This window comes from Pongo pygmaeus, chromosome 16, assembly GCF_028885625.2.
Source record: "Pongo pygmaeus isolate AG05252 chromosome 16, NHGRI_mPonPyg2-v2.0_pri, whole genome shotgun sequence".
Taxonomy (NCBI): Eukaryota; Metazoa; Chordata; class Mammalia; order Primates; family Hominidae; genus Pongo; species Pongo pygmaeus.
In genome coordinates, this window is record NC_072389.2 from 56,085,676 (window position 1) to 56,374,033 (window position 288,358).

The window sequence follows — 288,358 nt, forward strand, 5'->3', positions numbered from 1 at the left end:
ATAAGATCTACATATTAAATTAGATTGCTAAGTATTTTCAATCTCCTTTAATCTAGTAGGGAATTTTTCACAGTGGCACTGTTGACATTTGGGACTAGATAATTGTTGTGGGGAAAGTTGTCAAAAAATTTGGATGATTTTTTGATAATGTCCTCTGAGGATAAAATCACCCTTGGTTGAAATCACTGATTTACTATACTAGTATAGTCCCCCCACTTCATATATATATATATATATATATATATGACATTAACAGGCCAGGTGTGGTGGCTCACACCTGTAATCCCAGCACTTTGGGAGCTGAGGTGGTGGATAACCTGAGGTTGGGAGTTTGAGACCAGCCTGGCCAACAGGGTGAAATCCCATCCCTACTAAAAATACAAAAATTAGCTAGGCATGATGGCTTGTACCTATAGTCCCAGCTATTCAGGAGACTGAGGCAGGAGAATTGCTTGAACCCAGGAGGCGGAGTTTGCAGTGACCGAGATTGTGCCACTGCACTCTAGCCTGGGCTACAGAGTGAGGGAAAAAAAAAAGAAACAAACAACAAAAAAAGGACATTAACTTATAGAAGAAATTAGATGAGTTTAGATGAGTTGTTTTGTAGAATGTCCCACATTCTGAATTTGTCTGCTCCCTCATAGTATCATCCAACATATCCCTCTAAGACCTATACCCAGTAAGTGGAAACTAGGTTAACTGAGTCTCAGAATATTGGTAGCTTCAATATTTTTGACAAAAATAGTTCACAGTTGGTGCCATATATTGTATTTTATATTGTATCGTCTCAAGAGGTCTAGCATGTCTGTGTCATTATAAGTGATGCTAAGATTGATCAGAAGGTTCAAGTGGTAATGTCTGATCCTTTTATTGTAAAGATCTCAATCTTTAATTTAGTAGTTTTAGCCATTGATGAGCTTTGCCTGTTGTATCAACTATTTCATTATGTTGTAAAATAGAAAATTTATAATGTATTTTTCCTTTAATTTATTAACTGGAGTTCTTTTATAAAGAACTTTCCCTCATTAAGTATTTGGTTACTCTGAAGTATACTTCACTCAGGAAAGGCAGGATTAATTCTCAATTATTTTTAATTGCCAGTTTTTCAAGTAAGTATTGTACCCTAGGTTTTAATAGTTTCCAGTGTTTGCATGGGTGTGTATTTGCTTTTTCTTGTTTACTTTTACTTTTTGATTCTGTAACACTGTGAACTCATGGATTTTTATATATTCAGTATGTTTAAATCAAATGCAGTCAATATCCTTTTTGTTGTTGTTGTTGTTTTGAGACAAGGTCTCACTCTGTCTCCTAGGCTGCAGTGGAGTGGCATGATCATGGCTCACTATAGCCTCCGTTTCCTGGGCTCAAGTGATCCTTCCACCTCAGCCTTCCGAGTAGCTGGGACTACAGGCACGTGCCACCACACCTGGCTAACTTTTGTGTTTTTTTGTAGAGATGGAGTTTCACCATGTTGCCTAGGCCAGTTTCGAACTCCTGGGCTCAAGTGATCAGTCTGCTTCAGCCTCCCAGAGTGCTGGGATTACAGACGTGAGCCACTGTGCCCAGGCCCAATATTCCTTTTGATGTTCACTTTTTTCCTATATTTGGCCAATGGAAGCTTCTCTTATGTTTTTATTTTTCCCAAATAAGAAAGTTTAGTCATTTTTTTAATGAGTAACTGAGACAGTAAACTGCCTGCTTTAAATGTCTGAAGAAGTCTTTATTTTGACTTCATTATTGAGAGATAGATAGATAGATAGATAGATAGATAGATAGATAGATAGATAACTGTTATAATCTTACCATTGTTTTTCTGCAGTACTTCAAAGATATTAATCCATGGCTGGGCATGGGGGCTCAGTCTTGTAATCTCAGCACTTTGGGAGGCTAAGGCAGGTGGATCACCAGAAGTCAGGAATTTGAGACCAGCTTAGCCAACATGGTGAAACCTGGTCTATACTGAAAATATAAAAATTAGCCAGGCGTGGTGGTAGGCACCTGTAATCCCAGTTACTTGGGAGGCTGAGGCAGGAGTATCGCTTGAACCTGGGAAGTGGAGGTTGCAGTGAGCCGAGATTGCACCATTGTACTCCAGCTTAGGCAACAAGAGCGAGACTCCGTCTCAAAAAAAAAAAAGGTATTAATCTGCTACCAATTCCCATACCTGTATAACCTTACCCATTATGGACATCCCACACCGCAGGAGTACATTTGTTACAATCAGTGAACCTGCACTGACACATCATTTTCACCCTAAGTCCTTAGTTTACATTAGGATTCATTCTTGGTGTTGTACCTTCCATGGGTTTTGATGAATGTATAATGACAGGTATCCACAATTGTAGTATCATACAGAAGAGTTTCACTACCCTAAAAATCTTTTGTGCTCTGCCTATTATCCTTCCCTCCCTGCAACCCCTGATCTTTTTACTGTCTCCAAAGTTTTACCTTTTTCAGAATGTCATATAGTTGGAATTATACAGTATATATCCTTTTCAGACTGGCTTTTTTTTCCTTAGTATTAAGTTGGTGCAAAAGTAATTGTGGTCTGGGACCGTGAATTTTGAATCATTACACCTAGGCTGAAACATATCTTTATTAATCAAAATGGGAACGATTACAATCAATACATTTTTGCCAATGAGAAATAATTTTGTTTATTCCTGTAGTGTAAAATCCGTGCTTTGGGAGTGAACAAACTCTTGGAAAGCATTTTCTGCATCCTGCTGGCTGTGGAAGCATTTTCCCTGCAAAAAGTTGTCCAGATGCTTGAAGAAGTGGTAGTCGGTTGGTGAGAGGTTAGGTGAATATGGAAGACTAGGCAAAACTTTGTAGCCCAATTTGTTCAACTTTTGAAGCATTGGTTGTGCAATGTACGGTGGGCATTGTCATGGAGAAGATTTGGGTCCTTTCTGTTGTCCAATGCCAGCTGCAAGCGTTGCAGTTTTCGATGCATCTCATTGATTTGCTGAGCATACATACCTCTCAGATGTAATGGTTTCACCAGGAATTTGAAAGCTGTAGTGGATTAGACCGGTAGCAGACCACCAAACAGTGACCATGACCTTTTTATGGTGCAAGTTTGGCTTAGGAGGTGCTTTGGGACTTTTTCTCAGTCCAGCCACTGAGCTGGTCATCACTGGTTGTTGTATAAAATCCACTTTTCAATGCATGTCACAATCCGATCAAGAAATGGTTCGTTGTTGCATAGGATAAGAGAAGATGACACTTTAAAATGATTTTTTTTGATTTTCGCTCAGCTCATGAGGTACCCACTTATCAAGCTTTCTCACCTTTCCAATTTGCATCAAATGCCGAACAACCATGGAATGGTCAATGTTGAGTTCTTCGGCAACTTCTCTTGTAGGTGTAAGAGGATCAGCTTTGATGATTGCTCTCCATTGGTAGTTGTCAACTTCCAATGGCCAGTGACGACGCTCCTCATGTTCAAAGTTCTCCCTTGCAAAACTTCTTGATTCACCACTGCACTGTATGTTCGTTAGCAGTTCCTGGGCCAAATGCATTGTTGATGTTGAGAGTTTTCTTCCCTGCTATATGACCCATTTCGAACTCAAAAAAGAAAATCACTTGAATTTGCTTTTTGTCTAACATCATTTCCATAGTTTAAAATAAACATAAAATAAACAGCACATAATAAGTCATTAGCAAAAAACAAAAACAAAAACATAAAGCAAGAAATTCCCATTAAAATGATGTATAACATAACCACATTTATTTAAGAATGTATTCCAATATCAAACGGCAAATTCGAACAATGCAAACACCGCAATTACTTTTGCACTCACCTAATAATATGCATTTAAGTTTCCTCCATGTCTTTTAGTGGCTTGATAGCTCACTTCTTAAAGTGCTGAAAAATTCATTGTTTGGATTTACAACAATTTATCCATTACCCACTGAAGGACAGCTTGGTTGCTTCCAAATTTTGGCAGTTATGAATAAAGCTGTTATAAACATCCGCATACAGGTTTTTGTGTGAACATAAGCTTTCACTTCCTTTGGGTAAATACCATGGAGCATGATTGCTGAATTGTACAGTTAAGAGTACATTTAGTTTTGTAAGAAACTGCTAAATTCTCTTCCAAAGTGGCTATACCATTTTGCATTCCCACCAGCAATGAAGGAGAGTTCCTGTTGCTCCACATCCAGAGTTTGGTTTTGTGTTTTGGCCATTTTAATAGGTGTATAATGGTATATATTTGTTGTTTTAATTCATAATTTCCTAAGGATATATAATGTTGAATACCTTTTCATATGCTTCCTTGTCATCTGTGTATCTTCTTTGGTGAGGAATCTGTTTAAATCTTTTACTCATTTTTAAATTGGGTTGTTTTCTTATTGTTGAGCTTTAAAAGTTCTTTATATATGTGTCTTTTGCAAATATTTTCTCCTGGTTTGTGGCTTCTCATTTTCTTGACACTTTTTCACGTAGCAGAATTTTTTTAATTTTAATAAAGTCGAGATTATCAAGATTATCAATTGTTTCTTTTTTATTTTAATTTTATTTATTTATTTATTTATTTATTTATTTATTTAGAGACAGAGTCTTGCTCTGTTGCCCCAGCTGGAGTGCAGTGGCACGATCTCAGCTCACTGCAACCTCTGCCTCTCAAGTTCAAGCAATTCTCATCCCTCAGCCTCCCGAGTGGCTGGGATTATAGGCATATGCCACCATGTTCCGCTAATTTTTTGTATTTTTAGTAGAGACAGGGTTTCACCATGTTGCTCAGGCTGGTCTCTGACTCCTGAGCTCAGGCAATCCCTCCATCTCAGCCTCCCAAAGTGTTAGGATTACAGGCGTGAGCCACCACACCTGGCCTCAATTGTTTCTTTCATGGATCACGACTTTGGCATTATATCTAGAAGGTAATCACCAGTCCCAAGTTTATCTAGAGTTTCTCCTATGTTCTCTTCTATGAGTTTTGTAGTTTTGCATTTTACATTTGGGCCTATGATCCATTTTGAGATAGTTTTTGAGAAGGATGTTAGATCTTTCTCTAGATTCTTTTTTTTTTTTTTTTCTGTGTGGATGTCCAGTTGTTCCAGCACCATTTATTGAAAAGATTATTTTTGCACCATGGTATTTATTGCCTTTGCTCCTTTGTCAAAGATCAGTTGACTGTGTTTATGTGGGTCTTTTTTGGGGCTCTCTTCTGTTCCATTCATTTACTCGTCTATTCTTTTGCCAATACCACACTGTTTCAATTATTGCTGCTTTATAGGAAGTCTATTTTTTTGAGACGGAGTCTCACTCTGTTGACCAGGATGGAGTGCGGTGGCACGATCTCAGCTCACTGCAACCTCTGCCTCTTGGGTTCAAGTGATTCTCCTGCCTCAGCCTCTCAAGAAGCTGGGATTACAGGCGTGTGCCACCATGCCCAGCTAATTTTTGTATTTTTAGTAGAGACGGGGTTTCACCATGTTGGCCAGGGTGGTCTCAAACTCCTGACCTCAGGTGATCCGCCCCTCTCGGCCTCCCAAAATGCTGGGATTACAGGCATGAGCCACCGCGCCCAGCCAGAAGTCTTGAATTTGGGTAGTATTAGTCCTCTGACTTTGTTATCCTTCAATACTGAGTTGTCTGTACTGGGTCTTTTGCCTCTCTTTTTTAGAAAAAGTTTATTGATATGTATCAACAAATTGATTGAAAAATAACTTGCTGGGATTTTGACTGGGATTGCATTTAATCTACAGATTAAGTTAGGAAGAAGTGACTTCTTGATAATGTTAAGTCTTCCTAGCCATGAACATGGAATATCCCACCATTTATTTTGTTCTTTGATATCTTTCATTAGGTATATAGATTTCTTCATATAGATCTTGTACATAGTTTTTAGATTTATACCTACCTTAGTTTTGGCTGCTATAACAAAATACCACAGATTGGATGGCTTAAATGAGAGAAATTTATTTCTCACAGTCCTGGGGGCTGGGAATTCCAATATCAAAGTGCCAGCAAATCCATTTTCTGGCGAGGGCACTCTTCCTGGTTTGTAGACGGCTGTCTCGCTGTTGCATTCTCACAAGGTGGGAAGAGAGAGAGAGAGTGAGATCACGCTTCCATGTCTTTTCTTATAAGGGTATTAATGCCATTCATGAGGGCTCCACCCTCATGACCTAATTACCTCCCAAAGATCCCTACCTCTTAATACAATCACACTGGAGGTTAGAATTTCAACATATGAATTTGTCGGGACACAACAATTCGGTCTATAGCATTCTGCCACTGGACCCCCAAAACTCCTGCCCATCTCATATGCAAAATACATTCATTCCAACTCAACAGCCTCAAAAGTCTTAACTTATTGCAGCCTGAACTCTAAAGTTTAAAGTCCAAAGTCTCATCTAAATGAGATATGAATAAGAATAGAGGTAAGATTCATTGTGAGGCAAAATTCCTCTCCAGCTGTGAACTTGTGAAACCAAATTAGTTGCGTGTTTCCAAAATAAAATTGTGGGAAAGGGATAGGATAAATATTCCCATCCCAAGAAGGAGAAATGGGAAAGAAGAAAGGGATGATGGAGTCCCAAGAAAGTCCCAAACCTATCAAGGCAAAATTCGTAAGATGTTAAGGCTTGATGAACATCTTTGGCTCAATGCTCTGCCTTCTGGGACCCACTGGGGTAGCAGTCCTGCCTGTGTGGCTCTGTCTGGTGGGGGCCACACAGCCATGGCTCTGCCAGGCTGGAGTTGTATCTCAGTGGCTCTGCAGAATAGTGCTGTGCCTCTACTGCTACAGGTGGCACTGCACCCATGGCTCCATTGGGCATTGGTCCTGCTCTTTGAAACTGAGGCGGAGGCAGCCCTGTTCCCCAAGTTAGGCACTCTGGTCCTATGGTGGGAGTGGTGGCCTGATGATCTTCAAATCATTTTTGGGTTCTTTCTTCTCTTGTTTTGAGGAATAGTGCATGTTCACAGCTCTATGATCCAGTCCTGTAGGATCTAAGAAGGCTGACAGTCTCCCTCCGTTTAGTCCCAGCTGGCAGTGTTTCTGCTGCTATAATCTTTTCTTTTCTGTTTTTTTTTTTTTTTTTTTAGACGGAGTTTTGCTCTGTCGCCCAGGCTGGAGTGCAGTGGCCCGATCTCGATTCACTGCAAGCTCTGCCTCCTGGGTTCACGCCATTCTCCTGCCTCAGCATCCTGAGTAGCTGGGACTACAGATGCCTGCCACCACGCCTGGCTAATTTTTTAAAAATATTTCTTTAGTAGAGACGGGGTTTCACCGTGTTAGCCAGGATGGTCTCTATCTCCTGACCTCGTGATCCGCCCGCCTCAGCCTCCCAAAGTGCTGGGATTACAGGTGTGAGCCACCGCGCCGGGCCTCTGCTGCTATAATCTTATCTGTATTCCTGGCTTCTGTTGAGATACATGGCTGAGATACATGATACATGGTTCATAGTTCACACCCATGCTAATCTTTTTTATCAAATTGTTGGTCTGACATGCCCTTTGTGCTCTCCTTTGAACATACCTTCTTATTTTTAAAATAATATGAACAGACTTAGAATTTTCCAAATCTTTATGTTCTGATTCCTTTTTGCTTAACAATGCCATTTTCAATTTATTTCTTCCTCTTGCATTTTACTATAAGCAGTAAGGAGGGACCAAGCTGCTTCTTTAACACTTGCTTAGAAATCTCCTCAGCTAAGGCCAGGAGTGGTGGCTCACTGTAAAGTGCTGTAATCCCAGCACTTTGGGAGGCCGAGGTGGGCAGACTGCCTGAGCTCAGGAGTTGGAGACCAGCCTGGGCAACATGGTGAAACCCTGTTTCTACAAAAAATACAAAAATTAGCAGGGCAATGCGGCAGGTGCCTGTAGTTCCAGCTACTCAGGAGGCTGAGGGAGGAGAGTCACTTGAACCCAGGAGGTGGAGGCTGCAGTGAGCTGAGATCGCACCACTGCACTCCAGCCTGGGCAACAGTGGGACTCTGTCTCAAAAAAAAAAGAAATCTCTTCAGCTAAATGTCCAATTTCTCCCTTCCCTTCCCCTCCCCCTCCCCCTCCCTTCCCTTCCCTCCTTTCTTTTCTTTTTCTTTTCTTTTCTCTCTTCTCTTTTCTTTTCTTTCTTGAGATGGAGTCTCACTCTGTTGCCCAGGCTGGAGTGCAGTGGTGCAATCTTGACCCACTACAACCTCGACCTCCCAGGTTCAAGCGATTCTCCCACCTCAGTCTCCCAAGTAGCTGGGATTACAGGCGCCCACCACCACGCTCAGCAAATTTTTCTATTTTTAGTAGATATGGGGTTTCATCATGTTGGCCAGGCCGGTCTTGAACTCCTGACCTCAGGTGATCTGCCCACCTTGGCCTCCCAAAGTGCTGGGATTATAGTCATGAGCCACCAGGGGCGCCTGGCCTAAATGTCCAATTTCATTGCTCATACATTATACCTTTTACCAAACATTAGAACATGAACAGTATTCAGCCAACTTCTTTGCTACTTTATGATGAGGATAGCCTCCAGGAAGAAATAGAAACTCTGAACAGACTAATAACAAGCAGCAAGACAGAATCAGAAAAAAAAAAAAAAAAGCCAATATAAAAAGTCCCAGGACTAGATGGATTCACAGCTGAATTCTATCAGACATTCACAGAATTGATGCCAATCCTACTAAAACTATTCCAAAACATAGAGAAAGAGGGAATCCTCCCTAAATCATTCTATGAAGCCAGTATCACCCTAATATCCAAAAAGGATATAACAAAAAAAGAAAGCTACAGGCCAATATCCCTGATGAAGATAGATGCAAAAATCCTCAACAAAATGCTAGCTAACTGAATCCAACAGCATATCAAAAAGATAACACACCATGATCAAGTTAGTTACATTCCAGGGATGCAGGGGTGGTTTAACATACACAAGTCAATAATTGTGACACCCCACATAAGCAGAATTAAAAACAAAAATCAGGCCGGGTGTGGCCTGTAATCCCAGCACTTTGGGAGGCTGAGGTGGGCAGATCACCCGAGGTCAGGAGTTCGAGACCAGCCTGGCCAACATGGGGAAACCCCATCTCTACTAAAAATACAAAAATTAGCTGGGTGTAGTGGCAGGTGCCTGTAATCTCAGCTACTTGGGAGGCTAAGGCAGGAGAATTGCTTGAACCCGGGAGGCAGAAGTTGTAGTGAGCTGAGATCACATCACTGCACTCCAGCCTGGGTGACAGAGTGAGACTCCACCTCAAAAAAAGAAAAAAAAAATCATATGATCATCTCAATAGATGCAGAAAAAGCATTTGACAAAATCCGGCATCCCTTTTTAACAAAAACCCTCAACAAAATTGGCATAGAAGGGACATACCTCAAAGTAATAAAAACCATCTATGACAAACCCACAGCGAACATCACCATACTGAATGGCAAACATTGAAAGCATTATTATATATAACTGAGAACTGGAACAAGGCAAGGATGACCACTTTCACCGCTTCTATTCAACATAGTATTGGAAGTCCTAGCCAGAGCAATCAGACAAGAGAAATAAAAAGCATCCAAATTGGAAAAGAGGAAGTCAAACTGTTGCTGTTCACCAATGATATGATTATATACCTAGAAAACTCTCAAGACGCATCCAAAACACTCCTAAATCTGATAAATAAATTCAGTAAAGTGTCGGGATACAAAATCAATGTACATAAAACAGTAGCACTGCTATACACCAACAACAACCAAGCTGAGGATCAAATCAAGAACTCAATCCCTTTTACAAGAACTGCAAAAAGAAAATTTATAAATAAAATACTTAGGCCTGGCCAACATGGTGAAACCCTGCCTCTACTAAAAATACAAAAAAAATTAGCTGGGCATGGTGGCAGTAGCCTGTAATCCCAGCTACTCAGGAGGCTGAGGCAGGAGAATCACTTGAACCTGGGAGGCGGAAGTTGCAGTGAGCCAAAATGGTACAACTGCACTCCAGCCTGGGTGACAGAGTGAGACTCTATCTAAAAACAAAACAAAACAAAACAGAACAAACAAACAAACAAAAATCAAAATGCACACACACACAAAACAAAAAAACTTTAAGAATATACTTAACCAAAGTGGTAAAAGATCTCTACAAGGAAAACTACAATATCCTGCTGAAATAACCCATAGGGCTGGGTGTGGTGGCTCACTCCCATAATCCCAGCACTTTGGGAGGCTGAGGCAAGTGGATCATGAGGTCAGGAGTTCAAGACCAGCCTGGCCAACATGGTGAAACCTTGTCTCTACTAAAAATACAAAAATTAGCTGGGCATGGTGGTGGGCACCTGTAATCCCAGCTACCTGGGAGGCTAATGCAGGAGAATTGCTTGAACCTGGGAGGCGGAGGTTGCAGTGAGCCAAGGTTGCACCACTGCACTCCAGCCTGGGCAAAAAAAAAAAAAAAAAAAAAAAAAAAAAATCTGAAAGAACTCATAGACAACACAAACAACTGGAAACACATCTCATGCACATGGATGGGTAGAACCAATATTGTGAAAATGACCATAAGCAATTTACAGATTCACTGCCAAAAGCAATCTACAGATTCAATGCAATTCCCATCAAAATACCATCATCATTCTTCACAGAACTAGTAAAAAGAATCCTAAAATTCATATGGAACCAAAAAAGAGCCTGCATAACCAAAACAGTACTAAGCAAAAAGAACAAATCTGGAGGCATCACATAACCTGATTTCAAACTATACTATAAGGCTATAGTTACCAAAACAGCATGGTACTGGTATAACAGTAGGCATGTAGACTAATGGAACAGAATAGAGAACCCAGAAATAAAACCGAATACTTATAGCCAACGAATCTTCAACAAAGCATACAAAAACATTAAGTGGGAAAAGGACACCCTATTCAATAAATGGTGCTGGAATAACGGGCAAGCCACATGTGGAAGAATGAAACTGGATCCTCATCTCTTACCTTATTTGAAAATCAACTCAAGATGGACCAAAGACTTAAATCTAAATAAAAAACCTGAAATCATAAAAATCCTAGAAGATAACATTGGAAAAACTCTTCTAGACATTGGCTTAGGCAAAAAATTCATGACTAAGAACCCACAAGCAAAAGCAGCAAAAACAAAAATAAACAAATGGGACCTAATGAAACTAAAAAGCTTTTGCCAGCAAAAGAAATAATCAGCAGAATAAACAAACAACCACAGAGTAGAAGAAAATATTTGTAAACTATGCATCTGACAAAGGACTGATATCCAGAATCTACAAGGAACTCAAGCAAATCAGCAAGAAAAAAACAAATAATCCCATCAAAAAGTGGGCAAAGGACATGAATAGACAGTTCTCAAAAGAAGATATATACAAATGACCAACAGACATGAAAACATGCTCAACATCACTAGTTATCAGGGAAATACAAATTAAAACCACAATGAAATACCACCTTACTCCTGCAAGAATGGCCAGAATTTAAAAATAATTTTTAAAAAGGTGTTGGTGTGGATGTGGTAAAAAGAGAACACTTCTACATGGCTGATGGGAATGTAAGCTAGTGCAACCACTATTTAAAATGGTATGGAGAATCCTTAAAGAACTAAAAGTAGAACTACCATTCAATCCAGCCATCCCAGTACTGGCTATCTACTCAAAGGAAAGTAAGTCATTATATGAAAAAGATGCATGCACTCACATATTTATAGCAGCACAATTAACAATTGCAAAAATGTGGAACCAACCTAAATGCCCATCAACCAACAAATGAATAAAGAAAATGTGGTACATATACACTATGGAATACTACTTAGCCATAGAATGGAATAAAATAATGGCCTTTGCAGCAACTTGGATGGAGCTGGAGGCCATTATTCTGAGTGAAGTAATTCAGAAATGGAAAACCAAATATCATATGTTCTTGCTTATAAGTGGGAGCTAAGCTATGAGGATACAAAGGTATAAGAATGATAGAGTGGACTTTGGGGACTTGGAGGGATGGGTCAGGGGGTAAGGGATAAAAGACTACATATTGGGTACAGTGTATACTGCTTGGGTGATGAGTGCACTAAAATCTCAGAAATCACCATTAAATAACTTATCCATGTAACAAAAGAACACCTGTTCCCCCAAAACTATTGAAATAAAATTAAAAAAAGATAGCCTCTTCTCCATTGTCCAATAATATGTGCCTCATTTCCATCTGAGATCTCATCAGAGTGGTCTTACTATCTATATATTTGCCAACTTTCTGTATGTAATTACTTTTATATTTTCTAAGAAGATGGAAGCTTTCTCTCCAGAAATCGTCTTTTCTTTCTGAGCCTTTACCAGAATCATCTTCAAAAATTTCTTCATGGCATCACTGGCTTTATCTAGCATGCACCTCAAAACTCTTCCAACTTCTACCCATTACCTAGTTCCAAAGATGCTTCCACATTTTAAGGCATTTGTTACAGCAGCACCTCACTTCTTGGTACCAATTTCTGTATTAGTCAGAACATATACATGTAGATATTTATTAGAAAGTATTAGCTCATGTGATTATAGAAGCTGAAAAGTCCCATGATTTGCCATCTAAAGCTGGAAACTCAAGAAAACTGATGGTGTAGTTCAAAGGCCTGAGAGCTGGATAGCTGATGGTGTAGATTCCAGTTTGAATCTGTAGGCCTGAGAACCAGGAGCACTGTGAGCAGAAGATTGATGTTGCAGCCCAAGCAGTTAAGCAAAGAACAAATTCAATTTTCCTTCACCTTTTTGACTATTCAGTCCCTCGACAGATTGGGTGATGCCCACCTACAGGGGGAAAGGCCATCTTTATTCAAATCACCAATTCAAATGCTAATTTCTCCAGAAACACTCACAGACACACCTAGAAATAATGTCTAGGAGTTCAAGAGTTCAAGACCAGCCTGGCCAACATGGTGAAACTCCATCTCTACTAAAAATACAAAAATTAGCTGGACGTGGTGGCAGGCACCTGTAATCCCAGGTACTTGGGAGGCTGAGGCAGGAGAATCGCTTGAACCCAAGAGGCGGAGGTTGCAGTGAGCCAAGATCATGCCATTGCACTCCAGCCTGGGATACAAGAGTGAAACTCTGTGTCCAAAAATAAAAAATAAAAATAAAATTAAAAAAAATTCACCATCATAATACCTAAGCTTTCATTTTTGGAAATGCTAATGTAAATGTTAATGTGTTTTTAATTTCAAATTCCCTTTGCTCATTGCCAGTATATAGGAAAGTGATTGACTTTCATATATTAACCTGTGTCCTACAATCTGGCTAATTGCAGGATACAATTAGCTTATTAGTTTCAGGAGCTTCTTGGTTGAATCTTTTGGATTTTCTACATAGATTATCACATCATCTGTAAACAAAGACTGTTTATTTTCTTCCTTTACAACCTATATACTGGTTATTTTCTTTTAAAAATCTTATTGCAGTAGCTAGGACTTCCAGATGTCAAAAAGCGGTGGTAAGATAAAATATCCTAGCCTTGTTCCTGATCTTAGTGGGAAAGCTTCGTTTCTCACCATTTAAGTACAATTTTAGCTGTAGGTTTTTTATAGTCCTTCTTTATCAAATTGAGGAAATTCCCCCTCTATTCCTCATCTGCTGTGAGTTTTTACCATGAATGGGTGTTGGATTTTTTTAAATGCCTTTTCTGCATCCATTGATATGATCATGTGACTTTCTTTAGTCTATCAATAAGGATTTCATTAATATATTTTCATATATTGAACCTGCCTTGTATACTTGGGATAAATTTCACTTAGTTGTAGTGTATAATTCTTTTTATACATCATCGGATTCAATTTGTTAATATTTTGGGGGGGATTTTTGCAGCTACATTCATGATATTGGTCTGTTATGTCTTTTCTTGTTATGTCTTTTTCTGATTTTGGTGTTAGGGCAATGCTGGCCTCATAGAATGAGTTGGAAGGTATTCTCTGTGCTTCTATCTTTTGGAGAAGATTATAGAAAATTGATGTACTTTCTTCCTTAAATGGCTGGTAGAATGGTGAACACATCTGAGCCTGGTGTTTTCTGATTTGGAAGGTTATTAATTATTGTCAATTTTTAAAATAGATATAGGTCTATTTCTTCTTGTGTAAGTTTTGGCAGATTGTTTCTTTGAAGGAATTGCTCCATTACATCTAGGTTATTATATATGTGGACATAGAGTTATTCACAGTATTCTTATATTATTCTCTTAATGTCCATGGGATCTGCAGTAACACCTACTCTTTCATTTCTGGTATCAGTAATTTTTTTTCTTAGTTAGCAGGGCCAGAGGCTTATTGATTTTATTGATCTTTTCAAGGAACCAGGTTTTTGCTTTATTGATTTTCTTTGTTATGTCCTGTTTTCAATTTCATTGATTTCTCTGGGAGGTTTTTTGCTTGTTTTTGTTTTGGGTACAAAGGTTATCCTGAATCTCTGGTAGTTTCTTCAGATTTTTTTTTTCTTGACATTTTTCAGTTTCACCATGGAGTGTGTAGGAGTATTTTTTCTTGTTGTGTAAACAGTATAATGCTTCGACAGTGGTGTGCTGGTAAACATAGGAGTGGGGGCTGATTTGTAGCAGTTTGCCAATTTCTGTGACATAAACATTCCCTCAATAACCTATTTCAAGCTACCAATGTAACATCTTTAAGTAAGGATTTGAGAAGGGACGCAGAGTAGCATACCATTTTATTTTAGCCATGCAAACATGATAGACATAAATAACTTCAAGAGCATTAATAATAGTAAAATGTAGTAAAATAATTAGGAATTGACAAGCTTTAAATATAATTATTTAATCATAAGTTTATGCAATTTAATTTTAATAATGGTTAACACTTGGCTTGCACATTTTCTGAATAATTAATAAGCAGCTCTCATAAGCTGGCTCCAGCATATTTCTTCAGTGTGAGCATTTATCTCTCTTTAATTCCTGAAAATTCTTGGCTATTATCTCTTCAAATATTATCTCACTCTCCCATTCTTTTTGCTTTCTCCTATTTTAATAAGCTCCTATTAAATACATGAAAACTCTGCTCATTGTAGTTTTTTCTTTTTCTTCTATATTTTCCATCTTTTTTTTTTTTTTTTTGAGACAAGGTCTCACTGTTGCCCAGGCTGGAGTGCAGTGGCACGATCATGGCTCACTGCAGCCTCGACTTCCGGGGCTCAAGTGACCTCAGTCTTCCAGGTGGCTGGGACTACAGGTGTGTATCACCACACCCAGCTAACTTTTTTTGTTTTTTGTTTTTTTGCAGAGATGGGGATTTTGTCTTGTTTTCCAGGCTGGTCCAGAACTCCTGGGCTCAAGTGGTCTGCCCCCTTCCACCTTCCAAAGTGCTGAGATTACAGGTGTGAGCCACCACACCTGGCCTCTATTCTTGTTTTTATTTTATTTAAACATTTTTGGCTGGGTGCGGTGGCTAACACCTGTAATCCTAGCACTTTGGGACGACGAGGCGGGCAGATCACCTGAGGTCGGGAGTTCGAGACCAGCCTGACCAACATGGTGAAACTCTGTCTCTACTAAAAATACAAAATTAGCTGGGCGTGGTGGTGCATGGCTGTAATCCTATCTACTTGGGAGGCAGGAGGCTGAGGCAGGAGAATTGCTTAAACCCGGAAGGTGGAGGTTGCAGTGAGCTGAGATTGGACCATTGCACTCCAGCCTGGGGAACAAGAGCGAAATGCCATCTCAAAAAACAAAAATTTATTTATTTACTTTTTTTATTTTTAAAATTTTTATTATTTTTTATGGGTTTGAATCTACTCTTTCTAAAGTCACTGTTTATTTTTAAAATTTTTAGTTCTTAAATTTCAAATTTCCCCATTGCCTGTTTATGATTATTTCATCAGATTCCTAACAGGAAATAGATGATATACTAAAATTTGTATAATTCCAAGGTGGTTTATTTACAAAGGGACCATTTACAGAGCTGTGAGCAGGGTGTAGTGTGGCCACAAAGGATAGTGCAATAACCTGGAAATGGTTGCAGTGGAGCCATTACTACTCCTTGGCCTGAAGAGACGAGGATAGGGAGAAGTGTCTAGAATTTGAAAGAAACTCATGAAGAAAAGATCACCTTGAGAGGTGCAATGACCTTCTGTTGAGAGACACAGCCAACAGCTGAGAGAGAGTCAACTGGAGAATAAAACTGATCCCACTTTCCAATATTCTGCTAGGGTTTCCCATTGGCTGAATCTAACAAGAGGCCAGAAGACATGAGAACTCACTGATGTAGTCCATGTAGGTCGGCCTCCGGCAATAGAAGACAGATGTAGAATAGTGGAGAGTGGGTCTACAGGAGCAAATGGAAGACATGTGATGTACTTTTTCTCCATCCCAGCGAGGTGTTTCTGCATGTGATTTGTAAGTTTTGACTGTGAGTTCATCTTTGGCTGGTTGTTTTATATGGGAGTCCCTTGCGCCCTGGGTTGAGAGGGGTCTCAGTTAGGAAGTTTTATGTTTCCCTGTCTCTGGCCCTACAAGAAACACTGTATTTGGATATCTTTTCATGTGCGTTTTTCTACTTAGAGTCCCTAAACCTTGCAAGTAGTGTGAATTCAGATCTTTTGTCCATGAGTGACACAGGTCTGTGTTTCTGATTTTTTTGGATTCATTTGATTCATGGCCCTAGGCTTTCAGCAGGATTCCTTGCTACTTCCCTTGCTAAGGACCACAGTTTACTTACTGGTTTACTTCAAGAGCACCCTTTGTGGCTCCTGGCATTATATACGGACTTTGGTTCCAGCTCCTTATCTTTTACAAAAATTATGGTCTCATTAAAAATTATTTATTTATGACTTTTTTAATTTTTAAAAATTGTGGCCGCCGGGCGCAGTGGCTCACGCCTGTAAACCCAGCACTTTGGGAGGTCGAGGCAGGCAGATCATGAGGTCAGGAGTTCGAGACCTGCCTGGCCAATATGGTGCAATCCCGTCTCTACTAAAAATACAATCAGCCAGGCATGGTAGAGCGCGCCTGTAGTCCTAGCTACTCTGGAGGCTGAGGTAGGAGAATTGCTTGAACCGGGGAGGCAGAGGTTACAGTGAGCCGAAATCGCGCCACTACACTCCAGCCTAAGAGACAGAGCAAAACTCCGTCTCAGAAAAAAAAAAAAAAAAAAAAAAAAAAAATCCTGTGGCAAAATACATAAAATTTGACATCTTCACCTTTTTTTCAATGTAAAGTTCAGTGGCATTAAGTATATTCACATTGTTGCGCTACCATTACCACCGTCTATCTCCAAGGTTTTCATCTTCCCAACCTGAAATCCCATCCCCATTAAACAATAACTCCTCATTTCTCCCTCCTCCATTGGCACTGGCATTCACCATTCTACTTTCTGTCTCAAAGAATCTGACTACTGTAAATACCTCATAGCAGTGGAATCATATAGTGTTTGTGTGTGTGTGACTGGCTTATTTCGTTTAGCATAATATCCTCAAGGTTCATCCATGTTGTAGCATATATCAGAATTTCCTTCCTTTTTATGACTGAAAAGCATTCCATTGTATGTATACATCGCATTTTATTCATCTGTGCCTTCATTTATGGACATTTAGGCTACTTCCACCTTTTGGCTGTTACAAATAATGCTGCTATAAGTATGGGTGTACAATCAGTTCTCTGTCTTTTGTGGACTTAAGATTTAGTATCCTTTCTGCATATATGCATTTAAACTTTCTCATTCAGCACCAAAGGCCTACTTCCAATTTCAAAACCCGTCTGAGTGACGTAGCTTCTGCCCCCGTTTATCAGGAATGCTGGGCACAGGTAAGCAGGTTATACCCTACATAAAGAAACCTGGGCAAGGTGGTGCATGGGGGTAATATCAAGCTTGAACTCCAAATTGAACTCACCAATTCCTGAAACCATGAGAGTGAATTTGTTCGGGGAGTAGGTCTATTTTTGATTCATGCAAAGGCATGGTTTGGCTGCCTTGCCACTCATTCACTTACATCTTTTTATGGCTTTTAGTTTCTGCTTCACTTTTGGCATCTAGAGATTTACCTTTCTTGTTTTTGAATTCATCCATGTATTTAATTCTTTGTTGTTATATTTTCTATTTTGTTGTTGTATTTTGCTATTTTGTTGTTATATTTTCTATTGTTTGTATATGTTTGGAATAGGAGTGTCTTAGTCAGTTTGGGCTACTGTAACAAATATACCATAGACTAGGTGGCTTAAAAAACCAATGTTTATTTCTCACAGTTCTGGAGGCTGGGAAGTCCAAAATCAAGGTGCCAGTGTCTGATGAGGGTCTGCTTCTTGGTTTGCAGATTGCCATCTTCTCATTTTATCCTCACATAGTGGAAAGCAAAGAGAGACGAAGAAAGCAAGCTCTATAGAGTTTCTTCTTATAAGGTACTAATTGCATTAATGAGGGCTCCCCCCTCATGACCTAATTATCTCCCAGAGGCCCCTCTGGGAGGGGGATTAGATACCATTACATTGGGGATTAGGTTTCAACATATAAATCTGAGGTATAGGGTGGGGACATACAAAGATTAACTTCATAGCAAAAAGAAAAAGTATTTTCATTGATTGGAAGTCATAACCATTACTGTTATTGGAGTGCAATGGCGTGATCTCGGCTCACCACAACCTCCGCCTCCTGGGTTCAAGCAATTCTCCTGCCTCAGCCTCCCGAGTAGCTGGGATTACAGGCATGTGCCACCACGCCCAGCTAATTTTGTATTTTTAGTAGAGATGGGGTTTCTCCATATTGGTCAGGTTGGTCTCAAACTCCTGACCTCAGGTGATCCACCCGCCTTGGCCTCCCAAAGTGCTGGGATTACAGGCATGAGCCACCATGCCTGGCCCTCATTATTGTTATTTTTAAATAATGCATTTAGGCAGAGCACAAAAATTAGCTGGGTGTGGTGGCATGCACCTGTAATCCCAGCTACTTGGGGGGCTGAAGCAGAAGAAATGCTTAAATCTGGGAGGCAGAGGTTGCACTGAGCTGAGATCGTGCCACTGCAGTCCAGCCTGGGCAACAGCAAGACTACATCTCAAAAAAATAAGATAAAATAAAACAATAAAATAGGCTGGGCGTGGTGGCTGGCACCTGTAATCCCAGCACTTTAGGAGGCAGAGGTGGGTGGATCACCTGAGGTCAGGGGTTCAAGACCAGCCTGGGCAACATAGTGAAACTCCATCTCTACTAAAAACACAAAAAAGTAGCTGGGCGTGGTGGCATGTGCCTGTAATCCCAGCTACTTGCAAGGCTGAGGCAGGAAAATCGCTTGAACCTGGGAGGCGGAGGTTGCAGTGAGCCAAGATTGCGCCATTGCACTCCAGCCTGGGCGACAGAGCAAGACTCCATCTAAATAAATAAATAAATAAAATAATGCATTTCTTCTGTATGCTCTTTATTCTTCCAAATTAGATGAGGGATAGATACAATAAGAGAAACAGGAACTTTAAATTACAAACCTATTAAATCAAGAGCAAAGAGACAAGAGTCAAGTAATGAAGCATGGATATAATGTTAGGAGTACATTTACACTATGGGCAGCTACTGAAAGTGAGAATAAAACCTAGCTACTTATTTTTTAAAAATCTCATCAAAATCTGGTTTTCTTGGTTACAGTTTTAACTAAAGAATTTTCACAATTGTTGCAGGTAAACAATTTAATAATATGTGGGGTTTTTCCCCCCATTTTTTAGGGGTCTAGCTATATTGCTCAGGCTGGATTTGAACTCCTGGGCTCAAGTGATCCTCCCACCTCATCCTCCCAAGTAGCTGGGGCTACAGACATGCACCACCATGCCCAGCAACCTCACTGCCTCTTTGGAAAACCAAGACAAAAAGAGAAATATGATGGACTGTTTTTAGGGTATTGTATTTTGTAATTGATAAGTGCATAAAACGTATTTGGAATTTTCCCACACAAGCAGATAGATAAACCCCTTTTGCCCTATAACATAAAAGGCACTGTGTACCAGTTTTTCCAAAGTTGAGTGTTTATAAGTGCAAGACTGGCTCTCCTACATTTGCTTTCTTTTTTTTTTTTTCAGATGGAGTCTCACTGTGTAGCCCAGGCTATAGTGCTATAGTGCCATCTTGGCTCACTGCAACTTCCCCCTCCCTGGTTCAAGCGATTCTCGTGCCTCAGCCTCCCAAAGTGCTGGGATTACAGGCGTGAGCCACCGTGCCCGGCCTGCTTTCTTGTTTTAAAACCAGAACAGTCCTGATTTAGACAAAGAATCTATCCCTGACTTCTGTTATAACACTCAGCAAGTAGTTATGAAAGATGTTTTCTTGCTCAGTCTCATTGGGTGTATTCAAAGTGGAAGTTGAAGAGTTTTTCCCTCAGGGCAAAAGGTTTTCATTTTCTCTGCGTGCTTTCCCTTACACAATGACTTCAGAGACTGGCAACATAAATGTTGCTTAACTTGTTCAGATAAACATGAAGGTAGAAGCTACCACCTTAGGATTCTGAACCTGCAGGTGAGGTCAGACCTCAGAAGTCATCAAGTCCTAGTTTTGAGGCCCATGGGATGGCCTGGAATTTTTGTTTGTTTTTCCTTCTGTTGGCCATTGAGCACAATCAGACAACTGACGGCTGTGAAAGCTGCCTAGAGGCCTGGCAGCAAGGGTTTTACCTGAACTATTTGGGAGAGAAAGTCCAGTCTTTCCCAGCTAACAGAAGAGGGCCTCTCTTCACTAAACCTTGCCTAACATTTAAATAAGTCACCTACATTCAATTTTGCATAAAGTGGTTGATTTCAGAGCAGCCAAAGCAGAAGTGAAATCAACTTGGTGTATCTCAAGACAACACTACATGGAAAGACCTTTCCTGGTGCTCACAGTGGGGTAACAGAGATTAGGTTCGCCTGAGATGAGATGGATGTGATATGAAAGAGAAGGAACACTCAAGAAAAAAGAAAAGGATGAGTCATGGAATACTTTTGGAATATGAAAACAGAAATAGTTTACCTCCTCTATGGTTTTATCTGAGGAGCTTGAAGATGTAGAATATTTAGCTCCCAACTTTAGCTCACTATCCTGGTTTCTACCCCAATGCTAGATTCTGAAACAGTCTTGTGAGAGTAAAAGTCCAGGATGTAATATGGTCTGCTCTGCCCTTATCCAGGCTCAAAGAAAGACATCTTATATGTGTGTGTCAGAAGATTGAGGATTGGTTGGTAATCTTTACACAGGAGCCAAGTGGGCTCATGTGGCTCTCTTTAATTACAAAGTAGACTAGGTATTAGCAATTACCCTACTCAAGAAATTCCACTAAAGAGTCTCGTCCTTAACAGGATTGCTGTTCCGTGTAGGCCACACTTCCTTCTGTGAATCCCAGCCCAAGTCTTGGTGGTGATTCCTCCTCCGGCCCCTTCATCCTTTGAATTCCCACACCTGGTATCTACCAAAAACCCACTTCTGAGCTTTTGCAGAGTGCCACTTTATTCCATGGAGGCGGGAAGCTTGTAGATGGGAATGTGTGTTGCTCTAAATTAATTTCCTACACATGTTCCCTCATGTGCACAGAGCATTTGCATTTTAAGTAAATCTTTTATATATATATATTTTTTTTTTTCTTTTTTTTTTTTTGAGACAGAGTCTCGCTCTGTCGCCCAGGCTGGAGTGCAGTGGCACAATCTCAGTGCACTGCAAGCTCTGCCTCCTGGGTTCACACCATTCTCCTGCCTCAGCCTCCCGAGTAGCTGGGACTACAGGCACCCACCACCAAGCTCGGCGAATGTTTTGTATTTTTAGTAGAGACAGGGTTTCACTGTGTTAGCCAGGATGGTCTTGATCTCCTGACCTCAGCCTCCCAAAGTACTGGGATTACAGGCGTGAGCCACCGCGCCCGGCCTATCTTTTCTATATTTTATTGGTCACAGTATAATTTTACCTGCAATACAAATATAACAGTGATTACATTTTCTTTCTAGTAATTGGCTGTATGGATCACATACTCTTATTAAACTCTTCCTGTCAGTTTATACTGCATAATAACTTTACTTTATCACAGTGCCTACATGCAATGCTAACCTGATACCCGCTCCTGGAAAAGAATTTTGTTCTGTTGTGCTTACTTTGCTCTTTTGTGTACAAACTCCCTTTTATGTACTTTTATGATTTACTGGCATTATGCAGCCCTCTATCCTCCTTTCCCGACCGGGCTCAGAAACTTGGGAGTGATGTGCGTTCTCTCCCTTTCTAGTTGACTCTTCCCTGGCTCCTTTACTCTTCCTTCTCCCCATCTCCTGCTTTCCTGTCACTGGCTTCTCCAATCTGCTTTCTCCTCTTGCTCCCCCTTTGCCCAGTCTTATAGCACCCTCTAAGAAATGTGTTTTGCAGAAGGAAGGTCTCTGTACATGGTTATTACTTTCTTCTTTGGCTGTGTTTTTAGTTTTTGTGTCATTTCTGGGAACTCTGCTACAATAAAATTCCATGAAGGAAAGCTGAACACTAGGGAAATGAGAGAGGAAGCTGGGGAAAGAAAGAGCAGAGGGAAGATGGAGAGGGGCTCAGGCAGGACCCCAAACAAGTTAACATGAGGCATCTTGGAGTGAACTCTACAAATAAACACACTTTTTACAATGTTTTACTGTTTACAAAGTAGTTTTCATATGTTACCTGATTATCTGGTAACAAATATAGGCATGTTTCTTAACATTTTGCAGATGAAGAGACTGGAGCTATAAATTAAGAATAATATAAACTGTGATGATGCAGCTTATAAAAGCAGAGTTGGGATTTGAGGCTTCTGACTTCAGCTCTCTTTCTCTTCCCACTATTCCACAATGCCAGGAAGATGAAGGAGTTGAGCTCAGGGAGAATTCAAGTCACCTTTCACAAGGCTATGTTTTCCATAGGTTCAAAAAACCAAAAAATCCAGACTTATGCCCTAGTTTATCATGATTAATTTTTCTTGTGGTAAGAAAATAATTTAACCATTAGGTTTGTTTGTTGTAGCAACAAGAAATGAATTACTTTCCAAACTGGGAATATCCCTTTGTAGCCAATGAAAGAATGAGTACAAGTGTGGAGGAGTAAATCTACATAAAGATAAATATAAGATAACTTTAGAAAATTCTTGAGACATTGACAGAGTTTTGGACCTAATTTCTAAATAGGCAGAAAGCTCTCTTTTAGAACAGCTTCTCTGCAATCCTGGGTAGAAGTGGGAAGATGAACATGGAGATTACTCAAGGCAGGGATGGTGGACTTAGCGGGTCATTTTCACTTTTTTGAGTTTCAAAATCTTGCAAATTATATTATTTTTGGCTCTTTCTGTGTCTTTGAGAACTGCTCTTTCTACCTTAAATCACCTCCAGAATCACCAGGGCAAACAAGAAGCTTATTTGAACTTCAGGTCTCTAGAAAACAGACTGCTGTGTCATTGCACTTGGAAAGCAATCATTTAAGGATAGTTTTCAGGCAGGTGAAAGACCAGCACAACAAACTGATAAAACTGCTTCTGTCATTTGATCTCCTGCAGCCATTCTGGAGAGAAGACATTCCTGTTGGGAATCTGAGCAAAAAGCTCTGGTCAAGAGACTTCTATTTTATTAGGATCCTGCCCCAAGTTAGAGGTCAAGTTACAACTCCCCTCAAAATTACTCTGTAATAGGCTGCATCACATAGAAAATTCCAACAAAGCACTGGAATGTCTGAGTTAAGAGAGCTCTTTGTAAATTAAGAAGAAAAATAAAGTTCAGCAGCATAATCCTATTTCTAAGCCAAATCTGGATAATATTAAAGGACTTCCAAATAACACCATTTAACTCTTTATGTGCAAGAATTATAAGAGTTTGCACTCTGAGTGATGTCCCGTCCCCTGCCCTCCAAACCCCAATAGAAGCAAAGCAGCTAGCAACACTCTACCTCATAAGCTTACTATTTAAACTGCACAAAGGTGAATAAAAAAAGTGAGAATAAAGAAGGTGATGTGGGAAGATGGCAAGGAAATATCCCATTCTTAAACACCTTTTAAAAAAAGAATTGTAATCCCAGCACTTTGGGAGGCCAAGGCGGGCGGATCACAAGTTCAAGAGATAAGACCATCCTGGCCAACATGGTGAAACTCTGTCTCTAGTAAAAATACAAAAATTAGCTGGGCATGGTGGTGTGCACCTGTAGTCCCAGCTACTTGGGAGGCTGATGCAGGAGAATCACTTGAACCTGGGAGGCAGAGGTTGTAGTGAGCCGAGATCACACCACTGCACTCCAGCTTGGCAACAGAGTGAGACTCTATCAAAAAAAAAAAAAAAAAAAGAAGTGTAATGCCAAGATTTGCTCAAAGAATTTCCTGAATTCCATGGGGACCTAGAGCCCATTGACCCTGACACCTTCCACTGCCCCTCATGGCCATTGTGTCCTCAATGCCCCTCCTTAGCCAGCTTCCATTTGCAGTCCTTGCATACACCAACGTATTTGCCTCTCTCTCCTTTTAGAGTACAGTATGTGCCTGGCAATATCCTAGGTATGGTTAAAACCAACTCTCTGCCTAGTTCGTGCTTAAAAGTGTTGGGGCAAAACATGCAACCATGCTGACCAGACACACTTTAAATTCACGATCATTCATGATTATGGACATCTTGTGGCCCTCCATGCTGTCTGGCTGTTCTTTTTTTTTTTTTGAGGAAGAGTCTCACTCTGTTGCCCAGGCTGGAGTGCCCTGGCATGATCTCTCTTGGCTCACTGCTACCTCCTCCTCCCGGGTTCAAGCAGTTCTCCTGTCTCAGCCTCCCAAGTAGCTGGGACTTTACAGGCACTCGCCACCATGCCTGGCTAATTTTTCTATTTTTAGTAAAGATGGGGTTTGCCATGTTGGTCAGGCTGGTCTCCAACTTCTGACCTCAGGTGATCCATCTGCCTTGGCCTCCCAAAGTGCTGGTATTACAGGCATGAGTCACTACACCCGGCCACACTGCTTGGCTGTTCTGGATTCAGAGTCCAGAGTGCTCACCATTACACCATGGAACCTCATAATTGCTTGGCTGTTCTATCACATTGCCCACGCCCCAGATGGCTCGTCATACCTGTTCCCCCTTTTACTCTCAGTGGATCACCTTGCTTAACTGTTTTCTTAAAAATTTCTATGTACTCCTATTATCCCAATTCCCACAGGACTTACATCAGTTTAGACCTTGGAAGATGGCACCAAGCACTGGCTACATGCTCCTACTCTAGTTGTCATTTACCTCAAGGGCAGTATATTTACTGAAGATTAAAACAATAAGATAGAACTGTCCTAGGCATGTTCCCTGGCAGCAGTGTCCCTCTGCCTCGTGTTGCTGTGCCTCTATTGCTTGAAACGTCAATAAGTGAATGCAAGCCTGTTTAACCCAGGGACCTGAGCATGTGTCCCCCGCCCACACTTCTGCTGAACTACAGTTCACATGTCTCACTGGGACAGTCTGGGAGGATGCTAGCTGTACAGACTGCTTTTGCTTCTCACTGCTGTTATCCTAACGAGCTGTCACCCAGAGACCTGCCCAAAGTTTGCAGGTGCATGTCCAGGGGTAAGGTGGGACCACACAGGTCAGCACCTCGGTAGGACTGTCCCCCACTGAGTCCTGCCCTGCTTTCTGCCACCTCCCCTGATGTCTGCCAGAAGAAAAGGCCATGCAAGAACTTAGGAAAAAAACAGTGGGCACATTCATAATGGCTACCATTTACCAAGTATCTGTTGTGTGCCAGGCGCCTTACACGCATTCACTCACCTAATTCTAACAACTGTATTCAAAGATGTCATTATTCTCATTTTATAAATGAGAAAACTGAGGCTTAGATTATGTAATATGCAGAAGCCTCACTGCTAATAAAGGGTAGAGTCTGCATCCGGACCCAAGTCTGCCTGAGTTCAAAGCCTATGTTCTTTTCACGACACTACTGCCTATTCATTTATGTCAAAATGAGAGCTTAGAGTTCACTGGAGACCATCAGTATGGGTCTCCAGGTTTCTTAGAATGCTGTGTGCTACCCAAATATTTTATTTTCTTCTGTTAAGTGCAACAATTTTTATTAATACATGCAATTATATAAAATCAGAGCATGAACATGACCTGATAAACTTTGTATTTATTTTCATTTTGACTTGGACATCTAATAGGCATCTGAAACTTAACACATACAAAACTAAATTCCTGAAGACCAACTCCCCACTAAATGTAGCTCATGTAGTCTTCCCCAGCTTAATAAATGGCAACTCCATTATTCTAATTGCCCTGGCAAAAAAACCTTGGTGCCATCTTTAATTCTCTTTCTGTCATAGAACATCAGAAAATCTTGAGGACTCCACCTTTAAAATATATTAGAATATATTTTCTATTGCTGTTACTACCCTGCTCCAAGCTTTATTTTCTATCGGCCTGGATGATGGCAATAACTTGTTTACTACCTCTTTGTCTCCTGACAGCCTTCACTCAACATTATGATCCAGAGTAAGCCTTTAAGACAGAAGTCAGCCTTCCCCACTCCCACGGCTTCACACGACTAGCCTCAAAAAGGAAGATAGAAGTCAGGTCGTATCATCCTTCTGCTCAGTACCATGGACTGGCTTCTCGTATCACTCCAAATAAAATTTCAAGTCCTTAAAAAGCTTATAAGGCTATATATCATCTTAACCTCTCCTTCCCTATCTGAATGACTTCTACTTCTCTCCACTAATCTCACTCTGTCCACACTGGTCTCCTTGTTTTCAGAAACATATTATGACTACTTCTGCCTCAGGACATTGTGTTTGCTGTTCACCCTGCTAGGAGATCTCTTCTAGATACCCACATGGCTTCTCCCTGGCTTCCCTTCTATCTGCGCTCAAATATCACTTTATCAGTGAGGCCATCCCTTTAATAACTGTGGTAGCTAGTGTCCAAAAATGGCCCCCTATTGAGCCACATCTTCCAATATTCGTAGCCTCATTGAGTCCTCTCCCCTTGAATCTAGTGATCCCTGTGACTTGTTTTGACCAATAGAATGTAGTGGAGGTGATGCTTGCCTGACCTCCAAGGCTACATCATAAGAAGCCTTGCAGTTTTCACCTGGAGTTTTTGGAATATTTGCTTCAGGAGAAGCCACCAGCATGGGAGAAGCCTGACTACTCAATCCCACCATGCTGTGAGAAAGCCCAGGATAGCCACATAGAAAGGTCATGTGCATACAGAGTGGTGCCTGGCCAGACCCCAGTTGTTCCAGCCTTCCCAGCTGAGGGGCCAGCCACGTGAATGAAAAAGCCGTTTGGAATGTCCAGCCCATTCAATTATTCAGATAACCCTGGCCCCATTTGCCATATGACTGCAACTGTTTAAAGACCCCAGGGAACCTACAAGATCATACATTTTTTTCTTAAATTTTTTTTTTTTTTTTTAAATTTTAGAGACAGGATCTCACTCTGTCACGCAGGCTGGAGTGCAGTGGCACAGTCATAGCTCACTGTAAACTCAAACTCCTGGGCTCGAGCAATCTTCCTGCCTCAGCCTTCTGACTAGCTGAGACTATAGGTGCATGCCACCACATCCAGCTAATATTTTTTAACCAATAGGATTTAGGGTGTTTTGTTGTGTGGCAACGGATATCTGAAACAGAAATCAATATGTTACACCCCTTCCCACAAATATAATGACACTCCATATCCTCCTTAACTTGCTGTATTTTTCTCTTGTTGTATTTACCACCTGGCTTACTATGTATCTACCTATTTGTTATTGTCTCCCTATCCCCGCTGGAACACAAACTCTGGGAAGGCAGAGACTTTGTCGTATTCATTACTGTATCTTGAGTGCCTGGAATAGTGTCTAAGATAGGCCCTCAATACATATTTGTTAAATGAAGGCCTATATTTAATTTAATTTAATTTAATAAGTTTGCTTTTTGTAGACATAGCAAGTCCATAAAAAGAAAAGACAAATTAATTTAAATTGCCCATGGCGACAGCCTTCCCTCTTATGGACACAATATCTGGAGATGTCTAAAATACTGCAATCTTTGCCTTTCCACTGAAGCATACCTTCCAAGGGGAAAGGAGTAAGATTCTGCTCCTTTAATACATACTGATCTCAGGAGAAAGGGACTAGAAATGTATGGACTGAATGTCTGTGTGCCTTGCAAATTCATATGGTGAAATCCTAACCCCCAATATGATGGTATTAAGAAGTGAGACCTTTGGAGATGATTAGGTCATGAGGGTGAAGCCTTCAGGAATGGGATTAGTGCCCTTATAAAAGAGACTTCAGAGAATTCTCTAGCCCTCTTTATGCCATGTAAGGACACAGTGAGAAGATGGCCATCTATGAACCAGGAAGCAGGCCCTCACCAGACATCATATCTTCCAGCACTTTGATCTTAGACTTCCTAGCCTCCAGAACTGCAAGAAATAAATGTTTGCTGTTTAAGCCATCCAGTCTATGATATTCTGATATAGTAGCCTGAACTAAGACAAGAAAAAAAACACGTGTCAGGCAGATTCCAGGAGAACATCCCTTAAACATAACCCAAATGGAGATGACTATCACAATCATCAAACCCTGTTGAGGAGCTCTTGTCAGTAGATCTGTGCTACACAGTGTCACCTCTCCCTTCACTCACTTCTGGAAGGACTCAATAATTCCTCCTCATTCCACAAGCACTTCTTGAATGCCTACTCACTCTCTTATGATAAAATATCCATTCCCTCCTTTCACAAAATTAGTCAGAATAAAGAAAAACCATTGGGTTGAAAAACTTTGAATAGAATGTTTAAAGTGATTTAGAAGTCTGGACACAAGAATTTTGTTTGCGTCAGGCCGGGCGCGGTGGCTCACGCCTGTAATCCCAGCACTTTGGGAGGGCAAGGCGGGTGGATCACGAGGTCAGGAGATCGAGACCATCCTGGCTAACACGATGAAACCTCGTCTCTACTAAAAATACCAAAAAAAATTAGCCGGGCGTGGTGGCGACTGCCTGTAGTCCCAGCTACTCGGGAGGCTGAGACAGGAGAATGGCCTCAACCCAGGAGGTGGAGCTTGCAGTGAACCGAGGTCACGCCACTGCACTCCAGCCTGGGTGACAGAGCAAGACTCCGTCTCAGAAAAAAAAAAAAAAAAAAAAAGAATTTTGTTTGCGTTAAAATAGTTCAAGATCTCATCTCAACCACTTCGTGGGAAAATTGCTAGCATAGAGATGCTTCAGCTGTTAGCTTTGTTGACCTTTTTGTTTTGGCACTTCTGGAAAATGGAGGAAGGGGCTGAAGCTCATATATTCTTGGAGAAATAAGGCGAACAGCACAGCTCAGGGATGGGCTGGTGATGTGGCATTCTGTGTCAAGTAAAGAACACCCTGCCATCTCCTGGGCCTCAGCTTCAGATTTCTGGACAGCACCTTCTCAGGCAAGAATACATATTTTCCCATGCACAAGCAATAAGGCTGCCCAATCCATTTAGATTCATATGGAAAGAAAAGAGACACTGCCTCAAACTCAAAAGCAACAAAGCAGGCAGAGATGAAGTACAAGCTCAGAAACTCACAATAATTGCTTTACTAACCAGAATATCTAGTTAGCTTCTCTGCTGGAAATATCTGCAGTTAGGTTTTCTCAAAGTGCTCTTCATGACCCAGATTAGCTACAAGTTTTACTTTCTGTAAAGGGCCCAGTTGGGTATTTTTTCCAGAACAAAGGGTGAATGCAATGAATAGTCAAGTTTTTACCTTTCTCTAGACTGAAAAATACTAGCTTTAAAATAATAGCTTTTCTAGATTATTTCAATACCCTGCCCTCCCCCTTCCTTTAAAAAATAAATCTTGTAGGTTAAGTTTGGGCATCTGGTTGAAAAAACCCCATTTAAAAGATTAGAAAATTGAGAGTTAGAGATGCTTAAGATCAGCCAGTACATGAGCCAAATCTTCAGATACAAAATCCATGTGTTCTCCATAGTGGAACACTGTAAAATTAAACTACCACACACTCACAAAGCTTTTTTTTTTTTTTTTTTTGTGAGCAGAGTCCCGCTCTTTCGCCCAGGCTAGATAGCGGCACGATCTTGTCTCACTGCAACCTCTGCCTCCTGAGTTCAAGCGATTTTCCTGCCTCAGCCTCCCAAGTAGCTGGGATTACAGGCGCACGCCACCACTCCCAGCTAATTTTTGTATTTTTAGTAGAGACAGGGTTTCTCCATGTTGCCCAGGCTGGTCTTGAACCCCTGACCTCAGGTGATCCACCTGCCTCGGCCTCCCAAAGTGCTGGGATTACAGGCGTGAGCCACTGCGCCTTGCCTCACAAAGCTTCGAAAAACATTCCTTAATAAGGCCTCAAGGATGAACATGTCCTTGTGTATTTTTTTTCTGTGAAAATGAAACTAGTCTCAAATCTCCATGCAACTGTAGCTGGAAAAATAAATATTGATCTAGTTTCCTCCTATAATTCTGAATTTTAGTTCATAGGAGCTTAGAGTTAGAGGCAAACTTTAGACATTATTTAGTCCTAATCCATCACAAATTGTAAGAAAAACTCAAAATAGCTTTATTTAAAACAAAAGTATCTTTAGATATAATGCTATTTTCACACGATTGATAAATTTATTAGGATGAAAATCATATTAGAATAAAATATCTTTGAGGCTACAACTGGTCATTTTTATGTGAATAGTAAAATTAAAGGTTTAAAATATATGCTAGGATGAAGATGAAAAATGTTATTTTCGGAAGACTGGAAAGTACAATGAAGGTTTGGCTTTCATACAAGGTTTGGATTTGTTTTTTAGATTCTTCCCAGTAATTAGATTTAGGGTTTAGAGTATCTCATGTGACTCTTTTATAAAAACAGACATTTTAACCAAGCACTGACATGCAAAATAAAAACAAAAACCTTTTTCCTTCAGGGACTAGCCCAGCTACAGTTGGAAGTTCAGTAATGCATCTAAACATACATAGTAATTAAATCTAGCTTCCAACAAACTTAAAGTTAAATTTTAATTACTTTTTATGGCTGGGTAATAAATTGTATGTAAATGAGTCATGGATGGAGACCTTAGTATATATAAAATGTCAAAAACCAGTACTGATTGATATACTGAAAAGAAAAGAGGCCTTGAAAATTTGTATTCTAGATCTAACTCAGCCACAATAGCTCCTTAACCAAATCATTCAGCTTTTCTGGGCCTCGGTTTCCTCATTTGTAAAATATGATAGTTACATTTGGTAATTATAATTAATGTTTGTGTGGTGTTTATGCCTCTAAAGCTCTTTCCTGTGTATGATCTGACTTCATTCTTATAATTCTTGGAAGTAAGAAGGACAGATACTGTTACTTTTAGTATACAGATGAAGAAACAGCCTCATAAAGGCTAAAATATATGATCAAAGGCACACAGTTTGTAAATGGATTCACACTCAGATGTTCCGACACAATTTTGTGTAGGTAGACACTATACCAACCACCTCTAAAAGTCTGAAATAATAGAGTTGTGTTTAGTCATTACTCAATTATAACCAGACTTTTAAAGTACCTTAAACACTATTCAACAGGTACACCATGTTCTTTTAGCCTGCAGGACTGAATGCTCTTATGGTTTCCCTGCAGGAGGATCCAATTAAGTGCTAAGTTAATAGCCAACTTTATAGCCAAGCTAATAGAAAAGCCACATTACACTGGCTCCGTCTTGTCAAACCAATCACTTGTAAGACTTTGTGCTGATTTATGTCCCTGATATTCACTGTAATCTCTGGGTTACTGTAAAAATGCATTCTTCCATTGCTCAGTTACTAAGATGTGTTAAGAGTCACAACAGTAGCCAGAACACCAATAAGTAAATAATGTAAAGAGTATTCAAGTAGTTTAAGAAATGATGTTAGTTATGTGTCTCCATGCTCTCCCCCCAGATATTTAACCCCAGGCATTTGGTAAATCATAACAAGCCATTATTTTCGCAGTTCTTGATTTCCACTTGAAGTCAAGCCAAATATTATGTTCATTTACATTTGCATGGCACACTTTTGTATCTTTCAAAGTGCCTTCACATTCATTATTTCATTTTATCTCTATATAATGCTAACATGTAGTTGAAATTGTTCTCTGTGGTTGCCAAAATAGCTATTTCTTTATTTATGTTTTGCTTTTCTGTCTGTTTTTATCCCATCCAGGCATTTAAAATGCTAAAGAACGAACACAACTGGAGGGTCACAGAATTTCCATGAAGACAACAGAAGGATGAATAGTAAAGTGTGCTAATCCCACCTAAAATTAGTAGGGCCCAAAACCAAGAGAAGCAATGATAATAAAATAAAGTAACATGTTTCAAAAGTGATAAATCAACCTAAAAAATATAACCTAGGTTCAATCTTCAAATGTGTAATTTCAAAGAATGAGAGAAAATTGGTAGGAATTGGTGAGAATACTTTTGTAGCAGAAATGCCAATAACACTTAAGGATTTAGAAGGAGGTCTAAATAAATTTAATTATTTTTAAAAGATAAAAAGAAATAATTGAACACAACTTTACTAAAGGCCATGAATATTCATAGTAAGAGAAGAAGATGCCGAGTGAGATTTGTTGACTTTTTGTTGACGAAAAGAGTCAAACTCTGTAAAATACTTGAAGAAATTTATTCTGAGCCAAATATAAGTGACCATGGCCTGTGACGCAGCCCTCAGGAGGTCCTGGGAACATGTGCCCAAGGTGGTTGGGGTACAGCTTGGTTTTATATATTTTAGGGAGGCATGAGACATCAATCAAATACATTTAAGGGCTGGGCACGGTGGTTCACGCCTGTAATCCCAGCACTTTGGGAGGCTGAGGTGGGCGGACCACTTGAGGTCAAGAGTTTGAGACCAGCCTGACCAACATGGTAAAACCCCATCTCTACTAAAATACAAAAATTAGCTGGGCATGGTGGTGCGCACCTGAAATCCCAGCTACTTGGGAGGCTGAGGCAGGAGAATCACTTGAATCCGGGAGGTGGAGGTTGCAGTGAGCCGAGATCGTGCCACTGCACTCCAGCCTGGGTGACAGTGTGAGACTTCATCTCAAACCAACAAACAAACAACCCAGATACATTTAAGAAATACATTGGTTTGGTTCAGAAAGGTGGGATAACTCAAAGCGGGGGTTTCCAGGCTATAGGTAAATTTAAACATTTTCTGGTTGACAATTGGTTGAGTTTATCTGAAGACCTAGGATCAGTGGAAAGGAATGTTCAGGTTAAGATAAAGGATTGTGGAGACTAAGTTTTATTATGCAGAGGAATCTCTCAGAGAGCAGAGTTCAGAGAGAAAGCAGGTTGTAAAATGTTTCTTATTGGACCTAAAAGGGTGCCTGGCTCTTAGTTGATTATCTCCTGGATCTGGAAAGGAAGGAAGGAAAACAAAAGGGCAACGGGATTCTCTATAGAATGTGGATTTTTTCCACAAGACACTTTGTAGGGCAATTTCAAGGTATGGCAAGGAAATATATTTTGGGATTAAGTATTTTTTCCTTGTCTCATAATGTTATGCCAGAGTCAGATTGAAAAGTAAGTCGTGATATACAGGGTCAGATAAAACCCATCTGATGAGAATTTATGGTTTGTAGGGCATGACTCCCTGGACCCCTTAGGTAGGAATTTGGGCGAAATAAAAAACAGAGCTTAGTCCTCCATCCCCCTTCTTGGCCAAAAAGCATTCCACAAAATGCATATGCAGGCCAACAAACAGCAACAGGTCCAACAATGCTAGGAACACTCATTCCTAGAGTAGTCTGGTTGGGTGGTAATAATTTTAAGTATTTGCAATTTGGATCATGGGGGGAGGAAATGGTCTGACCTGGTGTAATAACCAGTAGTTTAAGGGGTGAGATGGAGTCAGACCTAGGGTTTAGTATAAAAAAATCCCAGATCATATCTATTTTGTGAGCTATCATGATCTGGGTCTTTAATTGTGCCTTGTTCATTTTGCTGTAACTCGCATAACATTTACAAGAGATATATAATGCTAATACAGTGACAAATACCAAGATAAATACCGAGACAAACACCAAAATACCCAAGATAGCAAAAATTAGGCATCCGAGAAGGTTACAGGTAGAGTCAGAGGGCAGTAAACAACCTAACCAGCCAAAAAAACCACTGCATGCATCATCATATTCTTTGATCAGACTCACAATGTGTTTACCCTCCTTATCAAGGGTCATTTGAACCTTATGATAAATCTTATCTGAGGATTGTAGGACTGACACTAAATCAGAATCCAATAAATTTAGTCTCTCTTCTGGCCAATTTATCTCCATGGGTATAACATCCTGAGGAGGTATAAATCAAATGCAAGGAATGCCTGGCCCTCAATGTCTAAATTGTTACAGGACTTATTAACAGTGGACAAATCTATTTTTCCCACCACTTTTGTATTGCACCATATACAGGTATTTGGGAGAGAAAAGGAGGTTTTGTTACAGGAGAAGTCATATAATTCTACAGTGTCATTTTGTTGTCCCTCCCAACAGAAATGGCCCTTCCTTATATACCAGATGCTATGTTCCATGGGGGTGGATATTAGAGGCCAAGTTTAGGAAAAATCAGGGTTCCAAGTGGTTTGAGGGCATAGCCATTCTCCTTTTCTCTTTTCATAATCTGAAAGGGAGATGGAATACCATGTGTTATTATCAGCTAAAATAGCCCACCTATTTCCCAGGAGTAGTACCTTTGAGCCTCATTTAACTTCGGTGCCTGTGCTCTGAGAATACAATGTTTAAGGTCACATTTCACGTCCACAAATCTCCATAAGTTTGGAGGACCACATATTTTCCACAGGTGTTTGGACTGTGCCTCAGTACTGAGGATTGTAGACCATTGCTTCATATCCACCTCTGATTCCATTTGTAATAAAATAGACATGAGACCCTATCAGGTAAGAGTACATGCTTGTTCCCATCTTTGGATTTGGGAGTATGTTTTCATGGTTTGTCTGGTTTCTTCTATCCATTGGATGAGTGCTGCATTATCTTTTAAAGCAGCTTCCCACCCTTTTCCCTCTTCCTGGAATAGCATCCCTTCAATGTGGCCTATTTTTGATAGGGATTTTTTTTTCTAAAGAATGTCTCTCTTCATTAGCCATGAACTCAGCTTGCCCCAGTATGCCTTGCCCAGCTCTGACTCCTCCAGTGAGGTCATGCTTTAGTTTTTTGGGTGGCCAATTTTCGTGTATCCATCAGGAATGCTGTTGCCATTGTATACTGATGCCATCTGTACAATTTGGATAAATGGAGTCAACGCAGAACCGCTGGGTATCCCAAACAATTGTTAGGTGAGTGGAGGTTACACCTAAGTATGCTCTTGTCTGGGTATTCCATAAGGCTTCCCAGTGGCGCCCTGGTTTTAGGGTGGAATTTGTGCTGTCAGGGACTTCTGTCCACCAATTGACTTCCATAAATAGTTATTTAAGGGCAGTGTCAGTGTGGTTGGTACTGGATAGGAGCATCCAGCCACAAGCACAGGGCTGGTGGTTATTTGGGCAGGCCATGCTATGGCAGTTTACATAGGAGACATTGTAACAAGCCAGTTGTCTCAAATGATCATCCCCAATATCTATTGTTGTGCAACGTTCTACCTGGTTAGACCCCCTCAGTGATCATCCTGAGGCATTGTTAGGCAAGTATTCCTGTAGGGCGTCATATTTGGTTGCAGCCCTATAATAGAGGTACCTAAAAAGTGGGGACCTTGGAGAATGTTTAGAATGGTGCTGTTCCATATAACAGTCTTCATTTCCTCCTGGTCTGTATCATACCAAATGATGTGGGCTCTGCCTGCAGGAAGACTGCTGAGGTTTACAGGGGACTGGGAGAAATTTTCAGGTTTGAAAAGAGGAGTGTGGGGTAGGTAGACAGAGGAGATTGTGGGAATGAGAATGAACAAGTAAAATATTTTCCTGGCTTTAGCAAGGGAATGTATAGCCGCATCCATTTAGAAAGTTATACCAAAGAAGATTGTATAGATTCCAAACAGCTTCTTAGGGGTCTCAGTTAAAACATTAGGGTTTTAGCAATATTCTACAGCAAGGAAAGTAAGAATGATGGTTATTTTAGGGTTCATGAGAACTAGCCTGGTCCAGCATCTCTGGAAGTATGTTGACTTTGTTGTAGCCCTAGATACTGGCTGAGCCTCCAGTGTTCTCTTGATTTGCAGGTGGGTGTCAGAGACTGCTGCGGAAGTTCAGGGGCGGTCAGGAATGTGGTCAGGTGCTCATTTTAGGTGTAAAATGTGAATCCAAGAAGCGACTCTCTTTAACTTTGCAGAGCAAGAGTTGGTTAAAAGCACCTGAAAAGGTCCTTTCTGGAGGGCTTATAAGGAATCCTTCAGTTGGTGTCTAGTTAATGCTACTAATTCAGCCATCTGGGCTGATCTGACTCCTTGGAGTTGGGCACTTTCGATTATGTCTGTTATGGAAGTGATGGTGTATCCTGCCTGGTAATATCCCTTAAATAAGAACCATCTGTGAACCAAATTAATTCAGCATTCTCAATGGGAGTTTTCCTATAAATCTTCCTTAGGGGAGAGTAAGATATTAGTTAGTAGAGTGCAGTCATGTTCCTCTTCCTTTTGTTGTCCACCTGGAAGAGGGACCAGGGTAGCAGGGTTAAGAGTGTTACAGCACTTCAAAGTGATGTTGAAGGCAGAAAGCAGGAGTACCTCATAAGAGGCGAGGTGGCTAACAGAATATTGTTGAGTGTAGTGACAGCTTAGAAGAGAGTTCACGAGTAGGGGACATAGATGGTCAGAAGGGACCCTAGGACAAATTCTTCAATGTTTTTGCATAATGTGGCTGCAGCTGATATAGTCCTCATGCAAGGAGGGTGCCCCCTTGCAACTCGATCTAACTGTTGACTGAAATAATCAATTGGTCTGTGATTGCCACCATGTTTTTGAGTTAATACTCCTAGAGCATTCCCATTTATTTCATGTACAAAGAGGGAAAAAGGAAGACTGTAATTGGGGTGGCCTATAGCAAGTGCTTGGGTGAGAGCCTGTTTTAGATCTTCTATGTGTTGTTTTTTCCCTCTCTTCCCAGTGGATTGGGTCTGGCTGGGTCTGTTTTAGTTTTTTATATAGCGGTTGAACAATTAAGGAGTAGTATGGAATCCAACTCCTGTAATAGCCTGTTAACCGTGAGAAGCCTCTTAATTGCTTTTTAGTTTTGGGCAGGGGAAATGTCATAACAGCAGAGATTCTCTCAGGGTTTATTAAAAGCCCCCTTGGGGAAATCATATGTCCCAAATATTTAACTTGGGGGAGGCAAAATTGTAATTTATCTTTTGGCACTTTGTGTCCCTTAGAAGCAAGCTGTTTAAGGACTGTATCTTCTCTGCATTTTGGTAGGGAGGACGAACAATAAATCATCCACATACTGAGTTAGAGTACATTCATTTGGAAATTCAATGTCATCTAAATCTGCCTTTAGTATTTGAGAAAAATAAGTAGGACTTTCAGAGTAGCCCTGGGGTAAGACTGTCTATGTGTATTGGCGGTTTTCCCAAGTGGAAGTGAAAAGATACTGGCTATTTTACTCTACAGGTATGCTGAAAAATGCACTACATTAATCAGTAACAGAGAGGTGGCTGCAGTGATAGGAACATTGGACAGTAAGGTGTGGGGGTTAGGAACAACAGCGTGTCTAGGAACTATTATTTTATTTATAGCTCTTAGGTCTTGAACAAATCTCCAGCCTTTCTCATTTGGCTTTTTAACTGGCAGGACTGGTGTATTGCAAGGGCTGGTGCAGGGTATTATGAGTCCTTTGTCTAAATAGTCCTGAATGATTGGTTTGATTCCTAGGAAGGCTTCAGGTCTAAGGAGATACTGCCTTACATTTGGCAGAGGTTTGGATTTATTTATGGTTATCTCTATAGGGACTGCTGACTTAATTCTCCCAATATTTGTGGAAGAGCTTGCCCATAAGGACTCTGGTACTTTAGATAAGAAAGGCTCTAATTCTTCCTGTCCAGAATCTTGATTAACTTTCCCAAGCACAATACTACATGTGGGTTTTTGTAAGTCCCCCAAGTTGAGAATAATTTCTCCCTTTTGTGAAAATGAGATATGAGCATTATGGGTCTCTAGGAAATCCCATTCCAGCAGGTGTGTGTGGGACACTATCTACTATAAGAAAAATGTGATCTCCCACTAGTTCTCCTAATTGAAATTGAAGGGGATTTGATTTAAAGGTTATAATAGAAGAGTTTGAAACCCCTATCATGTGTACTTTTTCTTTACTCCAAGGGAGAGGGTTTTTAATCAAGGTAGGGTTGAAGACTGACAGTGTAGTGCTGGTGTCGACAAGGGCTTTGATATTTTCCCCAATTATGGATATTTCTACTTCTCCTAAAGCATTAGTTAGAAGTAGGGGGAAAACCCCTCTATTCCCTCAGAGCATCCTTATTCTGATTTTTGAGCTGTTCTGGTGCCTTCCTTTGGGGTCCTTTGCCCACTTTGTGCAAGCACCCATTTAAGTTCTTTACATTATTTTTAAAAATGTCCTTTATTTTTGCAATAGTGGCAAATTGCTTCCTCTTGGGGTTGCTTAGATCTCTGGGGACCATGGGACCCTTGCAAACTCCCAACTTGGTTACTAAGTTGTTTTAGTTGTAAACTTATAATTTTAGAGACTATTTCCTTTTCTTTCTTAATGATTGCTTGTGACAACTGGTCAGCTAGGGTGACTAGGTGGCTAATGGAGAAGGAAGCCCAAGTCACTTTATTCCTCTTTATTAGGGTTGCTAACTCTTTATCTAAACCTTGAATAAACTCAGAATTAAGTAAGGTGTCACTTTTACCATGCTCAAAGTTTTCAGGAGGTATTCCTGAAAACTCTTTGAATATCTTTTCAAACCTGATATAAAAGTCAGGCATGATCTCATTTGGGTGTATTTTACCTTGTTGCACATTTGCTCAATCTATCAATCCATAACCTTGGGGAGTATCTGTGGTACAGTGTCATAGAGGCGATTGCAGAGCTCTCTGCATTTCTCTCTTCCAGTTGCATCTATTTTGTCAAAATCTTCTAAAGGCTGTTTCCAATCTGCTACTCTACACCATTCTTCAGCTTTGTTTTTGGAGACCAGTAACTGAATCAGCTGATATAGGTCAGAGAACCCTGGGTCATAAATCTTAAGACTTAACTGGAATTCCTAAGCAAACCCAAAGGGATCTTCAATCGGATTGGGGAATCCAGATACCAGGGCCTTAACTGTGACTTGGTCCAGGGGGCATATATTATGTTAGAATCCCCTCTGCTTATGGGTTTTACTCTAAAAGGAGCAACTACTATATTATTTTCTGCAGCTATTTCTGGTCCCGCTGTGGTTTGAGGCAAGGGAGGAGGGAAAGGAGGAGGAAAAACGAAATTGTCCGGATAAGGAAGTTCAGAGAGTAGAGGGTCAGGAGGAGCAGAAGGGGAGTCAGTTTCTGGAGCCTTTCTGATTTCAGAAGTGACTTTTACTGGTTTTTTAAATTCTGAAACAGTTTCAAAAATTTTTAAATCAACTTCCTGGAGGGAGGCAAGCTTATCTTTCCCTCTTTTTGATGATTCTAGATGCCAGCTAAAGTACGATTGCCATTCATTTTCTTTGATTTGGGAGCCTAATTTGTCTAATCTAGCATGCAGGAAAGCCAATTTAGGAATATCAAAGTTCCCCATTTTGGAAACCTTAGACCTAGGTCATCTTTAGTAAGAGCTTTCCATTTACATAAATACTTGCAAGTAAAGGCGCCACAATTATTAAACATAAACTCAGTTGGAGTGCCCACAGGGGGCCACTCTCCTTGCCTTTCCTCTTTTTTGGAGGATTTATTTCCTATCTTTTTTTTTTTTTTTTAGGGAACTGACCTGTGGCCTAAGGTTTTTGTGTGGTGGATCGATATGTGCTGCCTGTCAGTAGCACTCCACAGTGTGTCACCACTGAGTTATTTCTACACTCTTATGTGTCTCAATTTCTCTCTTCAGAGGTCTATCATCTCTGAGAGGGCTCAAGACGCTGGGTGATCAGCCCTTATGTGCACTTCCTGGATGAGCCTTTTTAAATTAATATTTGTTGGGGAGTCTCCTATAGGGCCGCTGCACATTACAGGGGATCAAAGCCCCCCCCAGACACTCCCACGAGGCTCCCGGTCACCCAGAGGTGCCTTTCAGCTGGGAGGAACAAAATGCCCTTTCACTTCAGAGCTGAGGAACTCAGTCGCTCACTTACTTATGAAAAACGATAGTTCAGTTCCTCACGCAAAGTGTGCACAGACAAGACAATTGAGATTAATTTTGAGAGAAAAGGCAATGGAGAAAGATCCTTTTGAATGCACTTCTGAAACTAAAATTAAGATTTTAACCAACTTCCTAGGAGAAAAGACAGAGAGGAAAAAATCAGCTTAGAATAAATCAAGGACCGTCAACCAAAACAGGAGGTTGGGGCTCAGGAGAACTTACCAGTTCCACCGAAGGAGAAGCTTGAATTCAATGAGGCTTCAATGGGCTCCTGCTGGTACCTTAGCTCCAGTTTTGGGCAACTCCTTCAGGGTCCTGAGTCTTCTCTGAGGCCCAATGTTGGGCACCAGATTATTGTCGATGAAAAGAGTCAAACTCTGTAAAATATTTGAAGAGATTTATTCTGAGCCAAATATAAGTTACCATGGCCTATAAGACAGCCCTTAGGAGGTCCTGAGAACATGTGACCCAGGTGGTCGGGGTACAGCTTGGTTTTAAATATTTTAGGGAGGCATGAGACATCAATCAAATACATTTAAGAAATACATTGGTTTGGTTCCGAAAGGTGGGACACCTGAAAGTGGGGGTTTCCGGGCTATAGGTAAATTTAAACATTTTCTGGTTGACAATTGGTTGAGTTTACCTGAAGACCTGGGGTTAATGCAAAGGAATGTTCAAGTTAAGAAAAAGGATCATAGAGGCCGTGGCGTGGTGGCTCGCACCTGTAATCCCAGCACTTTGGGAGGCTGAGGTGGGCGGATCACCTGAGGTCGGGAGTTTGCGACCAGCCTGACCAACATGGAGAAACCCCATCTCTACTAAAAATACAAAATTAGCGAGGTGTGGTGGCACATGCCTGTAATCCCAGCTACTCGGGAGGCTGAGGCAGGAGAATCGCTTGAACCCGGGAGGCGGAGGTTGCGGTGAGCTGAGATCGCGCCATTGCACTCCAGCCTGGGCAACAAGAGTGAAACTCTGTCTCAAAAAAAAAAAAAAAAAAAGAAAAAGGATCATAGAGACCAGGTTTTATTATGCAGAGGAATCTCTCAGATAGCAGAGTTCAGAGAGAAAGCAGGTTGTAAAATGTTTCTTATCAGATCTAAAAGGGTGCCTGGCTCTTAGTTGATTATCTCCTGGATCTGGAAAGAAAAGAAGGAAAACAAAAGGAAAATGTGGATTTTTCCCACAAGATACCTTGCAGGGCAATTTCAAGGTATGGCAAGGAAATATATTTTGGGGTTAAATATTTTTTCCTTGTCTCATAATGTTATGCCAGAGTCAAAACGAAAAGTGTGTCACGATATATAGGGTCAAATAAAACCCATTTGATGAGAATTTATGGTTTGTAGGGCATGACTCCCTAGATCCCTTAGGTATGAATTTGGGCAAAATAAAAAAATCAGAGCTCAGTCTTCAGTTTGATCAATAGTTCTTTTTATAATAAAATTGTAAATATTATTTCTAAATGCTAGTTTTTATTTTTATAAAGAAACATATGCTACTATGTACTTTGAAAAAAACACCTGGACTGGGTGTGGTGGCTCAATCCTGTAATCCCAGCACTTTGGAACGCCGAGGCAGGTGGATCACAAGGTCAAGAAATCAAGACCATCCTGGTCAACATGGTAAAACCCTGTCTCTACTAAAAATACAAAAATTAGCCGGGCGTGGTGGCGTGTGCCTGTAGTCTCAGCTACTCGGGAGGCTGAGGCAGGAGAATCACTTAAACCTGGGTGGCAGAGGTTGCAGTGAGCCAAGATCGCATCACTGCACTCCAGCCTGGGCGACACTGTCTCAAAAAAAAAAAAAAAAAAAGAAGAAAAAAGAAAAAAACATCTGGAGTCATATACACATAATGTTACAGCAATTATCAAGGAAAGAATACCTGTTTGTATGGATTTTTATCTGATCTGATACAGAAGTTTCCAAATGTTCTTGAAACTTGTGAGAGTGTTTTCTTTCATAAAACCGTAAACTTGGTCTCCTTTAAAAATTCCAGCTGGAGAGCTACTGATTAACTTGTAAACTTACTGTCCCTTGATACATTTTAAGTGTGTTTCAGTAATGGGATCATAAAAAATTTGCCCTTAGGCCCGGCGCGGTGGTTCACGCCTGTAATCATAGCACTTTGGGAGGTTGAGGCGGGTGGATCACTTCACGTCAGGAGTTCGAGGCCAAGCTGACTAACATGGTGAAAGCACTTCTCTACTAAAAATACAAAAATTAGCCCGGCATGGTGGCACACGCCTGTAATCCCAGCTACTCGGGAGACTGAGACATGAGAATAGCTTGAACCTGGGAAGCAGAGGCTGATCGCGCCATTGCACTCCAACCTGGGCGACAGAGCAAGACTTCGTCTCAAAAAAAAAAAAAAAAAAAGGAAATTTGCCCTTGTGCCTCTTCTTATGAATTCTGATGGATGAGGGAGAACGAAGAGAGGAAAGAGTAAGATAAAAAAAAAAAAGCCACAAGATGGAGGATAAAAATATTACGGTTATTTTTTTAACTTATCCAGGAACAGAATGAGTAGCATTTCCAGTGTAATGCCCTCACGGTGTATTTCAGAATACTCAGCACCTCCTAACCATTTCATATCTAGAAAGGCTCCCCAAAAAAGGCTAATTTGGTTTACTGCCACTTTGGGACGATTCTGGTTCTGGGTGGATTCTGGTTCTGGGACGGAGTTGTTTTCCTTGTCTATCCCGTCTGGATGCAGTTACGTAGCCATCTAGTGACTGAGTTGGGAATTGCAGCTTCCTTTCAGATTGGGGAAGCCTGCCAATTCACCCTGCCTCATCGCAGATGTGGAAGGAAAGAAATTCGGTTGGCAAACCTCCTACTAACGGAGAATACCTTAGTGATCCACTTTGCAAGTCTGTCTCCTATATCCTTGTGCAGGCATCTCTTGTGCAGAGCCTTACATTCTTACATTACCTCACAGGGATACCAAGAGGATAAGATGAAGTTACATAAACTAGAACACATAAATGTATTTTTAAAAATTACTGTTGTTTTTGTTAGAAACCCCTTTGGAATAGGTCATTAAAGAGCCTTGTTAAGTGCAAGCCTGTCACAAAATCAGAGATGTTAAAGAAGGCAAGACTTGAGAAATCAATAGTCCAAGCCCTTTATATGAAGAATGAGGAAATTGAGGCTCAGAGAGGTACAATGAAAGGAAATTCATGGGGTTGTTATACTTTCATTCATTTATTAACGATATTGTTCACTGAGTTTCTACTTGGAGTAGGGTGCTGGGGAAACAAAGGTGGATAACACATAAGGGGCACTCTGTCTAGAGGGGAGCCAGACTTGGAAGCAATTTTTAAAAAGCATATCAGAGCAGTGGTGACTGTGCAAAGTGCCTGCTTATGCTAGACCTGGGGACACTGAATCCCATTTAGGCAACATGCTTTAAAAAGTACACAGAATCGGATGGGCGCAGTGGCTCACGCCTGTAATCCCAGCACTTTGGGAGGCTGAGGTGGGTGTATTACTTGAGATCAGGAGTTTGAGACCAGCCTGGCCAACATGGTGAAACCCTATATGTACAAAAAATACAAAAATTAGCCAGGCATGGTGGCACGTGCCTTTAGTCCCAGCTACTTGGGAGGCTGAGGCAGAGGCAGAAGAATCGCTTGAACCTGGGAGGCAGAGGTTGCAGTGAGCCAAGATCGTACCACTGCACTCCAGCCTGGGCAACAGAGTAAGACTCTGTCTCAAAAAAAAAAAAAGAAAAAAAAAGTACACAGAATCAAACAAAATGTGGTATATCCATATCATGGAATATTATTCAGTCTTACAAAGGGAGGAAATTCTCACATGTGCTACAACATAGAGGAAACTTGAGGACATTATGCTAAGTGAAAAATAAGCCAGCTGCAAAAGAGAAAATACCGTATGATTACATTCATATGAGGTACCTAGAATAGTCAAATTCATAGAGTCAGAAAGTAAAATGTGGTTTCCAGGGGCTCAGTGGAGAGGCAAATGGAGAGTTATTGTTTAAAGTACAGAGTTTTGCTTTGGGAAGATGAAAAAATTCTGGAGATGGATTGTGGTGATGGTAATAGAGCAATGTGAATATACTCAATACTACTGAACTGTACACTTGAAAATAGTTACGGTGGTAAACTTTATGTTATGTCTATTTTACCAGTTTTTTAAAAAGTACACAGAAAGCAATGAGAATGAATCAAGTATAGCTACACACAATATGACATGGATAACTCTTACAGTGTTGAGCAAAAGAAGCCAGATACAAAATTGTGCATACTGTGTGATTCTATTGATATAATTCACATGTTAGAAGTCAGGATGGTGGTTACTTCTGGGGGAGGCAGAGATAAAAAAGTAGCATAAACTTCTAGGGTTCTGGTAATATTTCTCTTTCTTGACCAAGTAGTGTTCACGTGTAAAAGTTAATTGCACAGTATACTTATAATTCGTGCAGTTTTCTGTATGTATCTTAAGCTTCAGGTTTTTTTCTTTTAAATGGGACAGAGACAAAGTGAAGGGGAATCACCAGGACAGTTAAGGGACTTTAAACATTTGTAGGAGGAAAAGTCGAACAATTTCAGGGTGGTCGAAGTAGTTTGTATTCTTCAAATATCTGAAGGAGTGGCATGTGGAAGAGGAAGCAAACTTTGCTCACTATACCCAGAGGGGTAGGACTTGGAGGTGGTGGTGAGCCAGAGTTAGAGGAAGACAGAATTTAGCTCATTATAAATGACGCTTCAATTATAGGGTAAGAATTGGATCTCTTAGGAAAATCACACAGCTTCAACTTTGGGACTAAAGGTAATTGGGTATGAATCTTGGCTCTGTCACTTACTTGGATGAATTATGTCACTCAATCGAGTTTCACTTTCTACATTTGTAAAATGCGACTAGTACTAACCACTTGCTGGGTTACTTTCAGGACTAGTGATAATGTATACCACATACTTTGCCTAGGCCCTGGCCCATAGGAGGTGCTGAAGTAGTAGAAGTTATTTTCAGAAGAAAATGACATAGAAGATGGATTACACCTCAATGAGGTGTTATGTATTAAAGCATTGGTTCCTTTCAACCCCAAGAATCTATGTAACTTGCCCAAGGTCACACAGCTAATAAAGCCTTCAGTTCCTGATTGGTCCACTCCACTGGGCTGCCTTAGGTGAGAGGGTTTCTAGCATCAAGCCGTTGCCCATCAGGGCTAATCAGATAATCATGTCTGTAACAGACCATGAGGGACAGGATCTTATTCCTTTAAATTCTGACTGTACTCTACACTAGTTAAAAGGGGGAAATCTGGGAAGGTTGTTCAAGTGGTAGCCATGAACAGACAGGTTACGGCTTGAAAGTACCAGGTATTGGTTTGTGTGTGTGTGTGTGTGTGTGTGTGTGTGTGTGGTGTGGTGAGTGAGAGAAATTGTTTTAAAATTGTTTTTTTTTTTAATGGATTAAGGAAAAAATTTGAAGATAAGTTTAGCCAACTTCACCATTTTTCAGGGTCCAGCTCTTACTGACTGAATAAATAAATCATGAAGCAGAAACAAGAGATACTGCTTTGAAAACCAGTTTCTTCGGCTGGGCATGGTGGCTCACGCCTGTAATTCCAGCACTTTGGGAGGCTGAGGTGGGTGGATTGCCTGAGGTCAGGAGTTCGAAACCAGCCTGGCCAGCATGGTGAAACCATCTCTACTAAAAATACAAAAATTAGCCAGGCATGGTGGCAGGTGCCTGTAATCCCAGCTAATCGGGAAGCTGAGGCAGGAGAATCGCTTGAACCTGGGAGGCGGAAGTTGCAGTGAGCTGAGATCGTGCCATTGCACTCCAGCCTGGGCAACAGAGCGAGACTTCATCTCAAAAAAAAAAAAAAAAAAAAAAAGAACAGTTTATTCATTTGTAGGCAAAAGCAATGGACTCAGTCCACAAAGGTGAGAAAAACCTGAGTTAACACTTTGGCCTAAATTTTCCCAAAGCCTCTTAGCCTGACTCCAAGCTGCTTAACCCTTATATTTCCAAAGGAAATGACTTCCTGGGGCGGGGCATCTCAATTTCTACTCAGGCTTTCTTCCCAACCTCTGTTGAATATTTCTGCCTTGGATTTATTTATGCCCTGGAAACAAGAGGAGTCTCTATGACAAGAGACTTGAGGAAACAAACACCTAAAACAGTCTCTCTTTGTCTTGGGCATTATACACTAAAGTCACACTGACCCTTTGAACTTCTACAGCTGCTCAAATGTTATGTCTTGGCCCATATAACTTTCATACTGGATGAAAAATAAATGATATGAATTTAACTCACTATAGCTTTGGTCTTCGCCAAAGGAAAGAAATACCAGCAGCTTCTTTTTGCAAGTAGCAACTTATTTTAGTGCTTCCCTCTTCAGACTAAAGCCCTTGGTAGAAACCAAAATTACAGCCAAAGCCCACACAGAAACCTCAGATTTTAGTCATATGTCTTGCAAGGATGTTACATCATTTCTTAGTTTACCAAATGGAGACATTTCCTGAAACACAGAGACTCACTGTGAGCTTTGGCCTAAAAGATTTTGGGAGTGTGTAGCCCACAATGATCTTAAACTAAATCTTATTTAGGTATCTCATTGACAGACATTTTTTCTTTCACCTTGATCAGTGTGCCTGTCCTTTACGCAGGTGTAATACAAAGCAGTTACTTGTCTTATTTCTGAGATCTCAACATCAGAGTCCTGCAGGAAATGATGGTGTATTTAAAATTAATAATTTTTAGAATTCAAAGAAAGAGCCTAAAAAAATAAAGAAAAAAGAAAAAGAAAATGAGTAATTTGAGGACAGTATAATAAAAAGGACTATTTACAAAGGTAAAAGAGTTCTGGGGAAGCAGCAAGAAATTGGGCAGTATTCTAGGGTTAGTTACTGAGAGCAAATGAGAGGGAGTAATCCCTTCCAACAGCAAGCAGTTTTCAAGCTTTAGTATGCATCAGAATCACCTGGAGGACTTACTACAACACAGATTACTAGGCCCCACACTGGAGTTTCTGCTTCAGAAGGTCTGGGATAGGACTAAAATATTTGGATTTTGCATAAATTCCCTGATGATGGCAATGCTACTGGTCTGGAGAGAAAACTGTGTGGAGAAGGCAATTTGGGGCCAGAGGTGTAGCTCACGCCTGTAGTTCCAGCACTGTGGGAGGCTGAGGCAGGAGGATTGTTTGAGTTTAGGAGTTCAAGACCATCCTGGGCAACATAGCAAGACCTTGTCTCTACTTAAAGAAGCTGGGCATGGTGGTACATGCCTGTAGTCCCAGCTACTCGGGAGGCTGAGAGTGGGAGGATTGCTTGAACTCACGAGGTCAAGGCTGCAGTGAGCTACGATTGTGCCACTGCACTACAGCCTGGGTGATTGCCAAAAAAAAAAAAAAAAAAAAAAAAAAGGCAGTTTGGCAATTTGACACAAGCTGTGCCCTCCACAGAGAGATGCAGCCAACATGGGAGATCCAGCAGGGATGTACCAAGAGAATCTAATCATCAAAATCTACCCCTATCCAATTCCTTCTGTTGCTCCTTTTTAAACTCTACCAGCAGCCGAAAGGCAAGGGAACCCACTGATGCAATTCAGACAATGCAGCCTTTAGGGTATGGATCAGAGTAGAGAGTAGAGTTGGGTGAGTAAATGGGAAATATCCAGCATTTCTTTTTTTTTTTTTTTTTTTTTTTTTTTTTGAGACGGAGTCTCGCTCTGTCGCCCAGGCTGGAGTGCAGTGGCGCGATCTTGGCTCACTGCAAGCTCCGCCTCCCGGGTTCACACCATTCTCCTGCCTCAGCCTCCCGAGTAGCTGGGACTACAGGCGCCCGCCACTTCGCCCGGCTAATTTTTTGTATTTTTAGTAGAGACGGGGTTTCACCGCATTAGCCAGGATGGTCTCGATATCCTGACCTTGTGATCCACTCGCCTCGGCCTCCCAAAGTGCTGGGATTACAGGCGTGAGCCACCGCGCCCGGCCAATATCCAGCACTTCTATCACAAAATATCAAGTACCTTCTCCTCACTAATTTTTCATGCTATTTTATATTTTTATTTTGCTTTCCAGTATATACATGAACATTCATATACATGATATAAATGTAATCTCACAGTAACCCTATAGGGTAGGCAGGAAGATATTTATGCTCATTTAGAAATAAGAAAACTGAGGCTCAAAATGGTAAAGGCTACACATCTGAAAACAGCTTGGATTTCATCACAAGTTTTCTGCGTCCCAAAGTGGGAGGCTCTTGCCACCACTTCACACTACAGACATGAGGGAATCTGGTAGTGATGCTGGTTCCCCCACTCGAGGCTTCTGGGAAGCTCTTTCTCCTTCACTGCCCCACCTGCATTCCCCTTGAGCTGCATTCTCTTCTGGAAAAGGTGACTCTCTTCTTTGACTGAGGAGCTCAACCCTTGCTCAAGGGCATACAATGAATTTAGTCTTCTACTAGAGTCATTTATTTGCATTTTTCACTGATTTTCAACCTTTTCAGTGGCAGGGCTACTTAAAGTCTTGATTTGGGGGCCTTGGAGAGACAAATAAATAGCAGCTGTTACCCATCTGAATTCCTTTTGAGAAACAGACACAAAAATCAGACAGACGGAGATAAAAGCATCAGCTTTAATGAGGGTGAGGACAGAGTAGAGAAGCTGCCGGTCAGGTCTCACAATCAGACTTCCTAATACAGTCATGCACTGCATAAGGACCCTTTTTTTTTTTTTTTTTTTGAGATGGAGTTTCATTCTTGTTGCCCAGGCTGGAGGGCAATGGCACGATCTCGGCTCACCGCAACCTCCGCCTCCCAGGTTCAAGCGATTCTCCTGCCTCAGCATCCCTAGTAGCTGGGATTATAGGAATGTGCCACCACGCCCGGCTAATTTTGTATTTTTAGTACAGACAGGGTTTCTCCATGTTGGTCAGGCTGGTCTCGAACTCCCGATCTCAGGGTGATCTGCCAGCCTCGGCCTCCCAAAGTGCTGGGATTACAGGCATGAGCCACCGCGCCCGGCCAAGGACTTTAATTAATGATGAACACATATATGACAGTGGTCCCTTAAGATTATAATACTGTAATTTTACTGTACCTTTCCTATGTTTAGATATGTTTATATACACAGACACTATTGTGTTACAATTCCCTAGAGTATTCAGTACAGTAACATGTTGTATAGGTTTGTAGCCTAAGAGCCATAAGATATATCCATAGCCCAGGTGTGTAGTAAGCATCTAGATTTATTTTATTTTTATTTTATTTTATTTTTTTGAGACAGAGTCTCGCTCTGTCGACCAGGCTGGAGTGCAGTGGCAGAATCTCGGCTCACTGCAACCTCAGCCTCCCAGGTTCACGCCATTCTCCTGCCTCAGCCTCCCGAGTAGCTGGGACTACAGGCGCCCGCCACCACACCCAGCTAAATTTTTGTGTTTTTAGTAGAGACGGGGCTTCACTGTGTTAGCCAGGGTGGTCTCGATCTCCTGACCTCGTGATCTGCCCGCCTCGGCCTCCCAAAGTGCTGGGATTACAGGCGTGAGCCACCATGCCCTGTCAGCATCTAGATTTATTTAAGTGTGCTCTATGATGTTTGCACAACAAAGAATCACCCAGCTCCAGGTACCGGTCCCTGGCCTGTTAGGAACCAGGTCACACAGCAGGAGGTGATGGTGATGGTGGTGAGCAGGAGGTGGGCATTACTGCCTGAGCTCCGCCTCCTGTCAGATCAGTAGCAGCATTAGATTGTTATAAGAGTGCAAACCCTATTGTGAACTGCACATACGAAGGATCCAGATTGCATGCTCCTTATGAGAATCTAATGCCTGATGATCTGTGGTGGAAGTTTCATCCCAAAACCATACCTCACCCTTCCAGTCTGTGGAAAAATTGTCTTCCACAAAACTGGTCCCTCCCTGGTGCCAAAGAGGTTGGGAATCACTGACCTAATTACATATTTCTCATAACGTATCCCTGTCTTTAAGTGATACATGACTCTACTTGACTCCTAAACTTTTTAGGGAGGCAGGAGTGTATGTGTGTGGGGAGGTGCACATACTTCAGCGGTGGGGTTGGTGGGAGCCTGTCTAGTGGGCAGGCTAGTCCAAGAAGGTTGCAAAAAGGGCTGAGCAAGGAAGGAGTCACTCCTTCCTTGGGGAGAACTGAGAGGTGAAATAGCAGGAAGCTAAATGCTGTCTTCACAATTCTTCTGAAGTGGAAGTTTCTATTTTAAGGACCTGGGAGAGGGAGAAAATGGCTTCCCCAACAACATTGCTCTTAGCAGTACAGATGGTCCCCAACTTAAAATTTTTTGACTCTACCAGGTGCAAAGTGATATGCATTCAGTACAAACCATACCTTGAGCACCCATACAACCATTTTGTTTTACTTTCAGTACAGTATTCAATAAATTACATGAGATATTCAATGCTTTATTATAAAATGACTCTAGGCTAACGTAAGTGATCTGAGACTTTTAAGGTAGGCTAGTCTATGATGTTCAGTAGGCTAGGTGTATTAAATACATTTTCCGCTTATGATATTTTCAACTTATGATGAGTTTTTTGGGATGTAACCCTATTGTAAATCAAGGAGCATCATCTGTATGTAACATCTTGCTCTTAGCAGTATAGAAGGACTACTGATGCAATTAATTCTGTCTACGTACTGTAGTTTTTGAAGTTTTGATTCTCGTTAGTATATTAGTATAGGGCTGGGCGCGGTGGTGTATAGCCTCAGGCTTCAACAGTACTATCACTTCTTTGGAATGTTATTTAGTTTCTTTTTAACTTGATTCATTTTTGATCCCTTGGTCAGTTCCCATAATGCTCTGGATCAGGGCCTGCTTGAATATTAAATTCCCATTGTTTCCTTCTGGGAAGGTCTCTGCTTATCCAATCTGGAGCCCATCTTTCTTCCTTGTCCTGGATCTGGTAGACTATTGGGAAAAGTCCTTACAAAGATTTCCTGGGAACTGGATTTTTAAAATGAGCGCATGTGGGAAAATACTCTTCAAGTGCAAAGGGGACTCTGTTTTTGCCTCTACTTATATTTCCAGCTCCTCGGGGAAAATAAAAGTATTACAGGTCAAATCTCTTTACAAGTAGCTCAACTTGACTGTCTAAATATGTGGTATGGAGTAGAGTTTTATTTCATGGATTACTGCTTGAACGAGGTTAGACATAAGCTGGGCTGTGGAGAACTTTTTGTTAAATAGAGATTTTCATTGCAAAGGTATTTGTTGTAGAGGAATTTACCCAGTAAACAGATATCTTCCAGCTAATGTTTTTACCAGGCTGATTCAGACCGGGGAGCAGGAGCGGGAAAACACTGTGGACACAGTCTGCTGGCTAGCGGTCAAGGCAGAGGAAAGTCTGGCACAGGCAAAAGTCTGTGTGAAATGACCTGAGTCATGAAAGGACAGAAAGAAACCAGTATGTGTCATTCTGAAAAAGCTCTTCTTAGGGCTCTTTGGGCTGTAACCACTGCCTCTCTCCATAGAGAGTCACAGGGCCTCACTTGGCTCTTTCTGCTGCATTTTCAGACTTAAAAGGAAGGCACCGGCCGGGCGTGGTGGCTCATGCCTGTAATCCCAGCACTTTGGGAGGCCGAGGCGGGCGGATCACGAGGTCAGGAGATCGAGATCATCCTGGCCAACATAGTGAAACCCCATCTCTACTAAAAATACAAAAATTAGCCTGGCATGGTGGCGCATGCCTGTAATCCTGGCTACCTGGGAGGCGGAGGCAGGAGAATCCCTTGAACCAGGGAGTTGGAGGTTGCAGTGAGCCGAGATTGCGCCACAGCTCTAGCCTGGCGACAGAGCGAGACTCCGTCTCAAAAAAAAAAAAAAAAAAGGAAGCTACCTTCAGGCAAATTCCCTCTGCCTCTCAAGAAAGATAATAAAACAAAATGGAGAGTCCTGGTCTCTAAAAAACCTGGGTCAGGTTTTGAATGAACGCAGTACCGTGACCCAGCATTAGGGGCTGGGAATGTCCACAATCATGACTGAGGCTTGCTGCTCTGGCGCCCCCTTGGGCATGAGAATGGAACTGTATACAAAGTTGCCTAAATCTCCACTGCTGCAGTCCCCAGAACTCCACCCAGTGTCTCTTTTTCTAGGCCTTTCTCAGCCTGGAGAGTTTCCTGACTAACTTTTTGCCATTCCCAAGGTTTTTCTCTGACCACCACCAAACCCTTCTGAATCTACTAATTTTTCTAAACAAATTATTTTATCTTTCTAATTCTGCATGCATCTCTAGTCACTAAGCCCCAGAAAGATCCTGTAGCAAACTGTCAATCAATAATAAATTAGCATTTCTGAAATTCATGAGACTTTTTCTTAGTTTTATTGAAATATATTTTATGTACCATAAGACTTCACCCATTATAAGTGTACAGTGAATAATTTTTAGTAAATTGATAGCTTTGTGCAACCACTGTCACAATCCAGTTTTAGAACATTTCTAACACCCAGAAAATTCCTTGTGAGAATGTGCAGTCAAAAAAAAAGAAACAAAACAAAACAAACAAACAAAAAGAGAATTTGCAGTCAATCCTCACTTGTTACCTTCAGTTTCAGACAACTACTGATCTGCTTTCTGTCTCTAAAAATTTTCCTTTCCTGGTCATTTCATATAAATGAAATCATACACTATCTATACAGTGTTTTGTGACTGGCTTCTTTCACTTAGCATAATGTTTTCAAAGTTCACCCATGTTGTAGCATGTGTCAGTACTTAATTCCTTTTTATGGCTGAATAATAGTCCATTGTATATAGATAAACTACATTTTGTTTATTCATTCATCAGTTGATGAACATTTGGGTTGTCTCCAGTTTTTGGCTATTATGAATGATGTTGCTATGAACATTTCTGTACAAGTGTTTGCATGAATATATGTTTTCATTTCTCTTGGGTAGATACTTAGTAGTAGAATCACTGAGTTGTATGGCAAATCTATTTAGCTTTTTAAGAAACTGCCAATTTCACAATGTGGCTGTTCTATTTTATATTCTCACCAGCAATATGTGAAGGTTTTCCCCTAACTCCTCCATCACTAGGTATTGTCTGACTTTTTGGTTACAGCTTAGTGGGTGTGTTAATGCTATCTTATTGTGGTTTTGACTTGCATTTCCCTCATGACTAATGATGTTGCACATTTTTTCAAGTGATTATTAGCCATTTATATATCCTCTTTGGTGAAATGTCTATTCAAATGTTTACTTCTTTTTAAAATTAGATTATTAGTCTTCTTATTACTAAGTTATGAGTTCTTTGTATATTTTGGATATAAGCCCTTTATCACATACATGAGTTATAAATATTTTCTTTCAGTCTACATCTTTTCAATTTATTATGGATGTCTTTTAAACCCAAAAGTTTTAATTTTGATAAAATCCAATTTGTCAGCTATTTTTGTGAACTGTGCTTTTGATGTCATATTTAAGAACTCTGCCTAGCCCAAGGTCATAAAGATTTTCTCCTGTGTTTTCTTTTTTAACATGAAACTCTATTTTTCTTTTTTTTTTTGAGACAGAGTCTCGATCTGTCGCACCCAGGCTGGAGTGCAGTGGCACGATCTCGGCTCTCTGCAAGCTCCGCCTCCCGGGGTCACGCCATTCTCCTGCCTCAGCCTCCTGAGTAGCTGGGACTACAAGTGCCCGCCACCACACCCGGCTAATTTTTTGTATTTTTAGTAGAGACGGGGTTTCACCATGTTAGCCAGGATGGTCTTGATCTCCTGACCTCATGATCTGCGCCCCTCGGCCTCCCGAAGTGCTGGGATTACAGGCGTGAGCCACTGCGCATGGCCCCTCCTGTGTTTTCTTTTAGAACTTTTGTAGTTTTACTTCTCACATGTAGGTCTGAGATCCATTTTGAGTTCCACTTTGTATATAATGTGAAGTAAGAGCCTAGGTTCACTTTTTTGCATATGGATATTCAATTGTCCCAATACTATTTGTTGAAAAGATGGTCCTTTCTCCATTGAAATGTCTTGGCTACTTCATCAAAAATCAATGGACCATAATTTCTGAACTCTCAGTTCTATACATGCCTATCTTTACACCAATACTACACTGTCTTGATTACTATCTGTTTATAGTAAGTTTTGAAACTGGGTATTATAAGTCTTCCAGCTTTGTTCTTCTTTTTCAAAATGTTCCTGGATATTACATATAAAATTTAGGACCAGCTTATTCATTTTTCATTTTTCCCAAAAAGGCTGCTGCAGTTTTTTGCTTGTTTGTTTTAGAGATATGGTCTCACTCTGTCACCCAGGCTGGAGTGCTGTGGTGTGATCATAACTCACAGTAACCCTGAACTCCTGGCTTCAAGTGATCCTCCGCCTTAGCCTCCAGAGTAGCTAGGAGTACAAGCACGCACCACTGTGCCCAGCTAGTTGTTTTATTTTTATTTTTGTAGAGATAGGGGTCTCTCACTGTGTTGTCCAGGTTGGTCTCAAACTCCCAGCTTTAAATGATCTTCCTACCTTGGCCCAATAAAAGGCTAGGATTATAGGTGTGGACCACTGCATCTAGCCAACTGCTACAGTTTTGATAGAGATTGTGTAGAATCTAAGAACATTTTAGGGAGAATTATAATCTTAGCAATACTGAGTCTTTTTGATCCATGAACATGCAGTGTCTATCCATTCACTTAGATCTTTCACCTAACAAAAGAAGCAGAAAAAAAAAAAAAAAGAAAACAACACAACAGAATTGCTGGGCGTGGTGGGACATGCCTGTAATCCCAGCACTTTGGGAGGCTAAGGTGGGTGGATTACTTGAGGTCAGGAGTTCGAGAACAGTCTGGCCAACATGATAAAACTCTGTCTCTACTGAAAATACAAAAATTAGCTGGGTGTGGTGGTATGCGCCTGTAATCCCAGCTGGGGAGGCTGGGGCAGGAGAATCGCCTGAACCGGGGAGGCAGAAGTTGCAATGAGCCAAGATCATGCCACTGCACTCCAGCCTGGGTGACAGAGTGAGACTGTGTCTCAAAAAAAACCCCAAAAAACCCTAAAAACCAAAACAGAACTGAAGCGAAAAAGAGTGATTCAAGAATAGCTGGAGATTTCAACACACGCTTTCAAAAATGGTTAGAAACCAGAGAGAAGATTAATAGGAAATGGAGGACTTGTACAACACTATAAGCCAATTATACTTAACAGACATATGCACACTGCCCAACAGCAGCAGAGTACACATTCTTCTCAAGTGTATGTGGAACATTCTACAGGACAGACTGTATGTTAGGCCACAACACAAACACTAACACATTTAAAAAGACTGAAATACAAAATATATTTTCTGACCACAATGGAATGAAACTAGAAATCAACAACAGAAGGAAAACTGGAAAACTCACAAATATGTAGAAATTAAACCACACACTTTTAAACAACAACAATAGGTCAAAGAAGGAATACAAGGGAAACTGGAAAATACCTTAAGATTTATGAAAATAAAAACACAGCATACCAAAACATATGAGATGTAGCAAAACAGTGCTGAGAGAAATTAATAGCTGTAAACACATTCATTAAAAAAGTGGAACAGGCCAGATGCGGTGGCTCAAGCCTGTAATCCTATGTAATCCTAGCACTTTGGGAGGCCGAGGCGAGTGTATTGTGAAGTCAGGAGTTTGAGACCAGCCTGGCCAAGATGGCAAAACTCCGTCTCTACTAAAAAATACAAAAACTAGCCAGGTGCAGTAGCGGGCACCTGTAATCCCAGCTACTCGGGAGGCTGAGGCAGAAGAATCATTTGAACCTGGGAGGCAGAGGTTGCAGTGAGCCAAGATCACATCACTGCACTCTAGACTGGGTGACAGAGCAAGACTCTGTCTCAAAAAAAAAAGTGGAATAGTTTTTAACCTAATTGTACACATTAGGGAACTAGAAAAAGAAAAGCAGTCCGGGTGTGGTGGCTCACGCCTGTAATGCCAGCACTTTGGGAGGCCAAGGCAGGTGGATCACGAGGTCAGGAAATGGAGACCATCCTGGCTAACAAGGTGAAACCCTGTCTCTACTAAAAATACAAAAATTAGCCGGGTGTGGTGGCAGGTGCCTGTAGTCCCAGCTACGCGGGAGGCCGAGGCAAGAGAATGGCGTGAACTCGGGAGGTGGAGCTTGCAGTGAGCCAAGATTGTGCCACTGCACTCCAGCCTGGGCGACAGAGCAAGACTTCGTCTCAAAAAAAAAAGAGCAAACTAAAGATTTGTGCAGAGATAAGTGCAATATAGAATAGAAACACAATAGAGAAATCAATGAAACCAAAATTTGTTTTTCAAAAAGTGTAACTGCATTGACAACCTGTAGCTAAATTAAGAAAAAAAGAAATACCTCAAATAACCAAAATCAGAACATTACAATCAAAGTCACAGAAATAAATAGGATAAGAGAATACTATGAACAACGGTACACTAGCAAACTGGATAACCTAGAAGAAATGGAAAAATTCCTAGAAAAATACAATTTATCAAGACTGAATCATAAAGTAAAAGAAAATCTGAACAGACCTATAGTTAGAATGAGATTGAATCAGTAATCAAAAATCTGTCAACAAAGAAAAGCCCCGGATGAGATGGACTCACTGATGAATTCTACCAAATATTTAAAGAATGAAGACTGGGCACGGTGACCTATGCCTGTCATCCCAGCTTTTTAGGAGGCCAAGGCAAGAGGCTTGCTTGAGTCCAGGAGTTCAAGACCATCCTGGGCAACGTAGTGAGATCTGGTCTCTGAAGAAAAAAAAAAAAAAGTTAAAGAAGAATGAACACCAAACTCTCAAACCTCCTAAAACTCCTCCAAAAAGCGAAGAGGAAGGAACACTTCCAAACTCATTTTAAGAGGCTAACATTATTCTGATACCAAAATCAGACAGACAGTACAAGAAAAGAAAACCACAGACCAATATCCCTGATGAATACTGATTGATTTAAAAAAATCCTCAAAATAGTGCAGGCAAATAGAATTCATTAAAAGGGTTATACACCATGACCAAGTGGGATTTATTTCTGGAATGCAAGGACAGTTCCACAAATGAAAATCAACCAATGTAATGTACCACATTAACAGAATGAGGGAAATAACCCATTCAGAATTTTTTTTTAATTTTAGAGACAGCGTCTCACATTGTCACCCAGAGGGGAGTGCAGTGGCACAATCAGCTCACTGCAACCTTGAAATCCTGGACTCAAGGGATCCTCCTGCCTCAGCCTCCCAAGTAGCTAGGACTACAGGTGCACATCACCATGCCTGGCTAATTTTTTATTTTATTTTGTAGAGACAGGGTCTTGCTATTTTTCCTAGGATGGGTCTTGAACTCCTGGCCACAAGTGATCCTCCTGCCTTGGCCTCCCAAAGCACTGGATTTACAGGCATGAGCTACTGTGCCCAACCCCCATTCAGATTTAATACAATTTATCAATAAGGTTGAATTAATGTCTGCCATTTTGCTATTTGTTCTCTATATGCCACTTGTCTTTTTTGTTCTTCTGTTCTTCTTTTACTGTTTTTTATGTTTAATAGATATTTTTTATATTCCATTTTAATTTCTGTTAATTTTTTACTATTTTTAAAGTTATTTTCTAAGTGGCCACTCTAAGAATTAAAATATGCATCTTGATTTGTCAAAATCTATTTCAAAGTAATAACTCTAGTAAAATATAGAAACTTTGCTCCAATATAGTTCCACTTACACTTTCTTTGTTTTACTATTGTCATACACATTACATCTATATATGTTATAAAGCCATTTATTGTTTTATAATTATTAGTTCACATAATATTCTGTTTCAAAGTTCTTAGAAGAGAAAATATATGGGTACAGTCCTTTATATTTACTCATATGTTTAATAATTGCTGTGTTGTGCATTTCTTTGTATAATTTGAGTTACCATCTGGTGTTATTTCCTATTAGCCTAAAGAACTCTCTTTAATATTTTTTTAATGCAGGTCTGCTGGGTCCCTCTCAGCAGTCCAGGCCTTATGTTTACTCATTTACACACAGCTCTGCTTTGCTTTGACCTTGTCAAAACACTCCTTCATTTAAATTGCACCTAAACTCTACTCTTCCCCCACAATCCTATAATAATTCCATCTTTTCCTTTGTCTAGTCAGATCCTCCACAGTTCCTCTGGTAAGTGGTCTCTGTCATTGCCATGAGTCAATAAACTTGTTTATAGATTTGTCCCTGAAAGCTGATTGGGCTACAATATTTATTTAGTACCTATTTTATCCATGGGACTAAAAACTCCAGGACTGGGCTGGGTGTGGTGGCTCATGCCTATAATCCCAGTACTTTGGGAGGCTGAGGCAGGTGGATCACCTGAGGTCACGAGTTTGAGACCAGCCTTGCTAACACAGTAGAACCCTGTCTACTAAAAATACAAAAATTAGGCCGGGCGCAGTGGCTCATGCCTGTAATCCCAGCACTTTGAGAGGCTGAGGTGGGTGGATCACCTGAGGTCAGGAGTCCAAGACCAGCCTGGCCACCATGGTGAAACCAATCTCTACTAAAAATACAAAAATTGGCTGGGCGTGGTGGTGGGCGCCTGTAATCCCAGCTACTCGGGAGGCTGAGGCAGGAGAATCACTTGAACCCGGAGGCAGAGGTTGCAGTGAGCCAAGAGCACGCCATTGCACTCCAGCCTGGGTGACAAGAGCAAAACTCCATCTCGAAAAAAAAAAAAAATTAGCTGGGTGGCATGCACCTGTAGTCCCAGCTACTTTGGAGGCTGAGGCAGGAGAATTGCTTGAACCCAGGAGATGGAGGTTGCAGTGAGCCAAGATCGCACTACTGCACTCCAGCCTGGGGACAGAGTGAGACTCCGCCCCAAATAAATAAATAAATAAACTCCAGGAAGGGAGTTGTGTCTATCTTGTATCTCTAGCATGGTTCAATGCCTGACACATTGTAGTAGATCAATAAAAGTTGCATAAATGAATAATGATATAGTTTGGCTGTGTCCCCACCTAAATCTCATCTTGAATTCCCATGTGTTGTGGGAGGGACCCAGTGGGAGGTAATTGAATCATGGGGGACAGGTCTTTCCTGTGCTGTTCTGTGATAGTGAGTAAGTCTCATGAGATCTAATGGTTAATTATAAGGGGGAGTTTTCCTACATAAGCTTTTTTTGCCTGCCTCCAACCATGTAAGATGTAACTTGCTCCTCCTTGCCTTCTCCCATGATTGTGAGGCCTCCCTACCCATGTGGAACTGTAAGTCCAATTAAACTTCTTTCATTTGTAAATTGCCCAGTCTTGGGTATGTCTTTATCAGCAGCGTGAAAACAGATGAATATAGTAAATTGGTACCAAAAGTGGGGTGCCGCTGAAAAGATATCTGAAAATGTGGAAGCAACTCTGGAATTGGGTAACAAGAAGAGGCTGGAACAGTCTGGAGGGCTTAGAAGAAGACAGGAAAATGTGAGAAAGTTTGTAACTTCCTAGAGACTTGTTGCATGGCTTTGACAAAAATGCTGATAATGGTATGAACAATAAGGTCCAGGCTGAGGTGGTCTCAGATGGAGATGAGGAACTTGTTGGGAACTGGAGCAAAGGTAACTTTTGTTATGTTTTAGCAAAGAGAATGGTGGCATTTTGCCCCGCCCTAGAGATTTGTGGAACTTTGAACTTGAGAGAGATGATTTAGGGTATCTGGTGGAAGAAATTTCTAAGCAGCAAAGCATCCAAGAGGTGACATGGATGCTGTTAAAGGCATTCAGTTTTATAAGGGAAGCAGAGCATAGAAGTTTGGAAAATTTGCAGCCTGACAATGCGATAGAAAAGAAAATACCATTTTCTGAGAAGTTCAGGCTGGTTGCAGAAATTTGCATAAGTAACGAGAAGCCAAATGTTAATACCCAAGACAATGGGGAAAATGTCTCCAGGGCATGTCAGAGGTCTTCACAGCAGCCCCTCCCATCACACGCCTGGAGGCCTAGGAAGAAAAAATGGTTTAGTGGGCTAGGACCAGGGTCCCTGTGCTGTGTGCAGTCTAGGGACTTGGTGTCCTGAATCCTAGCTGCTCCAGCCATGACTAAAAGGGGCCAAGGTACAGCTAAGGCCATGGCTTCAGTGGGTGCAAGCCCTAAGCACTGGCAGCATCCATGTAGTTTTGAGCCTGCAGATGCACAGAAGTCAAGAATTGAAGTCTGGGAACCTCCGCCTAGATTTCAGAGGATGTATGGAAATTCACCTGGATGTCCAGGCAGAAGTCTGCTGCATAGCCCCAAGCCTTGGCAGCTTCTACGTGGTTTTGAGCCTGCAGATGCACAGAAGTCAAGAATTGAAGTTTGGGAACCTCTGTCTAGATTTCAGAGGATATATGGAAACACCTGGATGTCCAGGCAGAAGTTTGCTGCAGAGGTAGGGCTCTCATAGAGAACTGCTAGTGCAGTGGAGAAGGGAAATGTGGGATTGGAGCCCCCACACAGAGTCCCTACTGGGCCACTGCCTAGTTGAGCTGTGAGAAGAGGGCCACCATCTTCTAGACCCCAGAATGGTAGATCTACCTACAGCTTGTACCGTGCACCTGGAAAATTCACAGACACTCAATGCCAGTCCATGAAGGCAGCCAGGAGGTGGGCTATACTCTGCAAAGCCACAGGGGCAAAGCTGCCCAAGACCATGGGAACCCACCTCTTGCATCAGTGTGACCTGGATACATGGAGTCAAAGAGAGAATGAGTTTGAAGGAAAATGAAGAGACCCGAGAATGGGAGTATTCTGGAAAGCACAAGTAGTTCAGTATTTCTAGAGGCTCAAATAGGAGGGTGGTGATGGGAGAGGAGAAAGGGGAGCCACCTAAGCTTGTTAATGGCTACCTCTGTGGTTCTGCTGATAAGATTGGATTTTGTTAGGCTGGGCGCAGTGGCTCACGCTTGTAATCCCAGCGCTTTGGGAGGCTGAGGCGGGCAGATCACGAGGTCAGGAGATTGTGACCATCCTGGCTAACATGGTGAAACCCCGTCTCTACAAAAAAATACAAAAAATTAGCCGGGTGTGGTGGCAGGTGTCTGTAGTCCCAGCTACTCAGGAGGCTGAGGCAGAAGAATGGCATGATCCCGGGAGGCAGAGCTTGCAGTGACCCAAGATTGTGCCACTGCACTCCAGCCTAGGCGACAGAGCAAGACTCTGTCTCAAAAAAAAAAAAAAAAAAAGATTGGATTTTGTTCTGTAAGTGATGGGAGGCCTTTGAAGATTCTTGTTGAAGGGACCCACTAATCAGGTGTCCTACTAGCACCTCTCTCCTCATAATTCTTCCTCTGGTTCTATTTTAATCTCTGGCACTCCTAGCTCCCCACAGGTCCTGTGTCTGAGGCAAATCCATATATCATCTACTGTGACTGAGGAAGTAGTAACTAGAGCCTAAGGGGCCTCTGAATTCCTTCTTTCCATCCTTCCTAAAGCAGTTTTAATTTTTCTTATGATTATGAAAGTAATATATTATCATTTCTAAAACTTCAATAAATACAGAAAAATATAAAGAAAAAATACACAGTAACCATAATTCTATTATCTGAGGCAACCATCTTTAAGGTTTGGGTATTCATGCTTCCAGTTATTTTTCTATGCACATTCTCCCCTCTAACAAAAGTATAAATGCTTATTAATTGCCAGCCATTGTGCCAGGCACTGCGTAAACAGCAGTGAACACCTGATCCCTGCCCTCAAAGAGCATTCAGCCTAGTGAGGGAGAAACACGTTAAATAAACAAGGGAGAAACACGTTAAATAAACAAGGCAAATACTTTTATATTTACAAATTGTGATGTGTGACATTGACATATATTTTTGGCAAAGATGAGCTCAAACCATATATATTATACTGTTTTATAACCTGTTTTCTTCACTTACATCGATGTATCATGAATATCTTTCCATGGAAATAAATACAGACTCTGTTAGAACTGAGAGTAAGAAGATGAATATGGAAAACATGTTCCTGCCTTCATCTTCATATCCCCAAGGGTCAGTTCTAATAGGGAAGAGAGACATATAAACCGGTAATTTCAACTCAGTTTTAGTAGAGGTTGTAAAAGGCACAAACATAAGGTTTGATAGAGGAAATAAGGTCTGAGTTCTGTTTTAAAGGATAAATAGGAATTTTTCAGTTAAACAAAGAGTGGAAGAATATTCCAGGCAGTCAGCAGGTGCAAAAACATGAGGAATTAAACAGCATGGCACACTCAGGGAATTCAGGCAGCTCAATATCACTAAAATAAAAAATTCTGACATAAGACTAGTATGAGGCCAAGTGTGGTGGCTCACACCTGTTACCAAGCACTTTGAGAGGCCAAGGTGGGCAGATCACCTGAGGTCAGGAGTTTGAGACCAGCCTGGCCAACATAGTGAAACCCCATCTCTACTAAAAATACAAAAATTAGCTGGTGTGGTGGCACACGCCTGTAGTCCCAGCTACTCGGGAGGCTGAGGCAGGAGAATTGCCTGAACCCAAAAGACGGAGGTTGCAGTGAGCCAAGATCGCGCCACTGCACTCCAGCCTGGGTGGCAGGGTAAGACTCCGTTTAAAAAAAAAAAAAAGGCCAGGGTGCAGTGGCTCATGCCTGTAATCCCAGCACTTTGGGAGGCTGAGATGGGCGGATCACCTGAGGTCAGGAGTTCAAGACTAGCATGGCCAACATGGTGAAACCCTGTCTTTACTAAACATACAAAAAATTAGCTGGGCGTGGTGGCAGGTGCCTGTAATCCCAGCTACTTGGGAGGCTGAGGTAGGAGAATCGCTTGAACCCAGTAGGAGGAGGTTGCAGTGAGCTGAGGTCGTGCCATTGCACTCCAGCCTGGGGCAACAAGAGCACAACTCCATCTCAAAAAAAAAAAGAATAGTATGAGAAGAGGGTAGAGAGGCAGGCAATGGAAGAGTTATAAATATCTACAGATGCCCAGGTAAGGAGCTTCCATTTTGCCCACCAAACTATTTTGAACTAGGAATAGCAAAAGATTTCTGAGTTAGAAATCAGATGGCTGGCTGAAAAGAGGAGAGGATAGTGATGGCGATGACAAATTTGATTGTTATAATGATTCAGGAGAGAGATGAGGTACTAAAGTAAGATGTTTGCAGGGGAAATGAAGCAATGGGGGACGTTATCGGGGGTAAACTAAGGCAACATCAAGAGTGAAAAATCAGAACTATTGATGAGAGTTGTCAGGGTCTTTGCTGGAAAAACCTTGCCAAATGTCAAACCCAAACAGCCTGGGGATAAAGAATGCTAAATGCAGTTTAGTAGTTGAGGGGGTTGAAAACAGGATGAGAGCCTAGGAGAGAGTACAGAAGGGGAGAACTGGGGCCATTGGATATGTGTGTGTGTATCCTAGAACTTTCCTTTCAGGCGATTCCCAGGTAAGTGAGCATGAACAACTGTTGTCTGTTTGCAATACTCTAATCAACAGGTGGGCAGAGATTTTCAGTAAAATGTTACAAAAAGGAATGATTCTCTAGAGATACATTCTAAAAATAAGCGGGCTGAATTCTCTGTGGGCATGGGATGGCATAAATGACTTTCAAAATGAAAACTATTGTTTCTGCAGAAAATATTGCTGAAGAAATGGATCATGGTGGTTGCTTCTAAGGAGGAAAGTAGGAGGGTGGAGAAAGGAAAAGAGGAATACTTTTCTCAGTGTAAGCTTTTGTACATGTTGAATTTTGAATAAAGTGAATGTAATGTTTATGCAAAATAAATAAAAGTTTTCTAAAAGAAAGCTGAGGAAACACACGGAAGAAAAACATGTCTTACCTTTTCCCATACCTCTATATATTTCCAAGTGACACAGAAAGAAAGCTTTCTGTCTGTGTATTTCCAATTGAGAAAGAAAATAAAACAAGTGAGACAGGAAAAAAACTTGTGGAGTGGCTGGTGATAGTCTTATGGAGAATATACTAGTTTGCCCCTCTGCTGTCCTTGGACCACTGCACCTTCTTAAAGTGTATGGAGTCACTTTTCCGTCCTTTTTTTTTTTTTCTTTTTGAGACAGAGTTTTGCTCTTGTTGCCCAGGCTGGAGGGCAATGGAATGATCTCAGCTAACCTCAACCTGGGCCTCCAGGGTTCAAGCGATTCTCCTGCCTCAGCCTCCCGAGTAGCTGGGATTATAGGCATGCGCCACCACCCTGGCTAATTTTGTATTTTTAGTAGAGACGGGGTTTCTCCATGTTGGTCAGGTTGGTCTTGAACTCCCGACCTCAGGTGATCCGCCCACCTCGACCTCCCAAAGTGCTGGGATTACAGGCGTGAGCCACTGCACCCAGCCCTGTCCTATTTTCTTTCTTTTTTTTTTTTTTTGAGATGGAGTCTTACTCTGTCACCCAGGCTGGAGTGCAGTGGCGCTATTTGGGCTCAGTGCAACCTCCACGTCCCAGGTTCAAGTTATTCTCCTGCCTCAGCCTCCTGAGTAGCTGAGAATTACAGGGGCACACCTCCACATCTAGCTCATTTTTTGTATTTTTAATAAAGATGGGGTTTCGCCACATTGGCCAGGCTGGTCTCAAACTCCTGACCTCAAGTGATCTGCCTGCCTCGGCCTCCCAAAGTGCTGGGATTACAGGCGTGAGCCACTGCGTCTGGCCCCCTATTTTCAGTTCAATGAGAGCCACTTTTCTCCTTGACTGGAAGAAGAAAGAGGAACTTCAGTTCAAGAGGGTTTAACAGGTTCAGTCTTTGTGACAGTAAATCATTCCAAGTGAAATTACCTAGGACAGAGGTGGTGATAAGAAAAGGAGGAAGAAGAGTCCACATTTACAGAAAAAGTGGACAGTCTAAAATTATAAGCTTAAAATAAAAAATTCATATCCTCTTTATTTTGGGGCAGGACTAGGAGCCAGAGTCTCAGAACAGGAAGCCACAAGTAACCTCTTTACTATCAACACCATGAAAGTATGGGGGAAATGCTCTGGGTTTGAATTCTAGATGTAGGGCTACAATTTCAGTTCCACCCGTATGGTTGTGTGACTTGAGATTAGTGGCTTCCACAATCTAAGTCTTAGCATCCTTTTCTACAAAAGTAGACAATTGGATGTGTGGATGGCCTTCAACTTTTCTTCCAGCTCTCACATTCTGTCATTATAAATCTTAGCAAGTCTTATTGTACAATCGGCTTTTCTCTCCAGGCATTTAACTTCTGGACATTTGACGTTTGTTTCCTTGCTCTATTTTCAATTTTTAGCTTTGAGAAGTGGAAGCTAGAGGAGGAATGGTAGGAATTAATGGGATTCAACAATTTTTGTGCCTGGGTCACAAAATAGGAGGCTCTGGGAGTTGTTCCAGAAAATTCTCTGTCATAATCTGGTCATAGATTGTCCAGATTGAGAAAAAAACTTTGTCTTTTTCTCAAATTTCTGTCTTTCCCAAGAACTATTCTGTCCTTTTCTCTTGCAACCATTCACCTTACCTCTGAACTCTGGCTGTTCACTGTCCTAGACTAATATACCAATTGATGTGATTGAATGAGAAATATAATTACTTCAATAAATAATTGACTACATACTATGTACTAGATAAGCAGCTTTCAATTTTTTTGGTCTCAGGAGCCCCACAACATAGTTAAAAATTATTGAAGATCCTCAAAAGTTTTTGCTTTTGAGTTATATCTACTCTTACCGGGTTAGAAAGTAAAAGTGAGAGAATTTTAAGATGTTAATTAATTTTAAAAGCAGCAACAATGGGCTGGGTGCAGTAGCTCACGCCTGTAATCCCAGCACTTTGGGAGGCCGAGGCGGGTGGTTCACCTGAGGTCCGGAGTTGGAGACCGGCCTGGCCAACATGGGGAAACCCCGTCTCTACTAAAAATACAAAAAATTAGCCGGGCGTGGTGGTGGGTGGGTGCCTATAATCCTAACAACTTGGGAGGCTGAGGCAGCACAATCCCTGGGAGGTGGAGGTTGCAGCGAGCTGAGATTGTGCCATTGCACTGCAGCCTGGAAAACAAGAGCAAAATTCCATCTCAAAGAAAAAAATAAATAAATACATGAAACAGCAACAATAAACCCATTGCATGTTGACATCCTCTTCTATTTTTAAATGAAAAACAGTTATACAGTCAGCCCTCAGTATCCTCAGGGGATTGATTCTAGGACCCTCGTGGATACCAAAATCGGTGGATGCTTGAGTCCCTTAATTAGCCTTCTTCATCTGAGGGTTTTTCATCCATGGTGGATTTTGATCCACAGTTGGTTAAATCCTTGGGGATATGGATCACGTGGATATGGAGAGCTGACTGTATATCAAATTCCAAAACAATTAAAGAACTGTGTCACTGTTTTACAACTTTGCAAGTCTCTTTAATGTCAGGATTAATATAAAATATTGCATTGTCATGTCTGGTTCTGCATGTAAATCTGTTGATTTGGGGTTTGTATTAGTTTCCTATGGTTGCTGTTTAACAAATTATCACAAACTTGGTGCTCAAAACTACAGAAATTTATTCCCTCATAGTTCTGGAGGCCAGAAAGTTCAACACCAGTTTCACTGGGCCGAAGTCAAAGTGTGGGCAGGAAAATGTTCCCTCTGGAGGCTCTAGAGAAGCTTCTTTTTCCAGCTTTTGGTAACTGCTGGCATTGCTTGACTTTTAGAGGCATCACACTAATCTCTGCCTTCATCTTCACATCAATTTTACTTCTGTGTTGGGTGGCTAATCTCCCTTGCTTCTCTCTTAACAGGATGCTTGAGATAACAGCAATAATCCACTCAGGAAATCCATGATAATCTCTTTATCTGAAGATCCTTAACTTCATCTCATCTGTAAAAGTTTTACCACATGAGGTAACACAAATTCCAGGGATTAGGAAACGGACATCTTTGGAAGTCATTATCAGCCTACCACAAGGTTTTTCTTTTTTGTTGAAGTTTATGAGGAAAACCTGGTCACATACAGACATGTAGCTGGGGAAAAAGCCCTTTCAAATAATTGTAGATATTCTTCTTAGATCCAACACTAAAAGCAATAAGTAGTTTTTTAAAAGTTGTTGCAATGTGGAATCTGAAACCATCAGGGAACCTTTTTTACTAGGTTACATTAAAATCATAATTCTATTGAAGCTGTCCTCAAAGGGTTAACAAGAATTCTGGATGGAAATATAGTTATAATTAAGCATTAATCAGGCTGCACTCTGACCCACTTCCTTGTAACCAAAAGTCAGGTTACACTAGATAGAGACCATTTGCATCCCCATTGTTCTTATTGACAGAATTTCTGACATTAGGCTTTTTTTTTTTTTTTTTTTTTTGAGATGGAGTCTCTCTCTGTTGCCCAGGCTGGAATGCAGTGATGCAATCTTGGCTCACTGCAACCTCTGCCTCCTGGATTCAAGCGATTCTCCTGCCTCAGCCTCCCGAATAGCTGGGATTACAGGCACCTGCCACCATGCACAGCTAATTTTTGTATTTTTAGTAGAGACAGGGTTTCACCATGTTGGCCAGGCTGATCTCAAACTCCTGACCTCAGGTGATTTGCCCGCCTTGGCCCAAAGTGCTGGGATTACAGGCATGAACCACCACGCCTGGCCCACCCGGCTAATTTTTGTGTTTTTGGTAGAGACGGGGTTTCACCATGTTGGCCTGGCTGGCCTCAAACTCCTGACCTCAAGTGATCTGTCCGTCTTGGCACGGACTCCCAAAGTGCTAGGATTACAGATGTGAGCCACCGGGCCTGGCCAGGGCTTTTGTTTAAGATAGATAGGATCTCTGACATTAGAATCATAAAGGGTTTAAGAACTGCTTAAGCAGATCCTGAATTTCAGCTGAACAGCTGATGCCAACCAGTTTAAAAATCCCCACAGAGGAACGGAATCAATATCATCTCCCTGTCCCATGGCTTCACCCTGCACTCTCTGATCAATCTCTACACTTTGGCCTACCCCCAAACCCTTAAAAACCCTAGCTCCACATTCCTTGAGGAAATGGATTTGAGGTTTCCTCCCATCTCCTCATCTGGCAGCCCTACAATTAAACCTCTTTCTCTGCTACAACCTGGTGTCTTGGCATATTAACTTGTCACATATTGGGCGAAGGGCCCTATTATGGTTACACTATTTGCTTTAAGTGGATGTTTTGCTGGTACATAATTTTATAACATTGTGCATTGATCATTTGGAAAATATTGGTTCATTGAGTTATGTAGATCTTTCAAATGTTGGCACATTTAATTATACAATATAAAAAATTCATTGACATAATCACCAATCTTATCAGGATGGTCTTTATGTATCCGGAAATTATTAAAATTGTAGTAGACAAACATTTTTCAAAATTTTAGTTTTCACTTGAAAGCCTGAATTTATCGGTGGCAACAAATATTGTCAGTTATCTTCCTTGAAGTGTGAAGGAAACCAGACTCTGTTACCCCAAAATATTCCTATTTGACATGAATATTATTTTGAGCTGAAGGCAATTAAGCAGCAGCAAAGGCAGGAAACACTCTATCCTCCTCCTTTTCTGTTTAAAGGCAGGATACAAGTTCCTTTACTGGAGGCAACTCTACCACCTTATTAGCCCAGAGATGGCACCAGAGGAATCTGCACACAAACCTTACTTCATTAGTTTCTTCCCATATATTTTCCTTTCCCAGGATTCCCAACCCTGGAAGACTAAAACTGCTTTCCTTTGTCCTGTCATTTCTCTATAAGTTTATTGTATTTTGTTAAAGATGCTATATAAGCCAGAGTTTTACCTTCTTTGAATTACTCATTTCTAGGTATTGCTATGTTATATGCTCCACACATTTTAATAAACTTGTTTGTTTTTTTCACAGGGGACCCAGCCAAGAACTTAGAAGGGTAAGAAGAAAAAGATTTTTTTTTTTCCCTACAACTGAAAGACTCACTGTTCATTTTCAAGAAAACTACTGTTTATCACTTACAACTAAAAATGGTGTTCCATAAAAAAAAGTGGTTGGTTCAGCTTTCTGTTTTCTTTTTTTGAGATGGAGTCTCACTCTGTCGCGCAGGCTGGAGTGCAGTGGCGTGATCTAGGCTCACTGCAAGCTCCGCCTCCCAGGTTCATGCCATTATCCTGCCTCGGCCTCCAGAATCACTGGGACCACATGCGCCCGCCACCACGCCCGGCTAATTTTTTGTATTTTTGGTAGAGACGGGTTTTGCACCGTGTTAACTATGATGGTATTGATCTCCTGACCTCGTGATCCCCCTGCCTCAGCCTCCCAAAGTGCTGGGATTACAGGCATGAGCCACTGTGCCAGGCCGGTTCAGCTTTCAAGTTAAACAATGATACAAATGCTTTTCCTTGAGAAACTGTCTTACCTCAGTTATGCCTCAGGATTTTTTCTTTTTTTTTTTTTTTGAGACGGAGTTTCGCTCTTGTTGCCCAGGCTGAAGTGCAATGGCACGATCTCAGCTCACTGCAACCTCCACCTCCTGGGTTCAAGTGATTCTCCTGCCTCAGCCTCCCAAGTAGCTGGGATTACAGGCATGTGCCACCACGCCCGGCTAATTTTGCATTTTTAGTAGAGACGGGGTTTCACCACGTTGGCCAGGCTGGTTTCGAACCCCTGACCTCAGGTGATCTGCCCGCCTCAGCCTCCCAAAGTGCTGGGACTGTAGGCCTGAGCCACCACGCCTGGCCAAAAAAAAAAGCCTCAGGATTTAAGAGTTTATACTTTATGAGGTTGTACTTTATGAGTACTTCCCATTTTGTCACAAAAAATATGTTTTAAAAAGTGCACTCAAAGACTGAGATTTAATAAAATTAAGAATTCTTACTGCTTCATCAAGGATATTCTTAAGTGAAACTGACTTAAAAAAAATTGAGTGTATTGTTCCGGGATAAACTATGAGATTCAAAGAAGTTGTTCAATACATTATTTCATCACCACTTGTGTTTCTTGTCAAGGTTTATGTAAAAGAAGATCTTCAAGAATTAGTTGGTGCTGACATTGGATGGATATAAGTAAAGCAACAAGTCCAGCTACATGAATAATTATGTCCATTTTCAAGGAATTATAATTCTGCAGATGAGATAGTAACTCAGTCTTTATGTTTGCAACTAAATTTCTTTCTTTTTTTTGAGACAGAGTCTTGCTCTGTTGTCCAGGCTGGAGTGCCGTGGCACCATCTCAGCTCACTGTAACCTCTGCCTCCCAGGTTCAAGTGATTCTCCAGCCTCAGCCTCCCGAATAGCTGGGATTACAGGCATGTACCACCATGCCCAGCTAATTTTTTTTTGTATTTTTAGTAGAGACAAGGTTTCACCGTATTGGCCAGGTTGGTCTCAAACTCCTGATCTCAAGTTATCTGCCTGCCTTGGCCTCCCAAAATACAGGGATTACAGGCATGAGCCACCTCGCCCGGCCTGCAACTAAATGTCTAATTTGGTGAGTTACTGCATCTTTGGAAAGTAGCACTCCCACGAGTTCTTTTACTGATTATCATCTAGCAGGCATTCATCAGTCTTTTAGCTATTGCATGTCCTTCTCCAATGAATGAAATATAATAATTTCATGTGTAAGATGCTTCAGTAGGTTTTTCATTTTTACTTTGAAAATGGTAATACAAAAGCTTTGGCTTTTATAAAGCATATCATGTCTATGTTGAAAATATTCAATTCCCTTTCTTTTAAATTCTGACTGGTCTGAAAACGATGCCTCAACTTGATTGGCACTATAATAGTATTTGAAAATGTTCTGTTGAATGACATAAAATAAGGCAAGTGATTAACATCTCTAATGCCAAGGGAAAGAAAGAAGCTTTTGTCATACTTTCCTTTGTTATTTATAGTTTCAACCAGATTTCTCCCTTTCCCTGAGTCAGTGAATTCTGATACTGATGTCAGCTTCATCTTTTTCAGCATCTTTACATATGGGAAGGTTAGAAAGCGAATCTTCTAGTATCCCCTTTTTAAGCCAATGGAAGAGCCTAAAATTAAAAAACTATACATAAAACAAAATTTAATTTTAAGATAAAATATTAAATTCTTTTTTTTTGGAGACAGTCTTGCTCTGTCACCCAGGCTGGAGTACAGTGGTGCGATCTTGGCTCACTGCAACCTTCGCCTCCTAGGTTCAAGCAATTCTCCTGCCTCAGCCTCCCAAGTAGTTGGGACTACAGGTGTGCCACCATGCCTGGCTAAATTTTTTTTTTTTTTTTTTTTGAGATGGAGCCTTGCGCTGTCGCCCACGCTGGAGTGCAGTGGTGGAATCTCGGCTCACTGCAACCTCCGCCTCCTGGGTTCCAGCAATCCTCCTTCAGCCTCCCGAGTAGCTGGGATTATGGGTGCATGCCACCATGCCCGGCTAATTTCTGTATTTTTTTAGTAGAGACATGGGTTGGCCAGGTTGGTCTTGAACTCCTGACCTTGTGGTCTGCCCACCTTGGCCTCCCAAAGTGCTGGGATTACAGGTGTGAGCCACCGTGCCCATCCGAATATTTTGTATTTTTAGTAGAGACGGGGTTTCACCATGTTGGCCAGGTTGGTCTGGAACTCCTGAGCTCAGACAATCCGCCCACCTTGGCCTCCCAAAGTGCTAGAATTATAGGCATAAACCACCGTGCCTGGACGACAAAATATTAAATTCTAGGCCGGGCGTGGTGGCTCACACCTGTAATCCCAGCACTTTGAGTGGCTGAGGCGGGCAGATCATGAGGTCAGGAGATCGAGGCCATCCTGGCCAACGTGGTGAAACCCCATCTCTAATAAAAATACAAAAAATTAGCCGGGCGTGGTGGCACACACCTGTAATCCCAGCTACTCGGGAGGCTGAGGCAGGAGAATTGCTGGAACCTGGGAGGCGGAGGTTGCAGTGAGCCGAGATCACACCATTGCACTCCATCCTAGGCAATACAGTGAGACACCATCTCAAAAAAAAAAAAAAATAAATAAATAAAAAAATTAAATTCTAAAAGAGTATCCCTTTCTGGCTGGGTGCGGTGGCTCGAGCCTGTAATCCCAGCACTTTGGGAGGCTGAGGTGGGCGGATCACCTGAGGTCAGGAGTTCAAGACCAGCCTGTACAAAATGGTGAAACTCTGTGTTTACTAAAAATACAAAAATTAGCCGGGCATGGTGGCGGGCGCCTGTAATCCCAGCCACTCGGGAGGCTGAGGCAGGAGAACTGCTTGAACTCAGGAGGAGGAGGCTGCAGTGAACCCAGATCGTGCCACTGCATTCCAGTCTGGGTGATAGAGGGAGACTCTCAAAAAAAAAAAAAAAAAAAAATTAAATAAATAAATGAGTATCCCTTTTAGATAAAGTTTAAATACTTTAAAATGTTCTCAATATATTAAAAAATATTCTTGCGAGACAAGCCAACAAACTGAACTTTTTTCTTATGTTCCCATATAGGTATTAGAACAACTTCAGGATTTCAAAAAAACTCATTTATTAGGTGACAAGGAGGTTACAGAGATTAGAGCAGGTATAACCGAAGATAGCTTGTAAGTGTAGCTGTAGCTGGTGGGCCGGTTGAGGTTCTGGACTTCGCGGTGCAAAATAATTTTGAAGTCCAAAGTAAAAGCAAGCAAAAGTACAAGCAAGCTGTGTACATCCTCACAGCTGATCAGAGTGGGCTGCTCAAAGGTGAGACAGCATGCACTAACACTGGGGAAACTCCCTTTGTAGTAGTCTCACAGGATCATTCATGAAGGGGGGAGAACGGGTGCTGCTATTAAGCATGTTCTCTGGTTTTCCGGCGCCATGTGTGCTGTGGTTGTGTATGCTAGTATATACATTGTATGTCTTATTAGTATCTTAAATCTTCACCCAGGAGTTTTTTTTTTTTTTTTTTTACTATTATAATGAGTGTAATTCAGCCCAAGAACACTGATCATGGGTTTCTGCGCTTGTGAGAGTTTGGGGATTTTCCCTTCTGCTCTCCTACCTCTTTGCTGCAAAATTTTCTAACCAGGAGCCTGGGATGTGGTTTGTACACTATGGGCTGGTTTGTTCTATTTATTTAGAAAGTTTGTTCCCCTTGAAAGGAGGCTATCACCACCTACCTAACCTATCTCCTAGAAACACACTAGGAGTACTGAGGGCAAATTGCATTAATCTCTGAAAACGCACGTATTTATGCCTTAAACCTACTACCTTAGAAAATTCTAGAAAACAGAAGGATACTCCAGCATACATTTTACCAGCTAGTCAATCGTCATCTAGCCTCTTGAAAACTCTGTACACTTCCAACAGAATGAGGGTAAAAACGGCAAATAACATGTAAGAAACGTTATCAATATTATTCTGACTTTGTGAATTCCCTAGAAAGGTCTCAGCGACCCTGAGGTCACCAGACCACATTTCGAGAGCCATTGTACCAGACTCTTTTCTAGGTAAAAGCTGGAGCAATCGGAATGAATAAAATACTCTCTCTATGGGGAGCTGTTTACGTAGTGGCAACTGCGACCTGTTCTAAAGTGGAACAGAACCGAGCGCTGTGAGAAGGTGGGACGTGGAGACCTATCCTTGCCCGCCGGGCCAGGGGATTGGGCTCCAGGAAAATGACCTTTCAACTGCGACCTGCTGAGGAGGAGTCGGTAAGGGTGGCCGCCGACCACTTCTCTTTCCCGTCCACCTCCCCAAATCCCAGACGAGGGGCGGACGGGAAGCGACAGTGGCCGCGAGAACCCGGCACGCCGAATCCTCAGGACATCCCCGCTATCACGCAACTACTCGGGTGTCCCAAGAGTCGCCAGGGCCGGAGCCGCGCGCGGCGCCGGGGACCCGCGTGAAACCGCCTGTGGGAAGCGGGCGGGTGGCGCGCGGTCCGGGGACAGTGAGAGCCGGCGCGGCGACTTCCGAAAAAGACGCAGCCAGGGAGACGCAACTCCTGACGCGGTCTCGGGATACGCGGAGGCGGCTAGTGGGAAAGCGGAACTCTGGCGGACAGTGCCTAACAGGGCCAGGCCCCTGGCGGCTTCATCGGGAGGACTCACAGTTCTGGGGGATTCCAGCACCGCTACCCCATCGCGAGAAAGGAGGTCTACTTCCGCGCGCAATCTCGGGCGAGCGGCCTTTTCCACCCCCGCGGTCTCTTGCGCCCTCTGGTGGCCTCTCGCGAGAACGACACTGAGCTTGTTCACGCGGGACGCCAATAAAGATTTCTTATTCAAAAAACAGGAAGTGCCTACGGAGGCCGGGCCGGCAGCGGCGGCCGGGCATGAAGCCGGGCGGCTACGGGGTCGCGGGCGGCGGTGGCATCGCGGGCGGCGGCGGCGATGAGCGACATAGTGGAGAAGACGCTGACGGCGCTGCCGGGACTCTTTCTGCAGAACCAGCCCGGTGGTGGGCCCGCGGCCTCCAAGGCGTCCTTCTCCTCGAGGCTGGGCAGCCTCGTCCGCGGCATCACCGCCCTCACCTCCAAGCACGTAGGTGCCCGCCGGTCCGGGAGCTCAGGGACATCGGAGTGAGGCCCCCGCGCCAGGAGGCCCTGGCCGGGCGGGGAGACTCCAGGGCCTCTGGGGTTAGCCCTCCGGCGGGGCTCAGGGGCTACTATGTCGGTTCGTCCTTTCGTCTGCCTGGAAGCTTCACTTTCCTGCTGGGACTGACAGCAGGGAAGCCGAGTTTCCACAGTTAGTTCTGACACTGACTCTTTGATCTGGGGCACATCTCTGTAACCTCTGAGCCTCCATGTGTTTTCTCAACGTTGGCGTGGAAAAGTACTGATACATAATTCATAGATTTTTGTTTTGAGGATTGGGTGAGATGTCAAAGCGTGCGAAAATACCTAGTGCGATGGAGGTGTCAGACATTATTTACCTTCCACAAAGTTTTTTTTCCCTACTCAATTTCCTTCTCTCCCCCGGTGCCTTCAACTGAACAACAGGTCAGATGTCGCATGCCTGAAGAGATCCTGTGAGCCTCTTGTTGAATATCTTTGGGGAAGCTTGAGGTTCTTGGGTTACAACAACGTGTTGGGCAAAGAAAAAGCATAGTTCTTTCAAAATGTAAAATTTGCTAAGTCTCTGCCTCAAATGGGCTTTGAAAATGAGCAGTTATAAAAATTCTTAAGCTTTTAAAATTTTTAAATTTTTAATGACGGAGTCTCGCTCTGTCGCGCAGGCTGGAGTGCAGTGGTGCGATCTCGGCTCACTACAAGCTCCGCTTCCCGGGTTCACGCCATTCTTCTGCCTCAGCTTCCCGAGTAGCTGGGACTACAAGTGCCCGCCACTGCCTGGCTAATTTTTTGTACTTTTAGTAGAGACGGGGTTTCACCATGTTAGCCAGGATGGTCTCGATCTCCTGACCTAGCAATCCGCCCGCCTCGGCGTCCCAAAGTGTTGGGATTATATGCGTGAGCTACCCTGCCCGGCCTTAAAATGTTTTAATTTTTAATGACGGAGTCGCGCTCTGTCGCCCAGGCTGGAGTGCGATGGTGCGATCTTGGCTCACTGGAGCGTCTGCCTCCCGGGTTCAAGCGATTCTCCTGTCTCTGCCTCCCAAGTAGCTGGGATTACAGGCGTACGCCACTACGCCCGGCTAATTTTTGTATTTTTAGTAGAGACAGGGTTTCACCATGTTGGGCAGGCTGGTCTTGAACTCCTGACCTCAGGTGTTCTCCCGCTTTGGCCTCCCAAAGTGCTGGGATTACAGGCATGAGCCACCGCGCCGGGCCCGCACGGATTGTGTAGTATAGCGATTCACAGCTACAAGGAGTTTATATCTTAAAAAGAGCACGTGTTAATGTCATTATTTGTTCAACAAATGTTTATGGAACAAGGTTATGTGTTAGACACAGGAAAATAGAATTAAACACATTCCCTTTTCCCAAGGAATTGGTCATTCGTTTTGGGCTTAAGACAAGTATAAGCATGACTACAATGCAATATAAGTGCTAAAAGAGAAGGAAAGACAGAAAAGAAACTGCTCTGAAGGTTTAAAAAAATCATTTTTTGGCAGCTCTAATAAGTTGATGCTATCCGGAGAGAACCTGCTTCACATTCGAGAATCATTATTTGTGGGCTTGTTTTGTTTTGTTTTGTTTTTGAGATGGAGTCTCACTCTGTCGCCCAGGCTGGAATGCAGTGGTGCAATCTTGGCTCACTGCAACCTCTGCCTCCTGGGTTCAAGTGATTCTTCTGCCTCAGCCTCCCTAGTAGCTGGGATTACAGGCACACGTCACCATACCTGGCTAATTTTTATATTTTTAGTAGAGACAGGGTTTTGCCATGTTGGCCAGGCTGGTCTTGAACTCCTGACCTCAGGTAATCCACCCGCCTTGGCCTCCCAAAGTGCTGGGATTACAGGCGTGAGCCACCACGCCTGGCCATTTGTGGCCTTAATAATGTTTTTCTTAAGGTTTTTGTCCTTTGCTAATTTTTAAGGGATGCTCAATAAAATTTTTAAAAAAGTTATTTTTGGTCTTAAATAGTAGTTTGAAACTGTAGTTAGGCATCCACGTGTATCAGTACTTCACTAGTGGCTTTTGAATAGCTATCTGATGAACAAGTAATTCAGTGTGTAATTTAAAGGTAGCATGATATTAGCCAAAAAAAAATGAGGCCAATTTTTTAAGTGCTTAGGGAGATAACATACAATGCAGACAGTAGGAGTGACCACATTGGTATTTGTCTGAGACAGGAAGTTATGGAAAGGATTTGGGGAATGAGGAAAAGACAGGGAAGAAGAATGTAATTTAAGGGAAAAAGACCTATTTCTGTTTCTGCTTTCTTACCCTGTTTCTTAATTCCATGAAGACTTTTTACTTCTAAGGGGAAGATGTGAGATGAGACTCTTTTCTTGGGCCAATACATGGAGAATTTCTACTCTCTCTCCACCTTTAATTTTTTTTTTTTTTTTGAGATGGAGTCTTGCTCTGTTGCCCAGGCTGGAGTGCAGTGGTACGATCTCGGCTCACTGCAACATTCACCTCCCGGGTTCAAGTGATTCTCCTGCCCCTGCCTCAGCCTCTCGAGTATCTGGGGTTACAGGACGCCCAGCTAATGTTTGTATTTTTAGTAGGGACGGGGTTTTGCCATGTTGGCCAGGTTGGTCTCAAACTGCTGATCTCAAGTGATTCACTCGCCTTGGCCTCCCAAAGTGCTGGGATTACAGGCATGAGCTGCCGCGCCCGGCCTCCACCTTTAGTTTTTAAAAAAAACATTTTCTGATATTCTACAATTAAGGGGAAGTAACTGAGTAAAGAAAAGAGGAAGGATGGGTTAGCCTGGAAATATTTATTCTCTCCAGGGATGGTTCTGAGGTTTGGAGAAATGCCTTTAGATAGATCGTAAGCACGTAATATTTGTAACTCTCCTTTAAAATAATGTTTCTTTTAAATTAAAAGTATTGTAAGTTATATTTTTCCCTTTAGATAAATGCTGTTACAGTTTTAAAAGACAGTTAATCAAGCATTTAAATATTTTTTCTTTCTCAGGAAGAAGAAAAATTAATCCAGCAGGAACTGAGTAGTCTGAAAGCAACTGTTTCTGCTCCTACTACAACACTGGTAGGTTTGCATAGTCAGTGCCAACACATTTGAATTTGAAATCTAGTCTACTGTGGACTCAATAGTGGCATCTAACTGATGATCGGTTGCTAAAATTTGATTTATCATAGTTAAAATTAATTATAGATGGTAGCAACTCAGATGTTAACTTTAGCCTTTTATTGTTGACTGGTTTGCACCAGAACAAGATTTGCCTATGTGAAGTCAGGGCTAATGTGATGATGATTACATAAATGTGGAGATACTCTTGGGACCCTAGTGCTGATCTGATGTTTTTAATATTATGCGTTTGGAAAAGGTTGGGATTTCAACATGATATTTTCAGACCTGAATTAATATATTGTAGGTATATCTAATTTTATTATTTAAGACCTAGTTGTTTTTAAAGTTTGTTCTACATAATTTGATTTTTCAAACACTATTCAGCAACTATTTAATGAATGGTCATTCATTATTATGCAGGCCACTGTGGGGCTGTCCCAGCATAGCTAGATTAAAACTCAGTTTGATTTTTTTTTTTTTTTTTTTTTGAGACAGAGTCTCGCTCTGTTGCCCAGGCTGGAGTGCAGTGGCGTGGCCTGATCTCAGCTCACTGCAGCCTCTGCCTCCTGGATTCAACCGATTCTCCTGCCTCAGCCTCCCGAGTAAGTGGGACTACAGGTGCCCACCACCATGCCTGGCTAATTTTTGTATTTTTAGTAGAGTTGGGGTTTTCATCATGTTGACCAGGCTAGTCTTGAACTCCTGACCTCAAGCGATCTACCCACCTCGGCTTCCTAAATCAAAGTACTAGGATTACAGGTGTGAGCCACCGTGCCTGGCCTGATTTTTTTTTAAATGAGATTTTGTTTCAAGCAACGTTTTTTCAGCAAATATTTGGTGAGTGTCTTCAGTATACAAGCCACTGTGGGAATGTTTTCACTCCCCGCCAGTAAAAATATCAGGGTAATCATTTTGCATAAGCACATGATCGTGAATTTGAATAACACTTGTAAAGTCTGAGAGAATGAATATATTTTCTTCTATGGTCATTATAATAGTATGTGGCAAATAAAACTCAAAACATAATCTGATATATCCGTGTGTATATATGTGTATGTATGTTTGTGTGTATACATGTATGTGTGTCTGTGGCTATGGATAAAATAATTATGCTTCATAGTACTAGATAGAAACGTTAAACAGAAATGGTTTTTGTTTGTTAGATTTCCATTTTTTATGATTGGCATCAGTATATAATTTTCCTTGTTCCAAGGCAGAAACCTGAAGTTGGGCAGAACTAAGATAAATAGGTAGAAATTAGGAAGGCAGAGTTTGAAAGGAAGGTTTTATAACACTGTCACCATCCAACTCTGTGTATATCTTACAGAGTAGTCTGTCCCAGAGCTGTTCATGTAAAGGTTGGCTGTCAGAGAAATTGTAAAGAGAATTCCTGCATTGGGGAATGCACTTTCATCTCTAAAAATAAATGCATGAGATGTAATCTCACTTAGATAAAGTTTGTAATGACTTTTGAAAACTCTGAGATAAAATGTTACAAATCTAGGGTTGAAACTTAATGGCTTAAATGAACACTTTAACTCCTAATTAATGTAGAAGTCTGAAGAGGGACTGCCAGTATTTTTCGTTTATCTTTTGTTTGTTTTCTCAGTATTTTGTAGCTTTTTTTGGGGGGGGCAGGGTGGGAGGATGGAGTCTTGCTCTGTTGCCTAGGCTGGAGTGCAACCACGTGATCTTGGCTCACTGCAACCTCTGCCTCTCGGGTTCAAGCGATTCTCCTGCCTCAGCCTCCCAAGTAGCTGGGATTATTTACAGGCGCAGGTCCCCACGCCTGGCTAATTTTTGTATTTTTTTAATAGAGATGGGGTTTCACCATGTTGGTCAGGCTGGTCTCGAACTCCTGACCTCAGGTGATCTGCCCTCCTTGGCCTCCCAAAGTGCTGGGATTACAGGAGTGAGTCACTGTGCCCAGCTAGTGTTTTGTAGTCTTAATTAATGTGTTAATGAATTAACTTTTATTGCTTTAAGCACAAGTGACCTGAGTTAAATCTCATTCCCTTAAGATTTTCCTATGGTTTCTCTTTAAATTCTTTATATTTACATTAAACATTATTATCCTTGATTTCAAATATTCAATTTTACTGTTTGCTAAGCATTTGGTGATTTAATAATCCTGTAATACGCTAACCCTAGTTAATTTTGACATATTAAAATAGTCTATGTGGCCGGGTGTGGTGGCTCACACCTGTAATCCTGGCAATTTGTGGGGCTGAGGTGGGTGGATCATTTGAGGTCAACAGTTTGAGACCAGCCTGGCCAACATGGTGAAACCCCATCTCTATTAAATATACAAAAATTAGCTGGGCGTGGTGGCGTGTGCCTGTGCTCCTGGCTACTCGAGAGGCTGAAGCATGAGAATCGCTTAAACCTGGTAGGTGGAGGCTGCGGTGAGCCGAGATCTTGCCACTGTACTCCAGCCTGGGTGACAGAGCAAGACTCTGTCTCAAAAAAAAAAAAAAAAAAGTCTATGAGCTTTTAGTTTTTTTGAAACACGTTTTATTTATATATTTTATTTCTGATTAAGATTTTCCATAAATATTGAGAATGCAAATATCTTAGTGATAAAACAAATTTTTTAGCATCTCTTAAAATTTTTTGGCTTGCATTGAAGATATTAGAAGACCCCATTAGAAAACTAAATATTATTACAATAGCTATGCCATTAATGAAATCATGCCCCTCAGTTTATAATTGTGAATTATTAAAAAAGAATGCTTAAAAGCAAACTATTCCATATTGTACTTAGCACAATAATTCTGAAGAAAATCTAGGTGCAATTTGGTTTTCCAATGTGAAAAATATTTTTGTTACAGAAATTATTACCAACTTGTGGGAATTTTATGGATGTTTTCATTTGACAAAGTCTACTAAAATTATGTGCTGTATTTTAGAAGCCAAGTAAAATGACCACGATGAAATCTTGTGTGAAGACCCCATGTATCACATTATAACCAAATTTTTCTCTAGGGGCACATAGAAACAGCTACAGTTGATTTATTTTATAGTAGTGCCACTAACGAAATAGTGAAATAATTTTACTAAAAGTAATACTGTTGTTAAGTAAAATTGGGAGCAACTTTTATTTATAAAGTCTGATATTGGGTGATTAATTTGTAATATATATGTTATTTCTTCAGCGCCAGGATTAAAGGATTCTCCTTTTAAATTATGAGAACATAGTAAAACAATCTAAATATTCTATTTATTTATACAGCTACTGGATATTTTGCTTTTCAGAAAATGATGAAGGAATGTATGGTGAGACTTATATATTGTGAAATGCTTGGATATGATGCTTCCTTTGGCTATATTCATGCAATCAAGTTAGCCCAACAAGGAAACCTCTTAGAAAAAAGAGTAGGTATGTATGTGTTTTAAGACTTTGATGCTTTCATGTTGTCCTTGAAATTCCAACTATTATACAAAATGAATGATGGCAGGTATATAGTATGTTTTTAGAATACTGTATTATAATTTCTAAAACTTTAAAAGATCACACTTCAGAAACTCAAAACCATTTATAGGAAATCAGTTTTCCTGATTCATAGCATTTTGGAGTTAAAGAGAAGACTAAAAATTACTTGCTCTTGTGATGGTGGTTAGATGACTATATATGTCAGAACTCATTGAACCATACACTTAAATATTTTTTGTATATAAATTATATGTCTATAAAGAGCTCATTTTTTTTTTTTTTTGAGACAGATTCTCTCTGTGTTGCCCAGGCTAGAGTGCAGTGGCGGGATCTCTGCTCACTGCAGCCTCTGCTTCCAGGTTCAAGTGATCCTCCTACCTCAGCCCCCTGAGTAGCTGAGACTAAGCTGTGTGTCACCATGCCTGGCTAATTTTTGTGTTTTGTTTTTGTAGAGATGGGGTTTCACTATGTTGCCTGGGCTGGTCTTGAACTCCTGGGCTCAAGTGATCCACACGCCTTGGCCTCCCAAAGCGCTGGGATTACAGGTGTGAGCCACTGCGCCTGGTCAATAGAGCTGATATTAAGAAGTCTGTTTAACCTTATTAGTTTAATGGTCAGAAATGCTTCTTTATAAAATAAAACTGAAATTTACTAAAGTAATTTTAAATACCTTGTTCTTAGCTTCTCAAATGTTAGCTATGAGGATTAGCAGTGTCTTAAAAAATTTTTTCTCTATAGTCAACCTTTAGGGCTGTTAGGAAAAATTCTTTTAAGCAATTAAATATTCTATTCATAAATGTTCAACTTTATATCAGAATCTCAAAAAGGAAGCATTTTAGAATAGTAAAGGTCAGAACATGTTCTTTATTCGGAGAAGTTGATAATGTCATGTCGTTAAGAACTAGCATTATTCATAAATAATATTGCTCTGTGCTATCAGATGATGGGGTGGAGGTGACAGATGTCTTGGTAAACATTCTGAGACTGAGTGCACACAATATTCCACTTGTGGAACCCCACTCCGCCCAAAACACACTTAGATCTTTTAAACTTGTTACATTCTTTCCTCCAAGTAGAATGTCCTTTAGCATTCTGTTTCTCTCTTTCCATATTCCAAATCAAATTTTATTTCTCCTGTGATCACTCAGGTGGCTCCTACCATCTGTTACCTTTTGTTATCTTTTCATATATTAATGTCTTAGCTCCTGAACTAATTTTAAGATCCCTAAAGGCAGGAATTTTTTTTTCGAGCTTTCAAATTAGTTTTTATTAGTAATTTGCTTTTCTTAAAACTTTGATTTTTCTTAAACATTATACAAATATGGAATGTAAGCTCTTCCAGTCATATTCACGATTTTCAGTTGTCATCCCAAACCTTGAAAATTCACCTGTCAGAATTTTCATATGTCTAAAGCCTTTCTAATGGTGTTGCTCTTTTAGCTTCTGAAAGACTGTATTTGTAATTTTTTTCTCTTCTTTGGTTTGGTTTTGATCAAAGAAGGAAAACATCAAAAAGGAAATTTCAACCATTGTTGAGCATTTTGAGAAAAGTGAAAACCAACTTCATCCTTTTCGTTTCTAAGGAAAAATGTGTTAGATGTGTATACATTTGGAAATGTTTACAAATCAGTCATAACAAGAGTCAGTGATGGCAGATTTCGGGCAAAAGTCTGGTATTTCTTTGCCTCCCTCCCATGTTACCTTTTCATCTCATTTCTTTTACTTTTCTGCTTCTCAATTTCTTTGCTTTCTAATCTTTCCCTTCAACTTTGGGCCATTTTCTCTTATTCCCTTTACATATTAGCTTACAGCAGTTGAGATAACGTTGATACCCTTCTTAGAGGTCTCTATTTTGTTAAAGACTCTGGAAGACAGATCCAAATAAATTAGCCTTCAATAGTGAAATTTTATCTTGAGTAGGAAAAATATTTATGAATGGAAAGTCTTCTTAGGGATTGTCTGTTTATAAAATTTATTCGATATTCATGAAGTTGATACAATGAGTGCCCACTGTATGCCAGATACTGCAGTTAAACTTACAGATGAATAACTTATATTGCTTCCATTTTGAGGATCCCTGCAATGGCAAGGGAGAGGACAGAGACAAACAGAAATTAATAGTTACAGTACAGGCTGGGTACAGTGGCTCATGCGTGTAATCCCAGCACTTTAGGAGGCTGAGGCAGGCGGATTGCTTGAGCTCAGAAGTTGGAGACCAGCCAGGGCAACATAGTGAAACCCCATCTCTACAAAAAATACAAAAATTAGCCAGGCATGGTGGTGTGCACCTGTAGTCCCAGCTACTTGGGAGGTTGAGGTGGGAGGATGGCTTGTGCCCAGGAGGCAGAGGTTGCAGTGAGCTGAGATTGTGCCACTGCACTCCAGCATGGGCAGCAGAGCCAGAGCATGTCTCAAAAGAAAAAAAAAAGTTATAGTATAATGTCGTAATTGCCTTCATGAAGGCACAAACCATGTGTTGTGCTGATATAATCAGGCATACAAATGACCATGGGAGCCTTTGTTCCCTGGTCTCAGACTTTGAAGAGGAGAATATGCTGATTAGATTTTGTCTGACAGTTCTGAAATGAAACTACCTGGGAACCTGTTTAAATATTGCATGGGTAGAGTTTAGTACTTTGCTTTGGTCCTGCCATTTTTGTTTTGGCTTCCTTTGGCATGAAATGGGCCTTAGTCCTGCTCTTTCTTGTTACTTGGCTGGCTTCCATGTTAGCATAGGCAGGAAATTTTGAAAACAATAGATAGTTACTAAATATTAGATAGTTGGTGGTAGAAATATTTTGTCCAACTGTTGCTACATTTTGCTTCTTAGACTTACATATAATTTAAAAATTTTTCAATTTTATTTTATTTTTAAAATATGTAGAGCATTATGGTTCACTTTCATCTCTAGCCCCACTACCCAGTCTTCCCCTTACCCTCATAGGGAACTATTTTCATTAGTTTCTGATTAATCTTTCCATTGTTTTATTTTGAAAAAGCGAGCAAAGTTTGTGCACACATTCACTCTCTTTTATATAAAAGGCAGCATGTTATCTATACTATCTCTTACTTGAAAGATAGCATACTATATATGCTTGTTTTGACATCTTTATACTTTTATACAGTTGCATAATTTTTATTGGGTGGATGTACCACAGTTTTTTCAACCACATCCCTTTTGGTGGACATATGGCTTGTTTTTGATTTTTTTTTGTTGTTGTTCTCATAAATAATGTTGTAATTTGGCTGGGCATGGTGGCTCATGCCTGTAATCCCAGCACTTTGAGAGGCCGAGGAGGGCAGATCACCTGAGGTCAAGAGTTTGAGACCAGCCTGGCAAACATGGCGAAACCCTGTCTCTACTAAAAATACAAAAAATTAACCAGGCATGGTGGTGGGTGCCTGTAATCCCAGCTACTGGGGAGGCTGAGGCATGAGAATCGCTTGAACCTGGGAGGTGGAGGTTGCAGTGAGCCAAGATCACGCCACTGCACTCCAGCCTGGGTAACAGAGTGAGACCCTGTCTCAAAAAAATAAATAAATAATGTGGCCAGGCGCGGTGGCTTACACCTGTAATCCCAGCACTTTGGGAGGCTGAGGTGGGCAGATCACCTGAAGTCAGGAGTATGAGACCAGCCTGACCAACATGGAGAAACCCTGTCTCTACTAAAAATACAGAATTAGCTGGGCGTGGTGGTGCAGGCCTGTAATCCCAGCTGCTTGGAAGGCTGAGGCAGGAGAATCACTTGAACCTGGGAGGTGGAGGTTGCGGTGAGCTGAGATCGCACCATTGCACTCCAGCCTGGGCTACAAGAGCTAAACTCCATCTCAAAAATAAATAAATAAATAAATAATGCTGTAATTAATAACCTTTTATGTGTACCATTTTATAGTATAGATGCTTATATTAAAGGGGATCTCAGAGTTATTTTTATTGAGACTCATGATCTTTAGGAAAATATTTTCTTGCCAATTAGAGGGACATGTATCTGCAGGCATCAGATGTTTTTAATGTGTATTATTGAGTGGTAATCATTTTTTAAAGATATAATTTATGGGGCTGGGCACGGTGGCTAATGCCTGTAATGCCAACACTTTGAGAGGCTTAGGTGGGCAGATCACTTGAAGTCAGGAGTTCAAGACCAGCCTGGCCAGCATGGTGAAACCCCGTCTCTATTAAGAATACAAAAATTAGCCTGGTGTGGTGGTACATGCCTGTGTTCCCAGCTACTTGGGAGGCTGGGGTCAGAGGATTGCTTGAACCTGGGAGGCGGAGATTGTGGTAAGCCGAGATTGTGCCACTGCACTCCAGCCTAGGCAACACAGTGATAATATGTCTCAAAAAACAAACAAACAAAAAGATATAATTTATGCCTTCTTTTTTTTTTTTTTTTTTTTTGAGACGGAGTCTCGCTCTTTCGCCCAGGCCAGAGTGCAGTGGCGCTATCTCGGCTCACTGCAAGCTCTGCCTCCCAGGTTCACGCCATTCTCCTGCCTCAGCCTCCCGAGTAGCTGGGACTACAGGCTTCTGCCACCGCGCCTAGCTGATTTTTTGTATTTTTAGTAGAGACAGGATTTCACCGTGTTAGCCAGGATGGTCTCGATCTCCTGACCTCGTGATCCGCCCGCCTTGGCCTCCCAAAGTGCTGGGATTACAGGCGTGAGGCGTGAGCCACCGTGTCTGGCCCTTCTTTTTTTTTTTTTTTTTGAGACAGAGTCTCTGTCACCCAGGCTGGAATATGGTGGTGCTACCTCGGTTCACTGCAACCTCCGCCTCCTGGGTTCAAGCGATTCTCCTGCCTAAGCCTCTCAAGTAGCTGAGACTACAGGTGCGTGTCACCGTGCCCGGCTAATTTTTTGGTAGAGACGGGGTTTCACCATGTTAGCCAGGATGGTCTGGAAATCCTGACCTCATGATCCACCCGCCTTGGCCTCCCAAAGTGCTGGGATTACAGGCATGAGCCACTGCGCCCGCCGTTTTATGCCTTCTATATGTCTTCACTCTGGTACTGTTGTCTCATCCACTCTTCTGAATTTTAAGGCCTGCTTTGCTGCTTTCTCTGATGCAGAATGTCTTTTTATTTGTATTTTCTTTTGAGATGGAGTTTCACTGTTGCATCCCAAGCTAGAGTGCAATGGCACGATCTCGGCTCACTGCAATCTCTACCTCCCAGGTTCAAGCGATTTTCCTGCCTCAGCCTCCCAAGTAACTGGGATTACAGGTGCCTGCCACCACACCCGGCTAATTTTTTAATTTTTAGTAGAAACAGGGTTTTGCCATGTTGGCCAGGCTGGTCTCAAACTCCTGATCTCAGATGATCCACCCACCTTGGCCTCCCAAAGTGCTGGGATTACGGGCATGAGCCACCGCGCCCAGCCAGAATGTCTTATTATTTTTTTTTTTTTATGAGTATCATTGAATAAATACTTTTTTTAAAGTTATTATTTTCTTTTTAGAGATAGGGTCTTGCTATGTTAGCCAGGCTGGTCTCAAACTTCTGGCCTCAAGCAGTCCTCCCACCTTGGCCCCCCAACGTGCTGGAATTATAGGCATGAATAAATAAACTTCAGTGCTCATAAAGTTAGGTGTTAAGTGCTTTATCTTCTGAGGTAGTATTTATCTTCATTTTACCTTTTTTTTTTTTTTTTTTGAGACAGAGTCTTGTTCTGTCACCCAGGCTGGAGTGCAGTGGCGTGATCTTGGTTCACTGCAACCTTTGCCTCCTGGGTTCAAACGATTCTCATGCCTCAGCCTCCCAAGTAGCTGGGATTACAGGAGAGTGCCACTACGTCTGTCTAATTTTTGTGTTCTTAATAGAGATGAGGTTTCTCATTGTGTTGGCCAGGCTGGTTTCAAACTCCTGACTTCAAGTGATCCGCCCGCCTCAGCCTCCCAAAGTGCCTGGCCATTTATCTTCATTTTAAAGATGAGAAGACTGAGGCTCAGAAAAGTCAAGTAACTTATAGAGCGTATGAGCATAAGTCATAGAGCAGATAAATGGAGCCAGAGCCCAAATTTCTATACTCAAAGCTTGTATACCTCATTCTTAGTTATACCAAATATACTTTGTAATCGTAGTTATTATTCTTTGTTTCTCTGAAAATTTTTACATTTTTTGAGTCACAGTGTTTTTCCCCCTTTTTTTCTGATTGTTGAAACAGGTGGAATATTATTTATAACAGAAAGAATTAAAGTTTCATTGAGATGGTCTTTGGATTAGTTTGTTGACCTTGATATTGGTGACTTGGGAATGGGTGATACCTTAGTGGAGCAGGTGATTTATCAGCAATCTGATAAGACAATCTCTGCTTTAAATGCTTTCTGGGGGCCTGGGTGTGGTGGCTCACCCCTGTAATCCCAGGACTTTGGGAAGCTAAGGTGGGAGGGATTGCTTGAGTCTGGGAGTTTGAGACCAGCCTGAGTAACATAGTGAGACCCTATCTCTACCAAAAAAAAAAAAAAAAAAAAATTAGCTCGGTGTGATGGTGCACGCCTTGGTCCCAACTACTTGGGAGGCTGAGGCGAAGGATTGCTTGAGCTTGGATGGTAGAGGCTGCAGTGAGTTTTGATCGTGCCACTGCCTTCCAACCTGAGTGATGGAGTGAGACTGTCTCAGGAAACAAAACAAAACAAATGCTTTCTGGGATTTTCCTCATCTCTTTCTTGGCCTGGGTCAGATTTGTTTCAACTCTTAAGATTGTGAGAGTAATAGCTTTGCTCCTCTGACCTCTAGTGAAGGTGTTGGAATTGGTCATGCTGCTACCTCTTGATTGTAAGAATAGGAAGTTTCCGTTTTCTCCTGTTCCATAGTAGACACAGACAGCATGGATGCTGGGTAACGATGAGTATAGTTAACATTAGAATCCCTGATGAAAGGGCTGAAAGAATTGAGAAGAATGAAAAACAATGAGCATGGAGTCAGGGAATCAGGTCAAGATAGACTATGTGGAGAGGCAGTAAAATATGGGGGTTTAAAATATGGACTGACTTCAACTGTCTGGGTTTGAGTCCTGGCTCCACCATGTGATAGGTTGGACCTTGGGAACTTGCCCTTTTTTGGGTCTCTCTTTTTTTTTTTTTTTTTTTTTTTTGAGACCTAGTCTTGCTCTGTTGTCCAGGCCGGAGTGCAGTGGTGCGATCTTGGCTCACTGCAAGCTCTGCCTCCTGGGTTCACGCCATTCTCCTGCCTCAGCCTCCCGAGTAGCTGGGACTACAGGTGCCCGCCACCATGCCTGGCTAATTTTTTGTATTTTTAGTAGAGACGGGATTTCACCGTGTTAGCCAGGATGGTCTCGATCTCCTGACCTCGTGATCCACCCGCCTCGGCCTCCCTAAGTGCTGGGATTACAGGCATGAGCCACCACGCCCAGTCTTGGGTCTCATTATTATATAGGGATAAAAATGCCTATCTCATTGGGTGGTTGTGAGGATTAAATGAAGTAATGCTTATAAAGTACTTGACCCATAGTGACTGTCTAATTAAAGTGTTAGTTATTATCAATGTGAAGCCTGACTGAGAAAATTCCTTGGAGTATCTAGATTCTATGTACATGGCATTTGTCATAGTGTTAATATATTTCCTCAATCTTAAAATGTACTTTAAAAATGTTTTAATTATTGCAATAAAAATGCTTATTTAAGCCAATGAGTATATTTAATGTGGCAGACAGCATTTCTTTCCTGAATAATTGTTATTCCCTCAATTGAGAAAATAAGGTATTGTATGTGGCTTAATATATTTAATATATGATTTACATCATGTGGGTTGACATTAGGTGGCTAGCTCACTCAATACAAAGAGCTAGTAACTCACTATTAACTGTAGGGATTAGGGTTTTTTTTTATTGTAGTGATTAGTTTTTGAATTATATGTTTGGCTATAAAATAGCAATTATAAAATAGAGAATGCTTTGATTGATAATGTAAAGATTTGCACAAAAAATAGAAGGCATGTCTTCTCAGTGCCATTTACAAGATTTTAAGTTGATACACATAATGTCTATTCCATGTCTGGAATATCCTATGAAATACATAATTCTGGAAGATTTCAGGGTGAAGAATAACTGAAATTTTCCTTACTGAAGGTTTTTAACCTTATATTTTGCAATTTGTATTTATGTTTACTTGTAACTGGTATCTTTGATACTTACAGGACTGCTTTGTTTAACTTCTTGTGAAAAGTCTGTTTTTGGTAGTTAGTAATCAGACTTTTCCCTCAACTTTTATAGGTTATTTGGCTGTTTCCTTGTTTCTACATGAAAGTCATGAATTATTGCTTCTCCTTGTGAATACAGTTGTAAAGGTATTGTATTGTATGTTGGTTAATATGAAGTCATAATTCTTGTCAGCACCTGATATTTCTCCTCCATCATATTCAATTAGATGATATTAGAAGAAAGTGGACTTGCAGAATGGGCTTAGAAGAATCTTTTAGATCAGTTTCTGCATCTATAAAATGGAGTTAAATAATAGAACTTACAGAGTTATGAGGATTAAATGAAATACTATGTGAAGTAGTAGCTGCTGCTCTTCTTGTTATAATTTCATTTTAAAACACAGAGTTAGAACTAAAGTTCAGGTCTCTAAGTTGTTAGTTTAGATATACTTTCCATGCTGTTATCTTTTTTTCTGGGATCTGTTCTAAAGGGATATAGATATAAACTGGGTAAATGAAGTCTTTAAAATTTAAAAAGTCGTTTAAAAAAAGAATAGAATATAATCAAGTAACTGAAATGTAGAGATAATAAAAACAATCCTCACTCACAATATTTTCTGTTAAACTCCCAAATCAAAATGATAATGAGATGTAATTGAATTGTTGAGCTTTTTATCTTGTGTCAGTTTTTTGATATGTGAGAGAGAGAGAACAGTGTTTTCTGACCTTTAAGTCATATACTATATTAAGGTTACTAGTAGCTTAAATTTCTTCCAAACTTAAAAAATATGTTTTTAGGTTCTATTAGAATGGTTTATAAACCATATGGATAGATAAGTACATATGAATGTGTGCGTTTTATTGTGAATATTCCAGAATCACTTCCTTTTAAACTTACATTCATATTATTGTTGATTAATAAGAAAAACTCATAAAATTGTTTTATTATTGGTTTAGAAAAGTTTTAAAGGCTGTAATAAAGGAGACTACTTTGGCTAGTTTCAGAACAGAGATACAATTTCCTCTTGTGTCCATTGCTTTTTGGCTTTATTTATCTACTGACCCTATTAAGGCAAATGAAACAAATAGGAGCATTCCAATAAAATATGCCATAAGTTTGGATATACAAATTAATTATAAATAGCACAAAATTACTAAGTATATAGGACCATTACAGTGTTGAATTTGCCATTCCTAGTTTCAGTATTTACACTGAATGTTTTCTTTGCTTAATGTTGTGCCAGGATCTGCAGAGCACTAACCTAGTAGAAGTGTGTATGGCACTGACTGTTGTTAGCCAGATTTTCCCCCGAGAAATGATTCCAGCTGTTCTTCCATTAATAGAAGATAAACTTCAACATTCTAAGTAAGTAAATTCTTTTGGGATAGGTGTCTATGCCATAGATTTCAAAACAGAAGTTTATACTAGAAAATTTATTATAACTTCAGTGCTACCCGGATAGAGATTATTTGACTGCTAGGAATATTACAAAAATCTTCAATAGGATCATCTTTATTTTTATGTGGGTTTAGGGAAATGTTAGACAGCTTTCTAAAGTTAGACTAAGAGACAGTGAGGCCTAGTATCCAGGAATCCTTGGCTTGCCTCCCATTTCTGCCACTAATGAGCAGTGGTCTTGTTTTTCCTTGGCTATGTGGGGTTGGTTGAAGCTGCTTAGTTCTACCAAAGTTGTTTTGGGGATAAAGTGAAATAATGAAAAACATATGGAAATTGTGCAAGTGTTGTGAATGCAAAGCTTTAGTGTAGTGGGAAGATCCTTTTTTTTTTTTTTTGAGACAGAGTCTCACTCCGTTGCCCAGGCTGGAGTGCAATGACATGATCTCGGCTCACTGCAACCTCTGCCTCCTGGGTTCAAGCAATTCTCCTGCCTCAGCCTCCCAAGTAGCTGGGATTACAGGTGCCTGCCACCATGCCCAACTGATTTTTTTTTTTTTTTTTTTTTAAATAGAAACTGGGTTTCGCCATGTTGGCCAGGCTGGTCTCGAACTCCTGACCTCAGGTGATCCACCTGCCTCGGCCTCCCAAAGTGCTGGGATTACAGGGGTGAACCACCATGCCTGGCCTGGGAAGATGCTTTTTATATCAAAACCACAGCATTTTAATCCTATTTTACAGCAGAATGTATCCAAACTTAATTTACTTTGTAGTATTTTGCTAATCTTCTCTTGTAAATTTCCTTAACTGTCTCCTTATCAGATTGACTTACTTTTCACTGTATTTGAATTATTAATATTTTGTTTTTGACCAAGCCCCTTTATGTCATAATTTTAATTAATTAAGTAATTAATTAATTTTTTTTGAGACGGAGTCTCACTCTGTTGCCTAGGCTGGAGTGCAGTAGAGTGATCTTGGCTCACTGCACACTCCACCTCCCAGGTTCAAGCAGTTCTCTGCCTCAGCCTCCTGAGTAGCTGGAATTACAGGAACACGCCACCATGCCCAGCTAATTTTTTGTATTTTTAGTGGAGGCAGGGTTTCACCATCTTGGCCAGGCTGATCTTGAACTCCTGGCCTTGTGATCCACCTGCCTCAGCCTCCCAAAGTGCTGAGATTACACATGTGAGCCACTGCGCCCGGCCCATAATTTTTAAAGTTGGAAAAGGTTTGCAATCATTGTGATTATGGTATGTCAGTTATATATTCTTGATGAAGATTTTTTTGTTACTCATACAACATTTATTTTACATACTTTAAATCAGTATTTTTAATGTTCTGAGATTGCAAAATGTTGTCTTATAGCTTGTATTCTTTTTTTTTTTTTTTGAGACAGAGTCTTGTTCGGTCGCCCAGGCTGGAGTGCAGTGGCGTGATCTTGGCTCACTGCAACCTCCGCCTCCCAGGTTCAAGCTATTCTTCTGCCTCAGCCTCCTGAGTAGTTGGAACTACAGGCACCCGCCACTATGCCTGGCTAATTTTTGTAGTTTTAGTAGAGACAGGGTTTCACCATATAGGCCAAGCTGGTCTCGAACTCCTGACCTCGTGATCCACCCGCCTTGGCCTCCCAAAGTCCTGGGCTTACAGGCATGAGCCACCATGCCTGGCCAACTTGTATTCTTTAAGAAATATTGGATCATGAATCTTCCAGCTAAAATGATAGCTTTTACTAAGAATTACAGAATAACTTCATAGGTCTTTCAGACTTTTTATGTATTGTATGTCATATCTGTGTTTAGAACGAAGGATGATTATGGACAATTAATTATTGGAAATATTTGCTTTTTTAAGATTTATAAGGTGATCTGATTATAACAGCAGCATATTTTTGCTTAACTTTTCCTTACCACCACTTTTGTGGTGACCTTACTTACTGACCATTTGTATGAAATCCTTCTGAGAATTGAAAGGTCCCTCTTCAATTTTTTTCTTTATTGCTTTGTATTTAGTCTAATTTCAAGTCCTGGCTAGAGTTTAGACTTTTTGAAACTCTGCTTTTGCAGTTATGGCCATACTCAGCCCCATGCTCTGGAGTAAAGAGTTCACGAATATGGGGCAGAGCTATAGGTAAGCCAGTAGATGTCACAAAGAATATTTGAAATAAGGCTTGAATTCAACTTTTGAATCCTTGGCTGTATTTCAGCATACCAATCCCAGAGCCTGAATCTAGGTCTCTCGTCTTATGTTAGTACCACCACTTGAGGCCGGGCCTGTGAACTCCTGGGCCTATTCAGAGTTTTTTTTTTTTTTCCTCACTTCATTTACCTATTCTCCCCCAGAATTAATATCAGTTAACACCCAATGGCAATACACTGTGATGTGGCTTGCATTCACCACAGTATTAATACTAACAGTAAATCTGTTGTTAATCTGCCTTTCTTTTCTTTTTTTTTTTTTTTTTTTTTTTTTGTGAAAAGAGTTTTCCATTATGGCGTAGCTTGCCTAGGAAGATAAGAGTTGTTTATTAATGGAATTTGTATGACCACTTACTAAGAATCTTATAAAAGGTGTTCTTGAGTGGAACACAAAGGATTGCATTGAATAGTCTCAGTTTTGAGATTCTATGGCAGAAATATTTGTTAAGGAACCCTAAAAGTAACTACTTCACTTTTGTGATGTTTGCTGCTGTTCTGAGCACTGCCAGCATAGTCTGCAAATAAGAGATATGTAGAAATAGACAAGAGAGAGAATTTCTAACAAGGAAGAAGCTTCCTTGGAAACTACATCATGAACATAGAATGGCATTTCTTTATTTTTGTTTCTGTGTGCTAGAAAACATTGGGTGTTATCTGCTACAGATGAAGTGCAAAACTAGTGTATACTTTTCTCTTTATTATCATGAGGTTTTGAAACAGATGAACTGGGCAAGGAGAGGAATAACATCTTTTTATTCCATGTGTGTCCTTGTATTCCTCCCCTCTGTCCCCCATAGTATTTGGAGTCTGCTATCCAGTGATATATATATATAAAAAAGAAACATAGAAAGCTACTATTTTAGAGTGAGAATGTTAACGAGTTTTTTTTCTTTTCTTTCCTTTTTTTTTTTGTTTGAGACTCAGTCTCACTCTGTCACCAACTTGGAGTGCAGTGGCACAACCTTGGCTCACTGCAACTTCTGCCTCCCAGGTTCAAGCGATTCTTGTGCCTCAGCCACCCAAGTAACTGGAACTACAGGTGTGCACCACCACACCTGGCTAATTTTTGTATTTTTAGTAAAGACAGGGTTTCGCCATGTTGGCCAGGCTGGTTTTGAACTCCTGGCCTCAAGTGATCCACCCACCTCAGCCTCCCAAAGTGCTGGGATTACAGGCCAAAGATTTTTAATATTAATAAAAAGACTTTAATATTACTAGCTGAAATTACCTATTACTTAAACTTACTGTTGACTTTTTTTTTCAATTTTTAGAGATAATGTCTTTTAAAAATGGAATTAGAAAATTAAGAAATTTGTTTTTCTTGTTTTTTTTTTTAATCTCAAAAGTAATACATGCTTGTTACAAAAAAAAATTCCCTAACTAGATAAATATATAACATGGGCAGTTAAAGTTTTGAGACCTTACTTCCTAGAGGTGACCACTTTTTATAATTCGGTATATTAGAATAAATAAATTAATCACAAATGTATAATTATCTCTTTCTTTGTAAATTAAGGTAATGAGCCAGTATTTTGAAATCATCTGGCCCATAATCTTTCAAAGTAAATACTTGAGAATTCAGATTGTCTTGTTTAAATTTCATTTTTTGTCTTCAGGGAGATTGTACGAAGAAAAGCTGTTCTGGCATTGTACAAATTCCATCTCATTGCTCCTAATCAAGTACAACATATTCATATTAAGTTTCGGAAAGCACTTTGTGACAGAGATGTTGGGGTCATGGCTGCCTCCTTGCATATATATCTTAGAATGATTAAGGTAAGTTGGAAATTTTAGCAAGTACTGAGTAGTTACCATTAGAAAAATAGAATTATGGAATTAAAAAGAAACAGATATTTTGGTAAAATGCTTAGTTAACATTTTATAATTTTTATTATTGACCTTTGAAGTAGTAGTTTTGCAGGTTGTTGAGAGCATGAGTTGTAGGCACATTACAGAATTAGTTTTTTTTCTTTAATGCCTAAAATTTTTTGATGTTACTAAACAGGTGTGCAAAAATGGTAGCAATGGAAGGTGTCTTAAGTTTGCAGATTTGTGTTTTTTCGAGCGGTAATTCTCTTTTATATAACTTCATGGGATGCATAACATTTTATAGAAATGAGGAAAACCAGCGGGGGTTGTGCAAGCTATAGATTGTAGTGTTGACTCCATGTATTAATTCTGTATCATATGAGGAAAGAGGGTTGAATGTTATGGTAAAACACTTTTCTAAATGGCGATGGTGGATTTATACTAATTCATCCTTAGTGTATTGCCTGAAACCATTTGTGTTCATATATACATATTTGTAACAGATTTCATGGCACCTACTATAACAAAATAAAATATGCTATTGAACTCATTTAAAGTTATATTGTTTTTTATGTATTGTGTTCTAAAATAGTACAGTTTAAATAGATGTTCAGTATTAGATTTTATTTTTTCCTTAACATTTACTAAAATTTGAAAGAGCTTTATTTCCCTTCCAAAAAATTTTCTCTTGATACATAATAAAAATTAGAATAAAGAATCTAATGTTCCTTTTAAGGAGTGTGGATATAATTTCCCCAGTCCAAGAGATTACTCAGATACATAATCAAGGCACACTCCTTCAGAAACAAATATTTTTAGATACTGTGTGGCTAATTAATTTTTAATTGGCAGGCACACTGATTTTAGGGACTTTTTTTTTTTGAGACTGAGTTTCGCTTTTGTTGCTCAGGCTGTAGTGCAATAGCGTGATCTCAGCTCACCACAACCTCCCCCTCCCAGGTTCAAGCGATTCTCCTGCCTCAGCCTCTTGAGTAGCTGGGATTACAGGCATGTGCCACCACACCCGGCTAATTTGGTATTTTTAGTAGAGCCAGGGTTTCACCATGTTGGTCAGGCTGGTCTCAAACTCCTGACCTCAGATGATCCACTGGCTCGGCCTCCCAGAGTGCTGGGATTACAGGTGTGAGCCACTCTGCCCAGCCGATTTTGGGGACTTTTAATGTTTAAGTAGTCTTGGCTGTGCTCTTCTACCCAGAACAAATTTTTGTTTTTTTTTTTTTGGGTGGAGCTTCGCTCTTGTTGCCCAGGCTGGAGTGCAATGGTGCGATCCCGGCTCACTGCAACCTCTACCTCCCGGGTTCAAGCAGTTCTCCTGCCTCAGCCTTCCGAGTAGCTGGGATTACAGGCATTCACCACCATGCCCGGCTAATTTTGTATTTTTAGTAGAGACGGGGTTTCTCCATGTTGGTCAGGCTGGTCTCAAACTCCCAACCTCAGGTGATCCGCCCGCCTCATCCTCCCAAAGTGCTGGGATTACTGGTGTGAGCCACTGTGCCCGGCCCCAGAATGAATTTAACTCATTTACATGTGAAGTCTTTTGGAAACAGAGTTCAGAGATTGCAAATAGGCCTTGATTTTCATCCAAAGCCGAGGTATTACTGTCCTTTTGCAGTATGCCAGTTCTTTTCACTTTTTAATTACTGGTATTGGCTATTAAGGATTCTACCTAAGATATAATTATAAGAATTTTGAGATGTGATTAAACTGTATATGGGGAAAAGTATGGAGTGATGGAAGCTTTTCTGGGATGATTCAGCTTTGGGTTGGTTAGCCAGAGGAATTTTATCATGGAAGATATTATACATATTAGAGCACTGTTTCATTAAATGTGAACATAAACTTAAGCATGTATTAAGTCAGGTTCTATATGACATTTCAATTAGGTCTATTTCTATTTAATAAGACGTTATTAACAAAGTTTTTTTTGGGGGGGATGTAGGAGAATTCGTCTGGATATAAAGACTTGACTGGGAGTTTTGTAACCATTTTGAAGCAAGTAGTTGGAGGAAAGCTCCCAGTAGAATTCAATTACCACAGTGTGCCAGCACCATGGTTACAAATTCAGCTCTTGAGAATACTGGGACTTCTAGGAAAAGATGATCAAAGGTAAACTATTCTCAGTAAGTTTGCTTAATGACCCCATACCAGATGATAAGCTTAGACTTTAGTAACCTAGTGGTTTAATGATAAACCAGATTCTTCCAATGTTTAATTGGCTTAATAGTGATAAAAGAAGCCATTGTAAGAACCACATAAATGCTTTCAGGTTGCTGGGATAATCCTGGCTCTCTCCTTATCTTAATTTTACCCATCGTGAAAGGTGCCCATGAAACACCATCTCCTCTGTGAAGCTTTCGTAATTGTTCTAGTTCAGGGGTTGGAAACTTTTTCTGCAAAGGGCCAGATAATAAATACTTTAGGTGGCCGGGCGCGGTGGCTCACGCCTGTAATCCCAGCACTTTGGGAGGCTGAGGTGGCAGATCACAAGGTCAGGAGTTTGAGACCAGCCTGACCAACATGGTGAAACCCCGTCTCTACTAAAAATACAAAAATTAGTTGGGCACAGTGGCGCGCGCCTGTAAATCCTAGCTACTCAGGAGGCTGAGGCAGGAGAATCGCTTGAACCCAGGAGGTGGAGGTTGCAGTGAGCCGAGATCGTGCCACTGCACTCCAGCCTGGGTGACAGAGCGAGACTCTGTCTCAAAAAAAATAAAAAATAAAAAATAAATAAATAAATAACTATTTTAGGCTTTGTGGGCCATATGTTGTTTTTTGCATCTATTCGACTCTGCTATTATAGCATGAAAGCAGCCACAGATAGAACATAAATAAACATTATGGACATTAAAACTTGAATCTCAAATTGGCACATCATAAAGTATTATTCTTTTAATTTTTTTTCCAACTATTTCAAACTGTAAAATCTCTTCTTAGCTTGAAGCCATAAAAAACCAGGCATCTGGCCAGATTAGGCCTGTGGGCTATAGTTTGCCAACCCTTGCTCTAGTTGTGTGTGAGTGCTTCACCTTTTTAATTCATTTATCTGAATTTTTCTTTTAGCCAATAACTTAAACTTTTCATGTGTATCTTTCCAACTATATATATATATTTTTTATATATATATATTTATATATATATTTATATATATATTTATATATATTTATTTATATATATATTTATATATATTTATATATATATTTATATATATGTATATACTTTCAATTTTGCCATTTTTTTTTCTTTTTGAGACTAAGTCTTGCTGTGTCGCCCAGGCTGGAGTGTAGTGGCGCGATCTCAGCTCACTGCAACCTCCACCTCCTGGATTCAAGAGATTTTCCCACCTCAGTTTCCCAGGTAGCTGGGATTACAGGCGCACACCACCATGCCCGGCTAATTTTTGTATTTTTAGTAGAAATGGGTTTCACCATGTTGGCCAGGCTGGTCTCGAGCTCCTGACCTCAGATGATCTCCTTGCCTCAGCCTCCTGAAGTGCTGGGATTACAGGTGTGAGCCACCGCCCCGGCCTCAATTTTGCCCTACTTTTTCAAACTTAGACACTTTCAAAGTTCCAAGGACAGTAGAAGGAGTTCTCTTACATCCTGCACCTAGATTCATCAATTTATTTTCATTTGTTCTATCATTCTCATTCTCTGTGTGTGTGCATGTGTGTATGCATTTGCATGTGCACCTACATATTATTTTTATTTTGAAAACTATTTCAGAGTTGCTTGAGAGCAAGCCCCTTGAGATTTTAGTTCCCTTGAGAGCAAGGACCTTGGCTAGAGTTCCTGATATGTTTCTGTCTTAAGAAAATATTTGCTAATCAGTGTTCTGATTTTATGAATATTGTTCCCTTGTGTATAGTAGGGTACCTTTGTATTGTAATGTTTTAGCCTAGCTTTACAAAGGGACCATTCTCCAGGCTTTTGCTTCTAGAAATCAACTTAATGTCAGAATCCATTTGCCTGTGAGCTCCTGACTAGCACTAATTGGGCTACATCACTGTTGGTATTATAGTGTTACTTCTTTCTGTGTTTATGAATCTCAACTCCTGATTGAAACCTGCAGTGAAAACATAAGGTGATGGAGCATGTACACACATTAGAAATGATTGTCTTAATTATATTTTATTTTATATCATGCCAGCCTATCCTAACGTGGAGCTCTAGTTGGAGTTACTGGAATTATGTTTTAAAATCATGAATTTTATATTAATGCATCAGATCTTATTGGTCTAAAAAAGACTTACTGCCATCCGTTGTTATCAGGAAGTAACTTGGGAGGCATTTAGTGAATTTATTAAATTCATTAACTCACTATCTTCCTTTTTCTTGCCTTCATGGATAAATTTGGATAATACATATATACAAAGATGAGTAAGCTAGTCCTTACCTTCACAGCACTCAGGTGACTAGTAATTAGGCTCAGTTATGAATAGAGTGGAACTTTCTTATAATGTTATAGAACATTAGAATGTTTTCTCCTTTTTTGTCTCAACTCTAATGAGATTTTATTTTAACATAAATCTTACATTTTGTTGGACATTATTAGCTCAATGTAGCAAAGTAAAAAGTTATGACCGGATTCTAAAGTATTTAATTGAAAAAACCAATTTACTGGAAAAGTCTGTTGTATTTATGGTCTTTTATATCTATTTGAATATTTTCTTGTGTTTTGTAGTTTTGTGCTTCTTAGATTTATTAAGATTTATCTTGATCTTGTTCACAGATGTTTCTTCATTTCATGTGGTTAAGACACATGCCAGACACTGGCTTTTAAAACTGAGAAACTAGACTATAATCTGGGTATAATATTACCAAATTTTTTTGGGGGGCAGTGAAGGATTGGTAATGTCTGCTGTATGGTTATCTTCTGAGGAAGAAATGCTTACACAATAAAACGAAGGATTTTAGAATGTGGTTCTGGATTCTTAATTATTGGATATTTATACTTCAGTCAAGACAGAATGAAAGTACATGCACTTAACATTGAACTTTCTAGCTGTGTATTTGGAAAAAAAGACATTTTCTGAAAGATGTAATTAATTTATATAGTCCCAAATTATTTTGATTTTTCATTTATTTTATGGCACAGTTTCTCTGCAAGACCACTGTATGTATCCTGTGTTGCTGGTATTTTTTTTCTTCTTCTATTAGTGCTTTTTGAATTTGTAAAACATACAAAATACCGGCTAAGAAGCTATAGTTTTTCACATTGGCCTCTTGGAGAGGACATTTCTCTAACAAGTGTGGAGGCAGAGTGCTAGGGCACTAGTGCACTTTTTTTGCCCCACAGTATCTTCCTCATCACAGTTATTCTTACTGTAATCAGTGACCATAATGACATATGAATCGTCCAAACCTATTAATTCCACAAAATATCTTTTTTTATATTTAATGTAAATATACGTAAAAATTTTCTTTCTGAAGAACCTAGTTACTACTCAAGGAAAGACTAGTATTTGAAAACTTTTTCATGGTATCTAGTTAAAATACAGTTAATATGCTATCTGAAATAATATGAATATATGAAGTATTACTATGGTAACTTAGAAATATTCTATTGAAAGAGAATTATAAAATATAGTATGTTCAACCAAATAAAAACTTGGTTTATAAACTAGGCACAGTGAGGAAAGAGTTGATTGACATATATATCTCATTGGTTAACGAGTCAACGTTGATAAAGTAGGAAGTTCAGCTCATGAAAAACAGCAAACCTTTTAAGAAGTGAAATTTCCATAACTTCATCATAAAATGAATTTCTTTCACTTCTCTTCTGTAGAGCCTCAGTTTTAAAGAGAAGTTTGAAAAACTGTGTTTTATTGGGTTAGAATACTATAATTCTACTGCAAATAAAATATCTTTTAAACAGGACAAGTGAATTAATGTATGATGTTCTTGATGAATCCTTACGAAGAGCTGAGTTAAATCACAATGTCACATATGGTAGGTAATATATGTAAATATTACTCTAATGACTAATAATGTTTTTTAGTATTGCAGTTAAATCTGTGTTAGAATGCTATAAATTCCAATAGAATTTTATACACTGATTTTAAGATAGTTCTTTGGATTATTATTTTTTCAATGTAAGCATTTAATTACTGATAGATAAAGAGTAATTTGAACTCATGGCATGTTCTAAATGTTGACCTAAGTTTATTATTATAATTGTCTCTATTGAAAACACATATCAATTATCTATTTTTTTTCAAGTATCTAATTGACTGTGAAGATAACTCCATAGATTTGTTCCATACTTGGTAAAAATTTACGGTGTTCAAAGACAGTTCTTAAATAAATCAATCAACTAGTTGTCAGATATTTTATTAAATTTCTGTTATTTGTCAGTCTCTATGCGAGGTACTTAGAATACAGCAGTGAATAAAACATTATGGGGCTTATAAACTAGATTGATGGACAGGGATAGGTGTTGTTAATGTTACAAAAGAGAATTGCAGGGCATAGTGGGAGAATATAACAGCTAGTCTTAGGTGAGGGGAAGAATAAAGAAGGTTTTCCTGAGAAAGTAATATTTAAGAAGACATCTGAAGGATGAATAGGATATAGACAGGAATATATAGATGTAGAATAATAGTGTACTATTTTGTGAAGAGACAATAAATTGTTACATACAATTTAAAAATTAGTAATAGGAGACAAGAGTAAGTTGAGGGAAGGGGGTAGAAAACTGAGAAAGTAGCCAAAAAGACTTCCAATTTTAACAGCCAATGGGAGGAGCTATTCTTTTTGATTAGCCTGAGAAAGTTCAGTGAGGAAATTGAGATATTTGGAGCTATTTAAAAGGTAGAACAGTTTGAATTTTGCATGCTCCGGAGGACAACAGTAGAAGAGGCACAGAGATGTAACTCAAATGAGAAGTCATTTCTTAATCTGGTAATCCTACATGAAGTAGGAAATGAAGAGCATTACTTTTTCTTTAAGACGAGGATAACCTGTGGACCTTTAAGAACAATGGTTGTAGAAGCGTAGGTTAGACCAGAGGACAGAAATTGAACTAGTTTAACTGCAATAAAAAGTGCTTGACAAAGATGCAGTCCAAATAAGGAAAAAGGATTGTGTGTATGAGACTAATGCAAGAAAAATAATGCACATGGTAGTGAATTGGGGTGGTAAACTTTGAAGGATAGATTTTTGTTTTGCATGTGTGAATGGTAATTAAGGTAATAAGGATGCTTTATTAATTTGTTCAGCCAGCATTTATAGAGTGCCTGTGAAACAAAAACTTGATTGTGTTTTAAACTAGGTGTGGATTGAGGAGTTGATTGACTTATGTATCTCTCCATGCTAAGTGTGGAAGGTAAAGGGAAGAATAAGGTAGACACAGGCCTTGTCCTTATGAGTATATAGTGTAATAAAAAGTTGATATTATATAGGTTCCTGCTATGCAGTGAGAATAAGGGGTCACAGATGTGGATGACCCTTATTGAAGCAGGTGATTTTCTGAGAAGATCTAGAAAAGTGTCAGAATTTTTCCAGTAAGTTAAAGTAAGTTAAACTTTTTTGTTTGCAATATAACCAGTGTCCAGGATAAGGGTTTGAAAATCTTTCGGGAAATTCTGCTTAAAATTCAGTTAAAAATCTGCTTTTTTTTTTCCCTTGCAGAAAGTTTTTTTTTTAATTTTAATAATTGACATTTCAGCTTTAATTTTTTAATTTTTTTGAATAGGTAATATATGCACATGGGTCAAAATTCAAAAGGTACAAAAGGGTATACAATGAACAGTAAGTGTCCTTTCCACCCTTATCACCCATCATCCAGTTCCCTTTCCTGGGGATAACCGCTGTTACCCGTTCCTTTTGATTTGGAGAATACTGTATACCTAAGGAAATATTTTTTAGTATTTTCCAGAACGACCCTTTTATTAAGATTGCTTGGCCAGGCACGGTGGCTCACGCCTGTGATCCCAGCACTTTGGGAGGCCGAGGTGGGCGGATCACAAGGTCAGGAGTTCAAGACCAGCCTGGTCAATATGGTGAAACCCCATCTCTACTAAAAATACAAATATTAGCTGGGCATGGTGGCGCGTTTCTGTAATCCCAGCTACTCAGGAGGCTGAGGCAGGAGAATTGCTTGAACCAGGACCTGGGAGGCGGAGGTTACAGTGAGCCAAGATCGTGCCACTGCACTCTAGCCTTTGCTATATAGCAAGACTCCATCTCAAAAAAAAAAAGATTGCTTGAACCAACACCAACAGTTTGTTTCTTTGCAGGCTCTTGGTCCAGTGTTTCACCTTGCTACAGAAACCTTATAGTTCCTGTTGTTTCATTTCCTTTGTTTAGCTTTTCATTGTTATGCTTTTCTCTGTATCTGTATTGATAGAGCTTATAACTTACATTGATTATATCAGTGGTAGAGTATTTGCTAGCAATCCTGATAATAGGTATTTTACTGCTTAAGAATGTTAATTTTAATTGTAAGCTTCATAAGGGCAGGGACTGTCTCTCTCTTATTAACCAGCATATCTCAGTAGCTGGTACTGTGCTAATGAGTAATATGCTTTAATTGAATTAAAGGAAGAAAAAGTTATTTACTTTATCAGTTATCTAAGTGGGTTTCAGTATTAGTACTTTCTGTATTTTATTTTTATGGAAGCTCTATTATTACAATTTAGTGTCTAATCAAAAAATAAATTACATTAAAGACATCTATTGAATATCTGCTATGTGCCAGGCATTGTATAAAGTGGTGTATAGGATATGAAGAAGTTTAATATGTGACCTTTGTCTTTAAGAAATTTACAATGTAGTGGAAAGATAACTTGTTCATGAAAGCTTAATACCAGTGTAAGGCAGAATGTGAAGGGATGGTTCAGGGAAATAAGTATTGTAGGAGTTCCGAGGAAGTAGAGATCATTAAGGGCCTGAGGGCACAGATAGGGATTTATTGATGTGATAGGACCCTGAAAGGTAGATAAGATTTAGATAGGCAGAAGGGAGATTGAAGGGGCTTTTAGGTGGAGGGAACATGAGAGAAGGTGTAGACATGGGGCTATTTAAAAACAGTTTCAGAGACAATGTCTCACCAGTCTGAAAGGATAATTTATGGTGGGGAGCAGTGGAAGGGCGGTATTGTGGAGGACCTGTCACAACAGCCAAATGGGTTTGTATTTGTAAATCCGGAGGTATGGAAGGCTTTTGGATAGGGTCCTGATAACATGAGAATGTCATTTTTAATAAATCAGTAAATTGAGAGAATTATATAAAATGGAGTACAAGGGACAAAAGCCATCAAAAGTAGGTAGATAGAAGTACTTTTCCGTTTTTTTCCTCACTAACTTCACCTAAAACCCTTGGATACTATGTATAAGAAACATAAGACTCAGGAAGGTGGAGAACAAGTCAGGCTGGTTAGAGACCTCAGGACACAAGGAAAGAAACAGACACAGTGGTGCATACCCTGGGTTTTCTTTTTGCCTCGGGCACCCCAGACTGGGTACTGAAGAGCCAGCAGTCTGGAAATGCCAACAGACGCAGACAAAAACACCCCCAGAAAAGCCTGCCCTCTCTCACCAAAGGACCAAGAAGAAAAGGGAAATTAGCAAGGTAGAAAACTTTTAGATGATAACCCCTCTATTCCATCCAAGCACAGGAAAAAACTGTGGACCCATCCCCTCCAGCAAAGGCTGAGGAAAAAGCCAAGATTTCCATCATCACCAGGTATAATGAGGTGCCCCAACACACCCTCCCTAACCCCCCACTAGAGTGGTGACAGAAGCCCAAGAGGCAGCTGGGAATTTCATTGATGCCAGGTGATAAGGAAGGCCCCTTCCTTACACTGTCAGTGGAGGTGACTTGGGAAGTCTGGATTTTTCCCATCTGGAAGTAGGGAGTAAAGAGGTAATTTTCCCCTCTTTGTGGCCAGGGTTCGGAGGTGTGGGTGTTAGAGAAAGCCTGGTGGACAGTCAGAACTTCCACTCCTGATCAGCGATAAAGAGGCCACTCCCTCATAGTGTCACTGGAGGCCACAAAGGAAGCAGTAATGAGGTACCCCTCTCTCTCCCAGGCAGGGTAGAATCAGTTGATACTCCCTCCAACAATAACCAGGAGCCTCTCCCTCCCCAGGTATCAAAGGAGACAGTAGAGAACCTGGATTCCATTCCCATTGGGTGATACCCCCTCTCTCCTGCCAGAATAATGTCAATAGATAACTTATTTAACTTAATTAAAGTGAGAGTAAACTCTATTCTGAGGGATAAGGTGTCAGAAGAACTTCACATTTTGTTTGAGCATACATAATCCAACCCAAAATATCTATGATGAAACTGCAGTGTCATAAATGATAGAACATTATTAATTTTTAATTTAGTAATTTATACTTTGTAGTATTTTAATTAGTACCAAGAGAGTAACCAAGAGTACTGAAGAGTAACCAAGTTCCATGTTGTATTTCTAAGTTTAGAAACACTCAGCTGTGGCCGGGCACGGTGGCTCATGACTGTAATCCCAGCACTTTGGGAGGCTGAGTTGGGCAGATCACTTGAGGTATGGAGTTCAAAACCAGCCTGGCCAACACGGTGAAACCCTGTCTCTACTAAAAGTACAAAAATTAGCTGGCCATGGTGGTGCACACTTGTACTGCCAGCTACTTGGGAGGCCAAGGCAGGAGAATCACTTGAACCTGGGGGGTGGAGGTTGCAGACTGCATCTCAAAAAAAAAAAAACAGAAATTCTCAGTTGTATTTTATTTCACCACCACAGAGAGGAGACAGCAGAGTGGCTGCTCTTTCAGTTATGAACTTATACTTAGATATTTGTAGAGTTGGAGAATAAAATGACTTAGCTCTAGGTGAGAAAATAATTTAAAAATCCAGTAAATTCATTTTCAGCTCAATTATGCCTAAGGAAACTAAAAATAAGTGCAGTTTTTGAACTATTATTTTTTTTTCCCATATTGGCATCCCAGAAACTTTATGAGCATCTAAATATAAATGTTTAAATTTTGGATGGGTAATGGCAGGCTTTTGTTAGTAAAACAGTTTAATAGCAAGAGAGTTCTTAATGGTAGGAAGCCGTAATGAAAAATGTGTCAGTTATGATGGAAATTGGATATCATCATTTGAAATCTTAGGACTGTCATGGTAGTTCACAGTTCAGCAAACTTTTTCTGAAAAGAGGGCCAGATAGTAAATATTTTAGGCTTTGCAGGTCATGGAGGTTTCTGTTGCATATTCTCCTTTGTTTTTTGTTTTGTTTTTTACAGCCTTTTAAAAATGTAAGAATCTTTCTTTAGTTCACAGGCCTATAAAAATAGGCTGAAGGCTGGATTTAGTGGCAATTTAAAAATAGGCTGAAGGCTGGATTTAGTGGCAGTTTCTCTGTTACTGCCTTATCTTATTAGTCAATTGACTAAGGTCCTCTTTGTTTAGTTTGTCTAGTTCATGAATCATAAAGCGAACTTTTTTCACAGCACAGAGTAAAGACATTTTATAGCATAGCATCTGAATATACAAAGTCTCTTTAGGTTCAGCTAACTCACTCTGTAGTTTTCATTTAAAGTCAATTCCTTTCTTAAAGAAAAATTAATATTTCTGATTTCTTTTTTTTCTGTCTCTGTTATAGAAGAGGTTTTAAATTTTTTTTGTCTTTTCTTTCCATGTAAATTTGAGAAAAAGAGGTTTATAGAAGTTTTTTCCACAAAATTTATTTGTGCATTAATCGATAGACAACATAGTGTAAAACATAGCTAGCTGAATATTCAGAATATATTTTGTACATAAAGAGAATGTCTGGTTATATTTTAAGCTTTTGGAAATAGAGAAGGAGTGATTGTATCAGGACACTTGATATACTTCAACTTGTACTAGAACAGTTTTTAAGTGTTGATTCTGTAGACCTTCACTGTGTCACACTTCTGATACTGTGATTCCATAGAACATATAAGACTTAATGTCCTCTCAGTGATTTTTCTTTACCATGGCAAAGCTCCAACTGCTTGACTCATGCTTTTTCAAATAATTTGAAAAAAACTTTAGTGTCCATTTTGATCATTCACTTTGATCATCTGTCATAGTGATGAGACTTTTCGACTGTATCAGAAAATAAAATTTGAATGCTATCAAGATGTCCAGTAGATTATTTTATCTACTTTGAGGTTATTTTAAAGAACAGTTTGAAGATTTATGAGTAGGGACTGTATCTTTGAAATAAATACTGGATCATCCTATAAAATGATTATGTTGAAATAAACTACATACACAATTTTGGCATGTAAACAGTCGAAACTATTTGAGAATAAATCATTTCAAAGCATTAAAGGAGCGTGGGAAGTATCTTTTTATATAGGAATAATGAATATGTTATTGATGTTTCCATTAGAATGTGAGCTCCTTGAGGGCAGGGTCTTTTTTTCCATCTATTTTGTTCACTGCTATATTCATAGTACTGAAACCATGCCTGGCACATAGGAGATGTTCAGTAAATACTTGTTCCATTAATAAATGTATAATTATTACCAGTAAATATAATTTTTTGAACATTGTATTGTGGTAACCTAATCCTAGTAACTGGGTAAGCCTGAAAATAGTAGCATTTGTTTCTGTGAAAAGTCCTTAAGATTTCTGACTAAAATGGACTTTCCAATTAGTTTTATTACAAGTTCTACACAAATACATTCTTTTGTAATACCTTACCATGATACCTGCCATTTTTCTTTTTCTTTTTCTAGCTATTTTGTTTGAATGTGTGCATACAGTCTATTCTATTTATCCTAAATCGGAATTACTTGAGAAGGCTGCCAAGTGCATTGGAAAATTTGTTCTGTCACCTAAAATAAATCTAAAATATTTAGGTAAGATGATTGGTTCTTTTGACAGAAATTACAGAGATAGCTTTTGAAATTTGCTGTGTATTTGTTTCAATTCACTTTGTATAATGTGTCTTTGTTTCTAGGACTGAAGGCTCTTACTTATGTTATCCAACAGGATCCTGCTCTGGCTCTTCAACACCAGATGACAATAATTGAATGTTTAGATCATCCTGATCCCATTATTAAAAGAGAGGTAAACTGGTATTTTGAATAGTATATGTGAAGTGTTAAAATTTTTTAAAAATTTTGTTGGCATTGTATAGCGAGATTAAAGTGGTGGGCAGTGTGTATGTTTGCTCGTGTGTATATTTTAACTTTTGGATGTATTTAATCCTTTTTTTGTTTTCTATTTTGAGACAGAATCTCACTCTGTCACCCAGGCTGTAGTGCAGTGGCACGATCTCAGCTCACTGCAACTTCCATCTCCTGGGTTCAAGTGATTCTCGTGCCTCAGCCTCCTGAGTAGCTGGGATTATAGGTGTGTGCCACCACGCGTGGCTAGTTTTTGTGTTTTTAGTAGAAACGGGGTTTCACCATATTGGCCAGGCCGATCCTGAAATCCTGACCTCAAGTAATCTGCCTGCCTCGGCCTCCCAAAGTGCTGGGATTACAGGTGTGAGCCACTGCGCCTGGCTTATTTATTTTTACTAAAGTTTAAGTAACTTTTCTAAAAAGTACTATGTCGGTGTCCACAGGAATGTCTTTAAATTATGAGTTGAAGGAATTAGGTCCAGTCATCTGTGTGGGTTCATTAATATAATTTCGATCTGAGCATCATACCAATAGGAGACTTGAATTCTGGTCCCAGGTCTTCCTATTAGTACCATTTCCTGTTATTGTACAATTTAAGATGCAGTTGATGTTAATTAATGATTTCTCTTTGTTCTCTTTTATGTCTATAAAATTAATTAATTTCCTACCAAATAGATAGAAGTATTGAAAGAATTAATGAAGATATTCATAAAATGATTTGAACTTCATGGAAGGAAAGGCTTAATAATATCATCATCATATATGTCTGTATATTATATATAACATATACGTAGCATGTACTATATGTTATATATATTACTTTTGTATATTACATTTATATATATATAATTATATATATGACTTATAATAATAATATACTTAACTTCCTTCCAGCTTTTTCTTTTTGTAAATTTGCTTCAATGTCTACTTGGGTGTCCATATAAATATTCCTTTTAATTCTTATGGAGGAAATCATTCAATATCTTCATTTAAAATAGTATATGGGACCTAGTTAAGAGTAAAAAATTCTATCTATAAAAATAGCAAAGATTTAAAAAGAATTTAAAAAAAAATTTTAGATTCAGGGGATACATGTGTGGGTTTATTACATGGACATTTTGTGTAATGCTGAGATTTGGGCGTCTATTGAACCCATCACCCAAATAGTGAACATAGTACTGGGTAGGTAGTTTTTCAACTCATTCCTTTCCCCTTCTGCCCTCCCTGCCTGCTTGTGGAGTCCCCAGTGTCTATTGTTTCATCGTTACGTCCATGTGTACCCATTGTTTAGCTCCCACTTATAAGTGAGAACAAGTGATATTTGATTTTCTGTTTTTGCATTAATTCACTTAGGATAATGGCTTCCAGCGGCATCCATGTTGCTGCAAAGGACATGATTACATTCTTAAAAAAAGAGAATCTACTAAACATCTAAATATCTTAAAAGCAATGAGCTAAGAATAGGAGAGTTTATTGAGAGAACACTATTACATTAAACAACTATAATTTTTGAAGATTACAAATTTTAAATTTTAAAAGGCATTTGAAACACATTTTTTAAAAAAATTTGTCTTCATATATATTTATTTATTTCATATTTTTAGTAGTCTGAAAATTGTTACATGCCTTGGATCTGGGCAGTTTGCAGATGTACTAATTTCTGTGTGTAGACATCCTAGAAAAATAAGAAGGCTCCAAGAGACAGTAACAAATAATTATACAGCCCTTCTACTTTAACAGATACAGAGCATGCATTTCCTTTGTATAGTTGAGTACGAAGTTGAACAGAGTTGACTTAGTTACAGTTTTTTCTTATTGCTGTATGGTAGTCCCCACTTATTTATGGAAATATGTTCTAGTACCCCCAGTGGATGCCTGAAACCATAGATAGTATTGAACCGTGTATATATTTATATATTTTCAATCTGATAATCAAGATGGCTGCTTTATGACTAATGGGCTGGTAGCATATACAGTGTGGGTACAAAGGGATGATTCATGACCCAGATGGAGTAGGATGGTGCAAGATTTTATCATGCTACTCAGAAAGGCATGCAATTTAAAACTTATGAATTATTGATTTCTGGAATTTTCCATTTAATATTTTTTAGACTCTGTTTGACTGTGGGTAACTGAAGCCATGGGAAGCAAAACCACAGATAGGGGGTTTATAATATTATTGTATTTAATAATTATCCTTTCACTTAAAAATCAGAGTCAAAGGGAAAATAAGTGACTTTTAAAATTATGAAGGTTGAGCTGTTTGGTCCCTTACCTGCAGTGAGAAAAGTGATTTGAATTCTTTGAGGAGATACTGAGTGTCCTTGGTGCCCAAAGATGGCACTAAAGTACTGTCTCTTCAATGCTATTGTCACTTCTAACCTCTATCAAATGATACGGCGAGAACTTTGGTCCTTGGATGTTTGGTGATCTGTAGCTTGGGGTAGGATTCCCTTTTACCGGGTTTTATTACCTCTCTCATATACAGGGGAGAGAAGGTGAGAGGGAGCTACCAAATCTGAACAGAAAAGACCTCTGGCAATACAGTTTGTAACACTATACCCCATTCACTTCTGGAAATGCCATATTTCATGGTCTTAGAATAGGAAATAAATTTGATGTATGTTATCTAAAACTATATAACATAATTTGGAGTTCACAGGGAGCATGTCTGAAGCAGCTCCATAAGTTGAAAACTATTGTTGGGATGGCCTATGTATTTTTAGATTTAAGTGGTGTTACACATTAACTAAAACAGTTAAAAAAAAAAATCGGGCACTGGACAGAACTTACGGCGAAGAGCTCGTGGAGTCCGGCCAGAAGAGCAGCCAAGATGAGGATGAAGATACTGAGCCAGAATCTGGACAATTATGTCTGTGAAACCAAGTTGGACTTACAGAGAGTTCCAAGAAACTGTGATCCTACCTTACATCCTTTTGAGGTCCCATGAGAATATGTAAGAGCTTTAAATGCTACCAAAATGGAATGAGTATTTGCAAAACCATTCCTTGCTTTGCTGGATGGTCACCAAGATGGAGTCAGTTGCTTGGCAAAGCATCCAAAGAACCTGGGTACTGTCCTTTCTGGGCGTGTGATGGAGAGGTTAGAATTTGGAACCTGACTCAACAGAAATGTATCCGTACAATACAAGCACATGAAGGCTTTGTATAAGGAATATGTACTCACTTTTGTGGGACTTCTTTTTTCACTGTTGGTGGTGACAAAACTGTGAAACAATGGAAAATGGATGGGCCAGGCTATGGAGATGAGGAAGAACCATTACATACAACATTAGGAAAGACAGTGTATACTGGGGTTTATCATCACTGGAAAGAAGCTGCTTTTGCCACATGTGGACAGCAAGTAGACATTTGGGATGAACAAAGAACTAATCCTATATGTTCAATGACCTGGGGATTTGACAGTGTAAGTAGTGTTAAATTTAACCCAATTGAGACATTTCTCTTGGGAAGTTTGTGCGTCTGACAGGAATATAGTACTGTACAACATGAGGCAAGCTACTCCTTTGAAAAAGGTTATCTTAGATATGAGAACAAATACAGTCTGTTGGAACCCTATGGAAGCTTTCATTTTTACAGCAGCAAATGAAGACTATAACTTACATACTTTTGATATGTGTGCACTGGACACTCCTGTAATGTTCCATATGGATCATGTATCTGCAGTGCTTGACATGGATTACCCTCCCACTGGGAAAGAGTTTGTGTCTGCTAGTTTCGATAAAGCTATTTGAATCTTTCCTATAGACAAAAGTTGAAGCAGGGAGGTATATCACACAAAGTGAATACAACATGTTATCTGTGTAAAATGGACTTCTGACAGCAAGTATATTATGTGTGGATCTGATGAAATGAACATTTGCCTGTGGAAAGCTAATGCTTCTGAAAAATTTGGTGTGCTTACATCACGAGAAAAAGCAGCCAAAGATTATAACTAGAAATTGAAGGAGAAATTTCAGCATCATCCTCATATAAAATATATAGCTTGTCATCGACATCTACCAAAATCTATCTACAGCCAGATTCAGGAACAGCGCATCATGAAAGAAGCTCGTCGAAGAAAGGAAGTAAATTGTATTAAACACAGCAAGCCTGGATCTGTGCCAGTTGTGTCAGAGAAGAAGAAACATGTAGGGGCAGTTGTAAAATAATTGGTGTTCCTAACAATCCTGATGTATAATTATTTGTTACTTTTGATTTGAGAACTCTACAAATAAAAGTTATGGGACTCGATTAATTGCATACATTTTAGTTACATGTGTAGAGCTTTATTGTTGCTCCTTTTAGCTACCCTGAAAAATGATCCTTAAAGGTGGCCTAGTTGATAAAGACTATCTAACTGTTTTATCCTTAATCTGCATTCTTTTATTGAAGAATACAGTATTTGCAACTAACTCATTTTTTCCTGTTTTAATTACAGATATACTCTGTATATTCTCTCTGATCTATTATTGTAGACCCTGCACATTCAAATTGACATTTAAGACCAAACATCTCTTATGTTATCTTTAACATTACTTTGAATAATGATTACAATGATGTTTCTTCCTATGATTCCACATAACATTTAGACGAATGTCAACTTTTTATAACTGAATATATTTCTAGTGCTTTACTTATATTTGGCTTTTTGACTCTTACAAAACAGTCAGTCTGTATTTATATAACTTTTATAAATAATATTATAATTTGGGTCAAGTTAAGATAATAAAACTTCTTTTCAGCGTTGAAAAAAAAATCTTTCAAAGTATGTTATCCTTTGTGCTTTAAGTCCTGGCTGTAAGGATTGAAAAATTAGAACCCTAAATATATTGAGCAAGTTTGACAAATATGTGGAAATTATCTTGCAGCTAATATTGCTGATCCTAAAACACCAATAAATGATGCTTTCTCAGTATTTCTCATATTGATTTCTGAGACTTATATTTTTAAAACCTTAATCTATAGCTGTGGAAAGCCGTGCAAATGGGTATTGGTCTTCCTTCATCTTATTTGAAGCAGCAAGAGGTATATTCCTCAGCACTTAGAAAGTGCTTAGAGCACTTAGAAAGTTCACGACCAGCCTGGCCAACATGGTGAAACCCCATCTCTACTAAAAATACAAAAATTAGCCAGGCTTGGTGGCACGCTGAGATCGTGCCACTGCACTCTAGCCTGGGCTACAAAGTGAGACTCCATCTCAAGAAAAAAAAAAAAAAAAAGAAAAGAAAGAAAGTAGCTACAGGCCAGGCACAGTGGCTCATGCCTGTAATCCCAACACTTTGGGAGGCCAAGGTGGGAGGATCACTTGAGCCCAGGAGTTCAAGACCAGCCTGGGCAACATGGTCGAACTCCATCTCTATAAAATACCAAAAAATTAGCTGGGCATGGTGGCACGTGCCTGTAGTCCCACCTATTTGGAAGGCTAAGGTGGGAGGATTGCTTGAGCCCAGGAGGTGGAGGTTGCATTGAGCTAAGATTGTACCACTGCACTCTAGCCTGGGTGACAGAGCAAGACCCTGTCTCAAAAAAAAAAAAAAAAAAAAAAGTAGCTATAAAACGGTTCTTCCTTGATGACTGAGATTTTGAACCTAGGCTTTGCTAGGCTTTGAAGCATTTGAGCCACCAGTCTTTGTCCATCCAAACAAAACCTGTTTGCCTTCAATTACCTAACCCACTCAAGTGGTGTCTTCTGTTGTTTGGGAAATAGTCTGCTGTCTTCTGTAGCATGGGAAATAGTTTCCAAGACTAGATTTATACACACATACATACACTTGCATATATATACACCCATAGCTGTAGGTACTGTATATTTAAGGGCTGTTATGTTTTTAGAAAATATATATCTATTGTATTTTAACTTTTTAGTCTCTAGGTGTTCTGTCTTGTAGAGATGTCAGGTTGTGATTATCTCAGTAGAAAGCTTATAGACGTTGGAATTGATCATAATTCATTTTTTTGACAATAATTTTACCTTTCTTAAGCTTTTCATTGAAATTTGCATTTCTTACCTGTTAACTGACTACCCAGTAGATCTCCATAAAAGTAGAAGAATCAACTGTATGGTCAACCTTTAGGTTACTGTACTCATTGGTGTTATGCATGGTTTTATAATATTGTTTTTAATTTTTCTTCTTTAAATAGACTCTGGAACTTCTTTACAGAATTACTAATGCACAGAATATAACAGTTATTGTCCAGAAAATGCTTGAATATTTACATCAGAGCAAAGAAGAGTATGTCATCGTCAATTTGGTCGGCAAAATAGCAGAGCTGGCTGAGAAATATCCTTTTATTTGGACCACGAGTCTTAAAATAGTTACGCAGTGACTTTAAGATGATTGTTATAGATATGGTCACTTGCAAGTTGAGTTCAGAGACCTAGCAATACTTTTTATTCCTGATTTTCAAGCCTCTCTTGTCAGAAAAAGGAATTTGTGTAGACCTCTGAGGAGATGGCTTTTTTTTTTTTTGCTGGTTTCTTTTATTCATGTAGTCAGTATTTTGAGTAGGAAGATAGAGGAACCTTTATCCTCTTTATTCCTCTTTCAGTCCTGCCTCATCTCTACTTCTATCTTGATTTCTTTTCTGAGTAAAAGTTCTTGCTTTTTGGGGAAAGTGGAGGGTGTGTGGGAGTGGTCAGGATGCTAAAGCTTATCCTTTATTGTTTTTTGCTGGAAATTGTCACAGTTAAGTAGTTGGGAACTCTATTAACGTGTTACTCTTCTTCATGTTTGTTTCTTAAATGTCAGAAGAACTTTACAGGTCATAAGGATATTCTGTTCATTAAAAAATGTTACTGTTTAGGCCGGGCACAGTGGCTCACGCGTGTAATCCCAGCACTTAGGGAGGCTGAGGCGGGCGAATCACCTGAGGTCAGGAGTTTGAGACCAGCCTGACCAACATGGAGAAACCCCGTCTCTACTAAAAATGCAAAATTAGCTGGGCATGGTGGTGCATGCCTGTAATCCCAGCTACTAGGGAGGCTGAGGCAGAAGAATCACTTGAACCTGGGAGGCGGAGGTTGCGGTGAGCTGAGATTACACCATTGCACTCCAGCCTGGGCAACAAGAGCGAAACTCCGTCTCAAAAAAAAAAAAAAAAAGTTACTGTTTAATTATAAAAAAGAGTGAGTGAATGCTGTTAATGAAATTATATTGGAAATTGCTTAAGTGTAGTTTTGTCCTAGTCAGTGCTGTAGCTCTGGCCAGCAGAATGATAGAACTTTAGAACTGATGAGGAACAGATTAGAAGCGAGGCTAAACACCTGTAATCACAGCACTATGGGAGGCGGAGGCGGGAGGATTGCCTGAGCTCAGGAGTTCGCGACCAGCCTGGCAACACAGTGAAACCCTGTCTCTAATAAAATACAAAAAAAATTAGCCGGGCATGGTGGTGTGCACCTGTAGTCCCAGCTACTCGGGAGGCTGAGGCAGGAGAATTGCTTGAACCCAGGAGGCGGAGGTCACAGTGAGCCGAGATCGCACACTGCCCTCCAGCCTTGGTGACAAAGCAAGATTCTGTCTCAAAAAAAAAGGAAAAAAAGAAAAGAAAAGATGCTAAACAATTGTTTATAATTTGTTCAAGTAGACATACTACAATATTTAGCTTCTTTGAAGTGAATTATATTCTTCTTTGAAGAATATAATTTTCCATTATTTGCATCTAGTTAGCTGGTTTGTTTCTTTCAGTTATTTCACATTTATTTATTGGATGACTGTTTTGTGCAAGTGTGGTGCCAAAGTGACATAAACTCAGTTTATTAAGTTTATTAAATAAGCTTCTACTGAGTACCTATTTTACATAAAACTGGGGTACAGAACAATTTATGGCAGAGGTTAAAGGTAAAACTGCCATACTAGGATGAATTGGGGTTATTTTTTAAAAGGTTGCTACAGAAGGGTAATTTTAATAAGTAACATTTGGAAGTGTGCTTGTTCTTAACACTGTGGACACATATGCTCCTGATAATGCATGGTTTATTCAGACAATGAATGCTGTGTTTTCAGTAGGAGGAGATGTAATGCATCCTGATATTCCCAATAACTTTCTGAGACTACTAGCGGAAGGTTGGTAGACTATTATATTCTGTAAAGTAAACATTTTAAAGTTAAATGTTTTTATTACAGAGTCCTTAGATAAGTTTATGGAAATTAAAATGGTGTATCAATTTCTTTGTAGGTTTTGATGATGAAACAGAAGATCAGCAATTAAGACTCTATGCAGTTCAGTCTTATCTCACTTTACTGGATATGGAAAATGTGTTCTATCCACAGAGATTTCTTCAAGTTATGAGTTGGGTGAGCAAAGTACATTAAATCATAAATTTTTATAACATTTTTTTTACAAACCAAATGTTAACATATTTCCTTCAGAAACCTTTCACTTTACTCAGCTAACTCCTTCAGCTGTCAGTTTTTCAAATGGCCACCATCTATCACTTAACTATTTACTTTGTTTTTTCTCTCTGCCATCTCACTTGTCTGGTCTTTTAAATATAGGTATTTACTTGTCTCTTTGTGTTTACAATGTTTTTGTTGTGTTTTTTATGTGCATCCGTGTTTGAATATTTGAATACTCATTTATCTCTACTATATTAGTTTTCTTTTTTAAAAAATTATAACCAGTAAATTATCTTTATTTTAACCAAATAGAAAGAGGTTCATCTTTAAGAGGCATTTTTAAGGTACCAGGCACAGTGCTGAATACTTATATTATTAACTTTTTTTTCTTCTTCTTTTTTATTTTATTTTATTTTTTAAGTTCTAGGGTACCTGTGCAGGATGTGTAGGTTTGTTACATAGGTAAATGTGTGCCATGGTGGTTTGCTGCACCTATCAACACATCACCTAGGTATTAAGACTAGTACACATTAGCTCTTTTTCCTAAAGCTCTCCACCCCCACCACCCTCCCTGATAGGCGCTGGTGTGTGTTGTTCCCCTCCCTGTGTCCTGTGTTCTCGTTGTTCAGCTCCCACTTATAAGTGAGAACATGCGGTATTTGGTTTTCTGTTCCTGCATTAGTTTGCTAAGAATAATGGCTTCCAGCTTCATCCATGTCTCTGCAAAGGACATGATCTTGTTCCTTTTTATGGCTGTATAGTATTCCATGGTGTATATGTACTACATTTTCTTTATCCAGTGTATCATTGATAGGCTATCTGTGCTATATTAGTTTTCTTATGCTGCATAACAATGTTACCACAAACTTAGTGGCTTAAGACAATACAAATTCATTATCTCATAGTTTCTGTGGGTCAGGAGTCCAGGTATGGCTTAGCTGGGTTCTCTGCTTAGGGTCTCACAGGGTTGCAGTCAAGGTATTGGCTGGGGCTATTGTCTCACCTGAAGCTTGACTGGTAAATAATCCACTTTCGAGCTCATGTGATTGTTGGCAGAATTCATTTTCTCGTGGCTGAGTTTTTGTGACTGAGGGTTTCACTTGGATACTGTTAACTGTAGGCTGTCCTTAGCTGCTAGAGCTGCTTTCAGTTTCTTGCCATGTGGACTCCCAACAGGGCCGCCTGCTTCATCAAAGCCAGTAGTGGAGATCAGTTTTTTTTCAAGACAGAGGTCACAATTTTGTGTAATGTAATCACATGTAATTGCATACAGGTCATTACCTTTATGTATTCTTTCTTGTGCATATAGGTGAGTGTTTCTTTAGGGGAGATTTAGAGAAGTGATACAGTATGCACATTTTAGTATTTTATAGAATTACCAGATGTTAGCATGTTAGCTTAAATTTTCCCCAGATTTTTACTTAAAAATTTTTCTTTTCTCATCTGCAGAAAAGTTAAAAGACTAAGATAATGAAATATACTTTTAGTTTAGTTTTTTCAGTTAATTTCTTTTTTTGAGACGGAGTCTTTCTCTGTCACCCAGACTAGAGTACAGTGGTGTGATCTCGGTTCACTGTAACCTCTGCCTCCTGGGTTCAAGCGATTCTCCTGTCTTAGCCTCCTGAGTTGCTGGGATTACAGGCACACGCCACTGCTTCTGGCTAATTTTTGTATTTTTAGCAGAGATGGGGTTTTGCCATGTTAGCCAAGCTGGTCTTGAACTCTCGACCTCAGGTCATCCACCTGCCTCAGCCTCCCAAAGTGCTGGGATTACAGGTGTGAGCCACCGCACCCGGCCCAGTTAAATATTTTTAACTGTATCTGCATCTATAGGTATATCTAGGTCTACCTATATACAGTTTGTTTTGCTGAGCTGTTTAGAATTGAATTGCAGATACTGTGACACTTCACTCCTAAAACCGCAACATGAATCTTCTATGAATGACATAAGTATAAAACTGTTGTCATACCTAAGAAGTGTAAAGACACTGGGCATGGTGTCTCATGCCTGTAATCCCAGCACTTTGGGAGGCCGAGGTGGGTGGATCACGAGGTCAGGAGATCGAGACCATCCTGGCTAACATGGTAACACCCCATCTCTACTAAAAATACAAAAAATTAGCCAGGCATGGTGGCATGCACCTGTAGTCTCAGCTGCTCGGGAGGCTGAGGCAGGAGAATCGCTTCAACTCAGGAGGTGGAGGTTGCAGTGAACTGAGATCATGCCACTGCACTCCAGCCTGGGCGACACAGCAAGACTCCATCTCAAAAGAAAAAAAAAAAAAGAAATGTACAGTAATTCGTTAATATCACTCACTATACTGTCCAGACTCTGATTTATGGAGTTGTACCAAAAAATGTTTCTTAGGGCTATTATTCTCCTCCTTTCAATCCCAGATCCAGCTGAGGATCACAAATTGCCTTTACTTATGTCTCTTTACCCTTTTTAAATTTATAATGAACCCCACTTTCTTTTGGTTTTTATGACAGATTTTTTTGTTTGTTTTGGGTGACTACTGTTAACTTATAGAATGTCCTACATTCTGGATATCTGATTATTTTTGTTCAGGTTAAACATTTTTAGTGAGAATACTACATAGGCAATGTTGTGTATTTCCTACTGCATCATATCAGGATATATATAATGTCAGTTTGTCCACTTACTGGTGATTGTAAGTTTATAAGTTTGGGTTAAGATGGTGGCCTGGTGCAGTGGTTCGTGCCTGTCATCCCAGCACTTTGGGAGGTGGGAGGATTGCTTGAAGCCAGAGTTTGAGATCAGCTTGGGCAACAAAGGGAGACCTAGTCTCTACCAAAGGGAGAAAAAAAAGATGGTGACCTTCAGATCTTTGCATTATAAAGGTATCTTTCCTTTTTGTAATTTATAACTAATTTGTGAGGTGATTCTATGAGGCTGTGCAAATATCTTTTCCTCAGCTATCTTCAATGGCTTTAGTGTTGATGATCCTTCCTGAATTGATTATTGGTTTTTGTGGCCATTAGTTTTTTTTGTCCATGAACGTGGCATGTCACTCCACTTAATTTAGATTGTCTTTTATTTCTTTCTACAGCATACAGGTCATATACAGTAGGCCCCCTTATCTGTAGTTTTGCCTTCTGCAGTTTTAGTTACCTGTGGCCAGTCATGGTCTGAAAATACGAAATGGAAAATTCCAGAAATCAACAATTTATAAGTTTTAAATTATGTGCTGTCCTGAGTAGCATGATGAAATCTTGAGCCATCCTGCTTCATCCTGCTCTGCCCCAGCTGGGACCTGAATCATTCCTTTGTCCAGTGTATCCATGCTGTATACACTACCTGCCTGTTAGTCACTTAGTAGCTGTCTAGGTTTTCAGATGAACTGTAGCATTATTGCAGTGCTTATATTGTAGTAACCTTTATTTACTTAATCATGGCCCTACAGCACAAGAGCTGTGATGCTGGCAATTTGGATATGCCAAAGAGAAGCTATAAAAATGGTTCCTTTAAGTGAAAAGGTGAAAGTTCTTGACTTAATGAGGAAAGAAAAACATCATATGCTGAGGTTGTAAAGTTCTACAGTAAGAAGGGAAATTGCCTCTGTGAAATTGTGAAGAAGGAAAAAAAAAATCCTGTTTTGCTGTCATACCTTAAATTACAAAAGTTATGGTCACAGTGCGTGATGAGATCTTAGTTAAGATGGAAAAGGCATTAAATTTGTGAGTGGAAGACGTGATCAGAAGCATGTTCCAATTGGTGGCAGTTGAGTTCAGTACTATTTTCGGATTCAGGCATCCACAGGGAGTCCTGAAACCAATCCCCTTTAGATGCAGAGGGCCAAAAGTATATACAAATACAATAGATTTTGTATTTTGATCTTGTATCCTACAGTCTTGCTGAACTAACTTAATAGTTCTAGGAGTGTTCTTGTAGATTTCTTGAGGCTTTGTTAAGAATTTTATCTAGTGTCATGAGGGCTATTGGTCTGTAGTTTTCATTTTTGTGGTATTCCAGTTTTGGTATCAAAGTAATACTAGTTTCATGAAATGACTTGGGAATGCGCCCTCCTGTTTTCTGGAAGAGTTTGCATAAAATTGCTGTTAATTCTGCTTTAAAAATTTGGTAGAATTTTCCAGTGAAACCATCTGGACTTGTAGATTTTTGGGGGAGTTATTAAATTATAAATTCAATTTTCTTAAAGAAAAATCTCTTAACTGAATTTTCATTCAATAGTTCAGTTTGTTGTTGTTGTTGTTGTTGTTGTTTTTCCCCCCCTTGGGACTTATCTTTGAGTCATGGATTATTCAGAAGAGTATTGTTTAGTTTTTGAGTGTTTAGAAAATTTTCTGTTATCTTTCTGTTACTGATATCTAGTTTGCTTTCATTGTGATTAGAGAAAATACTATGTATGATTTCGGTTCTTTCAAATTTGAGGTTTGTTTTACGGTTCAAGGCACAGTCTATCTTGGTATATGTTCTGTGTTTGCTTGAAAAGTTACTTTAAGTTCTAGGGTACATGTGCACAATGTTCAGGTTTGTTACATATGTATACATGTGCCGTGTTGATGTGCTGCACCCATTAACTCTTCATTTACATTAGGTATATCTCCTAATGCTATCCCTCCCCCGTCCCCTTACCCCACAACAGGCCCCGGTGTGTGATATTCCCCTTCCTGTTCCAAGTGTTCTCATTGAACCTATGAGTGAGAACATGCGGTGTTTGGTTTTCTGTCCTTGCGATAGTTTGCTGAGAATGATGGTTTCCAGCTTCATCCATGTCCCTACAAAGGACGTGAACTCATCCTTTTTATGGCTGCATAGTATTCCATGGTGTATATGTGCCACATTTTCTTAATCCAGTCTATCATTGATGGACATTTGGATTGGTTCCAAGTCTTTGCTATTGTGAATAAACATACATGTGCATGTGTCTTTATAACAGCATGATTTATAATCCTTTGGGTATATACCCAGTAATGGGATGGCTGGATCAAATGATATTTCTAGTTCTAGATCCTTGAGGAATCGCCATACTGTCTTCCACAATGGTTGAACTAGTTTACAGTCCCACCAACAGTGTAAAAGTGTTCCTATTTCTCCACATCCTCTCCAGCACCTGTTGTTTCCTGACTTTTTAATGATCACCATTCTAACTGATGTGAGATGGTATCTCTTTGTGGTTTTGATTAGCATTTCTCTGATGGCCGGTGATGATCTATTTTGCTTTTTCTGGGTGTTGTGTTCTATAAAGTCTGTTGTGATGGTGTTGTTGAGTTCTTCTGTATCCTCGCTGATTCTTGGTCTAGTCCTATTAATTGTTGAGAGAAGGGTATTGACATCTTCAGTTCTGTGGCCTATACTGACACTATGAGGGGGTGGCTTGCTGAACAGTGGGGAAAATCCTGACTCCATCAGGCTTCCACTGACACACTCCCATCAGAGAAAGGCAGGGACACTGTATTTCTCCTCGGTGGAGGTGAGGTGCAGGCTCCCTGCCTAGTCTCCACTGACACTGCAGGGGAGTAGGCCTCTCTACAGCTCAGTGGGGATGAAAGTCCTGACTCCCCACTCAGTCTTCTCAGTTGCCACCCTGCTGGGGAATTTGGGGTACCTCTTGTAGCCTAGTGAGGGTAGAAATCTTGATTCTCCACTCTGCCTTTGCTGGTGGGGTGGGGCTGCAGATTTTTCTGTGTGGTATTTGGCTGGAGTAGGAGGGTTATTGTCTGAAAGTTTTCTGTCCTCTTGGCTCATTGACTAGAGGGCAGGCTCCTCTTGGGGCTTTTTGTCTGTGCCCATTGGCATTTCCAGGTTCTGGCTCTCCACATCCAGTCTGAGGTAAACGAGACAACAGGTAATGTGCTGTATGTTTTATATGTAATATCAAGGGTTTTTAGGTATACTTAGTAGGAAAAATAGGGATAAATACATCTTCTCCATCTTCCCAGAAGCAGACGTCCATTACCATTGATTTTTGAACTGGGACTTATGTTACCTGTTCTTCTGGAGCTACCTTCCATTTTTTATAAAACCACCCTAAAAATTATCATACCATTTAAGGATTGAACTCATTTAGTCCTATTTCTTTTTCCTTCTCTTCTCTTCCTTCTTACTAGCTATACATTTTCCCTTGCCTATCACCCAGCCTCCTTTTCTTGCTGGTGCCGATATTATACCAAAGACATGAAATTATTCCATAAACACCATTTAGGAAAGCGTATTAGTCCATTCGCACGCTGCTATGAAGAAATATCCGAGACTGGGTAATTTATAAAGAAAAGAGGTTTAGTTGACTCACAGTTCTACATGGCTGGGGAGGCCTCAGGAAACTTAAAATCAAGGCAGAAGGCACCTCTTTACAGGACAGCAGGAGAGAGAATGAAGCCGAGTGAAGGGGGAAGCCCCTCATAAAACCATCAGATCTCGTGAGAACTCACTATCACAAGAGCAGCATGGGAGAAACTGCCCCCATGATTCAGTTATTTCCACCTGGTCCTGCCCTTGACATGTGGGGGATTATTACAATTCAAGGTGAGATTTGGGTGGGAGCACAGAGCCAAACCATATCAGAGAGATTTCATACTTCCTGAATTATCAGTTTGTTAATGATTCTGAAATAGGAAATTCCCCTTGACCCTTTGTGGGCTTTGAGACGTGTGCTTCACTTACTCATCCTGCAGCTCTCAACCCCTCGCAGGAGGGTGAGCATGCAGGTGAGCGGGTGCAGGAGCCAGAGTGAGTGCTTTTGGGCTCTGGTAGGAGCAAAACTCTGTATGGGCCCCATGGCAGCATCTAGTGGGGAGTACCCGTGACTCCTGAAGCCCCAGTGAGCATGTTACAGTGCTCTTTTAGGTCTGCCATCAGCAGACGGCTTAAGTGTTAACAGCTCAGTGGGCCGTTTTGTATCTGCACTCACTCCTGAGCTCTTGTCTGGTGTCCAGGAAAAATGAGGTCACACAAATGAATTGAAGGATGATAAATGCAGGGGATTTTGTTGCCAGTGAAAGTGGCTCTCAGCAGGAAGGGGAGCTGACAGGGGGACTGGGGCGGTGAAGGTAATGTTCTCCAGAAGTCCAGCCATCTCTGGCTGGATTCTTCTTTGAAGTTATGCTGTCAAGCTGTCCCTCTGAAGTAAAGCTGCTTCTCTCTGACATCCAGCTGCTTCTTCCTCTATGCTGGCTGAGTCTGGGGTCTTTATAGGCACAGGATGGGGCAGGGCAGGGCAGGGCCATGGGTGTTTTAGGAAAAGGCAACATTTGAATGGGAAAATAGGGATATAAGTTCTCACTTTGGGCCATGGTCTCAGGCTTTTTGGCTTGCGGGTGGGGCTTCTCCAGGGACCCCACCCTTTTCTGCCTAGAATTCCTCTGCCTCCTGTCCCTATCCATTCTTTCACTTACAGGATTGTATGTCACCTAAGTTAGACGTGTGACATAGACAAGCGTTTCTTTTTTTTTTTTTTTTTTTTTTTTTTGAGACAGAGTCTTGTTCTGTTGCCCAGGCTGCAGTGCAGTGGCATGATCTCAGCTCACCGCAACATCTGCCTCCGAGGTTCAAGCAGTTCTCCTGCCTCAGCCTCCTGAGTAGCTGAGACTATAGGCATGTGCCACCACACCTAGCTAATTTTTTTATTTTTAGTAGAGACGGGGTTTCACCATGTTGGCCAGGCTGGTTTTGAACTCCTCAGGTGATCCACCTGCCTCGGCCTCCCAAAGTGCTGGGATTACAGGTGTGAGCCACCATGCCTGGCCAATAAGTGTTTCTTAAAAGTCTCTTCTGTGGAATGTCTACATCAGAATCAGCTGATGCATATTCAAATGTATATCCTCGGGGACCACAGACATACTAAATCAGAATATCTCGGGGTAGAGCCTAGAAATCTGTATTTTTATGAAACACCTTAAGTGCCTCTTACTACATGTAGTAAGAACCATCATTACATGAGAACCATCAATAAGTGCTTACTGGAAAATAATAACAGGATGTGATAGTGCTTATAAAAACCAACAACCAACTCCAGAAGTTCAGAAACTTGTAAAGATATGCTGCTTTATATATTGTTAATGACAATGATGGGGAAAGCCATTCTGAATTATTGGTATAATTTTGAACCTAAAATACACAGTTGTATCTTTAATAATTTTTTCACCATGAGAGGATGTTTAATCTACTTTAAATTCACTCTAGCAGTAGGCACTTTGTTTAGATTTTAGTATAGTCTACTGTATAACTTGATATTTCTATATAAATATCTCTTTGTTTTATTTACAGGTATTAGGGGAATATTCCTACCTCTTAGATAAGGAAACGCCAGAGGAAGTTATAGCTAAGCTCTACAAGTTACTTATGAATGACTCTGTGTCTTCAGAAACAAAAGCCTGGTTAATTGCTGCTGTGACCAAATTGACACCTCAGGCGCACTCTTCTAATACAGTTGAGAGATTAATCCATGAATTTACCATATCTTTGGATACTTGTATGAGACAACATGCATTTGAATTAAAACATTTGCATGAGAATGTGGAACTTATGAAGAGCTTGCTTCCAATTGACAGGAGTTGTGAAGACTTGGTGGTAAGACATTGGTGTTCCATCTTTTTAAAAATTGCGTTGTCATTAAACAGAGTAATTCTTGCATTTGTGACATATCAGGAATATATCAAAATGTGGTTTCTGTAGCATTTAAGGTGAACTTTGGAGTTCCTTCTCACATTAGTATGACAGGGAGTCTGAGAGCTCCCAGCACTTTGGGAGGCCGAGGTGGGCGGATCACCTGAGGTCGGGAGTTTGAGACCAGCCTGACCAACGTGGAGAAACCCCGTGTCTACTAAAAATGCAAAATTAGCTGAGCATGGTGGTACATGCCTGTAATCCCAGCTACTTGGGAGACTGAGGCAGGAGAATTGCTTGAACCCAGGAGGCAGAGGTTGCGGTCAGCTGAGAGTGCACCATTGCACTCCAGCCTGGGCAACAAGAGTGAAACTCTGTCTCAAAAAAAAAAAAAAAAAAAAAGATTCAACCTAAAAAGGTCTTCACCAAAGCACATTATAGCCAAACTGACAAAAGTCAAATTACAATTACAAAGAGAGAATTCTAAAAACAGCAAGAGAAAAGTATCAAGTCACACATATAAGAGTATTCCTATCAGACTAATAGTGGATTTTGTAGCAGAAACCTTATTTTATAGGCAAGGAGAAAATGGGAAGATATACTCAAAGTGCTAGGAAAAAAAACCCAAAAACTGCCAGACAAGTAAGTATACTATACACAGCATAAAGGAGAAATAAAGTCTTTCCTAGACAGGTAAGACTGAGAGAATTCATCCCCACTAGACCAACCCTAAAAGAAATGTTTGAGGGAGTCTTACATCTGGGAGTGAAAAGATATCTACCAACATGAAAACACATGAAAGTATAAAACTCACTGGTAAGGCAGATACACAAATGAGAAAGAGAAAGGAATCAAATATTATCATCACACACACAAAATCCATCCAGCTAAATAATGAAAAAGGAAGAAAGGAAAAAATGTATAACAATCAACAAAATGACAGTAGTAAGTCCTCACCTATCCATAACAACCTTTAATGAAAACAGTTTAAATTCCTCAATTGAAATATATAGGCTGGCTGAATAGATAACAAAATAAGATCCAGCTATATGCTGCCTATAAGAAACTCACTCACCTGTAAAGACACACAGACTGAAAGTGAAGGGATAAATAAAAATAACCATGCAAACAGAAACCAAAAGCATGCAAGAGTAGCTCATGTTATATCAGACAAAATGGACTTGGAAAAAAAATATAAAGGAGATGAGAAATGTCATTATGTAATGATGAAGGGATCAGTTTACCAAGGGCATATAACATCTGTAAATACATATGCACCCAACACTGAAGCAAATATATATAAAGCAAATATTATTAAAGCTCAAGAGAGAGGTAGAACCCCATACAATCATAGTTGGAAACCTTGACACATCACTTTCAGAATAAGACAGATCATCTAGACCGAAAATCAACAAAGAAGCATCAAACTTAATTTTCAGTCTAGACCAAATGGACCTAACAGATATTTACAGAACATTTTATTCAACAGCTGTAGAATACACATTCTTCTCATCAACACATGGAATATTCTCCAGGACAGACCATATGTTAGGCCACAAAAAAGTCTCAACAAATTTGAAAAAATTAAAATCATAGCAAGTATCTTCTCAAGCTGCATGTAATAAAACTAGAAATCAATAATAAAAGGTACTTTGGAAACTGAACAAATATACGAAAATCAAAACAGCATATTTCTGAGTGATGATTAGGTCAGTGAAGAAATTAAGAAGAAAATAAAAATTTCTTGAATCTAATAAAAATGGAAATTCAAACACAACTTACCAAAACCTATGTAATATGGCAAAAACAGTGCTAAGAGGGAAGTTTATAGCGATAAACACATACATCAGAAAAGTAGAAGGATTTCAAACAAACAACCTTATGACGCACCTCAAGGGACTAGAAAGGAAGAACAAACCAAACTCAACATTAGTAGAAGGAAATAAATAGTAAAGATCAGACCAGAAATAAACAAAATGGAGACTTAAAAAAAAGATTAAAAAAAAATCAATGAGACAAAAAGTTGGTTATTTTGAACAATAAACAAAATTGATAAACTGCTAGCTACACTAATCAAGAAAGAGAGAAGATTCAAATAAGTAAAACCAGAAACAAAAAAGTAGACATTGTAATGGCTACCACAGAAATATAAATGATTATTAGAGACGATTATAAACAACCGTACACTAACAAACTGGAAAACCTGATGGAAACAAATAAATTCCTGGACACATCTACCAAGATTGCACAAGGAAGAGATAGAAAACCTGAATGAATGATGACATTGAATCAGTAATAGTAGGTCTCCCAACAGAGAAAAGCTTACAAGATGGCTTTACAAATGAATTCTGGCAAATTTATAAAGAAGAACTAGCACCAACTCTTCTTAAACTAGTCCAAAAAAATCGAAGAGGAGGACATTCTTCCTAACTCATTTTATATGGCCAGCATTACCCTGATACCAAAACTAGACAAGGACACAACAGCAATAACAAACTACAAGCCAATATCCCAGATGAACATAGATGCAAAAATTCTCAACAGAATACTAGAAAACTGAATCCAATAACACACCAAAAAGATAATACACTATGATCAAGTGGAATTTTCCCAGAAATGCAAGGATGGTTGAACATACACAAATCAATAAATGTGATAATTCACATTAACGGAATAAAGGACAAAAACCATATGATCATCTCAATAGATGCAGAGAATTCATTTGGTAGAATCCAACATCCCATCCTGATAAAAACTCACAAGAAATTAAGCATAGAAAAAAAATACTCAACATCATAAAGCCCATATATGACAAACCCAAAGCCAGTATCACAATGAATAAGAAAAAACTGAAGGCACTTCCTCTAAGAATTGGAAAAAGGCAAGGATGCCCACTTTCATCACTCCTATTCAACATAGTACTAGAAGTCCTAGCCAGAGCAATTGGGCAAAAGAAAGAAATAAAGGGATCTAAATTGGAAAAGAGGAAGTCAAATTGTCCCTTTTTGCAGATGACATGATCTTATATATAGAAAAACCTAAAGACTCCAACAAAAAGTTCTTAGAACCAATAAAAGAATTCAGTAAAGATCCAGGATACAAAAATCAACATACAAAAATCAGTAGCATTTCTATACACCAAGCCAGAAAAAAAAAAAAAAAATTCAAGAAAGTAATGCCATTTACAACAGCTACAAAAATAAAAAATAAAAAATAAATAAATAAATACAATACTTGGAATAAATTTAACCTGGGAGGTGGAAGACCTCTACAAGGAAAACTTCAAAACACTGATAAAAGAAACTGAAGAGGATACAAACAAATGGAAATATATCCCTTGCTAATGGATCACATGAATATTGTTAAAATGCCCATACTACTCAAAGCAATCTACAGATTCAATGTACTATCAAAATACCAATGACAGTCTTCACAGAAATAGAAAAAACAACCCTAAAATTTGTAGAGAACCATGAGACTCTGAATAGCCAATACAATACTAAGCAAAAAGAACAAAGCTGGAGGCATCACATTACCCAATTTCAAAATATACTACAAAGCTGTAGTAACCAAAACAACATGGTATTGGTATAAAGAAAGACATACAAACCAATGGAACAGAGGGAACCCAGAAAAGAAATCCGCGTATTTACGACTAACTGATTTTCGGTGAAAGTGCCAAGAATATATATTGGGGAAATGACACCCTCTTCAATAAATAGTGTTGAATTGAAAAGCCTTGATATCAGCATACAGAATAATGGAACGAGATCCCTATCTCTCAGCATATAAAAAAATCAAGTCACATTGAATTAAAGAATTTAATGTAAGATCCAAAACTATAAAACTACTAGAAGAAAACTTAGAGGAAATGCTTTAGGACATTGGTCGAGGCAAAGATTTATTATGGCTAAGACTTCAAAAGCACAGGCAAAAAAGGCAAAAATGACAAATGGGACTGTATTAAGGTCAAAAACTTATGCACAGCAAACGGTACAATCAATAGAGTGAAGAAACAATATGTAGACTGGGGAAAAATATTTACAAACAAGGGACTAATATCCAGAATATGTAAGGAACTCAATTCAACAGCAAAAACAAAACAAAACAAGACAAAAAACAAATAATCCCATTTAAAGATGGGCAAAGGTCATCAACAGACGTCTCTTAAAAGAAGATACACAAATGGCCAACAGGTAAACAAAAAAATGCTCAACATCGCTAATCATCAGGGAGATGTAAATCAAAACCACCATGAGATATTATCTCATTTCAGTTACAATGGCTGTTATCAAGGAGACAAAAAATAACAAATGTTGCCAAGGATGCAGAAAAAAGGAAACTCATGCACTGTTAGTAGGAATGTAAATTAAGATAGCCATTATAGAAAACAGCATGGAGAGTTTTCAAAAAACCAAAAATTGTTTCAAAAAAAACAACCCAGTAATCCCACCCCTGGGTATTTATCCAATGGAAAGGAAATCATTATTTCAAAGGTATACCTGCACCCCCATGTTCACTGCAGTACTATTCACAATAGCCAAAATGTGGAATCAACCTAAGTGTCCACCAATGGACACATGGATAAGGAAAATGTGGTATGTATACACAATGGAATACTATTCAGCCAAATAATATCCTATAAACATAGATGGGACTTATTTCACTATGAAGTAAAATAAGCATGGCACAGAAAGTCAAATATTACATGTTCTTATGCATATGTGGAAGTTAAAAATGTTCATCTTATGGAGGTAGAGAATAAAGCTGGGAAGGGTCAAGGGGCAGGGAAGAAGAATGGTTGGTTAATGGTTAGTAACATACCTAGATAAGAGGAGTAAGTTCTAGTGTTTGATGGCACAGTAGGGTGACTATAGTTAGTAATAATTGTATAGTATTTGTATATTTCAAAATAGAAGATTTGAAATGTTCCCAACACAAATGATAAATGTTAGAGGTGATGGATATCCTAAATACTCTGATTTATGTATTAGACATTCTATGCGTGTATCAAAGAAGCATATGTACGCCAGATATGTATGTCTTTTAAAATCAACAAATAAGAGAAATTCCTCAATTATTCTGTATTAAAAGAGACTGTCACAGGATATAAATATCTTCACTGCAGTTTTCCAGAGGAGACACTCTTCTTCCTATTTAGAATCAGTACTGGATTACAGGCGTGAGCCACCACTCCCGGCCAGGTTGAATCTCTTTGAGGAGCTTTGAGCTTCCTGCATATGGATGTCTGTATCTCTTGCAAGACTTGGGAAATTTTTAGCTATTATTTTTCAATTAGGTTTTCTGTGCCTTTGCCCATTTTGTCTTTAAACTCTCAAAATTCAAATATTTGTTTGCTTTATGTTGTCTCATATGTCACGTGTGCTTTCTTTATTCTGTTTTATTTATTTATTTTTGTCGGTTTATTTCAAAGACATGTCTTCAAATTTGGAGATCCTCCCTTCTCAATCTAGTCTATTGTTGAAGCTCTTGGTTATACTTTTTATTTCATTCATTGAATTCTTCAGTTCTACGAGTTCTGTTTGTTTCTTATTTATGTCTACCTCTTTGTTGAATTTCTCATTCAGATCATGAATTGTTTTCTTGATTTATTTTTGTTTTGTTTATCTGTGTTCTCTTGTATCTTTTGAGTTTCCTTAAGATCATTATTTTGATTTTTTTTTCAAGCATTTTATAGATTTCCTTTTTTTGGGATCTGTCACTGGAGAGTTATTGTGTTCCTTTGGAGGTTATGTTTCTTTGCTTTTTTATTTTTCTTGTGTCCTCACATTGACATATGTGTATCTGGTATCATAGCAGTTGGTTCTAAGTTTATGGATTCCTTTTAGTAGGGAAAGACCTCTCCCTACAGATTTATCTGTGATGTTGGTTAATAAGGTGCTTGGGCTTTGGGCTTTGATTCTGGATGGGCACAGTAGTATATTTTCCAGACGATTTCTTCAACTATAATCATAATCAGTGATGTCTGTGAGTTCCTCAGTGGTGATATGGTTTGGATCTCCTGCCCAAATCTCAAGTTGAATTGTAATCCCCAGTGTTGGAGGTAGGGCCTGGTGGGAGTTGTTTGGGTTATGAAGGCAGATACCTCATGGCTTGGTGCTGTCCTCGTGATAGAGAGTGAGTTCTTGAGAGATCTGGTTATTGTAAAGTATAGCACCTCCCCCTAACACACACACACACACACACACACACACACACTAAAGTATAGCACCTCCCCCTAACACACACACACACACACACACACACACACACACACACACACACACTCTGGACTTTCCCTTTCGCTCCTGCTTTTACCATGCTTCTGCTTTACCTTCCTTCATAAGTAAAAGCTTCACACACACACACACACACACACACACACACACTGGACTTTCCCTTTCACTCCTGCTTTCACCACACACACACACACACACACACACACACACACTGGACTTTCCCTTTCGCTCCTGCTTTTACCATGCTTCTGCTTTACCTTCCTCCATAAGTAAAAGCTTCCAAGGCCTTACAAGAGCTGAACAGATGCCAGTATCATGCTTCTTGTACAGCCTGCAGATCTGCGAGCCAATGAAACCTATTTTTTTTTCTTATAAATTACCCAGTCTCAAGTGTTTCTTTATAGCAGTGCAAGAACGGACTAATAGAATGGCTTAGGCTGTGGTTGTTAGTGGAGGCTGTAGAAAGGCTTTGCTGAGGATAGAACATTAGGTGAGTTGATCCTTGTGCACCACTGGTAGCAATGGTTGGCTGGGCATAATGGTTGTCAGATCCCTGGGCAGTGTGTATGGGTCCTGGCAGTGGCAGGATTGGGTGTGCCAGTCCTTGGGCCTCCAAAGATGGCATGCGCACATGCCAGTGGTGGCAACAGTGGGGTGCACACAAATTGATTTTTAGTAGTGATTCATGAATCGGGCAATATCTCATTAGTATTATGCCACATTTTCACCTTGATTTGTGTTAGCTTACTGGTTTATTATAAACTATATTGCAGAGGATACAGAGGAAGGAGATGCATATGGCAAGCTATGGAGGAGGGTTTTCGGAGCTTTTGTACTCTCCGTGGCCATACCACTTTTCAGGAACCTCCACATGTTTGGCTATCTTCTTTTAATCTTCTTTGAAATTCTGTGTCATTTTATTCCTCCTCTATTTGAGAATCCAAAAAAGTGGTTTTCCCTTTTATTTTGTCAATCTACTTGTTAAAGTCTTTACCATTTTGGAGCTTGATCACCCACCTTTTAGTTTCCCACCTACTTTTTGCCACCACCCCTTTTAACCCAAAGTTCTCACTTAATACTCACTCTCTTTATTTCATAGCATGATCTCCCTCAGGTGTAAATTAGAAAACTTTCTTTCTTTTTTTTTTTTTTGAGACGGAGTCTCGCTCTGCCACCCAGGCTGGAGTGTAGAGGCATGATCTTGGCTGACTGCAACCTCTGCCTCCCGGGTTCAAGTGATTCTTCTGCCTCAGCTTCCTGAGTAGCTGGGACTACAGGTGCGCACCACCATGCCTGGCTAATTTTTTCTGTAATTTTAGTATAGACAGGGTGTCACCATATTGGCCAGGCTGGTCTCAAACTCCTGACCTAGTGATCCACCCACCTTAGCCTCCCAAAGTGCTGGGATTACAGACATGAGCCACTGCACCTGGTCTAGAAAACTTTCAAAGGTAATTAGAATTATTCAAATTAGCTGAGAAAGAGAAAATAAAGGGTATTATTTCCACTAATTTTGACTCAGATTTTCATGACTTGTATTCATTTTGAACATTTCTTCATTAGTTCTTTCAGTAGTTCCTCAAGGGCAGAGGCCTTGCTTTAGTATTTGGTGGGCATTCCAGAGATGTTTATTGAAATGATGAATGAATATGCTACACATAGTATTATACTAGGGAGTAACTGCACTTCCCTTTTCCTCCAATAAAAAATAATGATGTTGACATGGCCTCAGCCTCATCTCAATAATCTTTTTTTTTTTTTTTTTTTTTTTTTTTGAGATGAAGTTTCACTCTTGTCACCCAGGCTGGAGTACAATGGCATGATTTCGGCTCACTGCAACTTCCTCCTCCCAGGTTTCAAGTGATTCTTCTGTCTCAGCCTCCAGAGTAGCTGGGATTACAGGCACCCACCACCACTCCTGGCTCATTTTTGTATTTTAGTAGAGACGAGGTTTCACCATGTTAGTCAGGCTGGTCTCAAACTCCTGACCTCAGGTGATCCACCCACCTCGGCCTCCCAGAGTGCTGGGATTACAGGTGTGAGCCACCACGCATGGCCTAAGAATCTTATTTAAGCAAAACCTTTCCAGATTCAGAGAGTGAGGTGCCATTTTTATGTTTGATAATTATTTGCTATTCTAAATTATCTGAGCTATTTGTATATACTTGGCTAAATCAGGAGAGGCAAGTCTTTGGTTTCTGAGGTCGTCACTGCTCTCTCCACTTGTTTATCTATCATTTTTGTTCATCTCCTTCTTTTCTCCTTTCCCTGTCATTCTTTCTTCATCTCTTATCATTTATTCATTAAAAATTATTCTCTTAACACTTTTCCTGGTGAAATTAAGTAATTTTCCATAGATTTGTGAAAAAGCATTTTCAGTTATGTTAGGATAGTTAAATCAAAGGCACTGTGGGAGGCTGAATAATGGCCCTTGCAGAGATGTCCATGACTTAATCTCTGGAATTTGTGCTTGTTATCTTAAACATTGAAGGGAACTTGGTAGATGTGATGAAATTAAATATTTTGTGATGGGGCAGTTATCCTAGATTATGTAGCTAGGCATGATATAATCACAAGGATCCTTACAAAAGTGAAGCAAGAGGTTAGAGAGGAGAAGGCGAAGTGACAACAAAAGCAGAGATTGGAATGATGTGGCCACAAATCAAGGAATGCTGGCAGTCTCTAAAAGCTGGAAGAAACAAGAAACAGATTTCCCTGGTACATCCAGAAGGAAGCAGCCCTGCCAAAGCCTTGATTTTAGCCCCCTGCAGCAGGAAACCAATATAGTTACCATACCTCGTAGTATATATGTCTGTGTCTTCTGGTGGGTTACAGTTCTGCTCAGGGTAGGAACTGTGTCTTCCTTTGTCTCAATTATAGAACTTAATAGGATGCTGTAACATATTTGATGCTCAAAAATATATTCTCCACTGCAGTGAAATTAATAGTAAGTGCAAATGATTTATATTGTTACATTCTTAGGCACGTGATCTGATTATAGGTGTTTCAGAAAGCGAGAGAGTTGGGTAGCATTTTCATTCATTCATTTTTTGAGACAGAATCTTGTTCTGTCGCTCAGGCTGAAGTGCGGTGGCACAATCTCAGCTCACTGCAACCTCTGCCTTCCGGGTTCAAGCAGTTCTGCTGCAATCTCCCGGGTGGTGGCTGTGCTGGGACTACAGCTGCGTGACACCATGCCTAGCTAATTTTTTTGTATTTTTAGTAGAGATGGGGTTTTGCCATGTTGGCGATGCTGGTCTTAAACTCCTGGCCTCAAGTGATCCGCCCATTTCGGCCTTCCAAAGTGCTGGGATTACAGTCATGAGCCACCGTGCCTGGCTGTGGTAGCATTTTTAGAATTGAAGTTTTCGTTTCTCATTTAGAATTTTAAAAAATGTATATGGGCTGAAATTATTTATGTGACTATATACTCTACTTAGGATAAATTTATTTAATTCCTAATTTTTGCTTAATTTTAATATAGGTAGATGCTTCTTTATCTTTTCTGGATGGTTTTGTGGCTGAAGGACTCAGTCAGGGTGCAGCGCCTTACAAACCTCACCATCAACGCCAGGAGGAAAAGCTTTCTCAGGAAAAAGGTAATTTTCATGGATTTATGATAAGCTAGAGTGTAGGGATGTAATTTTTGATGTTATAGTCATGTAAGTAAATAAATAAAGATATTTACTTTCTATTATTCCTCTTTAATGATTCACTTGTGATTTGTTTGCCCTGACTAGGTTTTCAGATACCCAGAGGAAAAAAAAAAGTTAGCCAAGAGATATTGCTAAAGATATAGGCTCTCTATCCACAAATACCTAAGATGTGGTAGTCATACTGGAATTTATTTATTTATTTATTTTTTGAGACAAGAGTCTTGCTCTGTCACCCAGGCTGCAGTGCAGTGGCATGATCTGGGCTTACTGCAACCTCTGCCTCCCAGGCTCAAGTGATTCTTGTGCCTCAGCCTCCCAAGTAGCTGGATTTACAGGTGGGTGCCACCACACCCAGCTAATTTTTGTATTTTTAGTAGAGATGGGGTTTCACCCTGTTGGCCAGGCTGGTTTCAAACTTCGGCCTCAAGTGATCTTTGACCTCCCAAAATGCTAGGATTAAGGCATGAGCCACCCCGACTGGCCATTATACTGAAATTTTGAGGAACTTTTTTTTTTTTGATAATATATTTATTAACATAATGATCTTTATGGGAAACTTTCTTTTCTTCTTCTTTTTTTTAAATTTAAACTTTTAAGTTCAGGGGTACAAGTGCAGGTTTGTTACATAGGTAAACTTGTATCATGGGAGTTTATTCTACAGCTTATTTCATCACCCAGGTATTAAGCCTAGCACCCATTAGTTTTCCTGATCCTCACCCTCCTCTCACCCTCCACCCTCTGAAAAGCCCCAGCATGTGTTGTTTCCCTCTATGTGTCCATGTGTTTTCATCATTTAGCTCCCACTTTTAAGCGAGAACATGCGGTATTTGGCTTTCTGTTCCCGCATTAATTTGCTAAGGATGGCCTCCAGCTCCATCCATGTCCCTGCAAAAGACATGATCTCATTCTTTTTTATGGCTACATGAAAGAACTTGAAGGTGGGAGTATCATGTTGTTCACTGTGCTGGTAGGCTGACACATATTAGTCTGAGCATATCTGTGGAAAAGTTTCAGAAAACAACCGTGGTTACTATGGACTAGGGAGCTTCATTTTTATTTTGAGCAGTCTTTATTTATTTATTTTTAAATTTTATTTTCTTAATTGACAAATAATTATACATATTCATGGGGAATATAGTGATGTTTCAATCCTTGTATAGTGTTCAGATCATAGTAATTAGCATATCCATCATCTCAAACATGTATCATTTATTTGTGTTGGGAACATTCAATATCTTTCTTTTTTTTTTTAGACAGAGTCTGGCTCTGTCACCCAGGCTGGAGTGCAGTGGCGTGATCTCTGCTCACTGCAAGCTCCGCCTCCTGGGTTCACGCCATCCTCCTGCCTCAGCCTCCCAAGTAGCTGGGACTACAAGCGCCTGCCACCACGTCCAGCTAATTTTTTTGTATTTTTAGTAGAGACAGGGTTTCACCGTGTTAGCCAGGATGGTCTTGATCTCCTGACCTCGTGATCTGCCCGCCTCGGCCTTCCAAAGTGCTGGGACTACCAGTGTGAGCCACCATGCCTGGCCACATTCAATATCTTTCTTCTAGTTTTTGAGACTATGTGATACTTTGTTATTAAACCATAGTAATTCTATGGTGGTCTAGAACTTATTTCTTCTATCTAGCTGTAATTTTTTATCCTTTACCCTATTCTTCCCTTACCCCTACCTTTCCTAGCCCCTAGTATCCTCTATTGTAATTTTTACTTCTATGAGATCAGTTTTCTTTAGCTTCCACATATGAGAGAGAACATGTGGTGTTTAACTTTCTGTTCCTGACTTAACTTCACTTAATATAATGTTCTTTGGTTTCATCCATGTTGCCATGAATGACAGGATTTCATTTGTTTTTATGGCTGAATAGTATTTCACTTTGTATATAATACCACATCATTTTCTTTATCCATTCATCTGTTGTTGGACACCTAAGCTGATTCCGTATTAGGTTGATTCCATATCTTGGCTACTTTGAATAGTGCTCTGCAGTAAACATTGAAGTGCTAGATAATTCGTTCAATGCTGAGAGTGCAGTTTTTTGAAGCCCCCAACTATTACTGAATCAGGGTCTTTCTCTCTCTCTTTGGGTCTAATATTTGCTTTATATATTTGGATGCTCTGTTGTTGGGTACATATATAATTGTTATATTCTTTTTATGAATTGATCCCTTTATTGTACAGTGTCTTTCTTTGTCTCCTTTTACAGCTTTCAACTTAAAATCTGTTTTGTTTGTTATTAGTATAGTGACTTCTGCTCACTTTTGGTTTCTATTTGTCTGGAATGTCTTTTTCCAACCCCCCACTTTCAGTCTGTGTGTGTCTTTAGAGGTGAGGTGAGTTTCTTGTAGGCAGTGTATTGTTGAGTCTTGTTTTTTTAAAATCCAGGCAGTGATTCTGTATCTTTTAAGTGGGGGAATTTGATCCATTTACATTCAAGGTTATTATTGATGGGTGAGGATTTGCTGCTATCATTTTATTGATTGTTTTCTGGGTATTTTACATATGCTTTGTTCCTTACTTCCTCTCTTAATTGTTTATTTTTGTAGTTGGGTGCTTTTCTTCAGTGATAAGGTTTGATTCCTTTCTTTTTCTCATTTGTGTATCAGCTCTACCAGTGAGTTTTATAGTTCTGAATGTTTTCCTAATGGTAGTTATTGTCTTTTCATTTCCAGACTCCGTTGAGCATTTCATGTAAGGGTGGTCTACTGGTGATGAAGTTCTTGATTTTGGTTGTCTGTGAAAGATCTTATTTCCCCTTTATTTCTGAAGGATAGCTTTGCTGGATATGATATTCATGCTGTTTCTTCTTTTTCTTTTTTCTTTTAGTACTTTGAATATATCATCCCATTTTCTCCTGGCCTCTAAGGTTTCTGCTGAGAAATCCAGCTGTTAGCCTAATGGGGATTCCCTTATATGTGACTTGATGCTTTTCTCTTGCTGCTTTCAAAATTCTTTTTCTTTGACTTTTGACAGTTTGACTAAAATGTGCCTCAAAAAGGACCTGCTTGGGGTTGAATCTGTTTGGGGTTCTTTGAGCTTCCTGGACTAGGATGTTCTGTCTTCCAAGACTTGGAAAGTTTCTTGCTATTATTTCATTAATTATTTTCTTCATATTTTCCCTTCTCTTCTCCTTCCGAAATGCCCATAATACAAACATTTATTTGCTTAATGGTGTCCCACAAATCCTGTAGGCTTTCTTCATTTTTTTAAAAATTATTTTTTATTTTTTTTGTCTTCCTGTGTTATTTCAAAAGACCTATCTTCAACTTCAGAAATTATTTCTTCTGCTTTCTAATGTGTTGTTGAAGCTCTTATGTATATATTTTATTTCATTTACTGAATTCTTCAGCTCTAGGATTTCTGTTTGATTCTTTTTTATGATATCTGTTTCTTTGTTGAATTTCTTGTTCAAATAATGTATCATTTTCCTGATTTCATTGAATTGTCTGTCTGTATTGTATCTCACTGAGTTTCCTTAATATTGTTATTTTGAATTCCTTTTCTGGAATTTCATACATTTCCTTATGATTAGGGGTCTGTTACTAGAAATTTATTATTTTCCTTTGGTAATGACATGTTTCTTTTTTCATGGTTGATTTGTTCCTATGTTGATTTGTATGAATCTGGTGGAAAAGTTGACTCTTTCAATTTTATGTAGTACAGTTTGAAGGGAAAGACTTATTTGTATAAATGGGTCTTGGAGTATAAGTTCAGTAGGGTACTAAGGCCTTGGTGGTAGACATGTAGTGTAGTCTTCATGTAGTTTCTTTCTTTCTTTCTTTCTTTTTTTTTTTTCTTTTGAGAAGGAGTCTCGCTGTGTCATCCAGGCTGGAGTGCAGTGGCATGATCTTGGCTCACTGCAACCTCTGCCTCCCAGGCTCAAGCAATGCTCCCATCTCAGCCTCCCGAGTAGCTGGGACTACAGGCACACACCACCACACCCGGCTAATTTTTGTATTTTTAGTAGAGACAGGGTTTCACCATGTTGGTCAGGCTGGTCTCAAACTCCTGACCTCAGGTGATCCACCCACCTCAGCCTCCCAAAGTGCTGGGATTACAGGCGTGAGCCACTGTGCCTGGCCATGTAGTTTCTTTAGCTGTAATCTACACTAGTGGTATTTGTGAGTTTCTCAGTGGCCTAGGCTGAGTTTGTGGTGATGGTGGTGTGGCTTCACCAAGGGCAGGTTTCCCAGGCTGTTTTCAAGTTTTGGATATGTGCATGTACACAGTGAGTCAGCCAACTTGGGTTCTGGCTTACTGAGGTTGGGGCCATGGAGCTGTTACTCTGGCTGGGAAGCATGGGCATGTAGTTGCCTAGCCAGCCTGGGTACATGTCTGCCAAGAGTAGCCTATGGGGCTGTTTCTTAGGCTCGTGATGTGAGTGCAAGGCTGTTTGGTTGGCCTTGGGGATGGGGGGACATGTCTTCTGAGGGTAGCCCTATGGGGATGTTTCTCTCTGAGCAGTCTAATATTTCTCAGTATTAGAATTCTTCATTCAACAAAATATCTGATGATTTAAGTTAGAAACAGCTAATAAAGGAAAGAGTAACTTTGTACTTAAGAAATGCAGCCTGTTAGGAAAATACGTCTGTCATGATTTAGGTAAAGGGGAAATCATTGAGTTATTTGGATGGTAGAAGGGAAGTATGCATATGAATAAAGGGAGATCAGTGAATAAATATATTATCTGTTTATGAGTTCAGAATGTCAATACTGAAAAATTCAGTGCTGAAAGGTTTTTCTTTTTTTTTCCTATTTGTCCTTTAATGATTTTGTTGAGTACTTATTTTCCAGGCTGTGTGCTAGGCATATTGAGTTAAGACAACAACTGAACTGTTGATCCTAGAATGAGACCAAAAAGTTATGAACATTATTAATAGGCTTGATGTTCTCTTTTTCCAGAAGCATTTGCTCTTTTTTGCCTTTTATCTTTTTAAATCTTTTTATTATTTTATTTTATTGTGGTTAAGAACCTTAACTGGAGGTCTCTCCTCTTAACAAATTTTTAAGTGTATAATACGTTATGATTGACTATAGATACAATGTTGTACAGCAGATCTCTAGCACTTATTCATCTTGTTTAACTAAAACTTCATGCCCATTGATTGGTAGGTCCCCATTTCTCTCTCCCCTTAGCCTCTGGCAGCAACCAGTCCATTCCTCAATCTTATGAATTTGACCTTTTAGGTACCTCACAAGACTGGACCCATGCAATATTCTTCTGTGCCTTACTTATTTCACTTAGCATAATATTCTGAAGTTTCATCTATGTTGTTGTATATTGCAGAATTTTCTTCGTTTTCAAAGTTTAATAGTATTCCATTGTATATGTATATGACATCTTCTTTATCCGTTCACCTACTGATGAACATTTAAGTTGTTTTCACATCTTGGTTATTGTGAATAGTGCTGCAGTGAACATGGGAATGCTAATATCTCTTTTGGATCCTGATTTCAATTTGGGATAAATACCCACCCGGAAGTGAGATTGTTGGAGCATATAGTAGTTGTATTTTTATTTATTTAGAGACAGAATCTTGCTCTGTCACCTAGGCTGGAGTGCAGTGGTGCGATCTCAGCTCACTGCAACCTCTGCCTCCTGGGTTCAAGTGATTCTCCTGCCTCAGCCTCCTGGGTAGCTGGGACTACAAGCATGAGCCACCACACCTGGCTAATTGTATTTTTAGTAGAGACGGGGTTTCGCCATGTTGGCCAGGCTGGTCTCAAACTCCTGACTTCAAGTGATCCACCTGTCTTGGCTTCCCAAAGTGCTGGGATTACAGGTATGAGCCACTGTGCCCGGCCAATTTTTTTTTTTTTTTTTTTTTTTTTTGAGACAGTGTCTCATTCTGTCACCTAGGCTGGAGTGCAGTAGAATGATCATAGTTCACTGTAGCCTTGAACTCCTTGGCTCAAGTGATCCTACTGCCTCAGCTTCCTAAGTATCTAGGATTCCAGGTGCATGCCATCGTGCCTGGTTCATTTTTAATTTTTTGTAGAGACAGAGTCTCCCTAATGTTGCCCAGGCTGGTCTCAAACTCTTGAGCTCAGGTGATCCTCTTACCTTGACGTTGCAAAGCACTGGGATTATAGGCATGATCTGCTGTGTGCTGCCTGTATTTTTATTTTTTTGAGGAACCTCCATACTGCTTTCCACAGTGGCTGCACCATTTTGCATTCCCGTTGACAATGGGTAAGGGTTCTAACTTCTTCACATCCTTCCTGACACGTTATGTTTTCTTTTGTTTGATAATCACCATCCTGACTGGTACAAGGCGATGCCTTATTATGGTTTCAGTTTGTATTCTCTTGCTAATAGTAACACTGAGCATTTTTTCATATACCTGTTGGCCATGTGTATGTCTTCTTTAGAGAAATGTTTATTTAAGTTATTGGCCTATTTGTGATCAGGTTATTAGTAAAAAAAAAAAAAAAAAAAACCAAAACTATTGAGTCGTAGGATTAACATGTTTTGGAGGTTAACCCTTACCAGAAATGTGGTTTGCAAATATTTTCTCCTATTCCATAGGTTGCCTTTTCACTCTGTTGAGTGTTTTCTTTGCTATGCAGAAGCCTTTTAATTTGATGTATTGCCACTTGTTTATTTTTGTTATTGTTACCTGTACTTTTGGTGTCATATCCATGAAATTATTGTAAAGACCAATGTCATAAAGCAGCTTTTCCCAGCTGGGCACGGTGGCTCACACCTGTAATCCCAGTACTTTGGGAGGCTGAGGTGGGTGATCACCTGAGGTCGGGAGTTCGAGACCAGCCAGACCAACATGGAGATACCTCATCTCTACTGAAAATACAAAATTAGCCAGGCGTGGTGGTGCATGCTTGTAATCCCAGCTGCTTGAGAGGCTGAAGCAGGAGAATCGCTTGAACCCAGGAGGTGGAGGTTGCGGTGAGCTGAGATTGTACCATTGCACTCCATCCTGGGCAACAAGAGCGAAACTTCGTCTCTTTCTATGAGTTTTACAGTTTTGGGTCTTACAGTTAAGTCCTTAATTCATTTTGAGTTGATTTTTATGTATGGTATAAGATAAAGGTTCCATTTTATTCTTTTGCATGTGAATATTTGGTTTTCCCAATGTTGTTTGTTGAGAAGACTGTCCTTTCTCTGTTGTGTATTCTTGGTGTCCTTGTTCAGTATTAGTTGACCATACATGCTTGGATTTATTTCTGGGCTCTCTGTTCTGTCTCTATGTCTGTCTTTATGCCAGTACTATGCTGTTTTGATTATTGTATTTTTGCAATCTATTTTGAAATCAGTAAGTGTGATGCCTTCAGCTTTGCTCTTTTTTCTCAAGATTAATTTGGGTATTCATGGTCTTTTGTGGTTCTTTATTGGTGAATTCTACCAAACACTTAATGAATTAATATTGGGGCTGGGCACAGTGGCTCATGCCTGTAGTCCCAGCAATTTGGGAGGCCATGGTGGGAGGATCACTTGAAGCCAGGAGTTTGATACCAGCCTGGACAATATAGCTTGACCCCATCTCTACAAAAGAGACAGAGAGAGAGAGAGAGAGAGAGAGAGAGAGAGAGAAAGAGAGAGAGAGTTCTTTTCAACCTCTTCCAAAAATTTAAAGAGGAGAGAACATTTCTAAACTTATTTTATGAGACCAGCCTTACCCTGATACCAAAGCCAGACAGAGCCACCACAAAAAAAAAGAAAACTGCAGGCCAATATCCCTGATGAATATAGGCAAAATAGTAGGAAACTGAACTCAATAAAAGGATCATACACCATGATCAAGTGGGATTTATCCTAGGGATCCAAGGATGGTTCAACATCTGAAAATAAATTAATGTGATATCATGTTACAGAATAAAGGATAAAAACCACACAGTTCTCAATAAAAGCAGAAAAAGTGTTTAACAAAATTGAACACTCTTTCATGATTAAAAAGAACTCAATAAAACTAAGAATAGAAGGCAATATCTCAATATAATAAAGGCCATATATGATAAACCCACAACTAACATCATAGCATGGTATGATGAAAAACCAAAAGCTTTTCCTCTGAGATCAGGAGCAAAGCAAGGATGCCCACGTGTCTCTTTTGTAGTCAACACAGTACTGGAAGTATTAGCCAGAGCAGTTAAGAAAAAGAAGAGAGGTATTCAGATTGGAAAGGAAAATTGTTCCTCTTTGTAGATAATATGATTTTATTTATGGAAAACCCTAAATTAGACTCCATTAAAAAACTATTAGAAGTAATAAGCGAATTCTGGAAAGTTGCAGGATGCAAAGTCAACATGCAAAAATTGTTTGCATTTTTGTGCACTAACAACAAACCATTTGACAAGGATATTAGGAAGACAGCCCAATTTATGATAGCACCAAAAGGAACAAAATACCTAATAATAAACTGAAGCAAGTGAGAAAGTTGTGTTTAATGAAAACCACTGAACATTAATGAAAGAAATCAAACAAGGCACAAATAAATGGAAGCACATCCTGTGTTCATGGATTGGAAAGCACATGTATTCCGTGCAATCCCTTTCTTTTAAGGCTTTTTTATATGTTATTTAGCACAGTGATAACTAATGTACTATAAAATTTAAACTCTCTTTCAAAGTGTAATCAGTTTCCTCTCATTAACTTTTTATATATTAATAGAATATATTGAGGGAAAAAGTAAACTTTTGAATTATAATTGCCTAACCTGTGGTTATACTGCATATAAATGCCTTATGACATCCAGGGCCTAGAGTGAAAAGCTCCTGGGTTTCCACAGTGGGAGGTATGATTCAGTTGTCATACTTCCTTATTTTCAGGTATCTGGGGGCCACCAGTTGCCATTACTGAAGTCAAGGGTTGGATAGGGAAAGGGAGATAGAATAGGGAGACTATTTCCTGGCACTGCCTATTTTGTTTCTTAAAATAAGCTAAATTGCTGACACAAATACAAGAGCCCTGGAATTCCCCAAGCTTATGCAGTCCTTTGCCAAGTACATTTTTTCCCATAGAACCATCATTATAAATGGGATTAAGCTCTCAAACTAGATTCTCCCTCTCTCCTCCCAAATCTATGTGCTTCAAAAGTCCTTTAAAGCAAAATTGAAATTTCAGTAGACTGTTATAGAAAAGGAAATTGGTTATGAGACAAGATATAGCAAGTATTTAATAAATACTTGTGGAATAAATTATAAAATTATATATCTTAGAATTGGGGTTGGCTATAAGACAAAATAAAGAGTAGGGGAAAATAGGTATTTTATGCATAAAGAATTAATTCTTGAATCTTTTAATTATCAATCTGTTATGGTACTTTTTTTTTTTTTTTTTTTTTTAGACAGAGTCTCTCTCTGTTGTCCAGGCTGGAGTGCAGTGTTGCAATCTTTTGGCTCACTGCAACCTCCACTTCTCGGGTTCAAGCGATTCTTGTGCCTCAACTTCCTAAGTAGCTAGGACAACTGGTGCATGCCACCACATCCAGCTAATTTTTGTATTTTTAGTAGAGATGATGTTTCACCTGTTGCCCAGGCTGGTCTCAAATTCCTGACCTCAAGTGATCCTCCCTCTTCCGCCTCCTAAAATTCTGGGATTACAGGCACAAGCCATCATGCCAGCCTGTTCTGGTACTAATCTGATTTCAGATTTCTATAATCATTTGCAGAGAGTAGTAGTTAAATGTTACTTTAATAAGTGATACTTTGATCTTTTAGGTAGAAAAATGAATAAACTTCAGGAAAATATCATGGGATACTAAGAATTAGCAAAAATAGGTGAGATGGTGAGGAACAAACTTTCTTACAAGTTCCCATCAAAAAAAGCATTTCAGAATCAGTGTGGATTATTCTATTAAAATGTTAATAAAATGTGTTATAACTCCAACACTAGATAACCACAAATAATAAGGGGAAACAGTATTTACTAACTCTGGCTTTTAGAAAGCCATGTCAAGGTAAGGTTGCTAGTCTCTCAAAAAATAAAATAACAATAATCAGATAATTAAAGTTAATTATTTAAATAATTTAAAAAATTATTAATAATAGCTGAGAATGGTTAGAGAAATATAGCCAAGTCATCAAGGTATAAAAGAATTGCAGTACAAAGTATGATAAATGAGTGTGCATATAATTGAGGCCTCTAAAGTATTAATAATAAGGGATACAAATAGGTTGAATGTTGAATTATTCACTTATGCCCAGGATAGTTTATACTTCATTATGTCTTACCTAGAATACTTCAGTAGCTCCCAACTCCAAGGACTCTCTGCCTCCAGCTTATGTTTTCTCTTCTGGTGAATTGCCCTCATTCTTCATCTGGCTAAATTCTACATATTCACTAAGTTGCAAGTCAGCTGTCTTCTTTCTTCTCCTGGTTCTTTCTGCATACCATTTTTCTCCTGTTCCACATATGTGCATGAGCTCTTGCACATGTAGTTAATTCTCCAGCATCTTTAGTCCTTTTAGGCATTCGTCACTGTATGGGTCTTGGGGAGTTTTCACTGAAGAGTGAAAATAATGTGGTTTGAACTTTATTCTCAACCTTGAGCCTTTCCAGCCCTTCCTTAGATGATAATCTTAATTCTTTTGACTGGGAATTGATACTTTTTTCTGCTTGCTCTCCAAATACTGTTCCTTTCCATGTCTGTTTTATTCTCTCTACTTTCAAACTTTGTACCTCTAATTTTGAGCTTCTTTCTGCTCTTTGGTTTAAACTCTTTATCTTTAATGTGCATAGAAAATATTTCTTGAGGTATTCACTGTTACTGGAAGTGTTAATGCAGTGGCTGGATGACTCACTGTCACAGATGCTATTAAAAAGATACCACTGTTGGATGGTAAGTGCAATGGTTTGAATGTGTTTGTCAAAACCCGTATTTAAATTTAATTGCCATTGCGATGGTATTCAGAGATTGGACTGTAAAAAGGTGATCAGGCCATGAGGAATCTGCTTCATGAATTAATGTCATTATCATGAGAGTGGGTTGTTATAAAAGTGAGTTTGGCCCTCTTTTGCTCTCATACTCTCTTGCCCTTCTGTCTTCTTCATGATGCAGCATGAAGGCCCTTGCCAGATGCTGATGCCATGCTCTTAGATAGCCCAGCCTCGAGAGCAATGAGCCAAGTAAATTTCTTCTTTTCTTTTCTTTTTTTTTTTTGAGATGGAGTTTCACTCTGTCACCCAGGCTAGTGTGCAGTGGCATGATCTCGACTCACTGCAACCTCCGCATCCCAGATTCAAGCAATTCTCCTGCCTCAGCCTCCTGAGTAGCTGAGATTACAGGCGTCCACCACCATGCCTGGCTAATTTTTGTATTTTTAGTAGAGGCAGGGTTTCACCATAGTGGCCAGGCTGGTCTTGAACTCCTGACCTCAAATGATCCGCCCACCTTGGCCTCTCAAAGTGCTGGAATTACCACCCGGCCATAAATTTCTGTTCATTATAAATTACCCATTCTGTGGTATTCTGTTATAGCAACATAAAATGGACTATGACAGAAAATTGGTCCTGAGAAGTGAAGCTGTTGCTATTAAAAATATCTGAAAATGTGGAAATGGCTTTGAAACTGGGTAATGAGTAGAGCAGAAGAATTTAAAGGAGCAGGCTAGGAAACTCTTAGATAGCTGTTAACATAATATTAAGGGCAGTTCTGATGAGGGCTGAGAAGAAGAGGAGAGCTATAGGGAAAATCTGAAAGTTAGAGATTATTAAGTGTTCATGATCAGAATGTTGTTAGAAATATGGGCTTCACTGTCTCTTTATCTCTAAGTTACTTAAGTGTACTTAATCTCTAAGTTCATTAAGTGTATGAGATCCCAGACAGGAAAGAGGAATATATCTTGTTGGAAACTGGAGTAAGGCCATCTTTCTTATAAAGTGGCAAAAATCTTGGATGATTTATGTCTCTTCATGCCTGAGGGCTTTATGGAAGACAGAATTTAAGAGCGATGAACTAGAATATCTGGTGGAAGAAATTTCTGTGCAAAATATTGAAGGAACTGTATGGCTACTTTTAAGTGCATGCAGTAAGATATGAGAGGAAATAAATGACTTAAAGATGGAATTTATAGTTAAACAGAAGCATAACAGATGGAAAATTTTTAGCCTGGCCATGTGAGGAATGAGAAAATGTGTTTGGGAGACCAGGCCAAGGATCTGGTTAAGTGACTGTCTGCTAAGGTGGTTATTACAGATAGAAATGATCATCAAGACATTGGGAGAGTGACACTAAAGGCATTTCAGAGGTCTCAGAGGCTGCCCTTGTCTTCACAGGCTCGAGCTCTGGGAGTGCAGAATGCTTTCAGGGGATGACCAGGGTACCCTTCATGGGTTTGCTGCCCAGAGCTGCCTCAAGTCTCTGCTCCCTGCATTCTGGTACAGCATTCCGTGGTTGCTCTAGCCATTCGTTGGGCCCAGGTGTGGCTTGACCTGCTACTCCAGAAGATTCAAGCCATAAACCTTGGTGGCATATGTGGTGCTAATTCTGTAGGTGCACAGTGTGCAAGAGCCGTGGGGTCATGGTGTCCTCCATCTAGATTTCAAAAGATGTCGTAGACTCCCTGGGGCTTAGGCAGAGACTTGTCATGGGTGTGGAGCCATCACAGAAAGCCCCTACTAGGGCAATGCTGAGCAGAAATACAGGATCAGAGGCATCACAGAGAGTCCCCACCAGGGCAGTGCCTAGTGGAGCTTTGGGAGTGGGGTCACTCCTGAGACCCCAGAACTGATGCTACTAGCTTGCAGCATCAGCCTGGGAAAGTTGCAGGCGTGAGACTCCAATCCCCTGAGAGCTGCTGGGTGGACTGAGCCCCAAAGTCATAGGACTTTGTCATAGATATGGGGCTGCCTGAGGCCTTGAGTGTCCAACTCCTGCCCCAGTGTTCCCAAAAGGTGGGATGTGGAGTCAAGATAGATAATTCTGGAGCATTAAGACTTAATGTTGATTTCTCTGTTGGGCTTTGGACTTATTTGAGACCACTTACCCCTTTATTCTGGCCTGTTCCTCCCTTTTGGAATGGGAATATCTACTTTATGCCTGCTCCACTGTTGTATTTTGGAAGCACATAACTTGTTAATTTCACAGCCCCACAGCTGGAGAGAAATTTGCTTTTGGTCTCACCCATATCTGATTTAGATGTCTCTGGATTTTGGAGTTAATGCTGGAATGAGTTAAGGCTTTTGAGACTATTGTAATGGAATGATTATATTTTACATCATAAGGACATGATTTTGTGGGGGCAGGAGCAGAATGCTATGGTGTGAATGTGTACTCCAAAGTTCATGTGTTGGAAACAATCCCCAGTGAAACAGTGTTGGGAGGTGAGACCTAGTAAGAGGTGATTAGGTCACGAGGGCTCTGCCCTCACAAATGAATTTATATCATTATCATGGGAGTGGGTTATTAAAAAAGCAAGTTCGGGCCAGATGCAGTGGCTCACACCTGTAATCCCAGCACTTTGGGAGCCTGAGGCAGGTGGATCACCTGAGGTTGGGAGTTCGAGACCAGCCTGACTAACATGGAGAAACCACGTATCTACTAAAAATACGAAATTAGCCGGGCATGCTGGCACATGCCTATAATCCCAGCTACTCAGGAGACTGAGGCAGGAGAATCGCTTGAACCCGGGAGGCAGAGGTTGTGGTGAGCGGAGATCACACCGTTGCACTGCAGCCTGGGCAACAAGAGCAAAACTCTATCTCAAAAAAAAAAAAAAAAGCAAGTTCGGCCCTCTCTTGCTCTTGCACTAGCTTCCCTTCTGCTTTCCTTTCACCATGGGATGATGCAGCATGAAGGCCCTCACCAGATGCCAATGCCATACTCTTGGACTTCTCAGTTTCTGGAACTATAAGCCAAGTAAATTTCTGTTCATTATAAATCACCTGTTATGTTGCATTGTCTTATAGCAACGTAAAACGGACTATGATTAAGTTAGATGATTAAAAAACTTAAAATGAGAGAATATTCTAGTTGGAAAGGACCTTCAAAAGATTTAGATAAGTGGTTTCCAAACATGATTATGAATCAGAATCACAAAGAGTTTTTTAAAAATGAGACTTATTTTGAGCCCTACTCCTATTCCTTCTATATCTGAATCTCTCTAAGCTTGGCTGTATGTATAAAAAGGTCCTTGGGAGATTCAGTGAAGTAAGCTTGATCCTCGTTATCAGATCAGCATTTGGAAACTGTTGACGTAGTTTGAATTCTTCACTTTACAGATGAAGAAATGAAGATCTAGTTCACATACCTAGTTAACAGCAAAGCTATGTCCAGAACACAGTTCTCCTGATCATTAGCCCATCATTATTATTTTTTTACATTGATTCTTCTTCTGTATCATTTATTTAGGTAAGAAGCATTTATTTAGCATTCTTTGGAATAGGTGATATTTCCTTTGCAGGAGGCCATATAATATAATAGTTGAGAGTACAGCTCTGGTGCTAGAATATCTGAGTTCATGTCTGGCTTTGTCATTTTCTATTTTTTGTAATTTGGGACAAACTCTTTACCACAGTTTCCTCATTTGTAAAATGAGAATAGTAATTACAGAAGTTGACACAATATTTTCTAAGATACTTTTTATGATTTAAAAAGGTCCTTTTCTATAATCTAGACTGTTCAAAATTTGTCAGTTAAGATTAGGCTTGCTGAATTAGCCAATTAAAAAATAAAGAAAGTGGGACCTCACACAAGATAGACGGTTATTGCTTTCTCCCATTAAAGGAATCCAGAAGTAGGCAATGTAGGGTTGATGATGGCTTCATGATTATTGAAAAACCCAAGTTTCACCTTTCTTGCTGTTCTGGCATCTTTGGTGTTCCACTTTATGATCCAAGATGGCTGCTTATGCCCCAGCAATCATGTTGCAGTCTAGCCAGCAGGGAAGAGAAAGGGGGAGAAGAAAGATTGTCTTTTATTCCAGGAGGACTCCTTCCAGAAGTTGCAAACAAAATATGTGTATAATTTCATAGGCTAGACCTCAGTCATATGACAAAGGTGTCTGTAAATGTCTCTGGGTGGTCATGATCTAGATAAGAATTGAGGGATTTATTACATAGAAAGAAAGGGAGAGTGGATATTGGCATCTGCCCTACCACAGTAACAACATGAATTTTCTTGGCTCTTATTGAATTAATTAGGTTATACAGATTAAAAGGAATCAGAACCTGTGTTAACCTTAGGGAGATTTCACATTGAGGACTCCATCAATCCATTTGGTACAAGAATGTACCCAGGAGCAGTTTGTTCAGCAAAACATGGTCACCTCTTCATTATAACTCATTAAACATTTTTGCGTGGGAGCAGCAACTTTTCAGTAGACTTGGTTTATCAGTTATCTTTCCTAATTGAGTTTTTTTTTTAGCTTCCAAGGGAGGTAAAAAGGTAAAAATAAAGGATAGTTTGTCTTTAATCACCTAGTAATATGAAGACTTACAGCAGACATTTACCAAATGGTAGTTGATTTATTACTGTAAGTATTTGATTAGATCATCCTCAAAGTCCTTTAGAGTTTAAAAATGGCTATTAGATTCCGGGCTTGAATTACTTTGTTAGTGAATGGTAACTTTGACAGTTTTTGCTTTGTTTTAAATATGAACCTCTGTTATTATTTTAAAATTCTAGTTCTCAATTTTGAACCATATGGACTCTCCTTTTCTTCATCTGGCTTCACTGGACGACAGTCTCCTGCTGGCATTTCTCTTGGTTCAGATATATCTGGGAATAGTACTGAGACAGGACTGAAAGAGTAAGTTCATTTCTTATTAAAATGGAGGTTATGGGAGTGCTTGAATGTCTTTTAGCATTCCATTTGCCTTCTGCTTCTGCCTCATGTCATCATGGTCATTATTTGCTTATTTTAGGATAACTTTCAAGAGGTCTATTGTTTCAGTGGTTTTCACATAATTTTCTTTTCTTTTTTTTTTAATTATACTTTAAGTTCTAGGGTACACGTTCACAACGTGCAGGTTTGTTACATATGTATACATGTGTGCCATGTTGGTGTGCTGCACCCATTAACTCGTCATTTACATTAGGTATATCTCCTAATACTATCCCTTCCCCCTCCCCCCACCCCACAACAGGCCCTGGTGTGTGGTGTTCCCCTTCCTGTGTCCAAGTGTTCTCATTGTTCAATTCCCACCTATGAGTGAGAACATGCAGTGTTTGGTTTTTTGTCCTTGTGATAGTTTGCTGAGAATGATGGTTTCCAGCTTCATCCATGTCCCTACAAAGGACATGAACTCATCCTTTTTTATGGCTGCATAGTATTCCATGGTGTATATGTGCCACATTTTCTTAATCCAGTCTATCATTGATGGACATTTGGGTTGGTTCCAAGTCTTTGCCATTGTGAATAGTGCCGCAGTAAACATACATGTGCATGTGTCTTTATAGCAGCATGATTTATATTCCTTTGGGTATATACCCAGTAATGGGATGGCTGGGTCAAATGGTATTTCTAGTTCTAGATCCCTGAGAAATCGCCACACTATGTTCCACAATGGTTGAACTAGTTTACAGTCCCACCAACAGTGTAAAAGTGTTCCTATTTCTCCACATCCTCTCCAGCACCTGTTGTTTCCTGACTTTTTAATGATCACCATTCTAACTGGTGTGAGATGGTATCTCTTTGTGGTTTTGATTTGCATTCCTCTGATAGCCAGTGATGATGAGCATTTTTTCATGTGTGTTTTGGCTGTATAAATGTCTTCTTTTGAGAAGTGTCTGTTCATATCCTTCACCCACTTTTTGATGGGTTGTTTGTTTTTTTCTTGTAAATTTGTTTGAGTTCTTTGTAGATTCTGGATATTAGCCCTTTGTCAGATGAGTAGATTGCAAAAATTTTTTCCCATTCTGTAGGTTGCCTGTTCACTCTGATGGTAGTTTCTTTTGCTGTGCAGAAGCTCTTTAGTTTAATTAGATCCCATTTGTCAATTTTGGCTTTTGTTGCCATTGCTTTTGGTGTTTTAGACATGAAGTCTTTGCCCATGCCTGCGTCCTGAATGGTGTTGCCTAGGTTTTCTTCTTGGGTTTTTATGGTTTTAGGTCTAACATTTAAGTCTTTAATCCATCTTGAATTAATTTTTGCATAAGGTGTAAGGAAGGGATCCAGTTTCAGCTTTCTGGATATGGCTAGCCAGTTTTCCCAGCACCATTTATTAAATAGGGAATCCTTTCCCCATTTCTTGTTTTTGTCAGGTTTGTCAAAGATCAGATGGTTGTAGATGTGTGGTATTATTTCTGAGGGCTCTGTTCTGTTCCATTGGTCTATATCTCTGTTTTGGTATCAGTACCATGCTGTTTTTGTTACTGTAGTCTTGTAGTGTAGTTTGAAGTCAGGTAGGGTGGTGCCTCCAGCTTTGTTCTTTTGGCTTAGGATTGACTTGGCAATGTGGGCTCCTTTTTGGTTCCATATGAACTTTAAAGTAGTTTTTTCCAATTCCATGAAGAAAGTCATTGGTAGCTTGATGGGATGGCATTGAATCTGTAAATTACCTTGGGCAATATGGCCATTTTCACGATATTGATTCTTCCTACCCATGAGCATGGAATGTTCTTCCATTTGTTTGTATCCTCTTTTATTTCTTTGAGCAGTGGTTTGTAGTTCTGCTTGAAGAGGTCCTTCACATTCCTTGTAAGTTGGATTCCTAGGTATTTTATTCTCTTTGAAGCAATTGTGAATGGGAGTTCACTCATGATTTGGCTCTCTGTTTGTCTGTTATTGGTGTATAAGAATGCTTGTGATTTTTGCACATTGATTTTTTATCCTGAGACTTTGCTGAAGTTGCTTATCAGCTTAAGGAGATTTTGGGCTGAGACAATGGGGTTTTCTAGATATACAATCATGTCATTTGCAAACAGGGACAATTTGACTTCCTCTTTTCCTGATTGAATACACTTTATTTCTTTCTCCTGCCTAATTGCCCTGGCCAGAACTTCCAACACTATGTTGAATAGGAGTGGTGAGAGAGGGCATCCCTGTCTTGTGTCCGTTTTCAAAGGGAATGCTTCCAGTGTTTGCCCATTCAGTATGATATTGGCTGTGGGTTTGTCATAAATAGCTCTTACGATTTTGAGATACATCCTATCAATACCTAATTTATTGAGAGTTTTTAGCATGAAGCGCTGTTGAATTTTGTCAAAGGCCTTTTCTGCATCTATTGAGATAATCATGTGGTTTTTGTCTTTGGTTCTGTTTATATGCTGGATTACGTTTATTGATTTTCATATGTTGAACCAGCCTTGCATCCCAGGGATGAAGCCCACTTGATCATGGTGGATAATCTTTTTGATGTGCTGCTGGATTTGGTTTGCCAGTATTTTATTGAGGATTTTTGCATTGATGTTCATCAGGGATATTGGTCTAAAATTCTCTTTTTTTGTTGTGTCTCTGCCAGGCTTTGGTATCAGGATGATGCTGGCCTCATAAAATGAGTTAGGGAGGGTTCCTTCTTTTTCTATTGATTGGAATAGTTTCAGAAGGAATGGTACTAGCTCCTCCTTGTACCTCTGGTAGAATTCAGCTGTGAATCCGTCTGGTCCTGGACTTTTTTTGGTTGATAGGATATTAATTACTGCCTCAATTTCAGAACTTGTTATTGGTCTATTCAGGGATTCGACTTTTTCCTGGTTTAGTCTTGGGAGGCTGTATGTGTCCAGTAATTTATCCATTTCTTCTAGATTTTCTAGTTTATTTGCGTAGAGGTGTTTATAGTATTCTCTGATGGTAGTCTGTATTTCTGTGGGATTGGTGGTGATATCCCCTTTATCATTTTTTATTGCATCTATTTGATTCTTCTCTTTTTTTCTTTATTAGTCTTGCTAGCGGTTATCAATTTTGTTGATCTTTTCAAAAAACCAGCTCCTGGATTCACTGATTTTTTGAAGGGTTTTTTGTGTCTCTATCTCCTTCAGTTCTGCTCTGATCTTAGTTATTTCTTGCCTTCTGCTAGCTTTTGAATGTGTTTGCTCTTGCTTCTCTAGTTCTTTTAATTGTGATGTTAGGGTGTCAATTTTAGATCTTTCCTGCTTTCTCTTGTGGGCATTTAGTGCTATAAATTTCCCTCTACACACTGCTTTAAATGTGTCCCAGAGATTCTGGTATGTTGTGTCTTTGTTCTCATTGGTTTCAAAGAACTTCTTTATTTCTGCCTTCATTTCGTTATGTACCCAGTAGTCATTCAGGAGCAGGTTGTTCAGTTTCCATGTAGTTGAGCGGTTTTGAGTGAATTTCTTAATCCTGAGTTCTAGTTTGATTGCACTGTGATCTGAGAGACAGTTTGTTATAATTTCTGTTCTTTTACATTTGCTGAGGAGTGCTTTACTTCCAACTAGGTTTTCACATAATTTTCAAAGGGAGAGACACACTTGTGACAATATGTTTTAATATAATGGTTTAGAAAGGTTTTTAAAAGCTAAATTGTATGGGCTGTTGTTTCAGTGGTTTCTATTTATTGCTCTTAAGGTATTTATATTGTACAGTATGTTCTTTAAGGGCTTACCTACCTTCCAAGACAGCATAAAATGTGTACAAGCTTTATACGTAGTAATAATATGTGTTATTGCTACATATTATATATATATATTTAGAAGCATATTAGAATTTATACATCTAGGTTGATGTTTAACATATCATTCTACATTCCTCATTCTTCTGATAAATATATCTTGTAACCGTCTAACTGGAACATTGATAGATATAGAGGTGAACATAAAATAAGGTGATTGATTTCACCTGAGGAAGCCATATAGTTGGTCACCCAGTGAAGGCATATACAGATGCCCCTCAATTTATGATGGGGTTACATTCTGATAAACCCATTATAAATTGAAAATATCGTAAGTCAGAAGTGATCTACCAAACACCAGATCTATGTCTAGAACTCAGTTCTGCTGATCATTGGCCCATTATTGTTTATTATTTTATTTTTTTATTATTTTTTTTTGAGACGCAGTTTCACTCTTACTGCCTAGGCTGGAGTGCAGTGGCACGATCTTGGCTCACTGCAACCTCCGCCTTCTGGGCTCAGGCAATTCTTCCGCCTCAGCCTCCCGAGTAGCTGGGATTACAGGCTCCCACCACCACACCTGGCTAATTTTTTGCATTTTTAGTAGAGATGAGTTTCACCATGTTGGCCAGGCTGGTCTCAAACTACTGGCCTCAAGTGATCCACCCACCTCGGCCTCCCAAAGTGCTGGGATTACAAGCATGAGCCACTGTGCCCAGCCTATTTATTATTTTATTAGCTCATTATTATCTCTGCATTGCAAGAGAATATCCTATCACATATTGCTAGCCTGGGAAAAGATAAAAGTTCAAAATCTGAAGTATGGTTTCTACGAAACTCTATTGCTTTCACACCATTGGAAAGCCAAAAAATCATTAAATTGAACTTTTGTAAGTCAGGGACCATCCGTAGTCACCTATGGAAGCTGTATACTTTGCTCAAAATGCTTTCAGAGTTTCTTTCCAGCCACCTTGAAAATTGGTGAGCATTTGTTAAAATGTCTTATTTGGAGCCAAATTTCATCCTTGTTAGGTATACTTTGATTTTGGAAACATAATTAGTTACCTTTAGAAATATAATTAAGTGAATAAAATGAGATGACATTTGTAAGTACATAGTACAGCCCAGTTCATAGTAAGTGATTGATAAATGGTAGTTGCTGTTATTAATAATGATTGTCATTACCATCATTGTCTTCATTACCCAAGAGGTGAGTTTACCAGATAATATTCGCGATCAATCTGTATAATTTTGGTCAATATTCTGATGCGACAATAAAGTAAGGAAATGGCTTTCTTGTTTGGGAAGAAGCTGCATCTAATAGAGTTAAAAATGTTTTAAGTAATGACCGCATTGTTGGAATAAATGTGATAAAATCTCAAAAGTGACAACTTTAAAGGATGACATTTGAATTTTGAGTTCTTCTGTGTTTATTAAGAAATCAGTCATCTTATTTTATGTTCATCCTTACATTTGTCAGTTGTTCAATGAAATGGTTACAAGTATTTATCAGAAGAAAGATACTAATAATAGATCATGAGGAATGTAGAATATGTTGAATGAAATGGCATGAGTTCAAATTCTTTTTCTTATCTTTTTTTTTTTTTCTGCTCTGTTAACCTCCTTATTTTCTTTCCCAGATGTTTAATTTTGGTACTCCAAGCGTGGGAGCAGATATTGTTTGTGGGCATTTGATGATGGAGGTGACAGCAATTAAGTGTCCCAAACAGGGACCAAAGGGACAAGGGAAAGAGACAGGAACCCTTCAAACCCAGGGAGGAACTTACACACTTTTACCTGCACAACAGGTGACAGCATCTGCTACTATAGTACTGAACTAGGATCTGGGGGCTGTGACAGGGCCTTGTAAGTGCTGTACATATACATCTACTACCCTCAGAGAAATGACATTTGGCAAAACTGCTAAGGAATTATATAATATATGCTGCATTATTGTGAAATGGAAGATAAGGGATGAATTTAAAATTTATTTCCAAAGAGGACCTCAGCTCACACATTATTTCAGAAGAGGAACATAGTAATTGGCAAGGTGAATCATCTTAGAGGGAAGAAAGTTGCTCTTTTACAGTCCCTGGCAACCTGAGAATAAAGTAGTAGCAAATCTAATTTATAATTTCTTACCTGGCAGCACCCTATCTCAAATGGGAATTCCTAGAGCTGAGTTAAGGTACATCCCTAGTCTTTTGAAGGTTAGTTACTTGGTCGGAATTTACATCTATGTTTGAATGGTCTGAATAAAAACAATACAAGGGCACACCATAGAAAACCATGTATTATATAATGGTATTGTCAAAATCCGGGCAAAGATGACTCATATTTAAAAATATTCTTTTTCTAATGTTTCATGTAATTAAGAAGCATATTTTTTATATGAAATGGGCTTATGTTGCTTTCTTATGTATTTTCCCATTTTTATTATTTATTTAATTTACTATTATTATTATTATTATTATTATTATTATTTGAGACAAGTCTTGTTCTGTCACCCAGACTGGAGAGCAGTGACATGATCTTGGCTCACTGCATCCTCTGCTTCCTGGGTTCTAGTGGTTTCTCCCGGGTTCTCATGCCTCAGACTTTGAATGTGGAGTACACATTCAAAGCCGGGATTACAGATGCCTGCCACCATGCCCTGCTAATTTTTATGTTTTTAGTAGAGGCGGGGTTTTGCTAAGTTGGCCAGGCTGGTTTTGAACTCCTGGGCTCAAGTGATCCGCCTGCCTCAGCATCAGTGCTGGCGTTACAGGTGTGAGCTACTGCACCTGGCCATATTTTCCCACTTTTTAGATGGTCTGTATGTATGCGTAACAGAATATTTGTGTCGATCATAAGTATGTATGCAGATGAAGTAAATAAGAAAATAAGAAAAATCTTTAAAATAGTTTGAGGCTCCTTTTAGGCTCCTTTTGTATCTCCTGCCCCTTTTTGCCAGTTGTGGATTGAGTTCCCTGGGAAGCACATTCTGTGATGGCATTTAGTATGCAGAATAATTAGGAGTGTCATTGGAATCAACATCTATAGAAGGAAGGAAAAAGAAGCAGGTTTGGGCAGAAGTTAAGATGCAATGCATTGCCAGTGACAACCTCTGCTGACCCCATGGGGAGCTCTGGAGCTGGAATGACCCTTCAGAGTTGTGCTGAGTTGGACCGAGATGGATGGCAAGGACTTTATACTTCCATTCATCCATCACTGGATGTAGGCTGCCTTGGAAGGGGCGTGATCTTGCGTGAAGTAGCCCTCTGCAGCTCAGGCAATCCCTGAAGGGGCTGAGAGATGACAGCATTCCCAACAGCTGGTCAACAGTCCTTCATTGAAGAGGGATCCGGATGGAGCAGCCCATTGTCCTCCACATCGGCCTTTTGTTGTTGTTGTTAAACTACTATTTAAATCATTGATTAGTAAAATTTAGGGACTTGTTCTCTCTTTTTTTTTAAATAAAGGTAATATTTTGGTTAAAGGGACTGTACAGATACTATAATACTATTGTGGGTATTCATGAATTCCCTAGAGGTGCTTCTTTTGAGAATTCTATTCTAGAAATGGTAGGGGTTATTTTAGTGGTTCCCATGACCACTTGGGATCTGCTTATGGCAAGTACAACCAATTTTTGTCTAAGAGGTTTATTATAACTTTTTTTTTCTTTAGAAAACTCTTTCAGAACCTGGAGGAAGAAAGGGGGAAGTGAAGATATTTGTAAAGGGATACTCAGCAGTAAAAATCACTGAGAAGGAATGAACCAATTCCCTTTAGGGCATTTTTTATTAACATTCAAATTTTCCTTTAGCTACTTACTTCTTAGTAGCATTAATTCTTCACTCAGTATGAAGTGTAATTACCTGTTTTTGTTTTGTTTTGGGCTCAAAATCACATTGATCATGATTCCAACAATTTCAATATTAATAATAATTAGTAGAAATATTTCTGAGTCTTCCTTTTTGTTCATTTCATGATCAACTCATCTTGTAGTAGAAATGATTTTTTTTAAATGCCATTTTGGACCATGACAGAGATGCTTAAATGAGTCAAGTGCCAAGGACACATAGTTCTTTTTTTTTTTTTTTTTTTTTAACTCCGGTGTTATTGAGATATAATTGCCAAATAAACATTGTATAGTTGACCCTTGAACAATATGGGTTAAACTGTGCAGGTCCACTTAATACACAGATTTCTTCAATAAATATATTGGAAAAAGTTTTTCAGACTTGAGACAATTTGAAAAAACTTCCCAACAAACCATGTACCCTAGGAATATCAAAAAATTAAGAAACAATCAGATTGTCAGGAATACATAAAAATATATATAGATACTAGTGTATGTATTAATTGACTGTTTATGTTATTAGTAAGGCTTCCAGTCAACAGTAGGCTGTTAGTAGTAAAGTTTTGGAGGAGTCAAAAGTTACATGTGGATTTTTGACAACACAAGGAGTCAGTGCCCCAACCCTCTCCATTTTTCAAGGGTCATTGGTATGTATTTAAGGCGTGCTATGTGATGTTTTGATATACATTGTGAAGTGATTACCACAATCAAACTAATTAATGGACACATAGCTCTTATATGAGAATAATAGAGATGATCCTTGGCTATTTTAGTCCGCACTTATTAGTCACTCCAGATTCATAACTGCAACTTTTGTGACAACATTAGGATTCTAAATTTGGCCCTGGACTTACTGCCTAGATGCCTTGTTTAGGCTTTTTGGGTAGGACACCTGGCTCCTAAACAATATTTTAATTCTTTTTCAACTCAGGTGTAAAAATTCGTCAGCCTCAGGCTTTTTCCCAAAATCTTACTTTTTTCTTTTTTAGATAAAACTTCATTGCATTTTGATAAAAGTACACTTAATAATAGTTGAAACTGTCGCTATGTGCATAGTGAGAAAAATCTTTTGGATTAAAAGTAAATTTATGGGGAGCGTGTATTCAGGGCAACTTGAATTTATGTTTCCTGGGTTGTAAAACTAAAGAAAAAATAAAATGTAAATTTATACATAGGAGTACATTTGAATGATGTTTTTGCTTTTAATAGGATTTTACTTAATGAATTTATATAGGTTTAATTCCTTCATATTGCTAAGAAATTTCAATCATTTCTCATCTTTAACCCATCAGAATTAAAGGTATTTTTGAAAAGTCAATGGAGGAAAGAAACTGATTTACAGTAGTTCTATTTTTGTATAACTTAAGCAATTAAGTGAAAATTAAATGCTCTGAAATTTTTAACTAAGTCTGGAGTTCTGCAGCCTTAAATCAAATCCTTTGACTGGAGGGTGGAGGGATGTTGGCTATAACTAAAATAAAATCTAGAGATCAAGGTTTTACTTCTGGTATATAGAATATAATGTGACAGTTGTTTTTAAAAGGCCATGGGCATTGATATGTTTTGAAAGAATGCCTCAAGAAAGTAACTATTAGCAGTTATTTAAGTTGACTTGATTTTATTATCAACCTCCTTAGGACAAATAGCTTGAAGCTGGAAGGTATAAAGAAATTGTGGGGGAAAGAAGGCTATCTTCCCAAGAAGGAAAGCAAAACTGGTGATGAAAGTGGAGCTCTGCCTATTCCTCAAGAGAGTATAATGGAGAATGTAGATCAAGCTGTAACTAAAAAGGATCAATCTCAAGTTCTTACCCAATCTAAAGAGGAGAAAGAAAAGCAGCTGCTGGCATCATCATTATTTGTTGGTCTAGGATCAGAAAGTACGATCAACCTGGTAAGTAATCGGTTCTATTCGTGTAAGAATCTTTGTCATCTGTTTGTACAAAAAAAAACTGGCTCTATAAAAGCTCCTGGCTGTCATCTATATGTATAGTGAAAAGTGGCTTCCCCAGTTCTTACTCACCATCATTTCCCAGCTCCAGAACCACTAATGACACACCTTTTTATATTCCTGAAAGAGAAAATGCAGTTGGCTCAACTTGAGTTGTCTCTGTAGCCCAGTCAGTGGACAAGGGTCAGGCCCCAAATAAGGTTACAGGTATGACCACAGCCACTCTCACCCCTGTAGGTGGACGGGGCAGTTCTCAAAGGGAAGGGGGGTGAATAATAATCGTTCAACAGTATTGATATATCTTTGTAAAAAGTACTCCTCAAAATTGTATTACATAAATTGTATTCTCCCAGAACATTATTCAGCTCTAAGAATGATCAATAATATTGCTTTGTAAAATGAAAAAATACTTAAATGATATATTAAACAAAAAGTACAGAGTATAAAGTTTTATTTATACCTTGTTTATACCTAAGGCTGAAAGGAATTATACAAAAATGATCATTATATTCAAATATTAAGATTATGATTTTTAAACTTTTTATACTGAGAAATTATTTTCTTAGTAAAAGAATGACAAGTTGGAGTGAAGGACAGGTGCTGTTTTTGAGCATCTGAGAATACCATGTAATGTATCCTCCTTTTGGTGGCTAATGAACCCACCTTGTACAAAATTTTGATTAGAGTGACATCCCAGGTCTTTCATCCTCCTCCTCCCATGGTGAAATTTCCCCTTCATTCCTGTCAGTACCAGGACAGATGGTATGCCATACTATATACTCTTTATCTTTGTCTCTTTCTTTTCTAGACTCACCAGTCTAGATCCTATTTCTGTCAGACTTGATATTCTCTCTTAAGAAAAAACAGATTCAGCCTAAAAATATTAATAATTAATGTATCTTAATATTTTCCGAGTTGACATTTGCAGATCAGCAGTAAAGTGACTGATCTTGGGCTTTTGAGTTGTTCTGGCAGGCTGTGATGAGAGGGTGGGTACCAGTGGAATGCTCTGGTAAGAGCACACCAAAGTCAGATTACACCCAGGCTCATGGAGCCCTGGTTTGTGAACCTCATTGCTGGTATAGAAGTATTCCTGCCTATTTAACAAGTGCATAGCTTTCAGTTAGATTTTTTCCTCAGGAGGACATTCAGGGTGATATTAGATTTTTTATGGTGAGTTTGAAATTGGAAATGTTATTAAGATGTTTTTTCTATTAATGATGCTAAATCCTTTTAGGCTTACCCCTTATAATTCCCCCTCATTCTCACCCAGCTATCACTGAAGAGTAGAAAAAGGAGTGTATTTCTCTGTTTTATGAGACCCTGAATTCCGTCAGGAATTGTGTTGTAACTTAGATGCATAAAGAAGGAGGAACAGTTAACAATGACATAAAATTAGCATGTATCCTCTCACTTCTCAGCCCTGACCCTTCCTCTGATACTGGGGCAAAGCAGACAGGATTGGGACTAACTGAATGTGCTCCTTCTGTGTCATGCCTCATTTTGGATGGCTGTTTTTCTTCAGGAATCCTGTTCTCTACTGATTTTTCTTACGTTTAGCGTTCTCAGTTTCTTAGCATTCTCAGTTACATACATCAAGGCTCTATTGATGTATTTCATTTTAACTAGCTTTTATTTTTAGGTCTGTGATCCATTTTGAATGAATTTTTTATATCACTTTAGAAAGGCCAAGGTTTATTATTTTTTTCACCCTTGGCTTCTTATTTCACCTTCTTTTTTTTTTTTTCTTTTGAGACAGAGTCTTACTCTGTTACCCAGGCTGGAGCGCAGTGGCATGATATTGGCTCACTGCAACCTCTGCCTCAATTTGCCTGTCTCAGCCTCCCCAGTAGCTGGGATTACAGGCATGTGCCGCCACGCCCAGCTAATTTTTGTATTTTTAGTAGAGATGGGGTTTCACCCTGTTGGCCAGGCTGGTCTCAAACTCCCTACTTCAAGTGATTCGCCACCCTTGGCCTCTCACAGTGCTGGGATTACAGGTGTGAGCCGCCATGCCCAGCCTCACCTTCATTTTTAAGACATTTTTTTCTGAGTATGCAGTGCTAAACTGTTTCTTTTCTTCAAGCATTTTAACAAAGATGTCACTACAGTGTCTTCTGGCGTGTATAGCTTCTGAATAATAGCAGACTGACAGTGCAGAAGAAAAGATCATTAAACTTGAAGACAAAGTAATAGAAACTATCCAAAATGAAACATAGACCAAAAAAAAAGAGCAGAAAAGACCAAAAAAAAAGAAAAAGGGAACAGAGAGCATCAGTGACCTGGGGGACAGTAACAAGCAGTCTAATATGCATCTTTTTTTTTTTTTTTTTTTTGAGACAGAATCTTGCTCTGTTACCCAGGCTGGAGTGCAGTGTCATGATCTCAGCTCACTGCAACCTCTGCCTCCCAAGTTCAAGCAATTCTCCCACCTCAGTCTCCCGAGTAGCTGGGATTACAGGCATGCGCTACCACACCTGGCTAATTTTTTTTTTTTTTTTTTTCAGTAGAAACGGGGTTTCACCATGTTGGCCAAGCTGGTCTCGAACTACTGGCCTCAAGTGATCCGCCTGCTTCAGCCTCCCAAAGTGCTGGGATTACAGATGTGAGCCACCATGCCTGACCTCTAATACACATCTACCTTGAGTCCCATTACTACAGAAAATAACTACTATTTGATAGTTATTAGTAACTATCGAAAATAACTACAGTAGTTTTTGTGCCCCCTTGTTTTTGTGTTAATAAAATGTTCTTATTTGGTGACTTCTGAATTTGGAGGTAAGAGACAAAAATCATCTGTTCAGAGTTGGAAGAAGGTGTTGGGGCTTGAGGAGAGTGACAGAGAAGATATGAAAAGGGAACTAGAATTCTGGTCAACTAGAATCATGTAAAGGATGCGGTGTAGTGTCAAAGCCCCCGCCGTGGGGGGTGGAGGTGGAGAGTAGTGCCAGTCTACTGCACTGATTCTAAATAGAACTTTGCGAGGCAAGGGAACACTTGAACCATCACTCCTCTTACATAGATTCACAGACCATTCTTCAGAAAGTTTAGACCAACGATGTCAAGTTTGCCATTCTATCTCCTGAATGTGTAGCAAACATCACTAGTCAGTTATTGAATTCTTTCCTGCTGAGTGTTCCAGTCAGCTACTGCCAGTTAATTCTTGAGGTAAAACTGGTTTTTCTTTCTGCTTACTAACTTATAGGCCATGAAATCATGATTATTATAGATGACTAAAACAGAGGTTGGGTCATCCCTGCATTCAAGAGTAACTTAGGCTTATACAGAACAACTATGGCAACTCAAAAAATGGCTAAGTTTCTTACTGTTTTTTAATTTGTTCAGTTCTATACTCTAGTATTCTGAAATCTAACAAGTTTTTTGGTTCATGACTGACTTTTTGACCTTATTTCTTTTTCTGATTCCATGTGTTTTTTATGAGAAATAAGATTTAGCTAATAGTTCAAAGTTATATAGCTGTCAGGATTTTAGGGCTTAACATTTTATTTATCTCTGATTCTTTGCTAATTTATTCTTTATATATAGAACCTTAGCAAATTGTTGTATTGCCGACTTGAAATTATAGATGAATGCTTAAAACTCATGACTAGTAGAATGATTTCTTTTTATATTATTATGTTTTATTTTTGCAGCTGGGAAAAGCAGATACTGTCTCTCACAAGTTCAGAAGGAAATCAAAAGTCAAAGAAGCTAAAAGTGGCGAAACAACCAGTACTCATAATATGACCTGTTCTTCATTTAGTTCTTTGTCAAATGTGGCATATGAAGACGATTATTATTTGAATACTTTGCACGATAGAGGAGGCAAAGAATTAAAGAAATTTTCTCTCAATTCGGAACTTTTGGATTCTAAGTCACTCACAGAACTGCCCTTGGTTGAGAAATTCTCATATTGTAGTCTGTCTACACCTTCATTGTTTGCTAATAACAACATGGAAATTTTTCACCCTCCTCAGTCTACTGCAGCCTCAGTTGCCAAGGAAAGCTCTTTAGCTTCATCGTTTTTGGAAGAAACTACTGAATACATACACTCAAATGCTGTGGAAGTCTGTAATAATGAAACTATATCAGTGTCTTCTTATAAAATTTGGAAAGATGATTGTTTATTGATGGTCTGGTCAGTCACTAATAAGAGTGGTTTGGAATTGAAAAGTGCTGACTTAGAAATTTTTCCTGCAGAAAATTTCAAGGTAAAATTTAAAGGTATTATTGTTGTATTTTCAGTGTGTATTTTGTGTTCTCTTTTCCTTTGCTCTTTAAATGTCTCCTTCACTTTTGTCATAAACACTAAAACGAAATTCTCAAATTATTTAGCAAAGTGGAAGATTAAGGAGTAAGGATATTGAAGAATAAATATGTATACTGTTTACTTCTTTCTCTCACCAATTTATTTTTATATACCGAGTGCTCAGACATCAGTTCTCTTTCTTCCCTAGCTCTGACAGATTGCCATTGTGATTGCTGGAAGTATGTTTAATTGCATTATTGTATGGATGTCCTTGGTGGAGTTATAATGAGATTTGACCAGTATATTTATCTTCCACAAAACTGGCCCAGTTTCTTCTATGACCTAGAATGTTTTGAGTGGGATATTGTCTGGGCTACTGACCAGAGCAAAAATTCCTGATACTAGATGTGCTTCAGAATCACCTGTGGAGCCGGGCGCGGTGGCTTATGCCTGTAATCCCAGCACTTTGGGAGGCTGAGGTGGGTGGATCACGAAGTCAGGAGTTTGAGACCAGCCTGACCAACATGGTGAAGCCCTGTCTCTACTAAAAATACAAAAATTAGCTGGGCATGGTGGTGCACACCTGTAATCCCAGCTACTCAGGAGGCTGAGGCAGGAGAATTGCTTGAACCTGGGAGGTGGAGGTTGCAGTGAGCCAAGATTGCACCATTGCACTCCAGCCTGGGTGGTGACAGAGTGAGACTCCATCTCAAAAAAAAAAAAAAAAAAAAAAAAGAATCACCTGTGGAACTTAAAAAAACAGACCAAACCCTTCCCAGTTGCTTTAACTCTACCACCAGAGCTTGAGGGTAGAGACTGAGAATAGATGACACCTGTATTTGTATTTATATTTATATTTAAATTCTTTTAAAAATTATTTGAAAACTCTCCTATCTTTAAAAACCCAGGACCAGCCAGGACATTTACAGTTTTAACTGTAATGCCATTTGTTAACATAATTTTGACCTGTGTACAATTTTATGTCATTATCTGTTCTAGTGAATTTTTCTCGAGTGAAGTTGTCAGTTGTCTTCATAATGTAGTTTGTTATTAACTTCCCATATTAGTATGATTTGTGCCACTTCAATTAAATAGAAAATTGGTAGTCATGTAATAGTCTGTATTGATCCCTTCCTTCTTCAACACTTTTATTACTTTTATTTGCAGGTCACTGAGCAACCTGGATGCTGTTTGCCTGTAATGGAAGCAGAAAGCACCAAAAGCTTTCAATATAGTGTGCAGATAGAAAAACCTTTTACAGAAGGAAATCTTACTGGTTTTATTAGTTATCATATGATGGATACTCATTCTGCTCAGCTGGAATTTTCTGTAAACTTATCACTATTAGATTTCATTAGGTAAATGTTTTGTGAAATGTTAATTCAAGTTGTTAATTCACCAACTATTTTTTAGACCTCTTCTCTGGATGGAGGCACTATGTTGGGTGCCAGGGAGTATAACAGTTAAAAACTACACCCAGTTCCTACCTTAGAGGAATTTCTAGTCTATGGAGGAGACATGGAGCAATTACATAAATACATGTGTAATTATGAATTGTGCTATGAAGAGAAAATAAGTGGTACAATGAGGGATTATAATGAGAGACCTGATTTAGGTTGGAGTTGGTTGGTGACCTGGAAAAGCTTGTGAGAAAAAGTATTATTTAAACTAAATAACTCTGAAGATTCTGCATGGCTTTTAAAAGTTTCTCTCATTTGTATTTTATTCAATTATTTCATAAAATTTGTTTGTTAAGCTTTAGAGAAATGTAAGAAAATTGCTCGACATAGTTATTAAACTTTTATTAAACATGCAGTTTTTACCATTATACTAAGCACTGTGCAGTGTTACCAAAATAATTGAAAACAATATCTTACCTGCTCTAATTTTGTTTTATAAATGTATTGTACTGTTTTTGAACATTAGAAATATGAAGGCTGCCTGAACCCAGAATGCAGAATACCAATGAATATCTCTATATATTTTTTTAACCTCCACATGTCACTTCTGTTACAATACAATGCTCTCATTTTTGTTCATTCTTTTTTTTTTTTTTTTTTTGAAACAGGGTCTTGCTGTGTCACCGAGGCTGGAATGCAGTGGCACACTATGGCTCACTGTAGCCTCGACCTCCCAGGCTCAATTGATCCTCCCACCTCAGGCTGCTGAGTAGCTGGGACTACAGGAATTAGCTGTGTCACCATGCCAGCTAATTTTTGTGTTTTTTGTAGAGATAGGGTTTTGCCATGTTGCTCAGGCTAGTCTCAAACTCTTGTGCTCAAGCGATCTGTCTGCCTCGGCCTCCCAAAGTGCTGGGATTAGGGACGAGGGCTACCATGCCCAGCTTTGCCCATTCTTTAAAGTCTTTTAGTAATAACATAACTGTCAGTCTATTACAGTACTGTATGCCTGTGGTGCTGATAGGATAAAATCCAGCCTTCAAAAAACTTACATTGTGTGATTGTGGAGGTCTCCTGAACCATTTAAAAAATGTGTTTGTTAAAATTCTTACTTTTGGTCTAATTTACTTAAGGTGCTAGATCTTTGTATTCATGTTCTTTTTCATAACTTTGATAGAGAATCCCATTATCCCCAAATTCAAAGTAAATATGAAAGAAAAATTCTGTATTATATTTGAATGATTTATGAAATTACTTGGTAAAATCTTACTGGAATGACTAGTAGAAAGAGAGATAACTGAGTGATTTATTGAAATGATATTTTAAATTTAATGATATACCTGCTTTCAGTATTTTCATCAGGTTGGAGGATGATACTAACCATTTTTAGCATATTTGGTTTAAAGACATAAATCTTATGGGACCCAGATTTACAATGATTTTGTTTTATTCTCATGAGGCATTTGAAATTTGTTTGTTTAGAATCATTTCACTGTTTTTGACATATATCTAATTTTAAAAATTATTTTCAGACCATTAAAAATCTCAAGTGAAGACTTTGGGAAACTCTGGTTATCCTTCGCAAATGATGTGAAACAAAATGTAAAAATGTCAGAATCTCAAGCTGCACTTCCTTCTGCACTAAAGACTCTGCAACAGAAACTAAGACTCCATATTATTGAGGTTATAGGTTCGTAGAATTATAAAAAGGCTATTCTGTGTTTATAGGAGCTTTCTTATAATTGGAACACAAATCAACTCATACAAGTATCAGATTTCTTAGAGCTTTATTTCCTATTGTGACTGTCTTTCAGATGAATGTGTTTTTCAGACTGTATTAAATAATTTTTTATTGGAAAATATACATACATAAAATATACCATTTTAACAATTTTTAAACATATAGTTAAGTGGCATTAAGTATATTTACACTGTTGTGCAACTATCACCATCATCTATCTTCAGAAGTTTTTTATCTTCCTCAACTGGAACACTATACCCATTAAACACTAACTCTGCCTTTCCCCTTCCTCTCCACCTCTTGGCAACTACCATTTTACCTCTTGTCTCTATGAACTTGACTATGTTAAGTACCTTATATAAGTGGAATCATACAATACTTGTCCTTTCGTATCTGGCTTATTTCACTGAGCATGATATCTTCAAGGTTGATCCATGTTGTACAATGTGTCCGAATTTTAATGTGATACATTTTGTTTATCCATTTGTCTGTAAATGGATACTTGGGGTACTTCCACTTTTTGGCTATCGTGAGTAATGCTGCTATGAACAGGGTTATACGACTACCTGTTTGTGTCCCTGCTTTCAGTTCTTTATTTGGTTATATACCCAGAAGTGGAATTGGTGGATTATATGATAATTATAGGTTTAATTTTTCTTTTTTTGAGACAGAGGCTCACTTTGTTGCCCATGCTGGAGTACAGTGGTGCGATCTGAGCTCACTGCAACCTCCACCTTCCATGTTCAAGCTATTCTCGTGCCTCAGCCTCCCGAGTAGCTAGGACTATAGGTGTGTGGCACCATGCTCAGCTAATTTTTTGTATTTTTTAGTAGAGATGGGGTTTCACCATATTGCCCAGGCAGGTCTAGAACTCCTGAGCTTAAGTGATCTGCCCGCCTCAGCCTCCCAAAGTGCTGGGATTACAGGCGTGAACTACTGCACCTGGCCTAGATTTAATTCTTTGAGAAACCACCATATTATTTTCACAGCAACTACACCATTTTATATTCCCACCAGCAATGTACCAGGGTTTCAGTTTCTCCATATCTTCATCATCACTTGTTATTGTCTGTTTTTTTCTTTAATATTAGCCATCTTAATGGGTACGAAGTATAGTATCTCACTGTGTTTTCAATTTGCAGTCTCCTTAGTGATTAGTGATATTGAGTATCTTTTCATGTGCTTATTAGCCATTTGTGTATCTTCTTGGAGAAATGTCTGTTTAAGTCCTTTTGCATTAAATCATTTTTCACTTTTGTTTTGTTTTAGGCAATGAAGGGCTATTGGCCTGTCAGCTGCTCCCATCCATCCCCTGCTTACTGCATTGCCGAGTTCATGCAGATGTATTAGCCCTGTGGTTCAGATCCTCCTGCTCTACTCTTCCTGACTATTTACTGTATCAGTGTCAAAAGGTGATGGAGGGATCCTAGCAGAAGCCCTGCTAAATTTTACTCCGTCAAGATCAATGGTTTACATAGATAAACTTATTTACCAAAGTAAAAAGAACTCATGGTACTTCTAATGAAAATGGGGATTATTACAAGTGTGGTTTATATGTTTTCTTTATGATTCCTGGTCAAGAAAGATCCCCAAAACTGTATCCCTAACCTTTAACTCAGGATTGTACAGTATGTTTAGGTCCCTCAAAAAGTGACCTAAGCTAATGTTATAAACTGCTAATGATTTATATATCACTTAGTGTGTAGAGGGACTGAAAATATTTATTTTGTTATAAATAATTTTATAGCACGTTTACTCTAGTGCTAGCTAATTTGTAATAAAGCCAAGTCCCAGTTTTCTGCATTAAATGGAAGGGAGACATGAAATTGATAATCTCAAACTTAATTCATTTTGGCTTTGGAATGTAGTGTATGGTTTTTGGTAGGCAAGTCAATATTTTCGATTATGTTTTGCTTAGATCAGTGTTGAACTAAGTTGGCATAGCACACACTAACAGTTGTAGGAGATCCATGAGCATACTGGATATTGAGGGGATCCAATGTGTGATATATTTTTTATTATAGATAACTGTTACACATAATTTCAGATAATTTGGCTATAAAATTTGTCTGTTTTCCACTTGGATTTATTTTAAAATTCAAAGTAAATCACTCTATTCTTATTTTGAAAACTCAGAGCCATTTTCAAAATATCATATAGAAACAAAACCCATAAGAGCACACAGTAACAAAGCAAACAGATACAAAAATGACTTTTTAGTTATGACAGATATTTTAGTCGGTTACTACTTAGGTCCTTTTGGCAAATGAAAATTTGTGATTAGAGTATAAATGGCAAAGCTATCTTTTCCTGGCCTTTGAATCCACTAGTACTTAATGGATATAGCTGAAGCAGAGACTGTCTAAGTATAACATACAGGTTCTTCAGTAAAATATATCATTTTCATGTTATAGTTATGCCTGTGTGGCCTCTGTCAGAACTATTATCAGTAAAAGAGGTTAAGCCTATATATGAATGATGGACCAAAACCTTGAGGTTGTACATTAACTGAAATAGTATTTTATAAAATCTTACGGTGCTGTGGAAAATATTTATTATTTCACCTTTTCTGACACTTCACCATGGAGACTATTCAGGTAATACAATTTTAAGTCATTGCAGTTAATACTCTGGTTAATTGGTACTGTTAATCACCCAGGTCAGGAATTCTGATTTTAGGTTATCTCATTAATCATGGCTGATAAAGAAGCTAAGGGGATTCCCCAGAGCTAATAGATTTCATTAGTCATTTGTGTCAAGAGTTTTCCTCCCTAAAAACAAAAGCAGTATTTTCTTTCTCAATTAATTTTTAAGTTATTCATTAAAAAATATATAACATCTTAATTTTATTCTTTTAAAAACATACAGTGAAACCTTGCTACAAGAGTAATAAGTGACTGGAATTTCTTGCATAATAGGTTCCTCCTTTTGAATAGATCAGATTCATCCCCAGGCTCTCAGCAGTGTCATGATGAAATGAGTGTGCTGACTCCAGGGGTGCGGTGGACACTGGTAGCTAGCCTTATCAGCTCCCTTCTTATTCCTACCTCTGTCAGCAGCATCCCTCGCCCCTTACCTAATTCTGCTGTGACTCTAACAGAGAGGAAGTGCCTTCTCACTTTGCGAAGGAATGCAGCATGTCACAAAGGAGGTGCTCCAATTTTTTGTGTCCTTACTTCCCTATGTTTGCCTAGTTACTGAGGCTAGGTCGAGTGTGGAGCAATAGGTGTAAGGTGCTGAGAGCACATGGACAACTACCAGGGAGATCTGTTGCTTGGTTACAGGATGTATTCATGAGTGGTAGCTGCAGTTGTCGTGAGAGACATGCTTGGCATACAGAGCTGTCTAATGGGTGGGAGACATGTAATGGTAGATTTAGGGCTGGGAGCATGATTTTGGGTCTGCCCAAAGGAACATGCTGTCACTTTTGTTCTTTCTGACCCACTAAATAAAAAGTAGTGTAACAGGGTTTCTACTGAAATGTTTAGTAGAATGTTTACAGTTTTTATATTTTTATGATTTTAAAAACAATAATAGAAAAATAGATTTTAAGGAACTTCAGAGCAGTATATATTCTGTCTAAACTCATTGAATGTTTTAAGTTGTAAATCAGGTGTCCACCAACCTTTATTTTTGCATTACAGGAGATGTGACTATAAAGTAGGGAGTTTTTTTTTTTTTTTTGAGATGGAGTTTCACTCTTGTTGCCCAGGCTAGAGTGTAATGTAATGGTGCAATCTCGGCTCACTGCAACCTCTGCCTCCCAGGTTCAAGCGATTCTCCTGCCTCAGCCTCCCTAGTAGCTGGGATTACAGGCATGCACCACCACACCCGGCTAATTTTTTTGTATTTTTAGTAGAGACAGGGTTTCTCCATGTTGGTCAGGCTGGTCTCGAACTCCTGACCTCAGGTGATCTGCCCGCGTCAGCCTCCCAAAGTGCTGGGGTTACAGGCGTGAGCCACTGCGCCCGGCTAAATTATTTTTGTGGGTAGATTCATTCTCTTTACCTAATAGTCATAATTTAGTCAGTGAAGGGACAACATCTGGGGTAAGAACTATGGAGGAGATGCTCAGCTTTGTGAGTTTTGTGCCAGGCATCTTTGCTGAAAATGGAGATGGCAGCAAGTGTGAATCTGGGGGAATATAAGGGAAGACAGAAAAGCCTTAAGAGTAGACGGAGGAAAAAGAGTACCAGAATAGTCCCTGTGGAGGCAGGCAGATCAGAGCTCAGGGTTTGAAAGTGGGCCTGAGTAAGGGTCCTGCTAGAGAAACTGCAGATGGAAGCTGAGCAGTTACCAACTGCTAATGTGCCAAGTATACCAAGCACAGCATGTGTCCTGTAGAGGAGCATTATTTTAAACAATATTCTACTGTCATCTACAAAAATAATTGTGGTAAAAGTGTAGTATTTTATTTTTTCCTTTTATGTCAGCAATATTTTAAAATATTGATCTATCTTATATTTTTTTGGATAAATGTGGTATTTGCCTCATGATTGTGAGCCACTGAGAGTGCACTGAACCTATTCACACGTCTTTAAGATGTTTTGCTGTGTTAAAATTTTAGGAGAGAAAAGTACAAGTGAATAATTATTTAATAGGCATTTATTACTTTATTTTGGAGTTGAATTCTGTCATTTGAAAAAGTTCAGTAATGTAATAAATACAAAGTGATCTGTACCGTTTTTTGGTCTATGTTCTTTATTAACTAAGTAGCTGAATAATAAGTAATATTATTTAAACAATAATTTGGTAGACATCAGCTAAAAAGAGCAGGAGCAATTGGAATGGGATGAAAAGAATGATTTTTTCATTACAGCCCCCAAAGAATCTTGTCTCATTGGTTAAAAGTAAAGATATTGCTATTTCTCTTTCTGTATGATCGTCAGAGAGAACTTTGTGGGCTTCAGACAAGTTATAGCATGGATTGATTCTCAGGATGCCTGTCCTTATCTCCTGCTTTCACCTTAGGCTGACCAGAGCATTTAAAGCAGAGCATTGTTTCCGTCATGCCTTCCTTTATAGATGTCTGAAGATGCCAGAAACACAGTAAATCGATTAGAAACTTAGTGACCAAAGAATCTGAGTGTGCTGGCCATCTCTGCCTCATGTATCCTAAAACACAAAGCTAGATCAGAAATGGAGTTTAAATTCCACCGATTTGTGTCTCTTGTTGGCTACAGTGTATAAGAAGAAAAAAAAACCCTGAGACTTGAAGCTCCATCTTTGGGGCACTGAAGTCAAAAAGGAAGTTTAAATGCGCCACACTCACTGTAGTAATTGAAAAGAAGGGAGCTGTTGAAGGGAGGGGTGGCCTGTAGCCATATGGGCCAGGGTTAATGATTGCATGATAGTTACTGGTTTAATGTATGCATAATGGGAGACTGACCTTTTTGTGCTTAGGAACTCTCTGTGTGTGTATAGATTTTATTTTTTTGATAGGCTCTTTTTAAAGACTTTTTGAGCAGTTTCAGGTTCAAGCAGAATCGAGAAGAACAAGTTTCCCATATACTCCCTCCTCCCACATGCATGCATAGACTCCCCCATTATGAGTATCCCCTACCAAAGTGTTATATTTGTTATAATTCATGAGCCTACCTTGACATATTGTTATCACCACATGTTTTACATTAGTCTTCACTCGTGATGTACATTCTGTGGATTTACACAAATGTATAATGACATGAATCCACTAGTGTAGTATCATACAGAGTGTGTTCATTGTACTGGAAATCCTCTGTGCTCTGCCTGCTTATCCCTTCTGCCCTCCTGCCCCCAACCCCTGGTAACCACTGGTTTTTTACTATCTCCATAGTTTTGCCATTTCCAGAATATCATATCGTTGGAATCATAGTAGTAGCCTTTTTAGATTGTTCTTAATATGCATTTAAGTTTCCTCCATATCTTTTCATGGCTAACTTTTTAGCATTGAAAAATTCGTTGTGTATACCACAGCTTTTTTAATCCATTCACTTACTGAAAGACGTGGTTGCTTCTAAGTTTTGGCAATTATGAATAAAGCTGCTATAAACACTGTATACAGATTTTTGTGTAGACATGTCTTCAGCTCCTTTGGACAAATACCAGGGAGCATGTTTGCTGGATCCTATGTTAAGAGTATGTTTAGTTCTGTGAGAAACTGCCAAATTGTCTTCCAAAGTGGCTGTACTATTTTGCATTCCTGCCAACAAAGAATGAGAATTCCCGTTGCTCCACATCCTTGTCAGTATTTGGTGGTGTCAGGGTTCTGGATTTTGGCCATTCTAATAGGTGTGTAGTGATATCTCATTTTAATTTGCATTTCCCTGATGACATATGGTATTGAGCATCTTTTCATATGCTTTGTTGCCATCTGTCTATTTTTATGTGTGTGTGTGTGAGATGCCTGTTAGGGGCTTTAGCCCATTTTTAAATCAAGTTTTCTGATTGTTTGAGTTCTTTCTATATTTTTGGTAATATTCTCTTGTCAGATGTATCTTTTGCAAATATTTTCTTCTGGTCTGTGGTTTATCTTTTCACTCTCTTGATAGTGTCTTTTGCAGAGCAGAGATTTTTAATTTTAGTGAAGTTCAGCTTATTAAATGTTTCTTTCATGGATTATGCCTTGATGTTACATCTAAAAGTCATTGCTAAACCCAAGGTTATCTAGATTTTTCTCCTATGTTATCTTCTCGGAGTTTTACAGTTTTGGATTTTACTTTTAGGTATGTGATCCATTTTAAGTCAATTTTTGTGCAGGTGTAAGGTCTGTGTCTAGATTCTTTTTTTTTTTTTTTTGCATGTGGATGTCCAGTTGTTCCAGCACCATTTCTTGAAAAGAACATCTTTTATCCATTATATTGCCTTTGCTTCTTTGTCAGTGTGTTACTCTGTTTTTACATTACTCTAAAGAAATAACTCAGTATTTTATAAAGAAAAGAAGTTTAATTTGCTTATGGTTCTGCAGACTGTACAGGAAGCATAGTGCTGGCATCTGCTTCTGGTGAGGCCTCAGGAAGCTTACAATCATGGTGGAAGGCAAAGGGAGAGCAGGTGGTGTCTCATGGTGAGGAAGGGAGCGAGAGAGGAGGGAGGTCCCAGACTCTCTTAAACAAACAGACCTCATGTGAACTAACTGAGCAAGAATTGACTTATCACCAAGTGGATGATGCTAAGCCATTCATGAGGTATCTGCCCCATGATCCAATTACTTCCTACCAGGCCCCACCTCCAATATTGGGAACCACATTTCAACATGAGATTTGGAGGGGACAAGCATCCAAACCATATCAGTCAAATCAGTTGACTATGTTTATGTGGATCCATTTCTGGGCTCTCTGTTCTCTTCCACTCATCTATTTTTGTCTTTTCTTTTGCCAGTGCTACACTGCCATGATTATTCTAGCTTTATAGTAAGTCTGTAAGTCAGGTAGTGTCAGTCGTCTAACTTTGTTCTCCTTCAATATTATGTTGGCTATTCTGGGTCTTTTGCCTCTTCATATAAAATTTAGAATTAGTTTATAGATATCTACAACATAACTTGCTGGGTTTTTTATTGGGATTGCATTGAATCTAAAGATCAAGTTGGGTAGAAGAGACATCTTTAATCAAAGATACTTTTTTTCTTCCTGCCGAATCAGTGTACCTTTTATTTCCTTTTTTGTCTTACTAAATTCACTAAGATTTCTAGTATTATGTTGAAAAGCAGTGGTGAGAGGAGATATTCTTCTCTTCCTCCTGATCTTAGTGGGAAAGCTTCTAGTTTCTCACCATTAAGTATGATGCTAGCTGTAGGATTTTTGCAGAGATTATTTATCAAGGTGAAGAAGTTCTCTCTATTCCTGATTTACTGAGATTTTAATCACGAATGGGTGTTAGATTTTGTCAGCTGCTTTTTCTTTTTCTTTTGAGACATAGTCTCACTCTGTTGCCCAGGCTGGAGTGCAATGGCGTGATCTTGGCTCACTGCAACCTCTGCCTCCCGGGTTCAAGTGATTCTCTGCCTCAGCCTCCTGAGTAGCTGGGATTTCAGGTGCATGCCACCACACCCAGCTAATTTTTGTATTTTTAATAGAGATGGGGTTTCACGATATTGGTCAGGCTGGTCTCGAACTCCTGACCTTGTGATCCGCCTGCCTTGGCCTCCCAAAGTACTGAGATTACAGGTGTGAGCCATCACGCCTGACCTGTCAGCTGATTTTTTCTGTATTGGTATGATCATATGATTATTCTTCTTTAGCCTGTTGACATGATGGATTACATTCATTAATTTTGATTTTTTTTTTTTTTTTTTTTTTTTTTGAGACAGAGTCTCGTTCTGTCACCTAGGCTGGAGTGCAGTGGTGCAATCTCAGCTCACTGCCACCTCCACCTTACAGGTTCAAGCAATTCTCCTGTCTCAGCCTTGTGAGTAGCTGGAACTACAGGTGCATGCCACCATGCCCAGCTAATTTGTTTTTTGTATTTTTAGTGGAGATGGGGTTTCACCATGTTAGCCAAGCTGGTCTTTAACTCCTGACCCCAAGTGATCTGCCCACCTAGGCCTTTGAAAGTGCTGGGATTACAGACATGAGCCACTGTGCCCGGCCTAATTTTGAATGTTGAACCTGCTTTGTATAACTGAGATAAGTCCTACTTGGTTATGGTGTATAATTCTTATTTTACATTGTTGGATTTGATTTGCTAATGCTTTGTTGAGGTTTTATACATCTATATTTATGAGAGACTGGTCTATATATTTTTTTCCTTGTAATGTCTTTGTCTAGTTTTGGCATTAAGGTAATTCTGACCTCATAGAACGAGTTAGGAAGTATTTCCTCTGTAGTTATCTCCTGGAAGAGAGCTGGTATAATTTCTTCTTTTGGTAGAAACATTTGTGAACCCACTTGGGCCTGGTGCTTTCTATTTTGGAAGTTTATTAATTATCGATTCAACTTTTTCATAAAGATAAGCCTATTCAGGTAGTTTTTTTGTGTGTGTGTGAGTTTTGGCAGATTGTGTCTTTCAAGGAATGGTCCATTTCATCTAGGTTATCAAATTTGCAGGCTTAGAGTTATTCATAGTGTTCCTTATCTTTTTAATGTCCATGGGATTTGTAGTGATGTCCCCTCTTTCATTTATGATATTAGTAGATTGTGTCCTTTCTTTTTCTTATGTGTAAATTTTTATGTCCCTTTTGCCTGACACAATAGACAGTCAATAACAGTCACTCATCTATTGAATGAATAACTAAGGAGACCTGCCCACTCAAAATAAGTAACCTGGGACCAGATAATTATAAGTAACCTGGGACCAGATAAATATATTAGTAATTCTGTGGCCCTCCCAGAAGTAAAGAAATATGATCTGATCCAGTTTAAATATTTAAGTCAGCAGAAAGGGGTTCCAGTGAAAATAGCCTATGCCATTTTGTACCAGGTGGGAAAGAGGAAACATGATATCTTCATGAGACCCTTACCGGCCTGAATACTCTTTTATAAGAACATGTCATGCCATTTCAGAGATCTCTCTGCAAATGCAGTGTTATTACAGATAGAAATTATGACTTGGAGGAGGGATACTTTTCTGTATTATATAGTTCATAAAGTTTTATTGATCTGAAAACTTGTTCTAGGACAGAAAGTAGTAGACATGTAATTGGGGCAGTTAAAAATAGGGAACTAATGAATATGATATGGCAGACTTACTAGCTAAATCAGCATCACTTATTCATAAAAGTAGGCACTATGATAAAGGGAGGGACAACTACTCCTTAATAAGATCACTAACACCAGGAAAGTTGGGAAAGAACAGGCCCTCTGGGATAAAGCAGCAGAAAGGAGTTACTTAAAAGGAAATGTGTTTCATATGCATCACACAGGAAAATTTTTATGATAGGTACATGGATCCAAGGTAGGAAAGCACCCAAAAGGTGAATCCCAGAGAATCCTGAGAACTTATAAATATTGCAGATACAAGAAGATGGACCTGGTTGTGCAGAAAGTACAGATGATGTGGAGCATATGAGCTTCCTGGAGCATCTTTAATGGTGAAAAAATAGTGGGTCCTTGTAAGCAGTTGCAGCCAGATTGTAGGCTTTTTTCCAAGGGAGGGAATCAATTTCCGTTAGTTATTTTAAACTCTTTTCCTAAGTGGATGAGTACTTTTCCTTCCCCAAAACATTACATTGCCAATGCCACTAAATGGCTGACTTCAGGAAATTTTTCCTTGATAGGATCTGGCAGATTATGTGCCAAATGGAGAGACTAGAGCCCAGAGGTTAATTGTGTTTCAGTGAAAGTGCTTAGAAATATTTTAATTGCACATCTCCTCCATTCCTTATATGGCAAGTAGAAAGGAGCAGAGGCAAGGCATGTACATTCTCAGGGGGAGGCATCTGATCTCTACCAAATAATTTAATGAAGGCAAGGACAAAACCAGTGACTGGAATAAGCTGGTCCTGTTAGTGATAGTTATCAAGGTATTAGAATTTATTTTCTTATTTTAGTTGATTAATTAATGGTTTATAGGGGTAAATAGTTATTGTGAATTACGGGAAAGATGAAATGATTTTGTACCCTATTATTGGACCAGTCTTCATTTACAGACATAGAATATGTATATCTCGGAACTTAGAAATTCCTAGGTTTTTATAGATAAAACATCATTTATAATTGGTTTCTCAGATGTTGCCTTTTTATTGATTCAGATTTTGTTGAAGATGATTAGAACATTGAATATCATTCATATGTCCTATGACAGCTGCCACCATGAATAAAAGTGGTATAATTGGAAAGACCACTGCAATAATTTTGTAAACTTTTTTATTACAAAAATTTCAAATACATACAAAATAAACAGTGATATAATGAACCCATGTACCATTATCCAGCTTCAACAACTATCAGCATTCTGCCATTCTTATCATACCTCCTCACTTCCTGCCCCCACTAGATTATTTTCTGTAGTTCTTTTATTTGCATGCATTGAAATGCGCAAATCTTAACTGCTTAACCTCATCAAATGGATATGCCCTTGTAACCCACAACCTTATCAAGCTGTGAAGCATTTCCATTACCCCAAGAACTTCCTCTTTCCCCTTCCAGTCAGTTCCTGTATTCCATCATCACCCGAGGCAGCTACTGTTCTATTTTTTTTTCTACTATAGATGAGTTTTACTTGTTCTAGAACTTCATATAAATGGAATCATTAAAAATGTACTTTTTTTTTTTTTTTTTGGAGACAGAGTTTTGCTCTTGTCGCCCATGCTGGAGTGCAATGGTGCAATCTTGGCTCACTGCGATCTTTGCCTCCTGAGTTCAAGCGATTCTCCTGCCTCAGCCTCCCAAGTAGCTGGGGTTACAGGCATCTGCCACCATACCCGGCTAATTTTTGTATTATTAGTAGAGATGGGGTTTCACCATGTTGGCCAGGCTGGTCTCGAACTCCTGACCTTAGGTGATCCACCTGCCTCAGCTTCCCAAATTGCTGGAATTGCAGGTGTGAGCCACCATGCCCAGCCAAGGATGTACCTTTTAAATCAAGCTCTTTTGATTAGTTAAATATTTGTTGTTGCATTTACCAACTATATGGAAAGACAGGACCTGACAGGAATGGTGTACTGAGCAGATGTGGGAACAAAATTAGATAGATATGATATTGATAGCACATGAGGAGTGTTGGTGAGATATTCCTTAGCCTGAGATGTGTCATACTGATGAGTTCACACATTTTCTCCACCCACTAATACATCTCCAGCATCTAGAACAACCTTAAATGACATGAGCGCAAAACAGAAGGGGTTGAGTGACAGAAGGTAACATGATTTGGGAGAGAAATGCAAGATTGGGAATTTGTGGTCGGAGAATAGTGATCCACTTGAATTAAAGGATTCATTAAAATGTTTGTAGCGGGCTCAATCATCTCAACCTTTGATAATTTTATCACATACGTATGGGATTATATTTAGCCTGAACAATTCCAAAGACTTTATTTATGTGTTTGAGACAGAGTCTTGCTTTGTTGCTCATTGTAATGAATCCATCACAGCTTACTGCAGCCTTGACCTCCCGGGGTCAAGTGATCCTTCCACCTCAGCCTCCCAAGTAGCTGAGACTACAGGCACACACCATTATGCCTGGCTAATTTTTGTATTTTTTGTAGAGATGGGGTTTTGCTCTGTTGCCCAGCCTGGTCTTGAACTCTGGGGCTCAAGCATTCTGACAACCTCGGCCTCCCAAAGTGCTGGGATTACAAGCCACTATGTTTGGCCAGACTTCTAAATGTTAAAGGCTTTCAAACTATATTGACTGTAACCCACAGTAAGAAATAGATTGTACATGATGACCTAGTTTACACATTATGTATATAATTGAAATTTCAAATTGCACAAAAAATCACTTAGCTAATACTCAGTCCCATGCACTTTGATACCTTCTATTCTGATCTATTCCATTCTTTCAAAAAGCTAGTTGCAACCCATTAGATTGATTTCATGACCTGTTTCATGCCCACCAAGCCCAGCTTGGATCAGCTAAACTGTAGTTGACCTGCAGACTCATGATCATGAGAACAATACTTGTTGCTATTAGCCACTGAGTTTTTCAGGTGGTTTATAGACAGCATTGTTGTAGCATTAGCTGAGATGCACATCAGAAAGTCAACATTTACTTGTTGCAGTAAGATGGACACTGGACTAGAAATAATAGCGCAGTGACTTATAATTCTGATCAAATTAGTTCTAACTTTGGACAGGTCATCTTTTCTCTCTGGGCTATAGTTTTCTGCTCTGTAAAGTGAAGAGAGAGACAGGACTGGAGTAGATCTCTCAAATCTTCCTTACTTCTGAAGTTCAGAGTCTCAGGGCTGCTCTGAGCATATGTGATTTTCACAAATTATGACTTCCTCTTCTAAAATTTCTTAGCTCAAGGAGATCACCCTTGTCACTATCGTAGAGTGGGGAGCAGATTCTTATATATTTCTCTAGAACAGTATAGAAGAACATCAGTCCATAGAAGAACAGTAACTTACTCAGAAAGTTTCAGCATAACCCACAGGGTCTTAGTATTCAACAGAAGCATTCTTCACGGCCAGTGCTTTCTGTGCAGGCCAACTGGCCTTCTGTCTAATCAGATAGGAAAAAATTGACTGTGTTGGCAGCTCTGATCTGCAGAAGAGCCTCCCCACTCTTTGATTCAGCACTACAGTTGTGGCAGCATCACTGTTTCCACATGCTCTTCTGTTTCCCAGCTCCTTTGGAGTTGGATTTTCATGTGATTGAGTTCCAGTCAGTTATATTCCAATAGAATGTTGGTGGAAATAATATACAGAACTTCTAGGCAAGGGCCCTAAAACATTTTACATGCCCTCACTCTTTGCTCATCAGGTTGCTGGATGGAGAGAATCTAGTTATAAAGTTTCCAAAAAGGAGACAATGGGGCTACTGGTTGGAAGAAACCTGAGTCTCTGAAAGAAGCAGTTCCTTTCCCTCTTGACCTCCCTGTACTGTAACCTGAATTAAAAACAAGTCTTTGTTGTGTTAAGCCACTGAGATTTGGGGGTTTGCTACATCAGTTAGAACTACCCTGACTAATGCATCTGCTTAGACCCATACTTTTCAATATGTTAGCCACTAGCCACATGTGGGAACTGAGCACTTGAAATGTGGCTAGTCAGAATTGAGATGTGCTCTAACTATAGAACAAACTGGATTTCAAAGACTTAGTGCACAAAAAGTAAAGTATTAATTTTATATTAATGATATTACAATTATATTTTGGATATATTAGATAAAATATATTACTAAAATTAGTTTCACCCATTTCTCTTTATTTTTGATGTGACCACTAGAAAATTTAAAGTTGCATATGTGACTTGCATTATATTTGTATTGAAAAGTGCTGTCTCAAATCTGACTTTCAATCAGGATCTCAGTTTAAAGTCTTCAAAGATTAAATCTAGAAAAAACATCAGTGATTGTTCTGTCTTTCTTACTACTAAACTAACCTTAAATCTGTATACTATCCTTGAATTTTAATGGCAGGTCAGAGAGAATTATTTCTGAAAAGGAAGATACTCCCTTCACTTCTGGAGGAGTTTGGTATCTATTTGTTTTCTTTCTTGCCTCCCTCCTACATCTAACTTATTTTTGTTTAATTGGTGATTAATCTAATCTAGATGTGTTTTTCATCTCAGATATTACATTTTTCATCTCTAGAGGTTCCATTTGGGTCTTTTATATCTTCAGTTTCTCTCTTCATCATGTTCACATTTTCTTCTACTTTCTTAAACATACGGAATGTATTTTTTTTTTTTTTTTTTTTCTGAGACTGAGTCCCACTCTGTCGCCCAGGCTGGAGCACAGTGGCACGATCTCAGCTCACTGCAAGCTCCACCTCCTGGGTTCACGCCATTCTCCTGCCTCAGCCTCCCGAGTATCTGGGACTACAGGCGCCCGCCACCACGCCCGGCTAATTTTTTTGTATTTTTAGTAGAGACGGGGTTTTACCGTGTTAGCCAAGAGGGTCTTGATCTCCTGACCTCGTGATCTACCCGCCTCAGCTTCCCAAAGTGCTGGGATTACAGGCGTGAGCCACGCACCCAGCCTACGGAATGTATTTTTAATAGGTGTTTTACTGTCCTTGTTTGAGAATTCCATTCTCTCTGTCATTTTTATGTCTGTTTCTATTGATTGCAGTTTCTCCCAGTTATTGATCATATTATTCTGTTTTTTGACATGCCTAAAGATTTTTTTTACTAGATGGCAGATATTGTTGTGTGCTGAATTGTATTGCATTCATTTCAATGTCAGCATGTTGTTGTCACATGCTGAATTGTATCGAATTCATTTATGTGGTGTTGAATTTTGTTCTGGTACACAGTCTAGTTGCTTGGAATCACTTGAATCCTTTTAAGATCTGCCTTTAACATGCACGTGAATATTAATTGCAGCACTAGTCATAAGGGCAGAGACATGGAATCAACCTAAATGCTCATCAGTGACAGACTGGATAAAGAAAATGTGGTACATATACACCATGGAATACCATGCAGCCACAAAAAAGAATAAGCGCATGTCTTTTGCCGGAACATGGGTGGAGCTGGAGGCCATTATCCTTAGCAAACTAATGCAGAAACAGAAAACCAAATACTGCATGTTCTCACTTATAAGTGGGAGCTAAATAATGAGAACTCACGAACAGAAAGAAGGGAACAGTAGACACTGGGGGCTCCTTGAGGGTGGAGGGTGGGAGGAGGGAGGGGAGCAGAAAATATAACGAGTACTAGGCTTAGTACCTGGGTGATGAAATAATCTGTACAACAAACCCCCATAACACAGGTTTACCTATATAACAAACCTGAACATGCACCCCCAAACCTAAAAGTTAAAAAGAAAAAAAAAAAAAAGACCTGCCTTTAAATTTTATTAGGCTGGGTCCAGAGCAGTCTTTAGGGTTAACTTATCCCTAGGAAACACCCTTCTGAGGATTCTACCAGATGTCCTTTGTATCATGAGGGCAGTCTGGTTGGTGGAAACATAAACTATTTCTATCCCAAATTCTGGCCACCCTGACCTCCCTTAACTCGTAGGATTTCTCCTTTCTGTGCTGTGACCTGGAAACTGCCTCTAGTCAGTAAGCTGTGACAATCATAGAGCTTGTGTTGTTTTTGTTTCCCTTCTCTCTGGGAGATTAGAGTCCTGTGCTGGTTGTTTTTCTATGTCTGAAAATCATGATTTCATAAGTCTCTCCAGTTTCCTAGTTGTTTAAGGCAGGAAGATAAATCCAGTCCTTGTTACTCTTGGCCACAAGAGGTAGTACCTTAACCAGGTAGTACCAGGTTCTAATTTCATTAGATATTCCTACCCTATTCTAGAAATTCCTGAGGAACTTGATCAAATTCAGTACAGAATTTTGAAGGAAGAGAGCTGTCTCACTCTCTATAGACAAATAACTCTTCTATATGTTTGTTTTGTGTTTGGTCAGGTTATTAAATATAATGATGCTACAATTAGGGGTACCATTATCATCAAAAGGAAGAGCCCCTTATTGTGACAGCTAAATGGTGAGTTAAGAAAGCTAAATAGAGAAGAAGAGAAATTCTTAAATCTTCTCATTAGAATGAGGCCCCTGAAGACTTGCATCAGCAGATATTTCTGGACAGGCCACAGTGCACAGAGCAGAGGCGTTTGCTGGAACAGCTCAAGGCAAAAACTGTAGTAGGCCAGTCTGATCTGAACTCTTCCCCAAAATTGTGAGTGGTATTTGAGAATGTTCTTTGTGGGGGAATACTGTGGACTTAGGACTACCAATTTGTCTGTTTGTATAATAGCATTTTTTAAAAAATTATTTTGTTGGGGGAAGCTTGCTGTTTCTTAAAAGTTTCCCTCCATGGACGTCAAACTTATAAATGTTGAAAATTGTTTTCAGCCCTTGGGCTATCCAGCAATCTCTTTTCCCTGCCTCTTCCTCAGATTTCAAAGGTGTAAGCCAGTAAACTAGTATATCTCTAAAGTTTTGTCCCTTATAATGACATGGATATTATCAGTACTGGCATATTCTTTGTTAAACAATTTTTTGTTTGTTTTAATTAAAAAACCTTCATTGGCTTTTATTTATTTGTGATTCTAGAAGATAATTTTCCCTCTGATGATTTTTTCTCTTATTTTTAGTTGACATGTAATAATTATACATATTTATGGGATATAGAGTGATATTTTGATAAGTGTATACAGTTTGTTATAATCAAACCAGGTTGTAAAAAGCAAATCCATCACCTCAAACATTTATTATTTCTTTGTGCTGTGAACATTCAAAATCCTCACTTCTAGCTTTTTGAAAATATACAAATAAGTTACTGTTAGCCATATTTACCCTACAGTGCTGCAGAACACTAGAATGAATTCTTCCTATCTAGCCATAATTTTGTATCCATTAACCAACCTTTCCCCATCCTTCCCTCCCCTTTACCCTTCCCAGCCTCTAATACCCACAATTCTACTGTCTACTTCCATGAGCTCAAAAATTTGTTTTAGCTCCCCCTTATAAGTGAGAATATGAAGTATTTAACTTTCTGTGCCTGACTTACTTTGCTTAACATAATATCCTCTAGGCTCATTCATATTGATGTGAATGACAGGATTTCATTTGTTTTATGGCTAAATAGTATTTAATTATGCTCATTTTAAAATCCATTCATCTGTTGATGGAAGTTTAGGTTGATTCCAGATCTTAACTATTGTGAATAGTGCTGCAATAAACATGAGGGTGCAAGTATACCTTTGATATACTGATTTCCTTTCCTTTGAATAAATACCCTGTAATGGGATTGCTGAATGTATGGAAGTTCTATTTTTAATTTTTTGAGAAGCCTCCATACTATTTTCCATATTGGCTGTACTAATTTACATTCCCACCAACAGTGTATGAGTTCCCCTTTCTCCACATTCTTACCAGCATTTGTTTTTTTCTTTTTGATAACAGCCATTCTAACTGGGGTGAGATCTCATTGTGGTTTGATACGTATTTCCCCGATGATCAGTGATGTTGAGCATTTTATTATATACCTGTTGGCCATTGGTATCTCTTCTTTTGAGAAATGTCTATTGATGTCCTTTGCCCAATTTTTAATGGGATTATTTGTGGGGTTTTTTTTTTTTTTTTACAGTTGAATTGAGTTCCTTGTATATTCTGGATATTAGTTCCTTGTCAGATGAATAGTTTGCAGATATTTTGTCGCAATCGACAGGTTGTCTCTTCACTGTGTTGATTGTGTCTTTGCTGTGCAGAAACTTTTCAGTTTAATATAGTTCACATTTGTCTATTTTTGTTTTTGTTGCATATACTTTTGAAGTCTAAGCCATAAAGTCTTTGCCTAGATCAGTATCCTGAAGCATTTCCTCTGAGTTTTCTTCTAGTAGTTTTATAGTTTTGGGTGTTAGGCTTAAGTCTTTTATCCATTTTGAGTTGATTTTTGTATGTGGTGAGAGATAGGAGTCTAGTTTCATTATTCTGCTTATGGATATCCAGTTTTCCCAGCACCATTTATTGAAAAGGGTGTTCTTTACTCAATGTGTGTTGGCACCTTTATTGAATATCAGTTGGCTGTAAATATGTAAATAAATTTCTGAGTTCTGTATTCTGGTCCATTGGTCTATATGTCTGTTTTTATACTAAATACCATGCTGTTTTGGTTGCTATAGTTTTGTTGTATATTTTGAAATCTGGTAGTGTGGTGCCTTGTTCTTTTTGTCCTGGATTTTTTTTTTTTTTGGCTATTCAGGATCTTTTGTAGTTCCATATAAATTTTAGAATTGTTTTTTCTATTTCTATGAAGAATGTCATTGGTATTTTGATAGGGATTACACTGAATCTATAAATTGCTTTGGGTAGTATGGTCATTCTAACAATATTAATTCTTCTGATCCATGAACAAGGGAAGTGTTTCCATTTCTTTGTGTCCATTTGTTGTGTCCAAAACACCAATGAAAGAAATAATTTCTTTCATCTTTCAGTGAACATCTTTTGGTGTTCAAGAATTTCTTTCATTGATGTTTTGTAGTTTTCCTTGTAGCAGTCTTTCACTTCCTTGGTTAAGTTCCTAGGTATTTTATTTATTTATTTTGTTTGTTAATTTCAGCTTTTAGATACAGGAGTATCTAAAATATTATAAAACAAGCCATGTACAGGCTTGTTACATGAATATATTGTACCCAGGTAGTGAGCCTAGTTACCCAGTAGGTGGTTTTTCAACCCACGCCCCTCTCCCTCTCTCCCTCTTTTGGTACTCCTCAGTGTCTATTGTTGCAATCTTTATGTCCATGAGTACCTGATGTTTAGCTCCCATATATAAGCAAGAACACGTGGTATTTGGTTTTCTGTTCCTGTGTTAATTTTCTTAGGATAATGGCCTCCCAGCTCCATCAATGTTGTTGCAAAGAACATGATTTCATTCTTTTTTTATGGCTCATAAAATTCCACAGTGTATATGTACCACATTTCCTTTATCCAATCCATCATTGATGGGCACCTAGCTTAATTCCATGTCTTTGCTATTGTGAATAGCATGGTGATGAATATATGAATGTGTGCATCTTTTTGGTATAATGATTTATTTTCCTTTGAGTAAACACCCAGTAAAATGGGATTGCTGGGTTGAATGGTAGCTCTGTTTTAAGTTCTTTGAGAAATCCCCAAAATGTTTTCCATGGTAGGTGAACTAATTTATAGCCCCACCAACAATGTATAAGTGTTTCCTTTTCTTCACAGCCTCACCAACACCTGGTTTTTTACTTTTTTTTGAGGCGGAGTCTTCCTCTGTCGCCTAGGCCGAAGTGCAGTGGTATAATCTCTGCTCACTGCAAATTCTGCCTCCCGGGTTCAAGTGATTCTCCTGCCTCAGCCTCCTGAGTAGCTGGGATTACAGGCACACGCCACCAAGCCTGGCTAATTTTTGTATTTTTTGGCATGCCACCACACCTGGCGAATTTTTGTATTTTTTAGTAGAGACAGAGTTTCGCCATGTTGGCCAGGCTGGTCTCAAACTCCTGACCTCAGGTGATCCTTCTGCCTTGGCCTCCCAAAGTGCTGGGATTACAGGCATGAGCCACCGTGCCCGGCCCTTGACTTTTTAATAATAGCCATTCTGACTGGTATGAGATGGTACCTCATTGTGGTTTTGACTTGCATTTCTCTGATGATTAGTGATGATGAGCATGTTTTCATATGTGTGTTGGCTGCTTTTATGTCTTCTTTTGAGAGATGTCTGTTCATGTCCTTTGCCTACTTTTTTTTTTTTCTTTTGAGACGGAGTCTCGCTCTGTCGCCCAGGCTGGAGTGCAGTGGCATGATCTCGGCTCACTGCAAGCTCCACCTCCTGGGTTCACGCCATTTTCCTGCCTCAGCCTACCGAGTAGCTGGGACTACAGGCGCCTGCCACCACGCCCGGCTAATTTTTTGTATTTTTAGTAGAGACGGGGTTTCACCATGTTAGCCAGGATGGTCTTGATCTCCTGACCCGGTGATCTGCCCGCCTCAGCCTCTCAAAGTGCTGGGATTACAGGCGTGAGCCACCGCGCCCAGCCAATCCTTTGCCTACTTTTTAATGGGGCTATTTATTTTTTGCTTGCGGCATTAAGTTCTGTATAGATTCTGGATATTAGACCTTTGTTAGATACATAGTTGGTGAAAATTTTCTCCCATTCTATAGGAGATATTTCCTATGTTTTCTTCTATGATTTTTATAGTTTGAGGTCTTACATTTAAATATTTAATCCCTCTTGGGTTAATTTTTGTATATGCCGAAAGGTAGAGGTTCAGTTTCATTCTTCTGGGATAACATGGCTAGCCATTTATCCCAACACAATTTATTGCTTGTTGTTATGGCCTCGTCAAAGATCAGATTGTTGTAGTGTGAGGCTTTATTACTGAGTATTTGTTCTGTTCTATTGGTCCGTATGTCTGTTTTTGTACCAGTACCATGCTGGTTTGATTACCATGGCCTTATAGTATGGTTCGAAGTTGGGTAGTGTGATGCCTCTGGCTCAGTTCTTTTTGTTTAGTATTGCTTTGGTTATTTAGGCTCTTTTTTGGTTCCATATGAATTTGAGAATAGATTTTTCTAATTCTGTGAAGAATTACATTGGTAGTTTGATAGGAATAGCGTTGAATCTATAAATTACTTTGGGCAGTATGACCATTTCAGTGATATTGATTCTTCCAATCCATGAGCATGGAATGTTTTTCCATTTATCTGTATCATCTCTGATTTCTTCCAGCAGTGTTTTTTTTACTTCTCCTTGTAGAGATCTTTAACCTCCTTGGTTAGCTTATTCCTAGGTATTTCATTTTCTTTGTGGCTATTGTAAATGGGATTGTGTTCTTGATTTGCCTCTCAGCCTGGACGTTATTGGTATATAGAAATGCTACTAATTTTTTATATTGATTTTGTATCCTAAAACCTTGCTAAAGTCATTTTTTTAGTTCTCTTTTTGGTGGAATTTTTAGAGTTTTCCAAGTATAGAATCGAATCATCAGCAAAGAGAGATAGTTTGACTTCTTTTCCCATTTGGATCCCTTTTATTTATTTTGCCTGATTGCTCTGACTAGGACTTCTAGTACTATGTTGAATAGGAGTGGTGAGCATGGGCATCCTTGTCTTATTCCAGTTCTCAGGGGGAATGGTTCCAGCTTTTGCTCACTCAGTATGATGTTGGCTGTGGTTTTGTCATAAATGACTCTTATACTTTTGAGATATGTTCCTTTGGTGCCTAGTCTATTGAGGGTTTTTGTTATGAAGAGATGTTGGACTTTATAGAAAGTTTTTTCTGCAACTGTTGAGAAGATCATATGGTCTATACTTTTAATTCTGTTTATGTGGTGAATCACATTTATTGATTTGCATTATGTTGAACCAAGCTTGCATCCCAGGAATAAAGTCTACTTGATTGTGGTGAATTAACTTTTTGATGTGCTGCCAGATTCAGTTTGCTAGTATTTTGTGAGGATTTTTGCCTCTGTGCTTTCAGGAATATTGGCCTGAAGTTTTCTTTTTTTGTCATTCTCTGCCAGATTTTGGTATTAGGCTGATGCTGCCTTCATAGAATGAGTTAAGGAGGAGTCCCTCCTCAATTTTTTAGAATACTTTTAGTGTGATTGGTACCATTTCTTTTTTATACATCTGGTAGAGTTTGACTGTGAATCCATCAGGGCTTTTTTTTGGTTGGTAGGTTTTTGGCTTGTTTGTTTGTTTGTTTGTTTTTAACAGATTCAGTTTCAGAGCTTGCTATTGGTCTATTCAGGGTTTCAATTTATCTTCTATCCCCTGAGTTTCCTTAAGATCATTATTTTGAATTCTTTTTCAAGTATTTCATAGATTTTTTTTTTTATTTGTTACTGGAGAATTATTGCAGTCTGTTGAAGGTGTCATGTTTCCTTGCTTTTTTTTTAATGGTTCTTGTGTTCTTACATTGACATCTGTGCATCTGGTACAACAGTCACTTCTTCCAATTTTATGGATTGGCTTTTGTAGGGAAAGATTTTTCCTGTAGTTGTATCTATAGTGATGGTTGGATTGGGTATTTTGGCTTCAATTCTGAGTGGGCACAGTAGTGTAGTCTCCATATGATTTCTTTCACTGTAATCAATGTCATTGGTGTCTGTGAGTTCCTTGATGACTTAGGCTGAACTTGTTAGTGGAGGCTGTGGCAAGGCTTCGCTGGGGATGGGGACACCAAGTGAGCCATCTTCAGGCACCAGTGGTGGTGTTGGTGAGACAGGCATACTGGTCTTCATGTCCCTGGGAAGCATATGTAGGTAGGTGCTAGTGGAGGTGGGGCCCTGCATGGGCACATTCTGTAGCCTCCAGATGGCATCCTCATGTGCTGGCAGTAGCAGTGGTGGGCTGGGAGACAGGCCTTCGGCCCTTGGCTGGCATGCATGGCACCACTGGTAGCAGTAGTGGCAGCAGGCTGGCTGTGGGGCCCCTGGGTGGCACGTGTGGGTGCCAGTGGCTGCAGCAGAAGGTGTCACAGGCCTGTCCTCGGGGCTGTGGTCCACATGAGTGCTGAGCACTGGTAGCAGTGCTGAATTTCTTTTGTAAATGAAGTGATTCTTAAGTTATTTCTTGGTTTAATAATTATTATTACTTGTCTGAATTTCTCTTGTGAGGCTGGCTACAAAACTCATTGAAATTGTATCCTTTGTGCATAGAATATCAGGAATGGCATGAGCCATCACTTCCCCTTCTGCAGTCATGGTAGGTGTTGCCATCTATTATCTCTCTCTTGCTCTGGATTTAAAACTCAGCTTCAGGATCCTTCCTACCATAGTGCTTCTGGCATCCATTACTAGTTTATCTGAGTTGTCACTCCAAATGAAACCTATTTTTTCTGTCTTAAGCAGTACATAAAGTTGGGCACGATGGCTCATGCCTGGAATCCCAGCACTTTGGGAGGCTGAGGCTGATCACCTGAGGTCAGGAGTTTGAGACCAGCCTGGCCAGCATGATGAAACCCCATCTCTACTAAAAATACAAAAGTTGGCTGGGCATGGTGGTGGGTGCCTGTAATACCAGCTACCTGGGAGGCTGAGGCAGGAGAATCGCTTGAACCTGGGAGGCAGAGAATGCAGTGAGCTGTGATTGTGCCGTTGCACTCCAGTCTGGGCAACAAGAGTGAAACTCCGTCTCAAGAAAAAAAAAAAATAGTACATAGTTGGCTTCTAACGTCAACCTTCCTCACATTAAGGGGTTCCCAACTTGTAGACTACAAGTACAGTTCAAACATACCTTTCTACATGATTTACTTTTATCTATAATGACACTCTACTTCTAATTAAGTCTAAAAGGCCTACAAGAAAAAATAATTTGTCATCACAACAATAAGGAAATATTTATTGAGTGCAACTGGGTCAGAAGCTGTTCTAAACACTGTCATGTGTTTTTTATTAATTTCCTCAAGCCCCTGTAGCACAGTATTATTTTCCTATTTTACTGATGAAGAAACAGAGGCTCAGAGAGCTTAAATGATTTAATACACATATCTATCTGTAGAATCAGGATTTGCGCTGGGATCTCATGATCTTCCGTGAATATCCTCTTTTTTCTTTTTTCATTTTCCCTTTTATTCTTCCACACCTCTTGGTTTTAGTGAGGAGCAGCTGGCCCTTTCGGAGCTCTGCCAATAAGAGGGTGTCATAACGTCTGTGAGCAGATTGACAAGTCACAGCCTGTCACAGGGAGGGTTCTTTTTCTACTGGAGAGAAAGACATTTTTCTTTTTCTTTTCTTTGTTACTTCCAGATTTGAAGTAATTCTGACTGCCAAAAGTCCAGCTAGTCTAAAGAAAACTGGGGGATTATAGTAACTTGTTTTATTTTAGATTAATTTGGTAGTTGGGTCAGGAAATTAAATAATGCTGTGATTATTTTATTTTATTGAAGCAGGTAATCATGAAGCCAGAGGAAAACTATTTTCAACAAGTTAATCATTGATGATTCACTGGTATTTTTTTTAGTGTTGTATTAGAAGAATAATCATCACCAAAAATGAATGAGAAGTAGATAAATCCAGCATACATGGAGACAGACACAAACACGCCCAACCGCACCACACCCACATATACACATATATAATTATTTATTGAAATAAACATGTTTGAAACTATGAACTATTATTAATATGTGTGAAATATCTTTTTCAAGTTAAAATTTTCAGCCACATCAACTTGAAATGTCTCAATATAACATTTCTCAGCCAAAGTGCCATGATTGCTCCCAACAGAGCAGAATGTGGAATAATCAGACCACCAGCTCCTCTTCAGAGTTCTGGGAGCAAGCCTAGGGTGGCAGGAGCCCTGGAGTTCAGAGCCAGCTGTTTGAGGCTGGGTCTGATGCCAATTTTGAGGTTGAAATGCAGCTTTACTGTCTGGTCCAGGGAGCGTGGGTGCCAGTCCCAGAGCCCAAAGGTGGGGGGCAAGCACTAGTTATCATGCCAGCCTTTCTGTAGTTCTTCCGGGATCTAATACTAGAGAACAAAGGAGACACGGCCCCAAGCACTGGGATTACAGGAACAGCATAGAACCTGCAAGTGAGGGTAATCTTCCCTCCCTCCTTCCTTTATTTTCTTCCTTTCATCGTTAATCTTTTTTTTTTTTTTTTTGAGACAGACTCTCACTCTGTCACCCAGGCTGGAGTGCAGGGGTGTGATCTCAGCTCACTGCAACCTCTGCCTCTGCCTCCCAGGTTCAAGCAGTTCTCCTGCCTCAGCCTCCCAAGTAGCTGGGATTTATTACAGGCACAAGCCACCACACCCAGCTAATTTTTTGTATTTTAGTAGAGATGGGGTTTCACCATGTTGGCTAGGCTGGTCTTGAACTCCTGACTTCAGGTGGTCCTCCTGCCTCGGCCTCCCAAAATGTTGGGATTACAGGCGTGAGCTACCGCACCTGGTCTGATTTCTTTTTCAGCTGTTCACTCTTGGCATATAGAAATGCTACTAATTTTTGTATCATTGGTTTGAATGGTTTGAATATACCATCCTGTTTTCTCCTGGCCTGTAAGGTTCTGCTGAGAAGTCTGCTTAGTCTTATGGTATTTTTTTTTTTTTTTTTTTCTTGAGACGGAGTCTCACTCTGTCGCCCAGGCTGGAGTGTAGTGGCGCGCTCTTGGCTTACTGCAAGCTCCGCCTGCCAGGTTCACTCCATTCTCCTGCCTCAGCCTCCTGAGTGGCTGGGACTACAGGCACCCACCACCACACCTGGCTAGTTTTGTTTTTGTATTTTTAGTAGAGACGGGGTTTCACCGTGTTAGCCAGGATGGTCTTGATCTCCTGACCTCACGATCTACCCGCCTCAGCCTCCCAAAGTGCTGGGATTACAAGCATAAGCCACCATGCCCAGCCTTATGTGGGTTCTTTTATAAGTGATAAAACATTCTTTTCTTGCTGTTTTTAGAATTCTCTCTTTGTCTTTGACTTTTGACAGTTTGACTGTAATGTGCTGTGGAGAAGATTTTTTTAGATTATATGGATTTGCGTGTCGAGCTTCCTGGATGTCTAAGTCTCTTGCTAGACTTGGGCAGTTTTCAGATATTATTTCATTAAATAGGTTTTCTATACCTTTCATTTTTTCTTTCTGGGATACTGGAAAATAAATATTTGGTCTTTATGGTGTCTCATACATCTTGTAGACTTGTTTCATTCTTTTTAATGTTTTTCTTCATTTTTGCCTGACTGGGATATTTTAAAAGACCTGTCTTTAAGTTCTGAGATGTTTTCTTCCACTTGATTTAATCTATTGTTGAAGCTTTTGAATATTATAGTTTTTTTTTTTTTTTTTTGAGATGGAGTCTCACTCTGTTGTTCAGGCTGGAGTGCAGTGGCGTGATCCCGGCTCACTGCAACCTCCGCCTCCTGTGTTCAAGTGATTCTCCTGTCTCAGCCTTCCAAGTAGCTGGGATTACAGATACCTACCACCATGCTTGGCTAATTTTTGTATTTTTAGTAGAGACAGGGTTTCACCAAGTTGGCCAGGCTGGTCTCGAACTCCTGACCTCAAGTGATCCACCTGCTTTGGCCTCCCAAAGTGCTGGGATTACAGGTGTGAGCCACTGTGCCCAGCCTGAATGTTGTTTTGTATTTCATTTAATGAATTCTTCAGTCCTCAGTTCCAGAATTTCTGCTGAATTGACTTTTTTTTTTTTTTTTTTGAGACAGAGTCTCACTCTGTTGCCCAGGCTGAGACAATCTTGGCTCACTGCAACCTCTGCCTCCCAGGTTCAAGAGATTCTCGTGCCTCAGCTTCCCAAGTAGCTGGGATTACAGGCATGTGCCATCACAGCCAGCTAATTTTTATATTTTTAGTAGAGGTGGGTTTTTGCCATGTTGGCCAGGCTGGTCTTGAACTCCTGGCCTCAAGTGATCTGCCCACCTTGGCCTCCCAAAGTGCTGGAATTACAGGCATGGGCCACCACGCCTGGTGAATTGACCTCTTTATTATCATATAATGACTTTCTTTGTCTCTTTTTATAGTTTGTGTCTTAAAATCTATTTTGTCTGATATAAGCATAAGCTACTACTACTCCTTTTTGGTTTCCACTGGCATGGAATATCTTTTTTCGTCCCTTTATTTTCAGTCTATGTGTGTCTTTATAGGTGAATTGTGTTTCTTGTAGACAACAGATTGTTGGATCCTGTTTATTTATCCATTCAACCGTTGTATGTCTTTTGATTGGAGAGTTTAGTCCATTTACATTCAATGGTAGTATTGATGAATAAGGAGTTACTCTTGCCATTTTGTTATTTGTTTTCTGATTGTTTTGTGGTCTTATCTTCCTTCTTTCCTTCCTTTCTTCCTTTTTGTGAAGGTGATTTTCTCTGGTGGTATGTTTTAATTTCTTGCTTTTTATTTTTTGTGTATCTGTTGTAGGTTCTCTGATTTGAAGTTGCCATGAGGTTTATAAATAACATCTTAAAACTCATTATTTTAAACGAATGACAGCCTAACACTGATTGCAAAAACAAACTACAAACAAGCAAAGAGAAAACTAATAAAAACTCTACATTTTAACTTTATTCTCCCTCCCCCACTTTTTAACTCTTTGTTGTTTCTATTTATATCTTATTACACTGTCTATGCCTTTAAAAATTGTTGTAGTTATTATTTTTGATAGGTTCATCTTTTAGTCTTTCTACTCAAGATATAAGTAGTTTACACACCACAATTTCAGTTATAATATTCTGTGTTTCTCTGTTTACTTACTATTACCTGTGAGTTTTGTGCCTTCAGATGATTTCTTTTTTTCTTTTCTTTTTTTTTTTTTTTTGAGATGGAGTCTCGCTCTGTTGCCCAGGCTGGAGTGCAGTGGCGCGATCTCGGCTCACTGCAACCTCCACCTCCCAGGTTCAAGTGATTCTCCTGCCTCAGCCTCCCGAGTAGCTGGGACTACAGGCGTGCACCACCACGCCCAGCTGATTTTTGTATTTTTAATAGAGACGGGGTTTCACCATGTTGGCCAGGATGGTCTCGATCTCTTGACCTCATGATCTGCCCGAACATCCTTTTCGTTCAGATTGAAGAGCTCCCTTTAGCATTTCTTGTAGGACAGGTCTGGTGTTTAAATCCCTCAGCTTCTGTTTGTCTGGGAAAGTCTTTATTTCTCCTTTTGGTTTGAAGGACACTTTTGCTTGATATACTATTCTAGGATAATTTTTTTTTTCCTTCAGCACTTTAAATATGTCATGCCACTCTCTCCTGGCCTGTAAGGTTTCTGTTGAGAAGTCTGCTGCTAGTTGTACTGGAGCTCCTTTGTATGTTATTTGTTTCCTTTCTCTTGCTGCTTTTAGGATGCTTTATTTATCCTTGACCTTTGGGAGTTTGATTGTTAATGCTTTGGGGGTAGTCTAATTTGGGTTAAAGATGTTTTGTGTTCTATATCCTTCTTGTACTTGAATATTGATATCTTTCTCTAGTTTTGGAAAGTTGTCTGTTATTATCCCTTTGAATAAACTTTCTACCCCAGTTTTTCTCTCTACCTCCTCTATAAGGCCGGTAACCCTTAGATTTGCCCCTTTCAGGCTATTTTTTTTTAGATCTTGTAGGCATGCTTCATTCTTTCTTCTTTTGTCTCCTCTGACTGTGTATTTTCAAATAGCCAGTCTTCAAGCTCACTAATTCTTTGTTCTGCTTGATCAGTTCTGCTGTTAAGATACTCTGTATGTCTTCAGTATGTCAGTTGAATTTTTCAGCTGCAGAAATTCAGCTTGATTTTTAAAAATTATTTCAGTCTCTTTGTTGAATTTATCTAATAGGATTCTTAATTCCTTCTCTGTGTTAAATTTCATTGAGTTTCCTCATGATTTTTGAATGGTTTGTCTGAAAGATCACATCTCTCTGTCACTCCAGGATTGGTCACTGGTACCTTATTTAGTTTGTTTGGTAAGTTCATGTTTTCCTGGATGGTCTTGATGCTTGTGGATGTTCATCAGTGTTTAGACATTGAAGAGTTAGGTATTTATTATAGTCTTCGCTGTCTGAGCTTGTTTGTACCCATGCTTCTTGGGAAGGCTTTCTAAGTACTCAAAAGGAATTGAGTATTATAATCGAAATATTTGGTCACTGGTGTTTAAATCCCTCAGCTTCTGTTTGTCTGGGAAAGTCTTTATTATCTGTGTTATGGGGCACCCCAAGCCTGATAACATTGTGATTCTTGCACACTTATAGAGGTACCATCTTGGTGGTCTTGGGAAAGATCTGGGAGAATTCTCTGGATTACTAGGCAGAGACACTTTTTCTCTTCCTTTACTTTCCCCCAAACAGAGTATCTCTCTCTCTCCATGCTAGGCTACCTGGAGCTGGTTGAGGGGTGACACAAACACCCCTGTGGCCACCACCACTGGCCCTGCACTGTGTCAGAGCCAAAGCCAGCATAGCATTGAGTCTTGCCTGACCTGCAGAGACCACTGCCTGGCTACTGCTGATGTTCACTGAAGGCCCAAGGGCTCTTTAGTCAGCAGGTGGTAAATCCAGCCAGGCTCGTATCCTGTTCATGGCAGCGAGCTCCCACCTCTGGCCCATGGCAGTTCATAAATGCCACCTGGGAGCCAGAGCTTGGAGTTCAGAACCTTAGGATTCTACTTGGTACTCTATTCTACTGTAGTTATGCTGGCATCCAAGCTGCAAGATAAAGTCCTTTCCACTCTTCCTTCTCCTTTTCTTATGCAGGAGTGTCTCCTCATGGCCACCATTGACCCAGGGCCACTGTGAGTACTGCCTGGTTAGTGCTAATGTTCACTCAAGGCTCACATGCTCTTCAGTCAGCTTGTGGTGAATGCTGCCAGGTCTGGGTCTCTCCCTTCAGGGCAGTGGGCTCCCCTCTGGCTGAGGGTGGGTCCAGAAATGCCATCCAGAAGCCAAGGCCTGGAATTGGGAACCCCAGGAGGCTGCTTAGTGCTGTATGCCACTGTGGCTGAGCTGATGCCTAAGCTCTATGACAAAGTCTCCTTTACTCTTTCCTGTCCTTTCCTCAAGCAGAAGGAGCCTCTCCCTGTGGCCACCAGAGTTCGGAATATGCTGGGTCACATCTGAAGCCAGCAAAGCCCTGGGTCTCATCCAAGTACTGCTGATGTTTATTCAAGGCCCAGCGGCTCTTTAGTCATCAGGTGACGAATCCTGCCAGGACTGGGTCCTTCACTTCAAGGCAACAACAGTTTCTCTTCTGGCCCAGGGTATGTCTAGAAATGTCATCTGGGAGTTAGGGCCTGGAATGGAGGCCTCACGACTGCCTGGTGACCTCTTCTACTGTGGATTAACTGGTATCCAAGTTGCAAGACAGTCCTCTTTAGTCTCCTCTCTCCTTTCCTCAAGCAAAAGGAAGAAGTCTCTCCTGAGCCTGTAAGCTACATTGTCTTGGAATGGGAAAAGGGTGATTTAAGCATTTCTTTGGCTGCCCCATTTAGTGTCTCACTGAGTTGTGTGCACCCCAAGTCCACTTGTTCTGAGCCCAGAACAGTACCAGGACTTGCCCAGGAATTGTAATCCTTGTGGCCTAGACTGACTTTCATGTTTATTTAGGACCCCGGAGTGCATTAGCCTGTGGTTGGGGGGCTAGCTGGAACTCAGGTTCCAACCATTGGAATGGATGATTCCCCTCTGTCAAAGGCTGGTCTAAATGTTCCTTCATAGGTGCTGGCCAAATTCTGCCCTATGTTTCTTTCCACTGTGACAGGGCAGTGCTGAGTTCCAGTGCAAAGTCCCACAATCACTGCAGTCCCTCTCCCCAAAGCACATATATTCTCTCTCCATGCCACGTGGCCAGTGCTGGGGGGAGGGAGAGGGGTGATGTCAGCAATTCAAGACTGTCTTTCCTATCTTCTTCAGTGCTTCTTTCCTTGATATGATGTTCAAACCAGGTACTGTGACTACTCACCTGATTTTCGGTTCTTATGAAGGTGCTTTCTTGGGTGGATTGTTGTTCAATTTGGTGTTCTTGCAGGGGGGATGATTGCTGGAGGGTTCTTTTCAGCATAGTGCTCCGCCTCCTTGCCTGAATTGCTGTTTGTTTCTTTTTGATTATTTCTATCTCTTTGGTAAATTTCTCATTTATTTCCTGAATTGTTTTTCTGATTTGTTTGTATTCTTTTTTTGTGTTCTGTTGTATCTTACTGAACTTCTTCAGCATCAATATTTTTACTTTTTTTCTGTGATCTCATAAATTTCTTTTTGCTTGGAATATGTTATTGGAGAATTACTGTTTTTCCTGGAGGTGTTGTATTTCTTTGCTTTTCATGTTTCTGTGTCCTTACACTGATATCTGTGCATCTGGTGTAACAGCCACTTCTTCCAGTATTTTGTATTTGCTTTTATAGGAGAGGACTTATTCCTGAAGATGTATCTATGGTGTTGATTGGGTAGGGCACTTTTGCTTTGATTCTGGGTGCATGCAGTAGTGTAGTCTCTGTATTATTTCTTTGGCTATAAACAGCAGCAGTGATGTCTGTGATTTCCTCACTGGTTTTAGGGTGCAGTTGTTAGTGGAGTCTGTGGTGAAATTTTGCTGAGGACAAGAACACCATGTAGTCCTGTCCTTGGGCCCCAGTGGTGGCAGCAGCAGGCAGAGTGTGCCTGTCCTTAGGCCCCAGGGCAGCGTATGCTGGCACTGATGTTAGCAGGTCCAGGCTGGCCGATTCTTGGGCCTCCAGGCAGCTTACTCAGCTGCTGGTTGTGGCAATAGTGGACAAGTTCTTCAGGTCCTTAAGGAGTGAGTGTGGTGTGGGCAATGGCAGTAGTAGTGTTGAGACAACCTTCTGACTCCCAAGCAGTCCTTGCTGGAGTTGGTGGTGGCTGTGATGGGCTGGGTAGGCTGGTCACCAGGCCCATAGGTGGCACAAGCTGGTGGATTCCTGCTATGGTGGTAGTGGCAGGCTGAGTGAGCCTGACCTCAGGATCCTAGGAGGCTCAAGTGCCAAAACTAGTAGACTAGTCTGGGTGGTCCCCAGGCCCCTGGATGGTACGTTTGGGCGTTGGTGGGTGGCAGAGCTGGGATGAGTGGACCTATCCTCAGGCCCCCTGGTGGTGCATGCAGGCACTAACTATAGTAGGCAGAAATAGGGTGATCCCCAGGTCCTAAGTGAATGTTCAGGCGGGGGTGTCAGCAGCCCTGCTACTAGGGAGGATGGGATTGCTTTCAAGGGCAACAGCTGTATGCAGGCAGCTAAGGAGCATACACTTTGCTTGTGCTTCACACACCCCACCCACCCACCCCCACCCGCCCTGCTGTGGTGGCAGCCTGCAGTGGTAGTGGCTGTGGGCGGAGGAGTTTGTCCTCAGGGTTCATGAAAATTCATGATGGCTTTGCTGCCGGGAGCAGTGGGGATGTTGCCAATGGTTTAAGCTTCAGCCTTGGCAGCAGCAGCCAGCTATGGTGGTGGCTGTTCTTGGTGATGTTAATGGAGATCCAGGGATGTGGAGATGCAGGTGCTGTTGGGCCCCTAGGCAGGATGCAGGCTGGTGGGGCTAGGCTCTCAATACACCATGCTGTATCTGCTTAGAACTTGGGAATTGTTCGGGACCCAGCATAAGCTCCCTCTCTGGAGCAATACTGTTGCGTGGTCTCCAGGCAGCTTCCTATGTTAGTCTCAGGGCGGCCCACAAGTGTCAATGGGCTCACCTGTGGCTAGGATTGCAGGAGTCTGCTGTGAGAATGTGGACTGCTGGGGATCTCTCACCCTTTCCCCACTTTGGGGAGCCTCTCCAGGCTCCCAGCTGATCCTGGTCAAGAAGCCTGCCTTGCTTCCTTCTTCTTCCTTGCTTTAAATGTTTCCTGTCATTTCTCTGTTGAATTCCAGTGTTCTCTTTTAGATGATCTATTCAAAGTGTGATTATCTATTGCTATTTTGGTTCTTTGTGGAGGAGGTGAGTGCTGGGTGCCTCTAGCCAGTCCTCTTGAAGCCCTTACTCACCTATATTTTCTTGTTAGAGTTTTTTTTTTTTTAACTCTTACATTTAAGTAGTTGATCCATTTTGTGTTAAAGTCTGCATATAGCACGAATTAGGGGCCCTGATGCATTCTTTTGCATGTGGATAGCTAGTTGTCCCAGCACGATTTGTTGAAGACTATTCTTTCCCCACTGAATGGTCTTGGCACCTTTGCCAAAGATAAATTGACCATAAATATATGGATTCATTATCTAAACCAGGGGTCCCCAACCCCCGGGCTGTGGACTGATACCGGTCCAGTCCGTGGCCTGTTAGGAACCAGGCCGCACAGCAGGAGGTGGGCAGCTGGTGAATGAGCATTACAGCCTGAGCATTACAGCCTGAGCATTACAGCCTGAGCCTGTCAGATCAGCTGCGGCATTAAATTCTCATAGGAGTGTGAACCCTATTGTGAACTGCATGTGCGAGGGATCTAGGATGCATGCTCCTTATGAGAATCTAACTAATGCCTGATGATCTGAGGTGGAATAGTTTCATCCTGAAACCATCCCCTCAACTGTCCATGGAAAAATTGTCTTCTACAAATCTGGTCTCTGGTGCCAAAAGGGTTGGAGACCACTGATCTAGACTCTTGATTCTGTTCCATTGATATATATGTCTGTTCACATTATCTTGGTTATTGTGTCTTTGTTGTAACTTTTGAAATTGGTAAGTGTGAGTCTTCCAACTGTTTTCTTCTTTTTCAAGATGACTTTGGCCATTCTGTGTCCATTGCAATTTCGTATAAATTTTAGGATAGGCTCATTCACTTCTGATAAGAAAGGCAGTTGGAATTTTGATAAGGATTCAACTGAATCTGTAGATCACTGTGGGGAATACTGCCATTTTAACAGTATTGTCTTCTAATCCATGAGCACAGGATGTCTGCATTTACATAGGTTTTCTTTAATTTCTGTCTGTGATGTTTTGTAGTTAACCTTAGCTTTTTTGGTTACATTTATTCCTAGGTATTTTATTCTTTTGGGTGGTAATGTAACAATTAAGAAATTGTTTTCTTAATTTCATTTTTGGACTACTCATTGCTAGTAGATAGAAATTCAACTGATTTTTATATATTCATCTTGTATCCTGGAATTTTGCTGAAATAATTAGCTGTAGTAGTATTTTTGTAGATTCTTTAGAGTTTTCTATATGTGAGATCATGCCTTCTGCAAATAGAGGTAGTTTTATTTCTTTCTTTCCAATCTGGATGCCTTTTTTCTTTTTCTTGCCTAATTACCCTGACTAGAACCTCTAATACAATGTTGAATAGAAGTAGTTTAAAATGAACATAGCAAGTCTGTCACCAGTAGGTATATGTTAACCATGGAAAGTTTCCTTCTGTTAGTTTGTTGAGTATGTTTACCATGAAATAGTATTTGGTCTTGTGAAATCCTTCTTATATATCTATTGATAACCACATTTTGATAAAAGCTTCAAAAATTAAAGTTTTTGGCACTCTGAGGATGCCCTGATTAAAAACTTCCAGCTGATTTTCAACCAAGTACAACCAAAATTTAAAAATCTTATTTATGTAAAAGTTCATTGCCACTTAGGATACTTTAGTTGATTTCAAAACTAATTTTCCAACGGCTCAGACATTTTGGAAATCTAATTGATGATGGATAGTAAAGAGAAAAAGTATGAACTGTCATACTGAAGCATTGAAAAAAATTCAACATCATCTTTATCAGAAAATTTTGCAGTGTGTATATATAAAATATATGTAAACTTTGATAAGTACAGATGCTGCTTCAATCAGTAGAATATCCTGGTTTATGATATTGAGTTATAAATTTTGTATACACCACCATCCACTCAAAATACATTTTTGCTCAATCTAGTAAGAACATAAGTTTTATCACAATGCTATATTCTACCAAATTTATGTTTATATTACCATTGCAAAAATAAATAATTCTATCCTTGATGCCAAATTTTTAATTGAATTTACAATAATATTTACAACAAATGTTTCAGTTTTGGCAAAATAAACATTTTAAGACTTAATTAGATGAAAAAAATTGAGGCATTATGGGAATTAACTCATTTTATATTTGAATCATCTAGTGATACTGGTATTAAACTGGACATCATTCAACTGTTTGCAGTGTACTTCTGCTATTAATTTACCTTTTGTCCATGCATGAGAAAACTTGGAATCAAAAATGAGCAAAATTCATTTAAGGGGAGAATCATTTGATCTAAATGAAAAGTTGTGCTTTTCAGAGTGATAGGTAAACACACCTTCTCCAGCTGCATATGATGTCTTTGGGTGCAGTCTTCTTAAGATAATTGCTAATTTCTGAAGGAGATGCTGATGCTGCTTCTAATTCTCATGTGATCATACTATCACAGAGGTAGATGGTAAATATAAACATTCTGTGCAAGTTTTGTATCCATCATCAACTTTCTCATGAAATGGAAATTTGATTATTTAATGTTCATTAAATTTTTATTTTTTGAGCTAATTGCTGCTGAAAGGATTTACTACAAAATATAAAATTGTTGCCAAACAGTGAGATAAATAGTTATAGATTCACATCATATAATAAATGAGAAAACCAAAATATCAAGAGCATTTGGGAAACTTTCTTTTCATTTTCATCTTTCGTTTACCCTTGTATTTCATGTACACCAACTCCAACAACTTTTTGCTGACTCTTCCAATTAGTGGTCTGAATGCTTTGTGCATTGAAAAGGCTGTGGCAATGGACATGATATAACAGGTGGGCAAGAGTGACACATACTTTCCCCACAACCACCCAAGCCCAGTAGTTAGCTGGTCCTAGTCACTGGCATAGGAGTGCACTTAGTTTTATCAGTGAACACTCTGCAAACCAATTTTGAAAGGGATATGTTAATTACGTTGTATCATAAAAAGTTGGAAAAGAGATATGAGTATAGATGGCCATCTTTCAATGTGTGAAAATGAGAAATCTGTTCACTGCACATGAGTCTCACACACCATTACCTGAAACTATGGTGGAAGGTGGAAGTGCAAAGTGGAAGTCTACCAAACCTATCCCAGCTCATTTTAATACAATTGTTGATAATACTTCATTATAAGATGAAAATTCCAGGACATATGCTAAACAAGATAGGATGCCAGGAAAACAGATGTATATTGGGATTGTCCTTGGCAAATCAGGATATATGGTCTCTCTACCTCTAATGGCCTGTGGGGAGCCCACTGGAGTAAGAGAGGACATGGGCAAGGGTTGATCATATTTATTCCTCTCCTTCATGTTTATTCAAAGACCTGAAAAGGATCAAACATTTCTTTGATGCCTACTGGGATCTAGACTTGTTTCCATGGGATACAGTGACTTTCTTTAATCTTTTAAGTAATCTATAGAGAAATCTTTACCCCTAAACTGAGAGTCCTGAAAAGGGAGGTTACACGTAAATGGAGGTGGTAACATGCCTACAATCTACAATTTTTTATTCAAACTGGACCTCCTGAGCTCCTGAAAATAAGTAAGTTTCTCCTCTCTATCCCTCCTGTTCTAAGGGTTGGTAGCAACCCCCTGCTATTGCTAATCTTTGTGGTGCATCACTGTACCCTGTTAGACTTCTCAACTCTTTCCATCAACTCAGTGATTAATTCCCTGTATTAAATTCTATGTTCGAAATTTTGGGAGCGTTATATATATTTTTAATTTTACCTTAAGTTCTGGGATACATGTGCAGAACGTTCAAGTTTGTTACATAGGTATACATGTGCCACGGTGGTTTGCTGCACCTATCAACCCATCATCTAGGTTTTAAGCCCCACATGCATTAGGTATTTGTCCTAATTCTCTCCCTCCCCTTGCCCCCCACCCCTCTGGAGTGCCATTTTCTTGATTGAACCTTGGTTGATTCAGATCTCCTTCTCTATTTCCTTTTTGTCATAATTCTTAGGTGCTTAATGTTGCCCACTTCACCCTATTATAGTGATCTGTTTAGTGGGATTGAGCCATCCCTTCCTGGGTTTTCTGTATTTTATACACCTCATCCTCCATCTTCTATCAAAACTCGCTACATTAGTGTCCCATTGCATTGTTTTCCAAGAAAACAGCTATCTATTTGACATCCAGCTGTGCCAAGGGGTTAGGGCATGATAATGGATTACTGCATGTCCTTCTCAGAAGTATTCAAACACTGCACAGAAATGTATGGCCACATAATGCTCTACCTAAAAGAAGTCCCAATGTTAGAATTTCAGGCTTTTCCTGGGAATTCCTAAAACTTCACCAAGCACATAGTCATTACATAAAGTTGGTCTTTTCTGCTGGGAGACTTCCATTTTCTCAAAATGACCAAAATTTTGGAAGCTGAAAATGAAATAAGATGGCCTCAGAGAAACGATAGACTGAAAACAGAAGTGTTTTTGGCACTTGTTTATCTGAAGTGGACTTCCAAGCAAGGCCTGCTGATTAACAGAATAACTAAGTCTTATTCTTTAGGGGTATACATGTAGGATGGAGGAGGAATTTGGGTTTCACGGCTGGGGAGAGGGCAGGGATGGGCAAGTGGAGAAATGACAGGGCAAGCAGTTTGTGTTTGAGCTCCAAAGCAATCAGGCTGTAGGGAAAACTAGAACAAAGATAGAGGCAGAGAAAGGAGAGGGGCAGGAAAAAAGCAGGAGCAAGTACAGGGCTTTATGAATCCTCAACTGCCTCCAGGCTACAACCTGAGAACAACGGAAACCACTCTTCACCTAGGAAGTGATAATGACCACACTACATTATATGTAGCCTTGGCCGCCTTCCTCCAGGATCATCCTCCTCTTAAACAGCCATCCAGAATTTTTCTAGAGGAAGGAGTAATGTCAAACAGAGTGAACCACAGTGAGAAATTCTTCCAACGCTCTAAAAGCAGTCATTACCCAAAATAGGCACCCAACATGTTCATTTATGACTTGCCATAAATACTAGCATTAGCAAGACAATATTATCCTCGTATGAGTTGACTTTATTGTGCTTCAGAAAGTTACAACATCGTAAATATCTATGAACGTGTTATTTCATCTGCTCTCATAATTTGTCTCTTCCAACATGGTTCTGGCCAATTTTAGAAGTTTCCATGTAAATATATAAAAATAATGATAGGAAAAAATGAAGACAGAACAAAAAGAGGTCAAGTATCACATTTAGTCCACAAATATTATGACAGAATATGAAATTGTTTTATGGGTGGGTGGCTAAAGCAAACTTTTTATTTTTTTCTGTGGTGGTGGTGGTGAAGATGATGCTATGTGTATTATCGCCAGTCTAAAAAGAAAGGATGCCTAAATAGGGAATGGAGCAGGCATCTTTAGAACCTCTTTTAATCTCTAGTTAATGATGTTGTAAACCAAAAATAAAATTCTAAGGCCCCCCACCCCCCAACCCCAACCAACCATCTGAATGGACTTCCTCCTCAGCCAGGGCTCTTAACGTGTAACCTGAAAGACTGGTTCAGGCCATGAAGGGAAGCGGGGGTCAGACATGCCTCATTATACATCTCTGGCATTAACATCAATACAGATTTTAAGTCTGATAGAAACATTTTACAACCTATTCTCTCTGAAGCCTGCAAATTAAAGCTTCATCTGCATAGTAAAACTTTGGTCTCTACCACCAAACTTTCCTTTCTATTGATCCCAGGTCTTTAGACAAACTCAACCAATTGTCAACAGGAAATGTTTAAATTTACCTATAGCCGGCCAGGCAGGGTGGCTGACGCCTGTAACACCAGCACTTCGGAAGGCTGAGGCAGGAGGATCACCTGAGGTCAGGAGTTCAAGACCAGCCTGGCCAACATGGTGAAACCCCGTCTCTACTAAAAATACAAAAATTAGCCAGGTGTGGTAGTGGGTGCCTGTAATCCCAGCTACTCGGGAGGCTGAGGCAGGAGAATTGCTTGAACCCTGGAGGTGGAGGTTTCAGTGAGCCAAGATCGTGCCATTGCACTCCAGCCTGGGCAACAAGAGTGAAACTGTGTCTCAAAAAAAAAAAAAAAAAAAAGTCCCCCACCACCCCTGACCCCACCACTTCGAGTTGTCCCACCTTTCTGGGCCAAATCAATGTATTTCATAAATGTATTTGATTGATGTCTCATGCCTTCCTAAAATGTATAAAACCAAGATGCACCCTGACCAACTTGGGCACATGTTTTCAGGATCTCCTGAGGGCTGTGTCACGGGCCATGATCACTCATATTTGGCTCAGGATAAATGTTTTCAAATATTGTGCAGAGTTTGACTCTTTCGTTGACAATGTCCACCTTTATAAAAAATCTGGTGGTGTTCTAAAATACTAGGCCCAGCAAATTTATGTACACATAAATTTATCCTGGCACTTTAAGAGTAACTAACAAACAAAAAAAAACATTATTTTACAACATGTAATACCCTGTGACACCTCTGGACGTGTGCCATAAAAGAAAATTAATTGCGAAACAGAGTTGGTTCCCATCTATTGTCACTAAAAGTTATTCAGGTGAAAATGAACAGTTTGGATTCTAGGAAGGTGTTAATTAAGGGAATGGGTTAACAATTATTGTTCACTTGAGTTTTCTAAAAAATATGCCTTGGGTATGAGCTGTGATTCTCTCTTCTGTCCTTGAGTCTGGGAACCCTCTCCTGCTCCCAGGTTACTTTTCCAGCAACGTGCAACTCTCGAGAGAGAACTTTCCCAATGCCTTTGATTTCCACATGTGTTGCAAGTTGGGGATCAGACAGAATTCAGGTTGAGAAGGTTCAAGTCTGTATTTTCAGGAGACACACCAGGAAGAGTTCAGTGGCTGTCTGAATGTCCATCCGTGTTGTTTAGGTAAATTGGTGATGGGGTAGATTAAAAGGGGACCTGTTTAGTGGTTTCCTGACAATTGCTCTGATTTCCTCCAGACTTCCTCTTGACAGCCGAAAGTAGACTCAATAAAATTATATCCAGGAAGGTATGGAAGTGGAGGTGGTGAGGGTATTGATTTGGCGAACACATGGGATGAAGGAGAAGGCCTAGGTCTGAAAAACCTGGTTCTTCCTCCTGAGACCTCTATTTATAAAGATAAAGGATAAGACTTTGGAGACAGGTATGTGCCATATAATCTGCTTTGGAGATTAAGCAGCAACAAATAGAGAATGAAAATGTACCATTCAGTAATGTATCATTTACTCTAAAAGAAACAACTATGCCTTATACTGCACCAGTTCCTTAAACATTTTATTTTATTTTTTTAAATGATGGCAGCTCCAGGACCACACTGGATAACAAATATCAGTGACCAATACCTTTTTAAATGCCTCCTGCTGGAGAGTTTTTTCTCTCTTGTCTCCGTTTCAGGGGAAACTCAGCAACCTCTGGGCCCTTTTACAATGCACAATTAGGGGCTTATAAAGAAAGAACTGCTGCAAGAGGTGTAGGTACTCATGCTAGATATTCAGGGAGGCTTGAAGGCTGAAGGTGAGATACAGTGAGCCTACGGAACATGGTGGAACTCAAAGAAGGGTTTCTGAGATAAACACCCTTATTCAAATGCCAGAGACACACTGTTTCTCTAAACAGAAACTCTTAAGGCCCGGCAGTTTTTATGTTGGAGCAAAAGATTTGGGTCAGAACCAAAGTTTTAAAGACTTTTTATTGAAGAAGTTCAAAGATTCCTTGGCCAGCAGCCAAGTGTGGTCTGATTTGTTTGCATTTCCTCTGGGAACTCACAGGCAAGTGAGGAATTGGCCAGCCACCACTGTGAGGGTCACCCACACCCCTGTGGGCCTTTTCTCCCTGAACAGTTCCAAGGTGGGGGAGGGAAGCCAGGGGGAATCAGATCCCTACAAAGGCCGAGAGTTCAGCAGCCTGGCCAAACTGCAGTTCTTTCCTGGGTGAAGGAGCATCTCTCCTAATAGCTGCAGTATCTCTTCCAATACACCAAGATGGCATTGATTAGTCCACAAACGAGACCACTATGACTCAGGAGGTAAGTGAGAGGCATCAAGGGGAGAGGTGGGAAGTGAAATATCACCTCTTCTTCCCTCCTCCCAGTGATGGTAGAAGGACTTGCTCCAGGCTGGGAGGCATCAAGCATGTGTGCTAATGGGCCAGTTCTCCACATTCAAGATCCCGGAGATGTTAAGTTTATCCAAAAATCTTTCAAGCAATCCTGTTGTTTGCAATTAACTCAGAGGGAGTTTTGAGAAATTTGTCAACTGGATTTAATTTTAAGAAGGGAAAATATATCTTTTACTATGGTTTTGGAAGTTTGAAAAGGAGATGCCTGTGTAACCACACACATGTGCACACACAAACAGCATGAAGATCTCTCCTCTCCTTGGGATTTTGATCACAGAGGTAGAAAATTAGGCAAAGTGTAAAAGGATATGTGATTGTCAAAAGGTGAGGAGTTAGAGGGACTGAAAGAAATGGGTCCCTGGTTCTCCTGGACTGATGGGTCCCAGCATGTGACTGATGCCCATCACTGAGCAGATTTCATGACCTCTTCTTCGGTGACCTGAAAATCCAAGAGAGAGTGGAGCAGGAAAGCTGGAGGTCACACATATATAACCGTGACAGGGGAAAGGGCTGAGTAGGCAGGAGCTCCAAGAGTGAAGGTGTCTGTTATTGTGTTGAGCAGTAGGAGGGAAACACCTTCAATTCCTGTCCCTCCCAACTAAATGATAAGGGAAGGAGCCTCCATCCATATAGAAGGAAGAGAAGTGCCCTGCTGAGTTCTGGGCATTTGAGTCTGTGGGATGACCAGGGTGTGGCCTGATACCTGAACTAGCAGCTGGTTGATCTCTCCAGAAGTGAGCTGCCTGTTGTCAGATTAGAGGCATGAGATCAGGGCCAGCCCTCACTTTTGCAGGGCCTTACTCAACCCCTGACAGGAATGGCCTTGTATGCCAGCACCTGTAGTCCTGCCCTGTGCTAGGGGACCTGCAGTGAGGTGAACCTAACCCTTTAGAGAGGCTTGGGAGCAACAACTCCCACACAGGGCTGGGCTCCCCACATTCCTTTTTTTTTGTTCATTGGCTGTAAGTTCCTTTTCTGAGATGAAGCCTTCTTCCCTTTTCTCAAAGAGAGCTTGGTAAGGGAAAGCTAAAGGGATTGGTAGCCCTGTTCAACTTGCAGCCACATGGAACCACATGTACATGTTCCTGGAGGCCTCTCCCCTCTGTCCCTGTGTGTCCCTGGTTTCTCTTCTGCCTCCCATCTGGGAGTCTCATGGCTGGCTGATCTGAGCCTGGGTTCAACTTTTATAGATTTTGTTTCTCCATTGGCTAAAAGAAAGGTATGTCGCCTGGGGTGCTCTTTCTGCCCCCTTTTGCGTCCAGGTTCCAGGAGTAATCCTGCTCTACACTGGGGTTTCCAGGTCATCCTACATTACTGGAGAGGAGGCCTTGGAAAGAAAAGGGCCAAAGAGAGGCCTAGCAGAAGATGACATTTACCTCAAGGGGTAGGGACTCTCTCTGTTTATTCTTTATATATGGGTCAAATATAGTTCTGGAAATTATATCTCCAGATCAGCATCCCAGGTCATTGACCTTAGAAGAAAATTTTTAAACAGTTACTAAAGGTAATTAATTGAGAGGTGAGAAATGGAAAAAATGCAGCAATTGCCAGGACATTAGGGGCCAACTGGTGCCACTTTTCTCATGGTTCCCATGGCTCTTCGCATTGGAAATAACTGCCTGAAGATAGCTGTCCTTCAGGCACTTGTAGCTAGTGAGAATAGGGCTTGCTGACAGCCCCAGGGTGATGAAAACATGTGAAGAGTAGTGGGGTGAGCACATGCCCAGAGGTTGCTTCCTGAACATAAAGGAAGAAGAGGAGATGGACTCAGTTTCAAAGCTGAAAAGGGCGGGAAGTAAAAACAATTCAGGCAGGAGTTACATTCTGAAAGCCACAGAATTTGAGATGCAAATGATTTCAAGTGGAGCCCTCTATACTGGGTCAGCAAACTTTACTGTGTCTAAAAATCACCAAGGAGCTTTTTAACTATTCAGAGTCCCAAGCCCCACCTCCAGAAATTTGGAGCTGGTAGATTTGGTGTAGGACCCAGGATTCTGCATTTTTAATAGGGCCATTCCCCAACCCTGGGACCTCTGATGCAGGTGTTTCACAGTTTTGAGATCCTCCGCACTATGTAATGCCTGAATTCCTTCTATGGCACCCCCAGCACATGACTATTGACTCTGCATCCTCAATGGGGCTGCAGGATGATGAGGGAGTGGCCAGCCTCTGGCAGCCAGGTTGTCCTTAACATTTTGCAGAACCCACTTCCCCACAGAGGCCACCCCTGTTAAGAGGCTGAGGAGGCTTCACCTCAAGAGAATGTTGAGGTGGGGGACACAGATGGACCTTGAGGCTCTATCTAGGATGCGGTTCGGCAAAATGAGTCAGTCATGCATATAAATGGGATTTGCTTGATCTGAATCTAAGACTATAGAGCAGTTCCAATATTGAGAAATTCTTATTTGTGATATTTTGGGGAGAAAATCAACTTTTACATTGCTAATAAGTTCTCATGGGGGTAGAGAGGTGATTGATAAGGTATTGGGCTTCTTTCTGAGATAACGAAAATGTTCAAAAGTTGACTGTGGTTAGGGTTGCACATATTAATGAATACTCATACACTGACAGGGATTCATTCTGAGAAATGCGTCATTAGGTGATTTGATTGTTGTGCAAACATCATAGAGTGTACTTACAAAAACCTAGATGGTGTAGCTTACCACACACCTAGGATATATGGTAGAGCCTATTGCTCCTAGGCTACAAATCTGTACTGCATGTTACTGAACTGAATACTGCAGGCGACTGTAACACAATGGTAAGTATTTAAGTAGCTAAAATACCTAAACATAGAAAAGGTACAGTAAAAATACAGTAGAAAACATAAAAAGTGGTACACCTGTATGGGGCACTTAACCATGAATGGAGCTTGCAGGACTGGAAGTTTCCCTGGGTGAGTCAGTGAGTGAGTGTTGAGTGAATTTGAAGGCCTAGGACATTATTGCACACCCCTATAAACTATAAACAATGTACATTTAGGCTACACTAAATTTATAAAAAATATTTTTCCTTCTTCAATAAAATTAACCTTAGCTTACTGAAACTATAAACTTTTAAATTTTTAAAAAATATTTTGACTCTTTTATAAGAACACTTAGCTTAACACACACATTGTACAGCTATACAAAATGTTTTCTTCCTTTATGTCCTTATTCTACAAACTTTTTCTATTTTTAAAATTTTTACTTTTTAAACTTTCTTGTTAATAAACTAAGAAACAAACACACACATTAACCTAGGCCTACAAAGGGTCAGGATCATGAAGACATCACCAGGTGACAGGAATTTTTCAGTTCCATTATAATCCTATGGGACGACTGTTGTCTATGGGGTCAGTTATTGACCAAAACGTCCTTATGTAGCGCATAACACATCACAATTCAAAAAACCATTGAATTGTACTCTCAAACTGGTGCATTGTATGTTATGTGAACTATATCTTTATAAAGCTATTTTTAAAAAGGGACTGAGAATTCCATAAAATGTTCATTTGTTGGTGGAATGGCTTCATTAATATATTTTAAAATAATTCTCATAGCATCCTATGATATTTGACTCAAATCAATATTGACTTATTCATGACTTTGCTTATACCCTGTTCTCTGTCCAGAGACCTATTACTGGAGTCTGACACAATTTTGATCTGTAATGCATGTCTCAGTAGAGGGTTGAGCCTAACATTGAACCCCAGCAGGCTCCTGCTGAGTTGGCTAATTGGCTGACTCCCTGGGCCCACAGTGTGTAGTTCTCCGGTGTTTATGGAGTCTTGATTTTACTTTTCATTTTTCTGGCTTAAAGCTTTTGCCCTTTGAAATCCATCAACTAAGATCTTCATTCAAAAGTTCTGAAGAGGATCATTGAGGAGTCATTTTTCAATTCGGAGGCTATTGCTCTGTTGAATAATGAATAGGTTTTCCTTCTAAGAGACCTACAGTGCAGAAATGCCCAGAGCTTCTCTTCTATGCTGCTTGGAAGAACTATGGAACTGGAAGGATTCTTAAAGACCTTGTACAACTCCCTGCTTTTGCAGTTGAGGAAACTGAGGCTTGGATAGGTGAAGCATAAGGAAATCCCCGGCTAGTGGGCAAGCTAAGACGAATCCTCCTGACCCATGGCTGGCTCCATGTTCTACATTTTCTATTGTCTGTGAAAGCTGAAAAAACAGCAAACCCCAAAATATCCATCTCCCTCATCTCCCCCAACCCAAAGCCAACAATCTATTTCTAAAATCAAGTTGTCACTATTTCTGAAACACAAAGTAGGGGAAGCCCCATCCCATGGCTGAGAGGAAATGTGACCCTCTTACAGGGAAGCCAGCTGCTGGGAGAGGTGGAAAGAGCCCAAGTCCCTCCTTGGGGACCAGCCCACAAGCTCTTCCTTTACCAGTGACAGAGCCTGAGAAAGCGCTTCTCTCCCTAACATAACCTAATTGCCACTTCCCCACTAGCCTCCGGCACTCACTCTGTGCCAAGCTCTGGCTCCAGCCCAGCTGCTCCTTGAGCTGGGAGCCAAACCCCAGACTCCCTTGTCTCAGGAACTGGTCCAGAATGGCCTTAGTAGTCAGCTAAGAAGAGCTCTATATGAAGGCCTGGGAGGGCTGGCTGCCCAGACTCTGGCTGCCTGGGTGGGCTGCCAGGACCCCTCCTCTGTACAGACCTGCCCCAGCTCAGCAAAGGAAGGACATGTAAGGAAAAGGCAAGGCTACCAGTGGAACTGCAGTGCTGTTGGGGGTGGGTGTGAGTCTTTGCACCAGCAGACCTCTCCTTTTTCTGGGGCTGGAAGGAATTTGATGTCACCAGTATCTTAGAGCCACATGCCTCATTCTTCAGGAACAACCTCTTGGGATCCTGGAAGCATACAAGGTCTCCTAAGGCCTTGGACTTGTGTCTGCATGCCAGCAGATGAGGCTGGAACTAGGACAGAGTGTGAGCACGTGCGGGTGACCTCTTCAAAAGCTTCTCCCCTGTTCCTTTCCTTGGGAGTAACACTGCCTGCTTTGTCCAGTGGTGGACACTCTTGAGCCTTTGAGGTTTAGTATTAGGATTGCCAGCATAGGTTGGTCAATTTTTAATTTGATTTCTATGTTGATATGGTTTGAATGTGTGTCCTCTCTAAATCTTAAGTTGAAATGTAATCCCTGGTGTTGGAGGCGGGGTCTGGTGGAACGTGTTTGGGTCAATGGGGATGGATCCTCCATGAATGTCTTGGTGCTGTCCTCGCAGTAATGAGTGAGTTCTTGCTCTGAATTCATGTGAGATCTGGTTGTTTAAAAGACAGGTTGTTAAAAGAGAGCATCTCCTCTCTTGCTCCTTTGCTCCCTCTCTTGCCATGTGACATGCCTGCTCCCACTTCACTTTCTGCCATGAGTAAAAGCTCCCTGAGTGCTCACCAGGATCACATGTTGGCACCATGCTTCCTGTACAGCCTGCATAACCATGAGACAAAATAAACCTTCTGTCTTTATAAATTACACAGCCTCAGGTATTTCTTTATGGCAATGCAAGCAGACTAACACATATGTGGTAGCTTCTTTTGGCCAGGTTTCAAAGGGCAGGCAGAACATGTGGAAGCTGACCTGCACATAGAATGCAGACCTATGTGTGCTTCAGACACTTGGCTCACCTCTCAACCTTCGAGCCCCCACAAATAAGTCACTGTTTAGGGGAGGGTTACATTCATTCTCTGCAAGCCTCCACTTTCGTATGTCGTAGCAATGTTTCTCTAAATTGAGTACTCACAGACCCTGCAAGTTCCCCCTGCAGACCTCTAGGTGATGTCAGACCTTAAACACATGAAGTTAAATTCTTTTCTTTCACCTGCCGTGCTCAGTCAGCATGAGTGATGTTGTAAACACAAACTCAGAAACTCAGACTGAAGCCAGATGGCACCACATGGCTATAAGGTCATTTGCAAATGATGTGGAACATACTTATGTTGATTTTAATTTTTTAAAAAAGTTGTCAGAATGAAACAAAAACTTAAAAACTTATTTTGGAACTCATGGACTCCACCTCCCCCACCCCCTTGCCCTCAGGACTTTCAGAGATTCATAGATGCTATTTTGAGGAATAGTGTTGTGGAAGATTCTCTCTCCCCTTCACCTGCCCTTGCCAACAAGCAAGACCTCCCTCTAAAGAAAGAGCATGAGCTGGGCCCAGCTTGGGCTGTGGCTCATGTAGCAGGGTCAGATTAAACAAGCAAAATCCAGTTGACCATTTAACTCCAAGTTGGGAGGGCCTTGGCAACCCTCTTCTCGAAGGCCATCTGATTCATAACTTTATTGTCAACATTCTGGTCCATTGTTGGATAGCTCCTGTTAGTGCAATGTTTTCACAGCTAAAGTTGAATTTTCACTGATTGGTTTCAGTCTTGACCTCTGGGATCATGTTGAATTAAAAAAAGAGAAAAGTCCTAAAAATATTGGGGCAAGGCTGGGCACAGTTGGCTCACTCACGTCTGTAATCTCAGCTCTTTGGGAGGATGAAGTGGGAGGATTGCTTAAGACTAGGAGTCGGAGACCACCTTGGGCAACATAGTGAGACCCCCATCTCTACCAAAAAAAAAAAAAAAAAAAATTAGCCGGGCATGGTGGTGCACACCTGTAGTCCCAGCTACTCGGGAAGTTTAGGCAGGAGGATTGCTTGTGCCCAGGAGTTTGAGGCTTCAGTGAGCTGTGATCATGCCACTGCACTCCAACCTGGGTGACAGAGGAAGACCTTATCTCTAAAAAGTAAAAAAATTAAAAAAAGATATTGGGGCAGAGGGCACATAGGCCTGATTCGAGCTCTTTTCTTTTTTAAAATATAAATGGATGCAATAAGTTCATTGGAGCAGCCAATGAATGTACTGATTTGATTCTATGAAATGTACAGATGGGAGAGATGAGAGTTTGAAGACGCACAGATGGAGAAGTCTTTTCATTTTGTCACTGAGCAAAGACCTGGAGTTACTGAGGGTGTCAAGACCCACAGATGCAAACACAGAGAAGAGTGGTACAGACACATGGCAGGTGGCAGCTGGCAGGGAATGTGTTTCTGCAGGGCTCAGATACATGAGGAAGGACACGCACAAAAGGGCTTGATGAGGATTTCAGCACAAGTCCCTGGTGTCCTCCTGTGGGGACAGAGCTGAGTGTTCAGGGATGGTTGAAGACCCAGTGATGTTTCCAGATGACTGATGCAAGCTGCTCCTGCCACTCCTCAGCCTTAAAGAATGTCACGCCCCTACTTGGTTTGCTGAATCAGGCATTGCTGTCTGAAGTCTGTGTGGGGCTAAATCAATTGAGCCATCTTGTACCATTGCTTCTTTTGAAATTACTTTCCCATCACTTTGCAAAATGATATGTTTGTTATTGGGGACCTAAAAATGTAGCTATTCTAACTCTGCTTTTGTGGGTTCTCATATTGAGAATTTTGTACAGAGCTCTGAGCACAAATGCACATCTAGAGTCCTGCCTTCCAACGCATCTGCTGGCCTCTGTCACATTTTTTTCAGCCAAAACAGTCTTTCAGGGCCACCAGGTGATGTGGTTAGAGTACTTAGGATAAACCAATAGGACTGTATAATGAGATGCTAGCTTTGGTCACTAGATTGTTATGTAAAATATTTGAAATTTGTAGGCCTTTCAGCTGCTTGATGAGACTCAAGAATCACTTGATTTACATGCAAATCGTATGTTTGAAATGTGCACATGGGATTGGTTTTGGCTTTTTATTTTTAGAGGAGTTCTTGTGCCCAGCTAGCCCAGCTCCCCACTGGTTGCTGCTGCTAAGTCTGGGGGTCTTGGGTAGATAGCCCACTGGCTCCCTCAGCAGAGAGCCTAAGGTAATAGAAAATGTTTTGGTCCACACTCTGCCATTGCACTTGGTGAGATTCACTGGTGGAGGTGCTGATCCTTCCTTGACCAAAGCAGAAAGGACCCAGTTTCCTTAGAGACTTGTGGGCTGTCAGAACCCAACTCAGCCTTCCTCCTACACCATTGTTGTGCTGTGGCCTGCAGAGCCAGGAGAGAACCCATCACCTTCTTTAGCTGGGGATCCTGCCTTCTTCCCCTGTGTCCACTGTATCTCACATGGACAGAAGACAGGTTCACTCATTCCTCTTGGGTCTGAGTTCTCTGTAATGGTCCACTTAGTGAACAGTGAACCTACTTCTAGAACCATCTCTCGAACAAGAAAACAGTCTTTGGTCAGATAAATACATCAAGGCAAACCTTGAAGACTGCATGAGAAAATCCAGCACTGCTGGACTGGTGCCTTACAGGCAGGTGGGAAGGAAGGGGAGCCAACTGCCTGTAGTTCCCACCAGCAGTGCCAAATGACCAGCCATCTCCCCAGCCCAGGTGTGCACAGGGCATCATTGTTCAGCCCTTGGGTTTGAGTAGAGGGCTAGGCCATGTTTGGCCTTCCTATGAACTAATTCTGGCTGTGTGGCTGAAGAAAGTAACTAGATGGTTTGCTATGATGTTGACATGAGAGCAAGCTGAGGCTGAACGACCAGCGAGGCTCAGTGGACATTGTTTCACACCTCCCCACAAACCATCTCTTGATGCTCCTGCTGGAGATAGACCGTGGGGTGGGATGAACCACAGGGCTGTGCTAGTATGGTATTTTTACATTATCATTAGAAGAGAAGCAGAGGAGGATGGGAGGAAAGGCAAGAGGAGCAAGTCTCTTAATGTGGCACAGTGTTGAAAGGAAGTACATTGTTCTGACGTTGGTTAAGACTATGATGAAAAGATGTCAGAAGCTGCACTGTGAAAGCAAGGCTGTGACATTTGGAGAAGGTGGTTTGTGTCTGTGGGCTAGCTCCCCATTGACCATCTCACAGATCTACCCACTTGTGCTCCCCGAATCTACCTCCCCTTGGTGTTCAAGTGCAGAACTCTTGCTCTTCATTTTCTTCTTCCTTTCAATCCTGCTATTCTTAACACTGTATTTAACTGCAAGGAATTTTATTTTGAATCACAACTCTAAGATCTCTTGTTTGGAGGGCAGTTTCAATTTATTAATGAACCAGAGAAAACAGCACAAAATGACTGTGAAAGGCCAAGAAAGATGGGTAGGGGTCCATTCTGCCTGATTTTCCCGTGCATATGGAATAAAGCCTCCCTGAGCTCCATGCCCCTTAGATAAGGGAAGGCTGGTCCTGCAGAGGGAGCACAGTGCTTCTCTGTTTCTGTGTTGTGGATGGAAAACTCTCTCTCCCCATCCCCCCATGGAAAGTTTCCCTCCACAGGATCATAAACCTGAACATCTAAGACCTCAAAAACACCTCTTTTTTAAAAAAATTATTATTATTATTTTTTTAGAGACAGAGTCTTGCTCTGTTGGCCAGGCTGGAGTACAGTGGCATGATCTCAGCTCACTGCAGCCTCCATCTCCTGGGTTCAAACAATTCTCCTGCCTCAGCCTCCTGAGTAGCTGGGATTATAGGCGTGCACCACCACGCCTGGCTAATTTTTGTAATTTTAGTAGAGATGGGGTTTCATCATGTTGGCCAGGCTGATCTCGAACTCCGGACCTCAGGCAATCTGCCCGCCTTGGCCTCCCAAAGTGCTGGGATTACAGGTGTGAGCCACCACGCCTGGCCAAAAAGACGACTCTTGAAACACATTTTTCCAATTTGCAGCTATACTTTTTCACACCTTTGGATTTCACTTTGTCTGAAGCAGTGCATTTAGAGACAGATTGCAAACCCAGTCCATTAGATTCTATTGTTCTTTTCTCCTATGCTGCTTAATAGTCTACATCCAGGTTTATCCCCTCACACTCAGAAGACAAAATATTAAGACCTTAAATTAGAGATTCCAAAAGTATGAACATACATCATCTCATCCGGTCCTCACAACAGCCCTGTGAGGCAGGTAGGCAGGCATCATGGTTCCAGAATGCAGAGGACAGAGTCCTAACTGGTTAAGCTGGAAACCAAATCCATGTCCTCTGTCTCCTGGTTTAGTGCTCCTCCCACTCCATGAGATGAACAGCACTCACTGTAATGAACAAAACAGCCTTTCTGCTTGGAATAGATGAAATGTCCTTTGGGCTTGCACACAGGTGATTTCAAGTAGAAACCTTGCTAGAAAGCTTGGAAGAAAAACACACCTGAGCTCAGTTCAGCATCAGAATCAGCATCAGAGGGATGAACAGAACAGAACATGGACATCTTTGACAAGGGTTTCTGCTTATGTTCTTGATTCTCACCCAGATCATGGTTGAGTGCTATAACTTTAAAGCAGCAAAGTCCAGTAGGAGGGAAGGCGTTTAAAGGACTTTCTCATCTAGCAACTTATTGATTCCTTCACAAATCCTCTTGAGGTTGGGCCTACAGTCTCCATCCAGACTATAGAGGGTGGAGAGGAACTCCACATCGGCAAAGTGGTTAAAGACGTGGTTGATGCGCCCATGGGTCCTGGGCGTCAGGTGCCGCTGCACCAGTTCATGCACCAGGTCCTTGCACTCATGCAGGAGATTGGAGAGCACGTTCCTATCGAAGGTATATTCCACCTCATAGAAGCTGACGATTGTCATGGCGGTCTGGTTCAGCTTCTTCCGGAACTTTTCCACAATAACAAGCTCCTCTTGGCTAAACTGGTTGTTCCGGTAGAGGATTCCAATTTTGATCGCCACCTTGATTAAGTCTTTCATGATCTTGTGGGCTTCCTTCTTGTTGTGTGTGTGCTCTTTGGTGACTTTGTAGAGCTCATCAAAGATCTCGCTGCTGGTGTCATCAATCAACATGTTGGCCACAGTTTTGCTGGCTATTTTGCTCAGAATCTTCTTCTGGGCTTGAAGCGCAAGACTCTTTGAACTAAAAACATCAGGACCTTTGGTAAAAAAATATATATAAAAGTTTTAGAAATATAAGAACTGTCTATTACTTTTCCACAAGTAAAACACACTAACTTGCGCTTACGTTCTCAGAGCAAAAACGCATGTCTTTATATCCCCTCGCTCCCTAACTAAACCCCACCCCAGCCTGGTTCCCCCAGTTTCCTCTCCACATGATATGCTTTGTTTACCCTTTTGAATCCTCTAAACTGTGCTTATGCTCTTTCCTCTGCTGGAGGTCATCTCCTCTTATCCAGGCCAAATCTTACCTTTTTAAACCTACTTCATTCATAAACCCTTCCTGATTCTACTAGCTCACAGAGAACACTCTACCACTGCTGTCACACTGGAAACCATTCAGCTTTGCAAACTATACAGGAGCAAATTATTACTTAATGGCAAGAATGTAGCCCCATTATCAACCCCATTCCCAGGGCAGACATGGATATTTGATCATAACAGTCATTTTGACTGAGTCTCAGAACCCACATATCATTGGGTCTAAGAGGTATTCTTTTGCTTTTGAAATATTGAAAATTGGATGGGTCTTTCAGTTACTGTTGCCAGGTAGCTGTTGTCCTGTGGTTGTTGTTATCTGTGTGCACATCAATTTACACAAAAGTTGTCAGAGATTTGGGAGAAAGTCAAGAGAAATTTTTGTAAGAAATGTTGCCTCCTGAATACTCTTGATGGCATAGAGTTGTACTGTGGGAACACAGACATCAGTAACTCCAAATCAAAGATGCTAGAGATGAGTAGTACTCTGAATGTGAAGCAGCTTAGGAAAACCAGACCCAATTTATTTTGCTGTTATTTTCTACTTTATGAATGAATGAGAGCAATATATGTTTTAAAAAATCCACAATATTATATGCAAAGAAGTCTAAAAAGCCTCTTTCAATAAGTATAAATAAAAATTCTAACTAATAAGAAAGAAATGGTTCATAATTTAATTTATAGCATTTTTTTTTTCTTAAGAACACATAAAATGGCATCTTACAATTGATGGTGTTTTGATTTGATGAAATACTCTACAAGGCCACCAATTAGCTGGAGCTGACATCTGAAATGAAACCCACTGGCTATCCTCACTCTACAGTATGTATGTATATTGTTCTTATCTTCCCAAGGAGATTCAAACTGCCCAAGGACAGAGGCAATGTCTCCCACAGCACCTAGCTCGTTCTGAGCATAGGGAATGGTGCTGTTGAGTAAAATACCAGAGAAATGCAGAAGAATAAGAAAGTAGTAAAATACAGTGTACACCAAACTGATACTAAGAAAAACCAATATTCCTTTTGAGAATTGAGGGTCCTGGAGAATCCCAAGAGCTTTTGTCCAGTGCTTTGTGTCCACACAGGAGCACTGGATAGGCAGAGCAGACAGAGCGACGGCCACATGCCCTGGCTTCTGTTGTCCTTGTCTGGTCCCTCCCTCTCTGCTCCTTCTGGGTCAGCAGAACTAAAGCAGCGAGCACTAGGGGCCTTCCACAGCCCCAGCAAGCTCTCTTCCAAAGTCTGAGACCATAGACTCTTTAAGCAACTTCACACCCAGGTGACCCTGACATGGCCAGGCTTTTCCCTTCTGCCTCAATGCTAAGAGGAATAAACATTCATTGTGCAGAACATAAAAGGAATGAACAATCTCCCCTGACTCTTCTTTACTATGAGAAAGCTCCGACATCCTGACTGATGCTATTCCAGAGTTTGAGGCAAATGATATTCCTCCCCAGTCTCATCATCTACCATGACCACTAGAGCTTTGTGTGAATAGCTTTTGTTCTCTGCAAAATCAAAGTTGTTCTCCAAAGGCAAATATTTACAAGCACTAAGCATATTCAGAAGATTGCACTGTATGCTTTGAAGTCAATTCCACAGATGAAGCTTAAAGACTTTGGAGTAATTGCCCTGTCACTGAAATAAGTATATGCCTCCTCAGGTGACTATTCTAATAGGAATAGTGGAATGTAGATGGATCCATTCTAGAATATAAAAAAATGAGTCATGGCTTTGTAGTCACAGCTTCTAAAAACTGCCCAAGAATAAGTCTTTAGACTCTCTAGAAATGCAGCCAACATGCATTTACACGGAAGCAGCAGGTCAACTACATATGTGTCCAGTGGCAGGTTGGTGCCTGAGGGCAGGGACTCATGTCTAAGCCCGATTACCCCCAATGCCTGGCACACTGGCCACACACGGCAGGTGTCGGCTGAGTGAAGGGAGTGCTGGTTCTGTGCCAGGCGCTGTTTAACCCTTTGGGCTGGGTTAAGTGGGCATTTTCCCGAGGCTTTCCTGCTGGCCTTATTCCATACCCTGCTGTTTGTACTGCCAGCATTTCCTCTATTCTGCTCTGGACCAGTTGTCAGAGCTCACATATCCCCATAAGATTTATTTTAAAAATAATTAATTGGCTGGGTGCTGTGGCTCATGCCTGTAATCCCAGCATTTTGGGAGGCTGAGGCGGGTGGATCAGTTGAGGTCAGGAGTTCGAGACCACCCTGGCCAACATGGCTAAACCCCATCTCTATTAAAAATACAAAAATTAGCCAGGCATGATGGCGTGCATCTGTAGGCCCAGCTACTTGGGAGGCTGAAACACGAGAATTGCTTGAACCCGGGAGGCAGAGGTTGCAGTGAGCTGAGATTGCGCCACTGCACTCTGGCCTGATCAACAGAGCAAGACTGTCTAAAAATAATAATAATAATTAATTCAATTTATCAACATTTATTTTATTTTGTTTTTTGAGATGAGGGTCTCGCTATGGTGGCCTCAAAGCTGGCCTTGAACTCCAGGGCTCAAGCTATCCTCCTGTCTCAGCTTCCCCAGTAGCTGGGACTACAGGAATGTACACTGTGCCTGGCCCCTGTAAGAAATTTTAAAAACTGTGTACCTCCTTGAATATTTTAAAACTTGTCAGCAAGTATTTTTCATGTTAAGATTAAATAGTTAGGAAATATATAATTTCTAGATAATGTAAATAGTGACATTTTCAAATTAACCTGTTAAATCATTCTTTTAAATGTGTCCAATGTAACGTAAGTACCGTTGTTACATAAAACCCATTATTGTACACTTTAAAAATGACATGAACAAGGTCTTCTTTAAAAATTGGAAATGTTACATTTTTCTTCTTGAAATTGTATCTCTATTCTACTTCACCCACAGCACTTTAACTTCATGTATGTGCTTTGCTTGAAAATATTTATCAATCCATCATAATTCTCTACAACCAAAGGATGCATATGAATTTAAATTTAAATTAAAAGAAGATTCCAGGGACCATAAATCTCTAAGCAAAAATTAAAAATTTTCCTTTGGAGCGAGTTATCATTTTAATTATTTTAGGTATAATATAAAATATCAAAATTTTGATAACTACTTACTAAACATTAAGAAATGAAGTTTTATTGGAAATGCACCTCTAAATAAGATGGGCAGGGGTGAGTTATGGTGTCTTACCAAAAGAGTCATCATTGGCAATGTGAATTTCACATCAACTCTTCGTTTGCCAGGAGGTTTTGTACCCCCAGGGCAAAATGTTCAATTAAAATTTTTTTCTTGGCCACCACACCCTGTAATCCCAGCACTTTGGGAGGCTGAGGTAGGTAGATCGCTTGAGCCTACGAGTTTGAGACCATCCTGGGCAACATGGCAAAACCCTGTCTCTAGGAAAAATACAAAAATTAGCTGGGTGTGGTGCCATGCACCTGTAGTCTCAGCTACTTGAGAGGCTGAGGTGGGAGGATGGCTTGAGCCCAGGAGGTTGAGGCTGCAGTGAGCTGTGATCATGCCACTGCACTCCAGCCTGTGTGACAGAGTGAAACTCTGTCTCAATAAAAATAAAATAAAATAAAATAAAATACAGTGAAAAATTAGCCAGGCATGCACCTGTGGTCTCAGCTACTCAGGAGGCTAAGATAGGAGGATTGCTTGAGCCCAGGAGGTCGAGGCTACAGCAGTGGAAGAAAGGGAGATCCACCATGCTTTGAGTTTAGGTTTCTTCTTAGGCAGATGAGTTTGTATATTAGTATGTACAAAGAATATGTATTGAAGTTGTCAAGAGGAGTTTGGATCTATAACTGAGTTCCCTCAAAACTCTGCACATGTTGTGGAATGTCTCTGGACTCTTGCAGTCTGCCCACCTACCATTCTGAATCCTACTCTTCTGCAAGAGCAGCAGCCTTCCATGAAATGTTAAGAAGTGTTCCTTGGGAAGAAAAGAAGAATTTCTTGATTACATAAATTTAAAAAGCACTGATTAAGCAAAGTGAAATAGCTTATTTTCTGTGAGATTTTAAAAATATTTATTTAATACATTAAAGTGTTCTATCAACTCCCAGAGAGAAGTGGGTGTGGTAGGCAGAATAATGACCCCCAGAGATATCCACATCCTCATCCCTGGAACCACTGGATATGCTGCCTTACTTGGCAAAAGGGAATTTGCAGACATGATGAAGTTGAGAGTAAAAGAGGGAAGTGGGAGAGTGAGTTAGAGAAAGAGATGTGATGATGAAAACAGAGGTTGGAGTGACATGGTGGCTGGCTCTGAAGATGGATGGAGAAGTCAGAACCAAGGAATGTGTCCTGTAGAAGCTGGAGATGGCCAGGGAGGGGATCGTCTCCTGGAGCCTCCAGGAAAAAAACAAAACGGAGCTCCTGCCAGCACCTGGATTTTAGCTCTGTAAAATCCATTTCGGACTTCTGATCTCCAGAAATATAAAATGATAAATTGGTGTCTTAAGCCACTAAATTTGTGGTAATTTGTTACAGCAGCAATAGGAAATGAATTCAGGTGGGTAGAATGAGATGTAGCAGTCTTGATTTTCTTTGATTAGGGAACTATTTTTGCCTCCTGAGTGACCAAATGTCCAGTTTTCCAGCAAGGAGGGCTTTCCCAGGCAGTGGACTTTCATTGCTAAAATTGGAAATGTTCCATACAAATTGGTCATCTATTTCTGAACCACTAGTGATGTATATTTATCATATGAAGAACGAGAAGTAACAAAGATACAACTTAAGAGTGGAGGAAGATTATACCATTTAAGAAGCTCCTATCTCAGCAGGGGAAGCTGAGTACCTACCCATCTTGCCACATTTACCATCTGCTCTACCTGTTTTTTAATTGTAGAGCCAACCTTTTGTCCCTTTTAGACCAAGGTCCCCTTTGTCCCTTGTTTTCTCTGCAATTATTGAGCATTTACTCTTAGTTTGGCTATGTAGCAAGTGCTATGAGGAAATCCCGAGAAAAGTATTCAGTTGGGTCTTGCTCTGAATATGATCCTGCAATGAGGCCAGATATAGACAATGAATCAAAATACAGAAACATGTGAAACAGCCCACATTGGCATGAGTGAGAATAGTTGGGGTAAAGTCCATGGGCTCTGAAGGTGGATTTGCATGTAGGTAGGGACAACTATGATGTTAGGAAGTGGTTTCTAAAGTCATGGATATAGGCCAGTATTTTTCCCCAAGTCACAAAGTCCCTGGGTGGTTTCCCTGATAAGCTTCCAGCCACCTATCTTGTATAAGAATTTATTATTTACCTGCAAGTAATTTGGGGTACAAACTTCTACAGTGAGGGCTCAGGAGGGCCACCAGGATAGCATCTCTGAAGCTTTAAAGATCAAAAGTGTCGTGTAGAGGAACCCAAATGTTATGGACCGCCAAAATTACCAGGAAGACTTTAAGAAAAGACAACAACCAAGTAGATTTCCACACTCTACCCCAAATTGTCACAAGCTCCCTAAGTGATTCTGACATGATGAATGTAGGACCCATGATTTATAACAGTGTCCTCCAACACGTATCCTATAGAGCACTTGTCCTGTTAGATGCTCCAGGAAAGAAAGTCTTGAGGTCAGTTAAATGAGTTTGTAAATGACAATATATCATGGTTTGCTTTTGATGGTTTGCCATACCAGGTAGCTTATTAAGGCTTTGGGAAGTCCTACAGCAAAGACACCTGCATAGTTTTGTTTAGTCCACCACTTCTCAAATTTACTGGACATATACATACACATATGAATATATATATATGTATATGACATATATATCACATTCTCTGGTATGCATTATAGGAAATACTGGGATAGAATTGAGAGAAATAAAATCAAGACACTGGTCAACAGAACACTTTCACAACTCTCAGAGATTAATAGGGAAGCTGGGGAGATACCATTGTTTCCAACATGCATACATAATGTTACAAATGATTTAAGGGAGAGAGAGGGCACTGAGGGAGCAGTCTCATTTGGAAGACTTTTTGCACATGGAAATCTTGGCCTTGCTTTCAACCATCCTTCTGCCTCAGCCTTCTGCACAGGGTGCCTATTGGTGACCCACCAAGGAGGAACACTGCAGGCTGAGAGAAAGAGCATGAGCTAAGCTTTGGGAGTCAAGGCCACAAGTGTGCTTGGGATATTTGGGAAACAGGCCTAACTAGTGGACCGTATTTATTAATGGGGAAACACTAAAAGATGGAGGATAGGTCTTGGTAAAAACTTCTCTTTCTGTATACAAGCCCTAGGAAAGCTCTTTTGGCCAGGGATAATTCTTTTAACCATGTTTGAACAAAAGTTCCCATTTTCCAGGCATGAAAGGTAATGGATTGTTTATAGTACTTCAGAATCTCTGAGAATAGACATAAAAATGTGATTATGTAGCGATAGCAAATTCATCCTGGTAGAAAGACAGGGGGCTTCCTTAAACCAAAATTGATAGAAGAGCTCAATCAAAGATAATATGAAGTCTCTGAGAATAAGGACCCTTCGAACATTTACAAGAAAGGAAACACACAAGGGCTATGTTGGGAGAATGGCGTGACAATGGCAGTGAGCTAGTTTGGAGAGAGAAAGCAAAAGATAATTTAAGGGGGGAACTTCACTGCATGGAAAATTGCTGGGGTCAGTCTGAGCTGCTGCTTTTATAAATGATGTTCAGCCGGAGTACAAGTGATGTTTCCATGTTTCTAGAAAACACTAAGCTCTCCCAGATGGTGAAATGCCAAGCTAATGGTGATAAACAACAGGAAGATCTTTACCAAGCTGGGTGAGTGGGCAGAAGAGCTAAAGCATGGTAAGAACAAGGTAATAAATTTGGGGAAAAATAAAGTAAATGATGGTTATAAAAGATGACAGGCTCTGAGCTGTCAGCTACAGCTCAGAAAAGGGGCTCTGAGCATCACTCCAGGATATGGGAGTGGACAGGGTGAGGGGACAGCTATTCTCCCCTCTTTTTCACAGGACTTGGAAACTTCTCTAAGGAGTATGTGGAAAACTTGAATGTAAGTGTGGATAGCTGTGTCAAAATTATAAAATGGGAAATTATTTGTAATAGCCAGTACACATCAGAATTACTTCATTTCTGTAAATAACTTAAAATAATGGCAGGGAAGAGAATTAGCTAAAAATGTTAAGCAGAAGTTAAGAGTGAAGATGGTTCCCAGAAGAAAACAATCTGGAGTGCTTAATGGGCATCATCTGTCAAGGCAGGGGACCCAAAAGACAGGGAAGGTGGGAGGAAAGGCCCAAGGGATGGGGTAAGAGCCCTGGGCAGAGGGAGATTCCTGGTAGTCCAATTAAGTTACACTTAATTGTTAGCGGAAAAAAAACAAAAAATGAAAACTTCAAGCAAGCCTCCTTAAGATGGAGCACGCTCACAAACTACTTTGAACTTGAACTTTCTTTTCTTTTCTTTTTTTTGAGACAGAGTCTTGCTCTGTCGCCCAGGCTGGAGGGCAGTGGCACAATCTCAGCTCACTGCAACCTCCGCCTCCTGAATTCAAGCGATTCTCCTGTCTCAGCCTCCCGAGTAGCTGGGACTACAGGTGCACACCACCATGCCTGGCTAATTTTTGTATTTTTAGCAGAGACGGGGTTTCAACATGTTGGCCAGGCTGGTCTACGAACTCCTGACCTCGTGATCCACCCGCCTCGGCCTCCCAAAGTGCTGGAATTACAGGTGTTGAGCCACAGCGTCTGGCCTGAACTTGAACTTTCATGATGAGCAACCATCCTTCTGCTCAGTTTATGCAGCCAGAAAAGCTGACTGAACCTGTCACGTCCCTCATGCTCCATCTTTCACTACTGATAAGTGGCCAGGAGTGAGTGGTGAGAGTGATGGCCTCCCCACCTCTTCCCGTCTCCTTTTCTGTTCTGTGGGTGAATGATGAGGAAGGTGTTTGCTGTAGGGGTGAGGTGTGGTAGTATGCAGGATGGGATATCCTTGACAATGATAAAATGCTTCCTCAAGAAGACACTGCCTCTGCTTTAGGTTTTGGTTGTCCCTAAGTAGCTGTGGGGGCAGGACCATTAAGGAACTTTAAGTAGTGTTTTGAAATGTGAACCTAATACAGTTGTGGTTTCCAGAGAGACTCATTGAGTTGTTGCATCTCCAGTGGATTCAAACTAGAAAACATTTTCCATCTCTTGTATAAAACTGTTGTTTGTATATTCCTAGAATTCTAAAGAAAGAACACGGAGCTGGAGGAGGTAGAATGAAATGAAAGCCTTAAGGGATGGTGGGGCCTTTGAGTTAGAGACAAGCAAAAAAAAACCTTGATCCTCCCCTCTCCCATGGAGAACTGATCAAAGCTTAGAAGCTCATGAAAAGTACCTTTTATTGGTCCAACTCCTTTCATACGTGAGAGAGGGTGGCACTTCTGAGGCTTACAAAAGGCATTTGGGAACACTCTAAAAGACACCCATGGTAAAACTTGGATGATTTAGAAAGGTTAGGGAATGGATTTTTCAGACTCAGGGTTAACTTCGCAGCATATTCTTGAAGACTTCTTGGGTCTGGTCCCTTCCCAACCCTCCAGAGGAGCCACCTGCCTTGAAGACAGATACCCCGAGCTTATTATCCCTGCTTCTGGGAAGACCTGAGGCCTCCCAAATTTCCACCACCTGCCAAAGGAAGCAGGCAGCTTGTGGGACTCATGGGGGACACCATGACTTAAAGGGTAGCAGCCTCCACTAGGCACCACTGGTGGGGTGCAAAAAAATGGAACTCTTAGAACCTCTATTTAGGTTTCCTTTTTTGTAATGAGATAAATTAAGCTTTACTAATATTTAATACACAGACAGATTTGGGCCCCACTGTTGTGTGGCATTCTGAGGGATGAAGGAAAGATCCCCCACATGGGGTGGGGAGAGGTGCTTAGTCTATGCCTCACTTGTTTGTTCTCTTTCAGCAGTTCTGATTTATTTCAGCATATATTTATGTGTGCTTGGTTAAACAGACTCACTGATGATATTATTTCATTCTAACTAAACTAGCCCTTGCAAAATAGCCCAGTGATTTCAAAAAATGCCTGAAAGAAACAAAACCGAGGACTGAAGATGAGTCGCTAATCATACAGGCACATGTGAACAGCAGGAAAATGCAGGGTGGACAATTATCCTTCCTCTTGACAAGAGCTTTCCCGCAGCCCCACTTTAAGGGAAAAGTAATGACCTAATCAGATCTAACAAGAAATGGGCCATCGACATTTCAAAAATTTCTATGGGACAACATGAAGAATGGATTTCACACACTTTTACTTGCCTCGAGATATTTCCCGAAGGCAGTAGGAAGCCATGGCAATTTGAAAGATAGTTAAATGCTTAGTCGTGTTTCTGATCTTTAGCTTGTCCTCTGGGTGACAGGGAGAGATCAGAGTAAGGAACAGCATGGGTGACTGCTGGGGTTCAGGGATTAGTCAAGGATGACAATGAGTTGTTTCTTCTAGCTTGAGAGACAGATAGGGTGAAAGGATATAGAGGTGCCACCAGCTGAAATGGACATCTTGGAGGAGGAGCCAGCCTGTAGGGAAGATGAATTCATCCCTGAGTTCCAGGTAGCCATGGGGCATCTGGGTGGAGATGGTGACACCAGCCTGTCTAGCAGGACACTTCAAACCTCACCTGTCCTACCCTAGTCTTCCCATTTTCCCCTGCAAACCCTGTCCCTTTCCAGTAAGGAAGAGATGACAAAAAGACCAATCTTCCTGAAATAATTAGCCCACTAGAGATCTTGAGGGATAAGTGGGCTCTTCCTTCAAAATGCAAACACGTCCATTTAGCTGGTTAAAGTGGATTCTCTATTCACTTTAGTCAGAGCCACACTGTATCTCTCCTGGGAGTCTCTCTCCCCTTTGTCGTCCACCATCAAACCACCCCTCCTCTTTCTTTTTTTTTGCAAGACGGAGCCTTGCTCTGTTGCCCAGGCTGGAGTGCAGTGGCACGATCTCAGCTCACTGCAACCTCCGCCTCTCGGATTCAAGCGATTCTCCTGCCTCAGCCTCCCGAGTAAGCTGAGATTACAGGTGCGTGCCACCACGCCTGGATAATTTTTGTATTTTTAGTAGAGATGGGGTTTCACCAGGTTGGCCAGGTTGGTCTCGAACTCCTGACCTCATGATCCGCCCCCCTCGGCCTCCCAAAGTGCTGGGATTACAGGGGTGAGCCACTGCACCTGGCCTACCCCTCCTCTTTCATCAAGAGAATGAATTATTTAAAAATTAGGGTAGGGAGGGAGAGGCAGGCTTGGGTGCAATAGGACGGGGGCAGAGGTTGGAAGGATGAAGGAGTGAATTACCGGAGACAACCAAATGCAGAACAGGAGTGCTGGTTCACCAGTCTTCACCCCCTCTGCCATGTGACTAGCTTTCCTGACTCCAGCTCTGGCTTAGGTGCCCCTGAGATCCTGCCTTTGGCTGGGGCCTGCTAACAGGCAGAGAGCTTTGGCTTTGCAGTTGGTAGCTGCTCAGTCCCAGAGATTCATTCATCCACAGGCTAGGAATGGGGATTTGTGTGTTTTTGGGGCACCAAACATGACAAAATTTCCCAACTCTTTTGGACATTTTAAGGGTGCTGAATAAGAACATACAAAAGCAATGGCAGTCAAAACAGGACGCAATTTCAGATCGCTTCAATGCCTTACATTGAATAATTACACTTGAAAAGCAGCATTTAATTGTCTTCAAGATGAAGACCTTTCCCCTACTCCGATTCCTGGGTCTTGAAGAGAAGAGAGATTGGCAGGAGGAGCTGTAAAACCTTTTAGCTCATTATCTCAGCTTGTTTTAGAGCCTCCAATCCATCACCTATCAGCACTGAGCAATCTGTAACTCAATTAATGATAATGTCAGAGATAAGGACAACTGCTGAGTACAGATTATGCACATGAGGTGGTATATACCGTGTATCTGATCCTCACAACAATTCCTCAAGAGAGGGACTGTGAGTTCCATTTTATAGATAAGGAAACTGAGGCACAGTCAATTTAAGTAATTCACTGCAAGCTAAGTGGCTAGTAAGTAGCAAAGCTGCAGTTGGGCCCAAGTTCACCAGACACCAAAGTCTACAGTCTTTGCCTTCCTGCATCTGCCTTCGAAAAATTCCCCTTGGCTCCCTAATGACTGTGATTTCTCACTTATTTGAAACATTAAAGGCCTCAATTTGAATCTCCACCTACCTAGGAGAGTTGTATTTCATCACTTTTTTAAATACAAAAGGGACAGTCTTATGTGATAGAACATACTCATCAAGACTTGAAGATAGATGTAGCTTTAATTTTTAGAGGGAATTCTGTATATTTCAGCAGTTACATATTGATTTTACAGCCAGCTCTGAAAAGTGAATGAGTGTTTGATAATTTTACTTACCAGAGCTAACTGAAGCAGATACTTGTGAAGCCACTGGGGGGTGAATCATCTCCAAATCAACAGGTTAATTTTGGAGATCTGAGAGATATTTTTGGCTCACTGCAGAAAAGTAACCATCACTAAAAACAACATCTACTTACATGATTTCTTTAAATGAAGCTTATTCATTCCCCCAAATCCCTTGCATCTAACAAATAACTAGTGTTTCTCTGAATGATAGATCATATTCAGGCATAATAATAATAAAGTTAAAGTGCTCGCTCTTCCATGTGCTTTACGCACAGTTAAGCCATCATATTCTTGCAACAACTGCATGAAGTAGGCACTAATGTCAGCAATAGCAATGGATGCAGCATTTCACATCAAGGAAACCAAGGCAAAGAAAGATTAAGTAGCTTGCCTGAATCTACCATTTAGAAAGTGGCAGAGCTGGATTGGGCAGACTCTGCCCCAGAGTCTGCCTGAGTCCAGTGCTTCAGCCTGCCACACTGAGCTGCAATGCATGGGGTGACAAACATCAATTAGTTTAAATGTTTTCTGAATTATTGCCCACTTTAAGATGGAGATTGAGCAGTATTTTTCCCTCACAAGAATTAATTTTCTAAAAACCACCAAGTGTTTCAAACATATACATAATAGATAAAAATATGTAATACATAAAAACATAAACATAAACAAAATAGAAGATAATTTAACAAACACTGTGTAGCCACCACCCAGATGGAACAATTCTTAATATTTTAAATATTAAGCATTTCAAACATATGGACAAAATAGAACATAATTTAACAAACACTGTGTGGTCACCACTCAGGTGGAAAAATTCTTAATATTTTACGCTTAAAGACAGGGAGAGGTAAAGCCCTCTTTGCTTTCAACTCCCTCTCTTCTGCTTCTAGCTCCCAGATCAAACTGCACTGCAGAAGTTGTATTTTTGTTTCATCCATCCACATTTTTATGCTTTTGTCTCATTTCATAAGTATGCATGCATCAACATCATGTTTAAACTTCACACAGAAGGTGTCATACTACACAGATCCTTCTACAACTTTTTATTCCACAACCTGTTTTCAAGATTTATCTTGTTTAATCATTTAGTTGCTTATATAAATGTATATCTTCAAGTTTTCTCCTGATGGACATTTAAGTTCTTTCCATTTTCTGCAAGGAAAAAAGGGTCTCCTTGTGCACACAACAGTCTCCTGGGGTCTACACTTAGAACTTGATTGCCAAGTCCTGCAGCAGCAAGGGCTGCCAATGGCTCTCCAGAGAGACTGCACTCATTTTCACTCCCAGCAGCAGTGTCTGAGTTCCTGTGGTTGCACTTCCTCATCAACACTTCAAATCATCCAACTTTTTAATTTTTGCCAATCTGATAGGTATAAAATGGTACCTTGTTTTAATATGCATGTTCCCGATTGCTGGTGAGATTCAATATATTTGTGTTTATTGGGCATTAAGGTTTTTCTCTTCAGCAAATTGCTTGTTCATATAATTTACTCATTTTTTCAGTTGAATTATATATATTTTTCTTTTTTGTATATTTTGCTTATGATTCTAAACCTCTGCTGATCACAGGGGTGGCAACTATCTCTTCCCAGTCTGTAGCATTACATTTTAACTTTATTATGGTGTCTTTAGTCATACAGAAAGCTATTTTTTTTTTTTTTAAACGGAGTTTCACTCTTATTGCCCAGGCTGGAGTGCAATGGCACGATCTCGGCTCACCGCAACCTCTGCCTCCCGGGTTCAAGCGATTCTCTTGCCGCAGCCTCCCGAGTAACTGGTATTACAGGCATGCACCACCACGCCCGGCTAATTTTGTATTTTTAGTACAGACGGGGTTTCTCCATGTTGGTCAGGCTGATCTCGAACTCCTGATCTCAGGTGATCCGCCTCCTCTTAGCCTCCCAAAGTGCTGGGATTATAGGCATGAGCCACCGCGCCCGGCCAGAAATCTAAAATTTTAATAGTCTAATTTATCAATCTTTTCCTTGATGGTTGGTGGGTTTCTGTATCTCATTTTAAAAATTCTTCTCTTGCCATGAGGTGATAAAAGATAACCATATATTTTCCAGAGGTTTAAAGGTTTTGTTTTTCACATTTAGGTCTTTAATCAATCTGAAAACTATCTGTACATATTGCATGAGGCTGGGAATCTTTTTCTCCCCACAATTTATTCTATTTATTGAATAGTTCATACTTCTGCTACCTATCTGGTAGGCCCCTTCTTTTCATATCAGATTTCTATATTGCATAGATCTGTTTTTGAGTTTTTTACTCTGTTCCATTGGTCTTTTTCAGTACAAAAACCAAGTTTTCTTAATATAACTCATAAGTCATGATAGACCAAAGGGAAGTGCCCCCCCCACCCTCACTATATTCTGCTTAGAAACTGTCTTGATTATTCTTGCCTTTATTCTTCCATAGGAATTTTAGGATCATATGATCAAATGCCATGAGCACTCTATGTTAATCTGAAGTAAACTGGTATCTTTTTTTTTTTTCTTGAGACAGAATTTTGCTCTTGTTGCCCAGGCTGGCGTGCAATGGTGCAATCTTGGCTCACTGCAACCTCCACCTCCCGGGTTCAAGCAATTCTCCTGCCTCAGCCTCCTGAGTAGCTGGGATTACAGGCATGCGCCACCATGCCTGGCTAATTTTGTATTTTTAGTAGAGATGGGGTTCCTCCATGTTGGTCAGGCTGGTCTCAAACTCCCGACCTCAGGTGATCTGCCTGCCTTGGCCTCCCAAAGTGCTGGGATTACAGGCGTGAGCCACCACTCCCAGCCTAAACCGGTATCTTTATGATACTGAATCTTCCTCTCCATTAACATGACATGTCTCTCCATTTAGTCATATCTCCTTCTGTGTCCTTCAATTATGTTTACAGTCATCTCCATAAATCTCTTGGATATCTTTCATTAGATTTACTTCTAGCTACCTTATAGTTTTGGTTGCTGCTGTTAATTTTTTTCTATTATAGTTTCTAAATGGTTATTAATGATGCATAGGAACCCAACTGATCCCTGTATACTTATCTCCAATTGAGACATTTTGCTGAGCTCTGTTATGAGTTCTAATATATTTTATATAGCATCTCTTGGACTTTTTAATGTAGACAACATTGCCTACACAAAATGATTGTTTTCTTTGACCCCCTATTTCTTTTTCCTGCTTTATAACACCAGTAGAAACATCCAGCACAGTGTTGAATAGCATTACATGGCATCCTGGTCTTGTTCCTAACTTTAACAGGATTGTCTCTAAAATTTCCCTGAGTATGCAATGTTTGCTGTGGGTTTTGATGGATACCGCTTATCAAGTTATCTTCCTTTTATTCCTATTTTGCTAAGGCATTGTTTGCTTTTAAGTAGAAATGTATCCAATTTTAGCAAACACTTTCTTTGTATCCACTGAGATGATCATATAATTTATCTTATAATATGTAAATTTAACCAATTATTCAAAGACTTTTTGATTTAAATCATCATTGTATTCCCAGGATAAGCCCTACTTGGTCATGATGCATATGTATTTACTATACTGGTGAATTCTACTAGTAAATATTGCATTTTGCAACTATACTCAAAAGTGAGATTGGTCTATAACCTTTTCATAGTACTATCTTTGTCAAATTTTGGTGTCAGAGAAGACTAGTCCCATAAAACGGATTGAGTAGCTTTCCTTCTTTTTCTGTGTCTGAGAGTGTTTATGTAAGGTGGGGATTAACTGTTTTTTGACAGTTTTAGTAAAACTCACCTGCATTTCACTCGAAATTCTGAGACTATCTCTCCATGACAACAAACGTACTACATCATTGTTTTTTGACAATAGCACATGCCACCATTTTCTCTACTGGTCCCCTCTTGGTAGGTTTCAAACTGTTTCCAGTTTTTGCTATGAAGTATCTGCAGAAAGTAACAACCTAGCAGCAGGCTGCCTGTTGGGGAAAAGGGTGCCTATTGGCACATGGTAGGATTCCCTTCTAATGCTCCTTCCTAATTAATAAAGTAACAGGAGACACTGAAGAGGAGCTCCATGAACAGACCTCTGGCTCTGCCCACCGGATCCCATCCTTCCTACCAGAGGCTTGCTTGCCCAATTCAAAGCCAAAAGGAGGCTCAACTCTTCACAAAAATGGTTTTGCTCTAACCCAACTGGCTGAAATAGGATGACAGCCAAACAGTACCAGAAATCAAGCCAGCTCTCCCTAAGGGTGCTGCCCTGGCTGCCAGCCATGCTCTGACTCTCTTGTGCCATAGCTGAATCCAGTGGACCCTCGCCCAGGTGGAAGAGGCACAGCTGACAGGTTGTTTGTTGCAGCTGAAGGTCCCTCCCACCATGAGCCCCTGGCCAACCCTTATGTCCCTCTTGTCAGGGAGGCTGGCCCTCACACCTAGCTCAGTGGTAGCCCTGTTCCTGTGCTGCACTGCGACTGGCCCTCCACTTTCCGCATCTGGTGCTGAGTTCTTAGGGATTGATGCTCAGAAGACCTGTGAATCCCCATAAGCAGAACTGCCTACTATGTAGAAGTTGCTCAGTATATGTCTTGTATATATGTCTCAGTAAATGAATGACTGATGAATGATTTTAGCGTGTTTGTTCTTGTTCTTTGAGGCTCAGATTCTATCAGTTCAGGACCCACACCTGGAAGGAGGTGCATATTCACAATGTGCAGGTGGAACTGAATGTACTCAAATGCCTTCTGAACTAAGCACAAGGTCCACCCTTTGCCTTTCATACGGAGCTATCTGCTTGGCCCACTTGGGTTCTGCCTGTCTTTGACCCAACAACAGCAGCATCACCTGGGGGCCAGATGGATCACCCACCACGCTCTCAGTGTTCAGTTCCAGCAGTAAACCCTTTCTCCATGGCAGCAGCACCCCTCCTTCCTGCCACCCCTGGAGCCTCCCCATTTACGCCCCTTCACACTCATGAGCTATGTTAATATACTCAGGAGCTGTCGGGCTTCGAATAGCACAGTCCACATTCTGTCTCTCTGGGTAATCCTCTCTCTCTCTGCTGGCAGCTCCCAAACTTTCTCCACCACAGCAGGCACCCAAGAACTCAGGCTCAGAACACCAGACTGCTAACAAGGACACCAGTAGGATGCCACATTCAGAGCCATGGGAGCATGCCAACACCGTAATATGTGAAATTAGTGAACAGTCTAATGCAATAAAAATGTCAGTCTTTGGAATGCTGTAATTTTTGGAGTATGGATGCAGAACCTAAAATGTGCAAAACAATAAAATGGAACAAACTCCAGTCTATCTTGGAAAAAAGAAACAAAACATGGCCTGCGACAGTGGACTGAGGCTACTGGAAGGTGCTCCAATTAATTAATGTAGTAACATGTAAACCCTCAGCTTAGTGAGCTTAACAACAACTAGACAAACTGTTAGCTGTACTTGAGAGATCAGAACACACGAGGGAGAAGAAACCAGAAGGATGGGAGATGATTTGGCAGACAGCATTACGGCTTTCTCAATGTTCTACTTGATTTTTTTTTTAGTGAAATATGAATCCTGAACAATGACATTTTTGGATTTCAGTCAATCTGAATGTGGAACAGCAGGAAAGGGACATGTAATATATTGCTTATAATCTCCCTTACATACATTCTGTAGTAAAACTGATTTTGTTTACGGATTTAAGACAAGTCAAGCCACATTTTTAATATCTGCTGGTGTCATGGTCAATATCTGGCCTGTGGAATGACAGTGTTGAGGGATGTTGTTAGCAGATGGGAGGTGGGATGACACCCGCAAGATCTCCTGAGGTTGGGCTCCTAAGCTCTGCTGGGACCTCTACTGTGATGGAACCACTCTGAGCCCAGGGGGAATCCCATTCACATCACGTAACGGGAGGGGCCAACTAGCTGTGGAGGCTTAACTTCCTGGAAGGTTCTCAGAAATGTGACTTTGTCTCAGGCTTCCTTTCTAAATTAAACTCTAAGGCCACAAATGGCTCAGAATAGAATTTTTTATACTTCATGGTAATGTAAAGAAGTACCACCAAAAGGTTTCACTGTTTTCCAACCAAATCACCAGGTGTGGTCACCCAAAGATGCTGAGAATGGCTGTCCTGCACAATCAAGATGCCAGGGTGTATCCATGGAGTAGCTAGCTCCTCGGATACAGGGAAAACGAGAGAGCCCGGTCCTGGTCCTGACTTTCGCCACTGAGTCAGCAGCAGGAAGTGGAAGACAGAGCCCGGCCTCCAGCCCTGCCCTGCCCCTGCCACCCCCAGCGCACTCACTGTGTGCCGTGGGCCCATCTCTTTACCTGCTGGTTTTTGGGTCTGTTAAATGAGAAAGCAGACTAGAAGATTCTGCTAATTTGCTTTCTCTTCTCAATTTAATAGTAACCCCTTAAGTATGATAAATTGAATTTTTGTCATCATCTGGGCACGCATCAGATGTGCGCTGATGCCTGTGGAGAGGTCCTCCGCGTTCCTCCTCTCCCTTGCTGGATTCCTGCCGCCCCCCATTCTGCTCCCGCCATTCTTCGTAAATGGAATCCTCCTGCTTCTTTCTCACTCGGTAACACCTGGGGCATCGACCTTGGAGCCTCCAGCTTTCCTTATCTGTGGCTTCCCTCCAAAATGCTGCTCCCTCCCGTTTTCCTGGGGCCCTTGACTCCTCCACTAGACCTCAGCCTCCTCTGTCAGTCCTTGGCCTGTGCTCGCCACAGAGCGTGCGGTTAGCAGGCGTCATGCTGGCTCTCCCCAAGGCCTCTTCCTGTGTTGGCCTCAGTGCCCACAGACCAAACCACAGACTGCCAGGCCCCCAGGCCCCTGGCCCCGGCAGGCCGCCCTGTGCTGACGTAGCTGTGGGTGGGACTCCTGTCCGAAACCTCAAGGACAGCTCTTCCCGCTGGTCCCACACCCCAGCTGCCCCGCCTGTCTCCCCAGCCTCTCGTCCCGCTTTGCTCAGCGCAACTCCTCCCTAAGCCAAGCACGCCCTGCTGCCCACCCCGCTCCCATCTTCTGCAAGGGGGCCTAGTCAGGGAACCCCCACCTGGCTTCAATTGTTTGTTCCCTGGCAGTTCCGAGAGGGAAGACCTTTGATAGAGACAGGAGGCAGCCAAGGGGTCCCTTGCAAAACACCCCATTCAAGCCTAAAACAGCCCGAAAGCTGAAAGACCCGACTGCCGGTCCCGTATGAAACCCTCATCCCAGAGGGAGAACAGCCCCTGTCTGTCCTCCCCTTCCCCGACCCCTTCTCGCTTAATAATGCGCACATGCGCACTGGGTGAACAGGGGGCGGAGCCTCGGGATTTCGCGCCTTGGGCAGGGGGAGGAGCGTGGACTCTTCAGCTAGAGTGTGCTGGCCTGGAATTCAGTCTGTGAGGTGGAAGCCTGTTAGCAGGACCACTTATTTTTTTCTCTGAGCGCTTTCTTTCAATAAATTCTGCTCCCCTCACCTTCCAATGAGTCTGCGGGCCTCATCTTTCCTGGTCATGTGACAAGAACCCCGTTCTAGCTGAACTAAGGAGCAAAAACTTCTGCATCACCTTAACTGTGGTGTTCACCGTGGCGTCCCTGACATGTGCTAGGAACTCAATAATATACATTTAAACCTCAAAAAATAAATAGTGATTGGGCAGCCCCAGAAGAGGCCTGAGGAGGGAATGGCCACGGCAGGACAGAGGAGCTGTGGTTTTGTTCTTCCCTGGCGTTCACCGCAGACTCAATGGTAACCGCTCTCACCAGGGTCACCAAATACTCTTGTAATTGGCCCTGAGGAGTGTTTGGAAACATGGGAGGGCATTTTCGGTTGTCACAAATATAAGTGGGGGCGGGGGGTTCTAAAGGCTGTTTCCGGGGGCAGATATGCTAAATACTTGTAATCCTGGAACGCTGAGGGCCCCCCTGATACACACGGCTTACCTGGCCACCAGCAGCAGCGGACCCTCTGTTGGTCTTGCTTTCCTAACCCCACCTCTTCTGGCCCTCCTTAGCCTCCTCCAGGCCTCCTCCTCCTCTGTCTATGCCTCATGTCTGGGTGTCCTCCTGAGCTCACTCAGGGTCCTCTTCTCTCGCTAGACACTTCCCAAGTGTGAGATGCCACCCCTGTCTCATGGACTGACCCCTGCCCCACAGGTTCCCCAGTCCAGGGGACTCTCCCATCCATAACTGCTTGCCTGATCCCTCCCCCTCCACATTCAACATTTCTCTCAGCTCCTTTCTCCAACCCTCCTGAAGTCCTCTCCTTGTATTATACGTGACTCTGCCACCGGCCTGTGTCCAGACAAGAACCTGGGGACCATCCTTGCCTTATTTCTCTCCCTCACCTCCCATATCTAACGAGGCCTCTGACTGTCTATTCAGCTTCTGTAATATCTTCAAATGCACCTGCCTTCCTCTGCCTCTCTTTCGGTACCTCAGTACAGACCCTCATGGTTTCTTCCCCGAATGCTTGTCTGTCTCCTTGCTCATCTCTCTACCCCAGGTACCATTCTATTTTCCACACCAGGCTGACAGCAGGCTTTGATGCTGCTGCTCCTCTAGAAAAGGCCTCGAGGGGATTCCCATAACAGAGAGCCCAGACAACTCTTTAGCATGGCACACCAGGCCACTGAACTGACATCTGTCTTCTCTTCACCCTCTACAAACCCTATGCTCCCGGCTCCAGCCACAGGTAGTAGGTCTTACCTGCACCAGGCCTGGGTCCCCTTGCACCTTTGCATTTTCTGTCCCTGTGCTGGGACACTGACCTCTTACTCTCTTCCCAGCCCAATTCCTGCTTAGCTTCCAGGGCTCCATTTGAAGGACTTCTGACTTCTAGGCAATTTCTTTTTGCAATCACCTGCCCTGTCACTTATCACCTTGTGGAGCAATCAATCATCCACTAGCTGGATGAGGAATTTTATCACCCACTGGTCTGTGAACTCCTTGAGGGCAGGGACCAAGGCTTATTTATCTGGGCAACTAACTGTAGCCAGGGACTGAAACAGAGAATGTTCGTTGCTTGAATGCATGGCTCTCACTCATGACATTTTATTGAAATGCATTCACACTCATGTCAGGAACAATAATGATAATGAGAGGTGGCATGTCCTCCAACCAGGGGCCTGAGACACTCCCACCTGGGAATGGTTGCCACATCACTCACCAGGTTGCTCTGTCACTTCTTTTCTTTTTATTAAGAAAATTATTTTCAAAGTAATACAGGGTACAATTATTTAAAAAGTCAAATCAGACTGAGCATGGTGGCTCATGCCTGTAATCTCAGCACTTTGGAGGCCAATGTGGGAGGTTCACTTGAGGCTAGGAGTTCGAGGCTGCAGTGAGCTATGATGGTGCCACTGCACTCTGCACTCCAGCCTGGGTGACAGAGCAAGACCCTGTCTCAAAAAAAAAAAAAAAAAAAAAAAAAGAAAGAAAGATAGAAAGAAAGAAAAGAAAAGTCATTCCACAAGGGAGGCTTATAACATAATGTAGCATCCCCGGCACACCTCTGATGCTAGCTACTTACAGACAAAATACTTTAAACTATTTTAGCTGTTTCAATGAATAATTACCTCTCTATATTTAAATTACATGCTTACACTGTTAATTCTTGATTTTATTTGCTTTTAACTTTCTACTACAGAAGGTGAAAACTTAGCTTTCTTTCCCATTCATTTCTCCTTCCACCTTCCAATTTGCTTCTCTTTCAACATTTGGTTAAATCAAACTTCAGCGATGACATTACTATGATTTAGCTATCATTCATAGCCGAGTCGTGTAGTGTCCTATGACTGCCATGCCTGCATTTCCTTTCTTATTCATCTTGTTTTCCCAGGAGTTAAACACTACTTTTTAATCTCCTGGTTAGTTTTTTATCTGTCCAGTGCCAATTCATTCTTAAAGTTCCTAGCAGAATAGAAAGTTCTTCTCAATAGGTTCAAACACATCAACTAATCAACCACTTCCATTTTTCTTTTTCTTGGAGATATCTCTGGCAGCCCTCTGTCCCCCAACTCAAGTCTGGGCATGTTTCTCTTGATGCCTGATACACGCAGTCATCCTGGGTCCTCCCTTCACTCTTTACCCCTTCTCTCCTGTGTCCATCTCCTGTTTCTTGGATCTCACAACTCCTTTTTTTTAATTTGGTCCTCGGTTCAGTGGAGCACTTGGTCCAGCACAGGCATCAGCAAACCGCCTTAAAGAGCCAGAGAGTAAAGCAGAAAAAGGCAAAATAGAGGATATTGTGTAGGTACTTAAATAACCATGTAAGGTGTAAATAACCATGTAAGGTGTACTTAAAAATGTAAACACAAAAACAGGTGGCTGGCCAGATTTGGCCTGGGGGCCTCAGTTGGCTGCCGCCTGAGTAAGCAGCTATCTCAGCAAGAGGACATGATAAAGTCATTTTTTGGTATCTAACATATCATACAATGACTTTATTCTAACCGCACGCTTGGTGGATGGTTTGCCTTGGTCTAGAGCTCTATGTTGGAAATCATTTGCCTTGAGAATTCAAAGGCAGGGCATCATTGTTGTCTAAAGTTCAGTGTTGCTATTTAGAAAACTAGTATACATTGGTAAGGGCCTGGTTTTTTCTCTCTGGAAGCTTTTAAGATTTTTGCTTTGTGACTTGACTCCAGGAATGGCCATAAGACTTGGATTTTTCACTGCCTTAGTCCCTCTAACACTCAGGAGGGCTTGTGGGGGTGGGTGGGGGCCCAAGGCAGAGGAAACAGAGAGGAGCGTCTGGGCCTGAGATGGGCTAGGGAAGGGAAGACATCTCAGGTGAGGCAGAGAGCTGGGACCAGGGAAATGGGGAGGACAGGGTGAAGTCAGGAGGAGATATTGAGCTTCTGGAGTGTGGACAAGATGGGTAGGGCCCATGGGGGCGCCCAGCTTTTCTGGAAGTTTTAGATTCTTTGAGCTTAAAAGAGGCTACCTTCCAGGTGGAGGGGCCCAAGAAACCTGGGGCAGCCATGATGGGACTCAGTGACTCATGAGAGAATGGACTTGTCCTACACAGCACTCCTGTCATGTGCCCCATGATTCCCTGAATCACTGACCAGCTGCTCCTGGCCCTCACCTGGCCTTGATTCCACCTGTGTGCTGTCTTAGCACCAACCTCTACCCTCTTCACACGCTGCTCAGACCTCAGCCACTCTCATTGGGTTATGACAATTTGGCAGAGCTATTTTTTACATAGTTTGTTTTTTAACAACAACACAACAGAAAACAAAACAAAACACTAAGAATGGGTGGAAAGAGGCCTCCTCATCCATTTCCTGAGTCTCGGCACATCACTGACCTCCCTCCCAGGATGAGGAGAAATCCTGGGTAGGGGTGGTTGGTAGAAGCCCTTGTGCTTACCACGCTTTGCTGGTCTTAGGATGAGCTATCCATCATTTTGGGCACAATGCTCCCTTTGTCCAACAATTTGCTCCTATCTCAATCATTCTCCCTCTCATATTCCCTGATCTCTCCTTTTAAAATTGCAGTGGTCATAGTCACTCACTTGCAAATAATAAGAAAAGATGGCTCCTTCATAAAGGCACTAAATAAGGGAACTTTCCTGCTCTCAACTTGAAAACTAAGAAAGAGTGATTTTTTTTTTTTTTTTTTTTTTTAATGAGGGGAGTTTTCTGGAAGGGTGAAAAAGCATAGTCAACATAGAGTCATGAGTGACTTGGTGGGGCTACGTTCTCAGAAATGCATTATTAGGGGATTTTGCCATTGGGTGAACATCATACGGTGTATTTATACAAACCTAGATGGTCAAGCCCACTACCACCTAGGCCATATGGTACAGCCTTTTGCTCCTAGGCTACAAACTTGCACTGCATGTTACTGTACTGAATACTGTAGGCACCTGTAACACAATGGTATCTGTATATCTAAACATGTATAAGGTACAGTAAAAATGCAGTATAAAAGATAAAAAATGGTCCACTTCTCTAAGGCACTTAGCGTGAATACAGCTTGCTATTCATAGTTGTTCCAGGTGAGTCAGTGAATGAGTGGAGAGTGAATGTGGAGGCCCAGGACACAACTGTACACTACTATAGACTTTATCAACACTGTACACCTAGGCTACACTAATCTTATAAAAAACATTTTTCTTTCTTCAGTGATAAATTACCCTTAGCTTACTGAAACTTTTTTACTTTATAAACTTTAAATTTTTAAAAACTTTTTGACTTTTGTAGTAACACTTAGCTTAAAACACAAGCACATTGTATAGCTGTACAAAAATTATTTTTTCCTTTATATCTTTATTCTATAAGCTTTTTTCTATTAATTTTTTTTTTACTTTTTAAACTTTTTTTGTTAAAAACTAAGAAAAACACATACATTAGTCTCTGCCGACAAAGGGTCAAGATCATCAAAACATCATCAGGTGCAAGGAATTTTCAGCTCCATTGTAAGCCTAGGGACTACTATCATGTCCAAAATATCATTACGCGGCACCTGACTGTATAATTTTATACCTGAAAAGGAGTAAGGATAAATCATTTTTCATAATATAAACCAAGAAAGTAAATAAAGATAGACAAAATCCTGGCTGATGGGGAATACCAACTATTAAGGGTGATTGGGGCTAATTTAAAACTGGGTTAAAAATTCTGTTAAATGTGAATCTAAATGGTGGGCACTTCCTTTTCTAGAAGCTTCCTGACTGGGCTCCCTCTGCTTGGGAGGCTAGAGGGGAGTAAGGAATTCTGGGGCCATCATATGATCTCTTATTTTTAGCTTCAAGATGCACAAGGAATCTTCAATTAAATTTCAGTCTAATTCCTTCAGAAATGGATTCACATTATATTTAATATCACACCACTCCTCAATAATAAATTTTTTTGGAACGATGGACTAACGGTGGTGGTGGCAGACCAATATCTCCTAAAAGCTAACAATCCCGTTACAACAGGCTTTTAAATGTCCTCGTTTCCCCTTCTAATTTAAAAAGTAATAAAAACACAAAATTAGTATAGGTAAATGAAAATGTGGGAAGTGAATGTCACTCATATCTGGAATAGAGGTCAAGGACAGAGGAAGGGTTGCAGAGGGCATGCGGGTCAGAGCTGCCAGGTGGACCCCCTGCCAGCCAGCGAGCAGCAGCGATGCTGAGTTTCAAGACAGCCAAGATGGCGGAGTCCACAGGCTCACCCACGGGTGCGTTTAGACTGGGATGCTGCAGTGCCCTCGGCCAGTCTGTAGGCCTCATATTTACAAGCTCACTAACTATTCTGACCCTCTGTTCATGGCATGGAGGCCCACAAAGGCTAGGCCAGGTGGGCTCAGAGCAGGAGGTGGTGATGGGGGTGGAGGCACCAGAGAAAGCAAGAGCTGAGGCTAGGGCAGGGGGTGAACAGGGCAGAAGCCTGGATCACCCCAGGCAGGGGGCTGGGCGGAGCCAGTGAGGGGGACCACGGAGGACTGGAACACAGGGAATTGATGGAAGAGCAAATTTCAAGGGAGAGGACGGAGGGGCCTGGGACAAGGCTGCAGGAGGATGAGCTGGGGAACAGGCACTGCAGCTCACTTGGCTATTGTTTATAAAAGCAAATTACCAGCTGAAAGCTGCATGTACTCACTGAAGACAAATCTGGAAGAGTACAAAGAAGACAATTAAAATTACCTATGCACTCATCACAGAGTGGTTTATTTTGCTCGAGCATTAACAAAAAATCTCAAGTGTTTATGTGTGTGAATGTGAGGGGAGATTTCTCCCCCTCTCCATATAAAAAGGGGTAGATGTATAGGGGTGTGTGTGTGTGTGTATGCACATTTATGTATATATGTACATACAGAAAAACAGGGATCACAGATTATTGAGCCTTCTTTGACAATGTTATAACGTGAACATTTCCCTATATCATCAAATATTCTTCAAATTAACTTTCCTTAACATCTGAATAATATCCCACTGTGTGGAAATGTCATTATGTATTTAATCATTCCATAAATATTTGACTGAATATTCAAGTTGTTTATTTAGGTTTGTTTCTGCCCCCGCCCTGGGCAGTTTTAAATAGCAAAAATTTGCCATTTACTTTGTGATTGGGATAATTTAATCTCTCTGCATCTGTTTCTTCATCTGTAAACTAGGAATGATAATACCTGCTTTATCCATGTCACGGTTTTGCTATGAGAACATGTGTGGAGGAGTTTTCACTGTTCTATGATTTCACAGTTTTTTAACTTTGAGTGACTTGGTGGCTGTCAAGGCCACCAGCAGAGTTGGGAAAAAGTGAGGGAAAGGTGATGGCCTGGATGTGGGTGTGTTGGGGTGTCTCCTAAACAGTGAGGAGGATGGGTCCGGGGCCTTTAGAAGACAGGATTCTTGCTCAGGAAAGAAGACTGGGCTAGAGTACAACTTTGGGAGACTTTAGCTTCCCAAAAGCTTACAGCTTTTGTTATAAGAATGGATGTTCTTTTCTAATACAGTATTTTGTCAGAAAAAAGCAAGGCAAGAGCTCCGTCTTAGGGGACACAGGTAGGAAAAAGCTATTAATGAGGGATGCAGGAGGAGCAACTGAGAAGGTACAGGGAAACCAGGATTATACACAGAGAAGTTAGAAACAAAGAAAAATAGAGTCACAAAAATTCAGGTTTGATACCTACCAGATACTGCTGTGGGCTCTCTAAAAGTTGACCCTGTATAAATTTAGCTCTGCCTGCCTTGTTTGACTCAGCGAATTATGAAGTTAAATCCTAAAGGTAGAGAGACCAAACATGGATGAACAAACATGCCAGTTTCTTTACAATAAAAAAAAAAATCAATCTAAAGACAGATAAAATGTAATTGGAGAACTAGTGGCCAATAAGCCTTTTCTTGAAGCTAGTAGCTATTTAAGCTCAAAGTAAATTAACCTTTGCAATCATCACTGGACATCTGTAAAACCTACCAAATGCCTCTCAAGTATTAAAAAAAAAATGCATTAATCTTCTGAGGGCTTTGTGGAGGGCTCTTCTGACTAAGAAAGAGAAGTGGGCCTGACCCAAGGGAAGGAGGCCCCTGGGCAATGTGCTAGCGTGGGCCTGTGCTGGTCTGACCTGTGGCAAATGGGCCCAGGATGGAGAAACCGAAGAAAGGAAATGCAGATGATGGGAGGGAGTGGCAAGAACACAGTAGAAGGTGTCGGAAGGAAAAACAGCAAAAGTCCTTTTGATATCTCAATACCTGGAATAGCTCTGATTCTTTTTTTTTTTTTTAATTACATGTTTTGGGGTAAATACAAAAAAGCCACGGGATCTGGCCTCCAGGTCTGGTTCTAACACTGCCTGACAGTAGAACACAATGTTTTTAGCATCCCAGGTCAACATTTCAGAAACGGGACTCTCATTCTTTTTAAACCCTCCTCTCTCCTTAAATAAAGCTCTCACATCTTTTTCAAATTGCTTTTGGACCACCTTCTTGGAATAGTGCAGTCTTCTCTTAGGGCTCAATCTAATTTTCTTCCTTGTACTGTTTTCACATATTCTACCATGAGCTTGCACTTTTTTGGTCAGAAAATAATGATACTGACAAGCAATAACTAAGCGACAATGCTTGAAACACAAACCTGAGTCATCCAGCTCTGAATGTCAAGTTCTTTTCACTATGTTGCACTCTCACCTTCTGAATTTTCTCTCCTCAAGTCCTGCTGGTCACCATGTCCTGGGGATTGTGTATCTGAAATGATTCTAAATGCTGGGGTGAAAAAAAGGGCTTAGGACCCAGCTTAAGCACACTTTGAAAAAGGGTGTATTTGACTTTGGTATCTCTCTTAACTCTGCTTTTCAAACCTTCTTCTCTCCTCTCTCACCAGGCCCATGTGATTCAGAAGAAGCCCATGGCTGCAGCGTCCTTCTAGGGCCTTCTCCCTAGCAGTGGCTTTGTGCCAACTCTCCCATCTTCCCTCACAGATCGCCCTTTACCATCCCCTGATATGGATCCGGAGTCAGCCAGTCCTTCCCCATGTTGTTACTGGGCTAATGCAGGGAATGTCTGCAGCTTAAAGCAGGCCTTTGTGGAGGCAGAATGCCCTCACCTAACAGAGGCAGCCTAAGGGTCAGGGTTCTGGGAACCATGGGAGCTGTGTGGGGAATGCAAGACAGCCTCGTGTCATTCATGAATCTAATTACATAGTCTACCTGGTGCAAGAGAAGAGTCTCTGGAGTTAGACTGGCTTCATTTCTACTGACAAGCTGTGCAATCCTGAGCAGGCTACTTAACCTCTCCGTGTTTGGTTTTCTGTTCTATAAATTGGGGCTATTTATAGTACATAGCCCAGAAGGCTGGTATAAGGATCAACTACCATATAAACAATTAACCCAGTCCCGAATACATTGTAAGTGCTTAATTAATATATGATAAATAAAAAGTAAAACATCACTATACTTTTATGTTCAGTAACAGCCCTCTGGGGCTGACCTTGGGCTGGCAAGGATCATGCCATCTTATTTCTCATCTTGTTTTGCTACAACTTCTTTTTTTTTTTTGGAGTCAGAGTCTCTCTTTTGCCCAGGCTGGAGTGCAGTGGCACAATCTAGGCTCACTGCAACTTCTGCCTCCCGAGTTCAAGCAATTCTCCTGCCTCAGCCTCCCGAGTAGCTAGGATTGCAGGCATGCACCACCATGCCCAGCTAATTTTTGTATTTTTAGTAGAGACGGCTGGTCTCGAACTTCTGACCTCAGGTGATCCATCCGTCTCAGCCTCCCAAAGTGCTGGGATTACAGGCGTGAGCCACTGCACCCGGCTCACAACTTCTTAAACCCTGGTTTCTCTTATCCTGTAACCCCCAATCCCAGTCTTCCCACCCTCACTTTCTCAGTCTTATCCAAAGGAAACCAGGGAGCCACGACTCAATTGTGGCAGGAAAGAGCTGCCACAGAGGCCTGCTGGGCAGATGGCCCCCCTCACCTACCTCCCGTATTTGACTTCGTATTTGCCCACCTTCCCAGCATAACCCACAGGCTCCAAATCAGGAGCGTGGGATGTGTGTGCTCACTAGCAACAGCTCCTTCCAGAATCTCCTCCCTGATGTGAAACTGGATGCTTCTACTACAAAAATATAAACCAGGAGTCTCCATGAAGCTACGTATGGCTAACATGCTTCCTTTCATGGCCAGAATATTTTCCCAGAAAGCACATTTTACTTCTGAAACACAACCTAGAAGCCAGTGGCTGCCCCTGTGGTTTTTCAATAGTTTAAAGCAATATTGGACACCACCAAGTGTCTCCTTTTTTTCCCGGAGAACTGAGTTACAAAATACTGGTTTCTATTAGGGTGTGTCTAGCACTTTCTGTGCTGCCAAGCCTTCCATTTTTACAGTCTGCACACTGGTAGATTTTCCATGAACAGGCTCAAATTTATTCCCAGGCAATGATGCTTAGGAAACCCAATATGAACGTGAAGATTGTTCTAAAGCAGACTCAGAATTTGTCCCATGCCATTGCCTAAAAAGAGCATTTCTGATATGTAATAAAATAAAATTTTTCTAGCATACCTTAAGATATATATATATATATATATATATATATATATATATATATGGGAAGGGGGAGGATATTTGCTCTCCTTATATGATTTTTTGGATTGGATTTTTAGAGGAAACTTGTCTTTTAAATTCTTCTTCTCTATCCTTTTATTTCTATATTTGTATAGAATACAGCCCAAACATCCACTTACACAGGCATTTTACATAAAGAGTTGGAAGCCAAGTGACTGAAAAACAAAACAAAGTTATTTATGTAGTGTCTTTATAGAGATTTACATGTGAATTCAAATGGGAGCCAAGGGTAATGCTGGAGGGAAATGAACCAGTTAGGGAACTATGCTAATAGAAAGTGTGACTATAATTTAGCTTTGTTGACAAATAAAAAGGCAAGTGCTGTATTTTTTATGAGAAAAATAACATAGGAAATAGAGCTTTCCATGTATATATTCATATACACTCAGTCTTCACCTCAAGAAGCCTTCTCACTAGAATTCCAAATCACATTGCCCTATGCTCCAAATCCTGCACCAATTACTGCTGGTGCTGCCCAGTTTTATAGATCCAGTTTGAGGTGGGTTTTCTCTCCCCAATATGGCTACAAACCTCTGGAAGGCAGGAGCACATCTAAGTGCATTTCTGTATACTATCACAGCCCCTGGCACCACTCTGAACACAAAACAGTGATCAGCCGGCATCTACTGGACTGTGAGGATTGAACAGTTGGATTCAGAGCTATGAGGTCTAGAATGGCCACTTTAATCTGGGAACCGAAACTGCCCCAAAGAGGTCTAGACAAAGTTTGCAGTTCAACAACTGTCCCCTGAATTCTGCTGGTAGACAGGCCTGCCATCCCTAGTAAACAGTCCTAAAGATCTGTGGAGGCCACCTGTGGTGACCACTGCCATGTGCTGCATGGACTCCCCTTCAGGAATGAAGGACTTCCTCCACAAGTGGCTGGTAGTGCTACCTGCAGAAGCCCTCAGCTGGAGGGAACAGCCTCACCCAAGGTCATACCTAGTTCCTTGAAATGACTTGCCTTTAATGACTGCTTATTTTGGGGGTATAAAGGTATAAAGACCTGGCCTCTCACCCCAACTCAGAATAGTTCTGATGAGCCATTCTAGCTCCAGAGTTCCCATGGGCTCAACTGAGGCTGCTGGGTCTACATGGTACCTCAGCTTCTCTGCCCAGTCCTGCTCCCTTCCCTTCCCCCTTTTTTCCCTTGCCTTCTACAGGTATTAATTCCAAGATAAGTTCCAAATAAACCTTGTGCATGCTGCTGACCTCCATCTCAGAGTCCACTTCCTAGCAAACCAACCCACAACACCATCCATTCATCCATCCATCCATCCACCCACTCACGCACCTACCTATCCAGCCAGCAACCTGCCACTGTGCTTAGGGGACATGGGTGGCATGGGCTGATACAGATGAAAAAGACCCAGTCCTTGTCCTTAGGAAGCTAACAGTCCAGCACAGGAATAACCATAAAGTATGCAATAGGAAGGGCTAGTGTCAAGGGATATGTGGCTGTGGATATGATGCCAGGTAAGGGAGGTGAGGAGTCTTCATGCACTGGCTTAGGCTGTGGTCATCAGTAGACATACCCTGTCTCCTCATCCAATGTCAAGCCCTGGAGGACAGGGTTAACTGTGTCCTTATGTCTCTTTGCATTTCCCATAATTCCTAACACAGAGTCCCAGACAGTACAGAAATCTTAAAACACTAAAACAAAACAAATCACTGAGGGAAAGCCTTGGCATCCTGTCTACTTTATAGGACAGGTTTCTGGCTGCTGGTCTGGCCTTTTAGGACAAAGTTCTCAGGAGGTTCCTCAAGATGCTCATTCACTTACTATGTCCATAAAATCTCAGGAACACGAAGAAGCACAAGACAAGGTCCTGACTCCCAAAGCAGCTACAGCTTACTCTGTGGATGAGGCAGAGATCTGTGCAAATTTCAACCAACAAGAACAAGAAATGGGAATATGACTAATAACCAAATGGCACATCATTCCCAGGCTGTCCTTGCCCTTAGCAGTCCAGCCCATTTATCTTCAATCTGTCAGTAGACAAAGATTACTAAACAGCCTCTGCAAGGAACCTAGCAATGAGAATCAACGAATCCTCAGACCTCACAGTGCCTCAAAACCAATGCACCTGCGAAACTTAATGTCAAAGGGGAAAAGAATCTTTACCCCAAACACCACTGCTAAGTGCCTGAAGGAAGAGGCAGCGTCTGTGGGGTCGGGGAGCCTGTGTCCTGCATTTCCCTGCCTCCAGAGAACGTTACCCAACACAACATGCCGCTGTCTCCTTCAACTCTCCCTCTCCTTTCACTACTTTTGTACAATCTGTCACTAACTTCTGTTGTTGATTTCTCTGAAAAGCCATTTGCGCCCCCCCTCTTTCATCTCGCCTTAGTGCCACTACCTTCTCTGATGTTGTGGCCATACCCTGGGAGTTGAGGTGCCAAGTCCAGGCAAACCTTGCATCTCTCCATCTCTGCCAGATGTACATTCTGAAAACTCAGCTTTCATTTGGTCACATCTCTGCTCAAGAATCATGGGGGCTCCAGAGGCCCTGCCAAGACCAACTTACTCCCTGTACTCACCTAGCTTTATCTCCCAGAACTCCCCAGTATGTGCCCTCTATTCTAGCTGCCTTCCTGTTTATTTGTGTCTTTTCTCAAGCCGTATGACTTCTGGAATGTCTTTCCCTCTCACCTGCCACCTCCTCAACAGGATCCTATTGAATCCTATCCATTCCTTCAGTTGGTTCACGTGGACCAAGCTGAGCATGTAGGGGAGGAGAGAGAGAGGAAGGGCAGAGTTAGGGGCCTGGTGTTTTCCCAGTCCTGTTTTTCTCTTGTGGTTCCCCTACCACATTCTGACTCCATCACATGGAAATGCTTTTCTGCAGCACCGACCCAGGCACAAGGGCACCATCAGCTTGATTGCCCTGGACCATCTATTTGTGGGAGGAAGGAGCTTATCTGCCTTCAGCTGGGTAGGCTGTCTTGATCTTCCAAGCCAGAAAGGGGAAAAAACTGACGTCGCTGTTTACTCCCCTGTTGCTTCTTAGGAAAGACTTAACCACTCTCAAGTTAATACACCAAGCTCTAGGATTTCTGAGAGATGGATGGTGGGTTTGCCAAAGGAAAGAGTGCCAAGTTGGGTCTCTGGAAAGAATCCAGTGTTCAATAAACCTTGCCTCTTCCCTAATCATAGAAAGATCCATAAAATGACAGAAAGGCAGAGGAGAATGCAGGCAGCACAATGACATAGAAGCATCATTCTGTGCTTCCTGAAAAACAGAAAATGCAGATGGAGACAAATTTCATCCTCCGCCCCACCCTCCACTGCAGCGTGTTGCTCTATGAGAGATCTGCTCTGCATGCACAAAGTGGGGGGAACTTTGGAAGAGTCTCTTGAAAGTGGTACAGTAAAAAGTGAGTTGTCTTTGTCCTCTGCCAATAGGTGACTAGAAAGGTGACCATGATGGGCAAAACTGGCAGGGAGGAAGGTGCGCACCTCCTATGCTTCCTGCCACCTTGAAGGGAAAAGGTTTACCAATGGAATGGGGGAGGTGGAGGGCAGGGGATTGCCTCCTCTTCTTCCACTTGAAGCACCATGAAAGAAGAAACGCTTTCATCTCCACATTAGCAGGTGGATTGAGTAAGGGGTTCTCTGTTTTTTTATAACTTTCCCTAGAGGCATAGGAGAAGCTGGTGAAAGCAGCAGGTTGGAATATCCCCATCTTCATGCCTTGCGCTGGAAGATGGATGAAGATGAGAAGAGGTAAACTAAAAAGACCTCCTCAAGCACACACACACACACACACACACACACACGTGCACACACCAGAGATAATGAACAAGAGACTGAAAAGGAGAAAATTAAAAACAAATCTCTTTAGGCAGTTATATTAATGTGATAATAATAACAGCAACATTAATTGTTTTAAACATGCATTTATATTTTAAAACACCGGAGTTCATTATTTAGCAGTATTCTTACAACAAATAATCCAATCAGGTAATAATCAAAATAACAGCTACCATTTACTAAATGATTACCAGGAACTCCTCTCATGTGTTATTAGACCGAATCTTCATAAACCCCTGTGGTACTATTGTTATCCTCATTTTACAGAGTGGGAAACTAAGGTTGGAGATGTTAAATAACTTGCCCATGAGGTGGAGACTGAAACTCAGGTCTGTTCAATTCCAGAGTCCAGCCTTTTACCCTTACAATGTCCATCTTACGGCAGGGCTTTTTCACAAATTCAGGAAATGGAAAGGCACGGACGAGGAAGCAGCCCTTATGTCTCAACTCCCTGTGAGGCAGGTACACACACACATATAAGTACTCCAAGAGGTCCCACTCACTCTGCTGTACTTCTCAGTTACACCCATTCAGCTTTCATAGATTAACAGGTCCATGGATGAATGTCAAGTTTCTTGTAGGGACAAAGGTCAATCTCTAAGGAGAACACACCTGTCATCTAACCTGTATCTGAATCTGCAACAACGGTTTCCATTTGACAGGATGCAGCCCTAGCAAGGTGGTGAATTAACATCCAGCTTTGAAGCACTGTCATACAGGAGAATACTTTAAGATGGAATATAATGAGTGAGACTGACTGCCATTTAGCAGAATGGCTTGTGACATTAAAATACATGTTCAACCTGTGAGATTCAAGCACACGCAGAAAGAAGAAACGACTGCAGAAAACAGTAAGGTGCAAACAAATAGTGACAGCTCACGAGAGCTGGCTGCCCTGCTCTTCATGGGGCCCATGTGACCTTAGTGATGTTTGCTGTCAGCTACGCAGAGGCCTTCTGACACAAACTGACCGTGAATATAACAGGGATATTAAACACTGGGGCAGGCTGGAGAGAGAAAACAACAGGGTGCAGCAGAATTCTTTTCCTTCCCTTTCACCCAAGTACCAGGGATTCTGAAGATTCTCCTCGCACCCCCCCCCGCCCGCTTCTCTTCCTTCCTCTTTCTCTAAGCCTCTTTATCCTCCTCCCCCTTCTCCCTCAACCCCTTAACTTCAACCAGAAGAAGAGATGGAGGGTTGGGCAGGGAAGCACAGAGAATGTTGTTCTCGGGATTTTGAGAGAGTTAAGTGTCAGGGTCAATGTCCCCTTCCTGCTTGCGCTCTCGAAATGGATACACACAAAACACCTACTGGAACTTTTAAATGATGAGAGGAGATCCACAAGTCACCTGTGAAGCAAAATCTCAGCACTTTATAGTCACAGAAACATACAGGCATGCAAAGGGCTCATGTTTATGAATTATATCCACACATACCTACGCAAAGCAGGTGGCACTTGCACACACAGAGGAATCCTTAAATACACGCATCTTGGCATTTCCTTTCCGCCAGCCTCGGCCTTTCCCACCCACACAAAGGTGCGGGCCACAGCCACCCTCCGTGGGGTGTGATGCAGGGTGAAGGGCGTCACTGGGTCCTGGCTACTCCCTGGCTGTGAGAAGTGGGCAAGCCCTTTACTCTATGGGAATCTCTGTAAAATGAAAATAACTGCCTGGCCAGGGGCTGTGAGGATGAAAGGGTATTAATAATATACGCAGGGCGCTGTCCTGCTTGGTTCCCGAACCTCCCTTTCCTACACCCACGGCTGGACTGATGGTGCCTTCTGTCACTTGGTCCCCACCGTCAGTACTCTAGTGTGACACTGGGAAGAGTGGGGGCTTAGCCAGGGCCGCGGTCTGTACAGGAGGGTCCCAGCCCGCAGGTCACGGGTCTGCAGGCCCACAGCTAACCTTCAGAGCTGTACGAGCCCCGAATGCCGTGGGACGTGCGGAGGAAGAGCGGGTCCCAGGTGCGTAGACCCGTGGGTGGGGGGCGGAGCCGGCCGGTGGAGGTGGGCAGAGCCCGGCGGCAAGTCGACCCACGGCTGTGGGTGGCTTCCTCCTGTTGCTCCGTATCAGGGAGAGGCGGGGGAGGACATTCATTTTTTTTTTCTTCCCTAAGTATGCATCCACCTATTGCTTTAATAACTATCGATTGTGAAAAGCCGGCGGGGCCTCTTAAAGGCGAAGCCGGGAGGCGCGTGCCCCCGCGTCTGTGTTAGGGGACCAGTCCGCGGGGACCTTCTGGCCCTTCTCCTCCGGCTGCGCGGCAGCGATGGACCCTGTGCGTGGGCTCTCCTAGCAGCCTCGGGAACCGCAGCCGCAAGCTGTGGTTTGACCCCTGCCCCAACCACTCGCGAGGCCTTTTCTGTTCAGAGCCCCCAGTCACGTTCTTGGACCCAGTCACCTGCTCCGCAGCGCAGTCCCGGCGCCTCAGGTTCGAGGACCCGGCCCGCGCTCGGAAAGTTATTTCAAAAGGCAGATGTGTTGCAACCCTCTCTGCAGCAAACTACAGTACGCGGATTCCCGAACCCTTCCCCGCCCCCACCCAGCCCGGGCGACCAGAGCCCGCCGCAGGAGACTGGCAGCAAGGAGAGCCACCCCTAAATGCACCTTCCCTCCCTCCCGCGCGCCCAAGTGCAATGGGGTTGGGGGACGCCCCAAAGCAAACTCACGGCGCGGAGCAGTCCCCAGTCTTGGCCTGGAAGGGGTCGGGCTGCTGAGGATCGGCTTCTCGATTTCATGCCCCAGCCTCCCGTCCTCCCCAGCTCCAGCCCACCCGGCTGGGTCGTCGCAGCCCCTCGGTACCTGCGGCGGTCACGGGCTCGCCCTCGCTCTGCTCCCCGGAATCCGAATCCATGCTGCGGGCTGCTGGCTGGGCGTCCACGGCCACCCGCCAGTCTGCGGGGCGCTCGGGCAGCCGCGGCGCACTCAGGGCGGACAGCGGGGCGGCTGGAGCCCGGGCGGCGCGGGCTGGGCGGTGCGCGGCGGCAGCGGCCAGGGGGCGGCTCCGCAGAGGCGAGCGTCGCCCGCGCCCCGCTCCCCGCGCCCGCCGGCCGGTGCCTGCGCGCGAGGCGAGCGCAGGGCGGAGGGTGGAGCGCGCCGGGAGACAGCCCGGAGGAGGGAGGGAAGGCGCGAGCGCCTAGGAGCCCGAGCGTTCGGCGCCCGGCGGGCTCCAGGCTGGGGTTAAATATCCCGGGGGCGGCGCCGCGCCTCCCTACCCGCGCCCTGCGTCGGAGCCCTTGGACTTGCCTCGCGCGGCGAGGTTGTGCTGGTCTGCAAGGCCGAGCCCCTTCCCTAGGGTGAGGCCAAGTTTGTAAAATTCCTAGGTGAAAAAGAGCTTCAACTCCCGCGGGAAAGGAGAGGTTCCGAGTGTTCCGAGTTATGGGGCTGCCGGGGTTCGAGTCCAACTCCACCGCTCAGAGACCTTGGACCAGACCTGTGTTTGTTTTCTCACTAGGAAGATGAGGGAAGGGGGGCGGGGAATAAGGGAAAGGGGCGGGGTGGGGGGAGATGACAGTTGGACTGTTGTGGAAAGTAGTAAGACAAGGCATGTGCGGGACCAAGCGCTGGGCCTGGCACCTAGTGACGAAGTAAACACACAGGCAGGTAATGCTAACTCCGGCTGTTTGAGTCTTCTCCCGGCGAGGGCAGGGCAGGTGGGGCAAGCGGTGGTGAAGCGGGTTCCGGGGGCTCGGTGAGTCTGAACACTGGCTCGCCTGGAAGGCTGGAGCCACCCTGCCAATCAAGCAGCCGTGCTATTTCGCGCCCACGACTAGAGGGACCAGAATTAATTTTAAAAGCTTTTCTTTGTTGATGGGATTCAACACAGAGTGCTAAACTTCCGTAACACCCTCCTTTCTGAAAGAAAAAAAAAAAAAAAAAAGCATTTGTAAACCTATTTACCAATTAAGAGCTCAAACGAGGGGGGAAATGCACGGAGCACCGAGGCCTTTTTTTGTTGTTAATTCTTGGTTATCTATATGCTCTTATTGCCTCCCTATTATAGGCTCCTACACTCACAAAGCCTCAAGCTGGGTTCTCTGCATGTAAAGTCTGCCCAGAGAATGCAAACTATTGGCCAGAGCGAAAGAAAATCAAGAAGAAAAAGTATCCTAAAAAGCGCCACTTACTGAACGTTTCCCTTTGTGTCCTCATCTAATCTGTACAATGACCCAGTGAAGAATTTAGGTTGCACCATTTGAAAATACTTTTTGGAAGTAGAATATGGTTGAAAGTTGGCAAGTTCATAGAATTCAACTTATTTTCATTCCCATTTTACAGATGGGAAAAGTCTCAGAGACAGCAGATGATGTCCCTGTGGTCTCAGGTCGTCCAGTAGTTGGGTGAACTGGGACTTGAAACCAGGACTTTCTGATGTCCAGATCTGCTCCTGACTGCTATGGTACAGTGTCATAAGTGAGTTTTGGCTTCTGGTCTACCTGAAGGCTGCCGTCTTTAGTGAAGTGTGGGCTTAACAGAGTGCAAATACCACTCTACTTTGTGTTTTCAGAAAACAAAGGATGGCCAGGCTCATGGACTCTAGTGATAAAAGTTGGATGGATATTGATGAAATGGTCAAAAGAGCCCCACAGTGGATGTGTTATCTTGGGTAAATGGCTAAACCTCCCTCGGTTTCCTCAAGTGTTGGTGTCTCCTTCATAGGGTGTTTGTAAATAAATGAAATAATGAGTGTGAAAGCTATTACCCAATTCCTGGCACACAGTGAATGTTTGATAACTGGAAAGAACACTAATTTTTAGATTGAATGGATCCCATTTAGAAAAGCAAAATATTTTAGAATTGCATTTTTTAATGAAAAGAAAAAAGTGGGGGCCGGGCACGGTGGCTCACGCCTGTAATCCCAGCACTTTGAGAAACTGAGGCGGGCGGATCACCTGCGGTCAGGAGATTGAGACCAGCCTGACCAACTTGGAGAAACTCCATCTCGACTAAAAACACAAAATTAGCCAGGTGTGGTGGTGCATGCCTGTAATCACCGCTACTCAGGAGGCTGAGGCAGGAGAATGGCTTGAACCCGGGAGGCGGAAGTTGCAGTGAGCCGAGATCGTGCCATTGCACTCCAGCCTGGGCAACAAGAGCAACACGCTGTCTCAAAAAAAAAAAAAAAAAAAAAAAAAACAAGAAAGAAAGAAAAAAGTAATGGCAAAATTTGGATACAAGATGATACTCAAAAAACAAATAGCTGGGATCATTTAAAAAGTTTGCCATAATAGCTTTTCAGTTATAAGATAAAACAACAATGATAGCTTCACAGAACAGAGCATATGGGATTCAAAAGGCATTCAGCTTCCTCTAAAGGTTGTGCCTAGATTCAATAACAGGAAATGTGAAACTTTCCCTGTTTCCTTAGACCTCCTTTCCTTGCACTTCATGGAAGCTTTTTTGGTTTTGTTTGTGTTTTAATGGACAGGTAGCGTGGGGTGCAGTATGAGGGAGACAGACCACAGAGACATGTATGAATAACAGCAAAAAGGAAACAGAGAAGCTACTGGAATTTGATCAACAGTAAACAGTGTACTGAGAACACACATTTACAACACATGTATGCTCATCAGTCATCAGGTCTTCACTAAGTATCTAGTACATTTTGACCCAAAGATAAATGCTTGGGGCATGTGGGGGGAGAAATAACTGGTCAAGGTATCCTGAAAAGTCTTTGAGTGAAGTTCTTAGATAATGCCTATTCATTTACCTGCTCCTATATTCATTCATAGTATATTTCTGTGAAACGAGGCAGACATAGAATGAAAAATTGAATTGAATGTGGAATTAGACAATGGGGAAGAGAGATCCAAACTAAATAAGGTCTCGATTCCAATTTCCTATGATGTACAATCTGTTGTCATGGGACAGCAAGACAAAGGGAAATGACTACTGGCATGCGTGTGAGTTTAATGAGGAACATTAGTGGAACATACCTTATCTCTCCTCCCAGTATGGAAAAATCTGTGTAAGAGAAGGAAGTCCTTAAAATAGTATCTTATGACCATCACCCCCACTAAAACAGTGAAATCTGAGGTGGTGAATCTGCTTTTACAAACCAGTTCTGATATATTTCTTGTGGGGGGGGCGGGGGTGAAAAACTCTTAAGAAAGAGAAAAAGGGAAAGGGTTTCTGTAGTTCCTCTGTATATTTTTAGAAAAATGGCATCACTTTGCAGACTTGAATCTAGAGTCTGAGGGTTATAAACCACCTTCCTCAGTGTTTCCACTACATCTTTTCAGCCTGGCAGCTCTTCAGATATACGAGTTTCTACCACTCATTGGTCATTTCTTAACTCGAGTGAACAAAATTGTTGGCTTTTTAAGGAAATTGCCTGTCTGGTGGGTAAAGCGTATCTATTTGTAAGGTGTCAAGAAACAGATAATAAAATAGATCCATTTCTGCTAACACAATAATACTCCTTTAATCTGAGCCAGTGCTATGACTCATCTGCCTGTCTCTTCTTGTGGGATGGAAAGGGAGCTGTCTGCAAACCTTCAGCAGTGGGAGGAGGGAAGGAGATACTTTTCACATGCTAGGACTGCTGCTCTGCTTTGAAAACCCACCAGCTCTAGAACTGCTGTTTTCTCTAGGCTGAAGTGGCCTTTGGTCCTTAGAGGTGAAAGGTTGGCCCTATTTTTAATAATTTGTCTCAAGGTAGACTTTAGTCCCAAGGAAGCTTCTACCCAGAGCTGAGGGGGCCTCCATGGGACTGTAGGTAAGCTGCAGAGCAAGGTCCAAGCTAGCTTGATATCCATCTAACAGAACAAGGTGCTAGAAGACAGCCTTGAAAAAGGAAGCTTTTCCTATTTCTTTCTCACCAGTAAAAATAAGCTTTTATTAGTCCCCCCTCTTATTTAAAAAGTAATGCAGATTACTAGAAAAATTGGAAAATACATGTAAACAAAAAAGAAGAATATAAATTAATTCATAATTTTACTAATTGCAATCACGGTTAACATATCTTTTGAGAAGTTGCCTTCTGTGTGTGTACAGTATTCTGCTTTTGTAAATGGCTTTTTCCTTTTAACAATATGTTGTGAACATCATTTCATCTACTCTTTGATAACATGATTTTTAATAGCTGTACAATATTCTACTGGATGAGTACACCATATGTATTTAAGCAATCCTCTATTGTTGAGCAGTTAGGTTGTTTCCAATTTTCTGCTATAATAGCATCAATCAATATCCTCGTGTCTAAATCTTTGCACACATCATTAATCAATGCCTGTGAACTTTCAGCAGCCTCCTTCGTTTTCCTTGGGTGAGAGAAACAAGAAAGAATATTGCAACTAACAAAATAATTGCTGTATATATCCCAAGACTTTAAGGTTATCAAGAATTTTCATGGGTATAATCTCCACTAGGCAGCGGGTAGGTTATTTGAGTTCATTCTTGCATTTGTCCAGCATCAGTTGAGCCCAGAGGGGATTTCTATAGGTTTAGGAGACGAATGCAAAGTTTCCTTCCACACTTTCTTTGTGGGCAATGTGTCCTCTGCACAGCCCCATCCAAGTCCAGACCCCTTGTAGGAGGCAGAGGGTGGATGAGGCTGGCAACTTTGGCATTCAGCTGTTCTCCTGGGTTCTTAGCTTCTGCTTCCTGAGCTGCCGGCAGGATAGCTTTCTTGGTGGTTAATGCAATTATAGTGACTCAAAAGCACTGATCCAAAGGGAGAGGGAAATTGAGAAGGAGAAAGGGAGAAGAGAAAGAGAGAGAGAGAAGAAAACTCTATGGGCCCAACCTCTGTTGTGCCCTAGCCCAACCCTATGGGGTTATTTATAAGCCCTTTAAATAGCAGCACCAGGATCTTCGGTTCACTAGGAGCCTGCCTGATCACATATGGTGTGTGATCTCACTTGTGGCATTCATTTTGGCTGTGGGATGTGACTCCACTGCTGTATGAGAGCTGTTCTTACAAGCATCTACACAGCTTGTATGTGGGTACCCTAAGTGACTGTTGAGCTCTGCCCAGTGCCTTCCCATCTTCCTGGATCCTTACACAGCTTTGTGGCATAGAAAAGGTCAGTCTTATTCCCACAGGAGAGAAGACGGAATCAAGACCCATGAGGCTTCAGCGGCAACTAGAGTCTTTATGGTTTTCAGGATGATAGGAAAGTACCCAAAGACTGGGTGGGGCAATGTTACCCCAGTTTTCAAAGGGAAGAAAGGAGTTGATTCTGGAAATAACCAATTGGTGACTTTTTTGTTGCTGTCTAGCAAAAGTCTGAAACAAACAGGTTTATAAATGGTTAAAGAAGAGAATGGTGATCACCAGCAGCCAACATGGGTTCCTTACCATGTCCTGCTAAAATAACCATGTTAACTTTCTTTAAACAGAGTCATGAAGTGTATAAATCAAGATAATTTTATTTGACTTGGGATGTATCAAGTATTTGTTGAGTACCCTCTGTGTTTCAGGTGCAAAATGAAGGGAAGTGACTGTCACAGATACCATATGTTGTGATTTAAGTTTTGAGGAGGTCTAACACAGTTTCCTTGCTGCTAGGTGGATCTGGAGTAGGTTGAACAATCCTACCCTGTGAGCTTTGATTCATGGCTTTGAGTTACCTAGGAGGGAGGTATCCAGTGGAGTGACACAGAGCTCTGCCCTTGGCTCTAGTTTATTCTACTTATTATTATTATTTTTTTAAAGATAACAAGAGTAGTGATTTAGAGAAAGAATTTGATGCTTGTGCTTATCAATGGTATAGATTACCATACTAACACAGGTCAGAGAAGACAAAATCATATGGGAAAGACATGTGGGTCTTTGTTGTCCATAAGAGCAACATGAGTTAACAGTGGGATAATAGCTGTATTGCTACAATAAGGGCAGAAATAGTTCTTCTGTATTGGAGCTAGTCTTACAGACACCTGGGGTCTTATGAAAATATGGTGCTACATTTTAAGGAGACATATCAGGAATCTCCCCAAGGTGGGGGCATCAAGATGATGAAAGAGGTTTGGAAACCATTCTGTATGAGAAAGTTTGAATGTCAGGCTGGAGAAGGAAAAAACAAACAAACAAACAAGGCATGACTGGATGGATGTCCTTAAATGTGTAGAGACTTAGATTCTAGGCTGATGTGGGACTAATGGATAAAAGTTATAAGAAGGGAGAATTTGGATCTTGTGCCAGTCCTGGCCTGCCTGTCCTTGCCCTTTCCATCCTCTGTAAGAAAAAGGGGCTGACCCCTACAGGCTGCATTTGCCAGGCCCCTGTACTAGCTGTTTTCTAGCTGGATACAGCCAGTGGGAGGCACTGGCAGAAGATGGGCAGGTCAGAGAAGGAATATTCTCCCCTATCCTCTATCCCTCAATCTTGGCACTTTTGACAATTGCTATATCTCCTCTGTGACTCCAGCTCCTACCAAATGGACCTGCTGGTTCCAGCTTTCACGAGGTGACCCAACCCCTTGGCTCCAGTAACAGCACCTCCTCCCTTTTGTCCTTCAGCCCAGGGTGGCAGTGACTTCCTGATGCTGCTAATGTCTAGGTTACCTCACTATCCTCTGTTTGGCTTCTCAAACCTGTGTAGCCAGTTCCCTGCATTGCATGATCTCCTTTGAAAATATGTAAAATAGTGCGGGGCGCGGTGGCTCACGCCTGTAATCCCAGCGGTTTGGGAGGCCGAGGCAGGCGGATCACCTGAGGTCGAGAGTTCGAGGCCAGCCTGATCAACATGGAGAAACCCTGTCTCTACTAAAAATACAAAATTAGCCCAGCGTGGTGGTGCATGCCTATAATCCCAGCTACTCAGGAGGCTGAGGCAGGAGAATCATTTGAACCCGGGAGGCTGAGGTTGCAGTTAGCTGAGATCCCGCCATTGCCCTCCAGCCTGGGCAACAGGAGCAAAACTCCGTCTCAAAAAAAAAAAAAAAAAAAAAAAAGAAAGAAAATATGTAGGCTGGGCGCGGTGGCTGAAGCCTGTAATCCCAGCACTTTGGGAGGCCGAGGTGGGCGGATCATGAGGTCAGGAGATCGAGACCATCCTGGCTAACACGGTGAAACCCCGTCTCTACTGAAGATACAAAAAATTAGCCGGGCATGATGATGGGCGCCTGTAGTCCCAGCTACTCGGGAGGCTGAGGCAAGAGAATGGCGTGAACCTGGGAGGCGGGGAGCTTGCAGTGAGCTGAGATTGCGCCACTGCTCTCCAGTCTGGGTGACAGAGCAAGACTCTGTCTCAAAAAAAAAAAAAAAAAAAAAAAAAAAGAAAGAAAGAAAAAGAAAAGAAAATAAGTAAAATATTTTCCTAGTTAGACCTCATTGATACAGACATGTACCACTGGTACAGGAATAAGAAAGTGTTTTTTAATGATTACAACTGGATGACCATGGGTAGGGGTATTGTGGGAGGCTGGAGTCCATGACTTTTAGGATTCCTTTGGAAACTGAGACATGGAAAGGAAATGATGTGTCCAAGTCCTGGGAGTGGCAGAGCTGAGACTAGAACTCAAGGCTCCTATTCCCCAGACAGGCATGCTTTCATCTGATGCTGACTCTCCTCCTGCACATGTCTTTAAAAGTATCCTCTCGTGGTTTATGTTAATCATCCTTCTGATCTATGGAAGGGAAAATTGAGTCTCCTAAATTTGTTTTTTTCTTTTAATTCTCTCATGTTTATGTGACAACCCAGTTCAATAACACTTACTCACTAATTATTTTACAGAACAAATATCGCTCGCCAAGTGTTGAGTGGAACCTTTTGTTCCTCCCTTCAAAGCATTTTCTACTTAGAAAAGCTAAATACATGTTCCAATCTGGAAGGTTCCATTTATGTAAGTCTCTGATTTCATAACATCTACGCCCAGTCGAGGGCTGTAGAAGGGGAAAGAAATGTTCAAGGTCACCTAGTCTAACCCCATCACTTTAGATATGAAGAAGTAAATCTAGAAAGATGAAGTGGTTTGCCCAGAGTTAAGAACAACTGGGACCAGAACCCATGTCTCTGGCCCTATTTCAGGATTTCCCATCATATTACCATGCTCCTTTATAGCCCTTCTACTCCAGCCCAGGACAGCAGTGACTTCCTGCTACTTCCTTTACTACATCCAGTTTTCATTTGGTTTCCACCCTCACTTCCCAAATCTCTCTCCCCATTACTGATCTTTCCTCTCCTTTTACCTCCTGTACACCAGTGTTCTACTAGACCATATACATCTGGAATGGAATTAACAAAAGCAGGACTTGACCAATGCCTCTTTTCAATTTCTTCATCTCATCAAAGACTCTCTCCCCTCTCCTTGCCTCCTCTTCCCTCCGCTTCCCTCCATCTCCCTCCCTTTCCCTTCCCTTTTCTTCTTCTCTGGGTTTTCAAACTTTCCATTCCTCTCTTCTATCTATCCAACATTTTCTTTCCCGCCAAGTCTTCTCTTGGCATTGTCCTTAAATGGATCCCTCCCTTCAGTGTTCAAAGCAACCTGCCTGGTTGAAGCTATCAACACTTCTAAAAGAGGAATCTTCCATGCCTGGTTGCCATAAGCCTTTGCTCATTCTCTGAGGAGGCATAAGTTAATGTTATCCCTTAGTAAGACACCTGGGCCTCTCTCCATTACTTCTCTGGCCTCTTGACTGTGGCTGTGGGCATCTTAACAGCTCAAACACTATTGCAGAGAAGGGAATTCCTTCCATGGCCAAGGATATCAAATTTATTTTATTTCAAATCATTAACAGACATCATCCCATGAGAGTTTCCAATGTTTTAACAACTTTCTCTTTTGACTGTCACTATCAATCTTAGCTAGTTTTTAGATCTCGCCAAATTTGTGTTATCTAGACATTCATGAGTGGTTAGATTTATTGAAGCTCTTTCAGGATAACATTACAGCATAAAGTTTGAGTCACAGTGACCTCATTCAAGTGGACTGGTTCTCCTCTGAAACAGACATGTTGACACCATATTTCCAGTTAGTTGTACTGTGAACTGTGGTCTTCTGTCCTTCCAAACTCCGTGTTGCTGTCTTCTAATGTGTATTTTGTCTCAGTCACATAGTTGTCAAAAACCCAGGAACTTGGTTCATCCTCCACATTCCTGTAACTCATACTTTAACTTCTCTTGATGAAATTCGTAAGTCCAAGGATCAAATATTTGGGTTCTGTCCCAGGAAACAAGCAGGTGGTACATGTGCCTACTTCCTTAGTATAGGTGATATTGCTGCAAGAGTTAAGAGGAATGAGGAGTTACTGGCAGGAAAGAGGAGAGCCTCTGAAACCAGGAATCACTTCCCAGCATGCTCTCCTCTGCTAGTATAGAGTGGAGGGTGAGGTCAGTGCAATCATTCTCACCTCAATCACATCTTTCCAACAATCACATCTCCATTGTACTGAAGGTGCCAACAGCCTCCCAGTTCCCCAGGCTCATAGTCTCCAAATTAGTGCCCTTATTTCTGTCTTCTTTGCTTCCATGCTGCCATCCAAAGTCCTATCAACATCTGATGCTGTTTCTACCATGAGTCTCTTGATTTTACCCTTTCCTTTCCATCTCCACGGGCTCCCTCCTCCCAGCTCTTTCCTGTGTCTTGATTGCTGCAACAGCACTCTCTTGGCTGTCTCCCCTTATCCAGCCTTGCCCAAATCCAGCTACACCCAAGCCAGAGTTCGAGCTTTCTCAGCCATCCTAAAGCTGGCCTCTTTACTATCCTGCTATGCTCCCCACTCACAGGAGAGTCCTGAATATACACCAAAACAAAGAACTACCCGGAGTCCACGCAGCAAGGAGTTTGTCATACCCAGCCATGTCCTGCATCTGCGCCACGTCAGTCTGTTTCTGCTCTCTGCCCTGCTCCTGCGTGTCTTTCCTCTGGCTCTCTGTCTGCTGCGGCCTCGTCCCTGGTGAGTGCACTCCTGGCCCCTCCTTCCCCCAGCTTAAGGCTGTCTCCTCCCTGCCAGTGGATGCTTTGCTGCGATGGCTGGAGGTTTTGGCTCTCTGACCTGGCCTTGGGCCCTTCTCTCTGAATTATCCTCATGGGACCTTCTGGCCAGCGTGCCCTTGTGTTCGTGGAACCCACATCCTCTTAGCTTTGCCTCTATGTGAATCAATGTTGAGTAATTTCTGCTGTGTTGGAGTGAAGACACCTGGATTTTTGTTCTGGCTGTTCATGAATTTGATGTGGGGCACTAAATAAGAGATGGGCTGCCTGTGCTGGCCCTCTTCAGATGCCAGCTCTGTGCATCCTCAGCTCGCCACCTTGCATGCTTTGCACATGCCTCCCCGCCCCTATACTCCCTTCTCTGCCAGTTCCTGAGCCAGTGCTGACCAAGTCCCTTTCCCCTCTGAAGATGAAAAGAAAAGGGGATGAGTCTTGTTTGTAACGTGGCATCCCTTGTGCCTTGGGTCCCTGCATATCCATTGACCCACAGTCTCTCCTTTGGCTCTGCCTCACAGAGTGTGGAAACCAGTGTGCTTGGGTTTTGCCGTGGTTTCCCCATTTGGACTCAGGTGTCCTTCTTGGGACAGTAGCCCTAACTTGCACACTGACTCTTTAGGAGGTCTGGTCATTTCCCATTACTTGAGGTAACACTAGCAAGTCAGTTTTCATCTCTAGGGAGTTTACCTAACACTACCTGCCATTTAGTGGACTCTTACTTTGCTTCAAAAATTAATTAGATCGGACTTTCTGAATGACCAAAAAAATTTTTTTAACTACCAGTTGCATTATAGCACCTTCAAAAAATATGATCAAGAACCAGGAAGAAATCAGAAAGTAAAGACCCCTAAGCTATCAGAAAAGGTATCTTTTACTCAGGAGAGAGTCCTGCGGGCTCTCACTCATAGTCTAGTTTTCTTTCTTTACCCCAAAATTCTATCAGGTATGGGAACAGGAGGGCAGGGTAGAGAGGTGCTCCTGTCCACACCCACTTTACCTCTTACTCACTCGATGACTTCCTACTGCAAACAGCTGAAGGCTTTTGATAGTTCCTGGGAGTTAAGGGGAGTGGTTCTTAGAGAATGATGGGCAAGATTTGGAGATGAAATCTAGGTTCCTGCCCCTTGTGTGGGACACTTCTGCACAGTCTTATAGAAGTTCCGGCAGAACTGAAGCCCAGCTGTCCACAGGGGTTAAGTAAATAACCTCTCAGGAATGCACCTGGATGGGCTTCCTGGTACTTCCTGGGATCGCCTCCCAAACAACTAGCTCTCAAGTCCTTAACTCAGGATCAGCTTCTGGAGAAACTTATCCTAAGGCATGCTGCAAGAACGAAAAGCCAAGAAATGTTGGAAAGAGAAAATAGCAGAACTCTGAAAAAATGCACACGACAACGAAAGTATTTTGGGGTCCTGGAGCCCTTTAACAAGGACCATTGGGACACAAGGATATGTGGCATACTTTCTCTACACACTGAGGGCTGGAGTGTTGTGATCTGGGTGGAATGTATTCTTTTTAAGAGGCCTCAGGAATAAGTACGATATTTGAGAAAAGATTCTACATGAAAAGTGAACATAGGTTTTGATACTTAAAGGAATGATTTGTTGGCTATCTAGAATCTTGAGTTTCCAAATGCCCCTTTCCCTGATGACCAGGATTTATTGGATTTTTAGTTGAATAAAATTCGTTGCCCTTAAGCCTCAAAGCTCCCAGTTCTAGCAGTTTGGTGCTTTAAGATTCATTTTCTTTATGTTTTTCAGTCTTTGATGTTGTCCCTTCTCATCTCCTGTTGCATAATGGAATTAGTTTTTGTTTTGTTTTTTTAAATCTGCCTTCCCACAGAAGCCCCCTTTCCTTCTTGGTCATTTCAGTGTCCTTTCTTGAGCACCATTATCTCATTCCTGGGGTAAGGGGATCAGCTCTGCATTCAATATTCCAAAGGCTAGTGCAGTGCACTGAAATTTATACTTCTGCTTTGTTTCCAATCCAAATTGATTATTTTTTTTTTCAGTTTTCATCCAGATGTTTGATATCATGTAAACACAGCTTGAAAGTGTTCCTGAACTGCTTACAGATGTATGCCAGTGACACCCTTTCCAAATTATATATAATGATTCTCTGGGTCTATTTATATCCATGTCATAGTCTCTGGCTTGAATTTTAGCTATAAGACTAAGTTGACAGAAAGTGAAAAATTCATGTGTATGGGTAGATTGTCCACTTGATTAAAGACTCCAGATATTTGGAAATATTCGGGGATTGATGCCATTTTCCACTGAATGCTGACATGTCTGTAACCATGGTGTTATGTCTGGATGTTTGTGTCCATTCCAAACTCACATGTAGAGGCCTAGCTTCTATGTGATAGTATTTGAAGACCAGGCCTTTGGGAGGTAATTAGGGTTAGATGAAGTCACAAGGGTGGGACCCTTATAATGGGATTAATACCCTTATAAGAAGAGACACAAGAACTCTCTCACTCTCTTTGCTCACAAGAAAGGTCAGCTGAGTACACAGCCAGAAGGTGCCCATCTGCTACCCAAGGGTAAAGCCTCACCAGAAGGCATCTAAGATCAGCCTCACCTGATCTTAGACTTTCAGGCTCCAGAATGGTGAGAAAATTAGTTTTTGTTGTTTAAGCCACCTAGCCTATGGTATTTTGTGATGGCAGGCTGAGCATGCTAATATATTTGAGGACCCAGATTCTGTTGAGCCATTTAGTTTACAGTCACAGTGACTCTCAAATGTGCTGTATACCTATTTAGACTATTCATCTAGTGTTTGACACCAAAAAGATATCCTTTAAGGACCAAGGGTCTGCTCAATTCTTATCAAAGGCTTTATTGCAAGATATAGTATGTATAGATGATTGCATAGAGGATGTTGTAGAAAATTCTGTTTTCCAAAGATGGTGGCAACCATATCTCCCATCCACATGCTTTTTTATAAGGTGATGACATGCCTTCTACCAAGAAGTGGGGTCTACGTCCCCTTTCTTTGAATCTGGTTGGGCTTGTGACTTGCTTTGCAACCAACCAAATTCAGTGAAAGGGACTTTGGATAACTTCTGAGGCTAGGCCAGAAAAGACTATCCAACTTTTGTCTGGCTCTCTGAGACATTCACATTTGGAGAGCTTAGCTGCTACAGAAGAATTCTGATTACTGTCAACCTCCATGCAGTGAGGCAGCCTGGGTCATGTGGACAAGCCATGTGTGAGTGCCCCTGTCCCAGCCAACAGCCAGCACCAGCCGTCAGCTGTGTAAGTAAAGATGCTTCCAGATTCCAGCTTTCACATTGCCCCTATGTGAACACCAAACATCATGGAACAGAGCAAGCTATTCTTGTTGTTCCCTGTCCACATTACTCTTGCTCAAAATTGTAAGCAAATTAAAATAATAATTTTAAGCTACTAGGTTTTGGGGTAATTTGTTATGCACCTATAGTAACTGGAACAAATGTACATCTCACTGATTCCTTTTGCCAGGAAGATTCCCACCCCTGAATCACACTAGTCCAGTGAAACCTACCTTGCTTAAATCTTGTCTTCAGCTGCTCTCGGGTGTGGTGCCCTGGTTTGTACCAAAAGGCAGGATCAGAGGCAGCTATTCTGTAGAGATACTGTTGAGGACGGAACAGAGTTCACTTAGGCCTTACTGCAAGAAAAACTGCTTTCTTGAAGCAACTGGCATCTTGCAAATACTGTGAATCTTATCATTGCTCAGTTTTCCCTCTTTGCTTTGGCTTCTCTGATGCTTGGGAACAATTTTAGAACCAACTTGTAATAATTAATCTTATCTCGTTGTATCCTGCTATATTTATTTTTGTAGCTCCCTCAAAATACTTCTGGAACAACGTGGGGTAAATGGATTAATGAAGGGAACAAATGTCCCTCAAATCACTGTAATGTTTGAGATTATTATTAGACTGAGCTAGTTCCAACATATAAGTTTATTACAACTAAAAACCAAACATAATCTATACTCTCTAAAACAAAAATGCAAGAATCTAAAAGGGGTAGTCTAAGCCAGATGTTAAAAGAAATAATCATCACTACAAGGCAACACAATATCATGTAGTAAGCAAAATAATGAGATCCTTAGACAGGAAAAATAATATTTCTTGAGCACACACTGACTCCCAGGTACAGATTTTCTAGGTCATTTAGGTACACAATTTTATTTAATCCTGATAAAACAGCTCCATGGGCTTGCAGCTATCTTATTTTGCTGAAGGCATAGATCAGATCCTGTTCATGTGAACACCATGCAGATGTGATTTCGTGGAGAGGGGGTTTCGTTGTAATTAGTCATGGCCCAGAAGAAATTCAGTGCCCTGGCAGGGAAGGTGGAGTCACAAGAAGGAATATTGACATTCCTGCAAGGGACAGCCTCTTACACAACCATTACTTTCTGAGCTCATGCTTTCAGAACAGGATGTTTCATTTTCTTTCTCCTCTTCCACATTATCACCACTGTGCCCCGACCTCCTCTGGAAAATAACACTGCTTCTTCAACGAGGCTCCCTGGAAACATCTCAGATGTCGGCTAGACTGTGAGTGAGGCTTCTGTCATTCCCAACTCTGAGAGCCTGCTTGTTTCTGGGCACTGACACAGAGAGGCATGCCATTTCTCCCCACATATGGACGGGAACTGGGAAATGTGTTCTTGGTACCAAAATAATTCCTGTCAATGGATTCAGTCATCAGCAGATCAGGCAAGCATCATGACCATGGGCTTCTGGGTGGGGCTTGGACATTCTTGCATTTTGTGTCATGAATTGTTCACTGTAATGATACCCTGCTTGCTGCCTTCTTAGTGAGGCAGTGATTTTAAGCACCAGAAAGGAGAAACCCTGACCTGTGGGCAAGAACTCCATCCAAGACCTAACCACAAGCTGCTGTTTATCTGGGTAATACTGCTGAAACTATGACTTAAATTCTCAAATTTCTCTAATGGCTTGTCTGTGTAAATGATCTTTTGGTTACTACTGGAGTTATGAGTAGGTATGAAGTGACTCAAGGGGTGATTTGGGGGAGCCAAACAGCTGGACACCCTCTCCCTGCTGGCCATGGTGCCTGAAGTTCTGTCATCAGTGGTTGACACCACTGAATCAAAAGGAATTTTTCAGTGTCCAAGAGTTCCCTAATAAAAATTTTCCTGGATTGATACTTGAAGCAGGTAGATGGGAGTCAAGGTAGGCTACTGCCCTCTGTAAACTCAGCCCTCTCCTCCCCAATTCCCAACCCACTAGCAACTAGTACCTGTGACCTTCATAAGGTCCTGGTTTTGTCCTGGCCAGTTCTGTACCAGTTCAGGATGTTAGTGTCCTTCACATGCCAGCAGATGGGGTTCAGCAGTTCACTCACTCATTATTAAGTCAGCAAATAGTTATTGGGCAGGTCCATCTCAGGGATCAGGCATTTTGGCCAGACTCTGGGCATACTGGAGTGAACAAAGTCCCTGCCTTCATGGAGCACACATTATAGTGTAGGAAGTAGAGAACAACAAGTTCACTGGTAATATACATTGGTGATATGGTGGCAAGTACTGTGGAGACAATGAGGTGGGGCTGGAGAGTGAAAGGGATGGGGGAAGATGTGAATGATATTGTATATGGCAGACAGAGAGGTTCTCTTGGCTGAGGTGACAATTGGGCAGAGAGCTATAAGCAGTGAGTGAGCTATTGAGACCAGCATGCCAGGACAGGGAGTGGCTGGGGCAGAGCACCTGAGTGGGAGCCTGCTTGATGGGGCTGAGGAACAGCAGGAGGCCCGGGTGGCTGGGTGGAGGCATGGAAAGGGTGGTAGTGAGGAAGTCAGAGAGGTGGGGTGACAGGAGCAGTTACTCCCGATTCCCCAGTTTGAGTGCCTAGAAGGCGTGGAGTAAGCCCTGGTAGAGCACTCACTCAGGAGCTCCATCCTGAGCCCTGGTGACCTGGATGAGGCCGTAGAAACTGCCTGTCGACTCTCTTGGGGCTATAACCCCATCCTTCTCTTCTGTATCAGCAAATATCATCCTGGCTACAGGGTGCTTTCCAGGGCCCTCCCTGGGATGACCTCTATAGCCTTTGATTGGCCCCTTCCCACCTCCCCTGCACAAGCAGTGGGGGCAGACATCTTGCAGGTGGCTCCCCTTCGCCCCAGCCCTATTCTGTCCCAGCTTCTGTGCTACCCCCTAAACATCCCCCACAACCATCCTCCCATCCCTTTACTGAGCTTGGACCTGTTTGCGTGAAATTATCAAGAGCTGTGAGAGCAGTTGTGGGCAAACAACTTCCACCTAGCAAGTGTGGCCAGGGCCCGCCCTGGGTAACCCTCTCCCGCTCTGGGGAAATGTACTGAGTGCTTGCTATGTGCCAGGAACTGTGCCTTTCATATGTCAAGATTTCATTTAATCTACCCCACTTCTCAATGAGGTAATACTACTAAGTTTTAGCCCAATTTTACAGATGAGGAAATGGCTAAGTAATTTGGCCAAGGTCACGCAGCTGGTAAGTGGTGAAGTTTTGGTTGAAACCTAAACCTGTCTTCCCCAGAGTCCTTCTTATTGAATGTGTGCAGGAAGAGGTTCTGAATGAAGAATGATAACAGGGACAGTTCTATTGCTCTAGGCATCAAGGAGCTGATCTATGCATCCTGCTCACATTGTTCGCCCACCAGGAATGAAGATCCTGGAAACTCTCCCGTCATCCTCTACCAGTGACAGCTCTACTATTCCAGCAACAAAAACGGCTCTACTTATCTGGCCTGGAGTTCCCTGATTCCAAAAAGAAAAAATCCTGCATTTGTAGTATTTCCCCTGATGTATAAATATTCTTTTTCCTCTTACATCCAACTTTTATTGAATGCCTGGTGGGTAGCAAGGGCTGTGAACAAAAAGCCAGTTACAGCCTGGCCCCTGCCATCATGGGGCACCCAGAGCAGAGGACCAAGAGACCTCTCGAGGCGGCTACCCCATGACCCTGTTTTCCTGATAGAAAAACCACACTGCTGTCTTCCCCCACAATTCCCCTCAGATCTTCAGGTTCTCACTGAGCAACTATTACCTGTCAGGTATGGTCATAGGCCTGCTGAGGACACAGTGAAAAATGAGACCCTTCCAGTCTTAAGGAGTTAATAGCTGGATTTTGGGGGACAGGAGGCAATGCAGAGCAGGTGCAAGATAAATACCCCAAACCCTCTGCCGGCAGGCAGAATATAAGGCCTCTTGTTGCTGAGCTATGTTTTTAAAAACAAAACAAAAAGTAAATAAAGACAATGCCATTTCAACAGGATGAACCTGAAATGAAAATGGAAAAATATTTTAAAATTTTCATGACATTCAAACTGAAAATTATTTTGAATTAAACTGGTATTTTGAAAAAGTTCCACATTTATCTCATGTGGCTTTTTGAGAGCTTTCTAGTAGATTAGGAAGCTCCTGTGCAACTGGTTAGTTCAGTTTTCACTCAACCTCCAGGTGTAGAACTCATAGGGAAAATCAACCCTGTTACCAGGAGGAATTACAAAAACATAGATTTGAAGGCAACTTTCTTTGGCTCAGAAAGTATCATTTGTTTTCTGTTGTGGTTTCATTTGGGTCTCCTCATTCCTCAGGGAGAGCCAGGAGAAGGCCCAATGTCCCCAGAGCTGTGAGCTACTGGGCACTGTTGGGAGATCATTTGGCACTCTGAAGTGCCAAATGTCCTCTCTGCCACCAGGCGTGTTCCTCATAATCTGCTACAGTGCCTAAAATTCTACCATGAGAGGTTTGTTGACTTATTTGACAATGTTTTCATCACACTACCTCTGGAGACATCATCTCCAAGCAGCAAAACTTTTTTTGCAGGGGGATGATGGTAATGCAATGGAGCTCTTTCTGCAAATGAACTCTTGTACCAAAGGCCCTGGCATACGTAATTCAGATGCGAATTAGGGATCTCCCTCTCCTTCATTGTAGGTGAGATTCTCTAGACATCTCTCTCTCCCCAGCTCTACCTACTTCCACAGGCTGATGAAGCCCTGGGGTGTGACAATCTTGTGGTCCCCTCAGCTTCTGGCTTCTGCATCCCATTTTCTTTCTTTCTTTTCTTTTCTGCGTCCCATCTTTCTTTCTTTCTTTTTTTTTTTTTGAGATGGAGACTCACCCTGTCACCCCGGCTGGAGTGCAATGGCATGATCTCAGCTCACTGCAACCTTCACCTCCTGGGTACAAGAGATTCTCCCATGTTCAAGAGATTCTCCCACCTCAGTCTCCTGGGATTACAGGCATGCACCACCACACCTGGCTAATTTTTTGTATCTTTAGTAGAGATGGGATTTCACCATGTTGGCCAGGCTGGTCTCGAAATCCTGACCTCGTGATCCGCCCGCCTTGGCCTCCCAAAGTGCTGGGATTACAGGCGTGAGCCACCGTGCCCAGCCCCCATTTTCTTATACATCCCCCTGATGCAGAGCTCAGGCACACTACAGTTTCCATGGGCACACATTGTGGTGAGTGTTTTGAGAGTTTTATGGAGATCCCTGAAGATTTCAGGGCTATCTCAGGAAAGTTAATTCTGTTGCCAGGCTCATCCTTTTGTCCTTTGACTTCTCACACCCAGATTCTCTTGGAGCTCCAAATTTCTCTCTCTGCACTTGGACTACCTAACTCCACCTGGCCCCAGTGAATCCCTCTTCCCCCCCAAGAAACACACTCCCTCTCCAACATCCACTCGCTGCTCAAGCCTGGGACCGGTCATCCTTCCTTCCTTCTCTCTCTCTCTCTGTGTCTCGTGTCCAAATACCAAGTCATATCTACCCTAAATACCTCTATTTCTTCAAGCTGGATACCAAATTTCAACATGGGAGTGCTCAAAGAATATCTGCTGCTGGGAGGGGTACAGGGCCGGGGGCTCATTTCCTAGCTGTAGGAGCATAGCTGAACACTGCTTTGAATTTAACTTTCTGTTTATTGAGGTGACTTTTGGAGGTGCTTTGATAGAGATTATGGGAAGTGGTTAAAGACCCCTAACCTCTCTGCCACCACTGTTGCTTCTCTCAGTCCCTGCCACCACCATACCCGCTGAGGGAGGCAGGGCAACTGCACAGCCTCCCACCCAGAGTCCCTGCCTTCCTGCTTCTTCTGACCCATTCTCCACACAGCCTCCAGGACTGGCTTTCTGCAAGTTGAATCCAATCCTGCTGTTTCTCAGCTTCAGTGGTCCTTGTGGCCCTTCAGCTAAAAACCCAAATCCATTACACGACCTGCAGGGCCCACCAGTCTGGGCCCACCTCTCCAGCATCAGTCCAGCCTCCCTCAGATCAGCCACGCCAACCTGTTTTCAGTGCCATGGGTGCCCCTGTGGTGTTTGCACAAACTGTTACCTCTGCCTGTAACACTCTACACGCCCCATTACCTGGTGAAACCCTTTGGATCTCTGCTTACCCGCCCAGCTAGACATCACTCCCTCTGGGATATATTCCTGATGCCCTAGGCTACCCCATAGGGTGCTGGCATGGAAAATTTTTGCTGAAGATAATACTACTACTACTACTACTACTACTACTACTAATAGTCCCTAAGTCGAGGGCTTCTCTTGCTGACTGTATTTTCAGCCCTGCTTTCCAGACAAGCCATTTTGCCCAAATTTCTATCCCAAGTCTCTGACACAAGCCTAGCAGATCATAGGTGCCCAGTAATTATGTGCTGAATAAGTGAGTGAATGAATGAATGAACAGGGTGCCAAAGGGATGTTTCCATGTGAAAACAGATCTCACGATGTTTCATCTGGAAAAGGGACAACACGCAGGGGCAGGGAGGCTGTGCATGATCACTACCTGAGGTTGCTATGAGAGATGCTGGAGGATTAGAAATGAGGTGCACAAAGCCTGGAACCCAGTAAGCTTTCATGGAAGAACACTTCCCCACCCCCATACCCATCTCCTCATTCCTTCTCCCACTACCCTCCCTGAGTGCGTTGAATGAGGGACAGGAAACACAGAGGTCAGAAAAGCAGGTTTCTGGCCCTGAAAGAAGTTTTGAACAGACCGTTCTGGAAATGAAACAGGATCCTTGTGATGGTGACATCCCTGCCCTGCATCATATGATGTTGAAATAGGGGTGCCACATGCCAGAAGAGGTGGGCAAGGGAAAAGACCAGATGGCCCTTAGGTTTCCTCCTCTCTCCAAGAAGATGATTCAATTATGTCATCTTTTCATAAAAATCTTCTTTTGTTGCCTTGATTTAAAATAGGTGTAGGGATGCTGCAAATTTAAATATGAGAGAAATCTCAGGAAAATTACGTTACTAGGAAACCAAAAAGGTTTGGCATTCTTTCAAGAGGAATTTCTATTCTGTCACCATATATTGTTCCTGAGGTCCTGCCAAACCGAATTCTTTATATGCGGCAAAGTCTTCTTTGGGCAGGATTCCCTCCAAAAATGGCCAAGGCTCACATCTCTGAGCACCAAAAGCTACTTGTTGGTTATGGCCTTTCTTGCCCTTTTAGGAATTAAAGCCTAAAGTAGGGTTTTAAAGTAAGCTTCCTATTCCAAGCAAGAGTGTGGATTTATTCTGGACATTTGGGCTCTGTCAATAAAACATATAAAATTTCTCCACCTTGGCACTATGGCATTTTGGGGCAGGTGGTTCTTTGTTGTTGGGAGCTGCCCTTTGCATTGTATGATGTTGTGGCAGCATGTTTGGCCTCTACCAACTAGATACCAGTAGTACCTCCCCATTTGTGACAACCCAAAATGTCTCCATATATTGCCAAATGTCCCCTGGGGAAGCAAAATCAACCCTGATTGGGAGCCACTGGTCTAAATAAAAAGAATGGAAGTAAGTTGTGTAGATGTTCAGTTAGTCTAGGTAACTAACCAAATCGCACCTGGAACCCAGCTTTTCTGACCTCATAACTTGGGCCTAGGAAGTAGGACCTTGATGTGATTAAGATCAAGGACCCAAAGTCAAATGACCTACATGCATATCCTGGGCTTACTATCTCAAATTCTCAATCTTTGTGAGCTTTAGCTTCTTCATCTGTGAGATGGGCCGATAATTGTACTTATCCTACTGGGTGGTCAAGAGAATTAAATGAGATACTGTTTGCAAAGACTTATCACATCACCTTAGTAAGGCTACAAGTCTTGTGACCTATTATTGTTTGTGACAAAAACTCTGCAGGCCAAAAAAGATAATCTATTCTTTGACAAATAACTTAAATACCTGCATGCATTCCGTATTGGACAGCATAGGCTAACTGCTATAACAAACAATCCTGATGTTTAAGCGGCTGAACACAATAAAAGTTTATTTTTCACCCACCCACTAGTCCATCACAGGTGTTTCTCATAGGGCTGCTCTCTGGGAGGCTCAGTCCCAAAAAGTGAGTCAGGAGCCCAGGCTCCTTCCATTTTGTGGCCCTGTCTCCTTTAGGATCTTTCCTAAAGCATGAATGTTCTGTGCAAATGGAAAGAATTCTGAAGTCAAATAAATTTGAGAAATAATACACTAATGAACTCTTTCTTGGAAATTCAAAGTGCCATTAGCATATGAAGGACTCTGATAAGTTCTGCAGTAAAGAAACCTGTTGGGCTTTGTTTAACCCAGTGTTTATTAAGAAGTTAAACTTCTGGGCCAGATGCGGTGGCTCGCGCCTGTAATCTCAACACTTTGGGAGGTCGAGGGGGGTGGATCATTTGAGGTCAGGAGTTCAAGACTAACTTGCCCAACATGGTGAGACCCTGTCTCTACTAAAAATACAAAAATTAGCTGGGCATGGTGGCGTGCACCTGTAATCCCAGCTACTCAGGAGGTTGAGATAGGACAATCGTTTGAAACTGGGAGGTGGAGGTTGCAGTGAACTGAGATTGCGCCACCGCTCCCTCAAGCCTGGGCAACAGAGTGAGACTCCATCTCAAAAAAAAAAAAAAAAAAAGTTAAACTTCTGTGGGTATTGACTTCCCCTGCTATTTAAAAATGCTGTCCTATCGGCTATTAACATCTCCATGGGACAAGCACCCTGTGGGAAATCTGCATGTTGGTTTTGAGCAGAGGAATGACACGGTCAGACCTGTGTTTCAGGAAGGGAATTTCAGAGACAACTTTAAAGTAGCTTGTAAAGACAAGTAATTGGACTCAAAAGGTGGCTTCTGTCACAATCTAAGCAAGTGATGGCCTGAACCAGGGTACTGGCAGTGGGCTGGGGGAAGAGGCACTAGACTGTAAATACATAAAATTTTTATTTATCAATTAAACCTTAATAAAGTTGGAGAAAGAAGAGTCATTTCAGTGGTAGAATCACTTGGACTTAGCAGTTCAGTGGCTGAAGAAATGGAAATGCCAGTGTTTTCTATCCTGTATGACAGAAAAGGCTGGATACTAAAAGTTGAAAGCAGAACCTTGGAGGCTTGCAGGGAAGTCTCTGACATAGGGGAGATCATCCAGGGAGAGGGTGTAGAAGAGGAGAGCAGAAGGCCCAGGGTGGAGTCCGGGAGAACAACCCATTGGGGGGCTTGGAGATAAGCAGTCAGAGAGGAGAAAGAGGCTGAGGCTGCAGCCTGTCCCAGAGACCAGGACAGGAGGTGTGTCAAGAAGGCCAATGAAGACAGCAGATACTGCAAAGGAGTCTCCTAGAAAATGAAAGGATTTGACCTGGATTTAAGAGCACATTGGATTTAAGAGCTTAGTGTTCTGGGGTGGGGGGTAGAAGCCAACCTCAAGGCTTAGCGAGGCGATGGAGGCAACAAGGGTAGACACCTCTCTGAGAAGTTTGGCTGGATGGGAGGTAATGGGGAAGGGTTCTTGATCCTCCCTGCAGGGGAAAACATCAGGGGTAAGAGGGAGATAGAGACACCTGAACAGAGGGGCCTGGGAAAGGGGAAGGAAGCCCCTTCCTTTGAAAGGAAGGCAGCAGGCAATGTTGAGAGTAGTGCAGAGAAATTGTGAGGTGCAAGGCAGGAAAATGGAGGGAGTTCCCATTCTTTTCAAGATGTAGACAGTGAGGGCATCTGGTAGGAGAGAGAAGAAGGGGTGTGTGAGAAGGGGTGTCTCTGAGGAGATGCTGCTCAACTGCCAAGACTAATTTTACAAGCAGATTTCTTTTTTCAAAACGGAAGCTTTTTGATTGCTTAAGTTGATCATGGGCAATCATACTTATCAAAATTCTAATTATTCAGAAATACAGACAAATGATAGTGAAATTTGCTCATAAACTCACATCCCAGAAATAACCACTGTTAGGTATGTATCTTTCCAGATCTTTCTCTCTCTCAATCTACCTCTACCTCCTTAGCTCTATTTCTATTTCTCTCTCTTGTGGATTTGTTACAAAAATGGGATTATGCTTACTCCTTTGCACCCTGCTTTTTAAATCTTATTCTGCGCACTTTTTCATGTCTATTCATACGATTAGACATCATCATTTTAATGGCTTCATGGCATTCCATTTTATGGTATATTATAAAGAGACTAATACAGAATTATGTTCCTTACAATACATGATTTTTAAAGTTTTAAAAGCTAACTGGGGTTACATGGCCTCAGGACAAGACACATAAACACATTTTGTAGACAGAAAAAAAAAAAGAGAAGAAAGCAGCTCCATGTTCTGGTGTCGTCTTGGAAAATAACTCCATTGTTCAGTTGTTTCTACTATGGTTCGTTTAGGAGCTGTTTGTTCTCCTTTTTATATCTAAACATAATTTCTGCAGAATCATTCTGTGAGAAAACACCCTGTATAATTTACTTTCAAATAAAAATACGCTTCCTCCTGATATGAGACATTGAGAAGAACCCAGTGGCATCACTATGTGATGCTAAAAGGGCATAATCGGAATCTAATGATGATGAAACATCAGAGAAAGCCAAATCTGGGATATTCTACAAAATAACTAGTTATTCTTGCAACTTTTCTATAAGTCTGAAATTATGCCTAAGATAAAATAAATTTTAATGAGAATACAAACATAAACTCTTTCATTTTTATTCCTCTCAGAAGACCTAGACATGCAGCTTGAAGTGTTTGGATATGGTTGACTGGTGACTCATTAACCTTGAGAAAAATCACAGAAATTTAGCTTTCCTTGTCAGTATTGCCAATAATTCACCATCTTTGGTGTCAGCCCTGATGACACACAGTCTTTCAGCTCACCATTCTCTCATGCTTGCCCTCCTCTCACTGAACCTGTCCATCCAGCCATTAGCTCCCAGTCATAAAAACACTGCGTCATGCCCATATCTACCTGACTATGGTTTTGCATGTACCTGTCTAGGATTCTCTCTGTGTTGATCATAACAGTCAGGATTTTAGAGAATACTCAACATCTCTGGGTCAGATCAATAATTGTAGACATTTTCTTAAGACCCTATTTTTTCCTCATACCCCATCTTATAGTGATGGGATAAAATATATTTAGACTTGAATATTCCCTTCTTTCCTTTTGATTAGGAGAATGTTGTCTTTATACCTCAACTCTTGGTCCTTATATCCCATCCCTTCCCCGACTCCCCAACCCCAATTAGGAGTGCTTTCATTTGTCTGAAGGGTTCCAGGACTTTTGCGACACAGAAAGTTTGGAACAGAGAGGTTAGAGTGGAAGGGGAACAGCTTAGCCCAAAAATTGAAGTCGATTTTTATAATAAAGTGCAGGAAGAGAGGAGAAAAAGAAAGAAGTGGAGGAGGCAATTAGGCATATAGCAAATAAAAGATTATGGAGTAGTGTGTTTGGAGGAGGAGGGGGAAAAACAGGGATTGAAGAAGAATTGCTGGGAGCTATGCATTGGAGAGATGGAAGTAAAAGACTGGAATTTTTCTTCTTTTTGGTTAATTTTCACTGTTTGGATTGTGCTTTTTTATTGTAACTCCATATAAAGCCTGGACACATGGATCTGGGATTTATAATGGTTATGTTATTCCCAATCTTTCAGTAGCTTCCTATTGCCTATAAAATAACTTGCAAGCTCTTTAATCTTGTCATTCAAGCCCCATACTCCATGTCCAATCTGGCTCTTTGCAACCTCACATTCCTTGTAGGAACCTTTTCCTCCAACGAAACTGGCTGACTTCCCATGCTCCCACTATGCCATGTGGTGTACTCTGTGCCTCTGCTCACCTTTCCCCCATTTGGAGTCTGGCTTAGAAGTCTTTCTTCTCCTTAAAAGCTCCCTTCCCTGGAAGCCTAGGCCTTTCTGATGTCTCATTCCTTTGTACTTCTATAGCACTTCTTGTACATCTTGCTCTGTAGTTCTCATTCCACCATCTCTTCTCATTAGTCACCTTTTCTTTGTGTCTGACTGGCCTCCCACTGGCTTGATAAGCTCCCTGAGGGCAGAAATGCCTCCCCTGTAGTGTCTAGCTCAGTGGCTGTGGCTGGTAGGCTGCAAACACTTCTGTGATCTTAGCGGCTATGCGTCTGACTAAACCACTTCCCACATCCTGACTTTGGCAGCCAGAGGCTTTCTTAGCTCTATTCTCCCTGTTGAGTGAGCCAAGCACTACCTACATGGCAGCCCCTTCCAGTCCTTTGATTTAGTTTAGAAAATTCTAGCAGATATTTGTAAGCAAATTCTGCTCCTCTCCCGCATAGTTGTGCCATTGGCCAAGAACTTCACTCATTTTATTTGCAGATTCCACCTTTAAGAAGGTTAACATCATCTCTTCCCCTGTATTAGATATGCTGGACCCAGACCACAGGGCTTCAAACACATGATCTGTACTTTAAGGCATTGTGTGCTTGAGATCTGCTTCTAGTCATGACATCTTCAGTCCTTATTTATAAATAGTCTTCTTTATTAAGCCATTTGAGGTCTATTAAGTACTCCCTATACTTAAAAATAATATTTTACAGCAACTTTTAAAAAAATCAATGTGTCAGTATGTTGCTGTGTTATAAATTCCTCCTTCACCTCCTGGAGTCACAGCTATTCCTCGATGTCTTATTCTCCATCTTTGGGCTACTTAGCTTTAAGATTTTTCTGGACTACTTATTTCCCTGCACCAGAAGCTTCAAATGGTTTCCAAGTCAACAAAGGAAAGGTCTTAGCTTTGCTTATCTCTCTCCATATCATCCCTCCCTGTTACTCCTGCCTGCCCTTCTCTTTATAATAGGAAAGAAGACAAAGTTTTTTTTGTTTGTTTGTTTTTGTTTTTGTTTTTTTTTCAGAATATCTCTGTGCTGAGAGCAGAACAGACTCATCCAGCTAGGATCTTTCCAATCCTGGGATATTTTCTCAGTGAATTTAGTTCCCTCCCTCCCTTCCTAATTTTTCGAGAAGCAGCCCTTCAGTTAACATGGATCCATCACCTCTATTGGCTTTGTGACCAAAACCCTCTGAGCTGCCCTCTCCTCATTGGTAAGACAGGGACACCACCTTCTTCCCTAGGTAGCTCTAAAGATTAAATGAGATATAATATAATATAATAATCTAAACTATATAATCAAATGCCTAGTATGGTGCTTGACATAAAGAAGGAGTTGAAGAGATGTGAGGTCTTTTCTCTGTAGGGAAGAAGAAATTTCTTTCCTCATCCATCAATAGGTTCATGGCTGAGACCTTTATAACAAAAGGCAGATTAACAAAAGAAAAGCATACACATTTACTTAATATGAGTTTCATGTGACGCTGGAGCCTTCAGAAATAAAGACTCAAAGAAACAGAAGAAACTATATTTTTATGGACAGTCATGCAGAAATATGATTGGAGGACAGAAGGGTGTGATTTACTGGTAATAAACTGGGGGAGCTTACCATGACCTGTTTGTTCAGATGCTTCTCTGTGTCTCTGTGTGACATTTCTTTCCTCCGGGTATAAGGAGGATGTCTCTGGAATGAGGCTTTTATGACCTACTTTTAGAAGATTAGAGAATTCTTTCATGGCCTGCATCAGGAGAGGAGGGTGGGAGAAAGCCAGGGAGACCTTCCTGCCACTGCTGTTTTCTCAAATGCCAAGGTGCCATATCTTGGGGTAGTATGTCCTGAACCCCATCTTCCACCTCCTTCTACCTAAACAATACCTTAGAACAGTGGCCCTTTAACTAGGGTTACAAGAAACAAATGGGGTCCTTGAACAAAATCAGATTCCAGGATCCCATACCTAGAGAGTCTAACTTAGTGGATCTGAATGAGGCGAAGGAATCTGGCTTGTTTGTCAGGCCATGATTCTAACACAGGTGGTTAGTAGATCACACTGTGAGAGACCCTGCTTTAGAATCATAAAAATATACAAAGATAGAGCTGGAAGAGACTCTGGAGTATTTCATCCTACACCTACTCCCCATTCTGCTGAAGACAGACTGAGGTTAGGTGACTCACCCAAGGTCACAGAGGGAGGCAGTGCAGGGCTAAAACAGGAACTCATGTTCCCTGACTCACAGGGTGACTTGGACTATGCCAGGCGATCACCTCCTCTTTATCAGGAAACAATGCCTCTCCTGGCTCAAGCTGAGGTTGCCCTGAGCAACTCCTTGGCAGTGGCTTAAGCTCTCAGCCTTCTTAGTCAAAAGTCCTTCTAGAAACTGTTTTCTGTAAGGATTACTCCTGTATAGCAGCCTACACATCCTTTCTATAGCTTTGTTGAGTGTGTCTTCAGATTAGGAAAAAATTTCTTCAATTTTTTCTTTGATTATAGTGGATACTTTTCTGCTCTTTAATATTTTCTTCCAGCATCCTTATTAATTGAAGATTGAAATAATTTTTAATGGCAAAAGATTTCTTTGTTCAATTTCAATTGTTTTATTATAAAACACAAATATAGAAAATGTAACACCAAAGAAATGATAGCTTAGAGGATTGTTATAAGGCAAACATCATTCTAACCTCCACCCAAGTGAAAAAAGAGAATTCTGCCAGCTACCCTAGAAGCCCTTTCATGGGCCCTGTTCCAATGATGACCTCCTCCATCCCTCCAAAAGTAACCATGATCTTGACTTTTATGGTAACCACTTCCTTGCATATCTTTACAGTTTTATCACTCCAATTGTGCATCCCTAGACACTCAAGTTTAATTTTGCTCCTTAAAGAAATCTGATATGTCTTTTAAATCTCTTTTAAACTGCAGATTCCCCTCCATCTCTTTCTTTTTCTGACAGTTTATCTTTTGAAAAACCTGTTCCATTTGACATATGGAGATTTTCATAGTCATGGTTTTGCAAATTGCATTCTTGTGGTGAAATTCAATGTTTCTCCATCCTGTATATTTCCTACAAATTGGCAGCTGTATCCAGAGGTTTGATCAAACCTATATTTGATCCCTTTAACTGGATTGTTAGTGGTGTATGTTTTTTCATTAGGAGGCTCATAATGTCTGTTTTTCACTTTTTTCTCTTATATTAGCAGCCATTTGTGTTCAATGTCTAGATCCAGTAATTCACTGGAGGGTTGTAAGATGGTGATATACTTTTATGTCATTTTCACTTATTTACTGGAATAATTTTATACAAAAATACCCCCTCCTCCATCTACTATTAAGATGCTTAGCAGTATAGTTTATATAAGAAAGGCAAGAAAAATTCTTTAGTCTTTTATGTACCCAGTTTTCAAAATAACCAGTGGCTCTCTGTCATCCTTTGAAGATGAGTATTATTTTTTCTTAATATAATTAATTATGAACCATATTTGATTGGTTTCAGTCCATTGTGATGTTTATCCTTATTGAAACTCAAAATGCCCATATTTGGCCAAAGATGTTTCCTCAGTCCTTTGACATGAACCTCATAGACTTTGATAGCTTCCTTGCTGTCTGGCATGACAAGGTGTCTGGCATGACAAGGCCTTGTAAGGCTTATTGTGTATATTTTCTGCCCCAGAACAAAAACAGTCCATTTCTCCAAGAAGTCCTCATTTTTTTAAATTGGAGGTGATACTTGAAGTCCACAATTTTGGGGGCTAGATTGGCCATTGGGTCATTATTTATGTCTTTACAGTAGGCAGAGGTAGAAAAATGCACACACACACACACACACACACACACTTATTTAAAGATAAAACAGCTTGTGATTTCATTTGATGTTCCAAATTCAAAACAAATTAAAGAAAAATTTAAACACATTTTTGTTTTAGGATAATTTTAGATTTATAAAAAATTTGCAAATGTACTCTGTATGCTTATGGAATAAAATGTTGAAATGTTTGATAATAATCAGGTTTTCTTTTCCTTATAAGTCATTTACTCTTTTGCCTAGATGCCAAAGCATTGTTTCCCTTTTTTAAAAATTAGAGTCCAGTCATTTTACTATGGTATTCTGTTCCTTTGCTTTGGTTTTTATCTTTAGGCACTTCTATTATCAATTTGTTGGATCTTCTTTGATATCTTCAATATTTGTTTTTTTCCTGTCAAATTCTTTTTGTCTGTTTTTTTAAATTTAATAATTATTTTTTTCTTTTCTCCATTTATTTTTCTTGAGGAATTATTTATTGTGTCTGTTTGCTCTGGTGGTACTTGAATATATAAAAATATATTTATATAGATATGAAACCTTTTACTTTTATTTATTTATTTTAAATTTTATTTCATTTTATTTTAAGTTCTGGGATACATGTGCAGGACGTGCAGGTTGTTACATAGGTAAATGTGTGCCATGGTGGTTTGCTGCACTTATCAACCTGTCACCTAGGTATTAAGCCTAGCGTGCATTAGCTATTTATCCTGATGTTCTTCCTCCTCCTGCCCCCGTGACAGGCCCCAGTGTGTGTTGTTCCCCTCCCTGTGTCCATGTGTTCTCATTGTTCAGCTCCCACTTATGAGTGAGAACATGTGGTACTCGGTTTTCTGTTCCTGTGTTAGTTTGCTGAAGATAATGGCGTCCAGCCCCATCCATGTCCCTCCGAAGCACATGAACTCATTTCTTTTTATGACTGCATAGTATTCCATGGTGCATATGTACCACATTTTCTTTATCCAGTCTATCATTGATGGGCATTTTACATATAAAATATATTTTATATTACATATCTTATGTAATATAAATATATAATTATATAAATAAATACAATTACATATTTTACATATAAAATATATTTTATATATACAAATATTTATCCATAAATATATACTGTATAAATGTGAAACCTTTTTCTTATTTTAAAAATTCTTTTACATCTGTCACTTCTTTCTTTTTTTAGAGCCAGGGTCTCACTCTCTCCCCAAGCTGGAGTTCAGTGGCACAATCATAGCTCACTACAGCTCAAACCCCTGGGCTCAAGCGATCATCCTGCCTTGGCCTCCTAAAGTGCTGGAATTACAGGTGTAAGCCTGCACTTGGCCTTAAAATTCTTATTCATGTTATTCTTTTATATCTTGTATCATTTTATTAATGTTCCTAGTCTTGTTTTGAAATTGTATATAACAGCTCAGATATTTAAAGTACATTTTTCTGGTATGCTTTTATTTTCTAGAAAGAAGTCATTTTGCTCATCTTTTTAATATAGTAACCATGGATGGGATTTGACATTGATACTTATCTTTTGCCCATTTTTATGTGAATTTAGTTTGTCTGAACTTTGAGAAGGAGACTTGGTTCAGATAGCTTGTCTAATTCGCTTTTCTAACTTCTTTGTTTTCAGGTGGTTTTAAAACATATGGTAGCCTGCTTTCTGAGATTTACTAGCTGTGTTCCCTTCCTTGCATCTATCTGAGCTGCTCTTCAACTCTTTTGACCCCGTCCTGCTTTATTTTTACTCTACTACAAGCAGTTTCTTTTCAGTGTGGAACTGAGTTATTTTGTCCTGAAAGGAAACCCTGGCTGTCATTTTAGAGCATTCCCAGGGCCTCTGGCTGCTCCAGCCTCTTTAGTCCTTACCCCCATCTATGATTGGGCACAGCCTCTCCCAGTTTTTGCCTCAGTTTACCCACCAGGCTTCCCAGTGAGTATCTGTTGGCTCTCTGGGGGTTCTCTCAGGTCCATCAGAAGCCCTGATGCTGCCCTCTGCTTCCTCTCTGCACATATCCATAACACAGATCTGTGGTTGTTGGTGGCTTGTTTCATCCGCTTGTGTTTTGGGCTTCCTGGGGACCCCTTGCCACTTAGTTTTGTTGGAAATGTTGTTTATGGGTTTCAGTTTTGTTATCTATTTGCTCTATTTTTATGCAAGGGTTCAGGAAGATCCCCAGCCTGCCAGCCTGCCACTGCTGTTGCCAACTCTCCAGAATCTGTTCACTGGTTTTGAAGTTTATTTTCTTGGTTCTGAAATTTCTCATATTTAAATATGTGGTGGAACCAGAATTACCACTAGTATCACTTATTAATAGACTCAGTTTCAGTTTTCTCACTTGTAAAATATATATGATTATAATCCTTCCCAACTTACTTCATCCATTAATTCACTTGTTCATTCAGTGACCTTTAGTGAGCATCTAGATGCCGGTGAATCAGATAGAATGTGCCTCAAAGGAGTTCACTCAGTGGGGATTAATAATAATATTTAATATTTATAGAGTGTTTACCAGATTCTGGGTTTTATGTGAAGCATCTTGCATATATTATTTATTTATTTATTTTGGAAACAGGGTCTTACTCTGTTGCCCAGGCTGGAGTGCAGTGACATGATCTCAGCTCACTGCAACCTCTGCCTCCTGGGTTCAAGCAATTCTGCCTCAGCCTCCCGAGTAGCTGGGATTACAGGTGTGCACCACCATGCCTGGTTAACTTTTGTGTTTTTTGGTAGAGATGAGGTTTCACTGTGTTGGCCAAGCTGGTCTTGAACTCCTGGCCTCAAGTGATCCTCCTGCCTCAGTCTCCTAAAGTGCTGGGATTACAGGCATGAGCCATTGCACCTGGTCTGCATATATTATTTAATTTAATTCTCACAACAACTCTCTAAGATAGGTACTATTATTATGTCCATTTATCAGATGGGGAAACAGAGGAGTAATTTGACTGCTCTGTCAAATATACTCAACACATGTTCATTAAGGCGTATGCATATAGTTCTGAGCAAAAATATACAAAGGTTTTGCCCATATATTTCTTATCATTTAGTTGGGGAAATAGACATCAATCCTCAAATCACTCAAATAATATGTAATCACAATAATGATAATTGCCTCATCTATTCACTTTCATTTTCTTGGTAGCACAATCCTACTTTTTAGTTGTCATTTGAGTGAAAGACATTCTCAGCATCTCTTGCAGCTAGTTATGGGCATGTGACTAAGTTCTGGCCCATGAGCCAGAGGAATGGAACAATCGGAGTGTCTCTTTAAAGGAGAGGAGTTTTGTCTGATCTTCCTTCCTGGGGCTTAGAATGCTAATATGTTGGTTGGGATTTCCACAGGCATTGAGCCATAAGTGATTCTGGAAGCCTCCTGTTAGGATGGTGGAGTGGGGAGTAAGAAGGAGCCTGGCCTGGGTTTCCTACTTCTGGGCCTCTGGTTATGTGAGAGGAATATACACTTCTTTCTGTTTAAACCACTGTAGGTGGGTTTCTATTAAATGCAGCCAAACCTAATCTTGACTGAGTACCCTTCACTGATACCATCGAAGAGGTGCCATGGGAGCAGCAGTTAGGGAGAATTACCTGACCAGGTCAGAGAAAGTTTTTCTGAAGAAGTGATGGCCAAGCTGCATCTTAAAGAAGATCAGGAGGTAACTATTTGAGTGGGAGCCTGGGATGGTGTAAAAAGACTTTTGACAAAGGAATGATTTGTACAGGGTACTGTGGTGGGAGGGAGGGAGTGTGGCAAATTGAAAGAACTCTAAAAAGATCAAAGAGTATCTGGATCTCAGAGTGAGAGAGGGTGGTACTCACGGCGGCTGGAGAAATGAGTTTTATCTTTTTCATAAGAGCAATGGAAAGCCATGAAGTATGTTGAGGAGGAATGAGAACCCATCATCCCTTGTTAAAAAAAGACTTCATTTTTAACTATGTCATTATGGCTGCCGTGTGGAGAAAAATTGGTGGGGCAAGAACGTGTGTGGGGAGGCCAGTAGTCCAGGTGAGAGATGATAAACTAGGTTGGCAGGATGGAGCTGGAGAGAAGCGGGCAGGTTGTGGAAATATTTAGAAGACACAGTAACGTCTTCTAAAATAATGAACTGGAAATAGGGATAGGAGGGAGAGGAAGTTGCCTGCACTGCTTGTGGGTTTCTGTCTGGTGTAACAGGATGAAGGTTGAGCTAAAATCAGGGGAGAGGCTGGTTTAGATGATGAGATCGTGAAATCAGATTTGGTCTTAATGGGCATGAGGTATTAGTATTCGTTTGCTCGGCCTGCTGTGACAAAGTACTACAAACAGAGTGACTTCAAACAACAGAAGTTTATTCTCTCACAGTTCTGGAGGCTAGAAGTTTGAAATCAAATGTCTGCAGGGCCATGCTCCCTCTGAAGGCTCTAGAGGAGGACTCTTCTTTGCCTCTTCCTGGCTTTTGGCGGCTGGTGGGAATCCTTGGCGTTCCTTGGCTTGCAGCTGTGTCACTCCACTCTCAGCCTCTTTCACCACACGGTGTTCTCCCTGTGTGCTGGTGGCTTCTCCTCTTTTTGTAAGAACATTGGTCCTGTTAGATTTAGGTCCCACCCTAATGAGTATGATTTCATCTTCACTAATTAGAACTACGAAGACCCTATTTCCAATTAAGGTCACATTCACAGGGACCTGAGGTTAGTACTTCAACATATCTTTTTGGGAAGCATAATTCAAGCCACAACAGTGCCTTTGCACTGTCTAAGTGGAGTGGCAAGTGATCAGTAATCTGTATGGACCAGTAGAGACAGGGCTGTGGAGAGAAGGGAAGACAGCAAGAAACAAATGGTGACAATGCAGTGTGGAAGATGCTGAGATAGGTATATAAAGAAAATGTAAGTGGAGGACTAGGATGTGGGGCTGTCGGGGAGAGGATAGAGGGCAGCCACACATAAGATTTTCACATCAAATCCCCTGCTGAGTAAGATCCTCCCAGGAAGACAAGGAGCAATGCAGGCCTGAGCATGAAGACTTGAGCGTCATGGGTAGGCAGGGGACAGTACAGTCTCCAGTGTGGCCAGAGCGTAGGGTGTGGTGTGGCAGCGGAGGGGCCCTGGGTCTTGAGGGATTTGGGGTTTGTGCTAAAGGCTCCACAATGTAACCCTAAAGGCAAAGGTGAGCTGCTGAGTGGTTCCAGTGGGGTCCATGAGAACAGATCTGGATTTTAAACAAAGGCTAGC

General features: G+C 40.8%; 2 protein-coding genes, 2 long non-coding RNA genes and 1 pseudogene across 8 annotated transcripts; 2 read left to right on the forward strand and 3 right to left on the reverse strand.

Moving 5' to 3' along the window:
• Nucleotides 1-18,171: 18,171 nt before the first annotated feature.
• Nucleotides 18,172-74,095, reverse strand: LOC129014094 (uncharacterized). Its single transcript, XR_008494118.1, has 4 exons — nt 73,999-74,095; nt 40,337-40,491; nt 34,392-34,497; nt 18,172-18,261 (listed from the first exon to the last, which is right to left on the reverse strand). It is a non-coding gene; the product is annotated as an uncharacterized LOC129014094 (long non-coding RNA).
• An 87-nt stretch (nt 74,096-74,182) lies between these two features.
• On the forward strand, nt 74,183-171,802 carry AP4E1 (adaptor related protein complex 4 subunit epsilon 1). 4 transcript variants are annotated; one of them, XM_054451044.2, is made up of 21 exons: nt 74,183-74,430; nt 77,439-77,510; nt 80,808-80,931; nt 89,215-89,288; nt 90,386-90,507; nt 94,349-94,508; nt 96,502-96,668; nt 100,437-100,510; nt 107,253-107,375; nt 107,477-107,586; nt 113,789-113,928; nt 115,601-115,713; nt 115,826-115,944; nt 124,235-124,537; nt 134,297-134,411; nt 150,055-150,178; nt 159,420-159,675; nt 163,386-163,943; nt 165,149-165,339; nt 166,914-167,071; nt 168,392-171,802. In XM_054451044.2, the coding sequence occupies exons 1-21, from the start codon at nt 74,281-74,283 to the stop codon at nt 168,550-168,552; spliced, it is 3,414 nt and encodes a 1,137-aa protein (XP_054307019.1). In that variant the 5' UTR covers nt 74,183-74,280; the 3' UTR covers nt 168,553-171,802. The 4 variants fall into 4 exon arrangements, with proteins under 4 accessions (XP_054307019.1, XP_063508307.1, XP_054307021.1 ...); XM_063652237.1 differs by having other exon boundaries at nt 90,395-90,507; XM_054451046.2 differs by lacking the exon at nt 74,183-74,430 and adding an exon at nt 74,456-74,917 and having other exon boundaries at nt 80,785-80,931.
• Nucleotides 108,592-112,219, forward strand: LOC129014064 (DDB1- and CUL4-associated factor 13-like; annotated as a pseudogene).
• A 44,764-nt stretch (nt 171,803-216,566) lies between the features above and the next one.
• Nucleotides 216,567-264,821, reverse strand: TNFAIP8L3 (TNF alpha induced protein 8 like 3). 2 transcript variants are annotated; one of them, XM_054451048.2, is made up of 3 exons: nt 264,650-264,821; nt 254,187-254,330; nt 216,567-218,407 (listed from the first exon to the last, which is right to left on the reverse strand). In XM_054451048.2, the coding sequence occupies exons 1-3, from the start codon at nt 264,819-264,821 to the stop codon at nt 217,845-217,847; spliced, it is 879 nt and encodes a 292-aa protein (XP_054307023.1). In that variant the 3' UTR covers nt 216,567-217,844. The 2 variants fall into 2 exon arrangements, with proteins under 2 accessions (XP_054307023.1, XP_054307022.1); XM_054451047.2 differs by lacking the exon at nt 264,650-264,821 and having other exon boundaries at nt 254,187-254,811.
• Nucleotides 263,031-264,291, reverse strand: LOC134738201 (uncharacterized). Its single transcript, XR_010123818.1, has 2 exons — nt 264,122-264,291; nt 263,031-263,547 (listed from the first exon to the last, which is right to left on the reverse strand). It is a non-coding gene; the product is annotated as an uncharacterized LOC134738201 (long non-coding RNA).
• Nucleotides 264,822-288,358: the final 23,537 nt, after the last annotated feature.

Coding starts and splice junctions, on each gene's coding strand:
- AP4E1 (XM_054451044.2), top strand. CDS start 74,281: ATGAGCGACATAGTGGAGAAGACGCTGACGGCGCTGCCGGGACTCTTT. Junction 115,714..115,825: donor TCTGAGACTACTAGCGGAAG/GTTGGTAGACTA, acceptor ATTTCTTTGTAG/GTTTTGATGATGAAACAGAA. Junction 165,340..166,913: donor TCACTATTAGATTTCATTAG/GTAAATGTTTTG, acceptor AATTATTTTCAG/ACCATTAAAAATCTCAAGTG.
- TNFAIP8L3 (XM_054451048.2), bottom strand. CDS start 264,821: ATGGGGAAACCACGGCAAAACCCAAGCACACTGGTTTCCACACTCTGT. Junction 254,331..264,649: donor TCAGAGGGGAAAGGGACTTG/GTCAGCACTGGC, acceptor CCCGGGCTCCAG/CCGCCCCGCTGTCCGCCCTG. Junction 218,408..254,186: donor CGAGCCCGTGACCGCCGCAG/GTACCGAGGGGC, acceptor TTTTTACCAAAG/GTCCTGATGTTTTTAGTTCA.